Here is a 250,079-nt window from a genome sequence, read left to right on the forward strand (position 1 = left end):
GCAGGTATACGGTACAGTATACCCACTAAGAAAGCTCCAGGATTTCCATATACCCACTTAAAAATGCCCAATGACACGCAACAACATACTTTCCATTATATTTTTTGTCATTGTCATCTGCAGTGTGTCCTATATGTTGATTATGTAGTGGCGGCCCACTATGGCAACATTTCTGCCACCACGGTAGGGCTGTCCTCGACTAAAGAAATTCTTAGTCGACTAACACTTATATGATTTTGTCGATTAATCGATTAGTTGATGTAATCGACAGAGCTGTGCTCTTTGAGAGGTGGTTAAGACTAGAAAAGCACAATATAAATGTAGTTAACCATCTGTAAAACTGAGTTTCTCCACAATTAATCCTGCAAAAGCGCCACTTTAAATCTTGTGCTTACCAGAAATGTGCTCATGAGTTTCTTGGAAATGAGTAATTAAGCATGAATAAGCATAAAAAATGACTCATCAACTAAAGAAATCTTAGTCGACTAAGACCAAAACGACCGATTAGTCGACTAATCGACTAAGAGGTGGCAGCCCTACACCACGGTATCAGAAATAGGGCTGTACAAAAAATGTAGTCGCAGTTGCCTTTTAAATTATCCTGCCGACATAATGCACATAATGTTGGCTGGCGCTCACATTGCAATTTAAGAACAAGTAGAACTATTCAGAGGTTATTGGGCCGTCCATCGGGTTGTTGTTCTGACAGACCTGCCCCCACTGCTAAAAAAAAATCCTACCGTAAATTGGTGCATTAAAGCGTATCCAAATGCAACAAAAATGAAGTTGCTGACATGTCTGTCTGTCTGTCTGTGTGTGTGTGTGTGTGTGTGTGTGTGTTTCTGTCTGTCTATGTGTGTGTGTGTGTGTGTGTGTGTGTGTCTGTGTGTGTGTGTGTGTGTGTGTGTGTGTGTGTGTGTGTGTGTGTGTGTGTGTGTGTGTGTGTGTGTTGATATGCCCCCCCCTCCCAAAGGCAGATTCCGTCCCATATACTGTATATAGGCCTATATATATATATATATATATATATATATATATAGTAGGCTACAGTATACCCACTACAATACATTAGACTACACCACTGATGTTTTACATTATATGTCAACAGTATAATAGTCTTTTCAGTCGGAAAGTAACCGAGACCTACACCGACCTGTCTGGCTCCACTTGTCCTCCTCGGACCTCAGCTTGTCCAGCTGTCCCCGTTGACGGTCTATCTGCTCCCGGTACCGGGCCACGGTCTCCCCGAACAGCCCCAGGATGTCGTCCACCGCCGCCGTCAGCCGCTCGTTAACGAACATCCGTAGGGTCTCCATCTCTGCCAGCGGGCTGCTGCGGGGGTCCACGCCGCCGAACCCCTCCACTGCTCCGGGGAGGAACATCTGCAGCTCCGCGGACATGTTCGCTGGACTTTCTGCCTCTGCCTCTCTCTCTCTCTCTCTCTCTCTCTCTCTCTCTCGGTAAGGAAATGAGGCGTTTTATCCTCCACAACCCACACAAAAACGTCCGGTTAATATCGGTAAACGTGATATAGACTGACACATAGACGTTGCAACGGTCAAAACACCGAAACTGAACCGTTTAAATGCTCCTAAATTAACGTTTTTGTGTGAGCAACGGACTGACTATTGAGTCAGAAGAAAAGTAAACAATCCGCTCAGGTCAGGCGGGAAAAGACATCGTACAGAAACAATGTCTGGTCATCATTGGTTCCGGGAAAACAGAATTCATTATATAAAAAAATGATACTCATATATTTTACTTTATGTAAAAACATACTTCTCACAAAAAAAAGAAAATAAAGTGTTAAAAATACAAAATTGCATTTAAACTTACTCAAGTTGTTTTGGTGATTGGGAAGGTATTTATATATATATATATATATATATATATATATATATATATATATATATATATATATATATTTTATTGGAATAAAGGTTTAAGTGTGTGTGGTTCTGAAACAGAGATACAGGCATAAATCAGTAAAATGTAGACTCTATGTAAATGTCAAATAGTTATTACATGCCTCGCAGGTATATAATAAAACAAACACAATTAAGAGGTTAAATTATAGGGTAACACTTTACAATAAGGTACACAAAAAAATAGGTAGTTACTGGTTTTCAGAAGGGTAACGAATGATTATTCGTTACCCTTCTGAAAACCAGTAACTACCTATTTTTTTGTGTACCTTATTGTAAAGTGTTACCAATTATAGTTTTGTTATATATGACATAAATGCAGTGTTATAATAAATGCTTATTACTAAGCAAATACAAAACTTAGAAATGCAGTGATACTACACTATATCCCTGTTCAAAGATTGATTTGCTGCACATTAACTGCAACAATACACAACATGCTAAATTCAGCTGAACATATAATAATTATGAGCTGCAGAATTCCTCCTTAACATAAACAACGTTACACATTGTGCAAGAACAACATACAATATTTTTAAATTGAGACACGTAAGGCTTGCAAAGCAACACCTCCGTTAATATACAGCGTTCTGAACAATTAAACACACGGCGAGACTCCGCCATTATACAATAACGAGCAGCAATGTGCCACGACATTATTGCAGTGCAATAAACACAGTGTAACATTGTTATTAGTGCTGTCAGTTAAACGCGTTATTAACGGCGTTAACGCAAACCCATTTTAACGGCGTCAATTAAAATTAAAAAAGGCCTTAAGACATTTCTTTTTAGCAAAGCTTTTGGTCCCCTTTACAATTTTAGAATTTTTTTCTTTTTTGTTTCTTTTCTTTGTTGTATTTTAAACTGCTTATTTTTTGTGTTTCTAACCTGTAGCACTTTGAGATCTTTGATGAAAAGTGCATTATAAATTAAATGTATTATTATTATTATTATTATTATTATTATTAATTCTTTTATCGCGAGATTAACGTTCGTTTTGGCCTAGCAAAGTGTGTAGTTTTTTCACATGCTGTTGCAACAACTAGTAACGTTAGAAAACCTACAACACCACACTGGATCTAGCTAAACCGGAAACAAAATAACAGGCACGCCACACACACCTGTTTGGGCATGCGAGCCGGCCAGAGTTGGGATGCCCGCCGGTCAAACTGTGCAGCCTCTGCTCAACCCTTACAGCGGGCCGCAGCAGCCTCTTATTTCAATACAAACACAGGCTAATCAGAAAGCACTAACGGTCACAACCATGTATAGGATTATCAGAAATATAGGGGATCAGTGAGCGGCCGCTCCCCAAATGGCATAGCCCTGGTCGGCCTATGACGTAAAGCCATCGATCACCTCTTTTTTTTCTTTGTCACGTTTGGAAGTCTATGTTAACAGACAGTGTGTGAGTCTGATGATGGAAAGCCCAAAAAGAGAAGGGAAAGGTGGTGCTGAGACGGTCAGACTCAAAAGGAAAAAAAGGGATCGCATTGCTGTGCTGTGTTGTTCATTCATTCACCATCCGAACATTCATTAACAAACAAAAAAATAATGGGACAAAAAGAAATCAAGGGACATTTAGAATAGATAAAAATGTGCGGTTAATTGCGAGTTAACTATGACATTAATGCGATTAATCGCGATTAAATATTTTAATCGTTTGACAAAAGTGTTGGGAGTAACGCGTTACAAAAGTAACGCAATTACAGTAATGTATTCCTTTTTGCTGTAACGCAGTAATATAACGCATTACTAATTAAATTTCGGTAATATTATACTCGTTACAATCTCAGTAACGCGAGTTACAACGCATTTTAACGCAACATTTAGTGGTGCTTTGTTTTTTTTAAGAATTCACATTTCTTCACAGGAGAACAAAAGCCGTATTATTTTCCTGTCGCTGTATTCGATGGTTGAGATGACTGCAGAGACAGATACATTTGCGAGATGGACATTATTTTCAGGAGTTATTACGCTGCGTTGAAGTGAGCTGTCCTGTTTCTGTTCCTGTGGTCAGAGCCAGAACCAGAGACGGTACGGACAACATCTGGGTCCCAACCATAGACTGTTAATAATAATATTATTGCTAATAAGTAATAATAATAAGTCTTTGGTCCCAACAGGTGACGGTACGTCAGCAGCTGACAGATATAAACATGTCGGGAATTAATGTTGAGGCTTGCTACACGTAAATATCGTTGCATTTTATCAGCCGTGGAGAGTAACTCTGCCTGTAGTGGAATGGCTTCGAATGACGACCAAAAACGCTTGTCTTTTACTGTGACCATTTACTGCTTAATACGTTGCAGTTTTACACACAAGAAAGTGAACAACTTGAGCCTCATCTCAGTAAGCTAGCAAGAGTAGGCTACACAACAGACAACTTCCGTGTAGCCTACTTCAAAATAAAAGCACTTCCTGTGACGGTTCGCAGTAAAACTAAATTTCTGTTAAATAAGGTTGTGTAGGCTACCTTTTCACAAATCAGCTGTAAATCAAGTACTGTAAATAATGTAAATAGTAAACTAAACAACATGAATTTCCTATTGAAGTGCTATAAACAAACATTTTACAACAATGCCGCACTTTTAATTGAGTATTTTCATTTTCTCCTACTTCCCTATTATACGTTTTACTTATCTATTTTTTATAGCTTTAGTTACTTTGCATATTTATATTAATTATACAAAATATGAATAATCTATGATGTATTAAAGTGGATAAAGACGAGACTTTATTGATCCGGTGGTGAAATTCACAAGCTAGCTGCCAAATCAAACTTCCCGTTATTTTGGTGAAAGTAACTCAAAAGTAATGCAAAAGTAGTGTAACGCATTACAATTCAGAGACAGTAATATTGTAATATAACTAATTACTCTCAAATGACAGTAACTAGTAATCTATAATGTATTACATTTTGGAAGTAACTTGCCCAACACTGTTTGACAGCACTAATTATTTTGAGGTAAAACGAACAACAAACATCAGTATTACTTACTGGTAGTTGCACGCACACAAATCTAGGAACTAAGAAATAAGTACAGTAACACTATCTTGTATTATACATATATAAACTGTGCAGTCTTTCAACGCCAGCACTCTCTTCCAAACTTTCCTGAAACTGAAACCTTACCCCAATTTCCACCGGCTGCGTAACGTCGGCGGAGTCATGAACGGCTGCGTTCCGACTGCGTCCCAGCAGATACGCAGAGTTTCTATTTTTGGACACCGGAGAGCTCCGCAGCAATTCAGCACAATTCAAATAGTGTGGGGATCATGTTTCCCTGCACTACACCTTGAAAACACAGCTCAGAGTAGTTCCCCCTCTACTCCTCTGGATGGAAACTAACTGGTGTTGGTTTTGTTGTTCTATTCTACGTGAATTTGCGAGATCTCGTGGGTCCTCGTGACTACAGCTGTCAGTCATGGCCGCAACCGTGCCGCAACAAAATCCGGACCTGGTGGGTACTGACGGACGGTGGAGCATGGAGCCGGTCGGCAGACGTTCTGCATTCAGTGGAAATCCGGAGTTAAGATGTCTTCTTCAGCGAGCAGCACAGTTAAAATGATTAACTGTTTCTCAAGCAGCCAGTTTTACCTGCCTGAAGAGGTCGTCCTTCATCACACAAAATTAGGCCTACAAAAAGTCTCATTTATTATTTATTTTTATTTGAAAAAAATATAAAAAAAAAACTGAATAAGCAAATCCTTCAAAGTCAACCACAATCCTAAACACATCAGGCAAAATATCTGCATCCAATCAAGTCAATCAACATCTTCTTAAAAGCGAAATTTCGTGGATTTCTGTGACTTGTTCCACAACAACAAGAGTAGAGTAGGAAAAGAGCGAGTCAATAAGTGTATAAAGTAACATGAAGTAACATAGCTACAGTACAAGGAGTAAAAATGTTAAGTAAAAGTAAAGTGAGATTAGGTTTCTTACAAAAAACATTCAAATGTTTATTTATATATATTTTTTGACATGAAGGGAATTGTGTATTTCATTCACTATATAGTCCACTATAAAATACCCACAATGCACTGCTATTTGAGTGTACATACGATGTAGCCTACATTTTACTCCCGTATCCCACAATGCAACGCGTTCGTGTTTTCCCAAAGGAGAAGAAGAAGCAGTAATCACAGCGAAAACTGAAAAGTTAAAAATGGAGCGGACTTTCGTTTCTAAACAGTGGAAATGCAACATATATATGGTGGCCGAGACAGTTCAACACAAACACTATATATATATATATATATATATATATATTTGTTTCAGTTTGTTTACATGATGCTGGGTGCACCCGCCTCCTTCACACAAATAAATGACGCATCTACTGACGCAAGTCTCGCAACAATGTGTTTTCAGTGAGTGTCTGAAATCTGATTTGGACTTTCAGTTTACTATTTAATAAACACTATGTAAGTGTGCAAGTGTGGTTACACTTTTCAAAACTCCACCGCCTGCTGCAATAAAATATAATGACGAGCCGAAAAGCTGTTAACGTTACACTTCCTCTGAGACAGACAGGCACAACAGTGTTCTCTATGCCCTGGAGACAGACTGACAGGCTGGAGGTTGTAGGGCAAGGCATCTTTATTTCTATAGCACATTTCAGCAACAAGACAATTCAACAAGCTGTACATCAAACATTAAAGAGCAATTAAAAACTTTCATGAAAGAAATACAGGCTAAAATAAAAAAAAAAGATACAAATACAATAGTTAGGTTAAGGTTACAGTACAGCGTTGAAAAAATAATAATGATGTGGGGATGGGTTTGGGAGGGGAGATGGAGGTAGGGCGGGGGTTTTTATTTTGTGTGGAGTGTAAAATTTTCTGAGGAAAAACTTCTAACTAACTGATTACAGATGTTATAATCAACTACATAAACCAAGGTAAAGGCAACCTGCTAATCCATGTTTTTATTAGCTTTTATTATAATAATCCTGTAGGACTACAGAGTAAGTACACATGACTTCTAACCAGATTGTGCTCTATGAAGGGCAGAGGAACAATATCTCTGTAATCAGGTTATTTAGCAACACAGAATAAACAGCTGAGCAAATGTTAAAGAATTGGTCTGATTTGACAAAGCTGATCCCAACACTACACACCTCTCTGTCATCAAAGAGTTCAGATCAGATCTTTTTCTCACAGATCCAGTTCTTATTATTCTCAGAATATCTTTGTGTCCATTTTCCTTGTTGATCGCAGCATGTTGCAGCGTTCAAGTAATAGTCAGGAGTCAGTCCTGCTGCCCAGAACCTGTCAGACAAATGAAATGTTCTTTTATCAAACAGCTGAAACTCCTGATTGTTGTTCATTTGAAATAAACTGTTTAATTTCACTTTTAATATTTATATTTTCTGTGAATAATCAAATTATTTCAATAACTTGTTTAAGATTAATCTTTGTAAAGTGATGTACACTCTCTTTTTCTCTCTCTCTCTCTGTCTCTTTGTCTCTGTGTCTCTCTCTCTGTCTATGCCTCTTTCTCTCTCTCTCTATCTGTCTGTCTCTCTTTTTCTCTCTCTCTCTGTATATGTCTCTCTCTCTCTCTCTCTCTCTCTCTCTCTCTGTCTCTCTCTCTGTCTCTGTGTCTCTCTCTCTGTATATGTCTCTCTCTCTCTCTCTCTCTCTCTGTCTCTCTCTCTCTCTCTCTCTCTCTCTCTCTGTGTCTCTCTCTCTGTCTATGTCTCTCTCTCTCTCTCTCTCTCTCTCTCTGTCTCTGTCTCTCTGTATGTCTATGTCTCTCTGTCTCTCTCTCTCTGTCTCTCTCTCTCTCTCCCTCTCTCTGAGTCGGAGCTGAGTGTGTGAGTGTGTGTGAGTGAGCTGCAGTGTTTGTAGTTTTTCTTACTTTTCTTTTTGTTGTTTTTGATAATTTCATTTAGTTTTGGTTAGTTTAATGGTATAGGTCACTTTATATTTAATTTATAGTACTTTTTGGTGGTTAGTTTGGTTTATTTGGGTGGTTTTGTCTCCTGCCGGCGTCTCGCCGGTCGGCGTGTGCAGCCGCCATGGTGAATGGAGAGGGGTTCTCCACGCTCACCAGGAAACATGGCATTAAGATCTGTCCTAGTTTCCCGTGTAGCGTGGAGGACATTAGTTTAGCTGTGGGGGAAAAGGTCGGGCACGGTAGTATTATGTCGGCCGCTCGGATGAACGGCGCCGTGGTCATCTTCCTGGACCGAGAGGACAAGGTGAACCAAGTCATCGAGGCAGGCATCACCGTGAGAGAAATGTTTGTTCAGGTGCTACCACTGACACAACCGGCCACCAAGGTAGTCCTGTCAAACGTCCCACCGTTCATCTCTGATGGCTTCCTCAGCAGAGAGTTGTCCAGACACGGGAAGATAGTCTCCCCCGTTAAAAAGATCCTGTCTGGATGTAAATCTCCGTTGCTGAAGCACGTCGTGTCTCACCGCAGACAGCTATATATGATACTGAACCATCGGAACGAGGAGTTAAACCTCCGTTTCCATGTTAAAGTAGATGATTATGAATACGTGATTTTTGCAACGTCATCAGAGATGAATGTTTCGGTTGTGGAGAGGTGGGACACACGGTGAGGGCCTGCCCGAGACGAGGTGATCCGAATCCTCCCGGTCCGGGAGCCCCCGCTCCCCCGGGGGAACCGGGTGAGCCGGGGCCGGCGGCCGCGTCCGAGCGGCCGATGACCACTCCGCGCGCTGCACAGCGGCGTGATGATGCCGTGCCCGACCAGACACACGGGGTGAGTAATGTAAATACACTGGGTGTTTGTGTGAATGAAGTGGGAGGGGAGGGTGAGGGAAGTGTGTGTGAGGCAGTGAAAAGTGGTGTGGGTGAAGAAATGGAAAAAGAAAAAAAATTGGGTGAGGATGTGTGTAGGGAGCAGACAGGTGAGATGGAGGAATCAGCTGAGGCTGAGCTACCTGTCCCTGCAGTCGCAGCAGCTGACGCAGAGAGGAGGGAGGAGGTTGTTTTGGATGAAAATGACAAAGTTCTAAATTTGTCTGCAAGGAAAAGGAAAAAAAAAGAGGACCTCAGGAATAGGGGCTCTCAGGCCAAAAAAATGGCAGTGAGAGAGGAGGAAGAAGGGGAGGTGGAGGAGGGAGAGGTGGAGGAGGGAGAGGTGGAGGAGTTAGATATTGAGGAAGATGAGGAAGAAGAGGACTGTACTGCACTCAGTCAGCCTCTGACTGACTCCCAGGTCTCTGTGGGGTCAGTACAAGGAGAACTGTACCAGGTACAACAAATAAGACAGTTCCTCCAGAAAACTAAAAATAGTAAAAACATAAACCTTGAAGACTATTTTGAGAGCAAAAGTGTTTTACTGATCTCAATACGATCTCAGATGAATCTGAGAGGTGAGGGAGGCTTCACTCTACCGGAGTTTTTCCGTTTAAAGAAACTGGTTCTGAGGATCAAACTAGAGCTTTTAAATGATGGAGAAAGTGAGAGAATGTAAGACCGTCCGTTTGTTGTTGGTCTTAATTTTTGTGTCGTTTTTTTGTGTGTCTTTCCTCACATCTGAAATGATGAATAATTTTAAAATCTCCACTCTTAATATAAATGGTGGCAGAGATGTGAAGAAGAGGGCTTGCCTTTTTGAGTTTTTAAAACTTAAAGGAGTTGATATTGCAATGTTGCAAGAAACGCACAGTGAGACTTTAAATGAGACCGACTGGAGGAGGGAATGGGATGGGGAGGTGGTTTTAAGTCATCTTAGCAGCATCAGCGGAGGAGTGGCAGTCCTATTTGCAAGAAACTTTCTACCAAAGTCTCATACTGTAGACGAAAGAATAAAGGGCCGACTCTTAGTAGTCAGAGCCCAGTATGAAGTTTTTAATCTGGTTTTTATAAATGTATACGCTCCAAACTCAGGACCTGATAGAGTTCTTTTTTTAGATGAGCTCAGTACGGTTTTAAGTGAGTGTGAACCAGAGGAGTTTTTATTTTTGGGAGGGGATTTTAACTGTACACATGATGATGATTTGGATCGGAATCATAACGAACCACATGCTGCTTCTAAAAGAGCCATGCAGCGGCTGATGGAGACACATAGTCTCTCAGATGTATGGAGAGACCGCCATGCACAGCAGAGACAGTACACATGGGTCCACAGCAGAGACAACCGGTTAACTATGGCTAGGCTAGACAGGTTTTATTGTTTTAAGCACCATTTTAATGTTTTTAAAGGGTGTACTATATTGCCTGTCGGTTTTTCTGATCATTCATGTGTGTATTGTGATGTTTACATCGCCAATATAAAACCCAGATCTGCGTATTGGCATTTTAACACGGCTTTGCTTTTAGATGCACATTTTAGGGATGTTTTTATTTTTTTTTGGAAAGTTTTTAGAGACAGAAGGAGAGATTTTAGTTCACTGAGGCAGTGGTGGGACATTGGTAAGGTTGAAATCAGGCAGCTTTGTCAGCAGTACACTCTCAATGTTTCTCGAGACATTGCCAAGTCTATGAACGATCTGGAGATAACTATAGTGGACCTGCAGAGTTCTGCAGACTCCACAGGAAATCGAGGCTGTTTTGAAGACCTCAAGTCTAAAAAAGCCGTCTTGGCAGACCTGCTGGGCATGAGAGCACAGGGGGCATTGATCCGGTCCCGTTTTCAGACTGCTGTTTTAATGGACTCTCCAACTAAGTTCTTTTTTAGTTTGGAGAAGAAGAATGGGCAGAGCAGGATGATTCATGCTCTGAGATCAGCAGGAGGACAGCTTTTAACGACAGCTTCCCAGATCCGAGAGAGAGCCGTGGACTTCTACTCTGATCTCTACAGCACAGAGTACACAGAGGACAACGAGTCTTTCACCAGGTTCTGCAGAGACCTGCCCACGGTTTCTGGGGACGACAATGAGGAGCTAGAGGGGCCCCTGACGGAGGAAGAGGTTTTTAGAGCTCTACAAGGCATGCAGGGGGGAAAGGCCCCTGGGATTGATGGTCTCCCTCCAGAGTTTTACAAAACTTTCTGGGACATAATGAAAACAGACATTTTAGATGTTTTTATGGAAAGTTTTGATGGCTGCTCGTTACCGCAGAGTTGCAGAAGGGCAGTGCTGACTCTCCTCCCTAAAAAAGGGGACTTGCAGGACATTAAGAACTGGAGGCCAGTCTCTCTGCTGTGTGCAGATTACAAGATGCTGTCCAAAGTCCTGGCATCCAGGCTGAAGCTGGTGTTGGACCGGGTCATCCACAAGGCCCAAACCTACTGTGTGCCCGGCAGGTCTATTATTGACAATGTGTCGTTGATTCGGGATATTTTGGCAGTCTCTGGTTCATTGGGTGTAGACACTGGTCTGGTTTCTTTGGACCAGGAAAAGGCGTTTGACCGGGTTGAGCACCGTTACCTGTGGAAAGTTCTGGAGAGGTTCGGCCTCAGCCCTGGTTTCATCGCCAAGATAAAGGTAATGTATGAGAACATTGAGAGTGTGCTGAAGATTAATGGTGGGTTGTGTAAACCCTTCACAGTAACCAGGGGGATAAGACAAGGCTGCTCGATGTCAGGGATGTTATACGCCTTATCCATTGAACCCATGCTGCATAATGTCCGCTCTGGCATCAATGGCCTGTTTTTACCTGGTTTTAATACACATTTTACTGTATCGGCCTACGCAGACGACATCATAGTTTTTATTAAAAACCAACAAGATGTAGATTGTTTAGGAAGCATTGTTCAGACTTTTAAGGAAATTTCTGCTGCCAAAGTCAACTGGGCCAAAAGTGAGGCCCTGGCAGTGGGGAGCTGGGCTGGAGGCCTCCCTCAGCTTCCTGGTGGGTTGACCTGGAAGAGGGGGGGTTTAAAGTACCTGGGGGTTTATCTGGGGGACCAGAGATCCACGGATAGGAACTGGGAAGGAGTGATTGAGAAGGTGGAGGGGAAGTTGGGAAAATGGAGGTGGTTGCTTCCCCATATGTCCTACAGAGGCAGGGTGCTCATCATTAACAACTTGGTAGCATCCAGCCTCTGGCACAAGTTAAAATGTATGGAGCCCCCTGCTGGTCTGTTAAAAACCATACAGTCGATTATTTTAAAGTTTTTTTGGGACATGATGCACTGGGTTCCCAAATGTGTTTTATATCTGCCAAAAGAGGAGGGGGGGCAGGGTTTGGTGGACTTGGAGAGCCGGACTGATGCTTTTAGATTACAGTTTATACAGAGGTTTTTATATGGAACTGATGATGTCGTCTGGAGGCCAGTAGCCAGCACCATTTTAAGGGGGGTTGCAGGTCTGGGTCTTGATGCTTCTTTGTTTTTAGTGGACTGTGGTTTTATTTCTTTGTGTGACTTGCCTCCTTTTTACCAAGGACTTTTTAAAGCATGGACACGTTTTAAATGGACCAGACTAGAACCTGCAGTATCTCTGTTCTGGCTCCTGGAGGAGCCTCTGGTGTGGGGGGCCCGGCTGGATCTCAAGGATGGCAGCAGACCTGGACTCACGGAGAGGCTGATGAGGGCTGGAGTGACTACGTTGAAGGGGATCGTGGAGGCTGCAGGTCCTGGCTTCCTGAACACCGAGGCAGTGGCCTCTCTGCTGGGTCTGAGGTCGGCTCGCCACACCAGAACTATTCTGAACGAGTGGATTAACAGACTGGACAAAGGAGAGACAGAGATGCTGCGGGACTATTTTAATGGGACAGAAATGCCCGTTTCTGGAGACCCTTTTCCAGACATTGGTTTTTTAATTAACAACACTGACTCACTAGCACATCATACGCCACGTGTGGCTGATTTCCATATGCAGACTGGGAAAGGTCTGTATAGGAACTGTGTTCTGGCCACCCACAACAAGAAGCTGAGTGTGAGGAAGGACATGGTGTGGAAGGACAGACTGTTGAAAGACAGGAAACCAGTGTGGAGAGTCTTGTACAAGCCTCCCCTAAACAAGAGGTCAGGAGACCTGCAGTGGAGGATCCTCCACGGGGCTCTGGCTGTGAATGTGTTTCTGTCTAAGATTAATCCCACCGTGTCCTCCACGTGTCCATTCTGTCTCCACCCTGAGACCATTAGTCACTGCTATCTGGACTGTTACAGGCTGAAACCTCTTTTTAACATTTTAAAAACTGTGTTTTTAGATTGTGGAGAGGTTTTTAGTGAGACTGCTTTTATTTTTGGTGCTGGCTACAGAAAGAAAAATGCAAATAAGTGGAAAATGTTGAATTTTATTGTGGGTCAGGCAAAAATGTCAATTTATAAAAGTAGGAAAAACCAGATTAAAAGTGTGAGTGGACTAGAGCTGACGAAGCTGTATGTGTCTCTGGTGAAGGCCAGAGTGAGAGTGGACTTCAGGTTCCTCTCTCTGATGAAGGACATGCAGCAGTTTTTAGACCAGTGGTGTTTCTCCACGGCTCTGTGCTCTGTGAAGGACGAGGAGCTCATCTTTCATTCTGTGTTTTTATGAGATTGTTATTTTTAAATGTGGTTTTATTTATTTTTTTGTGCATTTAAAAACAAGTATGATGTTCTGGTAGAAAAGAAAACGTTTTTCTGAAAATAAAGGTTTTGTAAAAATCAAAAAATCTCTCCCTCTCTCTCTCTGTCTCTCTCTCTCTCTCTCTCTCTCTCTGTCTCTCTCTCTCTCTCTTTCTCTCTCTCTCTCTCTGTCTCTCTCTCTCTCTCTCTCTCTCTCTCCCTCCCTCTCTCTCTCTCTCTCTCTCTCTCTCTCTCTCTCTGTCTCTGTCTCTGTCTCTCTCTCTCTGTCTCTCTCTGTCTCTCTCTCTCTCTGTCTCCCTCTCCCTCTCTCTCTCTCTCTCTGAGTGATGTGTGAGTGTGAGTGCTGAGTGAGTCTACGGAGCGTGTGAGTTTCTATCTTTGTTTTTCTGTGTATTTGGGGTTGTGTATGTGTTTATTTTGTTGTGTAGTTGTTAGTTATTAGTTGGTGGAGGGTTTTGTTCAGATAGTTTGGTTGTCAGCCGGGCATTATGCCCGTGTTTGGCGGCCATGCGGTGCTGGAGAAGCTGACACGCCGACATGCGGTGAGGATTTCCCCTCATGTGGGCTGTTCAGTGGAGGAGGCCAGCTATGCTGTCGGGGAGGTTGTGGGCTTTGACAGTGTGAAGTCTGCCTCACGTATGAACAAGGCAGTGGTGATTTTCCTGGATGATGTGGCGAAGGTTGAGACTGTGGTGGAGAAAGGAATTGTAATCCGGGATACTTTCACCCCGGTTCTCCCGCTGGTGAGCCCAGCTAAAAGAATAGTGATTTCAAACGCACCTCCGTTCATTAAAAATGAGGATTTGGCCAAAGAGCTGTCCCGGTACGGCCAGCTGATGTCTCCCATTAAAATGGTTCTGCTCGGATGTAAATCACCGAAGCTCAAACACGTAGTGTGTCACAGGAGACAAGCCTTCATGATTTTAAAAGACAACGCGGCTGATTTAAATTTAACGTTCAGTTTTAAAGTTGAAGGATTCAGTTATGTTGTTTTTGTGACTTCTGATACTATGAAGTGTTTTGGATGCGGGGAGGAGGGTCATTTGGTCCGTTCCTGTCCGCGCCGGCTGGCCCCCGAGCCTGCGGGGCCGCACGGAGACTCCGGGGGGCTCAGAGCCTCCGGGGGGCTCAGACTCAGATGTTGCGCCACCTGTGGCTGACTCAGACTCGGCAGGTGCGCAACAGTGTGCAGAAACTGCACAGGTAACAGAGAAAGACACGCAGGAAAAGGAGGAAAATATTGTACAACATGAGTGTAGAAATAACACTGTTAATGAAGGAAACACCCAGTCTAATGAGAAAGCAGAAAATAACAAACAGACAGGGAAAGAGAAAGCCAGTGCTAAAGGAAAAAGCTGCAGTCAGAATGTTATTAATGTGGCTGATGATGCTCTGGCTGAAAATCTGTCTGAAGAGATGGATGTAACTATAAGATCCAGTAAAAGAAAAAGCAGTTCTAACAAAGAGCAGAATGATGCTAAAGCTAAAAAGCTGCTGGAGGATCTGTGTGATGATGATGATGATGAGGAGGAGGAGGATTGTGAGTGGACAGCATCTCAGGCTGAGAAATTAACTCTTTATCCTCTGGAAAAAATCAAGAAGTTCCTGCAGGACACTAAAGGGATCAGGGCAGTTAAGACGGAGCAGTTCTTCCCTGATCTGAGAGGGTTGATCAGGTCTGTGGCCTGGCTGAGGAAAGAGACAGAAGGGTTCACTATCCAAGAGGTTTACCGCCTCAACAAACTGGTGACTAAAGCCAGAGCTCAACTCATTGAAGATGATGACTAGTTTTAATATGTTTCTCCACATACATGCTGTGTGTGTTTTTGTTTTTGCTCTTTTCTTTTTAATGGCGGATTTAAACATTGGATCCTTAAACATTAATGGAGCAAGAAGTGATGTTAAAAGAGCTTCTCTTTTTAAACTGATGGAGTTAAAACATCTAGATGTTATTTTTGTGCAGGAGACTCACAGTGATGTGGAGAATGAGAGTGAGTGGAGGAAGCAGTGGCCTGGGGGGGTTATTCTCAGCCATAAGGCCTCCAACAGTGGGGGGGTCGGGGTGCTCTTCTCTAAGGGCTTTCGTCCCTGCTCCTTTAGTGTGGAGGACATCATGTGTGGCCACATTATAAAAATTAAGGTTCAGTATGAAAATGTAAAACTTATTTTTATAAATGTGTATGCTCCAGTTTTGGCCATTGAACGAATGACATTTTTAAACCTTTTGTGTGATGTCATTCAGGATTGTACTGATGATTTTAGTTTTTGGGAGGTGACTTTAACTGCACAGAGAATCCCTCTTTAGACCGTAATCACCTGGAGCCTCATCCTGCTTCCTCGGCCAGACTCAGGCGTCTGATGGAGAGCTGTGAGCTGGAGGATGTGTGGAGAGGTTTCCACATGAACGCCAGGCAGTACACCTGGAGTCATACCAGAGATAACATGTTGTCTCTAGCCAGGCTGGACCACTTCTATTGTTTTAAACACCATTTTGGTATTTTTAAACAGTGTGGAATAACTCCTGTTGGTTTTACGGACCATTGTCTTGTCCAGTGTTCTGTCTATATTCACAATGTAAAATTGCACAGCGCTTATTGGCACTTTAATACTGGACTTTTAAATGATAACTCTTTTAAAGAGGCGTTTGAGTGTGTGTGGGGTATACACCAGAGCCTAAAGTCCAGTTTTCCATCACTGCAGCAGTGGTGGGATATTGGAAAGGTTCAGGTGAAACTTTTTTGTCAGCAATATACTCGCAATGTCACCAAGCACATTACCAGGTCTCTTCAAGACCTAGAGATTGAAGTAGTGGAATTACAGGATGTGGTGGATTCCACAGGAAATCAAGGGCATGTTGAAGCTCTTAAAGTCAAAAAGGCTGCTTTAGCCAACCTGTTGGGCATCACAGCACAGGGGGCTCTGGTCCGCTGCCGTTTCATGAACGCTTCCCAGATGGATGCCCCCTCGCAGTTTTTCTTTGGTCTGGAGCGAAAGAATGGGCAAAGAAAGATCATCCATTCCCTACGCTCTGCAGGTGGAGGTACGATCACGGGAACCCCTGAGATCAGGAGATATGCCACCTCGTTCTATAAAGACCTGTTCAGAGAGGAGTATGTGGAAGACGTTGAGTCAGCTGCTTCTTTCTATGATGGCCTTCCTCAGGTGGGTGCTGCCAACAACACGGTGCTGGAAGATCCACTGTCCCTGAATGAACTGTATGTTGCTCTGATGAGTCTGGGGAACGGTAAGGCACCGGGCATCGACGGGCTGCCTGTAGATTTTTACAAGACCTTCTGGCCCGTGATTGGAGAAGATCTGCTTGAGGTGTTCCAGGACAGCTTGAGCAGAGGACGTCTGCCGCTGAGCTGCAGAAGGGCGGTCATCACCCTGCTCCCGAAGAAAGGAGATTTACAGGAAATAAAGAACTGGAGACCTGTTTCTCTGCTGTGTGGGGACTACAAGATCCCGTCCAAAGCTCTCGCTTCTCGGCTTCGGGAGGTGATGAGTGAATTGGTTCATGTTGACCAGACCTACTGTGTGCCCGGCAGGTTAATCAGTGATAATATCACTCTAGTTCGGCATGTTTTGGACGTCTCTAGCTCACTGGGTATGGATACTGGTCTTATTTCCATAGACCAGGAAAAGGCTTTTGACCGGGTTGAACATCAGTATTTGTGGCAGACGCTCAATGCTTTTGGTTTCAGCCCAGGTTTCATAGCTCAGATTCAGGTCCTGTACCGAGACATTGCGAGTATATTGAAGGTTAATGGTGGTTTGGCTGCACCTTTTAATGAGCAGAGAGGGGTACGGCAGGGGTGCTCTCTGTCAGGGATGCTTTATTCCCTCGCTATTGAGCCTATGCTCCATAAACTCAGGAATGATCTTTTAGGTGTGTATTTTCCTGGGTGTACTTCAGCTGTTAAACTTTCAGCTTATGCTGACGATGTCGTGGTTGTTTTAAACAAGCAAACAGATATCGACGCTTTGGTAGAGAATGTGTTTTTAATCACATCTCTTCTGCTAAAGTTAACTGGGCTAAGAGTGAAGCTGTGGTGGTGGGAGATCAGCTACAGAGCACTCTATCTCTCCCAGGAGGACTCACCTGGAAGAAAGGAGGGGTGAAGTTTTTGGGAGTGTTTCTGGGTGAGGAGTGTGTGATACAAAAAAACTGGGATAATGCTCTGGAAAAAATAGAAGGCCGATTAAAGAAATGGAAGTGGCTCTTACCGAGCATGTCCTACAGAGGGAGGACTCTTGTTATTAACAATCTGCTGTCTTCTTCTCTGTGGCATAAACTGTCTTGTGTGGACCCTCCTTCTAATTTCCTTGCTAAGATTCAAGTTGTTTTAGTTAATTTTTTTTGGGATAAGCTGCACTGGATTCCCCAGTCTGTTCTGTTCCTTCCAAAGGAAGAAGGAGGACAAGGACTTGTTCATTTGGCCAGCAGGGGCGCTGCTTTCCGGCTGCAGTTCCTCCAGAGACTGCTCTATGGCCCTAAGGACCTGGTCTGGAGACCTCTGGCCCACTGGGTGCTGAACAGTTTTAAGGGTTTTGGATTGTCGGATTCTTTGTTCCTGATGGATGTAAGGAAGCTGAGTGTCCAGACTTTGCCTCCTTTCTATCGAGGCGTGTTCACCGTGTGGAAGCTGTTGGTTAAGGAGAGACGGCTGCAAGGTGACTCCTTACACTGGCTGCTGCAGGAACCGGTGGTGTACGGGGAACGGTTGGATTACCCCTGCTGGGCTGGTTCAGCCATCACGGACGCGTTCTGCAGAGCACGGGTGCTCACGCTGGGGACGGTGGTGGACATCACAGGACCAAAACTAGACAATGCTGCTGCTTTGGCAGCTGTTCTGGGGGTGAGATCAGTCAGGATCATCACCAAACTGTTGGACCACTGGAAGAACAAACTGTCTGGACATGAATCCATCATGTTGGAGGAATATACTGGTGGTCTGACCACATCTCAGCCTGATGATTCCTTCCCTGTTTTATGTGTCCGTCCATGTCTGGATCACTATGTTGGACGTTTTTTAGATGTACAGCACTGCACTTTAGAAATGAAAGAGGCGAAAGGGAAGGGTTTTTATAAAATGATGGTGCTGTGTTTAAACAAGAGTAAGCTCCATGAACGGGTGGACACACCGTGGCGAGAACATCTGGGTTTGGCGGCTGATGTCCAACCTGCGTGGAGGAGCTTATACAAACCACCATTGACTAAAAGAGTAGCTGACCTCCAGTGGAGAGTATTACACGGGATAGTGGCAGTCAACGCCTTTCTGTCTGTCATTAGTCCTGGGGTTAGTAACAAATGTCCTTATTGTGATGAGACAGAAACTGTGTTTCATTGTTATTGTGAGTGTGTGTGTCTGCCTCCGTTGTTCTTGTTGTTGGAGAAAATGTTCAGTAAGGTAGGGGAGGTCTTCTCCAAACAAATGTTCATCCTTGGTTTCAGGTATAGTAAAATTGCAAAATATAAATGTCAGTTGTTAAATTTCATCCTGGGCCAATCGAAGATGGCCGTGTATGTGAGCAGGAAGAGGAAGGTGGATGACTCTGTGGATATTGATGTAACTCTACTGTTCACTCGGATGGTGAAAGCCAGAATCAAGATTGATTTTAATTATTATAGAGAAATGAAGGATGTGGATCAGTTCAGTGTGATCTGGGCCCATGGTGATGTGTTGTGCTCTGTTTTCGGCAGTAGCAGGACCATTTATCCGCCCCCGTGGCTGATGATAGTGGGGGTGGTGTCGGCGGCAGAGGAGGAGACTCAGGAGGAGAGAGGGAGAGATGAGTTAGTGAGGGTCCTGCGGTAAGCACAACTCCCCTTAAAACCCTTTTGGCCCTTTGAGCCAAACACTGAGTGCTGGACAAAACACTACAACAACAAAAGACGTAGGCATGCTTTACTGTATGATTGCATTAGTAGCCTATATAAACGTTGCACATCATGCAAACTTTCTTAACAAGAATTGTAGCTTTTCTATCTGCTTAGGCAGACAAAAACTCATGATAGACCTCTTCAAATTAAAGCACAGGACCTCTTGAAATGATTTTATATATATATATATATATATATATATAGAGAGAGAGAGAGAGAGAGAGCTTGTTGTATACCGTTTTATTAATTTATTAATCATGTTAAATGTTTTATTATTGTATATATTGGTGGCACATTTATAGTGTATATTTATTTTAAGTTCTGATAACCTATACTGTCATATTTTGTGCAGAATTGTGTTCATTGTGGAGATTCTTCACCTTAAAAAGTGTGTTTTCTGTTGTAATTGCAATAGTTAAATAACTGGATTATCTTAAGTGTGTTTTTCAAATGTTCTAATGAAGGATTTGTGCAATTGAGAAATTTAATTTTCTCTTTCACTTATGTTGTTTGGGGGGGGGCGCTCGAAGGGGGTCTCGCCCTGGGTGTAATTCAGTGTAGAACCGCCACTGGTACTTAGTGTCTTAATTAATCATAGTGTGTTTTTGGCATAGCATGCAATAAACCAATCAGAGTGTCATCTCCCATTCCTTTTAAAAGCCAAGTGTGTTTGTACCTTGGTGCATTACTATTATGATGGAGGATTTGTAACGTAATAGTTTTTTAAATATTTGCCACAGTGTGTCTAGTCTATATCCTTGACTTTCCACTTCCGGGATTGCTCCGTCCCCGCCGGAAAATCTGCCGGATTTCACTCATTTTGGCCGGATATCCGTTGCATTGGGCGTCCTTTGTGTTGGCATTTTAAACTCCGGTGGATTTGTGAGGACTATGGTTAACTGCTCCTCAGATCTCTGCAGGGTAAATCCAGACAGCTAGCTAGACTATCTGTCCAATCTGAGTTTTCTGTTGCACGACTAAAACTACTTTTAAACATACACGTTCCACCAAAACAAGTTCCTTCGGAGCCTATATTGCAGCAGCACCGCGGCTTTTCTCCGGTGCTTAGCACCGCCCAAGACGATTGTGATTAGTTTAAAGAAATGCCAATAAAGTAGAGCACGTTTTGCTCCCATCCCCGAATGCTATGTGGACAAGCCAGACTCTCCTCCAGCGCATTTGGAGGAGGGTCTGGCAAAGCGAGACTATTGTGTGTGTAACAAGCATAGTGTACGTGCACTGTTCACGAGCCATAGTAGCATTTTACTAGCCTCACAAGCCAGACCCACATCAAGATGTTGGGTCTGGGAACTCACCATTTTCAGGGCTCAATCCGAGGGGCGGGATAAACGGTTGTCTTTCAAATTCCCTCTGCACGCAATAGGATAGTGCTGCAACCAGGCAGAGCAACGAAGAAGGTAGCAGAGCTAGTTGATAGATTAAAGTTTTGCTGTATCTGGTCGGCAAAACTCCGAACACATCTTCCTTTTTTAAGAATGATTTCAGTGCCATTCTTTGTTCTTTTCTCAAAGAAAAGCTTAACTCCAAGTCTTCCAGAAGACCGCTGTTCCAAGCAGCAGCAGCCATAAGCCCGCCCACCGACTCTATACACGATGTGATTGGCCTGACTAGAGTTTGGTTTTTCCAGCTCGCAAGCTAATGGAGAGTGCCTAGACCCCCCTGGCTGCAAATTAAATTTGCTGCCGCTAGGGCACGTCTAGATTTGTAGGCTAGCATTTTACTAATGCTCTGTTAAAATAACAATGAAATGCTGCGTTATTGACTTTACACCAGGTTTGTGTTGGGCAATGGTGCGATCACTTTCCGCTGCAAAAGATAGCAATACGCCAAGAATGCATCTTAACACACCTTCCTGTAAGACCAGCACGCCCATGGGCGCACAGATGGGCGCAGGTGCATTTGCTATTTAGACAATGTGGGCGCTGGACGGTAAAACTGACAACTGCGTCGATCTTAAACTCTCTCTCTCTCTCTCTCTCTCTCTCTCTCTCTCTCTCTCTCAGGGGACACCAAACAACTCAGCATATTTCAATGTCAAATATTATTTTAGTGACAAACAGTGACCATGATGGAATTGGGATGGAAACAAAAAACCTTTAAACTGTCTCACGTTTCTGTCAGTGGTGATCCATCCACCCATTCCCATTCCCATTTCCATCCTCCTTGTGTCGAATCATACCGTAGACCAATCCAGGACTCTCCATCCTTACTCAGCTCAGTAAGAAACTTGTAGTAGTTGACAAGAGACAACAATCATTTCTTTGTTCACATTTCAGCATTTCTGTTTTAGTAAAGTCATCTTGTGACTTCATCAGCCACATCAAGCACAAGATGGATCCCTCGGTACACCACACACTGAGGACTGGACCCAACAGCATGACAGTAAACACACATTAGTAATGGAGGAAAGTGAAGAAAGACATTTATACTCAGCAGAGAAGCTCTCTGCAGAGATTTCATGAGGAACTGCATGTTTACTTACTTACATACTTGACAGTTAACATTTCAGTTAATCCGAATGCATTTTAAAAAGGAAAATAAACACTTCAAGGGCATTTTCCAAAGATTTCAACTTGACATTATGTATATCTAAATAATTCCATTGAATGTGTTTTTCTCTAAAAACAAAAAAACACACTCACCTGTTCTTCTTTGTTGTTTATGACGACCAGATCTGCTCCTCTCTGCTGACAGTCAGCTCTGCTTCCAGACCAAGTGTTGTTCTCTTTAGATTTCAAGTAACAACTGCGTCCAAATCTCGTCCATCCATCAGTTGGATCAAACAGTTATAATCAACGGTAACTACACAATCAAGGTCTGTGATGTAAATGTGTATAATACAGGAGTTTACTCGTTTTAAACTTTTCTCACCTTCAGTTCTGTTCTTCAGCTGCTTTACTTCATCCTGTAACTGACTGTTGTTGTTGCTCAGTTGGTCGTATCTGGTCTGCAGCAAAGTGACTGAAATGAATATGAAACCCATAAGTTTAAAAAAAGACCAACAACACCAAATCATTCTGCTTCAAACTAAAGACAAATATTTGGGACATAAAAACACACGTCTTTGTTGTGTGCAAAAATGAGCCAACGCTTGCATGAGTTCTCATAAGTCTGACTTTCCCAAATTCAATGCGTCTTTAGTACAATTGTCTCTCTTCATGTTTCCACTGACAGTGTTTCCTTGCTGAGTGGTGGTAGAAAGGAAACATCCTGGTAGTCAAGTGTTGTGATGATGAAGTTTCAGCTGAATGTTAACAAAGAATTAAGACTGGTTTTTGCCCCCGTATTTCTTACAGTGGAATCGTATTAGAAAGGGATCGCTTAACAGGTGATATGGACAGTAGAAGTAATTATAGCAAATAATAACTATTTCAGCATATACATGGCATGTCAGTTAAAACCTGAACCTTTCCTTTAGATCCTGAAGCTGATTTAAGTACACCATGGTGTATTGGTTCAGTATTTGTAGCTCAGTAGTTGTGAAGTGTATTTTATCTTACAGTATACGGATAAGAGGATGATTCCAGTCATCATCAGAAAGCAGAGCACTGCCAGACAGAGTGCTGCAGCCCTGAAAGTCTTCCTTTGGACAGCTGGAGGATGTCTCTCAGTGTCTGGTCCTAAAGTGGCAAAGCACACAGAGAGCACGGTTCATTACAGGGAAACAACATGAGTCTTTGTTATCAAAGTTCCTATTATGTCCATGTAAGAATAACATTTTACTCAGCAGCTTCATTGCTTTGATCTGTGGTTGGATGTGTCAGACCCTTCAGGTTTACTTTAGTTGAGAACGCAATCCGACCCAAATGCAGGACGTAAACCACAATCAGAGCATTTACTAGCCTGCAGCTTCAACCTTACACACAAATTTATAGATGTATCTATGATTTAAGAGATGATAACTTTCAGATCCATTATTTGTTCTGAGCACACATCGCTGGTTGTCTGTTTGACATCATCAGTCTGTGTGACATCATTAACACTGAAGCAAAGCCAGGAAACCCAAGACGTTATAAATGTGGTGTTGCTCCATTATCTCTGAGACCAGAAGTGTCGGCAGGTTTCACTCAGATATTCTGTCCAATAACAAGCGACCATTTCCACCATGTGACATTTGTTAACAGTGTTTGGTGCCTTTGACAAAGTGCAGTGTGAATGCAAACCGAATCAAATAAAAAATGCAACAATGCTGCAACATCACCTCTGAATCTGGTGTCTGTCCAGTCTGGTCTGAAGTATAGGTGTGAAAGTGCCCTTAAAGAAAATATTAAACCTCTTAGGTAAACCAATTATTACACTAAAGTAAAACAAATATAAACTCATCTGAAATGTTGAGTTGTAATGGGCCACTGAATTGCAGAACTGACGCAATAAAAAAGCTGCCTTATAGTGACTTTCCTCTTCCTCTCTTTAGTCGCTCTCTCTCTCTCTCTCTCTCTCTCTCTCTCTGTCTATTTCGTCTCTTTCTCTCTTTATTTGGCTTTACATTGTTAATGATATTCAACAGACTTCGTCATGCTGTATTTCCGTCCTTCCTGTCATGTGGTTTCATGTCTTTACCGGAGTTGATGCTTCCTCAGATCTCAGCAATGACACTTGTCAGTTAAATGTTACCATAACCGAACACATTGGGCATCATTTCTTAATAAAAGACGCATCCCAACACTTGAAAATTAGTCTTCTAACCAGAGAGCTCTGATACTCTTAGCAGAACATAATACAACTAACTACAGGAAAGCTGCAAAACACAAGGTTTCCATACTGTACATGTACATCTATAGAGACAAACATAGATGGAGGCAGTTTCCTTGGGATTTGACAGCTGAGAGTAACAAACTAAACTGAGCGCAAACGTAGAGTTTACACATCAGTCCAACATGACTTGAAGGTCAGCCACATTCAAACAGATCAGCATGAGTATTTATGATATTGATTTGTCATAATGTGTCACTTACCTCCTCCGTGTGACTGATTATCAATGTGATCTCTGATAGCGTCTGTGACCTCGTATATTACCACCTCCCTTTCCTCCCTCTCTTCTTTGTCTTCCTGCACATTTCTGTTGTATCTCACCTTTCTTGACATATCTTGATTGGCATAAATATCTTCGGACATCTTGAGAAACCGTATCTGCTCTTAACTTCACTTACTGCTTACCGCGCTGTGTAGATCTGTCACTCTGCTACTGTAAAACTTTGGTAGATATACATTCAGTAATGTGACATCCTCTAATGATGCTGCTGCTGCCAGTGTTTCTTGAAAAGTAAAGAACATTAAGGAAGTGACAGCACATACCACACACACACACACACACACACACACACACACACACACACACACACACACACTCATTACTTATTAAATTGATATAATTGAATAAAAACATAGTAACTCCAGTCCGGTGGTTTTCTTAACGAGGATACTGCATTGTCCAATCTTTGGATTTATTTTCTGAAACCATTTATAAACTATAAATGCATTTGTTTAAAACTGAAAAATGTATAAATAGCATTCCTTCACAGCTTAGTTAAACGCTTTCACACCCCACAGCCAGCCATACACAGCAGTTCAAAACAGGAAATGCTGCTTTCACAGTTATTTCTGTTGCCTAAATTAAAACTGTGATGACGTTACAATGACATTTTATGAACTAAAATGGATATCCTGCTTTGGAACAAGTTATTGACCATCAGTCTGTCAATCCATGATTCAAAAATAACAGACTTCCGCTACTGTTTGGCCCAATACCTAAAAAGTATTGCTAAGCCTCTGTCCTGACTGACAGGTCGTAAAGCATCTCCTGCTTTATCGTCTGTTTTAAAATAAATGGGACCATGATTTACTAAATGAACATCATGCTGTATTAAATAACACTTGAAACTAGCGACATGTTTACTGAGGTAATAAATCAAGTGAGAAGTAGACTTCTGTAGACTTCTATAGAAACAGACTTCTTTCTGGAGCCAGTGGAGTCTCCCCTGCTGGAAATGACAGAGAATGCAGCTTTAAGGAGCTTCAGCATTGGCTTCACTTTTCAGACCTGGAAGTTGTATGTTTGAATGTGTCTTCTTATATTATGGAACACTTTGGCCTTGTTGAACCTTTACATTTTTCATTTTAGAGTAACACAGTACAGTTCATTGTCTAATATGAACTGTACTAACAACAACAAAAAAAAACATAAAAAAACACATGGAGTAGAGGACTAAAGAGAGAACTCTGTCTCTGTCTCTCTCTCTCTCTCTCTCTCTCTGTCTATCGGTGCTATTTTAACGATCTAAGCGCACGTCGTGAAGCGCCTGGCGCAGGTGCATTTAGGGCGTGTACAAATCCAATTTTGCTAGTTTAACGGTGGAAAAAAAGGGTCCGGGCACATGGTTCAAAAGGGTTGTACTTAGTGTCTTCATTAATCAAAGGTGTGTTTTGTACGGTGGCCGACAGGGGCAAACGCCCTGCTACTTAAGAAAACACATACAAATAGACAAAACACAAGCAAATTAAGAAAACAACTTCATTAATTTGAAAACACATGTCAGCATTCACAAACACATGTCAGCGCAAACGCGCTGCAAATACATAAAACACAACCAAATACAAACGGCACAACCAAATACACACAACACAACCAAATACACACAACACAACCAAATACACACGGCTCAACCAAAGACACACAACACAACCAAATACACACAACACAACCAAATACACACGGCACAACCAAATACACACAACACAACCAAATACACACGGCACAACCAAATACACACAACACAACCAAATACACACGGCACAACCAAATACACACGGCACAACAACAGACACACAACACAACCAAATACACACAACACAACCAAATACACACGGCACAACCAAATACACACAACACAACCAAATACACACAACACAACCAAAGACACACAACACAACCAAATACACACAACACAACCAAAGACACACAACACAACCAAATACACACAACACAACCAAATACACACAACACAACCAAAGACACACAACACAACCAAATACACACGGCACAACCAAATACACACGGCACAACCAAATACACACGGCACAACCAAATACACACAACACAACCAAATACACACAACACAACCAAATACACACAACACAACCAAATACAAACGGCACAACCAAATACACACAACACAACCAAATACACACAACACAACCAAATACACACGGCTCAACCAAAGACACACAACACAACCAAATACACACAACACAACCAAATACACACGGCACAACCAAATACACACAACACAACCAAATACACACGGCACAACCAAATACACACAACACAACCAAATACACACGGCACAACCAAATACACACGGCACAACAACAGACACACAACACAACCAAATACACACAACACAACCAAATACACACGGCACAACCAAATACACACAACACAACCAAATACACACAACACAACCAAAGACACACAACACAACCAAATACACACAACACAACCAAAGACACACAACACAACCAAATACACACAACACAACCAAATACACACAACACAACCAAAGACACACAACACAACCAAATACACACGGCACAACCAAATACACACGGCACAACCAAATACACACACACCAAATACACACACACCAAATACACACAACACAACCAAATACACACGGCACAACCAAATACACACAACACAACCAAATACACACAACACAACCAAATACACACAACACAACCAAATACACACAACACAACCAAATACACACAACACAACCAAATACACACAACACAACCAAATACACACGGCACAACCAAATACACACAACACAACCAAATACACACGGCACAACCAAATACACACAACACAACCAAATACACACGGCACAACCAAATACACACGGCACAACAACAGACACACAACACAACCAAATACACACAACACAACCAAATACACACGGCACAACCAAATACACACAACACAACCAAATACACACAACACAACCAAAGACACACAACACAACCAAATACACACAACACAACCAAAGACACACAACACAACCAAATACACACAACACAACCAAATACACACAACACAACCAAAGACACACAACACAACCAAATACACACGGCACAACCAAATACACACGGCACAACCAAATACACACGGCACAACCAAATACACACAACACAACCAAATACACACAACACAACCAAATACACACAACACAACCAAATACACACAACACAACCAAATACACACAACACAACCAAATACACACAACACAACCAAATACACACAACACAACCAAATACACACGGCACAACCAAATACACACGGCACAACAACAGACACACAACACAACCAAATACACACAACACAACCAAATACACACGGCACAACCAAATACACACAACACAACCAAAGACACACAACACAACCAAATACACACAACACAACCAAATACACACGGCACAACCAAATACACACGGCACAACCAAATACACACAACACAACCAAATACACACGGCACAACCAAATACAACACAACCAAATACACACGGCACAACCAAATACACACAACACAACCAAATACACACGGCACAACCAAATACACACAACACAACCAAATACACACGGCACAACCAAATACACACAACACAACCAAATACAAACGGCACAACCAAATACACACAACACAACCAAATACACACGGCACAACCAAATACACACGGCACAACAACAGACACACAACACAACCAAATACACACAACACAACCAAATACACACAACACAACCAAAGACACACAACACAACCAAATACACACAACACAACCAAAGACACACAACACAACCAAAAACACACGGGACAACCAAATACACACAACACAACCAAATACACACAACACAACCAAATACACACGGCACAACCAAATACACACAACACAACCAAATACACACAACACAACCAAATACACACAACACAACCAAAGACACACAACACAACCAAATACATACGGCACAACCAAATACACACAACACAACCAATTTTTCAGCAGATGTCTTAGTTACAACACGATGGAGTTAGCAAAGCAGTTTTGTGTTTATATGTGCGGGCAGGATTTATTCAGTTTGATAAATCCCACGGTCTCTACAAAGCTATAGCTCGAATTGGCTGGCTGACTAAACAGGGAGGGACTAGAAATCTTGTCTGTGTTTTTTTGTATTTCAAGAGCAAATTTCTCCACAATATGAATACAGATTGATCACTTATTTTGTTGGTAACTGTTGTTGTATAATCACAATATTACACTTGAGGAGGCCTACACTTCAGTGATGCGCCTTTCGGACCTCGAAATTAAACCCTCTCATGTAATATGGCTTAAACAAACATCAACGTTAAATGCTGATGCAGTTTTAAATGTTTTATTACCACGAGTTTACAGACACGTCTCTGCTGAGTGAGTATCCCCTGTGACCTGAGCCAAGACATACCCACCAAAATGAGAGAAAACATATCTCAAACATAGACTTAATATTTACAATGATCTCAAAGCAGTTGCACACCATTTCACCATTTTCACCGTTCTGAGATTGAACGTGTCACGTCTCTCTCTCTCTCTCTCTCTCTCTCTCTCTCTCTCTCTCTCTCTCTCTTTCTCCGTGGGGTGGCAAATCAAGCTGTTCCACTTAGCGCTCCATCTAGAGGCCTGGAGAACTTCCGTTGTGTAATCTGGATGTAGCGTTTTTTTTTTTGTTGCATTTGTTTTCGGGGATATCTGCTTTTCTTTTTGCATCGCTTCTTTTTTGGGGGTTTGTGTGCTTTTCTTTTTGCATTGTTTCTATATTTGCAGCGTGTTTGCTGAACGCTGTGCATGTGTTGTCAAATTAATGAAGTTGTTTTCTTAATTTGCTTGTGTTTTGTCTATTTGCATGTGTTTTCTTAAATTGCAGGGCGTTTGCCCCTGTCGGCCACCGTAGTTTTGGGTGTTACATGCAATAAACCAATCAGAGATCATCTCCCATTCCCTTCAAAAGCCAGGTGCGTTTGTACCTTGGCACATTGCTATTATGATGGAGGATTTGCACCGTGATATTTTTGTTTTTAATCTTTTGCATGTGTGTGTGCTGCTCTCCCTGTGTGTGTAGTCTATATCCTTGACATTCCACTTCCCGGGATTTCTCCGTTGCTGCTGTAAAATCCTCCGGATTTCACTCATTTAGGCCAGATATCCGTTGCCTTGTGCTTCCTTTGAGTTGGCGTTCTAACATCCTGTGGATTTCTGTGGACTATGGTTACCTGTTCCTCAGATCTCTGCAGGGTAAATCCAGACAGCTAACTAGACTATCTGTCCAATCTGAGTTTTCTGTTGCACAACTAAAACTACTTTTGAACGTACACATCTTCCACCAAAACATGTTCCTTCCGAGCCTATTTTGCAGCAGCACGGTGGCTTTTCTCCAGCTCTTGGCACCGCCAAAGACGATTGTGATTGGTTTAAAGAAATGCCAATAAACCAGAGCACGTTTTGCTCCCATCCACGAAAGCTATGTGGACTAGCCAGACTCTCCTCCAGTGCACATTGGAGGAGGGTCTGGCAAAAGCAAGACTACTGTGAGTGTAACAAGCATAGTGTGCGTGTGCTATTCACGAGCCTAGGCACATTTTAATAATGTGCTGTTAAAATAACAATGAAATGCTGCGTTATTGACTTTAGACCAGGTTTGTGTTGGTCAATGGCACGATCACTTTCCGCTGCCACAAGATAGCAATACGCCAAGAATGCACCTTAACACACCTCCCTGTAAGACCAGCACGCCCAGAATGCACCTGAACACATCTCCCTGTAAGACCAGCACGCCCAGAATGCACCTGAACACATCTCCCTGTAAGACCCACACAGATGAGGCGCAGGTGCATTTGCTATTTAAACGACGTGGGCACTGGACGGTAAAATTGACAACTGCGTCGATCTTAAACTGTCTCTCTCTCTCTCTCTCTCTCTCTCTCTCTCTCTCTCTCTCCAGGGAACCCAACCATCTCAACGCATCTTTCAATATAAAACATGCTCATTTTAGTGACAAACAGTGACTTTGATGAAATTGTGATGGAAACAAAAAATCTTTAAAATGTCTCACGTTTCTGTCAGCGGTGATTTGTCCACCCATTCCCATTTCCATCCTCCTTGTTTCCCTACATACCGTAGACCAATCCAGGACTCTCCATCCTTATTCAGCTCAGTGACAAACTTCTAGAAGTTGATGAGAGACAACAATCATTTCTCTGTTCACTGTTCAGCATTTATGTTGTAGTAAAGTCATCTTGTGACTTCATCAGCCACAACAAACACAAAAGGGATCCCTCGGTACACCACACACTGAGGACTGGACCCAACAGCATGACAGTAAACACATATTTGTAATGGAGATTTCATTTCTTCAGAATACATTTTAAAAAACAAAATTAAACATTTCAAGGGCATTTTCCAAAGATTTCAAATTCACATTATGTATATTTAAATATTTCCATTAAATTTATTTTTCTCTAGAATCACTCACTCAGAAACAAACACACCCACCTGTTCTTCTTTGTTGTTTATGATGACCAGATCTGCTCCTCTCTGCTGACAGTCAGCTCTTCTTCCAGACCAAGTCTTCTTCTCTTTAGATTTAAAGTAACAACTGCATCCAAATCTCGTCCATCCATCACAACAGCACTTCTCTTAATGTCAAACAAGTTAAAAAGACAGATTTCATATCATTCAGTGTCAAAGTGATAAGACTTGGAGTTTTAACTATTTAGTTTCTTTCCTCTGTTACGTTTCCCTTCCAGGATGGTTATTCTGTAAACAATTTGAATATCAACTCAGGTTTTATATCTCATTTGTAAGTGACCGTCTCTAACAAAAATATTCACATCATCAGCGAAACAGTTCAACAGCATGAAACAGTTATAATCAACGGTAACTACACAATCAAGGTCTATGATGTAAATGTGTATATTACAGGAGTTTACTGGTTTTAAACTTTTTTCACCTTCAGTTCTGTTCTTCAGCTGCTTTACTTCATCCTGTAACTGACTGTAGTTGTTGCTCAGTTGGTCGTATCTGGTCTGCAGCAAAATTACTGAAATATAAGATAAGGTGAGCCTTAATTGAAAAAAATAATTAAAAAAATAATGTAAAATAAGAATTTGAAACTATGAAATAGCAAATCGACTAAATAAATATCCAGTGAAAACCACAACAAAATAAGAAACAGACCAACAACACCAAATCATTCTGCTTTAAACTAAGACAGAATTAAGTTATATATCCTGTGCATAATGAAACATTACTCATTATTTCAAACTGGAATGTTGAGATGTTGTAAATAGTAAATAGAGGATTATTGAATTCTTAACTGAAGCATCAAGTGTGAACGAGAACCACAACCTCTGCTTTAGCGCCTGTCTCTTTAAGACCCCTCCTGTAAAAGCCCAGTCTGCTCTGATTGGCTTATTTAAAAAATATGCCGCAGCTATGCAAAAGGTAGTTGTTAAGCCGTGGGCGGAGATACCCAGACAGGGGAAGTATATTCTAATGAGCCTGACTGTGACAGAGGAAGGGAAGTTTAATGTGAATAGCTTGTTGAATCACATGTTTTCCTAATCTAGGCAGATGTCAAAAAACTGACTGAGTTGTCTTATCTCACAGTTCGTTGGTTGGTAGGCACTCCAAATACCCAAATGTATATAAGAAATGGAAAAGTATGTTTTTATGATATGTCTCTTTTAAGATATGACAGTTTGTGTTAAAACAAAATACTCACAGCGAATGAAGAGTCCAGCCAATATCAGAAGATAAAACCCTCCCAGAGTCACTGCAGTAGATTGGAAACACCTTCTGTTGTTGGCTGCAGGATTGCGTCGTCCTACAGAGACAAAAACATCTAGAACATGTTTTATTATGTTTGAGGTTTGAACAATAAGAATAATGGCTCACGAGGCATCAGATTACAGCACCAAGACACCTGATAATGACCCAGAGGTAATGGTGACTAATGGTGGATTGATTGATTAATTGAGAAATATTATAAAGCCACATATAAACTGTCATGAACTTCCCCTTTTACAACAATCATCATTTCAGACTTACTGGCTCTTTGTGGCCCGAGATCAGCGTGATGCTCTTCATCCTCTAAGATCACCACCTGACGCTCCTCTTCCTCTCCGCTGTTCTCTTGGACATTTCTGTTATATCTCACATTCAGGCTCAAACGTGGAGCAGCGACAGTATCTGCAGACATCTTGACAAACTGAAAAACTGAACTGAACGTATTATCCGTCTTTGAGATGGTCACTCCTTTAACACAGGAAGTGGTTGCAGCACAAACCACTAAGACTGATGCACATCCTAATACATTTGTTACTTTTAGACGAAAAGTCCTACTTAACATAAAATATGACTCAAATTGCAGCATTCAGTCGTTTGGGAATTGGAATTATGAAACCCTTCAGATAAACTTTATAAAAGTATCTTAAAGTAAAGTAAAGCTGTTTCTTCTTGACTGTAAAATTGAGGTAAGTAAACATATCTGTTTATAGCTGTATTCACACATCTCTGACACAGGAACTGTTGTTGGACCGGACACTTATTTTTGTTCTGCCTGTTAGAGGAAGTGAAGTTTAGTTGTGAATATTAATGTTTGAGTGAAACAAACAAAACACGTGATACACCATCTTCTTTACTGACACACAACCAGGGTCTGTGATAATTACCTGAAGTTCAGCTGGATGGAATAAAGAATAAGCTCTGCTACATGCACAGCTAGTAACACACAGAGAGCAGATCATAGATCAGATCAGAGTAGAGGAGCACAGAAAAAAGATGAAGAGATGAGTGACCAATGTTGCAAGTCTTCCATGTGTAATAGTTTATGCATATGTGTGTGTTAATGGCTAGTTAGCTGAAGTGTTGTTGTTGCAACTGAACCTAAAATTATTTCTCTTGTGGCTCATTTTGTCAGTTACAGCTTCAGGTGCATTACCACCACTACTGGAGGAGTACTGACTCTGGATTGCATGTAGCTCTTGAAAACTGACTGACTGCAATCAGACTAGTGACGTGGCTAACAGAGACTCATATACAGTATGTGTCAAGGTGTTTACAAAAGTGTTGCATCTGGATTTAATCCAGATATAAGACACATGAAATGACAAGTGCAAATGAGACCTTGGTTAAGATTTGGGAAATATTATTATCACAGAAAAGCCTAGGACCAACTACCTAGGACCAATTGAGGTAAAATCAATCTGTGCCAAATTTCAACCTGATATTGTGTACCTAAGCGTGATCTTCTTAGTCCTCTCTGCATGTTTGACAGAGAGCGCGAGGCTCAACTCCGACGCGAACACATGGAGCTGCAGTAAAGACGGAGCAAAATATGTCGCCTCTGCAGCTTGTTCAAGTCGCAGTGAGTCACGGAAATGCCGATGACGCGGTCGCAAGTGTGGTTACACTTTTAAAAACTCCACACAGACAACGCTCACTGCAATATAATATAATGACGAGCCGTTATAGTAACAAGAGTTATCTCAGAACACTTTACAGATGGAGTAGGTCTAGACCACACTCTATAATATACAAAGACCCAACAAGTTCTCCTCCAAGAGCAAGCATTTGGTACAACAGTGTTGAGGAAAAACTCCCTTTTAGGTAGAAACCTCAGACAGACCCAGGCTCGTTGTGGGCAGCATCTTTAGCTACTGGTTCGGACACAGAGATACTGATACAGATGTACAGATATAGAGAAATATGATTCATAATTACAGCAGTTGCAATGATGAACAGTGGCAGTTAAAGTAACAATAAAGATAGTGGAGCTATGACTAGAAATAACAGTTGTAGCAGTTCAGGGCATAGCTGGGCATAGCGGTGCGTTGCAGGTCATAGTAGGGCGTAGTAGGGTATAGCAGTGTGTTGCTGGGCATAGTACAGAGTAGTAGGGCATAGTGGGACGTTGTGGGTGTAGTAGGGCACAGCAGGGCGTCGAGCAGGACCATGGCGGCAGCTGCAACTGTGATTTAGGTGCCATCCCAATCCAAGTAAAAGTGCGAGACCACAAAACCTAAGGACTCCGGGAAATAAGCTCCCCAGAGATAAGTTAGTGACAAGCATTTTTGGGACATGAATGCACACAGATGGAATGAGAAAGAAGATCAGTGTTTCAAAGGAAGTCCCCCAGCAATCTAGACCTATAGCAGCATAACTAAGAGCTGGTCCAAAGTAAACCTGAGCCAGCCCTACAAGGGTAGGTAGATGAATCAGACGACTATAAAGAGAAGCAGTGAAGAGGAGGGGTGCCCTGTCTGCAGCTTTACAAACTCCCCTGCCGGACTAGGCGATTGCTGCGACTCCTCACTCCTTAACTATAAGCTTTATCAAAGAGGAGAGTTTTAAGTTTACTCTTAGATGTGGAGACAGTGTCTGCCTCCTGAACCCGGACTGCGAGCTGGTTCCACAGGAGAGGAGCCTGATAGCTTAAAGGGGTGCTATGCAGTTTTGGCAATTTCTTCGCTGTTTACTCGCTTTTTGCTCACAGGTTTCTCTATAGAACTCCCCCTACAGCTTTGAAATAGATATTTGGCAACACTGTGTAAAAACTCGCTCAGTCAGTCTGCCGTTTCCTCTTTCTCTGTTCCTCCGACAATGCTAGCCTAGCTTTCTGCTAGGAAAGCATTCTTTCTTCTTTTTTGCCGGCTCAGCCTTGACGATAGTGTGAAAAACTCCATTGCTACTAGCCGGTTCCTGGATGGGGGCGTGTATGTGTACAGTGCCTAAAGCAATTACTTACGTCGCCAGACCTGGTATCACGCGATACTTCCTTGCCGGCCAAAAGTTGCAAGGGTGGTTTCTCCCCTCACAGGCGCTAGGGGGAAGCGAGACCACCACCATTCAACCCAAAAAAAGTCATATAACCATTCCAATGACTCCGAAGGTGTTCAGTTAAGGTAAGCTAAAAAAATGCATAGTTCCCCTTTAAGGCTCTACTTTTAGAGATCATAGTGAGGTTAATGTTACACTCCCTCTTAGACAGGTGGGCAAAACAGCTTTCTCTATGCCCTGGAGACAGACTGACAGGCTGGAGGTTGTAGGGCAAGGCAACTTTATTTCTATAGCACATTTTAGCAACCAGACAATTCAAAGCACTTTACATAAAACATTAAAGAGCAATTTAAAACTTTCATGAAAGAGATAGAAAATAAAAACAGGCTAAAATCAGATTTTTTTATTCACCAAGGCCTGCAATGAATTTGCCATCATCTTCACAGATAAAATTCAGAAAATTAGACAAACTAGTGCCTCCATATCAGGCACAGGGCCTATGTTACCACAGTGTCCAGGAAAAACAGGTCCCAATATGACACAATTTCATAAGATTAGCCACAACAACCTGGAAGACATTCTGAAACAACTAAAAACCTCCTCCTGTTGTCTTGATGTTCTACCAACAGACATTTTCAAAGGTGTTTTGAGTTGTTTGGCTTCAGATGTTCTACAGATTGTAAATGCGTCCCACAGGCCCTAAAACCTGCAGTCATCAAGCCACTCTTAAAAAAGAACAATCTAGACACATCACTAATGAGCAACTATAGGCCGATATCAAACCTTCCATTTTTAAGTAAAATCATTGAAAAAGCGTTTTTTCAACAACTCACCTATTTCTTGTCAGTAAACAACAGTTTTGATGCCTTCCAGTCTGGTTTTCGACCACACCACAGCACTGAGACAGCTCTTGTTAAAGTCTTTAATGACATCCACTTAAACACAGATAGTGGCAAAACCTCAGTCTTGGTGTTGCTTGATCTCAGTTCTGCATTCGACACGGTTGACCATAACATATTACTAGAACATTTGAAAACCTGGGTTGGCCTTTCTGGCTCAATTCTTAACTGATTTGAATCCTACCTAAAGAATAGAGATTACTTTGTGTCTATAGGCAACTATGTATCTGAGCATACAAACATGACGTGTGGTGTTCCCCAAGGCTCAGTTCTGGGACCTCTTCTGTTCAACATCTACATGCTTCCACTGGCTCAGATTATGGTAAACAATAAAATAAGTCACCATAGCTATGCCAACGATACACAACTTTATATAACTTTAACACCAGGAGACTATAGCCCAATACCGAAAACTAACTAGGTGCATTGAACAAATCAACAACTGGATGTGCCAAAATTTACTTAAATTAAATGAAGGAAAAACTGAGGTGTTAGTTTTTGGAGCAAAGGACGAACGATTAAAGGTCAGCGCTCAGCTTCATGCGGCAATGTTGAAAACAACAGACAAAGCCAAAAATCTAGGTGTAGTCATGGACCCAGACCTGAATTTCAACAGCCACATTAAGACAATAACAACATCAGCCTATTACCATTTTAAACATATCTCAAGGGTTAAAGGACTTATGTCGCAGCAGGACTTGGAAAAACTTGTCCATGCTTTTATCTTTAGTAGACTTGACTATCGTAACGTTGTCTTTACAGGTCTCCCTAAAAAATCAATTAGACAGCTGCAGCTGATTCAGAATGCTGCTGCCCGAGTTTTAACTAAGACCAAGAAAGTGGATCACATAACTCCAGTTCTGAAGTCTTTACACTGGCTTCCTGTGCCTCAAAGAATTGATTTTAAAATACTTCTGCAGGTTTATAAATCCCTAATGGCTTAGGGCCAAAATACATTTCTGGTCTGCTACTACAGTATGAACCACCCAGACCTCTCAGGCCATCTGGGACAGGTCTGCTTGTTGTCCCCGGAGTCAGAACTAAACAGGGGGAAGCAGCGTTCAGTTTTTATGCTCCATATATTTGGAGAAAACTTCCAGAAAGCTGCAGGTCAGCCGCGACTCTCACTTCTTTTAAATTAAGGCTGAAGACCTTTCTTTTTGATGTTGCCTATTCTTAATTTTTATATTGAACTGTTAATTCTATTCTTGTATTTTATCTTGTATTATATTTGTTTTCGTCAATATTTTTATTTATTTTTTTAATTTCCTATTTTGCTCTTTGCTTTTTAATGTTTAATGTTTTAGGTAAAGCACCTTGAGTTGCCCTGTGCTGAAATGTGCTATATAAATAAAGTTGCCTTGCCTTGAAATAGAAGAAGATACAAATACAAGAATACAAGTTACAGTGCAGTATAAGATGTAAATAATAATTTGATTAAAAAGGTTGTAGGGACGGGTTTGGGAGGGGAGATGGTGGGGTTTTATTTTGTGTGGAGTGTAAAATGTTCTATATAAAATGGATGTCTAGTTACAAGACATGAACTCTGGTCAAGAGATATAACATGAACCTTAATGCATGTTTAACTCTCCTGGGGAAGCTTCTCTCTGGCAGCTGGAAATCAGCAGCTGACTGCAGGTTTATCAAAGGAAACACAGGAACAACTTGTCTTTGTCTTTAGATTTAAAGTAACAACTGCGTCCAGATCTCGTCCATCCATCAGGACAGCACTTCTCTTAATGTCAAACAACTTTTAAAGACAGATTTCACATCATTCAGTGTCAAATTGATAAGACTTGGAGTTTTAACTATTTAGTTAAATATCTTTCTTTCCTTGTTTCAGGATGTTTACTCTGTAAATAATTTGAATTTCAACTCAGGTTTTATATCTCATTTGTAAGTGACCGTCTCTATCAGAAATATTTACATCATCAGTGAAACAGTTCAACAGCATGAAACAGTTATAATCAACGGTAACTACACAATCAAGGTCTATGATGTAAATGTGTATAATACAGGAGTTTACTGGTTTTAAACTTTTCTCACCTTCGCATCTGTTATTCAGCTGCTTTCCTTCTCCTGTAACTGACTGTTGTTGTTGCTCAGTTGGTCGTATCTGGTCTGCAGCAAAGTGACTGAAATATAACATAAGGTGAGCCTTTATTGAGGACAGAAATAACAACAGTGACATAAAGAAAGGTAAAAAATAATGTAAATTAAGAATTTGAAACTATGAAAGGGAAAATCGACTAAATAAATATCTGGTGAAAACCACAACAAAATAAGAAACAGACCAACAACACCAAATCATTCTGCTTTAAACTAAAGACAGAATTAAGTTATATAACCAATAGGGATGAGCGAGTACAGCATTATCTGTATCTGTATCTGTATCTGTTAACCATATGAATTATCTGTATCTGTATCTGTACTCGGACTGGGCGGGGCCTAACCCGGAAGTGGGCGGGATTTAACCCGGACGTGGGTCGGGTTGTCTTGAAATGGGTGGGGCTTTAACCGGTATGTTATTTTAAGCATGCAATTGATATGGGTTGATCAGAAATTGTTATATTTATTGCTGATTAGAAAACTATTTACATGACAGCATCAGCATTGAGCTTCAGATCAATGGTTTTGATCACGATAACAAACAAACTATATACAGAACAAGTTTTGCAACAATGAATACAACACATGCGGTTGCAATTATGAAGTAAAATGTAATGAACAAGAGTTTTCATACTCAACATAACTTTCTTTTTTTAACTTTTAATTTTTTTATGATCAGTGTGATTTTTTTTTTTTTTTTTTTTGTTCTTTTTTATTTTTTTTATTTCCACACCAGGTATGTGTGTGTGTGTGTGAGTGTGAGTGTGTGTGAGTGAGTAAGAGAGAGACAGAGAGAGAGAGAGAGAGAGAGAGAAAGAGAGAGAGGGGGCGGAGGGGACTGTGTTCTACGGATCAAATAGTCCGACGCTGTTAAGAGCCAGCTGACGGTTTAAAAAAGAAAAAAAATCTCTGACAGACAGAGACGCAACGCGAGTCGCATTCTACCAAGCACCACGTCTGAACAAACCCCATGTTTACCAGAACTATAAATAAAAATATAAAAAATAAGTAAGTACTACAAACCGAAGTAAAAAACAAACCTGAAGCTGAAGAAACCCTCAACGTTAACAGAAAAGATCCGTGAACCTGAGTGACTGAGGGAGAGACAGAGAGAGAGAGAGAGTTGTTCTGTGTGAGTGAGCAGAGCAGGGACACAGCAACACAATACATCTGTATGTGTGTAGGGGAGGGGCGCTGTGACGACTAGCCTATCACAGAACGCAGACACAGTCAACTACCCAATGAGGATTTCTATTCAATCCGAGCACAGATATTGACTCGTATTACTCGTATAATACTCGTACTCGGCAAAAGTGCTTTATCCGTACCGGATACTCGTTTCAGCCGAGTATCCGGCTCAACGCTAATAACCAATGCATAATGAAATATCACCCATTATTTCAAACTGGAATGTAGTTATTTGGTGCGTCTGTCCTTTATCTTGCCGTATATGTTGAGGTGTTGTAAATAGTAAATAGAGGATCACTGACCTCTTAACTGAAGCATGAAGTGTGAACAAGAACCACAACCTCTGCTTTAGCGCCTGTCTCTTTAAGATCCCTCCTGTAAAAGCCCAGTCTGCTCTGATTGGCTTATTTAAAAAATATGCCACAGCTATGCAAAAGGTAGTTGTTAAGCCGTGGGCGGAGATACTCAGACAGGGGAAGTATATTCTAATGAGCCTGACTGTGACTGAGGAAGGGAAGTCAAATGTGAATAGCTTGTTGAATCGCATGTTTCCTCATCTAGACAGCCCATAAAAAACTGACTGAGTTGTCTTATTTCACAGTTGGTGGGTTAGTAGGCACTCCAGATACCCAAATGTATATAAGAACAGGAAAAGTATGTTTTTATGACATGTCCCCTTTAAGATATGACAGTTTGTATTAAAACAAAGTACTCACAGCGAATGAAGAGTCCAGCCAATATCAGAAGATAAAACCCTCCCAGAGTCACTGCAGTAGCTCTGAAACACCTTCTGTTGTTGGCTGCAGGGTTGTTTTGAGTGTGTGGTCCTACAGAGACAAAATACATCCAGAACATGTTTTATTATGTTTGAAGTTTGAACAATAAGAATGACTCACGAGGCATCAGATTACAGCACCAAGACACCTGATAATGACCCAGAGGTAATGGTGACTAATGGTGGATTGATTGATTAATTGTGAAATATTATAAAGCCACATATAAACTGTCATGAACTTCCCCTTTTACAACAATCATCATTTCAGACTTACTGGCTCTTTGTGGCCCGAGATCAGCGTGATGCTCTTCATCCTCTAAGATCTCCACCTGACTCTCCTCTTCCTCTCTGCTGTTCTCTTGGACGTTTCTTTCATATCTCACATTCAGGCTCAAACGTGGAGCAGCGACAGTATCTGCAGACATCTTGACAAACTAAAAACTGAACTGAACGTATTCTCTGTGTCACTGTCTGTCTTTAAGTTGGTCACTCCTTTAACACAGGAAGTGGCTGCAGCACAAGCCACTAATACAGATGCACATCGTAATACATTTGTTACTGTTAGACAAAAAGTCCCACTTAACTTAAAATATGACTCACATTGCAACATTCAGTCGTTTGGGAATTTGAATTATCAAACCCTTCAGATGAACTTTATAAAAGTATCTTAAAGTAAAGTGAAGCTGTTTCTTCCTGATTGTAAAATTGAGGAAATAAACATATGTAAATAGCTGCATTCACACCTCTCTGACACAGGAACTGTTGTTGGACCGGACACTTATTTTTGTTCTGTCTGTTAGAGGAAGTGAAGTAGGTGTGAAGTTGAATGTTTGAGTGAAACAAACAAAACACGTGATAGACCATCTTCTTTACTGACACACAACCAGGGTCTGTGATAATTACCTGAAGTTCAGCTGGATGGAATAAAGAATAAGCTCTGCTACATGCACAGCTAGTAACACACAGAGAGCAGATCATAGATGCATAACAGAGTAGAGGAGCACAGAAAAAAGATGAAGAGATGAGTGACCAATGATGCAAGTCTTCCATGTGTAATAGTTTACGCATGTGTGTGTTAATGACTAGTTAGCTGATGTGTTGTTGTAAATGATCCTAAAATTATTTCTCTTGTGGCTCTTTTTGTCAGTTACAGCTTCAGGTGCATTACCACCACCATCTGGACTGGAGTAGTACTGACTCTGATTAGCATGTAGCTCTGGAAAACTGACTGACCGCAATCAGATTAGTGACGTGGCTAACAGAGACTCATATACAGTATGTGGCGAGGTGTTTACAAAAGTATTTCATCTGGATTTAATCCAGATATAAGACACTTGAAATGAGGAGTGTAAATGAGATCTTGGTTAAGATTTGGAGAAATATTCTTATCACGGTAAAGCCAACATTATCTGTGGGTTTAGGGTAGGGTTGGGTACTGAACTCAGTATTTTGTAAGGTACCAACCAGAATAGGCCGGTACTACCTAGGACCAATTCAGGTATAATCAATCATTGCCAAATTTCAACCTGAAATTGCGTACTGAAGTGTGATCTTCTTAGTCCTCTCTACATGTTTTACAGAGAGCGTGAGGCTCAGTTCTGACACAAACACAGAGAGCTGCAGTAAACACGGATCAAAATATGTCGCCTCTGCAGCTTGTTGAAGTTGCAGTGAGTCACGTAAATGCAGATGACGCGGTCTCAAGTGTGGTTACATTTTTTAAGACTTCACAAAGACAACACTTGCTGCAATATAATGAGCCGTTATAGTAACAAGAGTTATCTCAGGACAATTTACAGATGGAGTAGGTCTAGACCACACTCTATAATATACAAAGACCCAACAAGTTCTCTTCCAAGAGCAAGCATTTGGTACAACAGTGGCGCGGAAAAACTTCCTTTTAGGCAGAAACCTCAGACAGACCCAGGCTCGTTGTGGGCAGCATCTTTAGCTGCTGGTTTGGACACAGAGACACTGATACAGAAATACAGATATAGAGAAATATGATTCATAATTACAGCAGTTGCAATGATGAACAGTGGCAGTTATAAGTATAATTATATATAGTAACAATAGAGATAGTGGAGCTATGACTAGAAATAACAGTTGTAGCAGTTCAGGGCGTAGCGGTGCGTTGCAGGGCATAGGGCATATCAGGGCATATTGGGTCGTAGCTGGGTGTTGTGGGCATAGTAGGGCACAGCAGGGCGTTGAGCAGAACCACGGTGGCAGCTGATTTAGGTACCACCACAATCCAAGTAAAACTGCGAGGCCAGAAAACATAAGGATTCCGGGAAATAAGCTCCCCGCAGATAAGTTAGTGACAAGCATTTCTGGGACATGAATGCACGCAGATGGAAAGAGAAAAAAGATCAGTGTGTCAAAGGAAGTCCCCCAGCAATCTAGACCTATAGCAGCATAACTAAGAGCTGGTCCAAAGTAAACCTGAGCCAGCCCTACAAGGGTAGGTAGATGAATCAGACGACTATGAAGAGAAGCAGTGAAGAGGAGGCTATACACCCTCCCCCACCAGACTAGGTGAACGCTGCCACTCCTCACTCCTTAACTATAAGCTTCATCAAAGAGGAGAGTTTTAAGTTTACTCTGAAATGTGGAGACGGTGTCTGCCTCCTGAACCCAGACTGGGAGCTGGTTCCACAGGAGAGGAGCCTGATAGCTAAAGGCTCTGGCTCCCATTCTACTTTTAGAGGCCATAAATCGGTAATGTTACACTCCTTCTTAGACAGACAGGCACAACAGCGTTCTCTATGCCCTGGTGACAGACTGACAGGCTGGAGGGTTTATGACAAGGCAACTTTATTTCTATAGCACATTTCAGCCCACAAGACAATTTAAAACGCTTTACATAAAACATTAAAGAGCAATTAAAAACTTTCATGAAAGAGATAGAAAATAAAAACAGGCAAAATAGAATAACATACCAATACAAGAATACAAAAGTTACAGTGCAGTATAAGATGTAAATAATAATTTGATTAAATAGGTTGTAGGGACGGGTTTGGGAGGGGAGAGGGAGGGGTTTATTTAGTGTGGAGTGTAAAATGTTCTAAGTAAAAAGGATAAATAGGTTTGGAATTATTTTACTACTGAAATAATTTTTTTGTTATTACAAAGGCGAAGTACAGAAAAAAGGAACCTTTAACCCAGACACTGAATTTCAGGTACCATTTAAAATGTGAACGGTAGCCAGCCCTAGTTACAGGACATGACCTCTGGTCAAGAGATATAACATGAACCTTAATGCATGTTTAACTCTCCTGGGGAAGATTCTCTCTGGCAGCTGGAAATCAGCAGCTGACTGCTGGTTTATCAAAGGAAACACAGGAACAACTTCTAACTAACTGATTACAAATGTTATAAACAACTATAAGTAAACCAAAGTAAAGGCAACATGCTAATCCATATTTTTATTTGCTTTCATTTAGGGCTGTCAGCATTAACGCGTTAATCGTGATGTGATTAAGGGTCGAGCATAATGCGTTAATTTTTTTTAATCGTATTAATCGCATGCCGTCATTTATTAATTTATTTTCCCTTCACTCGGCTTTGCGTTGTGCCTAACAGGCTACTATTTTGCCGTACTTCCTCGTAACACATCCTGCTGCTGCAGGAATAGCAACGCGGATTTCGGTGCCTCATTCTGGTGCCACTGCTATGCCTGCACTTCTCTCTGATGCTCTGAAACAGACGTTACAGGCAACAGAAACATCGCTGCACGTGACGCTTGTTAACACTATACTCGACAGCAGCTAACGTTAGCCTACCGCTAGCTGGTAGCTGGATTAAACACGGTTACAATGCTGACAGCTAACGCTAAACGGTGTAAAGTGTGACTGTATTTCACTGTAGAGGATTCAACACCAGGATGTAGCAGTCTGCAGCTGCCGTTGTCGGAAAAACACAGACGGTGCGTTCAATGAAACTGGTAATTTACAGCCTCGTGGTGCATTCAAAGTTGTTGTTAAATGCCGTTTTCCCATCTGGTTTTTGTCATTCAACAGCTATTTACTAGTGAAATAAGTTATTGTTATAGTGATTACATTATTATTAAACATTTAATTTTGACGATATGGCCTTAGCAATAAACAAGCCATTCTTTAATGTTGCCAACTGTTTCTTAAAAAGTATCAGTTCAGGCACCGTTAAGACACCGGTACCATTTTAAAAGTACTGCTCTAGAATCAGAATCAGAATCAGAAATACTTTAATAATCCCAGGGGGAAATTATTTTTGTTATAGCACCGGTATCCAAACCAAACAATACCCAACCCTAATATTGACTCTAGATTCAAATGTGTGTAAATGTAAACAAATACAAATCTTAAAATCAAGTTCATAAAGTCACTTTTCTTTGCATTCATTTGATTCCCAATCAAGATACACTGGTAAGAATTGCTTTCCATTATTAATATGTACTTAAAAACAGTTCTGAAATGCAAAATAATAGAATTTTAATAATGTGATAAAACATGCGATTAATTGCGATTAACTATAGAAATTCAACAATTAATCGCGATTAAGAAAATGGAATCGTTTGACAGCCCTACTTTCATTATAATAATCCTGTAGGACTACAGAGTAAGTAAAATTGACTTCTAACCAGATTGTGTACTATGAAGGGCAGAGGAACAATATGTAATCCAGGTTATTTAGCAACACAGAATAAACAGCTGAGCAAATCTTAAAGAATTGGTCTGATTTAACAAAGCTGATCCCAACACTACACACCTCTCTGTCATCAAAGAGTTCAGATCATCTTTTTCTCACAGATCCCGTTCTTCGTTTCATTGTTTCTACTTTGTGTCCATTTTCCTTGTTGATCGCAGCATTTTGCAGCAGACCAGTAACCGCCATTAGAGCGAGGCAGTCCTGATGCCCAGAATCTGTCAGACAAATACAATTCTGTTCTTTTATCAAACAGCTGAAACTCCTGATTGTTATTAATTTGAAGTAAACTGTTGAAATTCACTTTAAATATTTATATTATCTGTTGTTTAATGTCATTATTTTAATAACTCATTTAAAATTCAGTTTTGTAAATCAATGTAATCTGTAACTGCTAATAAAATAATGAAATTCAGTGCTCCCAAATATCTGTTTTCAGTCATTTAAGGGTTACTACTACTAATATTAGTGATACTACTACTAATACTACCTAATCCATGGGACTGATGCTCATACTTAGCTTTGTTCTCATGTTTTCTTAAATATCTACTATGCAGCATTTCCCTAAAAACTATTTATAGACTAGTACAAAAGTAATCCCTCTCAATCATCACTTATGGTCCACTCAGGCTAGGTCTCTCTCTCTCTCTCTCTCTCTCTCTCTCTCTCTCTCTGGAAACCTACCAACTCAGCATATTTCAATGTAAAACAATTATTTTAGTGACAAACAGTGACCATGATGGAATTGTGATGAAAACAAAAACAACTTTAAAATGTCTCACGTTTCTGTCAGCGGTGATCCGTCCACCCATTTCCATTTCCATTCTCCTTGTCTCACTATATTCTGTAGACCAATCCAGGACTCTCCACCCTTACTCAGCTCAGAGACAAACTTCTAGTAGTTGACAAGAGACAACAATCATTTCTCTGTTCACAGTTCAGCATTTCTGTTGTAGTAAAGTCATCTTGTGACTTCATCAGCCACAACAAACACAAGAGGGATCCCTCGGTACACCACACACTGAGGACTGGACCCAACAGCATGACAGTAAACACACATTAGTAATGGAGGAAAGTGAAGAAAGACATTTATAATCAGCAGAGAAACAGAGAACACATGAGGAAGTGCACATTTTGTACTCATAAGACAAATAACATTTAATTTCATCAGAATGCATTTTAAAAAGGAAATTTCAACAACAACAACAACATTTCAAGGGCATTTTCCAAAGATTTCAAATTGACATTATGTATATTTACATATTTTCATTAAATTTCTTTCTCTCTAAAATCACTCACTCAAAAACAAACACACTTACCTGTTCCTCTGCATTGTTTATGACGACCAGATCTGCTCCTCTCTGCTGACAGTCAGCTCTGCTTCCCTTCCAAGTCTTCTCCTCTTTAGATTTAAAGTAACAACAGCGTCCAAATCTCGTCCATCCATCAGAACAGCACTTCTCTTAATGTCAAACAACAACAACGTTCAAAGAAATATTTTACATCATTCATGGGTCAAAATGATAAGACTTGGAGTTTTAACTATTTAGTTAAAGAACTTTCCTTTCTCTGTTACGTTTCACTTTCAGGATGTTTACTATCTTAATCATTTGAATTTTCACTCAGGTTTTATATCTCATTTGTAAGTGACCGTCTCTTATAGAAATATTCACATCATCAGTGAAACAGTTCAACAGCATGAAACAGTTATAATCAACGGTAACTACATAATCAAGATCTATGATGTAAATGTGTATAATACAGGACTTTACTGGTTTTAAACTTTACTTCGTCCTGTAACTGACTGTGATTTACACTCAGTGTTTCGTAACTGCTCTGTAACTGGCTGTAGTTGACGGAGATGTCTTGAGATGAACAGCAATAGATACAAGGAAGACATCATAAGATTATTCATGCTTAATATGTAGTGTGAAGTTGGATCCTCTGTGTTATGGTTATTTGAAAGACTTTCTTACCTTTCAGTTGTTCGTATCTGGTCTGCAGCAAAGTGACTGAAAGATGAATATGAAACGCAGAACAAAGTTAAAAAAAGACCAATAACACCAAATCATTCTGCTTCAAATTAAAGAAAAATATTTGGGACATAAAACGACAGTCATTTTTGTGTGCAGAAATGAGCCAAAGCTTGCATGAGGTCTCACTAGTCTGACTTTCCCAAACTCAATATGTCTTTAATACAATTGTCTCTCTTCATGTTTCCACTGACAGTGTTTCCTTGCTGAGTGGTGGTAGAAAGGAAACATCCTGGTAGTCAAGTGTTGGTCTTTGCCCCCCTATTTCTTACATTGGAATTATGCTAGGAAAGGATCGCTTAACAGGTGATATGGACAGTAGGAATAATTACAGCAACTAATAACTATTTCAGCATTTATATGGCATGTCAGTAAAAACCCGAACCTTTCCTTTAGAGCCTGAAGCTGATTTAAGTACACCATGGTGTATTGGTTCAGTATTTGTGGCTCAGTAGTTTTGAAGTGTATTTTATCTTACAGTGTACGGATAAGTGGATGATTGCAGTCATCATCAGAAAGCAGAGCACTGCCAGACAGAGTGCTGCAGCCCTGAAAGTCTTCCTTTGGACGGCTGGAGGATGTCTCTCAGTGTCTGGTCCTAAAGTGGCAAAGCACACAGAGAGCACGGTTCATTACAGGGAAACATTTATAAAAGTAATTGTTTGCACATCCCACCTTCTGGCAGGTGCAGGACAAATGAAAAGTACTTAAAGTGAAAAATGTAATGTCCGCGACACTGCTTTAAACTCCCATATTTAATATAAATGCATCTCGTTTCGACCCTACAGGCAAATGGTGAACATATTTGATGAAGGGATATATGTAGGCCTTACATTCAGCTGATCTACCATGTTGCTTCAATTAGTCTGATTAGGTCTGAAAGGCCCAAAAGCCCCACTCATGACTCAATTGAGAGAACATTTTCATACAGGGTTTTAACAAACCTATACATCTCAAAAAGGCCCTTTTTAAAATGCAACATATCCAAAAAAGTACATGATATTACTATGCACAAAAACGGAAAAAAAAGAAAAAACATTCAGTGGAAGAAACAGTTCCATATATATAATGCTACCCCAAACAATTAAAGAACATCACCCCACACATTCATGAAATCTCCTGCAATATAGTACTTACAGAAACAAACTATTTTTTACAAAACTTTTTTATAAGAATGGTTTTATATCAAATTCATCATTAAGACCATGGGGAGACATTGTATTTAAATAATGAATCCAAAAGGTTTCCCGTTGGAGGAGCCTTTAATATTGGTCTCCCCCTCTAGGTGGTTTGTTGACCCGCTCCACCCCAATGTATCTGAGGGCACTGACATTATGCCCGGCTAGTTTAAAATGGGCCGCTACAGGGCTGCGCTCATCCCCTGTTCTAATGGTGCTTCTGTGTTCACTAATTATGGTCCGTATCGCTCTCCCTGTTTTACCCACATATGCTAAACCACATGGGCAGTGAATTAGATAAATAACATATGTGGTGCTACATGTAATGGCACCGTGAATGGATGTTGTCTTGCCAGTGTGTGAATGATTAAAGCTTTTGCATTTATGCGTGTACAAGCACTGGGCGCAACTACCACATTTATAGTTACCATCTGGCATACTAAGAAAAAACATTGTGGGTTGTGGGACATATATCATTTTTAACTAAGCGATCTCTTAAGTTAGGGTCACGCTTAAAAACAAGCTTAGGTTTTTTGGGAAAAAAGTTTAGGGTCTGAATCAATAATGTGCCAATATTTGTAGACAGATTCTGACACAAGTGGGGAATATTTTATGCAGCATAAAGGGGACTTATTTGGATCTTTAGGGCGCTTTTTTGATCGAAGACACTCCTCTTTTGTTGTCTGATCAAAAACGTTTTTTGGCCGAATCAACCCAGTCTTGTTTATAGCCTCTATTGAGAAATCTTTTTGTCAAGTCTACAGCCTGTGTTGAGTAAGATGTATTGTTGCTGCATATTCTACGAACACGGTGAAACTAACTGATTGGAAGACTTTTGACCAAAGGCCTGGGATGAAATCTATCCCCATGTAATATAGTATTGCGATCCGTCGGCTTGCAAAACAAATCAGTTTTTATGGTCGTCATTACAGGTAAACAACATGAGTCTTTGTTATCAAAGTTTCTATTATGTCCCTGTAATAATAACCTTTTACTCAGCAGATTCATTGCTTTGATCTGTGGTTGGTAACCTTTTACTCAGACCCTTCAGGTTCATTTCTGGTGAGAACGTGGTCCAACCCAAATACAGGAAGTAAACCACAAACAGAGCATTTACTAGCCTACAGCTTCAACCTTGCACACAATTTATAGACGTATATATGATTTAAGGGATGATAACTTTTCAGATCTGGAAGTGGTTAACATTATTATGTCTATGAAATCCTCAAAGGCCAAAGATGCGTATGGCCTTGACACACATTTTTAAAAAATACACAAAGACGTGCTGGTATGCCCGATAACACATCTGATAAATCTATCAATTAAAATGGCACTTGTTCCATCAGGATGGAAGGTGGCTATAGTCTCACCAATTTTTAAATCAGGAGACAAAACAAACATTTGAAATTATCGCCCCATCAGCATCCTCCCTGCATCCCATGCAATTTGGGTTTCACCAGTACCACTCTACAGAGACGGCAAATTGTGTCTTCATAGAGACAGTGAAATCCTTGCTTGATAAAACCACCTGTGTTGGTGCAGTCTTTTTGGATTTAAAGAAGGCGTTCGATACAGTAGATCATCGAGCCCTTCTGTCTAAACTGACTCACTTCAACTTTGCGGAGAATGCGCTAGTTTGGTTTCAATCTTACTTGTCCAACAGAAGACAATCTGTGAGTGTTGGTGGCACTAAGTCGTCTTACCTTGAATGTTCAGCAGGGGTCCCACAAGGCTCTATTTTGGGACCAGTACTGTTCTCTGTATATATAAATGATTTGCCAAGCATTTGTCAAAAAGTTCATTTTCAAATGTAGACTGATGATGCGGTTATTTTTCCACCTGCTAAAAGCACACAGGAAGCATCATCCATCCTTACATTAGCACTGGAGAATATACAGCATTGGCTGTTTAAATCCTGCCTATTATTGAACAAAAAGAAAACTGTTGCTATGATTTTCACAAAAAAAACCATAAAACTGGAGCGGTCCAATGTGTTCCTGGGGGCATGGAACTTGACATTGTAGAGGAGTTCAAGTACCTCAGCGTCACACTGGACCCAACACTTTCATTTAAAAAACACATCAAACTTACAGCGAACAGAATCAAATTTAATTTACAAAACTTTAAACAAATCAGACCATCAATGACAATTACTTCTGCTAAAATGTTTCTACATTCAATGATATTCTCACATATAGATTACTGCATTACAACCTGGTCACTCACTGGAAATACAATTTTAAAACCCATAGAAATGTTATTCAAAAAATCTATGAAAATACTAGATCAAAAACCTCTGTCATTCCATCAGTGTAATATTTTGGGAAAATACAATATGCTCAATTTCGAAAATTTTGTCCATTTTAAAAATAGTTGTTTAATTTATGAAGTTTTTCATGGACTTGCCCCACCTTCACTTTCTACATACATTAAACCAAGGTCTGACAGAGGTTATGGTACAAGAGCTTCATTTCGAGGAGATATAGAGATCACGCATAGAAAAACTACCTTTGGACAAACTGTTCTGTCTATCAGAGGAGGTCATTTTTGGAACAGCATCCCAACAAACATTAGAAAATGTCCAACTTACTGCACATTTAAAAAGCACCTTAAACAACTTCTTAAAAGTTCCTAGTTATGTCATCATTTTGACTAATTTTATTGATGTAATGTAACTTGTCTGAATGTTTGCTAATTTGTTTCTTGTTTGATATTGTATATTGTTATATTCTTTTGTGTTGCATTATCTTGTATGTTGTTGTTTTCCTGCCTCGGGACTACAGGTGAATAGCATTTATGCTATAACCTGGCTCATTTACAGTCTGTACAGAAATGTTAGATTGTTCATTAATGTGCACTGTCCCGGATAAATAAATAAAAAAAAAAAAAAAAAAAAAGATCCATAAGCTGTTCTGAACCCACATCGCTGGTCGTCTGTGTGACATCATCATTCTGAGTGTCATCATCAGTCTGTGTGACATCATCAACACGGAAGCAAAACCAGGAAACCCAAGACGTTATAAATGTGGTGTTGCTCCATTATTTCTGAGACCAGAAGTGTCGGCAGGTTTCACTCAGGTATTCTGTCCAATAACAAGCGACCATTTCCACCATGTGACGTTTGTTAACAGTGTTTGGTGCCTTTGACAAAGTGCAGTGTGAATGCAAACCCAACCAAATAAATAAATGCAACAATGCTGCAACGTCAGCCCCGAATCTGGTGTCTGTTGAGTCTGGTGAAGTATAGGTGTGAAAGTGCCCTTAAAGAAAATATTAAACCTCTTAGGTAAACCAATTATTACACTAAAGTAAAACAAATATAAACTCATCTGAAATGTTGAGTTGTAATGGGCCATTGAATTGCAGAACTGACGCAATAAAAAAGCTGCCTTATAGTGACTTTCCTCTCTCTCTCTTTAGTCGCTCTCTCTCTTTATTTGGTCCTACATTACTAATGATATTCAACAGACTTCGTCATGCTGTATTTCCGTCCTTCCTGTCATGTGGTTTCATGTCTTTACCAGACTTGATGCTTCCTCAGATCTCAGCAATGACACTTGTCAGTTAAATGTTACCATAACCAAACACATTGGACATCACTTCTTAATAAAAAAACACATCGCAAAACTTGAAAATTAGTCTTCTAACCAGAGAGCTGTGATACTTTTAGCAGAACATAATAAACTAACTACAGGAAAGAGCTGCAAAACACAAGGTTTCCATACTGTACATGTACATCTATAGAGACAAACATAGATGGGCCGCAGTTTCCTTGGGATTTGACAGCTGAGAGTGTCAAACTAGACTGAGAGTAAATGTAGAGTTTACACATCAGTCCAACATGACTTGTCAGGTCAGCCACATTCAACAGATCAGCATGAGTTTATTTATGATATTGATTTGTCATAATGTGTCACTTACCTCCTCCATGTGACTGATTATCAATGTATATTACCACCTCCCTTTCTTCTTTGTCTTCCTGCACATTTCTGTTGTATCTCACCTTCTTTAATTTATCTGCATTGGCATAAATATCTTTGGACATCTTGAGAAACCGTAGCTGCTCTTAACTTCACTTACTGCTTACCGCGCTGTGTAGATCTGTCACTACGCTGCTGTAAAACTTTGGTAGATATACATTCAGTGATGTGACATCCTCTACTGATGCTGCTGCTGCCAGTGTTTCTTGGAAAGTAAAGAAAATTAAGGAAGTGACAGCACATACCACACACACACACACACACACACACACACACACACACACACACACACACACACACACACACATTACTCATTCATTTGATATATTTGAATAAAAACATAGTAACTCCAGTAAGGTGGTTTTCTTGACTTCAGCCAGGACAATGCATTGTCCAATCTTTGGATTTAGTTCATGAAACCATTTACAAAATATAAATGCATTTGTGCAAAACTAAAAAAATATAGCTATAAATAGCATTTATTCATAGCTTGGTCAAACGCTTTCACACCCCACACAGCAATTCAACAGTTTGGCCAAAAGAGGAAATGCTGCTTTCACAGTTCTTTCCATTGCCTAAACTAAAACATTGACATTTTATGAACTAAAATGTAAATCCTGCTTTGGACCAAGTTATTGGCCATCAGTCTATCAATCCATGATTAAAAAATAACAGACTTCCACTAATGTAGGGCCCAATCCCTAAAAACTATTGCTAAGCCTCTGTCCTGGCTTACAGGTCGTAAAGCATCTCCTGCTTTATCGTCTGTTTTAAAATAAATGGGATCATGATTTACTAAATGAACATCATGCTGTATTAACTAACACTTGAAACTAGTGATTGAGAACATGAAGTCATTATGAAAATGTTTACTGAGGTAATAAATCAAGTGAGAAGTAGGCTCATTTTCTCATAGACTTCTACAGAAACAAACTTCTTTCTGAACTTCTTTCCCCCTGCTGGAAATTACAGAGAATGCAGCTTTAAGGAGCTTCAGCATTGGCTTCACTTTTCAGACCCGGAAGTTGCCGCTTGATCCGTATGTATGTATGTTTCTTCTTATATTATGGAACACTTTGGCCTTGTTGTACTTTTACATTTTTCATTTTAGAGTAACACAGTACAGTTCATTGTCTAACATTTGCCTTTATTATAGTTTTTTAAGGGAGGGCAACAAGAAATATTGGATAAGAGAATAATAATAATATAATAACTAGAAAATTCCGCAAGAAATTGTCTCATTTAAGATATGATATCTGTTATATCTCAAATTCAGGCTTAAATATGGCGCAGCGACAGTATCTGCAGACATTTTGACGAACTGAAAAACAGAACTGAACGTATTCTCCGTCTCACTGTCTGTCTTTGAGTTGGTCACTCCTTTAACACAGGAAGTGGCTGCAGCACAAACCACCAAGACAGATGCACATCCTAATACACTTGTTACTGTTAGACAAAAAGTCCCACTTAACTTAAAATATGACTCAAAATGAAGCATTCAGTCGTTTGGGAATTGGAATTATGAAACCCTTCAGATAAACTTTATAAAAGTATCTTAAAGTAAAGCTGTTTCTTCCTGACTGTAAAATTGAGGAAATAAACATATGTGTGCAAAGCTCCATTCACACCTCTCTGACACAGGAACTGTTGTTGGACCGGACACTTATTTTAGAGGAAGTGAAGTTTAGGTGTGAATTTTAATGTTTGAGTGAAACAAACAAAACACATGATAGACCATCTTCTTTACTGACACACAACCAGGGTCTGTGATAATTACCTGAAGTTCAGCTGGATGGAATAAAGAATAAGCTCTGCTACATGCACAGCTAGTAACACACAGAGAGCAGATCATAGATGTATAACAGAGTAGAGGAGCACAGAAAAAAGATGGAGAGATGAGTGACCAATGTTGCAAGTCTTCCATGTGTAATAGTTTATGCATGTGTGTGTTAATGGCTAGTTAGCTGAAGTGTTGTTGTTGCAACTGAACCTAAAATTATTTCTCTTGGAGGTGTTTACAAAAGTATTTCATCTGGATTTAATCCAGATATAAGACACTTGAAATGACGAGTGTAAATGAGACCTTGGTTAAGATTTGGGAAATATTCTTATCACAGAAAAGCCAACGTTATCTGTGGGTTTAGGGTAGGGGTGGGTACCGAACTCGGTACTTTATAAGGTACCAACCGGAGTAGGCTGGTACTACCTAGGACCAATTCAGGTCAAATCAATCTGTGCCAATACCAAGTCTTCTCCTCTTTAGATTAAATGTAACAACTGCACGGCGTGAAGCCCTGTCTGTTTCACTGATCCAGGAGGACGCCTGCACAGGGTCTGAGTTTTTCACAGGGCTGGGTACTGAATTCGTTGACTAATCGATTAACCATTGTCTTGTCCTCGGGTCAATTATGACCCATTTACAAAAAAGTTCTTTATCAGAACTATGACAAAAGGACGTTGAAAAAAGTGACAAATGTTGGAAAAAGCTACAAAAATGCAGGAAAAAAATTGACTGACGCTGAAAAAGTGAAAGGTGACAAAAACTTGTTAAAGAAAAGTGAGAAAAAACAATTGTTAAAAATTTGACAAAAACATAATAAAAAAAACCGCCAAAACAGTGACCAAAAAATTGGAAAGAATGTGACAAAATTTTTTAATAAAATCGACTAAAATGTTGTGAAAAGTGTAGAAAAAGAACAACAAAATGTTGAAATTTCGAACCAGAAAACACAAATTTGGCGACGGGAAGACAACACAAGGGTTAATCATAGCAGCTCTACTTTAACTTTTTTAAGTAAGTATGTAAGGAGGGAAGAAAAGAAGAAATGAAGGACGTATAGGGAAAGAGTTTTGAAGGTAAGGAGAGAAGAATAGAAAGAAGACGTAAGAAAGAAAGTATGTAAAGGAGGTAGGGAAGGAAAGAAAGGGAGTGAAGGAAAGAGGGAAAGGAAAGAGGATTCAGTTTACTGTCACAGAGGAGAGAAACTAGAAAATATTCACATTTAACAAGCTGACATCAGAGAATTTTTTTTTGTTTTTAATTCAAAAACAAACAAATGAATCGATTATTTTAATAGTTGACACCTTATCCGTTAATCTTTGCAGCTCTGCTTTTAACTTTTTAAGTAAGTATGTAAGGAGGGAAGGAAATGAGGGAAATTAGTTTTGAAGTTAAGGATGAAATAGGAAGAATGAAAAAAGGGAAAGAAGGAAAGAAGATGTAAGAAAGAAAGTATGTAAAGGAGGTAAGGATTAGGGGGTGCAAGATATATCGACTCAATATCGTTATCACAATATATCGAAAGTGTCGCAAGAAGTATGCAATATTTAGTTTATTTTGTGGAGCGCTGCGTCCCGTCCGTTGGCTGTGTGGCTTAGTTGTGTTTGATTTAGAGCTTGAAACGCTATAATGATCATCATTTCATTGGCCAGTTACCATGCCAACTGCACGTTAGTGCACGTCAGTGCACGGGGCCACTACGTGACAAACCCTATGGAGCGTACCACGTGTGTGCATATTTCGACAGAGTGACAGTGTAAGTGAAGAACTAGATAGAAACAACAAAACGGAACGAATCAGAAAAGAGAAAGAAAAGTTGTGTCCTGTTCTCTTTATTTATTTTATACTGTCCAACCAGTAAAACATGTCCTGTTCTGTAGACATGGTCCTTATTTATTTATTCATGTTGGACCAGTCCAATATGAGTGATCCAACATGTGTGTTTGTGTGTGTGTGTGTCCAAAATGACTGTCAGTTGAAATACACCTTGTGTTGTAAGAAAACTTGTTTAATTTGTTATGAATCTATTTTGATGCGTTTTCCCGTAACTTTTGTAATTTTACATATGTTTAAAAATATCAAAATTAATATCGATATTGGAATATTCATAATCGATATCGCAGTATCACATTTAGTCAATATCGTGCAACCCTGGTAAGGATGGAAAGAAAAGGGAGAGAAGGAAGGAAGGAAGAATGAAAGGAAAGGAAAGAGGATTCAGTTTACTGAAACTGAAAAGTTTAACACGCTGCAATCAAAGAAGTTGTACTTATTTTTCATAAAAAAAGACTCAAACCAATTAACAAAATAGTTGGCGACTAGAGTTAGTTAGTTTGATTTTATTTCTGTGTCATAACAAACACTTGGCCCATCCTATATGTATATCATAGTGGGGGGGGGGGGGGTCTGGGTGTCCTCCCCCAGGGAAGTTTTGAGCATCAACGACTTCATTTCCTGCATTCTGATTTCACTTTTATTTTGTGTTTACCTAACAGCAGCAGTTGTTGCTGCCTCTCTCACCAGATTCGTCACACAATCACAAACATATTACTGGCGATTTTGAAATCTCTTCCCAGATCTACTGCGGCGAATATGATGGTATAAGTGAGCAGCCACATACAAAAAAGAAATTTAAGAAAATATAATGATTGCAAGATTGTGTCGAGGTGGTTTCGATCTCACAAGGGCAAAAACATATAACCACCTGTTAACAGCAGCTCTACGCAGTGAGCTACAAAGATCATGGATCTTCTGCTTTCCAGTCATGTATTAATCAACTACGTCAACACCCAGGTAACATATTGTCTTGAGTTGATCTGAAACAACTGGTTACCTGGGTTTAGTTTGGAAAATACCCAAACATATTTATCACGTTTCTTTCCTCGCGGCTTCGGCTATATTGACCACTGTAGCCTATATTACAGCCCCCTACGACACTACACAAGCCTATGGTTAAAATTTTTTTATTAAATAGTGACGATCTAACTCAGATAAAACTGTAAACATACAGTACGAGCCGAGCGAGCCACTGAGCCAGGAAAGTGGTAATATTCTACCCACAAGTTCCGAAGGCATGGACGTAATGATCTACAGAAAAACTTTATTTTGTGTAGGCCTATATTGAACAGTAAAACATACCTCTGTGTTTGCAAAATGTTCTAGCAATACAGTGTTGTGTGTCTATCAAATGATTCTATCCAAAGCGATGTTCTAATCATAGACTGTTAATATTTACAGTCTATGGTTCTAATCAAACTCCAACACAGAATATAACGTCATTTAAATGATTTAAGGAGCATTGAGCTCAGGCGATATGTTTCTCTCTGGGTTCAATAAGTATGCCCCTCGTGGACACAATAAAACACTGCCTAAGCCCAGGGTATCAAGTTGTTTTAGCTTTTCATGTGGCTCAGTGTTAGCTTGTCCGAGTTATATCGTCACTGTTTAAAAGTATTTATAGTCATATGTGTAATGTTGTAGGGGCTGTAATGTAGTGGTAATAAAGCCGTAGCCGCGAGAAAAGAATTATGATTAATACGATTGTGTATTTTCTAAGAGTAACGGTTTTCTACAGCCTATGGGAGTAACCATTTGTTTCAGGTAATACCAAAACAAACTGTTACCTGGATGCTGACGTAGTTAAGTAATGCCTACTGGCAACTAAAGTCAACACAGTTCATATTCATTCATATTCGCAGCAATATATATGAGCTGCGACCTGAAAATCGCCAGTAATGGTGTTTGTGATTGTGGGACGAATCTGGCGATAGAGGCAGAAACAACTGCTGCTGTTAGGTCAACACATTATACAGAAACCAGTTAGTGTGGAAACCAGTAGGGACATAACACCGGTACCAGGCCACGGTTTCCCCAAACAGCCCAAGGATGTCGTCCACTGCCGCCGTCAGCCGCTCGTTAACAAACATTCGCAGGGTCTCCATCTCTGCCAGCAGGCTGCTGCGGGGGTCAAAAAGTGTATTTTTATTTTATTTTTATTTTTTTTTTTAAACATAAAAACAACTGAATCAGCAAATCCCTCAAAGCCAACCACAATCCTAAACACATCAGGCAAAACATCTGCAGCCAGATGTGGCCGCCTCCAAGTCAATCAACATCCTCTTAAAAGTGAAGTTTCATGGATTTCTGTGACTTGTTCCAGGTAGAGGGAGCAACAAACTTAAACGCCTTCTTCCTCCGTTCAGTTCATCAACAAAATCAGAATGTTTTATTGATCCCTTCAGGGAAATTGTTCAGTTGCAGTTGCTCACAGTCAGATTCAAGGTAAAAAAATAAATAAGAGAAAGAGTAAGAAAAGAGCGAGTATGTCACCACCCGATGTGAGTCGAGTGCAGATGTGAGTTGCTCAGATTTAAACGGTTTACGGCATAACGCCAAGGGATCAGGATCCAGCAAACGTTTTAGCTATTTATGATTGTTTGATTGCAAACGTTAGCTCAAAACGCCATTAAAGTGACAGCCTTTGTTGTGTTTTATTGCTAACTTGTAGCTTTAGTCGCTAAGTGACGCATGCGCAACTCACATCTGCACTCGACACACATCGGGTAGTGACAGAGTCAATGTGTATAAAGTAACAAAGTAACATAGCTACAGTGCAAGGAGTAAAAATGTTAAGTAAAAGTAAAGTGAGATTAGGTTTTTTTACAAAAAGCATACACTCGTTTATTTATATATTTTTTTGACATGAAGGGAATTGTGTAATTTCATTCACTACATAGTCCACTATAAACTTTCAACAATGCACTGCTAATGTGAGTGTACATATGATGTAGCGTACATTTTACTCCCGTATACCCACAATGCAAAGCGTCCGTGATTTCCCGAAGGAGAAGAAGAAGCAGAAATCACAGCGAAAACTAAGAAGGAAAAATGGAGCGGACTTTCATTTCCAAAACATTGGAAATTTAACACATATACGGTGGCCGAGACGGTTCAACACAAACACTATATATATGTACAACCTTTTACTATCCTCCTGGGTTCTTGGTTTGTTTCAGGGACGTATTAGAAGTATTTTCGTCTTGGTTTGTTTACATGATGCTGGGCACGCTCGCCTCCGTCACACAAACAAATGACGCATCTACTGATGCAAGTCACGCAACAATGTGTTTTCAGTGAGTGTCTGAAATCTGATTTGGACTTTCAGTTCACTATTTAATAAACACTATGTAAGTGTGCAAGTGTGGTTACACTTTTCAAAACTCCACAACAACGCCCGCTGCAACATAATATAATGACGAGCCGAAAAGCAGCCATTTAGCACGGTTAATGTTACATTTCCTCTGAGACAGACAGGCACAACAGTGTTCTCTATGCCCTGGAGACAGACTGACAGGCTGGAGGTTGTACGGCAAGGCAACTTCATTTTTATAGCACATTTCAGCAACAAGGCAATTCAAAACGCTTTACATCAAACATTAAAGAGCAATTAAAAACTTTCATGAAAGGAAAACAGGCTAAAATAAAAAAGATACAAATGCAATAGTTAGGTTAAGGTTACAGTGCAGCGTTAAAAAAATAATAATGATTTAATTGGTTGTGGGGACAGGTTTGGAAGGGGAGATGGACGTAGGGCGGGGTTGAATTGTTCTAAGGAAAAACTTCTAACTGATTACAAATGTTATAATCAGCTATAAGTAAACCAACTAATCCATGTTTTTATTAGATTCTATTATAATAATCCTGTAGGACTACAGAGTAAGTACACATGACTTCTAACCAGATTGTGCACTATGAAGGGCAGAGGAACAATATCTCTGTAATCCAGGTTATTCAGCAACACAGAATAAACAGCTGAGCAAATGTTAAAGAATTAGTCTGATTTGACAAAGCGGATCCCAACACTACACGCTCATCTGTCATCAAAGAGTTCAGAGAATCTTTTTCTCACAGATCCAGTTCTTATTTTTATTATAATATGTAGTTTGTGTCCATTTTCCTTGTTGATCGCAGCATGCAGCATAGTAACCGTCATAGGTAGGCAGTCCTGATGCCCAGAACCTGTCAGACAAATAAAATGTCGTCCTTTTATCAAACAGCTGAAACTCCTGATTGTGATTAATTCGAAGTAAACAGTTGCAATTCACTTTAAATATTTATATTATATGTAATTATTATCATTATTTTAATAACTTGTTTAAGTTTCAGTTTTGTATATCAATGTAATCTGTAACAGCTAATTAAAGAATGAAACCTTGTTCAGCGCCCCGTCTCTCCAGCTTGTTCTTAATACATACTTAATACTACTAATACTACTACTAATACTAGCTAGTCCATGGGACTGATGCTCATATTTAGCTTTGTTCTCATGTCTTCACAAAGGTCTACTATGCAGCATTTCAACAAATATTTAAAATAATAACAAATATTTATTCAATATATATAGAATAGTACAAAAGTAATCACTCTCAATCATCAGCAACCCTTATGACCCACTAGAAGTGTGTGTTTCAATGTAAAAAATTCTTCTTTAAGTGACAAACAGTGACCATAATGAAAAAATGTCTCACGTTTTTGTCAGCGGTGATCCGTCCACCAATTTCCATTTGTATCCTCCTTGTGTCCATATATTCCATAGACCAATCCAGGATTCTCCATGCTTACTCAGCGCAGAGACAAACTTCTAGTAGTTGACGAGAGACAACAATCATTTCTCTGTTCACAGTTCAGCATTTCTGTTGTAGTAAAGTCATCTTCTGACTTCATCAGCCACAACAAACACAAGAGGGATCCCTCAGTACACCACACACTGAGGACTGGACCCAACAGCATGACAGTAAACACACATGAGTAACAGAGGAAAGTGAAGAAAAACATTTATAATCAGCACAGAAACAGAGAACGCATGAAGAATTGCACGTTTTGTACTCATAAGACAATTAACATTTCATTTCATCAGAATCCATTTTAAAAAGGAAAATAACCATTTCAAGGGCATTTTACAAAGCTTTCAAATTGACATTATGTATATATAAATATTTCTATTAAATGTGTTTTTATCTAAAATCACTGACTCAGAAACAAACACACTCACCTGTTTCTCTTCGTTGTTTATGACGACCAGATCTGCTCCACTCTTCTTACAGTCAGCTCTGCCTCTCTCCCAAGTCTTCTTCTCTTTAGATTTAAAGTAACAACTGCATCCAAATCTCGTCCATCCATCAGGACAGCTTATATCTTAATGTCAAACAAGTTACAAAGACAGATTTCACATCATTCAGTGTCAAGTGATAAGAGTTTTCATTATTTAGTTAAAGATCTTTCTTTCCTCTGTTACGTTTCCCTTTCAGGATATTTCCTCTGTAAATAATTAGATTTTTCACTCAGGTTTCATATCTCATTTGTAAGTGACCGTCTCTTACAGAAATATTCACAACATCAGCTAAACAGTTCAACAGCATGAAACAGTTATAGTCAACGGTAACTACACAATCAATGTCTATGATGTAAATGTGTATAATACAGGAGTTTATTCGTTTTAAACTTTTCTTACCTTCAGTTCTGTCCTTCAGCTGCTTTACTTCATCCTGTAACTTACTGTGATTTACACTCAGTGTTTCGTAGCTGCTCTGTAACTGACTGTTGTTGTTACTCAGTTGGTCGTATCTAGTCTGCAGGACCTTGTATCTGGGCTGTAACTGACTGTAGTTGACGGAGATGTCTTGAGATAAAAAGGAATAGATACAAGTAAGACATCATGAGATTATTTATGCTTAACATGCAGTGTGAAGTTGGATACTGTGTATATTGGTGATTTGAAACCTTTATTACCTGAAACTTTCACTTGGAGCTGACTGTTGTTGTTGCTCAGTTGGTCGTATCTGGTCTGCAGCAAAGTGACTGAAATATGAATATGAAACCCTTAACAAAGTTTAAAAAAGACCAACAACACCAAATCATTCTGCTTCAAACTAAAGACAAATATTTGGGACATAAAACCACAGTCTTTGTTGTGTGCAAAAATGAGCCAAGGCTTGTATGACGTCTCATTATTCTGACTTTCCCAAACTCAATATGTCTTTAGTACAATTGTCTCTCTTCATGTTTCCACTGACAGTGTTTCCTTGCTGAGTGGTGGTAGAAAGGAAACATCCTGGTAGTCAAGTGTTGGTTTTTGCCGCCCTATTTCTTACATTGGAATCATGTTAGGAAGGGATCGCTTAACAGGTGATATGGACAGTAGGAATAGTTACAGCGACTAATAACTATTTCAGCATATATATATATATATATATATATATATATATATATATATATATATATATATATATATATATATATATATATATATTCATATATATGGCTTGTCAATAAACCCTGAACCTTTTCTTTAGAGCCTGAAGCTGATTCAACTACACCATGGTGTATTGGTTCAGTATTTGTGGTTCAGTAGTTTTGAAGTGTATTTTATCTTACAGTATACGGATAAGAGGATGATTCCAGTCATCATCAGAAAGCAGAGCACTGCCAGACAGAGTGCTGCAGCCCTGAAAGTCTTCCTTTGGACAGCTGGAGGATGTCTCTCAGTGTCTGGTCCTAAAGTGGCAAAACACATAGAGAGCAAGATTCATTACAGGGAAACAACATGAGTCTTTGTTATCAAAGTTCCTATTATGTCCCCGTAAGACTAACCTTTTACTCAGACCCTTCAGGTTCATTTCCATTGAGAACGTGATTCGACGCAAATACAGGAAGTAAACCACAAACAGAGCATTTACTAGCCTGCACCTTCAATCTTGAACACAATTTATAGACTTATATATGATTTAAGGGATAACTTTCAGATCCATAAGCTGTTTAGAGCACACATCACTGGTCGTCTGTGTGACTTCATCAGTCTGTGTGACATCATCAATCTGTGTGACATCATCAACACTGAAGCAAAACCAGGTAACCCAAGACATTATAAATGTGGTGTTGCTCCATTATTTCTGAGACCAGAAGTGTCGGCAGGTTTCACTCAGATATTCTGTCCAATAACAAGCGACCATTTCCACCATGTGACGTTTGTTAACAGTGTTTGGTGCCTTTGACAAAGTGCAGTGTGAACACAAACCCAAACAAATAAAAAATTGCAACAATGCTGCAACGTCACCCCCGAATCTGGTGTCTGTTGAGTCTGGTTAACTATAGGTGTGAAAGCGCCCTTAAAGAAAATATTAAACCTCTTAGGTAAACAGATTATTACACTAAAGTAAAACAAATATAAACTCATCTGAAATGTTGAGTTGTAATGGGCAGAACTGACGCAATAAAAAAAGCTGCCTTATAGTGACTTTCCTCTCTCTCTCTCTCTCTCTCTCTCTCTCTCTCTCTCTCTCTCTCTCTCTCTCTCTCTCTCTCTCTCTCTCTCTCTCTCTCTCTCTCTCTCTCTCTCTCTCTCTCTCTCTCTCTCTCTCTCTTTATTCGGCTCTACATTGCTAATGATATTCAACTGACATTGTCACACTGTACTTCCCTCCTTCCTGTCATGTGGTTTCATGTCTTTATCGGAGTTGATGCTTCCTCAGATCTCAGCAATGACACTTACCAGTTAAATTTTACCATAACCAAACACATTGGGCATCATTTCTTAATAAAATACGCATCTCAACACTAGAAAATGAGTCTTCTAACCAGAGAGCTCTAATATTTTTAGCAGAACATAATAAAACTAACTATAGAAAAGAGCTGCAAAACACAAGGTTTTCATACTGTACATGTACATCTATAGAGACAAACATAGATCGAGGCAGTTTCCTTGGGATTTGACAGCTGAGAGTCACAAACTAAACTGAGCGCAAACGTAGAGTTTACACATCAGTCCAACATGAGTTGAAGGTCAGCCACATTCAACAGATCAGCATGAGTATTCATGATACTGATTTGTCATAATTTCACACTTACCTCCTCCATGTGACTGATAATCAATGTGATCATCTCTGATAGCGTCTGTGCTCTCGTATATTTCCACCTCCCTTTCCTCCCACTCTCCTTTGTCTTCCTGCACAGTTCTCTTGTATCTCACCTTCTTTGACATATCTGGTTTGGCATAAATATCTTCGGACATCTTGAGAAACTGTAGCTGCACTTAACTTCACTTACTGCTTACCGCGCTGTGTAGATCTGTCACTATGCTGCTGTAAAACTTCAGTAGATATGCATTCAGTAATATTACATATACTCTACTGATGCTGCTGCTGCAAGTGTTTCGTGGTTAAAAGTAAAGAACATTAAGGAAGTAACAGCACATAACAGCACCCCACCCACCACACACACACACACACACACACACAACCGTATAACTTATTAAATTGATATATTTGAATAAAAACATAACTCCAGCCCGGTGGTTTTTTTAACTTCAGCGAGGACACTGCATTGTCCAACCTTTGGATTTATTTTATGAAGCCATTTATAAACTATAAATGCATTTGTGTAAAACTGAAAAATGTATAAATAGCTTAGTTAAATGCTTTCACATCCCACACACAGCCACACACAGCAGTTTGGCCAAAAGAGGAAATGCTGCTTTCACAGTTCTTGCCTAGTTGTCAGTTGCCTAAACTAAAACTTTGTAATGTTTAATGAAGTTACAATGAAATAAAATGAACTAAAATTGATATACTGCTTTGGAACAAGTTATTAGACCATCAGTCTTTCAATCCATGATTCAAAAATAACAGACTTCCAGTACTGTGGGGCCCAATCCCTATAAAATTATTGCAAAGCCTCTGTCCTGACTGATAGGTCCTAAAGCATCCCCTGCTTTATCGTCTATTTTAAATTAAATGAAACCATAAATTACTAAATGAACATCATGCTGTATTAAATAACACTTGAAACTAGTGATTGAGACCATGAACTCATTATGAAAATGTTTACTGAGGTAATAAATCAAGTGAGAAGTAGGCTCATTTTCTCATAGACTTCTATAGAAACAGATTTCTTTTTGGAGCCAGTGGAGCCCCTTCCCCTGCTGGAAATAGCTGACAGAGAATGCAGCTTTAAGGAGCTTCAGCATTGGCTTCACTTTTCAGACACGGAAGTTGGTCCGTATGTATGTATGTTTCTTTTTATATTATGGAACACTTTGGCCTTGTTGTACTTTTACATGTTTTCATTATAGAGTAACACAGTACAGTTCATTGTCTAATATTTGCATTTACAATAGTTTTTAGTTTTTTAAGGGCGGGCAACAATAGATATGTTATGGTTTGGACATTTCTGTTGCCTGGTTTTGTTGTCTGTATTTTTATTTCTGTATGTTCCCTGTGTTTGTATATTTATTCTGTATATTTCTGTCTAGTTATCTCCTTGTTTATTGTGTTTACCCTGTCTTGACTGTGTTCTGTGTATTGTGTATTTTTTGGTTAAGTCTGGTGTTCTCTGTTGTGTTGTGTCAAGTTTCTGTGTTTAGTTGATTTCATGTTTTCTGTCGGTTGTTCCTGTTTCCTGTTTTATTTTGATAGACTGTTTTCTGTCTTGTCATGTCTAATTTTACTTTCTGTTTCCCGCCTTTGTTGATTGTCCTGCCCCGCCCTGAGTTGTTTCACCTGTTGAATCACCTGTCCCTCATTTATTCATTACCTCATATATTTAACCTCTGTGTTCCCTTTGCCTCTTGTTGGACTGTTTTGCTTTCGTTTGGGTCCGTGTCCTGTCAGTAGTGTTTTTGTATTACCTCAGTTTGTTGGAGGCTGGTGCCTTTGTTATGTATTCCTGTGTTATTTTGTAAGTTTTTCATTGTGTGTTTTTTTCCCCGTGTTTTCCCAGTCTTTGTACTGCCGCTTTTTGTTAAATTAAATCCTCGAGCTCAAGACTTCTGCCTGCCTGTGTGCTTCTCTGCGTGCTTCTCTGCGTTTGGGTCCTATTATTCCCTGCCTCATAACAATATATTGGATAAGAGAAGAATAATAATATAACTTTGTATTAAAACAAAATACTCACTGCGAATGAAGAGCCCAGCCAATATCAGAAGATAAAACCCTCCCAGAGTCACTGCAGTAATGTTGAAAAACCTGTTGTTGGCTGCAGGGTTGTTTTGTATAAACATAATTCAAATTCATTATTCATTGAATAATGACTCACAAGGCATCAGATTACAGCACCAAGACACCTGATAATGACCCAGAGTTAATGGTGACCAATGGTGGATTGATTGATTAATTGTGAATTATTATAAAGTATCTAATTGTTAAAAAGCCACACGTAAACTGACATGAACTTCCCTTTTACAACAATCATCATTTCAGACTTACTGGCTCTTTGTGGCCCGTGATCAGCGTATTACTCTTCATCCTCCACCTGACTCTCCTCTTCCTCTCTGCTGTTCTCTTGGACGTTTCTGTTATATCTCACATTCAGGCTCAAACGTGGCGCAGCGACAGTATCTGCAGACATCTTGACAAACTGAAAACTGAACTGAACGTATTCTCTGTCTCACTGTCTGTCTTTAAGTTGGTCACTCCTTTAACACAGGAAGTGGCTGCAGCACAAACCAATAAGACAGATGCACATCCTTATACATTTGTTACTGTTAGACAAAAAGTCTCACTAACTTAAAATATGACTCAAATTGCGGCATTCAGTCGTACGGGAATTGGAATTATGAAACCCTTTAGATAAACTTTATAAAAGTATCTTAAAGTAAAGTAAAGCTGTTTCTTCCGGACAGTAAAATTGAGGAAATAAACATATCTGTAAATAGCTGCATTTACACCTCTCTGACACAGGAACTGTTGTTGGACTGGACACTTATTTTTGTTCTGTTTCTTAGAGGAAGTGAATTTTATTGTATGAGTAAAACAAACAAAGCACATGATAGACCATCTTCTTTACTGACACACAACCAGGGTCTGTGATAATTACCTGAAGGTCAGCTGGATGGAATAAAGAATAAGCTCTGCTACATGCACAGCTAGTAACACACAGAGAGCAGATCATAGATGCAAAACAGAGTAGAGGAGCACAGACATGAAGAGATGTTGCAGGTCTATGTATAATAATTTGTGCATATGTGTGTGTTAATGGCTAGTTAGCTGAAGTGTTGTTGTTGTAACTAAACCTAAAATGTTTTCTCTTGTGGCTCTTTTTGTCAGTTACAGCTTGTAACAGGTGCATTACCACCACCATCTGGACTGGAGTAGTACTGACTCTGATTAGCATGTAGCTCTGGAAAACTGACTGACTGCAATCAGATTAGTGACGTGGCTAACAGAGACTCATATACAGTATGTGGCAAGGTGTTTACAAATGTGTTGCATGTGGATTTAATCCAGATATAAGACACTTGAAATGACGAGTGTAAATGAGACCTTGGTTAAGATTTGGGAAATATACTTATCACAGAAACGCCAACGTTATCTGTGGGTTTAGGGTAGGGGTGGGTACTGAACTCCAACCGGAGTAGGCCGGTACTAACTAGGACCAATTCAGGTAAAATCAATCTGTGCCAATACCAAGTCTTCTCCTCTTTAGATTTAATGTAACAACTGCGCAGCGTGAAGCCCAGGCCGCAGACGCTACAGCGGAATGCCGTGTCCCGATGAACACGCAGGTGGAGCTTCAGGCTCTCTGGCTGCTCCAGGCGCATCCCGCACAGGCCGCATTCTCTTGGGTGCGCCGAAGCGTGCGTGGTCAGGTGACTGATCCTCTTGAAGGACTCGCCGCAAACTTTGCAGCTAAATGCTGGCAGAGCCTGGCGCGTGCGGCGGATTGGCGGAGCTCGGCGCCTTCCCGCCCGGAGATGAACTTTGTCGCCTTCTTCCGTCTCCTCCGGTCTCCAACGTCCCGCCGCCTCTCCCCAGTCTCCGCTGTCTTCCTTGTTAGATGACTCGGCGACGACTTTTCTCTCCTTCAGTTCTGTCCTTCAGCTGCTTTACTTCATCCTGTAACTGACTGTGATTTACACTCAGTGTTTCATAACTGGTAGTTGACTGAGATGTCTCGAGATAAACAGCAATAGATACAAGTAAGAAAATATGCAATTATTTATGCTTAATATGCAGTGTGAAGTTGGATCCTTTCACCTGGAGCTGAGTGCTGTTGTTGCTCAGTTGGTCGTATCTGGTCCGCAACAAAGTGACTGAAATATGAATATGAAACCCGTGACAAAGTTTAAAAAAAGACCAACAACACCAAATCATTCTGGTTCAAACTAAAGACAAATATTTGGGACATAAAACCACAGTCTTTGTTGTGTGCAAAAATGAGCCAAAGCTTGCATGACGTCTCATTATTCTGACTTTCCCAAACTCAATATGTCTTTAGTACAATTGTCTCTCTTCATGTTTCCACTGACAGTGTTTCCTTGCTGAGTGGTGGTAGAAAGGAAACATCCTGGTAGTCAAGTGGGTTTTTGCCACCGTATTTCTTACATTGGAATCATGTTAGAAAGGGATCGCTTAACAGGTGATATGGACAGTAGGAATGAATACAGTGACTAATATCTATTTCAGCATATATATGGCATGTCAGTAAAAACCTGAACCTTTCCTTTAGATCCTGAAGCTGATTTAAGTACACCATGGTGTATTGGTTCAGTATTTGTAGCTCAGTAGTTGTGAAGTGTATTTTATCTTACAGTATACGGATAAGAGGATGTTTCCAGTCATCATCAGAAAGCAGAGCACTGCCAGACAGAGTGCTGCAGCCCTGAAAGTCTTCCTTTGGACGGCTGGAGGATGTCTCTCAGTGTCTGGTCCTTAAGTGGCAAAGCACACAGAGAGCACGGTTCATTACAGGGAAACAACATGAGTCTTTGTTATCAAAGTTCCAATTATATCCCTGTAAGAATAACCTTTTACTCAGCAGCTTCATTGCTGTGATCTGTGGTTGGGTGTGTCAGACCCTTCAGGTTCACTTCAGGTGAGAACGCCATCTGACCCAAATACAGGAAGTAAACTACAAACAGAACATTTACTAGCCTGCAGCTTCAACCTTGCACACAAATGTAAAGACTTATCTATGATTTAAGGGATGATAACTTTCAGATCCATAATATGTTCTGAGCACACATCGATGGTCGTCTGTGTGACATCATCAGTCTGTGTGACATCAACAACACTGAAGCAAAACCAGAAACCCAAGACGTTATAAATGTGGTGTTGCTCCGTTGTGTAAAAGTGTAGTGAAACAAACAAAACACATGATAGACCATCTTCTTTACTGACACACAACCAGGGTCTGTGATAATTACCTGAAGTTCAGCTGGATGGAATAAAGAATAAGCTCTGCTACATGCACAGCTAGTAACACACAGAGAGCAGATCATAGATGCAAAACAGAGTAGAGGAGCACAGAAAAAAGATGAAGAGATGAGTGATCAATGATGCAAGTCTTCCATGTATAATAGTTTATGCATGTGTGTGTTAATGGCTAGTTAGCTGAAGTGTTGTTGTTGTAAATGAACCTAAAATTATTTCTCTTGTGGATCTTTTTGTCAGTTACAGCTTCAGGTGCATTACCACCACCATCTGGACTGGAGTAGTACTGATTCTCATTAGCATGTAGCTCTGCAAAACTGACTGACTCAGATTAGTGATGTGGCTAACAGAGACTCACTTACAGTATGTGGCAAGATGTTTACAAAAGTGTTGCATCTGGATTTAATCCAGATATAAGACACATAAAATGACGAGTGTAAATGAGACCTTGGTTAAGATTTTGGAAATATTCTTATCACAGAAAAGCCTAGGACCAACTACCTAGGACCAATTGAGGTAAAATCAATCTGTGCCAAATTTCAACCTGATAGTGTACCTAAGCATGATCTTCTTAGTCCTCTCTACATGTTTAACAGAGAGCGCGAGGCTCAACTCTGACTCAAACACACAGAGCTGCAGTAAAGACGGAGCAAAATATGTCGCCTCTGCAGCTTGTTCAAGTCGCAGTGAGTCACGGAAATGCTGATGACGTGGTCGCAAGTGTGGTTACACTTTTAAAAACTCCACACAGACAACGGTACAGTAACAAGAGTTATCTCAGAACACTTTACAGATGGAGTAGGTCTAGACCACACTCTATAATATACATATACCCAACAAGTTCTCCTCCAAGAGCAAGCATTTGGTACAACAGTGGCGCGGAAAAACTTCCTTTTAGGCAGAAACCTCAGACAGACCCAGGCTCGTTGTGGGCAGCATCTTTATCTGCCGGTTTGGATGCAGAGATACTGTTACAGATATACAGATATAGAGAAATATGATTCATAATTACAGCAGTTGCAATGATGAACAGTGGCAGTTAAAGTAACAATAAAGATAGTGGAGCTATGACTAGAAATAACAGTTGTAGCAGTTCAGGGCGTAGCTGGGTGTAGCTGGGCGTAGCGGTGCATTGCAGGTCATAGTAGGGCATAGCAGGGCGTAGCAGTGCGTTGCAGGGCATAGTAGGGCGTAGTAGGGTATAGCAGTGCGTTGCAGGGCATAGTAGGGAGTAGTAGGGCATACTGGGACGTTGTGGGCGTAGTAGGGCACAGCAGGGCATCGAGCAGGACCATGGCGGCAGCTGCAACCATGATTTAGGTGCCATCCCAATCCAAGTAAAACTGCGAGGCCAGAAAACATAAGGACTCCGGGAAATAAAAAGTTAGTGACAAGCATTTTTGGGACATGAATGCACGCAGATGGAATGAGAAAGAAGATCAGTGTGTCAAAGGAAGTCCCCCAGCAATCTAGACCTATAGCAGCATAACTACGAGCTGGTCCAAAGTAAACCTAAGCCAGCCCTACAAGGGTAGGTAGATGAATCAGACGACTATGAAGAGAGGCAGTGAAGAGGAGGGGTGCCGTGTCTGAAGATATACACCCTCCCCCACCGGACTAGGCGAATGCTGCGACTCCTCACTCCCTAACTGTAAGCTTTATCAAAGAGGAGAGTTTTAAGTTTACTCTGAAATGTGGAGACGGTGTCTGCCTCCTGAACCCAGACTGGGAGCTGGTTCCACAGGAGAGGAGCCTGATAGCTAAAGGCTCTGGCTCCCATTCTACTTTAGAGACCATAGTGTGGTTAACGTTACACTCCCTCTTAGACAGGCGGGCACAACAGCTTTCTCTATGCCCTGGAGACAGACTGACAGGCTGGAGGTTGTAGGGCAAGGCATCTTTATTTCTATAGCACATTTCAGCAGCAAGACAATTCAAACATTTTACATCAAACATTAAAGAGCAATTAAAAACTTTCATGAAAGACATAGAAAATAAAAACAGGCTAAAATAGAATAAGAAACAAATACAAGAATACAAGTTACAGTGCAGTATAAGATGTAAATAATAATTTGATTAAAAAGGTTGAAGGGACAGGTTTGGGAGGGGAGAGGGAGGGGTTTTATTTTGTGTGGAGTGTAAAAGGATAAATAGGTTTGGAATTATTTTACAACTGAAATTATTTTTTGTTATTACAAAGGTGAAGTACAGGAAAAAGTAACCTTTGCCCCAGACACTGAATTTCAGGTACCATTTAAAATGTGAACGGTAGCCAGCCCTAGTTACAGGACATGACCTCTGGTCAAGAGATATAACATGAACCTTAATGCATGTTTAACTCTCCTGGGGAAGCTTCTCTCTGGCAGCTGGAAATCAGCAGCTGACTGCAGGTTTATCAAAGGAAACACAGGAACAACGTCTAACTAACTGATTACAAATGTAGTAATCAACTATAAGTAAACCAAAGTAAAGGTAGTAAAGGTTTTTTTTTAGCTTGTATTATAATAATCCTGTAGGACTACAGAGTAAGTCCACATGACTTCTAACCAGATTGTGCTCTATGAAGGGCAGAGGAACAATATCTCTGTAATCCAGGTTATTTAGCAACACAGAATAAACAGCTGAGCAAATGTTAAAGAATTGGTCTGATTTGACAAAGCTGATCCCAACACTACACACCTCTCTGTCATCAAAGAGTTCAGATCATCTTTTTCTCACAGATCCAGTTCTTACTTTCATCATATCTACTTTGTGTCCATTTTCCTTGGTGATCGCAGCATGTTGCAGCAGACCAGTAACCGTCATTAGAGCGAGTCAGTCCTGCTGCCCAGAACCTGTCAGACAAATAAAATGTTGTTCTTTTATCAAACAGCTGAAACTCCTGATTGTTATTAATTTGAAATAAACTGTTAAATTTCACTTTGAATATTTATATTATCAGTAAATGATCAAATGATTTCAATAACTCATTTAAGATTCAGATGTGTAAATCGATGTAATCTGTAACAGCTGTTAATGAAAGAATGAAACCTTGTTCAGTGCCCCAATATCTCTCTGTCTCTCAAATTCAAATTCAAAGAGGCTTTATTAGCATGACCATATTGACACACAATATTTCTAAAGCACATAAACAGGGAAACATTTAACACATTTACATACAGTTGTACAGTAGGATGCAGAGAAAGCATTAGGTTAACATCCGTGTAGAAGCAACAATCATGTCATCAAAATGTAACGATAAGAACAAAATTGATGGATATCAGCAACAACATAAAAACAAGAATATTACAGTTGTGTGTGTGTGTGTGTGTGTGTGTGTGTGTGTGTGTGTGTGTGTGTGTGTGTGTGTCACTCACTGTTCCTCAAAGTGTGGCAGGTAAAGACATATTCTGCTGCTAGACTGCAGCTCTCTGAGTGTTCTCCCAGCAGGATTGTTATTTTATTTATGTTGGTTATTTGGTCAAATGTAGGGTTTTTCTGTTTGAATTTGGAGAAATATTTAGTTTGGACTGGCTGCAGTTCTGTGCATTTTGTCAGGAAGTGCAGCTCTGTCTTGACTTTGTCTCTCTTGCACAGCTGGCAGAAGCGCTCCTCTTTGGGTAGCCATTGTTGTTTGTAGCGGCCTGTCTCGATGGCCAGGTTGTGCTCACTGAGTCTGTACTTGGTCAATGTAGTTCTTAGTTTGATATCAGTAACTGTGGTCAGGTAGTCTGCCACACTGTACTCTCTCTTTAGGGACAGATAGCACTGCATTTTGCCTTGTGCTTTTGTTTGCGTGTTCCAATAACTAACTCTAATTGGTTTGTTCCCAGACTGGTCCTGAGGCAGAACCGGGTCAGGAAGTGAACTGAGTGGGACTAGCTGAGTGAGTGGACTCTTCTCTTTGCTCAGCTCTTGGTATTGCAGGGCTTTCTGCTGATAGGCGCGGAGGTCACTGTTTTTTTAGATGTAGCCAATATTTTATTGCACGTTTTTGAATTTTTATGCATAATGGGAATTGGCCTAATTCAGCTCTGCAGACGTTGTTGGTGGTTTTTCTGTGTACCTGTAAGATGCTTTTACAGAACTCTAGATGCAGGATTTCAACTGGGTTTTTGTCCAAATAGGCTGAATTCTGGTAGGAAATAGGACCCCACACTTCACTACAATAGAGGAGGATTGGTTCTATTACAGATTTGAATAATTTGAGCCAGATTCTAACTGGGATTGTAATGTAGATTTTACTTTTTATTGTGTAGAATTCCCTGCGTGCCTTCTCTCTCAGCTCCATTATCGCTGGGTTAAAACTTCCAGTGGAGCTTATTTTCAGTCCTAAATAATTGTAATCTGTACAGGTGTCTAATTTATGTGTTCCTAATGTGAAGCTGTATGCGTTTCGTTGAGATCTGGATCTTTTTTGAAAAGTCATTATCTTTGTCTTTTGAGTGTTTACTGCCAGGGCCCAGGTCTGACAGTACTGCTCCAGCAGGTCCAGGTTCTGCTGTAAGCCCTGTTCTGTAGGGCACAATAGAACCAGGTCGTCTGCATAGAGCAGGAACTTGATCTCAGAGTCATGTAGAGTGAGACCAGGTGCTGCTGATTTCTCTAGGTGATGGCCAGCTGGTTAATATAGATGTTGAACAGAGAGGGACTCAAACAGCAGCCCTGTCTCACTCCACTCTTCTGAGAGAAGAATGTTGTTCTAAGAATATGTTCTTCATATGTTTTACCCCCTACACCAGATTCAGTAACTTTGTAGAATAGACCATTGTGCCAAATAGAGTCAAATGCCTGTTTGAAATCTATGAAACATGCAAAGATTTTGTTTTGGTGAACATGTTTGTCTATCAGGGTGTGTAGGGTGTAAATATGATCTGAAATGCGGTGTTTTGGTACAAATCGAATTAGATTTTTACTCAAGACATTGTGTTTGGTAAGGAAGTTTAAGAGTCTGGAGTTGATAATGCTACAAAGGAGCTTCCCCAGATTACTGTTCACACAGATGCCTCGTTAATTATTTCAGTCAAATGTATCTCCAGATGTGTATATTTGTGTGATGAGACCATGATTCCAGATGTCCGGGAAGTAACCTACACCATCAATTGGAATTGTGGGATTGTGTATTTCAGCATATCGTTCATGATGCCATTGAGCCCACAGTTTTTTGGGGTTTTAGTGCACAGAGTTTGTCTCTTAGTTCCTGTTCATTAATGGGGGAGTCGAGCGGATTCTGCTTGTCTTTTACAGCCGATTCTAGTTCATTCAGTGTGGTTATTATTTAGTTTTGATTTGGGTCTGGGTTCCTTGGTAGCAGCTCATAGACCATAGGCCAACCCATATGTCTCCATTCTGTATCGTCCATTCTACAGGTTTTGATTTTTTAAGATTTTTCCATTTTTCCAGAATTGATTTGTGTTTATGGACTCCTCAATTTATGTCAGTTGTTTTTGTGTGTTGTGCTTTTTTGATTCTGAGTGTACATTTGTAGTGTTTAAGTGTGGCACAGTAAAGAAAGCGTAAGTCTACATTTCCTGGATCTCTGTGTTTTTGGTTAGATAATTGCCTAACATTTTGTCTAATTTCTTTACATTCTTTGTCAAACCAATTATCATCTTTGGGATTCTTAGGTTTATTTTTGGATAGTTTCAATTGTGATTTTTTTTGCAGTTTGCATGATAATGTGATTGACATATCTTACTGCATTATTTATGCCTTCTTGATTGGGTACATACTGTATGTGGTGTCCAGAAAGGTATCTAGTAGTGTTTGAATTTCGGTGGGCTGATTGCTTTCTGGAACTCTTCTGTGCTGTTTTCGCCCATCTGTATGATTTCCTGATATTAAACAGCTTACTGGGCTGTGGGGGTGTGGTGTTGTTTGTCACTGACCTTCTGAGAAACAGTAATTTGGCTGTGGTCAGACAGAGGGGTCAATGGTTTAACTGTGAATGCACTGAGAGAGAAAGGGTCTATATCTGTTACCATGTAATCAACCGTGCTGTTGTCAAGAGGTGAGAAGAACGTATTTCTACCTAAAGAGTCTCCTCGTAACCTACCGTTGACGATGTACAGACCCAGGCTTTGACAGAGCTGCAGTAACTCTCTGCAGTTCTTATTGATCTGGATGTCAGAGTTGGAACGAGGAAGGTCAGTTCTGTTTTGTGGAAAATTTTGTCCAAATATATGAATGTTACCTAGCTCTGTGTTGTAGTCAGGGAGAGAGCCAACACGTGCGTTCAAGTCCCCACAGATAAGCACACTTCCCTGGGCCTTGAAGCTGCAGATCTGCTCATGGAGAAGGGGGAAAATATCTTCATCATAGTACGGGGAGTCACTAGGGGGAATGTATGCAGCACACAGGACTATGTCTGTTGGAGGGTTTGTGATGTTTTATTTTAAGCCAAATGTGTGAGCGTTTATATTTTATATGGGTGATGTACTTTGATATTTCTTCTTTGTACCAGATAATAATCCCTCTATTTGAACTAGATAATAGTCTCTCTCTCTCTCTCAGGTCTGTCTCTCTCTGTCTCTCTCTATTTCTCTATCTCTCTCTCTCTCTCTCCCTCTCTCTCTCTCTCTCTCTCTCTCTCTCTCTCTCTCTGAGCGGATGCATGAGTGTGAGTGCTAAGTGAGTCTAAGGAGCGTGTGAGTTTGTAACTTTGTTTTTCTGTTTATGTGGGGTTTTGTATGTGTTTATTTTGTTGTGTAGTTGTTAGTTATTAGTTGGTGGTGGGTTTTGTTCGGGTAGTTTGGTTGTCAGCCGGGCATCATGCCCGACATGCAGTGAGGATTTCCCAGCATGTCGGCTGCTCAGTGGAGGAGGCCAGCTATGCTGTCGGTGAGGTTGTCAAAAAAAGGAGATCTGCAGGATTTAAAAAACTGGAGACCTGTTTATCTGCTGTGTGGGGACTATAAGATCCTGTCCAAAGCTCTCGCTTCTCGGGTTCAGGAGGTAATGGGTAAAGTGGTTCATGTCGACCAGACGTACTGTGTGCCCGGCATGTTAATGAGTGATAGTATAACTCTAGTTCGGCATGTTTTGGACGTCTCTAGCTCAGTGGGTATGGATACTGGCCTTATTTCCATAGACCAGGAAAAGGCTTTTGTGGCAAACGCTCAATGCTTTTGGCTTCAGCCCAGGTTTCATAGCTCAGATTCAGGTACTGTACCGTCACATTGCGAGCATATTAAAGGTTAATGGTGGTTTGGCTGCACCTTTTAATGTGCAGAGAGGGGTACGGCAGTGATGCTCTCTGTCGGGGATACTTTATTCCCTCGCTATTGATCACTAATTTCACAAAGGAACTTTTAGGTGTGTGTGTTTCCTGGTTGTGCTTCAGCAGTTAAAATATTAGCTTATGCAGACGAGGTCATGATTGTGAATGAGCACGCAAACAGATATCGACACTTTGGTAGAGAATATAAGTATCTTTAATTATATTTCTTCTGCTAAAGTTAACTGGGCTAAAAGTGAAGCTGTGATGGTGGGAGATAAGTTGGAGAACACTCTATCTCTCCCAGGAGGGCTAACCTGGAAGAAAGGAGGGGTAAAGTATTTGGGTGTGTTTTTGGGTGAGGAGTGTGTGATGCAAAAAAACTGGGATAACGCTCTGAAAAAAAAAATAGAAGGCTGTTTAAAAAAAATGGAAGTGGCTCTTACCGAGCACATCCTATAGAGGGAGTACGCTTGTCATTAACAATCTGCTGTCCTCTTCTCTGTGGCATAAACTTGTCTTGTGTGGATCCCCCTTCTAATTTAATTTCAAAGATTCAATCTGTTTTAGTACATTTTTTTTGTGATAAGCTGCATTGGATTCCCCAGTCTGTTCTGTTTCTTCCCAAGGAAGGTGGAGGACAAGGACTTGTTCATTTGGCCAGCAGGGGCGCTGCTTTCCGCCTGCAGTTCATCCAGAGACTGCTGTTTGGCCCTAAAGACTTGGTCTGGAGACCTCTGGCCCATTGAGTGCTGAAAAACTTTAAGGGTTTTGGATTACAAGATTCTCTGTTCCTGATGGATGTAAGGAAGCTGAGTTTCCAGGCTTTGCCTCCTTTCTATCGTGGCGTGTTTACAGTGTGGAAGCTGTTGATCAAGGAGAGACGGGTGCAGGGTGACTCCTTACACTGGCTGCTACAGGAACCGTTGGGTGTATGGAGAACGGTTGGATTACCCCTGCTGGGCAGGTTCAGCAATCTCGGACGTGTTCTGCAGAGCACAGGTGCTCACGCTGGGGAATGTGGTGAATATCGCAGGACAAAAACTAAACAATGCTGCTGCTTTGGCAGCTGTTCTGGGTGTGAGATCAGTTAGAATCATGTCTGGACATAAATCCATAATGTTGGAGGAATATAATGTTGGTCTGATTACACCTCAATCTGACGATTCCTTCCCTGGTTTATGTGTACGCCCCAGTCTTGATAACTATGTTGGTTGTTTTTTGGATGTAAAGCACTGCACTTTAGACATGAAAGAGGCAAAAAGGAATGCCTTTTATAAAATGATGGTACTGTGTTTAAATAAGTGTAAACTTCATGAACGGGTTCACACAGTGGCGAGGTCATCTGGGTTTGGCGGTTAATGTCCAACCTGCGTGGAGGAGTTTATACAAACCACCATTAACTAAAAGAGTAGCTGACCTCCAGTGGAGAGTGTTACACGGGATAGTGGCAGTCAAGACGTCATTAGTCCTGGTGTTAGCAATAAATGTCCTTATTGTGATGAAAAAGAAACTGTGCTTCATTGTTATTGTGAGTGTGTGCGCCTGCCGCCGTTGTTCTTGTTGCTGGAGAAACTATTTAGTAAGGTAGGGGAGGTTTTCTCTGAACAAATGTTCGTCCTTGGGTTCAGGTACAGTACTACAGTGCTAAACATAAATGTCAGCTGTTAAACTTCATCTTGAGCCAATCAAAGATTGCTGTGTATGTGAGCAGGAAGAGGAAGGTGGGTGACTCTGTTGATATTAATGTGAATCTACTGTTTACTCGGATGGTGAAAGCCAGAATCAGGATTAACTTTAATTATTATAAAGAGATGAAGGATGTGGATCTGGGCCCATGGTGATGTGTTGTGCTCTGTTGAAGGAGACCAACTCATCTTTTCTCAGGAGTTGATGTCATGTATTTAAGTGTATATGTATGTACATATTTATTGGCCTGTTGAAAAGAGATTATTTTTAGCCACAATAACAGGGTGTAGAATAATATTAAGACAGTGGAAATCAACTAGCCCATGCTGTTTTAGGAATGGATTGAGTTGATGAAAAGATGGCTACTTTTGAACGGATTACTTAAAGAGTCAAGGGTAGGGAAGATATTTTCATTTGATATTTCATTGGTTATATCAAGGCATGTTTATTGTTTAATTTTTTTGTCACATTTTGTTTTTGTTGTTTGATTATTTTATTTTTATTGGTTTGTATTGTTTGTTTTGTGTTGTCTACAGATGTGTCTCATTTTGATTTTGTAATCAATGGCTGACAGATGCAGCCTGAGCTAATATGGCCAAAATACTTATGTCATATGTTGGGGGAAAAAAAAAAAAGAAAAAAAAAGAAAAGATATAATTTTGTAAATAATGAGATGGAACATTGATAGAATAAAGTTCCTTTAAAAATCTAAATCTCTCTCTCTGTATCTCTCTGTCTCTCTATGTCTCTATCTATATGTCTCTCTCTCTCTCTCTGTCTATGGGCACTATTTCAACAATCTAAGCGCACGCCTTGAAGTGTCTGGCACCTGTGTGTTTAGGGCGTTTACAAATCAAATTTGTTTTAGGCGCAGTTCACTAATGCGCTGTTAAAATAACAATGACATGCTGCGTTATTGACTTTAGACCAGGTTTTTGTTGGTCAATGGCGCAATCACTTTCCGCTGCCTTAAGATAGCAATACGCCCAGAATGCACCTGAACACATTTATTTGTAATCTCCTGCATGTGTGTGTGCTGCTGCGCGTCCCTGTGTGTGTAACAAGCATAGTGTGCGCACGCTATGCATAAGCTTAGGCACATTTTACTAATTTGCTGTTAAAATAACAATGAAATGCTACGCTATTGACTTTAGGCACCTGAACACACTTCCCTGTAAGACCAGCACGCCCATGGGCGCACAGATGGGCGCAAGTGCATTTGCTATTTAAACGACGTGGGCGCTAGACGGGAAACTGCAACTGCGTCTCTCTCTCTCTCTCTCTCTCTCTCTCTCTCTCTCTCTCTCTCTCTCTCTCTCTCTCTCTCTTTCTCTCTCTCTCTCTCTCTCTACGGCAAAACCAACCAACTCAGCATCTTTCAATGTAAAACATTCTTATTTTAGTGACAAACAGTGACCATGATGGAATTGTGATGGAAACAAAAAATATTTAAAATGTCTCACGTTTCTGTCAGCGGTGATCCGTCCACCCATTTCCATTTCGATTCTCCTTGTCTCCACATACTCAGTAGACCAATCCAGTACTCTCCATCCTTACTCAGCTTAGTGACAATCTTCTAGTAGTTGACGAGAGACAAAAATCATTTCTCTGTTCACATTTCAGAATTTCTGTCGTAGTAAAGTCATCTTCACTGTGACTTCAGCCACAACAAACACAAGAGGGATCCCTCGGTCCACCACACACTGAGGACTGGACCCAACAGCATGACAGTAAACACACATTAGTAATGGAGGAAAGTGAAGAAAGACATTTATAATCAGCAGAGAAACAAAGAATGCATGAGGAACTGCACATTTTGTACTCATAAGACAATTCTAGGAATGCATTTTAAAAAGGAAAATCAACGTTTCAAGGTCATTTTACACAGATTTAAAATTGACATTATGTATATTTAAATATTTCCATTAAATTAATTGTTCTCTAAAATCACTGACCATAGTAACAAACACACTCACCTTTTTCTCTTCATTGTTTATAATGACCAGATCTGCTCCTCTCTGATGACAGTCAGCTCTGCTTCCAGACCAATTCTTCTCCTCTTTAGATTTAAAGTAACAGCTGCATCCAAATCTCGTCCATCCATCAGCACAGCTTTTATCTTAATGTCAAACAAGTTTTAAAGACAGATTTCACATCATTCAGTGTCAAAGTGATAAGACTTGGAGTTTTAACTATTTAGTTAAAGATCTTTCTTGACTCTGTTACATTTCCCTATCAGGAGGTTTAACTACACAATCAAGGTCTATGATGTAAATGTGTATAATACAGGAGTTTACTGGTGTTAAACTTTTCTCACCTTCAGTTCTGTCCTTCAGCTGCTTTACTTCATCCTGTAACTGACTATGATTTACACTCAGTGTTTCGTAACTGCTCTGTAACTGGTTGTTGTTGTTGCTCAGTTGGTCGCATCTGGTCTGCAGGATCTCGTATCTGGTCTGTAACTGGCTGTAGTTGACAGAGATGTCTTGAGAGAAACAGCAATAGATGCAAGTAAGACACTATGAGATTATGTATGCTTAATATGCAGTGTGAAGTTGGATCCTGTGTGTTATGGTGATTTGAAATCTTTCTTACCTGAAACTTTCATATGGAGCTGGCTGTTGTTGTTGCTCAGTTGGTCGTATCTGGTCTGCAGCATCTCATATCTGGTCTGCAGCATAGGGACTGAAATATGAATATGAAACCCATAAAAAAGTTTTAAAAAAAAACAGTTTTAAAGACAGTTTTCACATCATTCAGTGTCAAACTGATAAGACTTGGAGTTTTAACTATTTAGTTAAAGATCTTTCTTGCCTCTGTTACATTTCCCTTTCAGGATGTTTACTCTGTAAATAATTAGAATTTTCACTAAGGTTTTATATCTCATTTGTAAATGACCATCTTTAACAGAAATATTCACATCATCGGCGAAACAGTTCAACAGCATGAAACAGTTATAATCAACGGCAACAACACAATCAAGGTCTATGATGTAAATGTGTATAATACAGGAACCTGTGTGTTATGGTGATTTGAAACCTTTCTTACCTGAAACTTTCATATGGAGCTGGCTGTTGTTGTTGCTCAGTTGGTTGTATCTGGTCTGCAGCAAATTGACTGACATATGAATATGAAACCCATAACATAGTTTAAAAAAAGACCAACAACACCAAATCATTCTGCTTCAAACTAAAGACAAATATTTGGGACATAAATGTTGTCCAAAAGTGAGCCAAAGCTTTTATGAGGTCTCATTAGTAGGACTTTCCCAGTGTTGCTGATTGGCGGTATAAAGGAAACATCCTGGTAGTCAAGTGTTGTGTTGATAAAGTTTCAGCTAAATGTTAACACAGAATGAAGACTGGTTTTTGCCCTTCTTTTTCTTACATTGTAATCGTGTTAGGAAGGGATCACTTAACAGGTGATATGGACAGAAGGAATAATTACAGCAACTAATAACTATTTCAGCATATGGCATCTCAGTAAAAACTTGAACCTTTCCTTTAGAGCCTGGTGTATCGGTTCAGTACTTGTGGCTCATTTGTTGTGAAGTGTATTTTATCTTACAGTATACGGATAAGATGATGATTCCAGTCATCATCAGAAAGCAGAGCACTGCCAGACAGAGTGCTGCAGCCCTGAAAGTCTTCCTTTGGACAGCTGGAGGATGTCTCTCAGTGTCTGGTCCTAAAGTGGCAAAGCACACAGAGAGCACGGTTCATTACATGGAAACAACATGAGTCTTTGTTATCAAAGTTCCTATTATGTCCATGTAAGAATAACATTTTACTCAGCAGCTTCATTGCTTTGATCTGTGGTTGGATGTGTCAGACCCTTCAGGTTCACTTTAGTTGAGAACGCAATCCGACCCAAATGCAGGACGTAAACCACAATCAGAGCATTTACTAGCCTGCAGCTTCAACCTTACACACAAATTTATAGATGTATCTATGATTTAAGAGATGATAACTTTCAGATCCATAATTTGTTCTGAGCACACATCGCTGGTCGTCTGTTTGACATCATCAGTCTGTGTGACATCATCAGTCTGTGTGACATCATTAACACGGAAGCAAGCTCCATTATCTCTGAGACCAGAAGTGTCGGCAGGTTTCACTCAGATATTCTGTCCAATAACAAGCGACCATTTCCACCATGTGACATTTGTTAACAGTGTTTGGTGCCTTTGACAAAGTGCAGTGTGAATGCAAACCGAATCAAATAAAAAATGCAACAATGCTGCAACGTCACCCCCGAATCTGGTGTCTGTTGAGTCTGGTGAAGTATAGGTGTGAAAGTGCCCTTAAAGAAAATATTAAACCTCTTAGGTAAACCAATTATTACACTAAAGTAAAACAAATATAAACTCATCTGAAATGTTGAGTTGTAATGGGCCATTGAATTGCAGAACTGACGCAATAAAAAAGCTGCCTTATAGTGACTTTCCTCTCTCTCTCTCTCTCTCTGTCTATTTCGTCTCTTTCTCTCTTTATTTGGCTTTACATTGTTAATGATATTCAACAGACTTCGTCATGCTGTATTTCCGTCCTTCCTGTCATGTGGTTTCATGTCTTTACCAGAGTTGATGCTTCCTCAGATCTCAGCAATGACACTTGTCAGTTAAATGTTACCATAACCAAACACATTGGGCATCATTTCTTAATAAAAGACGCATCCCAACACTTGAAAATTAGTCTTCTAACCAGAGACCTCTGATACTCTTAGCAGAACATAATACAACTAACTACAGGAAAGCTGCAAAACACAAGGTTTCCATACTGTACATGTACATCTATAGAGACAAAGATAGATGGGCCGCAGTTTCCTTGGGATTTGACAGCCGAGAGTGACAAACTAAACTGAGAGCAAACGTAGAGTTTACACATCAGTCCAACATGACTTGAAGGTCAGCCACATTCAAACAGATCAGCATGAGTATTTATGATATTGATTTGTCATAATGTGTCACTTACCTCCTCCATGTGACTGATTATCAGTGTGATCTCTGATAGCGTCTGTGATCTCGTATATTACCACCTCCCTTGCCTCCCTCTCTTCTTTGTCTTCCTGCACATTTCTGTTGTATCTCACCTTTCTTGACATATCTTGATTGGCATAAATATGTTCGGACATCTTGAGAAACCGTATCTGCTCTTAACTTCACTTACTGCTTACCGCGCTGTGTAGATTTGTCACTACGCTGCTGTAAAGCTTTGGTAGATATACATTCAATAATGTAACATCCTCTACTGATGCTGCTGCCACCAGTGTTTCTTGAAAAGTAAAGAACATTAAGGAAGTGAGAGCACATACCACCCACACACACACACACACACACACACACACCTTCATTACTTATTAAATTGATATAATTGAATAAAAACATAGTAACTCCAGTCCGGTGGTTTTCTTAACGAGGATACTGCATTGTCCAATCTTTGGATTTATTTTCTGAAACCATTTATAAACTATAAATGCATTTGTTTAAAACTGAAAAATGTATAAATAGCATTCCTTCACAGCTTAGTTAAACGCTTTCACACCGCACACAGCAGTTCAAAACAGGAAATGCTGCTTTCACAGTTATTTCTGTTGCCTAAATTAAAACTGTGATGACGTTACAATGACATTTTATGAACTAAAATGGATATCCTGCTTTGGAACAAGTTATTGACCATCAGTCTGTCAATCCATAATTCAAAAATAACAGACTTCCACTGCTGTTTGGCCCAATACCTAAAAACTATTGCTAAGCCTCTGTCCTGACTGACAGGTCCTAAAGCATCTCCTGCTTTATCGTCTGTTTTAAAATAAATGGGATCATGATTTACTAAATGAACATCATGCTGTATTAAATAACACTTGAAACTAGCGACATGTTTACTGAGGTAATAAATCAAGTGAGAAGTAGACTTCTGTAGACTTCTATAGAAACAGACTTCTTTCTGGAGCCAGTGGAGTCGCCCCCTGCTGGAAATTACAGAGAATGCAGCTTTAAGGAGCTTCAGCATTGGCTTCACTTTTCAGACCCGGAAGTTGTATGTTTGAATGTGTCTTCTTATATTATGGAACACTTTGGCCTTGTTGAACCTTTACATTTTTCCTATTATGTCCCTGTAAGAATAACATTTTACTCAGCAGCTTCATTGCTTAGATCTGTGGTTGGGTGTGTCAGACCCTTCAGGTTCACTACAGGTCAGAATGCAATCTGCCCAAATACAGGAAGTAAACTACAAACAGAACATTTACTAGCCTGCAGCATCAACCTTGCACACAAATGTATAGACTTATCTATGATTTAAGGGATAACTTTCAGATCCATGGTCGTCTGTGTGACATCATCAATCTGTGTGACATCATCAAAAAGGAAGCAAAACCAGGAAACCCAAGACGTTATAAATGTGGTGTTGCTCCATTATCTCTGAGACCAGAAGTGTCGGCAGGTTTCACTCAGATATTCTGTTCAATAAACAAGCGACCATTTCCACCATGTGACATTTGTTAACAGTGTTTGGTGCCTTTGACAAAGTGCAGTGTGAACACAAACCCAACCAAATAAAAAATGCAACAATGCTGCAACGTTACCCCCGAGTCTGGTGTCTGTCGAGTCTGGTGAACTATAGGTGTGAAAGCGTCCTTAATCAAAATATTAAACCTCTTAGGTAAACCAATTATTACACTAAAGTAAAACAAATATAAACTCATCTGAAATGTTGAGTTGTAATGGGTCATTGAATTGCAAAACTGACGCAATAAAAAAGCTGCCTTATAGTGACTTTTCTCTCTCTCTCTCTCATTCTCTCTCTCTTTTAGGTCTCTATCTCTCTCTCTTTTTCTGGCTCTACATTACTAATGATATTCAACAGACTTCGTCACGCTGTACTTCCCTCCTTCCTGTCATATGGTTTCATGTCTTTACCGGAGTCGATGCTTCCTCAGATCTCAGAAATGACACTTGTCAGTTAAATGTTACCATAACCAAACACATCGGGCATTATTTCTTAATAATAAATGAGTCTTCTAACCAGAGAGCTCTGATACATTTAGCAGAACATAATGAAACTAACTACAAGAAAGAGCTGCAAAACACAAGGTTTCCATACTGTACATGTACATCTATAGAGACAAACATAGATGGAGGCAGTTTCCTTGGGATTTGACAGCTGAGAGTAACAAACTGAACTGAGAGCAAACGTAGAGTTTACACATCAGTCCAACATGACTTTAAGGTACAACCACATTCAAACAGATCAACATGGGTATTTATGATATTGATTTGTCATCATTTCTCACTTACCTCCTCCATGTGACTGATTATCAATGTGATCATCTCTGATAGCGTTGGTGCTCTTGTATATTTCCACCTCCCTTTCCTCCCGCTTTTTGTCTTCCTGAACATTTCTGTTGTATCTCACCTTCTTTGACATATCTGGTTTGGCATAAATATCTTAAGACATCTTGAGAAACTATAGCTGCATTTAACTTCCCTTACTGCTTACCACACTGTGTAGATCTGTCACTATGCTGCTGTAAAACATTGGTAGATTTACATTCAGTAATGTAACATGTACTGTACTGATGCTGCTGCTGCCAGTGTTTCTATAAAGTAAAGAACATTAAGGAAGTAACAGCACATACCACCCACCCACCCACCCACCCACCTACACACACACACACACACACACACACACACACACACACACACACACACACACACACACACACACACACACCCACACACACACACACACACCAGACACACACACACGCACGCACGCACACACACACACACACACACACACACACACACAACCTTATTACTCATTGTTTTGATATATTTGAATAAAAACGTAGTAACTCCAGTCAAGTGGTTTTCTTAACTTCAGAGATGACACTGCATTGTCCAATCTTTGGATTTATTTTATGAAACCATTTATAAACTACAAATGCATTTGTTTAAAACTGAAAAATGTATAAATAGCATTCATTCACAGCTTAGTTAAACGCTTTCACACCCCACACAGCAGTTTGTTTGGCCAAAACAGGAAATGCTGCTTACACAGTTCTTTCTGTTGCCTAAACTAAGTAAGGGATAATCACCTCAAGGCAGGGCAATAAACAGTTTGATATGTCCGGCTTCGTCTCGGGCGGTAAGCCGTCCACAAGCCGGGCATATCAAACTGTTTATTGCCCTGCCTTGAGGTGATTATCCCGTTTATTCTACTTCTTGCTTGCCAACATAATAAAACAATTCAAATACTTAAATAATTATGCTTTTTCTTATTCGTATTGCATGCTTATTAAATGTATACTCTGTTTGAGTTCATCTCTCTCAAAAAGTAGTCCCCTTTAGAACTACGGTGAATAACGTTAGCTCAGCTGTAGCTAATTAGTTTCTATAGCAACCACACAAGGCTGCATCTGATCACTAGCTAGTTTAACGTAGTTGCTACATTATATCAAGTCAGCTTTAATTGCGATCGATCAAACAAGCATTCCTTATTCCAAATAATTTTTATTTGCAGTAAATGTATAACAAAATTATTGCGATTCAGGCAATTCATTTATGTGTATTAAACTGGACATTCCCATTGATGGTACAATGAGACATAGAGAAGGGCATAGGGAAATTCATGGCAGAGAAAGATGAATTGGACGAGGTAGGCTGAGAGGATTGCGCAGCTTGGGGGGAAGAGACCATGCTTGCTGCAGAGGCCTGCTGGGGTGCGGACAACACCCGACTCCAAACTTTTTTGTCCGTGTTGGATGGCGCCCAGTAGCTTTTGAGGCTGGATTCACACCTGCAAAAAAATAAAATAAAAAATGTATATTTGCAGTATGCTTCAGGTAGGCTTCAGGTTTTTATTACCACAATGAATGTATAACCTAGGCTTAGGCTTACCTGTGTCCCGTAACAGACATGATTTGTCTGGACTCCAGCCCGGCCTCAGACTACGGCGGACAGCCGTGCTTCTAAGACTGTGGTTGGTTTATCTGGTGGTCAGACCAGCTGCTTTGGACAATCGTGGAAGCATGTCCCCCAGGTAGTTCTTCCCCATCGGCTGTGTGGAGTACCAGAAATGTGGTTGAGGGTCCTTCAGTGGATGGAGATAGAAGGCGGTGACACCCGGCGGACGTCTGGCGAGATATTTTTTGAAGCTCATGACTGGACATCTGGGGTTCCCTGGCTCCGCATACATTGTGCCTTGGAGGTTTTCCTTGTTTGGATCATTTGGATGTTTGTGGTTCTTCGTCTCCGGATTGAACGACAAACTAACGTATTCAACCCCGGTGTCATCCACTTTTATGGCGAATGAGGATGCAGTCAGCTCAGTGCCCTCCCTGCCTTGCCTCGCCAAGCAAAGCTGGATGTCAAACCAAACTTTGGAGACTAGACCTAACGGGGTGTCCGGGGAGAGAGCTGTGGATTCACGCAGCAATTTCAGGTCTGCTTCGGTGACGTGGGGATGGTGTTTCGCCTTGTCTTGGTCATTCTTTCGATGGGTTTTCATTATGGATTTGAACACCCTGTTGCTGGTGGTAAACTCACTGTCCGCATATAAATTGAACCTTGAGAAATGACAGTTCAGTGAGGATCTGATGCCGGTCATCGTTGCCACACTGTATGGCTTGCCTACTGTGCTTTGAACTGTAGCATAAAAACGTCTTAACAAATCGTTTAGTTCTTCGGCGCTGCAGGTGTCCGGGTCAGTTGTCACTGTCAGGCTATCCTTCTGGTGGCGCTTCCACTCGGTGAAAACCTTGATAGCAAAGGCAGTTGCCCTTTTTTGTGTTTGATTCAAGGGCCCCGTCTTAGTCAAAGTCAAAGTGAACAGCTGATCACATTGTGAATTGAAACACAAATATATCCCCTGCATTTTATATATGCATTTATTGAGAAACAGCTGATTGAAGTTATGCAAATAGATCAATCACAGCTGATTCCCTTCTAGGAAACACACTCAGGTGTTGAGGTTCTTTCGATCGCATGATCATATGGTAGTACAGTAAAAGAGGACCTATTTGAACAATATACTAGTACCAGTACCAGGACAATTCTGTCTCTGTCTCCTTTTTTTCATAAACCGTATATTCTATAAAGCTACTCTGAGATGGGTCATTCATTTTTTGTATTGAATTTCTGCAGCAAAAGAAACAAAACGGTAGCCGGGTTGGATCAGTGGGTAGAGCAGGCGCACATATACTTGGAGGTTTATGCCTTGACGCAGAGGTCCAGGGTTCGAATCCGACCTGTGACGATTGTCTATTGTATAAGGGCAGACCTGACACATAAAATAATGCAGTTTCTGTAATTCCATGGGATGTTAGTGTTTTGTATGACATTGTGCTATGATTGACTAAATGTTCCTGTTGGGAGAGAACATGTGTTAGTGTTTCGGAAGAATTATTTGATTTTGAGACATGTTTGCATTGTTTTGGTAAACACAGTGTATTGTGTTAGTGAATTATTGTATTTTGAAAATCAGTGTTGGAGTTTAGTTTACAATGTGTGATTTTGAGCATGAAAGTAACTGTTTTGCCAATTGTGTGTTGTAGGTGTGTTGGTGCGTTAAGAGTTTAGGAAAGTTGTTAAAAGTATTGAAAAAATTGTCATAGCAATCGTGAAAAACTGTATTAGACCATCAGTCTGTTAATCCATGATCAAAAATAACAGACTTCCACTACTGTTGGGGCCAAAACTTAAAGATGATTGCTAAGCCTCTGTCTTGACTGACAGGTCTTAAAGCATCCCCTGCTTTATTGTCTATTTTAAAATAAATGGTCCCATATAACATCATGTTGTATTAAATAACACTTCAATCTAGTGATGGAGACCATGAACTCATTATGAAAATGTTTACTGAGGTAATAAATCAAGTGAGAAGTAGGCTCATTTTCTCATAGACTTCTATAGAAACAGACTTCTTTCTGGAGCCAGTGGAGTCTCCCCCTGCTGGAAGGAGAGGAGCTTCAGCATTGGCCTCACTTTTCAGACCCGGAAGTTGCCGCTTGGTCCGTATGTATGTATGTTTCTTCTAATTAAGTACTCAAAGGCACTTTACAAGGAAAAGACAGAAATAATATAATAATACAATAACAAGATCAGAATAACAACAATAACAACTAGAGATAAATATTACAAACCCCAATTCCAATGAAGTTGGGACGTTGAGTATAACAAATGAAAACAGAACACAATGATTTGCAAATCATTTCCAACCTATATTCAATTGAATACACTATGAAGACAAGATATTTAATGATCAAAATGATAAATTGAATGCCTGCACCACGTTCCAAAAAAATTGGGACGGGGCAGGTTTAGCAATGTGTTGCATCACCTTTGCATTTTAACAACATTTAATAAGTGTTTGGGAACTGAGGACACTAATTGTTGAAGTTTTGAGGATGGAATTCTTTTCCATTCTTGATTGATGTACGACTTCAATTGCTCAACAATCCCGGGTCTCCGTTGTAGTATTTTGTGCTTCATAAAGCGCCACACATTTTCAATGGGAGACAGGTTTAAACTGCAGGCAGGCCAGTCTAGTACCTGTACTCTTTTACTACGAAGCCACGCTGTTGTAACACGTGCAGAATGTGGCTTAGCATTGTCTTCCTGAAATAAGCAGGGACATCCCTGAAAAAGATGTTGCTTGGATGGCAGCATATGTTGCTCCAAAACCTGTATGTTCCATTCAGCATTAATGGTGCCTTCACAGATGTGCAAGTTACCCATGCCATGGGCAATAACACACCCCCATACCATCACAGATGCTGGCTTTTGAATGTTGCACTGATAACAATGTGGATTGTCCTTTTCCTCTTTGGACCGGAGGACATAAGGTCCATGATTTCCACAAACAATTTCCCAACCTGGGGTCCAGGGACCCCTAAGGGGGGCGGCAAAGATCATGAAAAATGAAAATGTACAGCGTGACCAAACACAACAATTTCAGTCTTATTATCATTGAGACAGAGAAAATTCTGATCCAACCAAATTTTAATATCACTCAAGCAGTTCAACAAAGGCTGGACAGTGTCCTTGTCATTGTTTTTTACAGGCAAATAGATTTGTACATCGTCTGCAAAACAGTGGAAAGAAATGTTATGTTTTTTTAAAATGGACCCTAAGGGCAGCATGTACAGAGAAAAGAGCATGGGTCCCAAAATGGAACCTTGGGGGACCCCACAAGAAAGAGGGGCAGCCGATGAAGAGCAATTTCCAAGGTGGACAGAAAAACTCCTATCTGCCAAGTAAGATTCAAACCATTTTAGGGCTATGCCCGTAATGCCAACACTTTGTTTGAGTCGGGATAAGAGGATAGAGTGGTTGACAGTGTCAAAGGCAGCAGTCAAATCTAAGAGCACTAAAACAGCGGAGTTTCCTGAGTCAACCGCTAAGAGAAGGTCGTTATAGACTCTTAGAAGGGCAGTTTCAGTACTGTGGCGGGGCTTAAAACCAGACTGGAACTTTTCATAAATACTAAAATCCTCTAAAAATGATTGTAGTAGATTTTAGATAGGAAGGGAAGTTTAGAAATAGGTCTAAAATTAGACAAAACTGAAGGATCCATATTTTTCTTTTTTAAAAGTGGTTGCACGACAGCATTTTTTAAAAGCAGCTGGAACACACCCTGAGCTGAGAGATGTGTTAACCAAGGATAAAATACTGGACCCAACAGTGTTAAAGACATCTTTGAGTAAGCGGGCAGGGATACTATCCAGCAGGCAGTTTGCAGGACGAAGCTGCTTAACTACGTCCGAGAGAACGTGTAATGTAACTGGCTCAAACTGCTGGAAGACAGCTGGGCATAAAGAAGGAACAGAGGGGTCACTGGTAAAAGCAGGGGATAAAAAGCTCAGGCCAACAATTTTATCTATGAAGTGTTTCAGGAAGTTTTCACACAACAATGTGGATGGCACAGCACAGTCAGTTTCACAAGGGTTAACAAGAGAGTTGAACACTTTAAAGAGAACCTGAGGCCTCTGGTTGTTATTAGCAACCAGGTGAGATAAAAAATGAGTTTTAGCAGATTTAACTGCTCCCTGGTATTTATGTAAGGTGTCCTTTAAAGTGTGAAACGACACTTGAAGTTTGTCCTTCTTCCACTTTCTCTCAGCAGTTCTGCAGGTACGTCTGAGAGAGCGGGTATAGTCATTTAGCCAAGGTTCTGTAAACGCTTTAGTGCGTTTCTCCCGCCGTGGAGCAACAGAGTCGAGTATCTTAGTACGTAAGTAAGTAGTAAGTAGAGTCAAAAAGGTTGGTGAGTTCCTCCACATTAAGATTACAATCTTCAATACTGTACAGCACTGAGTCTTTAAAGGCAGCAGAAAACTGCGAGGCAGTTAGAGGATTAATTGCACACACACTGCGTGCGGGAGCAACAGTTGAAGTGTCCGAGCAGGGGACAACTATAGTAAATACAACGGGCAGATGATCCGACATGCAAGTGTCACATATTTCATCAATGGCAACATCTAAGCCATATGACAGTATGAGATCCAAAGTATGTCCTTTTTCGTGTCGGGCCAGAGACAGACTGCGTAAGATTAAAAGAGTCAATAAGATTAAGAAAATCCTTAGACATAGGTCTGGATTCGCAGCACACATGTATATTAAAATCACCAACGATTAAAAAGCGATCATATTTTAACGCAATCCCAGCCACAAAGTCAGCAAAGTCCTGAATAAAATCCTTGTTAAACTTTGGAGGTCGATACACCACCGCACATAATACAATCACTGGAAGATTTGCCTCAAACAGCTGCAGCTCAAAGCTAGAGCAGCTGTCAAACGGAATCTCCCGACACTGAAAGGCACACTTAAACACAGCGGCTAGTCCTCCACCTCTACCTTTGGTCCGAGGGGAACTGAGGAAGCCACATCGAGGAGGAAGAAGTTCAGAGAAAGGCGTGAGCTCGCCATCATGAAGCCAGGTTTCTGTTAAGATCTGGTTTGAGGTTGAAGTAAAAAAAAAAAATATGTGCACGTTAAACAAATTATTATAATACACTACAATATATAATTTATACAAAAGTCTGTATAAAAACTATATATTTTTGTTCTCTCTTAAAATTGTAGGCAGGCTACTTAGTAGGCCAAACCTCCGGGACCTTTAACCTGGGACCCTTACTGTCATCAGGTCAGCTGCTAGCTGCTATCATTCTCATTTTTCCTGCCACCACGGCATCACTATTTTATGAATGAAACATGGCGGAGAAACGTGAAAGTGCTGATAACCCCTCTGTATCAAAAAAGAAAGTAAGGCTCTGTCTCGAATCAACTCCAGTTTCGGGGGGGCGGGGCTCAGCTTTTCTTAGACATGAGTAGGGGGGGCGCCAAGGAAAAAAGGTCAGGAACCACTGCTTTACATAATGGCTTTTTGACATTACTGTAGATGATGAAATCCCTAAATTCCTTACAATTTTATGTTGAGAAACATTTTTCTTAAACTGTTGGCCTATGTGCTCACGGAGTTTTTCAATAAGTAGTGAACCTTGCCCTATCCTTGTTTGTGAAAGACTGAGCCTTTTGAGGATGCTCCTTTTAGATCCAATCATGACACCTGTTTCTAAGTATCATGTTCACCTGTGGAATGTTCCAAACAGGGTTTTGTTTTTAGCATTCCTCAGCTTTCCCAGTCTTATGTTGCCCCTGTCCCAGCTTTTTAGGAATGTGTTGCAGGCATCAAATTCAAAATGAGGAAATATTTGCAAAGAAATTAAGTTTATCAGTTTGAAAATTAAATATCTTGTCTTTGTAGTATATTCAATTGAATATAGGTTGAAAAGGAATTGCAAATCATTGTATTCTGTTTTTTTTTAAATAAATCTTACTCAACGTCCCAACTTCATTGGAATTGGGGTTATTATTTTAGTAATTTTGTGTTTTGGCTAACAAATGGAGCTCAGCGAAAGTTCTGGCAGGAAGACGTCTAAACTTAATCACATTTCTCTCTCTTCTAAAACTGAACAGCTGTTAGAGGCGCTCACTTTTATCTAACCAATCAGAAGAGGCCTTGAATTTCTCAAGCCAATCACAGCACAACACCCCTGTTTTAAACCTGTTTCTCTCTCTGCTGCTCAGTTGTCATTTCAGGCTAAGAACACAACCCTCCTCCTCCCCTTGCTCCTCCAGTCTTCATCCTGCACGGCTCCTGGTTCCTCCTCCGACCAGACTGCGTCAGCTCCTTGGTTCGATATTTGGGTTCTTCACACCGCCATCAGTGTCTAGACTCCATCAGGGGATCAGCTTCTGGCCTTCTAAACCCTAATTATATATCATTTAATAATGATGGAGTCTAATCTCCAAAGACTGTACATGTCATATCATGCATTCGTACAATGAATCTTTGCATATCTGCAACGAAGTCTCTCCTGATTGTAACGTATTTAATGATTGTAACCAAATGTGTGGAGTATGTAAATCAGTTACATTTAAAATATTTCCTTTTCTCATCTCTTTATTTGTCCTTTTAGTTCTTCAGCAGAAACAGAATGTAAATATTTCCAGAGTTTGAAATGTAGATCACTCATTTTATTTCTCTCTACGCTGATGATATCATGCTTTTTATTTCAGATTTAGAAAATATGTTTTAGATATTTGTAGTTGTATCAAAATATTCATCTATTGGTTGCAGCAGAGAAGGCTACTTGCTCTCCTGATCGTCCTCAGATTGGTTGATATTTGTCTTACTCTAAACATTTCACCTCCCTCTATGACCTCAGTAACCGTGACAGACAGGCATCACTACTGAACCATGACAACAGATGGGTTTCGGTACTAAAGATAAAAAGTTAAAACTGGCTCTCTTTTAGTTCAGTACACATCTACAAGCAACATTAATTTCTCTTTCAGTAAAATGAATTAAATTAATGAAAAACTATCATGCATCGAGCCGAATGTAAATAATTATCATAAACTTAATTTTATTGAAGATTATGATAAATAAAAAAATAATTTGCTCAAATGTGTCCCACAGTGATGCTCTTTGTGTGATAGTAAATTAGTTGGAGTGCACAAAATATTCTACACAGAAGTTTGTCCATCAAACTAAAACCAAATCCACATTAAAATGCTCCCTGACACATTAATCAATAATCTGATAAAGTGAATGATGCATAGAGCAACGGCATCCTCAGAGTAAGTCCCTGTTGGAGTCAGTCTGAGCATTTCCATAGAGAGCCACTTTGCATCAGCAGCACCATGCTCCAGTGCTCTGGGAGAGTTTATAGTCCTGAGAGTTGAACACTGGATGACTGACAGCTGTCCTTCATGACAACAGAAGCCCCAGAAATCCTCCTCATCAAAAACATGACTCTGATCTCCGTCCTCATCTGGACTCTCCTCTGCTGCTGCTTCACAGGTAAAGTCCAGAGAATCAAACTCCTCTCCTCTATCAACATCCGTCCCTCTGAAATGAAGCCGACTAAACCGTGATACTGCTTTATGTTTTTGTCTCTGTATCCTCAGAGTCCAGAGGTCAGGTCACAGTGACTCAGCCTGGAGCAGTGAGCTCTGCTCGGGGAGCCTCCGTCTCCATCAGCTGTAGGACCAGTCAAGATATTTTTGTAGGGAATGAGGATTGGAACAGAGGGAAAAAGTATTTGCACTGGTACCAACAGAGAGATGGAGAAGCTCCTAAACTGCTTATTTACTTGGTTAATGGACGAGCATCAGGGATTTCACATCGTTTTTCAGGCAGTGGATCAAACTCTGACTTCACTCTGACCATCAGTGGAGTTGAGGCTGGAGATGCAGCAGTTTATTACTGTCAGAGTTATCATTGGATAGACAATCAGAATGTGATCACACAGTGAAAAAGCGTCGTACAAAAACCTCCCTCAGTCAGACTGAACGGAAACTGAACTGACTGCTGCAGCTGGAAGCTACTGCAGAGACTGATACAGTTCACTGAAGACACACACACACACACACACACACACACACACACACACACAAAGCTTTCATTGTGTCTCTAGCAGATTTCCCTCTAAAGTTCAAACAGTCCACCTCAACAACCTGAAAGTTTCCTCAAATGAAGAGAACAGTTCCAGTGAAGAAGCCCAATCAGAACATTCAAATCACAACAACAGCAGAGTCAGCTCCACTGATGTACAGACACTAACCAAATTCACCGTATATATAAAATCAACATCCACACATCACATTGAAATATCTCAGGACACTGGAGCTAAATATCTGCAATGCAACAAATTTTCTGTTTGCAGAAACACTGATGCTGTCATCAACATAATGTAGATGAAACAATTCATACAGAACACGTCACTAAACAAACTGTCCATTCATACTTATACTTACTTACATATTTCTACGCCCATTAATCTCCAAGCTGGATTTGTCTCAATAACCCTTCTGCATCTTTTTCATGTTTTCAGGTTCATCAGGACAAATCATCCTGACTCAGTCTCCTGGATCTCAGTCTGTTGTTCCAGGACAGACTGTCTCCATCAGATGTAAAACCAGTTCAGGTGTTAGCTACCTCCACTGGTACCTTCAGAAATCTGGAGACGCTCCTAAACTCCTGATTTATTCAGCTATAACAGTTCAGTCTAGAGTTTCAGATCATTTTACTGGAAGTGGTTCTGGGACTGACTTCACTCTGACCATCAGAGGAGTCGAGGCTAAAGATTCAGGAGTTTACTACTGTCAGCAGGGTTACACACAAATCACACAGTGATACGTCGTACAAAAACCTCCCTCAGCTGGAGAGGAACTGATCTGACTCAACAGAAGTTTGACTAAACTAAAATACATTTAATGAACATTTTAACACTAAATATACTTTATATAACTGGAAGTTATACTGTAAAGTATTTAAATAAAACAGGGTTTGAAACATTCTTTTCAAACATGAATTCAAGACAATTCAAACATGCTCATTGTTGAAATAAATTACAAAATATGATTTATTTCGTGTTGTAAAATTAGTTATTTAGTTAGTTAGTTAGTTACTATGACATATTTTAGTCATTTGTAGTTATTTTCTTATGTCGTCTCTTTACTTGTAATGTAAATATTTCCAGAGATTGAACTGCAGTTCACACTCATTTTATTTCTCTCCATGCTGATGATGTCGTGCTTTTAATTTCAGATTTAGAAAATATTCATCAGACTTCTTTTTTAAATAATAATGAATGTTCTTTAGAGACACTTAAAGCAAATAACATATTACAGTCCTTATTAAAAACACACTTCAGTCATGAGAGATGATTGGATGATTTCTCATTGAAATGTTCTGACCATGAGTTTTGTTCCAAAGGTTTATTATTACAGACATTGTTTTATATAATCCTATACTGTCTTTCCACAGTCACCATGGAGAAAATAAACATATTTGTTGGATCAGTTTGTCTTCAGGATTTCTCAAAGTCAGTGACACCATTAAGACAAGACACTTTGATAATAATAAACATGGAAAAAACTGATTTGATGAAAACATGTTTATTATCTAGAAACACTGAAATAATACTGAAACACTGCAACAAGCTGGCAAATAGCGCTGTCGATACAAATCAAAGACACATAGTTGCAGCAGTGATGAATTACTCAAGTACAAAAAATTAGACTGACAATTGTTGGAAAATGTGACCAAAACTTCGGAAAAACTGACAAAAAAGTCAGAAGAAGTGAAAAACTGTCAAACAAGCAACATGGTAAATATGTCTACTGAAACATGTCATATAAAAGCCAGAGCTAGTTGCAGAGAGCAGAGTGAGAGCAGTGTCAGAGTAAAACCAGTAGCAGAGTCCCTGCCAGTGAGTCAGCTCAGGACTGGGAACACTGGTCTCTCCTCAGTGTCTCTGAGAGTGGAGTCTGGGAGCCCTGGGTGGCCTCACAGGTCACAGAGCCCACCTTCCTCCACTGGTCTGCAGGGAGCCTCAGGGTGCTGCTCCAGCTGTAGTGGCCGTCCTTGTCCAGGACCCCGGGGCTCCTGCTCTCCTCCCAGTTGCTGCAGCTGCTGCTGCCGTCTACCTTCCAGGCCAGACTCCAGTCTGAGGGGAAGCCCTTGTTGGCCAGGCACATAAGCGTGGCCTTCCCCTGCTCCAGCTCTTCACTGGAGGGGGGCAGCACCGTCAGGGTGGGACGCACATCATCTATAGTGGCAGAGGTGGAAAGAGTTAAAAAATATTTTACATAAGAAAAAACACCTCAATAATGCCAAAAACATGACAAAAATATACCAAACGTCAAGGAAAGCAACATTCACATCGAAAAAGCATCAAAAACATTAGAAAGGGCACTAACAATGTTAAAAAAAAATGTGTCAATTTTCTAGAAAGGCAACAAAAATTCTATAAAAATTACAAAAATATTGAAAACGGGCAAAACCCTGCACAAAAAGTAAAAACAGCAACACAAACTGCTGTAATGTTCAGGGTGGGACGCACATCACCTAGGAAACACCAATCAGCTTGGAGCAGTATTTCTCAAATCGGGTTAGGGGTACTAGGGGTACTACAGGGGGTACATGATATTTAATTTTAAATGTCAAATCATCAGTCATGCATTATTGCTAAAAATTATTATACTATGAATGATGAATGAAATTAGTGATGGATTCTAAACATTTAAAAAATAGCAGTTATAAGGTTATTGTTTAGTAAATCCAACACTGCCGTTTTCTACCAAAAAGGCTTTGCGCTGGTCAGTGGGTACTTGGCTGAAAAGATATTTCAAAGAGGGTTCATTACTGAAACCAGTTAGAGAACCACTGGCTTAGAGGACAGGGAGCACACAGCTGTCAATCAAACACCAGCAACTCAGACACCTTCACTGTGTGAGAGTGGGTTATCTTTCCTTTAAGGAGTTTCTGTCAGATGGTTTTTCTGCTCCACCAGTCACTCACTCACACATTGTCTCACTTCCCTTTAAGAAACCTCTCATGCATATCAGCACAGAAAGAGTCCTCATATGACCTGAAATACATCAAACTGCACTGGACATAAAGAGAGAGATTTTAAATTTCAAAATACCAGAGAAAATCTTTTTCTTTTAACAATTTGAAGAAAACAATACAATACAGTTTGAATACATATTCCGTCATCTATGATTTTGTTCAAGGTTGAGGTACATTTATACAAAAATGTTTACTGTCTGAACTCTCAGAAAGACAAAAGTTAATCAGATCCACTTTTAAAGGACATTATCAGCTAAAAACAACAACTGACGACCATATTTAAAATGTTCATACGACAGATTTAAAAGCCTCAGAAAACTGTCAAAGTTATTTCAAACTGAGGTAAGAAGACAATCAGAGAAATGATGAGATCAGAGATTTCAGCTTCATTCTAACTGTTTTAAACAATTTAGTTTTAAACAGTTTAACATTAAGAAATAAAGGCTACATTTAAAACATTTTGAAGTACGGTAAGAGAAGTTCAGTAAAGCTTTTTTGAGTTCAATTTCAAGATTAAAGAGGAGAAATGAAGAATCAAACTGAGTCTATGAAGTGATTTATATCAGTCCAATGGGAGTTTAAATCTACTGCTAATGTTCAGACACTGAAATCCAACCTTTAGCTGATGATACAATATTCAATATTTGAGCAGAAACTTAGATCCAACATCCAGTCTGGTTCCTCCACCAAAAGTCCACCACAGTGATACAAACTGACTGAGTCGTCGTACAAAAACCTCTCACTGTAGAGAGACACGGCTCTCTGACTTTGTCTGACTAAACCTAAACTACAAGTCCTCAAGTTTCTGTCGTCTAAAATCTGATTACAAGATTTCTCCTGCCAATCAAACACTTACAATATTTTGATTCGTCATTTAAATTTCAAATAAAAAATTGTATTTTGATTGTTGGTAGAACAATGTTAAAAAATCATGAATAATGATGTAAAATCAGATATTTCAGCTTTCAGAGAGTTAGATGTCTGCAGAAGAGAAACACATTGCTCATGAATTAATAAAATATATATAAAAATTATGAACTTACTTCCAACATCCAGTCTGGTTCCTCCACCAAACGTGTACCACAGTGATACAAACTGATTGAGCCGTCGTACAAAAACCTCTCACTGTAGAGAGACACGGCTCTCTGACTTTGAACACAACAAACTCAACAAACACACTTCCTGTTGTTATAAGAATTTACTATTTCACTATATATCTATTAAGCACTGCCACAATTGTGAAGAAATATTCACATATTTACAGATTTATTATTAAATTCTTCTGAAAGTGAAATTGATACCTCCAACAATAAATGAAAAGAGACAGTAGTTCGTTTAAGAAATGTCTCCACAGTGATGGAGTCAAATCCACATTAAAATGCTTCCTGACACATTCTGAATCAATCCTCTGATAAAGTGATTGATCCGTAGAGAAACAGCATCCTCAGAGTAATCCAAGTCCCTGTTGGAGTCAGTCTGAGCATTTCCATAGAGAGCCACTTTGCATCAGCAGCACCATGCTCCAGTGCTCTGGGAGAGTTTATAGTCCTGAGAGTTGAACACTGGATGACTGACAGCTGTCCTTCATGACAACAGAAGCCCCAGAAATCCTCCTCATCAAAAACATGACTCTGATCTCCGTCCTCATCTGGACTCTCCTCTGCTGCTGCTTCACAGGTAAAGTCCAGAGAATCAAACTCCTCTCCTCTATCAACATCCGTCCCTCTGAAATGAAGCCGACTAAACCGTGATGCTGCTTTATGTTTTTGTCTCTGTATCCTCAGAGTCCAGAGGTCAGGTCACAGTGACTCAGCCTGGAGCAGTGAGCTCTGCTCGGGGAGCCTCCGTCTCCATCAGCTGTAGGCTCAGTCAAGATGTTTTTGTACCGACCAGTTCGGATTGGGGTTCAAATATTGGGAAAAAACTTTTGTACTGGTACCAACAGAGAGATGGAGAAGCTCCTAAACTGCTCATTTACTGGGGTAATGGACGAGCATCAGGGATTCCAGATCGTTTTTCAGGCAGTGGATCAAACTCTGACTTCACTCTGACCATCAGTGGAGTTGAGGCTGAAGATGCAGCAGTTTATTACTGTCAGAGTCTTCACTCCATCAACAGTCAGCATGTGTTCACACAGTGAAAAAGCGTCGTACAAAAACCTCCCTCAGTCAGACCAAACAGAAACTGAACTGACTGCTGCAGCTGGAAGCTACTGCAGAGACTGATACAGTTCACTGAAGACACACACACACACACACACACACACACACACACACACACACAGCTTTCATTGTGTCTCTACCAGATTTCCTCCAAAAGTTCAAATGGTAAACCTCAACAACCTATTTTGTACAAAATATTTTCCATAAGCTAAATATTTGTGGTTATAATCTGACAGCATGAGCTGAAGTAACAAACAAACAACCATTAAAATTCACCTAAAGTAACCTGAATGAAATATAAAGATCCTGTCCTTTCTCCTTAACAAGCACAGATGTTCTTTTAGGAAAGTTCAAACAGTCCAACTCAACAGTGAAAGAAGAAAGATCAAAGGCCTCTTCTCAGAAAAAGTTAAAAAGCCTTCACTTAGATGGAAATTATTGAAATTGTTTGTACATGAAAACCGAGCTGGGTATTAACCCACACGTAGCGGCACAAACAGCCTTCTTCAGGGTCTAGTCCTCAGCACACAGTTTATCCTTTAGTAGACACCAGATAACTACAGACACAGCAGAGTCAGCTCCACTAATTCACTGTATATATAACATCAACGTCCACACATCACATTGATATATCTCAGGACACTGAATCTCCATATCTGCAATATTACCAATGTTTTCTATGATAGAGGTGAGCTAGGCCAAGTCTTGTTAGATTAATTTCATTAATTTGGCCCAAACTCTCCAGGTCCCATTCTCCTCGTACAGTGTCGTCCAAAAACCTCCCTCAGCTGGAGAGGAACTGATCTGACTCAACAGCTGCACTGACACTAAAACAACAGAAGATTGACTAAACTAAAATATATCATGATGATTAATGATTAAAGTGCTGTGTAAACACTTGTTACACTTGTTAGTGTGAATACTGTATTTGTCATTTTGTATAACATTTACATGCTGTTAGATATTGTAAATGTTTTTTTTAAATTGAAATGAAACTTAAAATCTTACATTTTCATCTTAAATATACATTTTGTTTGATGGGCCTCAAAATAGTGTATCTACTGTACACCTCGCTATTTTATATTGAGCATTGGCATCAAGAAAAAGGCCTCTGCTCACTGATTTAAAGCTCTTAAACATTCGGCCCGTTGGAGAACTGCACCTCGCCTGTAAAGTAGACGAGAGCAGGCGGCAGCAGCCGGGAGAGGTCACAAAAATCTGCTGTCAAGTCGGACAGTTTACAGCCGTTTCTAGCAGCCTTCAGGCTGAACAGGAAGTCACATAAACACTCACATCCTGTTAGGTCTGATTCTGATTTAATAAAATGTTATCAGACCCAAATATCAGCTTGTACACAGTCTCCAGTTGTTGTTTTAATGACAGAGTAACGCTCTACATGCGATCTGTTGCTGATTTTAATTAACAACACACTGTAGATGATGTGTGATCTGAACAGATTTAGTCTCTCTGACTTCTAAACATAACTATCAGCCACACAACAGGTGTTCTTTACACAATAAGCCTTTAAATCAGACAAATAGCAGTTAAAATCCCTCCAATTCAAAATCAATAAAAAGTTTATATAAAACGTCATCATGTTGAGTCGATTCTGAACCAATCAGCTGTTAGATCAGCTGAGAGGCCGGCGTTTCCCAGCATGCCCTGGGTCCGCCTGGGTCTTGCTGTCGGTAAAAAGTAACTGCACTGCCTTGATCTCGTGAGGTTATTGTTGCCCATGTGTGCATGACATCAGAGCAAGTCGGGATCAAGTCGGACACAAATCTAACTGCCATGCATTGGGCGGCGATCGCTGGTGATCGATTCTGCGCAGACCTGGCTCATCTCGAACGAGCCTAGTGTTACGTTCCAGGCAGAGTAGAAAACTGCCTGTCGTCATGTGTTTTACCTTCGTTTTTTTCTTTCTCTTTCCCACTCTGTTTTCTCTCCAGGTGAGAACGCTGATTACTTTCCACCTGTGCAGCAGGTAAAGCAGGATTGGTTCCCTCAGGCTCAGCCAATCAGCAATCAAGGCAGTCAATAAAAGGAGCACACCTGAGAAGAGTTTAGTCTCTCTGAGCTCTGATCTCTTTGGTGGTTGAGCTGTGGTAGTTTTTTTTATATGAACACCAACTGATTGTAAAACAGGTTTAATGGTCAGTGTATGTTAAAAGTAAATAAATAAATAAATAAATAAATAATACTTTAATTTTCACTTCTACGACTCTGTCACTCATTTTCAATTGTCTTGTATTGTCCCCGGTACCATCGAAGGGGACGTAACAAACATGTTTGAGTACAGCTATGATGTTTGGACATTATGTCATCATGTCGTCCTGATATAAACACCACCTGATTCAAAACGGGTGTGAGTCCCAAGACAAGCTCCACTATCAATTACATCAGCATGTTGACATCAAATTATTTACAATATACAACATAGAAATCTGAGGTATCAGCTTCATGTCAGTTAATGAGGATTCAACCCAATACGTCAACACAGAGAACCAACATAATGTGAAAACAGCTGGTAGAGTTAATTTATTTCTTGAATCAAGTAGACTCTTTGTAAGTGATCAGTGGCAGCAGTGAGGAGGAAACAGCGTGACATGTTGAGGACAGCTACAGTTCACTGACTCTGTGTGTCTGCATATGTGTCCTGCCTCTCTGCTCCCAGCCGTTAAGAGGCCAGTGTTGATCAGTGGCTGTCCAGGCCTTTCAGAGACACTGACACGCCGGCAGCACAATGATGATGTCACTGACTCTACTGCTGACCACCCTGGGGCTCCTTGTTCAGGGTGAGACTCTCTTCTGAAAACTTTGCTTCAGGATGTAACCAGGTTCACCTCAATGATGTTCTGCTATGATGGAGGAACACTGGAACAAGCAGCATTTACCTTCTTCATCTATTCTCCATGTTAAAGAAATGTCACTCTTCTGTTTGGATGTTGATCATCTTTCTCTAAGCTGGATTTGTCTCAATAACCCTTCTGCATCTTTTTCATGTTTTCAGGTTCATCAGGACGAATCATCCTGACAGTCTCCTGGATCTCAGTCTGTTGTTCCAGGACAGACTGTCTCCATCAGATGTAAAACCAGTTCAACTGTTTACAACCATCTCCACTGGCACCTTCAGAAATCTGGAGAATCTCCTAAACTCCTGATTTATTCAGCTACAACCCGTCAGTCTAGAGTTTCAGATCATTTTACTGGAAGTGGTTCTGGGACTGACTTCACTCTGACCATCAGAGGAGTCGAGCCTGAAGATTCAGGAGTTTACTACTGTCGGCAGGCTCAAAGCTACCCACTCACACAGTGATACAACGTCGTACAAAAACCTCCCTCAGCTGGAGAGGAACTGATCTGACTCAACAGCTGCACTGAAACTAAAACAACAGAAGCTTGACTAAACTAAAATATATTTCATAATAATTGACTTTAAGCATTTTAACACTAAATATACTTTATCTAACTAGAAGTTATACTGTAAAGTATTTAAATAAAACAGGGTTTGAAACATTCTGCTGCACATAAAAGCTGACCTCTGTTGAAATATGATTTCCATTCTTTGATAAATTTAATCCACAAAGTATAGCGCATGAATACTAAAACTGTAATTATTTATTTATTTTATATCTGATCACTTTTCATTGAAACTCAAACATACTCATTGTTGAAATGAATTACTAAATGTGATTTATTTCATGTTGTATAATTAGTAATCATGTTTATAACATATTTTAGTCATGTGTAGTTATTTTCTTTTGTCTTCTCTTTACTTGTAATGTAAATATTTCCAGAGATTGAACTGCAGATCACACTCACTTTATTTCTCTCCATGCTGATGATGTTGTGCTTTTAATCTCAGATTTAGAAAATATTTATCAGACTTTTTGTAGTTTCTTAAAATAATAATGAATGTTCTTTAAAGACACATAAAGCAAATAACATATTACAGTCCTTACTATTAACACACTTCAGTAATAAGAGATGATTGGATGATTTATCATTGAAATGTTCCGACAATAAGGTCATTATTATAGACATTGTTTTATATAATCCTATACTGTCTTTCTACAGTCACCATGGAGACATTAAAAGATGTTTGTTGGATCAGTTTGTCTTCAGGATTTCATAAAGTCAGTGACACTATTAAGAAAAGATGTAATAAGACACTTTGACAATAATAAACATAGAAACTTAATTTGATGAATATGTCTTTATTATCTGGAAACACTGAAATAATATTGAAACATTACAACAAGCTGGTAAATATGTCTGTTGAAACAGGTGAAATAAAAGCCAGAGCTAGTTGCAGAGAGCAGAGTGAGAGCAGTGTCAGAGTAAAACCAGTAGCAGAGTCCCTGCCAGTGAGTCAGCTCAGGACTGGGAACACTGGTCTCTCCTCAGTGTCTCTGAGAGTGGAGTCTGGGAGCCCTGGGTGGCCTCACAGGTCACAGAGCCCACCTTCCTCCACTGGTCTGCAGGGAGCCTCAGGGTGCTGCTCCAGCTGTAGTGGCCGTCCTTCTCCAGCACCCCGGGGCTCCTGCTCTCCTCCCAGCTGCTGCTGCTGCTGCTGCTGCTGCTGCCGTCCACCTTCCAGGCCAGACTCCAGTCTGAGGGGAAGCCCTTGTTGGCCAGGCACATGAGCGTGGCCTTCCCCTGGTCCAGCTCTTCACTGGAGGGGGGCAGCACCGTCAGGGTGGGACGCACATCACCTACTGCAGAGAGAGAGAGAGAGAGAGAGAGAGAGATACAAAGACAAAATGAACTTTTTCCTCTTGGTTGGAAGCATTTCCTTATTACACCATACTTTTTACATTATTCTATATAATTTATATTTTGGTCCCTAAGAATCTTATCAGTCTTTTTAAATTCATTATTATTATTCATTTCTGTATGTTAGGTTCTGTCGGTCGTTTCAGGTTGGATGAAACTGGTTTTAAACGTTTCACTTCCCTCTCTGAGCTCAGTAACCATGGCAACAGACAGGCATCACTGCTGAACCATGACAACAGACGGGTTTCAGAACTAAAGATAAAGTTTCTTTCTTTAGTTGAATTAATAAATATCAGTGATCAAGTGTAACATGGAATGAATTCCAGCACCAGTGTGAGACTTTAAGTTGATCTTCACATTTTTTATCTCAACCCAAAACTCATAAGAAACGATGATGTTTGTTCATCTCTTTTACGCCCAGCATCACTACTGAGCCGGGACAACACACACACTTCACTATTCACAGACTGTTTAAATGCTGAAAATGATTTTATTAAAGTCAAACTAGTTGTTCTCCTAATACAACATGTAGTTAACCTGACAGCTGTGGTATTATATTTATTGGTTATAACGTGAGGTGACATGACATTAAGTTCATCAGTATGAGTGGAAGATTGAGTAAAAGTCTTACAATGTTTCCAGATAAAACTCACTGAAGAGACGTTTGGTAGTAATAGGTTTCTTCAGCTGAAATTTCATAACTATTAAATTTAGGACAATTAAGATTTTCTCTCTGTCATAGTGTTCAAACAGAACTTTGTCACAGAATTAGACATTTTTTGTCAAAATTATTTTCAATAAAGATTTGTCCTATTTAAAAACAGAATGAGTTATAAGAATGAACAAACTGTCAAAATGAAGATTTTAAAGGTATCAAGTGAGTTTCTTCATCAGACAGAATTGTATCTGTATCACAGTAAAGTAATGGTCGCTGCAATAATATTAAATTTCAACTATCAGCACAAGTCTTAAAGTAAAGCTTGTTTTCATTAAATTAAAAATTAAAACAATTTAAAATATGAGTTTGTTTAGAAGTTAAATGTACTTACAGTTAACATCCAGTCTGGTTCCTCCACCAAAAGTCCACCACAGTGATACAAACTGATTGAGCCGTCGTACAAAAACCTCTCACTGTAGAGAGACACGGCTCTCTGACTTTGAACACAACAAACTCAACAAACACACTTCCTGTTTTTATAAGAATTAACTATTTCACATTATATGTATCAAACACTTTCACAATTGTTCAGAATTAATCACATTTTTATAGATTTATTGTTAAATTCATCTGAAAGTAAAATTGATCCCTCCAACAATAAATGAAACGAGACAGAAAAAGTTTTAGAAAGTAATATATCCACAATTAGAGTCAAATCCACATTAAAATGCTTCCTGACACATTCTGAATCAATCCTCTGATAAAGTGATTGATCCGTAGAGAAACAGCATCCTCAGAGTAATCCAAGTCCCTGTTGGAGTCAGTCTGAGCATTTCCATAGAGAGCCACTTTGCATCAGCAGCACCATGCTCCAGTGCTCTGGGAGAGTTTATAGTCCTGAGAGTTGAACACTGGATGACTGACAGCTGTCCTTCATGACAACAGAAGCCCCAGAAATCCTCCTCATCAAAAACATGACTCTGATCTCCGTCCTCATCTGGACTCTCCTCTGCTTCACTCAGGGTGAGGAAAATCATTTTTCTGTCATGTGGAAATCATTTGGGGTGTAGCTGAGTTCCCCCTCACCATCTCATGTCCAGTGTTTCTTCTCTCTCCTCAGGGTCTGTTGGACAAAATGTTGTCTTGACTCAGCCAGCAGCCAAATCAGTGCAGCTGGGTCAAACTGTTTCTGTTGACTGTAAGGCCAATCCAACAGTTACTCAATACTCTGGTTCACAGTACTACCTGGCCTGGTACCATCAGAAAACTGGAGAAGCTCCTAAACTTCTGATCAGAAGAACATCAGAAAGAGTTTCTACAATCTCCAGATACAGTGGAAGTGGAGCAGGGAACGGAGTTGACTTCACTCTGACCATCAGTGGAGTTGATGCTGCAGATGCAGGAGTTTATTACTGTCAGAGTCATCATTATATCAACAGTCAGGATGTGTTCACACAGTGATACAACGTCGTACAAAAACCTCCCTCAGCTGGAGAGGAACTGATCTGACTCAACAGCTGCACTGGAACTAAAACAACAGAAGCTTTACTAACTAACTAAAATATATTTAATAATAATTGCCTTTGAACAGTTTAACACTAAATATACTTATACTTATATATAACTAGAAGTTATAATTTAAACTCTTTCATTAAAACAGGGTTTGAAACATTCTTCTGCACATCAAAGCTGACCTCTGTTGAAGTATGATTTCAATTCTTTGATAAGTTTAATCCACAGAGTATGATAACACATGAACACTAAGGGCCCTATTTTGCACCCGATACACAGCGGACCTTTCCCTCCAAAGACTCACGTCAGTAAATTAGGGAAATGAAGTTGCTCTCCCGGGGTTGGTTCAGCAAAAAGAGGAGGCATGTTCAGGCGCAAATGTTCCCTGGTGCTATTTTGCTGTTTCAGAAAATAGTTCCACCACAGACCAGGAAAAACCTAGTGTAAAGTCAGTGGCGCATTATTCAGATGATATTTTAATTGTGTGGTACACAAGGGTTATGTACTTCCGTTTACTTTGTTGAGAATTGCTACACAATTGCTACACAATTACAACACAAGAGTTATGGGCGCATGCTTGGCCATAATGTAGCGTGTGTACAACGTGCATACACTTTGCTTCTCTCATCTCACGGACCCAGCAGTTCCCATTTTTGCAAACCATACATAATTACAAGGAAAAACATTACTGAAAATGCACTTCAGGTGTTTGGATAGGTCAGCAGGCACTTTACAGTACAGTCCTCAAAAAGTCACAGCATTTTATGTGGTTTGTTGTGTTTTACACAACATTTCCATGAATCATGGATGAGTTGATGACATGAATGAGAAAATATTAGAGGACTTAAGGAGACGTGATGTTGAACTGCATGTGCCGATGCCACTTAACCCAAATGCCCCAGCAGCAGCACGGGAGAGGAGAGCTTATCTGACACAAGAGCTGCATTGTCTATAGTGAGGTAAGCAAAGTAACCTCGGTCTGTTAGACTATTGCAAAAATATCACCATGCATTCATAACCTCGTGATTCAGTGAAAGTGAGCCCAAAACATCGGAAAGTATGTCGTTGTGACATTTCTTTATTTACATTTAGTCAAAAAGAAAAATCAATAGGAAACTGTAACTGAACAACAAAATACAAATGGAAAATGAAAAGTTGAAAAGATTTAAACAGAAGAACTAATTCTTTGTCCCTCCTCTGATAGGCATGCAACATGCGCCACGGCGGGATTGGACACTTGAGGGTCCGGGAGTGGCAATGTGCTCCTGGTGGAGCGAGTGGACGGAGATTCATTTATTTATTTTTTTATTCGGGACAGTGCACATTAATGAACAATCTAACATTTCTGTAAAGACTGTAAATGAGCCAGGTTATAGCATAAATGCTAATTTTAATAATATAAAATAATAAAATTAGTCAAAATGATGACATAACTGGGAAGTGGGGGGAGGAGGAAGAGACAAAACAGGAGGAGGATTGGTTACAGCAGGAGGAGGAAGGGGCACAACAGGAGCAGGTGGTGCGTTTGGAGGCCCACGCTCCATGGCTGCAGCAATCCTCTCCAGACTTGAGGAGATACGCCCGAGAGGCCGCAGCAACATCGCCACCCGGTGAAGACGGGCATTTTGCAGCTTTGCCGCATCCCGGACAGCTCCCGCTGCAGCCCTGACGAGAACGTCGGTCTCCTCGGCTGTGAACCTCTCCTGGGGTGCGCCTGGCAAATCCACGATTATAATAGCAATCAGCCATGGAACAGGCACGCCTGCTTTTAAAGGGAATGTTTCACTGTTGAAATAAATTACAAAATTCATGTTGAAAAATTACTATTCATGTCTATTAAACATTTTAGTCATTTTTTGTGTTTTGTATTCCGGCGAACAAATATATTTTATGATTGAAACCTAAAATGATTTATGGAGTGTGTAAATCAGTAACATTTTCATTATTTCCTTTAGTCTTCTCTTTATTTTTCTTTGTGGCTCATAAGCACAAACGAAAATGCACAAAATGTAAATATTTCCAGAGTTTAAACTGCAGATCATACTCATTTCATTTCTCTCTATGCTGATGATACCATGCTTTTTGTTTCAGATTTAGAAAATATGTTTTAGATTTTTGTAGTTTTATTAAAATATTCATATGTTGCTTGCAGCAGAGGAGGCTACTTGCTCTTCTGATCGTCCTCAGATTGGTTGATATTTGTCTTACTCTGAACATTTCACCCCCCTCTCTGACTTCAGTAACCGTGACAACAGACAGGCATCACTGCTGAACCATGACAACAGACGGGTTTCAGTACTAAAGATAAAACGTTAAAACTGGCTCTCTTTTAGTTCAGTACACATCTACAAGCAACATTCATTTCTCTCAGTAAAAATAATTAAATTAATGAAAAACTATAATGCATCGAGCCAAATGTAAATAATTATCATAAACTAATTTTTATTGAAGATCATGATGAATAAAAAAATTATTTGTTCAAATGTATACCACAGTGATGTTTGTGTGGAAGTGAAGTAGTTGGAGTGCACAAAAAATTCTAGACGTAAGTTTGTCCATCAAACTCAAACCAAATCCACATTAAAATGCTTCCTGACACATTCTGAATCAATCCTCTGATAAAGTGATTGATCCGTAGAGAAACAGCATCCTCAGAGTAATCCAAGTCCCTGTTGGAGTCAGTCTGAGCATTTCCATAGAGAGCCACTTTGCATCAGCAGCACCATGCTCCAGTGCTCTGGGAGAGTTTATAGTCCTGAGAGTTGAACACTGGATGACTGACAGCTGTCCTTCATGACAACAGAAGCCCCAGAAATCCTCCTCATCAAAAACATGACTCTGATCTCCGTCCTCATCTGGACTCTCCTCTGCTGCTGCTTCACAGGTAAAGTCCAGAGAATCAAACTCCTCTCCTCTATCAACATCCATCCCTCTGAAATGAAGCCGACTAAACCGTGATGCTGCTTTATGTTTTTGTCTCTGTATCCTCAGAGTCCAGAGGTCAGGTCACAGTGACTCAGCCTGGAGCAGTGAGCTCTGCTCGGGAGCCTCCGTCTCCATCAGCTGTAGGGTCAGTCAAGATGTTTATGTCCCGACCCATTCAAGTTGGGGTTCAAATATTGGAAAACAAGTTTTGCACTGGTACCAACAGAGAGATGGAGAAGCTCCTAAACCACTCATTTACTTTGCTAATGAACGAGCATCAGGAATTCCAGGTCGTTTTTCAGGCAGTGGATCAAAGAAAGATTTCACTCTGACCATCAGTGGAGTTGAGGCTGAAGATGCAGCAGTTTATTACTGTAAGAGTTTACACTGGATCAACAGTCAGTGGTTGTTCACACAGTGAAAAAGCGTCGTACAAAAACCTCCCTCATCAGACTGAACAGAAACTGAAACTGACTGCTGCAGCTGGAAGCTACTGCAGAGACTGATACAGTTCACTGAAGACACAGACACACACACACACACACACACACACACACACACACACACACACACACACACACACTTACTTTATAGGGTTCATCATGTCTCTACCAGATTTCCTTCTAAAGTTCAAACAGTCCACCTCAACAACCTGAAAGTTTTCCTCAAATGAAGAGAACAGTTCCAGTGAAGAAAGCCCAATCAGAACATTCAAATCATAACAACAGCAGAGTCAGCTCCACTGATGTACAGACACTAACCAAATTCACCGTATATAACATCAACATCCACATCACATTGAAATATCTCAGGACACTGAAGCTCCACATCTGCAAAACAACAAATGTTTTCTGTAGCAGAAACACTGACACTGTCATAAACATAATGTAATCTGGGACCAATTCATACAGAACATGTCACTAAACAAACTGTCCTTTCATACTTGACTTATACACCCATCAAAAGAGTTGTCTCTATATAGAACGATAGTCTTTTGGACATAAAAAGTGTTTTTGATTTAAACAAGAAACAAGTTTGAGGCCTTTATTCATTGGTTGACTTTCATTAACAAGACCCTTCTGGTCAGATCACCACCTTACTGATGTCACCTGCTGCAGCCAAAGTCCATCACATATAATACCTGGTCCTCACTTCATATTCAATGAAGCATTCACTAATCCAACTCTGCCTCTGGTCTCGTATCTTTTAAATCTGCTGCCTCTCACCACTGGAATACTCTGCATAAGATTCTTAAACTGGACAAACTCATTTCCATTTCATCTTTTAAAACCACCATCTCATCCATGTTTATCGACATATACAGTTGCTTTTCCACATCATAATTTCCAAGCTAAACATTTGTAAGGTTTCTCCTTTTCTTATTCACCCATGTACCTGTGCACTTCTCTCGCTTCACATGTTGACTGCTGTCTATGTTGTATTTTAAATTATATTGTATATCAATCAAACTGTATGTCTAATATATTTTACTCCCTAGACCTCCTTCTCTTCCCCTGAGTGGCTTTCTGAGGCCACCATTGTAAATAAGAACCTGTTCTTAATGACTTGCCGGTAAAAAATAAGTTTAAATAAAAATGTTCCTCTGAGATTTGTCTTCATTACAGTAAAAGTCTATGTAGTTTGATATACTGCATTTACTGTATATTTTTAATTGGATTTATAACAATCATGCCTGATTTTACTGCCACAAAGACAGATTAAGTGTGTCTGTGTGACCAAAATGGCTCAAAGATTTTTCAGAAGTATACAAGTCCCACTCTAATGTTGTGCTTGTTCTTCCCTCTAAATTGTAGCCTCAGAGGAGAAGAGTGATCGGATTAAATGCATAACTTTTATTTAATAACTTAAAACAGCCAAGATGGAAAGTCTAAAGTATTGAAAGATAGTAGAAAGGCATGCAAGTAAAATGTTTGAATTAACAGAAAGCAAATGATTAATGATTAAAGTGCTGTGTAAACACTTGTTATTTTGAATACTGTATTTTTTATATTGTAAAACCTTTAAATGCTGTTAGATATTGTAAATATGTTGTTTTTAAATTGAAACAAAACTTAAAGTCTTACATCACAAAATGTAGAATTTGTTTGATTGGGCCACAAAATAGTGTATCAACTGTACACCTCACTATTTTATTTTGAGCATTGACAGCCAGCCAAAGTAGGATTGGTCCCTTTAGGCTCGTCCAGTCAGCAATCAAGGCAGTCAATAGCACACCTGAGATGAGTTTAGTCTCTCTGATCTCTTTGCTGGTTGAGCTGTGGTAGTTTTTTGTTAAAACTTTAAACTTGTATGTAGTTGGAGGTTGAGGACTTTAGGTTAGTTGGGGTACCCTGTACATTTTACACCCGGCTTTAACTGTGTATAGATACACCAGGTTTAGTGGTCGGTGTATGTTAAAAATAAATACTTTAATTATCACTTCTACAACTCTGTCACTCATTTTCAATTGTCTTCTGTTGTCCCCGGTACCATCGAAGGGGACGTAACAAACATGTTTGAGTACAGCTATGATGTTTGGACATTATGTCATCATGTCGTCCTGATATAAACACCACCTGATTCAAAACGGGTGTGAGTCCCAAGACAAGCTCCACTATCAATTACATCAGCATGTTGACATCAATTTATTTACAATATACAACATAGAAATCTGAGGTATCAGCTTCATGTCAGCTAATGAGGATGCAACCCAATACGTCAACACAGAGAACCAACATAATGTGAAAACAGCTGATAGAGTTAATTTATTTCTTGATGCAAGTAGACTCTTTGTAAGTGATCAGTGGCAGCAGTGAGGAGGAAACAGCGTGACATGTTGAGGACAGCTACAGTTCACTGACTCTGTGTGTTTGCATATGTGTCCTGCCTCTCTGCTCCCAGCCGTTAAGAGGCCAGTGTTGATCAGTGGCTGTCCAGGCCTTTCAGAGACACTGGCACGCAGGCAGCACAATGATGATGTCACTGACTCTACTGCTGGCCACCCTGGGGCTCCTTGTTCAGGGTGAGACTCTCTTCTGAAAACTTTGTTTCAGGATGTAACCAGGTTCACCAGAATGATGTTCTGCTATGATGGAGAAACACTGGAACAAGCAGCATTTACCTTCTTCATCTATTCTCCATGTTAAAGAAATGTCACTCTTCTGTTTGGATGTTGATCATCTTTCTCTAAGCTGGATTTGTCTCAATAACCCTTCTGCATCTTTTTCATGTTTTCAGGTTCATCAGGACAAACCATCCTGACTCAGTCTCCTGGATCTCAGTCTGTTGTTCCAGGACAGACTGTCTCCATCAGATGTAAAACCAGTACAGGTGTTAGTTACTACCTCCACTGGTATCTTCAGAAATCTGGAGAAGCTCCTAAACTCCTGATTTATGAGGCTACAACCCGTCAGTCTGGAGTTTCAGATCGTTTTACTGGAAGTGGTTCTGGGACTGACTTCACTCTGACCATCAGAGGAGTCGAGGCTGAAGATTCAGGAGTTTACTACTGTCAGCAGGGTGACAGCTTCCCGTTCACACAGTGATACAACGTCGTACAAAAACCTCCCTCAGCTGGAGAGGAACTGATCTGACTCAACAGCTGCACTGAAACTAAAACATCTGAAGCTTGACTAAACTAACAATTGACTAAACATTTTAACACTAAATATACTTTATCTAACTAGAAGTTATACTATAAAGTATTTAAATACAAGGTTTGAAACATTCTGCTGCACATCAAAGCTGACCTCTGTTGAAGTTTGATTTTAATTCTTTGATAAGTTTAATCAACAGAGTATGATAACACATGAACACTAAAACTGTTATTATGATTCATATATTTTATATCGTATTACTTTTTATATGAACTCAAATATACTCATTGTTGAAATAAATTACAAAATGTGATTTATTTCATGTTGTATAATAAGTAATCATGTCTATAACATATTTAGTCATTTGTAGTTATTTTCTTTTGTCTTCTCTTTACTTGTAATGTAAATATTTCCAGAGATAGAACTGCAGATCACACTCACTTCATTTCTCTCCATGCTGATGATGTTGTGCTTTTTATTTCAGATTTAGAAAATATTTATCAGACTTTTTGTAGTTTGTTTAAATAATAATGAATTTTCTTTAAAGATACTTAAAGCAAATAACATATTACAGTACTTACTATTAACACACTTCAGTAATAAGACATGATTGGATGATTTATCATTGATATGTTCTGACCATGAATTCTGTTCCAAAGGTTTATTATTATAGACATTGTTTAATCCTATACTGGCTTTCTACAGTCACCATGGAGAAAAACACGTTTGTTGGATCAGTTTGTCTTCAGGATTTCATAAAGTCAGTGACACCATTAAGAAAAGATGTAATGAGACACTTTGATAATAATAAACATGGAAACAACTGATATGATGAATACGTCTTTATTATCTGGAAACACTGAAATAATATTGAAACATTACAACAAGCTGGTAAATATGTCTGTTGAAACAGGTGAAATAAAAGCCAGAGCTAGTTGCAGAGAGCAGAGTGAGAGCAGTGTCAGAGTAAAACCAGTAGCAGAGTCCCTGCCAGTGAGTCAGCTCAGGACTGGGAACACTGGTCTCTCCTCAGTGTCTCTGAGAGTGGAGTCTGGGAGCCCTGGGTGGCCTCACAGGTCACAGAGCCCACCTTCCCCCACTGGTCTGCAGGGAGCCTCAGGGTGCTGCTCCAGCTGTAGTGGCCGTCCTTCTCCAGCACCCCGGGGCTCCTGCTCTCCTCCCAGCTGCTGCTGCTGCTGCTGCCGTCCACCTTCCAGGCCAGACTCCAGTCTGAGGGGAAGCCCTTGTTGGCCAGGCACATGAGCGTGGCCTTCCCCTGCTCCAGCTCTTCACTGGAGGGGGGCAGCACCGTCAGGGTGGGGCGCAAATCACCTAAAGGAGTAGAGGTGGAAAAAGTTCATTAATATTTTACATAAGAAAAAAACATCTCAAACGTCAAAATAAGTGACAAAAACATCAAAAAGGCCCCAAACGTTAAGGAAAGCAAAATACACATCAAAAGAGCATCACAAACATTGCAAAGGGCACTAAAAATGTAAAAAAAAATTGTCTTTAAAAAAAAGTTAGAGAACCACTGGCTTAGAGGACAGGGAGCACACAGCTGTCAATCAAACACCAGCAACTCAGACACCTTCACTGTGTGAGAGTGGGTTATCTTTCCTTTAAGGAGTTTCTGTCAGATGGTTTTTCTGCTCCACCAGTCACTCACTCACACATTGTCTCACTTCCCTTTAAGAAACCTCTCATGCATATCAGCACAGAAACAGTCCTCATATGACCTGAAATACATCAAACTGCACTGGACATAAAGAGAGAGATTTTAAATTTCAAAATACCAGAGAAAATCTTATTGTTTTATACTATTTCAAGAAAACAATACAGTTTGAATACATATTCCGTCATCTATGACTTTGTTCAAGGTTGAGGTACATTTATACAAAAATGTTTACTGTCTGAACTCTCAGAAAGGCTAAAGTTAATCAGATCCACTTTTAAAGGACATTATCAGCTAAAAATAACTGACGACCATATTTAAAAAAGATTTTAAAGCCTCAGAAAACTGTCAAAGTTATTTCAAACTGAGGTAAAAAGACAATCAGAAAAATGATGAGATCAGAGATTTCAGCTTCATTCTCACTGTTTTAAACAATTTAGTTTTAAACAGTTTAAAATTAAGAAATAAAAGCTACATTTACAACATTTTGAAGTACGGAATGGCAACAGCAGTTCATTAAAGCTTTTTTGAGTTCAATTTCAAGATTAAAGAGGAGAAATGAAGAATCAAACAGAGTCTATAAAGTGATTTATATCAGTCCATTGGGAGTTTAAATCTACTGCTAATGTTCAGACACTGAAATCCAACCTTTAGCTGATGATACAATATTCAATATTTGAGCAGAAACTTACTTCCAACATCCAGTCTGGTTCCTCCACCAAAAGTCCACCACAGTGATACAAACTGACTGAGTCGTCGTACAAAAACCTCTCACTGTAGAGAGACACGGCTCTCTGACTTTGTCTGACTAAACCTAAACTACAAGTCCTCAAGTTTCTGTCGTCTAAAATCTGATTACAAGATTTCTCCTGCCAATCAAACACTTACAATGTTTTTATTCATCATTTAAATTTCAAATAAAAAAACTGTATTTTGATTGTTGGTAGAACAATGTTAAAAAATCATAAAAATGATGTAAAATCAGATATTTCAGCTTTTAGAGAGTTAGATGTCTGCAGAAGAGAAAAAGTTGCTCATGAATTAATAAAATACATCAAAAATTGAACTTACTTCCAACATCCATTATATCTGACAACATAATCTGACAACATAACGACCACACTGAAAGTTAAGTATTGACATTCTGTTGAAAATATCACAGATTCATGCCCCCCAGGTATTGATCCTAATGGCACTTTACAAGTGAATGAATCTGAAAATGTTTTCTGCAGGGTAAAATGTAGTACTAGTACTATTCCAGTTATAATCAACAATAGACCATACAAAGTGTTGAATCCCCTAAGTAATAAGGAGTTGACTGCAAACATAGTCAATTTAGCATCCAGTTCACGTCAGCCACAGGTAACCAAAAAAGGGGCAATACTTAACAACCTAATTGGAATTACAACTACCACTGCAATGATAGAACAGGATAGGAAAATTAGATGCGGTCTACTAAATATCAGATCTCTGTCTTCTAAAGCAATACTAGTAAACGAATTGATATCCGATAATCAAATTGATCTATTCTGTCTAACTGAAACCTGGCTGGGCCATGAAGATTATGTCAGTCTAAATGAAGCCACTCCTCCCACTCATATTAATACTCAAATTCCTAGAGGCTCAGGCCGAGGAGGGGGAGTTGCAGCCATATTTGACTCTAACCTGTTAATTAATCCTAAACCTAAACTAAATTATAACTCTTTTGAAAATCTCGTTCTTAACCTTCAGCATCCAACATGGAAAACAGTACAGCCTATTATATTTGTTGTTGTCTACCGAGCACCAGGTCCATATTGTGAATTTTTATCGGAATTCTCAGAGTTTTTATCATGTGTAGTCCTAAAATCAGACAAAGTACTTATTGTAGGTGATTTTAATATCCATGTGGACGTTGACAGCAATAGCCTTAGTACTGCTTTCAACTCACTACTAGATTCAATTGGTTTCAGTCAGAGTGTGCACGAGGCCACGCACTGTTTTAACCACACCCTCGACCTTGTGCTGGCATATGGCATCAAAATTGAAGACGTAATAGTATTCCCGCAAAATCCTTTATTATCAGACCACTTCTTAATAACTTTCGAATTCTTACTACCCGATTATACGAAATTAGATAAAAGCTTCTACGCTAGAAGCCTATCTGACAGTGCTATAGCTAAATTTAAGGAAGATATTCCAACAGCACTAAACTCATTAACGTGCCGTAATATAACAGAGGATCTTTATGTAAACTTTAGTCCCTCTCAAATTGATCATTTCGTAGACGATGCTACGGCCTGCCTACGGACGACTTTAGACTCTGTTGCTCCCCTTAAAAAGAAGACGATGAAGCAAAGGAAACTAGCACCTTGGTATAACTCCCAAACTCGTAAATTAAAGCAAATCTCGCGCAAACTTGAAAGTAAATGGCGTTCCACCAAACTGGAAGAATCTCGTTTAGACTGGCAAGACAGTCTGAAAACCTATAGGAAGACCCTAAGAAAGGCCAGATCAGACTACTATTCATCACTAATAGAAGAAAATAAGAACAACCCAAGGTTTCTTTTCAGCACTGTAGCCAGGCTGACAGATAGCCACAGCTCTACTGAGCCATCTATTCCTATAGCTCTGAGTAGTGATGACTTCATGAGTTTCTTTAACGATAAAATTATAACAATTAGAGATACTATTCATCACCTCTTTCCCCCAACCTCTAATGGGTCACCTTTAACTGACAGACTGCTAGAAAGAACGACTAGACCTGACATATACTTAGATTGCTTTTATCCTATAAACCCTCAACAATTAATGCTAAAGGTCTCTTCAGCTAAGCCATCTACCTGTCTCTTGGACCCCATCCCAACGAAGCTACTTAAAGAAGCGTTACCCGTGGTTAACACTTCATTGCTAGATATGATAAATATGTCTTTATTGACAGGTTATGTACCGCAGTCATTTAAAGTAGCTGTGATAAAACCTCTACTGAAAAAACCCACCCTCGATCCTGAGGTCTTAGCCAACTATAGACCTATATCTAACCTTCCCTTTCTCTCCAAGATCCTTGAGAAAGTAGTCGCTAACCAGTTATGTGATTTTCTACATAGCAATAGCTTATTTGAGGACTTTCAGTCAGGATTTAGAAAGCATCATAGCACAGAGACGGCACTGGTGAAAATCACTAACGATCTTCTAACTGCATCAGACAAAGGACTTGTCTCCGTACTTGTCTTATTAGATCTTAGTGCTGCATTCGATACTATTGACCATACCATCCTCTTACAGAGATTGGAACATTTAGTTGGCATTAAAGGAATCGCACTAAACTGGTTTAAGTCCTACTTCTCTGATCGATCGCAATTTGTTAATGTTAACAATAAACCCTCCAATTACGCTAAAATTAACCATGGCGTTCCTCAAGGCTCAGTGCTTGGACCAATTCTATTCTCCTTATATATGCTTCCTCTAGGCAATATTATTAGGAAACACTCAATTAACTTTCACTGTTATGCGGATGACACCCAATTATATCTGTCAATCAAGCCAGACGAAACCAGCCAGCTAGCTAAACTTCAAGCTTGCATTAAAGATATAAAATCATGGATGGCCTACAATTTCCTGATGTTAAACTCAAACAAAACCGAAGTTATTGTCCTGGGCTCCAAACCCCTACGAACCTCATTAGCCGAAGATATAATTACTCTGGATGGCATTGCCCTGGCCTCAAGTACTACTGTCAGAAATCTAGGAGTTATTTTTGATCAGGATCTATCCTTTAACGCCCATCTAAAACACACCTCTAGAACAGCCTTTTTTCACCTTCGTAACATTGCTAAAATTAGGAACATCCTGTCTCAAAACGATGCAGAAAAACTAGTCCATGCATTCGTTACTTCCAGGCTGGACTACTGTAATTCCTTATTATCAGGATGCTCAAATAAGTCCGTTAGGACTCTCCAGCTGATCCAGAATGCTGCAGCCCGTGTTCTGACAAGAACTAAGAAAAGAGATCATATTTCTCCTGTATTAGCTTCTCTCCATTGGCTTCCTGTAAAATCCAGGATTGAATTTAAAATCCTTCTTCTGACCTATAAAGCTCTAAATGGTCAAGCACCTTCATATCTTGAGGACCTCTTAGTACCTTATTGTCCCACTAGAGCACTACGCTCCCAGAATGCAGAGTTACTTGTGGTTCCTAGAGTCTCTAAAAGTAGAATGGGAGGCAGAGCCTTCAGCTATCAGGCTCCTCTCCTGTGGAACCAGCTCCCAATCTGGGTTCGGGGGGCAGACACCGTCGCTACATTTAAGACTAAACTGAAAACTCTCCTCTTTGATAAAGCTTATAGTTAGGGAGTGAGGAGTTGCAGTGAACGCCTAGACCGGCGGGGCAGGGTGTATAGCTGCAGACACAGCACCCCTGCTTTTCTCTGCTTCTCTTTACAGTCATCTGATTTACCTATCGTATAATCAATAATATAGTGCCTCTCCTAGTTATGCTGTTATAATTCTAGACTGCCGAGGAAGTTCCTTCTTATGACACGCTCTTTTCTTTTGTTTCCTTTTATGCACATCATGTCTCAGAAGTGCTTGTTACTCACCTAGCTCTGGGGAGTTTACTCCCCGGAGTCCTTATGTTTCTTCTTCGCCCAGAACATCTCCTCGGATTAGGGCGACACCAAGACCTGGGTCTTGGGTGCAGCTGTGGCTATGGACCTGCTACACCTTGCTACGCTCTGCGATTCCCTGCAATGCCCGACTACGTCCTGCTGCGTCCACCGCGTCCACCCATGCTCTGCTGTGCCACGCTACATCCTGTACCGTCATAACCCCAACCGTCAGACACCGCCCACCAAGAGTCTGGGTCTGCCGAGGTTTCTTCCTAAAAGGGAGTTTTTCCTCGCCACTGTCGCAATAGCCACTGCTAATGCTTGCTCTTGGGGGAACTATTGGAATTGTTGGGGCTTTATAGAGTGTGGTCTAGACCTACTCTATCTGTAAAGTGTCTCGAGATAACTCTTGTTATGATTTGATACTATAAATAAAATTGAATTGAATTGAAATTGAATCAAGTCTGGTTCCTCCACCAAACGTGTACCACAGTGATACAAACTGATTGAGCCGTCGTACAAAAACCTCTCACTGTAGAGAGACACGGCTCTCTGACTTTGAACACAACAAACTCTACAAACACACTTCCTGTTTTTATAAGAATTAACTATTTCACATTAGATGTATCAAACACTTTCACAATTGTTCAGAATTAATCACATTTTTATAGATTTATTGTTAAATTCATCTGAAAGTAAAATTGATCCCTACAACAATAAATGAAACCAGACAGAAAAAGTTTTAGAAAGTAATATATCCACAATTAGAGTCAAATCCACATTAAAATGCTTCCTGACACATTCTGAATCAATCCTCTGATAAAGTGATTGATCCGTAGAGAAACAGCATCCTCAGAGTAATCCAAGTCCCTGTTGGAGTCAGTCTGAGCATTTCCATAGAGAGCCACTTTGCATCAGCAGCACCATGCTCCAGTGCTCTGGGAGAGTTTATAGTCCTGAGAGTTGAACACTGGATGACTGACAGCTGTCCTTCATGACAACAGAAGCCCCAGAAATCCTCCTCATCAAAAACATGACTCTGATCTCCGTCCTCATCTGGACTCTCCTCTGCTGCTGCTTCACAGGTAAAGTCCAGAGAATCAAACTCCTCTCCTCTATCAACATCCGTCCCTCTGAAATGAAGCCGACTAAACCGTGATGCTGCTTTATGTTTTTGTCTCTGTATCCTCAGAGTCCAGAGGTCAGGTCACAGTGACTCAGCCTGGAGCAGTGAGCTCTGCTCGGGGAGCCTCTGTCTCCATCAGCTGTAATGTTAATCCTGCTGTGCATTATGATGGTTCTGACTACATACTATCCTGGTACCAACAGAAAGAAAGAGAAGCTCCAAAACTCCTCATTTACTGGGTAAATCGTAGAGCATCAGGGATTACAAATCGTTTTACAGGCAGTGGATCAAAGAAAGACTTCACTCTGACCATCAGTGGAGTTGAGGCTGAAGATGCAGCAGTTTATTACTGTCAGAGTCTTCATAGTGGGAATGTGTTCACACAGTGAAAAAGCTTCGTACAAAAACCTCCCTCAGTCAGACTGAACAGAAACTGAACTGACTGCTGCAGCTGGAAGCTACTGCAGAGACTGATACAGTTCACTGAAGACACACGCACACACACACACACACACACACACACACACACACACACAGACACAGACACAGACACAGACACACAGACACAGACACAGACACACACACACACACACACACACACACACACACACACACACACACAGCTTTCATTGTATCTCTACCATATTCCTCCAAAAGTTCAAATGGTAAACCTCAACAACCTATTTTGTACAAAATATTTTCCATAAGCTAAATATTTGTGGTTATAATCTGACAGCATGAGCTGAAGTAACAAACAAACAACCATTAAAATTCCCCTAAAGTAACCTGAATGAAATATAAAGATCCTGCCCTTTGTCATTAACAAGCACAGATTTCTTTTAGGAAAGTTCAAACAGTGAAAGAAGAAAGATCAAAGGCCTCTTCTCAGAAAACGTTAAAAAGCCTTTATTTAGATGGCAATTATAGAATTTGATAGTACATTAAAACCGAGCTGGGTATTAACCCACACGTAGCGGAACAAACAGCCTTCTTCAGGATCTAGTCCTCAGCACACAGTTTATCCTTTAGTAGACACCAGATAACTACAGACACAGCAGAGTCAGCTCCGCTGATGTACAGACACAATCCATATTCACTGTATATATAACATAAATGTCCACACATCATATTGATATATCTCAGGACACTGAATCTCCATATCTGCAATGCAACCAATGTTTTCTATGATAAAGATGAGCTGCACTGAAACTAAAACAACAGAAGATTGACTAAACTAAAATATATCATGATGATTAATGATTAAAGTGCTGTGTAAACACTTGTTACACTTGTTAGTGTGAATACTGTATTTGTCATATTGTATAACATTTACATGCTGTTAGATATTGTAAATATGTTTTTTTTTAATTGAAATAAAATTTAAAATCTTACATTTTCATGTTAAAATATACATTTTGTTTGATGGGCCTCAAAATAGAGTATCTACTGTACACCTCGCTATTTTATGTTGAGCATTGGCATCAAGAAAAAGGCCTCTGCTCACTGATTTAAAGCTCTTAAACATTCGGCCCGTTGGAGAACTGCCCCTCGCCTGTAAAGTAGACGAGAGCAGGCGGCAGCAGCCGGGAGAGGTCACAAAAATTCAATTCAATTCAATTTTATTTATAGTATCAAATCATAACAAGAGTTATCTCGAGACACTTTACAGATAGAGTAGGTCTAGACAACACTCTATAAAGCCCCAACAATTCCAATAGTTCCCCCAAGAGCAAGCATTAGCAGTGGCTATTGCGACAGTGGCTTTTAGGAAGAAACCTCGGCAGACCCAGACTCTTGGTGGGCGGTGTCTGACGGTTGGGGTTATGACGGTACAGGATGTAGCGTGGCACAGCAGAGCATGGGTGGACGCGGTGGACGCAGCAGGACGTAGCCGGGCATTGCAGGGAATCGCAGAGCGTAGCAAGGTGTAGCAGGTCCATAGCCACAGCTGCACCCAAGACCCAGGTCTTGGTGTCACCCTAATCCGAGGCGATGTTCTGGGCGAAGAAGAAACATAAGGACTCCGGGGAGTAAACTCCCCAGAGCTAGGTGAGTAACAAGCACTTCTGAGACAGGATGTACATAAAAGGAAACAAAAGAAAAGAGCGTTTTATAAAAATCTGCTGTCAAGTCGGACAGTTTACAGTCGTTTCTAGCAGCCTTCAGGCTGAACAGGAAGTCACATAAACACTCACATCCTGTTAGGTCCGATTCTGATTTAATAAAATGTTATCAGACCCAAATATCAGCTTGTACACAGTCTCCAGTTGTTTTTATGACAGAGTAACGCTCTACATGTAATCTGTTGCTGATTTTAATTAACAACACACTGTAGATGATGTGTAATCTGAACAGATTTAGTCTCTCCGACTTCTAAACGTAATTCAAAATCAATAAAAAGTTTATATAAAACGTCATCATGTTGAGTCGATTCTGAACCAATCAGCTGTTAGATCAGCTGAGAGGCCGGCGTTTCCCAGCATGCCCTGGGTCCGCCTGGGTCTTGCAGTCGGTGAAAAGCAACTGCGCTGTCTTGATCTCGTGAGGTTACCGTTGCCCACGTGTGCATGACGTCAGAGTCGGGATCAAGTCGGAGCCTAGTGTTACGTTCCAGGCAGAGTAGAAAACTGCCAGTCGTCATGTGTTTTCCCTTCTGTTTTTTCTTTCTCTTCCCCACTCTGTTTTCTCTCCAGGTGAGAACGCTGATTACTTTCCACCTGTGCAGCAGGTAAAGCAGGATTGGTTCCCTCAGGCTCAGCCAATCAGCAATCAAGGCAGTCAATAAAAGGAGCACACCTGAGAAGAGTTTAGTCTCTCTGAGCTCTGCTCTCTTTGGTGGTTGACCTGTGGTAGTTTTTTTTATATAAACACCAACTGATTGTAAAGCAGGTTTGATGGTCAGTGTATGTTAAAAGTAAATAAATAAATAAATAATACTTTAATTTTCACTTCTACGACTCTGTCACTCATTGTCAATTGTCTTGTATTGTCCCCAGTACCATCGAAGGGGACGTAACAAACATGTTTGAGTACAGCTATGATGTTTAGACATTATGTCATCATGTCGTCGGGTGTGAGCCCCAAGACAAGCTCCACTATCAATTACATCACCATGTTGACATCAAATTATTTACAATATACAACATAGAAATCTGAGGTATCAGCTTCATGTCAGTTAATGAGGATTCAACCCAATACGTCAACACAGAGAACCAACATAACATGAAATCAGCTGGTAGAGTTAATTTATTTCTTGAATCAAGTAGACTCTTTGTAAGTGATCAGTGGCAGCAGTGAGGAGGAAACAGCGTGACATGTTGAGGACAGCTACAGTTCACTGACTCTGTGTGTTTGCATATGTGTCCTGCCTCTCTGCTCCCAGCCGTTAAGAGGCCAGTGTTGATCAGTGGCTGTCCAGGCCTTTCAGAGACACTGGCACGCAGGCAGCACAATGATGATGTCACTGACTCTACTGCTGACCACCCTGGGGCTCCTTGTTCAGGGTGAGACTCTCTTCTGAAAACTTTGCTTCAGGATGCAACCAGGTTCACCAGAATGATGTTCTGCTATGATGGAGAAACACTGGAACAAGCAGCATTTACCTTCTTCATCTATTCTCCATGTTAAAGAAATGTCACTCTTCTGTTTGGATGTTGATCATCTTTCTCTAAGCTGGATTTGTCTCAATAACCCTTCTGCATCTTTTTCATGTTTTCAGGTTCATCAGGACAAACCATCCTGACTCAGTCTCCTGGATCTCAGTCTGTTGTTCCAGGACAGACTGTCTCCATCAGATGTAAAACCAGTACAGGTGTTCATACTAGCTACCTCCACTGGTACCTTCAGAAATCTGGAGAAGCTCCTAAACTCCTGATTTATGCAGCTACAACCCGTCAGTCTGGAGTTTCAGATCGTTTTACTGGAAGTGGTTCTGGGACTGACTTCACTCTGACCATCAGAGGAGTCGAGGCTGAAGATTCAGGAGTTTACTACTGTCAGCAGGGTGACAGCTTCCCGTTCACACAGTGATACAACGTCGTACAAAAACCTCCCTCAGCTGGAGAGGAACTGATCTGACTCAACAGCTGCACTGAAACTAAAACAACAGAAGCTTGACTAAACTAACAATTGACTTTAAACATTGTAACACTAAATATACTTTATCTAACTAGAAGTTATATTGTAAAGTATTTAAATACAAGGTTTGAAACATTCTGCTGCACATCAAAGCTGACCTCTGTTGAAGTATGATTTACATGCTTTGATAAATTTAATCCACAGAGTATGATAACACATGAACACTAAAACTGTAATTATGATTCATGAATTTTATATCTTATTACTTTTTATATGAACTCAAACATGCTCATTGTTGAAATAAATTACAACATTTGATTTATTTCATGTTGTATAATAAGTAATCATGTCTATAACATATTTTAGTCATGTGTAGTTATTTTCTTTTGTCTTCTCTTTACTTGTAATGTAAATATTTCCAGAGATTGAACTGCAGATCACACTCACTTTATTTCTCTCCATGCTGATGATGTTGTGCTTTTTATTTCAGATTTAGAAAATATTTATCAGACTTTTTGTAGTTTGTTTAAATAATAATGAATTTTCTTTAAAGATACTTAAAGCAAATAACATATTACAGTACTTACTATTAACACACTTCAGTAATAAGACATGATTGGATGATTTATCATTGAAATGTTACGACCATGAGTTTATTACAGACATTGTTTTATATAATCCTATACTGTCTTTCTACAGTCACCATGGAGACATTAAAACATGTTTGTTGCATCAGTTTGTCTTCAGGATTTCATAAAGTCAGTGACACCATTAAGAAAAGATGTAATAAGACACTTTGATAATAATAAACATAGAAACTTAATTTGATGAATACGTCTTTATTATCTGGAAACACCGAAATAATATTGAAACATTACAACAAGCTGGTAAATATGTCTGTTGAAACAGGTGAAATAAAAGCCAGAGCTAGTTGCAGAGAGCAGAGTGAGAGCAGTGTCAGAGTAAAACCAGTAGCAGAGTCCCTGCCAGTGAGTCAGCTCAGGACTGGGAACACTGGTCTCTCCTCAGTGTCTCTGAGAGTGGAGTCTGGGAGCCCTGGGTGGCCTCACAGGTCACAGAGCCCACCTTCCTCCACTGGTCTGCAGGGAGCCTCAGGGTGCTGCTCCAGCTGTAGTGGCCGTCCTTCTGCAGCACCCCGGGGCTCCTGCTCTCCTCCCAGCTGCTGCTGCTGCTGCTGCTGCCGTCCACCTTCCAGGCCAGACTCCAGTCTGAGGGGAAGCCCTTGTTGGCCAGGCACATGAGCGTGGCCTTCCCCTGGTCCAGCTCTTCACTGGAGGGGGGCAGCACCGTCAGGGTGGGACGCACATCACCCACTGCAGAGAGAGAGAGAGAGAGAGAGAGAGAGAGAGAGAGAGAGAGAGAGCGAGAGATCAATATGAAAAAAATGTCATACAAAGAAAAAATGAACTCCTTCCTGTTGGTTTAGTTTAGTTTAGTTTAGATTAGTGTATTTCCATCACATAGATACACAACATCACATACGTAACATAAATAGTTAAAAAGGGTCACCCTATATTATCATCTTAACTCGTTCATACTCAAAACTGACCAAAGAGTTGTAGTTTGAAGCATTTCCTTATTACACCATACTTTTTACATGATTCTATGTAATTTATTTTTTGGTCCCTAAGAATCTTATCAGTCTTATTAAATTAATTATTATTATTCATTTCTGTATGTTAGGTTCTGTCGGTCGTTTCAGGTTGGATGAAACTGGTTTTAAACGTTTCACTTCCCTCTCTGAGCTCAGTAACCATGGCAACAGACAGGCATCACTGCTGAACCATGACAACAGACGGGTTTCAGAACTAAAGATAAAGTTTCTTTCTTTAGTTGAATTAATAAATATCAGTGATCAAGTGTAACATGGAATGAATTCCAGCACCAGTGTGAGACTTTAAGTTGATCTTCACATTTTTTATCTCAACCCAAAACTCATAAGATACGATGATGTTTGTTCATCTCTTTTACGCCCAGCATCACTACTGAGCCGGGACAACACACACACTTCACTATTCACAGACTGTTTAAATGCTGAAAATGATTTTATTAAAGTCAAACTAGTTGTTCTCCTAATACAACATGTAGTTAACCTGACAGCTGTGGTATTATGATATTTATTGGTTATAACGTGAGGTGACATGACATTAAGTTCATCAGTATGAGTGGAAGATTGAGTAAAAGTCTTCCAATGTTTCCAGATAAAACTCACTGAAGAGACGTTTGGTAGTAATAGGTTTCTTCAGCTGAAATTTCATAACTATTAAATTTAGGACAATTAAGATTTTCTCTCTGCCATAGTGTTCAAACAGAACTTTATCACAGAATTAGACATTTTTTGTCAAAATTATTTTCAACAAAGATTTGTACTATTTAAAAACAGAATGAGTTATAAGAATGAACAAACTGTCAAAATGAAGATTTTAAAGGTATCAAGTGAGTTTCTTCATCAGACAGAATTGTATCTGTATCACAGTAAAGTAATGGTCGCTGCAATAATATTAAATTTCAACTATCAGCACAAGTCTTAAAGTAAAGCTTGTTTTCATTAAATTAAAAATTAAAACAATTTAAAATATGACTTTGTTTAGAAGTTAAATGTACTTACAGTTAACATCCAGTCTGGTTCCTCCACCAAAAGTCCTCCACAGTGATACAAACTGATTGAGCCGTCGTACAAAAACCTCTCACTGTAGAGAGACACGGCTCTCTGACTTTGAACACAACAAACTCAACAAACACACTTCCTGTTTTTATAAGAATTAACTATTTCACATTATATGTATCAAACACTTTCACAATTGTTCAGAATTAATCACATTTTTATAGATTTATTGTTAAATTCATCTGAAAGTAAAATTGATCCCTCCAACAATAAATGAAACGAGACAGAAAAAGTTTTAGAAAGTAATATATCCACAATTAGAGTCAAATCCACATTAAAATGCTTCCTGACACATTCTGAATCAATCCTCTGATAAAGTGATTGATCCGTAGAGAAACAGCATCCTCAGAGTAATCCAAGTCCCTGTTGGAGTCAGTCTGAGCATTTCCATAGAGAGCCACTTTGCATCAGCAGCACCATGCTCCAGTGCTCTGGGAGAGTTTATAGTCCTGAGAGTTGAACACTGGATGACTGACAGCTGTCCTTCATGACAACAGAAGCCCCAGAAATCCTCCTCATCAAAAACATGACTCTGATCTCCGTCCTCATCTGGACTCTCCTCTGCTTCACTCAGGGTGAGGAAAATCATTTTTCTGTCATGTGGAAATCATTTGGGGTGTAGCTGAGTTCCCCCTCACCATCTCATGTCCAGTGTTTCTTCTCTCTCCTCAGGGTCTGTTGGACAAAATGTTGTCTTGACTCAGCCAGCAGCCAAATCAGTGCAGCTGGGTCAAACTGTTTCTGTTGACTGTAAGGCCAATCCAACAGTTACTCAATACTCTGGTTCACAGTACCTCCTGGCCTGGTACCATCAGAAAACTGGAGAAGCTCCTAAACTTCTGATCAAACGGACATCAGAAAGAGTTTCTACAATCTCTAGGTACAGTGGAAGTGGAGCAGGGAACGGAGTTGACTTCACTCTGACCATCAGTGGATTTGATGCTGCAGATGCAGGAGTTTATTACTGTCAGAGTCATCATGCTATCAACAGTCAGGCTGTGTTCACACAGTGATACAAAGTCGTACAAAAACCTCCCTCAGCTGGAGAGGAACTGATCTGACTCAACAGCTGCACTGAAACTAAAACAACAGAAGCTTTACTAAACTAAAATATATTTAATAATAATTGCCTTTGAACAGTTTATCACTAAATATACGTATACTTATATATAACTAGAAGTTATAATTTAAACTCTTTCATTAAAACAGGGTTTGAAACATTCTTCTGCACATCAAAGCTGACCTCTGTTGAAGTATGATTTACATTCTTTGATAAGTTTAATCCACAGAGTATGATAACACATGAACACTAAGGGCCCTATCTTGCACCCAGCGCAATTGACTTTGTACACCGTACGTGTATCATCCCTATTTTGCACCCGACACACAGCGGACCTTTCCCTCCACAGACTCACGTCAGTAAATTAGGGAAATGAAGTTGCGCTCCCGGGGTTGGTTCAGTAAAAAGAGGAGGCATGTTCAGGCGCAAACGTTCCCTTGTGCTATTTTGCAGTTTCAGAAAACAGTTCCGCCACAGACCAGGAAAAACCTAGTGTAAAGTCAGTGGCGCATTATTCAGATGTTATTTTAATTGTGTGGTACACAAGGGTTATGTACTTCCGTTTACTTTGTTGAGAATTGCTACACAATTACAACACAAGGGTTATGGGCGCATGCTTGGCCATAATGTAGCGTGTGTACAACGTGCATACACTTTGCTTCTCTCATCTCACGGACCCAGCAGTTCCCATTTTTGCAAACCATACATAATTACAAGGAAAAACATTACTGAAAATGCGCTTCAGGTGTTTGGATAGGTCAGCAGGCACTTTACAGTACAGTCCTCAAAAAGTCACAGCATTTTTTGTGGCTTGTAGTGTTTTACACAACATTTCCATGAATCATGGATGTGTTGATAACATAAATGAGGAAACATTAGAGGACTTAAGGAGACGTGATGTTGAACTGCATGTGCCGATGCCACTTAACCCAAATGCCCCAGCAGCAGCACAGGAGAGGAGAGCTTATCTGACACAAGAGCTGCATTGTCCATAGTGAGGTAAACAAAGTAACCTCGGTCTGTTAGACTATTGCAAAAATATCACCATGCATTCATAACCTCGTGATTCAGTGAAAGTGAGCCCAAAACATCGGAAAGTATGTCTTTGTGACATTTCTTTATTCACATTTAGTCAAAATGAAAAATCAATAGCAAACTGTAACTGAACAAAAAAATACAAACGGAAAATGAAAAGTTGAAAAGATTTAAACAGAAGAACTAATTCTTTGTCCCTCCTCTGATAGGCATGCAACGTGCGCCACGGCGGGATTGGACACTTGAGGGTCCGGGAGTGGCAATGTGCTCCTGGTGGAGCGAGTGGACGGAGATGAAGCGAGGGGAGGAGGAAGGGGCACAACAGGAGGAGGATTGGTTACAACAGGAGGAGGATTGGTTACAGCAGGAGGAGGAAGGGGCACAACAGGAGGAGGATTGGTTACAACAGGAGGAGGAAGGGGCACAACAGGAGGAGGATTGGTTACAACAGGAGGAGGAAGGGACACAACAGGAGGAGGATTGGTTACAACAGGAGGAGGAAGGGGCACAGCAGGAGCAGGTGGTGCGTTTGGAGGCCCACGCTCCATGGCTGCAGCAATCCTCTCCAGACTTGAGGAGATACGCCCGAGAGGCCGCAGCAAAATCGCCACCCGGTGAAAACGGGCATTTTCAGCTTTGCTGCATCCCGGACAGCTCCCGCTCCAGCCCTGACGAGAACGTCGGTCTCCTCGGCTGTGAACCTCTCCAGGGGTGCGCCTGGAAAATCCACGATTATAATAGCAATCAGCCATGGAACAGGCACGCCTGCTTTTAAAGGGAATGTTTCACTGTTGAAATAAATTACAAAATTCATGTTGAAAAATACTATTCATGTCTATTACATATTTTAGTCATTTTGTGTGTTTTGTATTCTGGCGAACAAAGTGTGTAAATCAGTAACATTTTCATTATTTCCTTTTGTCTTCTCTTTATTTTTCTTTGTGGCTCATAAGCACAAACAGAATGTAAATATTTCCAGAGTTTAAACTGCAGATCATACTCATTTCATTTCTCTCTACGCTGATGATACCATGCTTTTTATTTCAGATTTAGAAAGTATGTTTTAAATTTTTGTAGTTTTATTAAAATATTCATGTGTTGGTTGCAACAGAGAAGGCTACTTACTCTTCTGATCGTCCTCAGATTGGTTGATATTTGTCCTATTCTAAACATTTCACCTCCCTCTCTGACCTCAGTAACCGTGACAACAGACAGGCATCACTGCTGAACCATGACAACAGACGGGTTTCAGTACTAAAGATAAAACGTTAAAACTGGCTCTCTTTTAGTTCAGTACACATCTACAAGCAACATTCATTTCTCTTTCAGTAAAAATATTTAAATTAATGAAAAACTATAATGCATTGAGCCAAATGTAAATAACTATCATAAACTAATTTTTATTGAAGATTATGATGAATAAAAAAATAATTTGTTCAAATGTATACCACAGGGATGTTTGTGGAAGTGAAATAGTTGAAGTGCACAAAATATTCTGGACAGAAGTTTGTCTATCAAAAAACTTTAAACTTTAAACCAAATCCACATTAAAATGCTTCCTGACACATTCTGAATCAATCCTCTGATAAAGTGATTGATCCGTAGAGAAACAGCATCCTCAGAGTAATCCAAGTCCCTGTTGGAGTCAGTCTGAGCATTTCCATAGAGAGCCACTTTGCATCAGCAGCACCATGCTCCAGTGCTCTGGGAGAGTTTATAGTCCTGAGAGTTGAACACTGGATGACTGACAGCTGTCCTTCATGACAACAGAAGCCCCAGAAATCCTCCTCATCAAAAACATGACTCTGATCTCCGTCCTCATCTGGACTCTCCTCTGCTGCTGCTTCACAGGTAAAGTCCAGAGAATCAAACTCCTCTCCTCTATCAACATCCGTCCCTCTGAAATGAAGCCGACTAAACCGTGATGCTGCTTTATGTTTTTGTCTCTGTATCCTCAGAGTCCAGAGGTCAGGTCACAGTGACTCAGCCTGGAGCAGTGAGCTCTGCTCGGGGAGCCTCCATCTCCATCAACTGTAGGACCAGTCAAGATGTTATCGTAGGGACTACGGATGGGGACAGAGGGAAAAAGTATTTGCACTGGTACCAACAGAAAGATGGAGAAGCTCCTAAACTGCTCATTAAATTTGTTAATGAGCGAGCATCAGGGATTTCAGGTCATTTTTCAGGCAGTGGATCAAACTCTGACTTCACTCTGACCATCAGTGGAGTTGAGGCTGAAGATTCAGCAGTTTATTACTGTCAGTGTCATCATTGGATCAACAGTCAGCTTGTGTTCACACAGTGAAAAAGTGTCGTACAAAAACCTCCCTCAGTCAGACTGAACAGAAAATGAACTGACTGCTGCAGCTGGAAGCTACTGCAGAGACTGATACAGTTCACTGAAGACACACACACACACACACACACACACACACACACATTTCCTCCAAAAGTTCAAACAGTCCACCTCAACAACCTGAAAGTTTCCTCAAATGAAGAGAACAGTTCCAGTGAAGAAGCCCAATCAGAACATTCAAATCACAACAACAGCAGAGTCAGCTCCACTGATGTACAGACACTAACCAAATTCACTGTCTAGGAAACATCAATGTAATTAAATCACATTGAAATATCTCAGGACACTGAAGCTCCATATCTACAATGCAACAAATGTTTTCTGTGGCAGAAACACTGACACTGTCATAAACATAATGTAATCTGGGACACAATTCATACAGTTCATGTCGCTGAACAAACTGTCCATTCATAATTCATACTTAAACGCCCATCATAAGAGTTGTCTCTTTGTAGAGACATAATATTTAGAAAATAGTAGACTGTACACCTCACTATTTTATCTTGACCATTGGCATCAAGAAAAAGGCCTCTGTTCACTGATTTAAAGCTCGTAAACATTGTTACGTTCCAGACAGAGTAGAAAACTGCCTGTCATCATGTGTTTTCTCTTTATGTTTTTTTTTTCTCTTCCCCACTCTTTTTTCTCTCCAGGTGAGAACGCTGATTGCTTTCCACCTGTGCAGCAGGTAAAGCAGGATTGGTTCCCTCAGGCTGGACCAATCAGCATTTGAGGAAGTCACTAAAAGTAGCACACCTGAGAAGAGTTGAGTCTCTCTGATCTCCAAGGGCGGACTGGCCATCTGGCATACCGGGCACTTTCCCGGTGGGCCGCCATGCTTTTTGGGCCGACTGCCGACACTTTCTTTTTTTGTCCGGCCCATGAACTGGCCCATATGAGTGGTAGGCCAAGATCGGCGGCCCATTGTTTTTTCAATTGACACTGGGCTGGCCCAGAACACTTTAGTCAAATATATCACATAGGTTAGGTTTTTATTTTCTGACAGACGCAGCCCATGAAACACGTAGCTCAGCGGCCCATTGGTTGTTTTATTAACTGACACTGGACTGGCCCAATCATATCTTTAAACAGCACCCTCTGGGATTTCTGCTGCATGCAGTTTCAGTGTGCATCTGCCAGGCTAGAATAGTGATAGAGATCATGGAGAAGAAACACAAAGGAGGTGTAGACAAGCTGCGTGAGAAAAAGAAACAGGCCCTTCAGGCAGACGCTGCCAAATGGGTCAAATTGACAGACATGTTTTGGGCAGTAGCAGGACCTTCATCAGCTCCCGTGGCTGATGATAGTGATGGTGGTGTCAGCGACAGTGGCATGCACAGTGAGGAGGAGACTCAGGAGGAGAGGGACAGAGATGAGGGAGTGAGGGGAGAACCTGCAGTAAGCACAACTCCCCTTAAAACACTTTGCCCCTTGATAAAACTGAGCCAAAAACAAGTGGTGGACAAACTGTTGATGATAACACTACAACCGCTGATGGGAGTAACGCGTCACAAAAGTAACGCAATTACAGTAGGCTAATGTATTCCTTTTGGCTGTAACGCAGTAATATAATGCATTACTAATAAAATGTTATATTATACCCGTTACAATCAGAGTTTTTTACGCTGTGTTGAAGCGAGGTGTCTCTTCACTGTTCCCGTGGTCAGAACCAGAACCAGAACCAGAGACGGTAGGCTAGGGACATCCGTGTCCTGTCAGTGCTGACAGCAATGTGACCGAGCAACTGACAGATAACATGTCGGGAATTAATGTTTAGTCTACACGTAATATCATTACATTTTATCAACGGTGGAAAGTAAATATACCGTAGGATACTTCATTTCAATTGTAAGGTACTTTTAATTGAGTATTTTAATTTTTTCTACGTATTAGGCTAGGCCTACTTCTACTCCACCACAATTCAGAGTCAAATAGGCTATTGTACGATTTACTTAACTATTTATTTTATAGCTTTACTTTGCAGATTCAGATTAATAATACAAAATAATATGAATAAATTCTGATGTATATAGTGGATAAAGATGAGACTTTGTTGATCCTGTGGTGAAAATCCCAAGCTACCTGTCAAGTCATAGCCTACTTCTGCTTTTATTTCGGTGAAAGTAACTCAAAAGTAGCCAAAGTAGTGTAAAGCATTACAATTCAGAGACAGTCATATTGTAATATGACTAATTACTCTCAAATGACAGTAACTAGTAAACAATAATGTATTACATTTTGGAAGTAACTTGCCCAACACTGATGAGGAGTATACTGTTTTATTGTATTAATAAATGACATTTTTTTTTGAAGTATTTAATGTGTCAACTCTCACTGACTCTTGCTTACTCATTACAAGGCGTTAGTAGTTTTAAGGAGCAGGAGTTGGTATAATATTCAGGGGAGGGCAAGGACGGGTGGTATTTGTGATCTTACGTGGTGGGCCGGTCTGGGCCGATTTTTGGTCCCGGTCCATCCCTGCTGATCTCTGCTCTCTTTGCTGGTTGAGCTGTGGCTGTTTTTTGTTCAAACTTTAAAACTCTAAACTTGTATGCAGTTGGAGGTTGAGGACCTCAGGTTTAGTGGTTGGTGTATGTTAAAAATAAACACTTTAATAATCACTTCTACAATAACTGTGACTCATTTTCAAATGTCGTGTATTGTCCCTGGTAACAACAAAGGGGATGTAACAAACATGTTTGAGTACAGCTATGATGTTTGGACATTATGTCATCATGTCGTCCTGATATAAACACCACCTGATTCAAAACGGGTGTGAGTCCCAAGACAAGCTCCACTATCAATTACATCAGCATGTTGACATCAAATTATTTACAATATACAACATAGAAATCTGAGGTATCAGCTTCATGTCAGTTAATGTGGATTCAACCCAATACGTCAACACAGAGAACCAACATAATGTGAAAACAGCTGATAGAGTTAATTTATTTCTTGATTCCAGTAGACTCTTTGTAAGTGATCAGTGGCAGCAGTGAGGAGGAAACAGCGTGACATGTTGAGGACAGCTACAGTTCACTGACTCTGTGTGTTTGCATATGTGTCCTGCCTCTCTGCTCCCAGCCGTTAAGAGACCAGTGTTGATCAGTGGCTGTCCAGGCCTTTCAGAGACACTGGCACGCAGGCAGCACAATGATGATGTCACTGACTCTACTGCTGACCACCCTGGGGCTCCTTGTTCAGGGTGAGACTCTTCTGAAATCTTTGCTTCAGGATGCAACCAGGTTCACCTCAATGATGTTCGGCTATGATGGAGAAACACTGGAACAAGCAGCATTTACCTTCTTCATCTATTCTCCATGTTAAAGAAATGTCACTCTTCTGTTTGGATGTTGATCATCTTTCTCTAAGCTGGATTTGTCTCAATAACCCTTCTGCATCTTTTTCATGTTTTCAGGTTCATCAGGACAAATCATCCTGACTCAGTCTCCTGGATCTCAGTCTGTTGTTCCAGGACAGACTGTCTCCATCAGATGTAAAACCAGTACAAGTATTAGTACTAGCAGATTCCACTGGTACCTTCAGAAATCTGGAGAATCTACTAAACTTCTGATTTATTCAGCTACAACCCGTCAGTCTGGAGTTTCAGATCGTTTTACTGGAAGTGGTTCTGGGACTGACTTCACTCTGACCATCAGAGGAGTCGAGGCTGAAGATTCAGGAGTTTACTACTGTCAGCAGGGTTACGACACACCATTCACACAGTGATACAACGTCGTACAAAAACCTCCCTCAGCTGGAGAGGAACTGATCTGACTCAACAGCTGCACTGAAACTAAAACAACAGAAGCTTGACTAAACTAAAATATATTTAATAATAATTGACTTTAAACATTGTAACACTAAATATATTTTATATAACTACAAGTTATACTGTAAAGTATTTAAATTAAAAAGGGTTTGAAACATTCTGCTGCACATCAAAGCTGACCTCTGTTGAAATATGATTTCAATTTGTTAATGAGTTTAATCAACAGAGTATGATACATGAACACTAAAACTGCTTATATTATTTTTTTATTTTATATGTTACTACTTTTCGTTGAAACTCAAACATACTCATTGTTGAAATGAATTGCAAAATGTGTTTTATTTCATGTTGTAAAATTACTAACCATGTCTGACATATTTTAGTAAGTTGTAGTTATTTTCTTTTGTCTTCTCTTTACTTGTAATGTAAATATTTCCAGAGATTGAACTGCAGATCACACTCATTTTATTTCTCTCCATGCTGATGATGTCGTGCTTTTTATTTCAGATTTAGAAAATATTTATCAGACTTTTTGTAGTTTGTTTAAATAATAATGAATGTTCTTTAAAGACACTTAAAGATAATAACATATTACAGTCCTTACTATAAACACACTTCAGTCATGAGAGATAATTGGATGATTTATCATTGAAATGTTCTGACCATGAGTTTATTACAGACATTGTTTTATATAATCCTATACTGTCTTTCTACAGTCACCATGGAGACATTAAAAGATGTTTGTTTGATCAGTTTGTCTTCAGGATTTCATAAAGTCAGTGACACCTTTAAGAAAAGATGTAATGAGACACCTGGATAATAATAAACATGAAAACAAGTGATTTAATGAATACGTCTTTATTATCTGGAAACACTGAAATAATATTGAAACATTACAACAAGCTGGTAAATATGTCTGTTGAAACAGGTGAAAAAAAAGCCAGAGCTAGTTGCAGAGAGCAGAATGAGAGCAGTGTCAGAGTAAAACCAGTAGCAGAGTCCCTGCCAGTGAGTCAGCTCAGGACTGGGAACACTGATCTCTCCTCAGTGTCTCTGAGAGCGGAGTCTGGGAGCCCTGGGTGGCCTCACAGGTCACAGAGCCCACCTTCCTCCACTGGTCTGCAGGGAGCCTCAGGGTGCTGCTCCAGCTGTAGTGGCCGTCCTTCTCCAGCACCCCGGGGCTCCTGCTCTCCTCCCAGCTGCTGCTGCTGCTGCTGCTGCTGCCGTCCACCTTCCAGGCCAGACTCCAGTCTGAGGGGAAGCCCTTGTTGGCCAGGCACATGAGCGTGGCCTTCCCCTGCTGCAGCTCTTCACTGGAGGGGGGCAGCACCGTCAGGGTGGGGCGCACATCACCTATAGGAAGGGGTGGAAAGAGTTCAAAAATATTTTACATAAGAAAAAAACATCTCAAAAGTCAAAATAAGTGACAAAAACATCAAAAAGGCCCCAAATGTCAAGGAAAGCAAAATACACATCAAAAGAGCATCACAAACATTGCAAAGGGCAGTACAAATGTCAAAAGTGTTTTTAAGAAAAAAAAAAAAACCCTGCCCAAAAAGTTAAAAAAACTACAAAAACTGCTGTAATGTTCAGGGTGGGACGCACATCACCTAGGAAACACCAATCAGCTTGGAGCAGTATTTCTCAAATCAGGTTAGGGGTACTAGGGGTACTACAGAGGGTACAAGAATGTTAAATCAAAAAGCATCAGTCATGCGTAATTCCTAAATATTATTATACTGTGAATGATGAATGAAGTTACTGATGGATTTAAAAAACAAAATAGAATTTAAGTGTTTTTCATTAAATTCAACACTGATGGTGCAGCGTTGTACTAACTCTTTATTTAGCTGTTTTTTCTACCAAAAAGGCTTTACGCTGGTCAGTGGGTACTTGGCTGAAAAGAGATTTTTCTAAAAAGTTAGAGAACCACTGGCTTAGAGGACAGGGAGCACACAGCTGTCAATCAAACACCAGCAACTCAGACACCTTCACTGTGTGAGAGTGGGTTATCTTTCCTTTAAGGAGTTTCTGTCAGATGGTTTTTCTGCTCCACCAGTCACTCACTCACACATTGTCTCACTTCCCTTTAAGAAACCTCTCATGCATATCAGCACAGAAAGAGTCCTCATATGACCTGAAATACATCAAACTGCACTGGACATAAAGAGAGAGATTTTAAATTTCAAAATACCAGAGAAAATCTTATTGTTTTATACTATTTCAAGAAAACAATACAGTTTTAATACATATTCCGTCATCTATGATTTTGTTCAAGGTTGAGGTACATTTATACAAAAATGTTTACTGTCTGAACTCTCAGAAAGACAAACGTTAATCAGATCCACTTTTAAAGGACATTATCAGCTAAAAATAACAACTGACGACCATATTTAAAATGTTCATACGACAGATTTAAAAGCCTCAGAAAACTGTCAAAGTTATTTCAAACTGAGGTAAGAAGACAATCAGAGAAATGATGAGATCAGAGATTTCAGCTTCATTCTCACTGTTTTAAACAAATTAGTTTTAAACCGTTTAAAATTAAGAAATAAAGGCTACATTTAAAACATTTTGAAGTACGGTAAGAGAAGTTCAGTAAAGCTTTTTTGAGTTCAATTTCAAGATTAAAGAGGAGAAATGAAGAATCAAACTGAGTCTATAAAGTGATTTATATCAGTCCAATGGGAGTTTAAATCTACTGCAAATGTTCAGACACTGAAATCCAACCTTTAGCTGATGATACGATATTCAATATTTGAGCAGAAACTTACTTCCAACATCCAGTCTGGTTCCTCCACCAAAAGTCCACCACAGTGATACAAACTGACTGAGTCGTCGTACAAAAACCTCTCACTGTAGAGAGACACGGCTCTCTGACTTTGTCTGACTAAACCTAAACTACAAGTCCTCAAGTTTCTGTCGTCTAAAATCTGATTACAAGATTTCTCCTGCCAATCAAACACTTACAATGTTTTTAAAAACTGTATTTCGATTATTGGTAGAACAATGTTGAAAACTCATGAATAATGACGTAAAATCAGATATTTCAGCTTTTAGAGAGTTACATGTCTGAAGAAGACAAAAACATTGCTCATGCATTAATAAAATACATCAAAAATTGAACTTACATCCAAACTCCAGTCTGGTTCCTCCACCAAAAGTCCACCACAGTGATACAAACTGATTGAGCCGTCGTACAAAAACCTCTCACTGTAGAGAGACACGGCTCTCTGACTTTGAACACAACAAACTCAACAAACACACTTCCTGTTGTTATAAGAATTAACTATTTCACTGTATATGTATTAAGCACTACAACAATTGTAAAGAATTAGTCACATATTTACAGATTTATTGTTAAATTTCTCTGAAAGTGAAATTGATCCCTCCAACAATAAATGAAACGAGAGAGAGAAGTTTTTATAAGAAATGTCTCCACGGTGATGGAGTCAAATCCACATTAAAATGCTTCCTGACACATTCTGAATCAATCCTCAGATAAAGTGATTGATCCGTAGAGAAACAGCATCCTCAGAGTAATCCAAGTCCCTGTTGGAGTCAGTCTGAGCATTTCCATAGAGAGCCACTTTGCATCAGCAGCACCATGCTCCAGTGCTCTGGGAGAGTTTATAGTCCTGAGAGTTGAACACTGGATGACTGACAGCTGTCCTTCATGACAACAGAAGCCCCAGAAATCCTCCTCATCAAAAACATGACTCTGATCTCCGTCCTCATCTGGACTCTCCTCTGCTGCTGCTTCACAGGTAAAGTCCAGAGAATCAAACTCCTCTCCTCTATCAACATCCGTCCCTCTGAAATGAAGCCGACTAAACCGTGATGCTGCTTTATGTTTTTGTCTCTGTATCCTCAGAGTCCAGAGGTCAGGTCACAGTGACTCAGCCTGGAGCAGTGAGCTCTGCTCGGGGAGCCTCCGTCTCCATCAGCTGTAGGCTCAGTCAAAATGTTTTTGTTCCGACCCATTCAAGTTGGGGTTCAAATATTGGAAAAAAACTTTTGTACTGGTACCAACAGAGAGATGGAGAAGCTCCTAAACTGCTCATTTACTGGGGTAATGGACGAGCATCAGGGATTCCAGATCGTTTTTCAGGCAGTGGATCAAACTCTGACTTCACTCTGACCATCAGTGGAGTTGAGGCTGAAGATGCAGCAGTTTATTACTGTCAGAGTCTTCACTCCATCAACAGTCAGGATGTGTTCACACAGTGAAAAAGCGTCGTACAAAAACCTCCCTCAGTCAGACTGAACAGAAACTGAACTGACTGCTGCAGCTGGAAGCTACTGCAGAGACTGATACAGTTCACTGAAGACACACACACACACACACACACACACACACACACACACACACACACACACACACTCATAGTGTTCATCAGATTTTAGATTTCCTTCTAAAGTTCAAACAGTCCACTTCAACAACCTGAAAGTTTCCTCAAATGAAGAGAACAGTTCCAGTGAAGAAGCCCAATCAGAACATTCAAATCACAACAACAGCAGAGTCAGCTCCACTGATGTACAGACACTAACCAAATTCACCGTATTCACCTTATTCTTCGTTCTATTTCCCATGATTCATATCGGGTTCAACTGACTAAATGCTTTTCTACTTTGAAGTGTTTGTTTACATACGCTAGCACTAGTGTAAAGGCTATGGTGATAGTTTTTAAAGTTATTAAAGTAGTAGATAATTGTTCGGTCAGGATGGGATGTAGTCGGTGGCTACACACCGCCGATGACATCTCAAAAGATTGTGAAGACGACCGTATCAGAGTGCCACATCCCTCAAAATTGACAGGTTGGGTGGATGACATGAAGCTATGGCCAGGAGTTAGCCATATTGAAATCATTAATTATTATTTCTTTTCGGAGGGTGTAGATCATGAGGAGATGCGCAATTACAAAAGCACAGAGGCCTTCAATTACTTCTATGGTAATAAAGTCGGCCGCATTTTCTTACTGAAGCACGGAGACTATGTATTTTTGAAAGCAGAGGCAGACAGGAGTCAAAGTGCTAACCAGCCTAAGCTTATTGATGGGTTATGCTGCAGCAGTCGGGGGTGATAGAGACTGTCGGATGTTCATGTATTGCTGGATTAGGGAGATCGTGCAGTCATGCAGCAGATACCCTTTGGAAGGTATGATGAAAAGTGTTTTCCTTTTGTTTTTATCTGTGATTTAATAAAAATAACGTGATCAGCTCACTTCTGATAAATGTTTTTTCAATTTATTTTAGCGATGTGGGGATGACAAAATCTGAAACATGTGGCAAATGGATATAGATCAGACTCTGGTAACGTATTAGGTGAATGTGCTCATTACAGGTTGAGAATGCAGTTACTACTGGGAAAACAGTGCTTGCATGTACAGATGAGCAGCGCAGGTGGAATCCATGGACAGTCAGGGACCTTGAGCCAAAACGACTGAGGGACATAAACTTCAGCCACCAGAGGGCAGGGGATGAATTTAGCATTAGGTTGTCAGGTGCTCAGCCACTACCAAACACCCCACAATATATGTCACATGCAGAATGTATAAACAATGTAGACAAAGACCCAACAAAGCCACCTTTCTTGTTAACCAAACAGTCTATTGGGCAAGTGTTACAGTGTAAAACCAGTAGTGCAACCCTGTAGCCTTGCAAATACTGCAGTAGATGCAAGATTTTTAAGATCCCATCAAACCCATGCCAGTTCTGATCTCACATGTGAGACATGTAAATGTTTCTATGAGTTGTATGTTTAAGTGAGCAGTGCACAGGCTTCTACTTTAGAATCTGACAAGGGAACAGAGTTCTTCAGATTTGTGGCACAATGCAGAAAATTGAGAATAACTGCAAGTTCAGCTAAAAAGGTTCCTTCTAGAGCATCCACCAATCCTGATAAGTTCATGGCAGAGCACCTCTACCCCTCCTTTCGTGGCAACTATGCCACAAATTATGGTAAGGAGAATGAGGTGGTTGCTGGTAATGCACTTTGAGAGCAAGGCATGAGTATTACACATAGGGGCATCGTGGTTAGTGTCACAGAGCCATGGTTGCCAGCCAGCCCAGGTGGGGTAGTTGACTCATCTGTCCTACTAGAAATAAAATGTCCCGTCCCAAGTAAACTACATTCTACCCTCTTGGATCAACTCTGACCATAACTGAGGTGATATCAAGCTAGTAGATGGAGTACCACAACTTCAGAAAACAGGTAGCCGAGGATATTACATGCAGGTACAATTAGGAATGTTTTGTGCCGGTCTGAAGATGGCCAAATTGTTTTTCTGGATGTCATGTTCACTGTACCATTTGATGAGCTATGTTCTGGAGAGGGTAGGACATCTGAAGAGATTTTATTTCTCAACAATGTTGTGCCAGCTTGTGGATGAAGTTGTTGGTCGGCAACTGAAACTGCAGAACAGATACATGAGCATAGTGAATTCATAGAAAATATCCCTCAGAAACATTTTATTCAAATCACAAAACAACTGTACATTTAAAAATGCTGAGCATAAGTACTGTTGTACATAAGTGAATATTTACAAATACAGAATGTTGTTCATGTAAAATTAAAATCTATTGTACACAAAGAATAACAACAAATGCCATACAAATAGTAAATATAAACAGTAAAAAATTACAAAAGGCAGCGAGTGTCAATATGAAATATACAGGAGCAATTTATGTAGATATGTAAAGTGTGTGTGTGTGTGTGTGTGTGTGTGTGTGTGTGTGTGTGTGCACAGATGCAACTACAATATCAGAACATCACCGTTGTCACTCATCACTCACGAATGAGATCACCCCTTAAGTTGGCGAGGGATCTTCCCACTGGTTGGAAACAGTGCTGTGTGTAATGGTTGTGGTTCTCAGGTATGCTCTCATCCTCCTGGTATGTCACTTCTGCTGTTGCTGTAAAAACAGAGGATATAGGCTACATGTTAAACTCTACAAATTCTGTATGTTTTCTCACACTGACAACATTACGGTAAAAGCTTATGATAAATGGTGATGGAAGCTCTTCCTCGCTCAGGCTAATAACTACCTGACCCACATAATGATAGCAGCTAGCTCTACAATAGCCCTCAATGGAGTTCATAGCATTAAACCTACAGTAACATTCAGTGGACAAAGGCATAAACCATTAGTGGCCATATTTTTAACACATTTACTCTATCCAGCGACATAATGGTCAAATTGTTCATAAAAATGTAGGTTAGACTGCCGACAGATAACACGAATATTTTTGTAGCAGGCGGGTGGAGCTCGTAACTAGGTTAGCTGTGAAGTGGTGCTATCCGACACAAACAATTGTACGTCTCTTCTTCATCACTGGTCTGTCATGTCCAAGGTATAATTCCGGGTTGGGATGGTCATCCGTGTGGCGTTGCTGCAGCCAAAATCCGTCACATACAATACCTGGTCCTCACTTCATATTCAATGAAGCATTCACAAATCCAACTCTGCCTCTGGTCTCGCATCTTTTCAATCTGCTGCCGGTCGTGATTGGAATGCTCTATAAAAGATTCTTAAACTGGACAAACTCATTTCCATTTTGTCTTTCAAAACCACCATCTCATCCTTGTTCACAGTTGTATGCAGTTGCTTTTCTGTCAGTTGCTGGTTAGTGGCCGGTGTATGTTAAAAATAAACCCTTTAATTTTCACTTCATTTTCAATTGTTGTGTTTTGTCCCCGGTACCGTCCAAGGGGATGTAACAAACATGTTTGAGTACAGCTATGATGTTTGGACATTATGTCATCATGTCGTCCTGATATAAACACCACCTGATTCAAAACGGGTGTGAGTCCAAAGACAAGCTCCACTATCAATTACATCAGCATGTTGACATCAAATTATTTACAATATACAACATAGAAATCTGAGGTATCAGCTTCATGTCAGTTAATGTGGATTCAACCCAATACGTCAACACAGAGAACCAACATAACATGAAAACAGCTGATAGAGTTAATTTATTTCTTGATTCCAGTAGACTCTTTGTAAGTGATCAGTGGCAGCAGTGAGGAGGAAACAGCGTGACATGTTGAGGACAGCTACAGTTCACTGACTCTGTGTGTTTGCATATGTGTCCTGCCTCTCTGCTCCCAGCCGTTAAGAGGCCAGTGTTGATCAGTGGCTGTCCAGGCCTTTCAGAGACACTGGCACGCAGGCAGCACAATGATGATGTCACTGACTCTACTGCTGGCCACCCTGGGGCTCCTTGTTCAGGGTGAGACTCTCTTCTGAAAACTTTGCTTCAGGATGCAACCAGGTTCACCTCAATGATGTTCTGCTATGATGGAGAAACACTGGAACAAGCAGCATTTACCTTCTTCATCTATTCTCCATGTTAAAGAAATGTCACTCTTCTGTTTGGATGTTGATCATCTTTCTCTAAGCTGGATTTGTCTCAATAACCCTTCTGCATCTTTTTCATGTTTTCAGGTTCATCAGGACAAATCATCCTGACTCAGTCTCCTGGATCTCAGTCTGTTGTTCCAGGACAGACTGTCTCCATCAGATGTAAAACCAGTTCATATGTTGGTGGCAACCTCCACTGGTACCTTCAGAAATCTGGAGAAGCTCCTAAACTCCTGATTTATTCAGCTACAACCCGTCAGTCTGGAGTTTCAGATCGTTTTACTGGAAGTGGTTCTGGGACTGACTTCACTCTGACCATCAGAGGAGTCGAGGCTGAAGATTCAGGAGTTTACTACTGTCAGCAGGGTTACGACACACCATTCACACAGTGATACAACGTCGTACAAAAACCTCCCTCAGCTGGAGAGGAACTGATCTGACTCAACAGCTGCACTGAAACTAAAACAACAGGAGCTTGACTAAACTAAAATATATTTAATAATAATTGACTTTAAACATTTTAACACTAAATATACTTCATCTAACTAGAAGTTAGACTAAATTATTTCATTAAAACAGGGTTTGAAACATTCTGCTGCACATCAAAGCTGACCTCTGTTGAAATATGATTTCCATTCTTTGATAAGTTTAATCCACAGAGTATGATAACACATGAACACTAAAACTGTAAATATTATTCATTTCTTTTATATCGTACTACTTTTCATAGCAACTCAAACATACTCATTGTTGAAATAAATTACAAAATGTGATTTATTTTGTTATAAAATTAGTAATCATGTCTGACATATTTTAGTCATGTGTAGTTATTTTCTTTTGTCTTCTCTTTACTTGTAATGTAAATATTTCCAGAGATTGAACTGCAGATCACACTCATTTTATTTCTCTCTATGCTGATGATGTCGTGCTTTCAATTTCAGATTTAGAAAATATTTATCAGACTTTTTGTAGTTTGTTTAAATAATAATGAATGTTCTTTAGAGACACTTTAAGCTAATAACATATTACAGTCCTTACTATTAACAGACTTCAGTCATGAGAGATGATTGGATGATTTATCATTGAAATGTTCCGACCATGAGATTTGTTCCAAAAGTTTATCATTATAGACATTGTTTTATATAATCCTATACTGTCTTTCTACAGTCACCATGGAGACATTAAAAGATGTTTGTTGGATCAGTTTGTCTTCAGGATTTCATAAAGTCAGTGACACCATTAAGAAAAGATGTAATAAGACACTTTGATAATAATAAACATAGAAACTTAATTTGATGAATACGTCTTTATTATCTGGAAACACTGAAATAATATTGAAACATTACAACAAGCTGGTAAATATGTCTGTTGAAACAGGTGAAATAAAAGCCAGAGCTAGTTGCAGAGAGCAGAGTGAGAGCAGTGTCAGAGTAAAACCAGTAGCAGAGTCCCTGCCAGTGAGTCAGCTCAGGACTGGGAACACTGGTCTCTCCTCAGTGTCTCTGAGAGTGGAGTCTGGGAGCCCTGGGTGGCCTCACAGGTCACAGAGCCCACCTTCCTCCACTGGTCTGCAGGGAGCCTCAGGGTGCTGCTCCAGCTGTAGTGGCCGTCCTTCTCCAGCACCCCGGGGCTCCTGCTCTCCTCCCAGCTGCTGCTGCTGCTGCCGTCCACCTTCCAGGCCAGACTCCAGTCTGAGGGGAAGCCCTTGTTGGCCAGGCACATGAGCGTGGCCTTCCCCTGCTCCAGCTCTTCACTGGAGGGGGGCAGCACCGTCAGGGTGGGGCGCACATCACCCACTGCAGAGAGAGAGAGAGATACAAAGACAAAATTAACTTCTTCCTCTTGGTTGGAAGCATTTCCTTATTACACCATACTTTTTACATTATTCTATATAATTTATATTTTGGTCCCTAAGAATCTTATCAGTCTTATTAAATTCATTATTATTATTCATTTCTGTATGTCAGGTTCTGTCGGTCGTTTCAGGTTGGATGAAACTGGTTTTAAACGTTTCACTTCCCTCTCTGAGCTCAGTAACCATGGCAACAGACAGGCATCACTGCTGAACCATGACAACAGACGGGTTTCAGAACTAAAGATAAAGTTTCTTTCTTTAGTTGAATTAATAAATATCAGTGATCAAGTGTAACATGGAATGAATTCCAGCACCAGTGTGAGACTTTAAGTTGATCTTCACATTTTTTATCTCAACCCAAAACTCATAAGATACGATGATGTTTGTTCATCTCTTTTACGCCCAGCATCACTACTGAGCCGGGACAACACACACACTTCACTATTCACAGACTGTTTAAATGCTGAAAATGATTTTATTAAAGTCAAACTAGTTGTTCTCCTAATACAACATGTAGTTAACCTGACAGCTGTGGTATTATGATATTTATTGGTTATAACGTGAGGTGACATGACATTAAGTTCATCAGTATGAGTGGAAGATTGAGTAAAAGTCTTACAATGTTTCCAGATAAAACTCACTGAAGAGACGTTTGGTAGTAATAGGTTTCTTCAGCTGAAATTTCATAACTATTAAATTTAGGACAATTAAGATTTTCTCTCTGCCATAGTGTTCAAACAGAACTTTGTCACAGAATTTGACATTTTTTGTCAAAATTATTTTCAATAAGGAGTTATACTATTTAAAAACAGAATGAGTTATAAGAATGAACAAACTGTCAAAATGAAGATTTTAAAGGTATCAAGTGAGTTTCTTCATCAGACAGAATTGTATCTGTATCACAGTAAAGTAATGGTCGCTGCAATAATATTAAATTTCAACTATCAGCACAAGTCTTAAAGTAAAGCTTGTTTTCATTAAATTAAACATTAAAACAATTTAAAATGAGTTTGTTTAGAAGTTAAATGTACTTACAGTTAACATCCAGTCTGGTTCCTCCACCAAACGTTAACCACAGTGATACAAACTGATTGAGCCGTCGTACAAAAACCTCTCACTGTAGAGAGACACGGCTCTCTGACTTTGAACACAACAAACTCAACAAACACACTTCCTGTTTTTATAAGAATTAACTATTTCACATTATATGTATCAAACACGTTCACAATTGTTCAGAATGAATCACATTTTTATAGATTTATTGTTAAATTCGTCTGAAAGTAAAATTGATCCCTCCAACAATAAATGAAACCAGACAGAACAAGTTTTAGAAAGTAATATATCCACAATTAGAGTCAAATCCACATTAAAATGCTTCCTGACACATTCTGAATCAATCCTCTGATAAAGTGATTGATCCGTAGAGAAACAGCATCCTCAGAGTAATCCAAGTCCCTGTTGGAGTCAGTCTGAGCATTTCCATAGAGAGCCACTTTGCATCAGCAGCACCATGCTCCAGTGCTCTGGGAGAGTTTATAGTCCTGAGAGTTGAACACTGGATGACTGACAGCTGTCCTTCATGACAACAGAAGCCCCAGAAATCCTCCTCATCAAAAACATGACTCTGATCTCCGTCCTCATCTGGACTCTCCTCTGCTGCTGCTTCACAGGTAAAGTCCAGAGAATCAAACTCCTCTCCTCTATCAACATCCGTCCCTCTGAAATGAAGCCGACTAAACCGTGATGCTGCTTTATGTTTTTGTCTCTGTATCCTCAGAGTCCAGAGGTCAGGTCACAGTGACTCAGCCTGGAGCAGTGAGCTCTGCTCGGGGAGCCTCCGTCTCCATCAGCTGTAGGACCAGTCAAGATGTTTTTGTAACGGATTCAAGATGGGGTTCGAACAGTGGGAAACACCTTTTGAGCTGGTACCAACAGAGAGATGGAGAAGCTCCTAAACTGCTCATTAAATTTGTTAAAGAGCGAGCATCAGGGATTCCAGGTCGTTTTTCAGGGAGTGGATCAAACTCTGACTTCACTCTGACCATCAGTGGAGTTGAGGCTGAAGATGCAGCAGTTTATTACTGTCAGAGTTATCATTGGATCAACAGTCAGAATGTGTTCACACAGTGAAAAAGTGTCGTACAAAAACCTCCCTCAGTCAGACTGAACAGAAACTGAACTGACTGCTGCAGCTGGAAGCTACTGCAGAGACTGATACAGTTCACTGAAGACACGAAGACACACACACACACACACACACACACACACACACACACACACACACACACTCATAGTGTTCATCAGATTTTAGATTTCCTTCTAAAGTTCAAACAGTCCACCTCAACAACCTGAAAGTTTCCTCAAATGAAGAGAACAGTTCCAGTGAAGAAGCCCAATCAGAACATTCAAATCACAACAACAGCAGAGTCAGCTCCACTGATGTACAGACACTAACCAAATTCACCGTATATATAACATCAACATCCACACATCACATTGAAATATCTCAGGACACTGAAGCTCCAAATCTGCAAAACAACAAATATTTTCTGTGGCAGAAACACTGACGCTGTCATAAACATAATGTATTCTGGGACACAATTCATACAGAACATGTCACTAAACTGTCTGTTTAAATTCATACTTAACACTAGAACTGCCTTGACGGTCATTTTGACCGTTTTGGATTTTATAAGTGCAATAACTTTGCTGAATAACAAAATTCAATCCTGCTGGTACCTGACTTTTCCTAAAAGTGTCTGTATTTTCATTTAAAATGTTTTTAAAATAAATTACACTAAAGGCAAAGAAAATATGATCAATTTAACCTATTTTGGCCATACACGGTCATATTGACCGCAAGGGTTTTCGCGGTTATCTTTATGTAATTTTTCGCGCGGTTGAAGATGCATCTTGGTTGCTTAGTAACTATCATTGTCTCTGTTAGAGAAACGTCACTAGCATCACCTAGCCTATTTGTATTTACCGGAAGCCTATTTGAGATTACAGTAGCCTACACTGCTTTTTATAGCCTATTTAGAAACAAGTTTGTAGTAAAAATGTCCAGAATGAATGACCAAATGAAGAGGAATATGACTGTTGAAATGGCCTTGGAGATGCTTCAGAACATGGGAAGTGATGATTCTGGAGATTGTAAGACTTAGGATTCGGTTAAGCTTGATGGTCCCTTTGACGGCGTTGAGCTGGTCACGGCTGACGTTCCCGGTGAGCCGGTCACGGCTGACGTTCCCGGTGAGCGGGTCACGGCTGACGTTCCCGGTGAGCGGGTCACTGCTGACGTTCCCGGTGAGCGGGTCACGGCTGACGTTCCCGGTGAGTTCTGCTGCATAGCTATTCTGGTCATATTTGCAATTGTAGGCTATTATTATTATTATTATTATTAGACTATTAGTTATTGTTGTTTTTGGCCTTCCCGAACCAGTAGGCCTACCCCTCGAGCCAACTGAATACAGCCCGCCTGAGTCATTACGGCCGGAGGCGGCTGTGGAAATGGGGAAGGATGGGACGTCGTGGACGGTGCTTCAGCTGACTGAACGTACAGGAAGAAAGCAGAGCCAGAACGTCCTGACGGAAGCTGCTGGCCCCACAGCGCTCGCAAAGCGCAACATTGAAGATGCGCTCACGGCCTTTGTGTGTCTCTTCGATAATGGCATGCTGAAGCACATCAGGGACTGCACTGTGGCTGAGGCCCATCGGCACCATGGTGACCGCTCCTGGGACCTGACAGTGGCTGAACTAAAAGCATTTATAGCCCTGCTCTATGTCCGCGGGGCACAGGGTGCAAAACACATCGATGTGGACAGTCTGTGGTCAGAAAAATGGGGCTTGCCCTTTTTCACAGAAAAATAGCCAAAAACAGATTTCGAGAGATCATGAAATTCCTGCAGTTCGATTATCTGCAGGATGCCGTGGTGTCGGCAACCTGGAAGAAGTTTGTGCAGAACAGCATAGCTTGTTACAAGCCTGGTGCCAACATTACAATTGATGAGCAGCTGTTCCCCACCAAGGCCCGGTGCAATTTTATTCAGTACATGGGGAACAAGCCTTATAAATTCGGCATCAAATTTTGGCTGGCTGCGGATGTGCAGTCCAAATATATGCTGAATGGGGCTCCGTATCTGGGTAAAGAGGAGACGCAAAGGTCAGCTTGTGGGAGAGAGTGTGGTGCTGAAACTGGCGGAGCCATTTCTGGGGAAGGGAAGAAACATTACGACTGATAATTTCTTCACCTCCCTAAAGCTAGCCACTGCCTTACAGGCCAAAAAGACCAGCCTGGTTGGCACCCTGGGCAAAGCCAAACAGCCAAAAGAGCAGGCAGAGCTGTTCAGCACAAAGGTGCTGAAGTGTGCTAATGCGACACTGACCATTTACCAGGGAAAGCCGGGAAAAAATGTGTGCATTCTGAGTTCAGTGCACACAAGTGTGGGGATAACAGATGGGCCGAAGGCAAAACCTGAGTCTGTGACTTATTATAATAATAAAGCTTTATTGCAGACACAGGTCCATATAACACATTATACAGTATACATAGAATAAAAAGGAGATTAACCTAGAAGTGTATCTATAGCAGCTTTTCAGAGGGCTGACTAGAGCTTCAATTATGTGGTTCTCTGACTTGTCCAAGCGACACATAAAACTAAACATCAGTTGTCTTAAGAGTGCCTCACACGTTGGCACTCTAGTGGACACAAACAAATGACTGGCACTCTGCCACCTAGGAACACGGAGCATCAGTCTCATTGCATCATTGTATGCTACCTTGAGCCTCTGCATACTCTTTTTCTTATAGAACACAATTGAGCAGTATATAACGGTGTGATGTAGGTTCTAAACAGAGAGCACTTCACAGAGTCAGAGCACATAGAGAACCTCCTTATAAGCATGTTAGCTTGAGAGTACATTTGACAGGTCTTTATCATCCGTCCAGTCATCAGATATGACATGTCCTAAATATTTAATTTCCTCACACACAGCAAGAGGACTATCTGACAAATAAAAAGTCGGAGAAGTTGATTTCCTGTCCTCGTCACTTCTAACTATCATTATGTGACTTTTCATAGCATTATACTTTATGTCATAATCAAGGCCATACTGAGAGCACACCTTCAGCATCTGCTGCAGCCCAGCACTATATGGACAGAGCAGGACCAGGTCGTCTGCCTACATAAGATGATTAACAATAGTGTTGCCCACAAGACAGCCAGTTTTAACCTATTTAGCTGATTTGATAATTCATCCATATAAACATTAAATAAAAGAGGAGACAAAATCCCTCCTTGCCACACTCCGTTACTAACACAGAATGGAGCAGATACAACATTGTCCCATTCAACCTGAAACGTTTGGTGAGCATACCAAAACTCTAAAATTCTCACTAAAAATTTAGGGACACCTCTATCTAACAATTTTACAAACAATCGTTCATGATTAATTCTATCAAATGCCTTTGACGCATCAATAGAGCATAGGAAAACAGATGAATTTAGGCTTGTGTACCTGAACACAATCTCTTTAAGACCATAGATACACAGGTCAGTTCCATGTTTTCTTTTGAACCCAAACTGATTGACAGTAGTATAACAACACCAAATCCAGCGTAGATGTGTTGGATCAGATGGCGAAGGCGTACTCTGTGAAAGGCGGTACACGAAGATGGCCAGTGGCTGTATTTTATAACATCCTCGACCTGGCTGGAATAAACGCACATGTCCTATACAAGGAGTGCACCAGCAGCAATATTGCAAGAAGGAAGTTTTTGCTGCAGTTGGCAGAGGAGCTGAGAGCCGAGTTTATGGAGGGGAAAAGGGCAGCAGCGCACGGTCCCGGTCAGCAGCGACAGCTACCACCGCAACAGGCACAAAAACGCAGGCAGTGCCAGGTGAGGAGGAGCTGCAATCAGAACAAGACAAAAGACACCTGCAGCACATGCCGCAAATGTGGCAATTGTGTCAAAAGAAGAGATGTCACATGTGTTGACTGCGTTTAAAAAACCAAATGTAGGCCTACACATGTATTTGTAATTAATTGTTTCATGGTTCGTTGGCTTTTTTTTTGTTATCAGCTCGGTTCCAGCTTTTTTGATTAGCCTATTTTCTGTGTCATTTGTGGTAGAAATGTGTTTAGAAAATATAATCTTAATGTATAAAAAATGTAAATGTATAGTGCACCAGCAGTAAAATTGCCCGGAGGAAGTTCATGCTGAACTGAGAGCGGAATTTAAGGAGGAAAAAAGGGCAGCGGCACACGATCCGAGCAGCGCTGCGCACCACAGCTGACACCAAAACGGAGGCAGTGCCAGGTTATTTGCTTGTTATGAGTTATGTTGAAAGAATTTCCATGCCATATTTTTTTGGATATGAATGTAGCCTATGAAATAATTATGGTTTACTATGCCATGATATGAAGTATTGAAAGACGTATTCCGGGCAGCAGCGTACCAGATGGTGATGGAGGATGTGAGGATGGACTCAATGATGGCTGTGTAGAAGTGCACCATCATTGTCTTTGGCAATTTTAATTTTCACTTCTACAATGACTCATTTTCAACTGTCTTGTATTGTCCCCTGTACCATGGAAGGGGATATAACAAACATGTTTGAGTACAGCTATGATGTCTGGACATTATGTCATCATGTCGTCCTGATATAAACACCACCTGATTCAAAACGGGTGTGAGTCCCAAGACAAGCTCCACTATAAATTGAGCGTCAACGTCAGTTCTGGCAGGCCAGGTAGTCAAGACGCTGCTAACCGCTATTGGTCAACAACGCAGTCTCATCAGCTGATCTGCATCAGCTAAGTTGCAGCAGCTGATCTGCATTAGTGCATCAGCTGGTCACTCCCCTCGCTGCTAAATGGCTACGCTCAACAGGGCGCGCTACTTAAGCTGATTCAGTTAGCTCCTTCTGCTTGCTGCCTTAGCTGCTCCTAAATGCTGCTACTTTAGCTTCTTCCTACTGTTGCTTTAGTTTGCTCCAAATGCTTGCTGCTCGCTTTTTGCTACCCACATCCTCCCCTGCTCCACCTTGTCATTATTGCTGCTCTGTTCATATGGGGGAATAGTTTAGCTCTCCCAGTATTAAACTGTGTGAGCGTCCCCTAATGCTGCTGCTGTCCCCTGACTCTCTGCTTTTTCATGGTGCTCATGAAAGGTCAGGGGACTCCTCTGAACAGAGCCATATCGCCAATTTAATTCATAATTTATTCAATAAATTCTTAAAGCTTTCATTGTCTGTGTTGTTATGGACGTGACAGAAATTACATCAGCATACTGACATCAAATTATTTACAATATACAACATAGAAATCTGAGGTATCAGCTTCATGTCAGTTAATGAGGATCCAACCCAATACGTCAACACAGAGAACCAACATAATGTGAAAACAGCTGGTAGAGTTAATTTATTTCTTGATTCCAGTAGAGTCTTTGTAAGTGATCAGTGGCAGCAGTGAGGAGGAAACAGCGTGACATGTTGAGGACAGCTACAGTTCACTGACTCTGTGTGTTTGCATATGTGTCCTGCCTCTCTGCTCCCAGCCGTTAAGAGGCCAGTGTTGATCAGTGGCTGTCCAGGCCTTTCAGAGACACTGGCACGCAGGCAGCACAATGATGATGTCACTGACTCTACTGCTGGCCACCCTGGGGCTCCTTGTTCAGGGTGAGACTCTCTTCTGAAAACTTTGCTTCAGGATGTAACCAGGTTCACCTCAATGATGTTCTGCTATGATGGAGAAACACTGGAACAAGCAGCATTTACCTTCTTCATCTATTCTCCATGTTAAAGAAATGTCACTCTTCTGTTTGGATGTTGATCATTTTTCTCTAAGCTGGATTTGTCTCAATAACCCTTCTGCATCTTTTTCATGTTTTCAGGTTCATCAGGACAAATCATCCTGACTCAGTCTCCTGGATCTCAGTCTGTTGTTCCAGGACAGACTGTCTCCATCAGATGTAAAACCAGTTCATATGTTGGTAGCTACCTCCACTGGTACCTTCAGAAATCTGGAGAAGCTCCTAAACTCCTGATTTATTCAGCTACAACCCGTCAGTCTGGAGTTTCAGATCGTTTTACTGGAAGTGGTTCTGGGACTGACTTCACTCTGACCATCAGAGGAGTCGAGGCTGAAGATTCAGGAGTTTACTACTGTCAGCAGGGTCAAAGCTACCCACTCACACAGTGATACAACGTCGTACAAAAACCTCCCTCAGCTGGAGAGGAACTGATCTGACTCAACAGCTGCACTGAAACTAAAACAACAGAAGCTTGACTAAACTAAAATATATTTAATAATAATTGACTTTAAACATTGTAACACTAAATATACTTTATCTAACTAGAAGTTATACTGTAAAGTATTTAAATACAAGGTTTGAAACATTCTGCTGCACATCAAAGCTGACCTCTGTTGAAGTATGATTTACATTCTTTCATAAATTTAATCCACAGAGTATGATAACACATGAACACTAAAACTACATATTATTCATTTATTTTATATCTTATCACTTTTCATTGAAACTCAAACATACTCATTGTTGAAATAAATTACAAAATGTGATTTATCTCATGTTGTATAAGTAATCATGTCTATAACATATTTTAGTCATGTGTAGTTATTTTCTTTTGTCTTCTCTTTACTTGTAATGTAAATATTTCCAGAGATTGAACTGCAGATCACACTCACTTTATTTCTCTCCATGCTGATGTTGTGCTTTTAATTTCAGATTTAGAAAATATTTATCAGACTTTTTGTAGTTTCTTAAAATAATAATGAATGTTCTTTAAAGACACATAAAGCAAATAACATATTACAGTCCTTACTATTAACACACTTCAGTAATAAGAGATGGTTGGATGATTTATCATTGAAATGTTCCGACAATAAGGTCATTATTATAGACATTGTTTTATATAATCCTATACTGTCTTTCTACAGTCACCATGGAGACATTAAAACATGTTTGTTGGATCAGTTTGTCTTCAGGATTTCATAAAGTCAGTGACACTATTAAGAAAAGATGTAATAAGACACTTTGATAATAATAAACATAGAAACTTAATTTGATGAATACGTCTTTATTATCTGGAAACACTGAAATAATATTGAAACATTACAACAAGCTGGTAAATATGTCTGTTGAAACAGGTGAAATAAAAGCCAGAGCTAGTTGCAGAGAGCAGAGTGAGAGCAGTGTCAGAGTAAAACCAGTAGCAGAGTCCCTGCCAGTGAGTCAGCTCAGGACTGGGAACACTGGTCTCTCCTCAGTGTCTCTGAGAGTGGAGTCTGGGAGCCCTGGGTGGCCTCACAGGTCACAGAGTCCACCTTCCTCCACTGGTCTGCAGGGAGCCTCAGGGTGCTGCTCCAGCTGTAGTGGCCGTCCTTCTGCAGCACCCCGGGGCTCCTGCTCTCCTCCCAGCTGCTGCTGCTGCTGCTGCTGCTGCTGCCGTCCACCTTCCAGGCCAGACTCCAGTCTGAGGGGAAGCCCTTGTTGGCCAGGCACATGAGCGTGGCCTTCCCCTGCTCCAGCTCTTCACTGGAGGGGGGCAGCACCGTCAGGGTGGGACGCACATCACCCACTGCAGAGAGAGAGAGAGAGAGAGAGAGAGAGAGATCAATATGAAAATAATTTCATACAAAGACAAAATTACCTCCTTCCTGTTGGTTGGATTAGTTTAGTTTAGATTAGTTTATTTCCATCACATAGATACACAACATCACATATGTAACATAAATAGTTAAAAAGGGTCACCCTATATTATCATCTTAACTCGTTCATACTCAAAACTGTCCAAAGAGTTGTAGTTTGAAGCATTTCCTTATTACACCATACTTTTTACATTATTCTATTAATTTATATTTTGGTCCCTAAGAATCTTATCAGTCTTATTAAATTCATTATTATTATTCATTTCTGTATGTTAGGTTCTGTCGGTCGTTTCAGGTTGGATGAAACTGGTTTTAAACGTTTCACTTCCCTCTCTGAGCTCAGTAACCATGGCAACAGACAGGCATCACTGCTGAACCATGACAACAGACGGGTTTCAGAACTAAAGATAAAGTTTCTTTCTTTAGTTGAATTAATAAATATCAGTGATCAAGTGTAACATGGAATGAATTCCAGCACCAGTGTGAGACTTTAAGTTGATCTTCACATTTTTTATCTCAACCCAAAACTCATAAGAAACGATGATGTTTGTTCATCTCTTTTACGCCCAGCATCACTACTGAGCCGGGACAACACACACACTTCACTATTCACAGACTGTTTAAATGCTGAAAATGATTTTATTAAAGTCAAACTAGTTGTTCTCCTAATACAACATGTAGTTAACCTGACAGCTGTGGTATTATGATATTTATTGGTTATAACGTGAGGTGACATGACATTAAGTTCATCAGTATGAGTGGAAGATTGAGTAAAAGTCTTACAATGTTTCCAGATAAAACTCACTGAAGAGACGTTTGGTAGTAATAGGTTTCTTCAGCTGAAATTTCATAACTATTAAATTTAGGACAATTAAGATTTTCTCTCTGTCATAGTGTTCAAACAGAACTTTGTCACAGAATTAGACATTTTTTGTCAAAATTATTTTCAACAAAGATTTGTCCTATTTAAAAACAGAATGAGTTATAAGAATGAACAAACTGTCAAAATGAAGATTTTAAAGGTATCAAGTGAGTTTCTTCATCAGACAGAATTGTATCTGTATCACAGTAAAGTAATGGTCGCTGCAATAATATTAAATTTCAACTATCAGCACAAGTCTTAAAGTAAAGCTTGTTTTCATTAAATTAAAAATTAAAACAATTTAAAATATGACTTTGTTTAGAAGTTAAATGTACTTACAGTTAACATCCAGTCTGGTTCCTCCACCAAACGTTAACCACAGTGATACAAACTGATTGAGCCGTCGTACAAAAACCTCTCACTGTAGAGAGACACGGCTCTCTGACTTTGAACACAACAAACTCAACAAACACACTTCCTGTTTTTATAAGAATTAACTATTTCACATTATATGTATCAAACACTTTCACAATTGTTCAGAATTAATCACATTTTTATAGATTTATTGTTAAATTCATCTGAAAGTAAAATTGATCCCTCCAACAATAAATGAAACGAGACAGAAAAAGTTTTAGAAAGTAATATATCCACAATTAGAGTCAAATCCACATTAAAATGCTTCCTGACACATTCTGAATCAATCCTCTGATAAAGTGATTGATCCGTAGAGAACAGCATCCTCAGAGTAATCCAAGTCCCTGTTGGAGTCAGTCTGAGCATTTCCATAGAGAGCCACTTTGCATCAGCAGCACCATGCTCCAGTGCTCTGGGAGAGTTTATAGTCCTGAGAGTTGAACACTGGATGACTGACAGCTGTCCTTCATGACAACAGAAGCCCCAGAAATCCTCCTCATCAAAAACATGACTCTGATCTCCGTCCTCATCTGGACTCTCCTCTGCTTCACTCAGGGTGAGGAAAATCATTTTTCTGTCATGTGGAAATCATTTGGGGTGTAGCTGAGTTCCCCCTCACCATCTCATGTCCAGTGTTTCTTCTCTCTCCTCAGGGTCTGTTGGACAAAATGTTGTCTTGACTCAGCCAGCAGCCAAATCAGTGCAGCTGGGTCAAACTGTTTCTGTTGACTGTAAGGCCAATCCAACAGTTACTCAATACTCTGGTTCACAGTACCTCCTGGCCTGGTACCATCAGAAAACTGGAGAAGCTCCTAAACTTCTGATCAAACTGACATCAGAAAGAGTTTCTACAATCTCCAGATACAGTGGAAGTGGAGCAGGGAACGGAGTTGACTTCACTCTGACCATCAGTGGAGTTGAGGCTGCAGATGCAGGAGTTTATTACTGTCAGAGTTATCATTATATCAACAGTCAGGATGTGTTCACACAGTGATACAACGTCGTACAAAAACCTCCCTCAGCTGGAGAGGAACTGATCTGACTCAACAGCTGCACTGAAACTAAAACAACAGAAGCTTTACTAAACTAAAACATATCTAATAATAACTGACTTTGACTCTGAACTATTTAACACTAAATATACTTTATCGAACTAAAAGTTATAATTTAAACCCTTTCATTAAAACAGGGTTTGAAACATCAAAGCTGACCTCTGTTGAAGTATGATTTCCATTCTTTGATAAGTTTAATCCACAGAGTATGATAACACATGAACACTTAAACTGTAATTATTTATTTATTTCAAATCTGACCACTTTTAATAGAAACTCAAACATACTCATTGTTAAGATGAATTACAAACACGTACTGTATCTTCAGCCTGGTGTCCTTTCTCCTTAACAAGCAGCGATGTCCTTTTTAGGAAAGTTCAAACAGTCCAACTCAACAGTGAAAGAAGAAAGATCCAAGGCCTCTTCTTAGAAAACATTGAAAAGACTTAATTTAGATGGCGATTTCATATTTTAATTGTTAGTACATTAAAACCGAGCTGGGTAGTAAACCACACGTAGCGGCACAAACAGCCTTCTTCAGGGTCTAGTCCTCAGCATACAGTTTATCCTTTAGTAGACACCAGATAATTACAGACACAGCAGAGTCATATATATATATATATATATTCAATGAAGCATTCGCAAATCCAACTCTGCCTCTGGTCTCTCATCTTTTCAATCTGCTGCCCCTCACCACTGGAATGCTCTGCAAAAGATTCTTAAACTGGACAAACTCATTTCTATTTCATATTTTAAAAAACGCCACCTCATCCATGTTCACCGACATATGCAGTTGCTTTTCCACATCATAATTTCCCAGCTAAAGATGTGTATGGTTTCTCTCTTTCTAATTCACCCATCTAACTGTGCACTTCTCTTGTTTCACGTGTTGACTGCTGTCTGTGTTGATTTTTTAAATGTATTTCATGTAAATTAAAACTGTATGTCTAATGTATATTATTCCCTAGCCCTCCTTCCCTTCCCCTGAGTGGCTTTGTCACTTGTCCTGCTGCAATTGTAAATAACAACTGTTCTTAATGACTTGCCTGTAAAAACAAAGGTGAAATAAAATGATGTTCCTCTGAGATGTGATCTCATTACAGTAACACTATGTGTAGTTTATATAATGCATATACTTTATATGTTCATGAGATTTAAAATATTCAGAGCTTATTTTACTTCCACAATGACTTTAATTAAATAATTAAGTATGTGTCTTAAATGTGCAGATTCATGGTTTAAGAATTCCGCAGAGGTACATAAGTCCCACTCCAGAGTCAGTGCTTGTTATTCCCTCTAAATTATAACAACTGCTTGAAAAGTTGTTCCTGCATTTATATTGTATTAGAGCTCAAATGATTCCTCAGAGGAGGAACAGTGATCGGGTTAAATGCATAACTTTTATTTAATAACTTAAAACAGCTATAATGGAAAGTCAAAATTATTAAAAGGTAAAGGAAAGGCATGTAAGTAAAATGTTTGAAATAACAGAAAGCAAATGATTAATGATTAACGTGCTGTGTAAAGACTCTTTAGTTTGACTCTGTTTTCTCTCCAGGTGAGAACGCTGATTACTTTCCACCTGTGTAGCAGGTAAAGCAGGATTGGTTCCCTCAGGCTCAGCCAATCAGCAATCAAGACAGTCAATAAAAGGAGCACACCTGAGAAGAGTTTAGTCTCTCTGATCTCTGCTCACTTTGCTGGTTGAGCTGTGGCTGTTTTCTGATATGAACACCACCTGATTCAAAACGGTTGTAGTGGCGCATTCATGCCAACAGAGACCCCCCCCCCCCCAGTGATTACATTGTTATTCCGACTGCCAGCGTTCACATGGTCGGGAAGCATGTTCTTCTTCTTCTGTTATATTGGCGTTTAGCATAACAACTTGTTGCATGACTGTCACCAACTGTTGACTGTAGTCTAGAGCATCAGGTGGTGAAAACATGGAGGCCACAATAACAAAAGAGTTGCTGCTGTTTTCTTATACGAGCATACAAACAGCACATGGAAAGGTGTTTGTGTTATCTGCAGGACAACCAACGGGAAAGGACACAGATAAGCTGTTGTTTTTTTCATACATATAGGCCTATTTAAAATGTTTTTCTGATGTCTATGAACGCAAGGAAAGCCCCAACACAAGCTCCACTATCAATTACATCAGCATGTTGACATCAATTTATTTACAATATACAACATAGAAATCTGAGGTATCAGCTTCATGTCAGTTAATGAGGATTCAACCCAATACGTCAACACAGAGAACCAACATAACGTGAAAACAGCTGGTAGAGTTAATTTATTTCTTGATTCCAGTAGACTCTTTGTAAGTGATCAGTGGCAGCAGTGAGGAGGAAACAGCGTGACATGTTGAGGACAGCTACAGTTCACTGACTCTGTGTGTTTGCATATGTGTCCTGCCTCTCTGCTCCCAGCCGTTAAGAGGCCACTGTTGATCAGTGGCTGTCCAGGCCTTTCAGAGACACTGGCACGCAGGCAGCACAATGATGATGTCACTGACTCTACTGCTGACCACCCTGGGGCTCCTTGTTCAGGGTGAGACTCTCTTCTGAAAACTTTGCTTCAGGATGTAACCAGGTTCACCTCAATGATGTTCTGCTATGATGGAGAAACACTGGAACAAGCAGCATTTACCTTCTTCATCTATTCTCCATGTTAAAGAAATGTCACTCTTCTGTTTGGATGTTGATCATCTTTCTCTAAGCTGGATTTGTCTCAATAACCCTCCTACATCTTTTTCATGTTTTCAGGTTCATCAGGACAAATCATCCTGACTCAGTCTCCTGGATCTCAGTCTGTTGTTCCAGGACAGACTGTCTCCATCAGATGTAAAACCAGTTCAGATGTTAGTACCTACCTCAGCTGGTATCTTCAGAAATCTGGAGAAGCTCCTAAACTCCTGATTTATTCAGCTACAACCCGTCAGTCTGGAGTTTCAGATCGTTTTACTGGAAGTGGTTCTGGGACTGACTTCACTCTGACCATCAGAGGAGTCGAGGCTGAAGATTCAGGAGTTTACTACTGTCAGCAGGGTTACAGCTTCCCGTTCACACAGTGATACAACGTCGTACAAAAACCTCCCTCAGCTGGAGAGGAACTGATCTGACTCAACAGCTGCACTGAAACTAAAACAACAGAAGCTTGACTAAACTAAAATATATTTAATAATAATTGACTTTAAGCATTTTAACACTAAATATACTTTATCTAACTAGAAGTTATACTGTAAAGTATTTAAATAAAACAGGGTTTGAAACATTTTGCTGCACATCAAAGCTGACCTCTGTTGAAATATGATTTCAATTCTTTGATAAGTTTAATCCACAAAGTATAGCGCATGAATACTAAAACTGTAATTATTTATATATTTTATAACTTAATACTTTTCATTGAAACTCAAACATACTCATTGTTGAAATAAATTACGAAATGTGATTTATTTTGTTATAAAATTAGTAATCATGTCTGACATATTTTAGTCATGTGTAGTTATTTTCTTTTGTCTTCTCTTTACTTGTAATGTAAATATTTCCAGAGATTGAACTGCAGATCACACTCATTTTATTTCTCTCCATGCTGATGATCGTGCTTTTAATTTCAGATTTAGAAAATATTTATCAGACTTTTTGTAGTTTGTTTAAATAATAATGAATGTTCTTTAGAGACACTTAACGCTAAGCTACATTTTACAGTCCTTACTATTAACAGACTTCAGTCATGAGAGATGATTGGATGATTTATCATTGAAATGTTCTGACCATGAGTTTTGTTCCAAAGGTTTATCATTATAGACATTGTTTTATATAATCCTATACTGTCTTTCTACAGTCACCATGGAGACATTAAAACATGTTTGTTGGATCAGTTTGTCTTCAGGATTTCATAAAGTCAGTGACACCATTAAGAACAGATGTAATAAGACACTTTGATAATAATAAACATAGAAACTTAATTTGATGAATACGTCTTTATTATCTGGAAACACTGAAATAATATTGAAACATTACAACAAGCTGGTAAATATGTCTGTTGAAACAGGTGAAATAAAAGCCAGAGCTAGTTGCAGAGAGCAGAGTGAGAGCAGTGTCAGAGTAAAACCAGTAGCAGAGTCCCTGCCAGTGAGTCAGCTCAGGACTGGGAACACTGGTCTCTCCTCAGTGTCTCTGAGAGTGGAGTCTGGGAGCCCTGGGTGGCCTCACAGGTCACAGAGCCCACCTTCCTCCACTGGTCTGCAGGGAGCCTCAGGGTGCTGCTCCAGCTGTAGTGGCCGTCCTTCTGCAGCACCCCGGGGCTCCTGCTCTCCTCCCAGCTGCTGCTGCTGCTGCTGCCGTCCACCTTCCAGGCCAGACTCCAGTCTGAGGGGAAGCCCTTGTTGGCCAGGCACATGAGCGTGGCCTTCCCCTGCTGCAGCTCTTCTTTGGAGGGGGGCAGCACTGTCAGGGTGGGACGCACATCACCTATAGGAGCAGAGGTGGAAATTGTTAAAATTATATATAAATAAAATAAAATATATAAATATTTTACATAAGTAAGAACACCTGAAATGTCAAAATAAGCGACAAGAACATTGAAGAAATGCCAAAAATATGACAAAAATGTCACAAACGTAAAGGAAAGCAACATACACAAACATTGCAAAAAGCAGCAAAAATATCAACAATGTGTCAAACATCCAGAAAGGCAACAAAATTCTATAAAATTGACAAAAACATTGAAAAAAGCAGTAAATGCTAGGAAATACTAAGAAAACGGGCAACAACCCCTAGAAAAAGTAAAAAAAGCATCAAAAACTGCTGTAATGTTCAGGGAGGGACGCACATCACCTAGGAAACACCAATCAGCTTGGAGCAGTATTTCTCTAATCAGGTTAGGGGTACTAGGGGTACTACAGAGGGTACTTGATTTTTATTTTTAAATGTTAAAGTATCAGTCATGCATAATTGCTAAAAAAAAATGTTATACTATGAATGATGAATGAAATTAGTGATGGATTCTAAACATTTAAAAATAGCATTTAAGTGTTTTTCATTTACAAGGTTATTGTTTAGTAAATCCAACACTGATGGTGCAGCGTTGTACTAACTCTTTATATAGCATTTTTTTCTACCAAAAGGCTTTACGCTGGTCAGTGGGTACTTGGCTGAAAAGAGATTTCAAAGAGGGTTCATTACTGAAACCAGTTAGAGAACCACTGGCTTAGAGGACAGGGAGCACACAGCTGTCAATCAAACACCAGCAACTCAGACACCTTCACTGTGTGAGAGTGGGTTATCTTTCCTTTAAGGAGTTTCTGTCAGATGGTTTTTCTGCTCCACCAGTCACTCACTCACACATTGTCTCACTTCCCTTTAAGAAACCTCTCATGCATATCAGCACAGAAAGAGTCCTCATATGACCTGAAATACATCAAACTGCACTGGACATAAAGAGAGAGATTTTAAATTGCAAAATACCAGAGAAAATCTTTTTCTTTTAACTTTTTGAAGAAAACAATACAATATAGTTTGAAAACATATTCCATCATCTATGATTTTGTCGAGCTACATTTATACAAAAATGTTTACTATCTGAACTCTCAGAAAGGCAAAAGTTAATCAGATCCACTTTTAAAGGACATTATCAGCTAAAAACAACAAATGACGACCATATTTAAAATGTTCATACGACAGATTTAAAAGCCTCAGAAAACTGTCAAAGTTATTTCAAACTGAGGTAAGAAGACAATCAGAGAAATGATGAGATCAGAGATTTCAGCTTCATTCTAACTGTTTTAAACAATTTAGTTTTAAACAGTTTAAAATTAAGAAATAAAAGCTACATTTAAAACATTTTGAAGTACGGTAAGAGAAGTTCAGGAAAACTTTTTTGAGTTCAATTTCAAGATTAAAGAGGAGAAAAGAAGAATCAAACTGAGTCTATAAAGTGATTTATATCAGTCCAATGGGAGTTTAAATCTACTGCAAATGTTCAGACACTGAAATCCAACCTTTAGCTGATGATACAATATTCAATATTTGAGCAGAAACTTACTTCCAACATCCAGTCTGGTTCCTCCACCAAAAGTCCACCACAGTGATACAAACTGACTGAGTCGTCGTACAAAAACCTCTCACTGTAGAGAGACACGGCTCTCTGACTTTGTCTGACTAAACCTAAACTACAAGTCCTCAAGTTTCTGTCGTCTAAAATCTGATTACAAGATTTCTCCTGCCAATCAAACACTTACAATGTTTTTAAAAACTGTATTTCAATTGTTGGTAGGACAATGTTGAAAACTCATGAAAAATGACGTAAAATCAGATATTTCAGCTTTTAGAGAGTTACATGTCTGAAGAAGACAAAAACGTTGCTCATGAATTAATTAATAAAAAACATCAAAAATTGAACTTACTTCCAACATCCAGTCTGGTTCCTCCACCAAACGTGTACCACAGTGATACAAACTGATTGAGCCGTCGTACAAAAACCTCTCACTGTAGAGAGACACGGCTCTCTGACTTTGAACACAACAAACTCAACAAACACACTTCCTGTTGTTATAAGAATTTACTATTTCACTGTATATGTATTAAGCACTGCCACAATTGTAAAGAATTAGTCACATATTTACAGATTTATTGTTAAATTTGTCTGAAAGTGAAATTGATCCCTCCAACAATAAATGAAACGAGACAGAGAAGTTCTTATAAGAAATGTCTCCACAGTGATGGAGTCAAATCCACATTAAAATGCTTCCTGACACATTCTGAATCAATCCTCTGATAAAGTGATTGATCCGTAGAGAAACAGCATCCTCAGAGTAATCCAAGTCCCTGTTGGAGTCAGTCTGAGCATTTCCATAGAGAGCCACTTTGCATCAGCAGCACCATGCTCCAGTGCTCTGGGAGAGTTTATAGTCCTGAGAGTTGAACACTGGATGACTGACAGCTGTCCTTCATGACAACAGAAGCCCCAGAAATCCTCCTCATCAAAAACATGACTCTGATCTCCGTCCTCATCTGGACTCTCCTCTGCTGCTGCTTCACAGGTAAAGTCCAGAGAATCAAACTCCTCTCCTCTATCAACATCCGTCCCTCTGAAATGAAGCCGACTAAACCGTGATGCTGCTTTATGTTTTTGTCTCTGTATCCTCAGAGTCCAGAGGTCAGGTCACAGTGACTCAGCCTGGAGCAGTGAGCTCTGCTCGGGGAGCCTCCATCTCCATCAGCTGTAGGGTCAGTCAAGATGTTTTTGTAGGAACTTGGACAAACACAGGGAAACATTATTTGCACTGGTACCAACAGAGAGATGGAGAAGCTACTAAACCACTCATTAAATTTGTTAATGAACGAGCATCAGGGATTCCAGGTCGTTTTTCAGGCAGTGGATCAGGGACTGACTTCACTCTGACCATCAGTGGAGTTGAGGCTGAAGATGCAGCAGTTTATTACTGTCAGAGTCATCATTGGATCAACAGTAAGCCTGTGTTTACACAGTGAAAAAGCGTCGTACAAAAACCTCCCTCAGTCAGACTGAACAGAAACTGAACTGACTGCTGCAGCTGGAAGCTACTGCAGAGACTGATACAGTTCACTGAAGACACACACACACACACACACACACACACTTTGTAGAGTTTGCTATTAATGAACTAATAATTAATTAATTCAAAAAGAAGCCCAATCAGAACATTCAAATCACAACAACAGCAGAGTCAGCTCCACTGATGTACAGACACTAACCAAATTCACTGTATAGGAAACATCAATGTTAATACATCACACTGAAATATCTCAGGATACTAAAGTTCCAAATTTGCAATGTAACAAATGTTTTCTGTGGCAGAAACAGTGACGCCATCATAAACATAATGTATTCTGGGACACAATAGTACATGTGTCTGAACAAACATGTGTCCTTTAAAACTTGATACTTAATACGCCCATCACAAGAGTTGTCTGAGATAGTTTTTTGGAATAAATGACATTGTTTTGATTTAAATAAGTAACAAGTTTGAGGCCTTTATTCATTGGTTGACTTTCATTAACAAGACCCTTCTGGTCAGATCACCACCTTACTGATGTCACCTGCTGCAGCCAAAGTCCATCACATATAATACCTGGTCCTCACTTCATATTCAATGAAGCATTCACTAATCCAACTCTGCCTCTGGTCTCTCATCTTTTCAATCTGCTGCCTCTCACCACTGGAATGCTCTGCATAAGATTCTTAAACTGGACAAACTCATTTCCATTTCATCTTTTAAAACCACCATCTCATCCTTGTTCATCGACATATACAGTTGCTTTTCCACATCATAATTTCCAAGCTAAACATTTGTAAGGTTTCTCCTTTTCTTAGTCACCCATGTACCTGTACACTTCTCTCATTTCATGTGTTGACTGCTGTCTGTTGTATTTTATGTCATTAAAACTGTATGTCTAATATATTTTACTCCCTAGCCCTCCTTCTCTTCCCCTGAGTGGCTTTCTGAGGCCTCCATTGTAAATAAGAACCTGTTCTTAATGACTTGCCGGTAAAAAATTAAGTTTAAATAAAAATGTTGTCTTCATTATAGTAAAAGTCTATATAGTTTAATATACTGCATTTACTGTATATTTTTAATGGGATTTATAACAATCATGCCTGATTTTACTGCCACAAAGACAGATTAAGTGTGTCTGTGTGACCAAAATGGCTCAAAGATTCTGCAGAGGTATACAAGTCCCACTCTAATGTTGTGCTTGTTATTCCCTCTAAATTGTAGCCTCAGAGGAGAAGAGTGATCGGATTAAATGCATAACTTTTATTTAATAACTTAAAACAGCCAAGATGGAAAGTCTAAAGTATTGAAAGATAGTAGAAAGGCATGCAAGTAAAATGTTTGAATTAACGGAAAGCAAATGATTAATGATTAAAGTGCTGTGTAAACACTTGTTATTTTGAATACTGTATTTTTTATATTGTAAAACCTTTAAATGCTGTTAGATATTGTAAATATGTTGTTTTTAAATTGAAACAAAACTTAAAGTCTTACATCACAAAATGTAGAATTTGTTTGATTGGGCCACAAAATAGTGTATCAACTGTACACCTCACTATTTTATTTTGAGCATTGACAGCCAGCCAAAGCAGGATTGGTCCCTTTAGGCTCGTCCAATCAGCAATCAAGGCAGTCAATAAAAGGAGCACACCTGAGATGAGTTTAGTCTCTCTGATCTCTTTGCTGGTTGAGCTGTGGCAGTTTTTTGTTAACACTTTAAACTTGTATGTAGTTCGAGGTTGAGGACTTTAGGTTAGTTGGGGTACCCTGTACATTTTACACCCGGCTTTAACTGTGTATAGATACACCAGATTTAGTGGTCGGTGTATGTTAAAAATAAATACTTTAATTTTCACTTCTACAACTCTGTCACTCATTTTCAATTGTCTTCTGTTGTCCCCGGTACCATCGAAGGGGACGTAACAAACATGTGTGAGTACAGCTATGATGTTTGGACATTATGTCATCATGTCGTCCTGATATAAACACCACCTGATTCAAAACGGGTGTGAGTCCCAAGACAAGCTCCACTATCAATTACATCAGCATGTTGACATCAATTTATTTACAATATACAACATAGAAATCTGAGGTATCAGCTTCATGTCAGCTAATGAGGATGCAACCCAATACGTCAACACAGAGAACCAACATAATGTGAAAACAGCTGATAGAGTTAATTTATTTCTTGATGTAAGTAGAGTCTTTGTAAGTGATCAGTGGCAGCAGTGAGGAGGAAACAGCGTGACATGTTGAGGACAGCTACAGTTCACTGACTCTGTGTGTTTGCATATGTGTCCTGCCTCTCTGCTCCCAGCCGTTAAGAGGCCAGTGTTGATCAGTGGCTGTCCAGGCCTTTCAGAGACACTGGCACGCAGGCAGCACAATGATGATGTCACTGACTCTACTGCTGACCACCCTGGGGCTCCTTGTTCAGGGTGAGACTCTCTTCTGAAAACTTTGCTTCAGGATGTAACCAGGTTCACCAGAATGATGTTCTGCTATGATGGAGAAACACTGGAACAAGCAGCATTTACCTTCTTCATCTATTCTCCATGTTAAAGAAATGTCACTCTTCTGTTTGGATGTTGATCATCTTTCTCTAAGCTGGATTTGTCTCAATAACCCTTCTGCATCTTTTTCATGTTTTCAGGTTCATCAGGACAAATCATCCTGACTCAGTCTCCTGGATCTCAGTCTGTTGTTCCAGGACAGACTGTCTCTATCAGATGTAAAACCAGTACAACTGTTTATAGCAATCTCCACTGGTACCATCAGAAATCTGGAGAAGCTCCTAAACTCCTGATTTATTCAGCTACAACCCGTCAGTCTGGAGTTTCAGATCGTTTTACTGGAAGTGGTTCTGGGACTGACTTCACTCTGACCATCAGAGGAGTCGAGGCTGAAGATTCAGGAGTTTACTACTGTCAGCAGGGTTACAGCTTCCCGTTCACACAGTGATACAACGTCGTACAAAAACCTCCCTCAGCTGGAGAGGAACTGATCTGACTCAACAGCTGCACTGAAACTAAAACAACAGAAGCTTGACTAAACTAAAATATATTTAATAATAATTGACTTTAAACATTTTAACACTAAATATACTTTATCTAACTAGAAGTTATACTGTAAAGTATTTAAATAAAACAGTTTGAAACATTCTGCTGCACATCAAAACTGACCTCTGTTGAAGTATGATTTCAATTTAATGAGTTTAATCCACAGAGTATGATAACACATGAACACTAAAACTGTATGTATTATTTATTTGTTTATTTATATATTATATCTTACTACTTTTCATAGAAACTCAAACATACTCATTGTTGAAATAAACTACCAAATGTGATTTATTTCATGTTGTAAAATTAGTAATCATGTCTATAACATATTAGTCATGTGTAGTTATTTTCTTTTGTCTTCTATTTACTTGTAATGTAAATATTTCCAGAGATTGAACTGCAGATCACACTCATTTTATTTCTCTCCATGCTGATGTCATGCTTTTAATTTCAGATTTAGAAAGTATTGATAAGACTTTTTGTAGTTTGTTTAAATAATAATGAATGTTCTTTAGAGACACTTAAAGCAAATGACATACTACAGTCCTTACTATAAACACACTTCAGTAATAAGAGATGATTGGATGATTTCTCATTGAAATGTTCCGACCATGAGTTTTGTTCCAAAGGTTTATTATTATAGACATTGTTTTATATAATCCTATACTGTCTTTCTACAGTCACCATGGAGACATTAAAACATGTTTGTTGGATCAGTTTGTCTTCAGGATTTCATAAAGTCAGTGACACCATTAAGAAAAATATGTAATAAGACACTTTGATAATAATAAACATGGAAACTATTTAATTTGATGAATATGTCTTTATTATCTGGAAACATTGAAATAATATTGAAACATTACAACAAGCTGGTAAATATGTCTGTTGAAACAGCAGAAATAAAAGCCAGAGCTAGTTGCAGACACAACAACTGACTCAACAGCTGCACTGAAACTAAAACAACAGAAGCTTGACTAAACTAAAATATATGTAATAATAATTGCCTTTGAACAGTTTATCACTAAATATACTGATACTTATATCTAACTAGAAGTTATAATTTAAACTCTTTCATTAAAACAGGGTCTTTTCCCTCCACAGACTCACGTCAGTAAATTAGGGAATGAAGTTGCGCTCCCGGGGTTGGTTCAGCAAAAAGAGGAGGCATGTTCAGGCGCAAACGTTCCCTGGTGCTATTTTGCAGTTTCAGAAAACAGTTCCGCCACAGACCAGGAAAAACCTAGTGTGAAGTCAGTGGCACATTATTCAGATGATATTTTAATTGTGTGGTACACAAGGGTTATGTACTTCCTAGGGGTGTGCATTGGCACTGCCCTCACAATTCGATTCGATTACGATTCACCAGGTAACGATTCGATTCAATTCGATTCTACGATGCATTGCGATGCATCAAAATTCTACTGCACACAACAAGGCAAATTTTTCATCAGTCTTGATGTAATACAAGCAGTCAGATATTGAACAACAGATTTTATTGGCTGCTATGTGTGTATTATCACTCTCCTGTATCTTTGACATGAATGTCATTAAATAAAATAAAATTGAATGGTACAGGGTATTGGATATGGCATTTTCAAACCTGAAAAAGAAAACATAAATCACTGCTTTCAGTGCTTTGAATGAGAAATGTTTCTCTTCTCTCTGCTTTAGAACCATTTGAAATTATATAGAGCAATAACAGCCAACTTTTTTTCCAGCAGTGACTGCAGCACATGTGATACAATCTGCCAATCCTCGCTAATATAATGTGCCGTTATGGTTACATAGGACTCTGTTGCGACTGAAGTCCAGGCGTCACTTGTAATGGCTACACGACTGTCTTTACACATTGATTCCATTACCTTTGCTTTGGTTTCTTTGTACAATGCGGGAAGCGTAGAATCAGTGAAGGTAGCTCTTCTCGGTAGCTTATACCGGGACTCAATTGTTTTAAGCATGTGGCGAAACCCCGCATTTTCTACCACAGAATGGGGATCCTATTCCTATCCCTAATAGGTCCTTCGCTATGAAACATGCCACCGATCGTCCTCTTTTCGATCCTCTTTGCTCTCTCGGAGTTGTGTGGCAACGTTGACACTAGCGACACGTCAATTCTTGGCTGGGATGTGTCGACTTTTTGTGTTGTTGTTGTTGAAGCCAACTCAGGATGCCAACGGTCAACATGGTTCGTGAAGTTAGTTGTATTGCCAACCTGCTTGATTTTAGTGTGGCAGGTTTTACACACCGCGTAAGTCTTGTCTAGTTTCCCATTAACTTCGTAGAATCCGAAATGTGCCCAGATGTCCGCTTTTCAAGCTTTGGGTGTGTTTTTAATTACCCGTCTATCGCGGTCATCTCCCTCAGCCATCTTGATTGTTGTTGTTATGCCCTCGGAAGTAATTGAAACTTCACAACTTTATTGTCCACTCAAGGCCAGAAAATTAACAGTGACATAATCGATTATGGCACTTTGCCGCATCGATGCTGAATCGTGCATGCCCCGCATGGCGATGCATTGCCGAATCGATTATTGTTGACACCACTAGTACTTCCGTTTACTTTGTTGAGAATTGCTCTCTAAACCCTGTCTCTTGTAAAGTAAGTAAGTACAGTTTATTCCTAGAGCACATTTAAACACAGTTTAAGCTGACCAAAATGCTGTACAAACAAGCACTAAAGTGCTGTATTAACTCTTGTGTTGTCCTTCGGGTCACCGGGACCCGAAGGACAACACAAGGGTTATGGGCGCATGCTTGGCCATAATGTAGCGGGTGTACAACGCGCATACACTTTGCTTCTCTCATCTCACGGACCCAGCAGTTCCCATTTTTGCAAACCATACATAATTACAAAGGAAGACATTACTGAAAATGTGCTTCAGGTGTTTGGATAGGTCAGCAGGCACTTTACAGTACAGTCCTCAAAAAGTCACAGCATTTTTTGTGGCTTGTTGTGTTTTACACAACATTTCCATGAATCATGGATGTGTTGATGACATAAATGAGGAAATATTAGAGGACTTAAGGAGACGTGATGTTGAACTGCATGTGCCGATGCCACTTAACCCAAATGCCCCAGCAGCAGCACAGGAGAGGAGAGCTTATCTGACACAAGAGCTGCATTGTCCATAGTGAGGTAAGCAAAGTAACCTCGGTCTGTTAGACTATTGCAAAAATATCACCATGCATTCATAACCTCGTGATTCAGTGAAAGTGAGCCCAAAACATCGGAAAGTATGTCTTTGTGACATTTCTTTATTTACATTTAGTCAAAAAGAAAAATCAATAGCAAACTGTAACTGAACAACAAAATACAAACGAAAAATGAAAAGTTGAAAAGATTTAAACAGAAGAACTAATTCTTTGTCCCTCCTCTGATAGGCATGCAACGTGTGCCACGGCGGGATTGGACACTTGAGGGTCCGGGAGTGGCAATGTGCTCCTGGTGGAGCGAGTGGACGGAGATGAAGTGGGGGGAGGAGGAAGGTGCACAACAGGAGGAGGATTGGTTACAACAGGAGGAGGAAGGGACACAACAGGAGGAGGACTGGTTACAACAGGAGGAGGAAGGGACACAACAGGAGGAGGATTGGTTACAACAGGAGCAGGTGGTGCGTTTGGAGGCCCACGCTCCATGGCTGCAGCAATCCTCTCCAGACTTGAGGAGATACACCCAAGAGGCCGCAGCAACATCGCCACCCGGTGAAGACGGGCATTTTGCAGCTTTGCCGCATCCCGGACAGCTCCCGCTCCAGCCCTGACGAAAACGTCGGTCTCCTCGGCTGTGAACCTCTCCAGGGGTGCGCCTGGAAAATCCACGATTAGAATAGCAATCAGCCATGGAACAGGCACGCCTGCTTTTAAAGGGAATGTTTCACTGTTGAAATAAATTACAAAATTCATGTTGAAAAATTACTATTCATGTCTATTAAACATTTTAGTCATTTTTTGTGTTTTGTATTCCGGCGAACAAATATATTTTATGATTGAAACCTAAAATGATTTATGGAGTGTGTAAATCAGTAACATTTTCATTATTTCCTTTTGTCTTCTCTTTATTTTTCTTTGTGGATCATAAGCACAAACAAAAATGCATAAAAAATGTAAATATTTCCAGAGTTTAAACTGCAGATCATACTCATTTCATTTCTCTCTACGCTGATGATACCATGCTTTTTATTTCAGATTTAGAAAATATGTTTTAGATTTTTGTAGTTTTATTAAAATATTCATGTGTTGCTTGCAGCAGAGGAGGCTACTTGCTCTCCTGATCGTCCTCAGATTGGTTGATATTTGTCTTATTCTAAACATTTCACCTCCCTCTCTGACCTCAGCAACCGTGACAACAGACAGGCATCACTGCTGAACCATGACAACAGATGGGTTTCAGTACTAAAGATAAAAAGTTAAAACTGGCTCTTTTAGTTCAGTACACATCTACAAGCAACATTCATTTCTCTTTCAGTAAAAATAATTAAATTAATGAAAAACTATAATGCATCGAGCCAATTGTAAATAATTATCATAAACTATTTTTTTATTGAAGATTATGATGAATAAAAAAAGGATTTGTTCAAATGTATACCACAGGGATGTTGTTTGTGTGGAAGTGAAATAGTTGGAGTGCACAAAAAATTCTGGACAGAAGTTTGTCCATCAAACTAAACCAAATCCACATTAAAATGCTTCCTGACACATTCTGAATCAATCCTCTGATAAAGTGATTGATCCGTAGAGAAACAGCATCCTCAGAGTAATCCAAGTCCCTGTTGGAGTCAGTCTGAGCATTTCCATAGAGAGCCACTTTGCATCAGCAGCACCATGCTCCAGTGCTCTGGGAGAGTTTATAGTCCTGAGAGTTGAACACTGGATGACTGACAGCTGTCCTTCATGACAACAGAAGCCCCAGAAATCCTCCTCATCAAAAACATGACTCTGATCTCCGTCCTCATCTGGACTCTCCTCTGCTGCTGCTTCACAGGTAAAGTCCAGAGAATCAAACTCCTCTCCTCTATCAACATCCGTCCCTCTGAAATGAAGCCGACTAAACCGTGATGCTGCTTTATGTTTTTGTCTCTGTATCCTCAGAGTCCAGAGGTCAGGTCACAGTGACTCAGCCTGGAGCAGTGAGCTCTGCTCGGGGAGCCTCCGTCTCCATCAGCTGTAGGCTCAGCCCAAAAGTTTATGTAGCGCCATCTTATTGGGGTTCGAACAGTGGGAAAAACGTTTTGCACTGGTACCAACAGAGAGATGGAGAATCTCTTAAACCTCTCATTTACTTTGCTAATGAACGAGCATCAGGAATTTCAGGTCGTTTTTCAGGCAGTGGATCAAACTCTGACTTCACTCTGACCATCAGTGGAGTTGAGGCTGAAGATGCAGCAGTTTATTACTGTCAGAGTTATCATTGGATCAACAGTCAGAGTGTGTTCACACAGTGAAAAAGCGTCGTACAAAAACCTCTCTCAGTCAGACTGAACAGAAACTGAACTGACTGCTGCAGCTGGAAGCTACTGCAGAGACTGATACAGTTCACTGAAGACACACACACACACACACACACACACCCTAAAGTAACCTGAATGAAATATAAAGATCCTGCCCTTTCTCCTTAACAAGCACAGATTTCCTTTTAGGAAACTTCAAACAGTCCAACTGAACAGTGAAAGAAGAAAGATCGAAGGCCTCTTCTCAGAAAAAGTAAAGAATCCTTCATTCAGATGGCAATTATAAAAATTGTTAGTACATTAAAACCGAGCTGGGTATTAACCCAAACGTAGCGGCACAAACAGCCTTCTTCAGGGTCTAGTCCTCAGCACACAGTTTATCCTTTAGTAGACACCAGATAACTACAGACACAGCAGAGTCAGCTCCACTGATTCACTGTATATATATAACATCAACGTCCACACATCACGTTGATATATCTCAGGACACTGAAGCTCCATATCTGCAATGCAACCACTGTTTTCTGTGTCATAAACATAATGTATTCTGGGACACAATTCATATAGTACATGTCACTGAAAAAAACTCCATTCATACTTCATACTTACATGAGTTGTCTCTCTATAGAGCAGAGGTGATTTCTTTAAGACTGCAAGGGAAGCTCAGCTTCCCCTAAAATGTCAAAACATGAATGGTCAAATATGCACTATTGTATTAACATTTTATTGACTAAAAATGCGTTAGAACACATTCATCTCGAAGACGAGTTGGTTCAGAATCAGCTACATATAGCAGGGCGACTGACTCGATTTCCTTCTCATACATTCCTGTAGCATCACAGTGCGTTCCCTGTTGAAGCCTGGCGTCCCTTGACTTCAATGGGGCTGCTGAACAGTTTTTTACAGTGCTTCGAATATAGACGTTCATTGGATAAATGCTGTGAATATGTCCCACCCAGGGACGCTCAGCATCTCTGGGGGTGAATGGAGGAGGGGGCTGGCCTGGACTCCGGACTTCTGCGTGATGATTGGAGGGTCTGTTGAAAGACTCCATTTCCTTTTGATTGACAGCGATTTTGTACAACAACCTTTTATTTTGGTATTTGCTGGCGAAATTGCTAGCTAATTTTCATCATACATTTCATACAATGATACACCAAATTCCTTGTTGTCCTAGGTTCCTTGTTTAACCTAATTTCCACATTTCCTCCTTCGAGTTTGATATCGATTTGTTAGATCGTTTGTTCATTCATTCATTCATTCATACAGTAGGCTAGGCTAGTGTTGTAGTGGTGAACTAGCCAGCTAGCAAACTGCACACGATGGCAGACAATGCTAATATTGTCGACCTGATTTTGGCAAAGTCTTTAGAAAGTCTTTCTTACGAGGAGAAACTTAGAACTAAACACACATGGCAGATCAATATCTAAGATTGATTTAGTGCAAAAGATAGATAGATTTAAACAAGTAACAAGTTTGAGGCCTTGATTCATTGGTTCATTTTTACATCCAAGACCCTTCTGGTCAGATCACCACCTTACTGATGTCACCTGCTGCAGCCAAAGTCCATCATTTCCAATACCCGGTCCTCACTTCATATTCAATGAAACGTTCGCAAATCCAACTCTGCCTCTGGTCTCTAGGTGAGAACGCTGATTGCTTCCCACCTGTGCAGCCGGTAAAGCAGGATTGGTTCCCTCAGGCTGGTCCAATCAGCAATCAAGGCAGTGAATAAAAGGAGCACACCTGAGAAGAGTTAAGTCTCTTTGATCTCTGCTCACTTTGCTGGTTGAGCTGTGGCTGGATTTTGTTCAAACTTTGAAACTGTAAACATGTATGTTGTTGGAGGTTGAGGAAGTTAGGTTAGTAAATGTACAGGATACCTACCCTGTACATTTTACATGCAGGTTTAACTGTGTATAGATACTAGAGGTGTTGAAATTAATCAAATAATCGATGCATCGAATCGTGGACGATGCTGCATCGATAATCGATAATCGGCCGGGCCATAATGGATTATTTCTGTTTACAATTTAATGTAGACCTAACAACATTTCTGTTTACATATTCTGGTATGTTTTGTACATTCAGGAAGTGCCATGTGCTCAGTGCTGTAGTTTTATGTATCCAATGTATTTTAGTATTAGAGCACTGCAGAATGTTTTGTTTTTTAAGCTTGAAAAGCTATGAATTAAATATCCTACATGGCCCAGTTTTTCAAAAAGTAATCCAGTGGGATTTCGGATCACGGATTTGATCAAATCATGGAAATGGGTTTTTCAAAAGCAAAAGAGGGATTCTGAACTAAGATCAGATCATGTAATCCGACCTTACATTTGATCTGGATCAAACCTGCCCTTTGGGTTTTGAACTCCGTTAGGGATCTATTTGATCCAAAAAAAACAGGATTATCCTCATCGCATCAGAAGGGTGGATTCAGTTGTGGTTTTTCGAACCAAATAAAATCAGTTTTTTTTACTGATGATATATAAATTTCTTCATTTTTGAAGCATATATGAAGCATGTCACATCTAATGAGATATGGTAAAAAAAAAAAAAATCTCAAAGCTATCAGCTGTCAAATAAATGTCACTGTTGCTCACAGCTCTATAATTCCACAGTACATTAATGGCAGTGACAATAACAAATATACTCAGTCATTCAGTAGCCTAGTTAAAAGTAATTTCTCACAATTGCATCTCTAATTGCATGTCCAGTGTGTCCTTCATTAGGTAAGAACATTGGCAGCTGTTCTGGTTCTACATAAGGCTCAGGTCCATCAAAATTGTCATCAAGAGGGACATGACGCCTGGTTGCGATGTTATGCAAAATACAGGCAAGGATTATGTTGCATGCCACCTTGGGTTGTACTCGCAAGTAGTTATGACACGCAAACGGAAAACCAAAAGAGCAGAAGTACAAGTACAAATTGAACTGGTTAAAGAACAAATCTTGCTTACCCAACTGCAGCAAAAAGAAGTGCAGATGGAAATACATCTCCTAAAGGCAGAGGTGGAAAGAGCTGGTATCTGTCCTGTGAATGATTTTTGACTATAGGATAATGACGTTATAACAAAATAAGGAATGTAAAATGTTTCTGTTTATTACAGTGTATCTGTTTCTTAAAATTAAAACAAACAATGGCTATTTGTGGCCACCGGTATTTTGCCTACCTGTTGTTCTTTGCTAAGCCAGTAGGCTACACTGTTGGTTCCATTAAAGGCTCTGGTAAACAGGATTTGGTAACCCTGAAATTTGGTATTTGGATCACAGTGATCCAATCCAATGTTCCTTTAAAAAACTGGCATAAAAGTAAGATGGATCAGGTGATCCTGGATAGCAAAACATGGGATTTCCAAATCTGGATCAATTTGATCCAGAATATATATTTTGAAAAACTGGACCCTGGATCTCAGTCTGTTGTTCCAGGACAGACTGTCTCCATCAAATGTAAAACCAATTCATATGTTGGTAGCTACCTCCACTGGTACCTTCAGAAATCTGGAGAAGCTCCTAAACTCCTGATTTATTCAGCTACAACCCGTCAGTCTGGAGTTTCAGATCGTTTTACTGGAAGTGGTTCTGGGACTGACTTCACTCTGACCATCAGAGGAGTCGAGGCTGAAGGTTCAGGAGTTTACTACTGTCAGCAGGGTTACAGACCGTTCACACAGTGATACAACGTCGTACAAAAACCTCCCTCAGCTGGAGAGGAACTGATCTGACTCAACAGCTGCACTGGAACTAAAACAACAGAAGCTTTACTAAACTAAAATATATTTAATAATAATTGCCTTTGAACAGTTTAACACTAAATATACTTATACTTATATATAACTAGAAGTTATAATTTAAACTCTTTCATTAAAACAGGGTTTGAAACATTCTTCTGCACATCAAAGCTGACCTCTGTTGAAGTATGATTTCAATTCTTTGATAAGTTTAATCCACAGAGTATGATAACACATGAACACTAAGGGCCCTATCTTGCACCCAGCGCAATTGACTTTGTACACCGTACGTGTATCATCCCTATTTTGCACCCGACACACAGCGGACCTTTCCCTCCACAGACTCACGTCAGTAAATTAGGGAAATGAAGTTGCGCTCCCGGGGTTGGTTCAGTAAAAAGAGGAGGCATGTTCAGGCGCAAACGTTCCCTTGTGCTATTTTGCAGTTTCAGAAAACAGTTCCGCCACAGACCAGGAAAAACCTAGTGTAAAGTCAGTGGCGCATTATTCAGATGCTATTTTAATTGTGTGGTACACAAGGGTTATGTACTTCCGTTTACTTTGTTGAGAATTGCTACACAATTACAACACAAGGGTTATGGGCGCATGCTTGGCCATAATGTAGCGGGTGTACAACGTGCATACACTTTGCTTCTCTCATCTCACGGACCCAGCAGTTCCCATTTTTGCAAACCATACATAATTACAAGGAAAAACATTACTGAAAATGCGCTTCAGGTGTTTGGATAGGTCAGCAGGCACTTTACAGTACAGTCCTCAAAAAGTCACAGCATTTTTTGTGGCTTGTAGTGTTTTACACAACATTTCCATGAATCGTGGATGAGTTGATGACATAAATGAGGAAACATTAGAGGACTTAAGGAGACGTGATGTTGAACTGCATGTGCCGATGCCACTTAACCCAAATTCCCCAGCAGCAGCACAGGAGAGGAGAGCTTATCTGACACAAGAGCTGCATTGTCCATAGTGAGGTAAACAAAGTAACCTCGGTCTGTTAGACTATTGCAAAAATATCACCATGCATTCATAACCTCGTGATTCAGTGAAAGTGAGCCCAAAACATCGGAAAGTATGTCTTTGTGACATTTCTTTATTCATATTTAGTCAAAATGAAAAATCAATAGCAAACTGTAACTGAACAAAAAAATACAAACGGAAAATGAAAAGTTGAAAAGATTTAAACAGAAGAACTAATTCTTTGTCCCTCCTCTGATAGGCATGCAACGTGCGCCACGGCGGGATTGGACACTTGAGGGTCCGGGAGTGGCAATGTGCTCCTGGTGGAGTGAGTGGACGGAGATGAAGCGAGGGGAGGAGGAAGGTGCACAACAGGAGGAGGATTGGTTACAGCAGGAGGAGGAAGGGGCACAACAGGAGGAGGACTGGTTACAGCAGGAGGAGGAAGGGGCACAACAGGAGGAGGATTGGTTACAACAGGAGGAGGAAGGGGCACAACAGGAGGAGGATCGGTTACAACAGGAGGAGGAAGGGACACAACAGGAGGAGGATCGGTTACAACAGGAGGAGGAAGGGGCACAACAGGAGGAGGACTGGTTACAACAGGAGCAGGTGGTGCGTTTGGAGGCCCACGCTCCATGGCTGCAGCAATCCTCTCCAGACTTGAGGAGATACACCCGAGAGGCCGCAGCAACATCGCCACCCGGTGAAGACGGGCATTTTGCAGCTTTGCCGCATCCCGGACAGCTCCCGCTGCAGCCCTGACGAGAACGTCGGTCTCCACGGCTGTGAACCTCTCCAGGGGTGCGCCTGGAAAATCCACGATTATAATAGCAATCAGCCATGGAACAGGCACGCCTGCTTTTAAAGGGAATGTTTCACTGTTGAAATAAATTACAAAATTCATGTTGAAAAATTACTAATCATGTCTATTACATAATTTAGTCATTTTGTGTGTTTTGTATTCCAGCGAACAAATTTATTTTATGATTGAAACCTAAAATGATTTATGGAGTGTGTAAATCAGTAACATTTTCATTATTTCCTTTTGTCTTCTCTTTATTTTTCTTTGTGGCTCATAAGCACAAACAGAATGTAAATATTTCCAGAGTTTAAACTGCAGATCATACTCATTTCATTTCTCTCTACGCTGATGATACCATGCTTTTTATTTCAGATTTAGAAAATATGTTTTAAATTTTTGTAGTTTTATTAAAATATTCATGTGTTGGTTGCAGCAGAGAAGGCTACTTACTCTTCTGATCGTCCTCAGATTGGTTGATATTTGTCTTATTCTAAACATTTCACCTCCCTCTCTGACCTCAGTAACCGTGACAACAGACAGGCATCACTGCTGAACCATGACAACAGATGGGTTTCAGTACTAAAGATAAAACGTTAAAACTGGCTCTCTTTTAGTTCAGTACACATCTACAAGCAACATTAATTTCTCTTTCAGTAAAAATAATTAAATTAATGAAAAACTATAATGCATCTAGCCAATTGTAAATAATTATCAAACTATTTTTTATTGAAGATTATAATGAATAAAAAAAGGATTTGTTCAAATGTATACCACACAGATGTTGTTTGTGTGGAAGTGAAATAGTTGGAGTGCACAAAAAATTCTGGACAGAAGTTTGTCCATCAAACTCAAACCAAATCCACATTAAAATGCTTCCTGACACATTCTGAATCAATCCTCTGATAAAGTGATTGATCCGTAGAGAAACAGCATCCTCAGAGTAATCCAAGTCCCTGTTGGAGTCTGAGCATTTCCATAGAGAGCCACTTTGCATCAGCAGCACCATGCTCCAGTGCTCTGGGAGAGTTTATAGTCCTGAGAGTTGAACACTGGATGACTGACAGCTGTCCTTCATGACAACAGAAGCCCCAGAAATCCTCCTCATCAAAAACATGACTCTGATCTCCGTCCTCATCTGGACTGTCCTCTGCTGCTGCTTCACAGGTAAAGTCCAGAGAATCAAACTCCTCTCCTCTATCAACATCCGTCCCTCTGAAATGAAGCCGACTAAACCGTGATGCTGCTTTATGTTTTTGTCTCTGTATCCTCAGAGTCCAGAGGTCAGGTCACAGTGACTCAGCCTGGAGCAGTGAGCTCTGCTCGGGGAGCCTCCGTCTCCATCAGCTGTAGGGTCAGCCCAAAAGTTACTGTTGGGTCATCAAGTGGAAAAGATCTTTTGTACTGGTATCAACAGAGAGATGGGGATACTCCTAAACTACTAATTACCAGAGCTGATGAACGAGCATCAGGGATTCCAGATCGTTTTTCAGGCAGTGGATCAGGGACTGACTTCACTCTGACCATCAGTGGAGTTGAGGCTGAAGATGCAGCAGTTTATTACTGTCAGAGTCGTCATTATATCAACAGTCAGCGTGTGTTAACACAGTGAAAAAGCGTCGTACAAAAACCTCCTGCAGCTGGAAGCTACTGCAGAGACTGATACAGTTCACTGAAGACACACACACACACACACACACACTTTATAGTGTTCCTCATGTCTCTACCAGATTTCCTTCTAAAGATCAAACAGTCCACCTCAACAACCTGAAAGTTTCCTCAAATGAAGAGAACAGTTCCAATTATACTCGTAGAGGACATGTACACAGAGGAAAGCCTTAATACTATCATTAGTGTAGCATGGAGACTGTACCATTGTCCTTCTTTTCAGTGTTTCTCTTGATTAAATGAAAAAGCTGACTAAATTGACAAGCCACAAAAATACCTTAAAACATAATGACTTATTTTGAAAATGTGTCCCCATATAAAATAAATACAATGCTTTTGTACACTCTTCACCTCAAATGAAGAGAACAGTTCCAGTGAAGAAGCCCAATCAGAACATTCAAATCACAACAACAGCAGAGTCAGCTCCACTGATGTACAGACACTAACCAAATTCACCGTATATATAACATCAACATCCACACATCACATTGAAATATCTCAGGACACTGAAGCTCCATATCTTTAAAACAACAAATGTTTTCTGCGGCAGAAACACTGACACTGTCATAAACATAATGTAATCTGGGACACAATTCATACAAAACATGTCACTAAACACTGCATGAAAAGTGGGATTTTCCTCAGTAAGCGGCACTTTAGATTGTTGTGGAACTTCAGGTTTACGACTGTACACGGCAATTTACAAGCATCACCGAAAACTGCCGTGAATTGTCGGAAATTGACGTGGGCCTTGCTTGGCAGTTGTCCCCCCATGCCCCCCCCCCCCCCTCCCTCTAATTCTAGAGGAGGCTTTAACATGTAAATGAAAATGATGTGAGCTATACAAATGCAAATCAGGGTAGCAGCAGGGGGAGTTTTAACCCCAGGTGACATTTTTCTAAAAGGTATTAACTTCATTTTAAGAAAATCTCTTAAAATAGATCAGGCTTCGTATTGAGAATGAGGAGAAGTCGTCACGGCACAGCGCCCCGCCCCCAGAGATCCCCCTTCCGCCATTTTGAACTGCTCATGTTCATTGTTTGTGTTGGTTGCAGAGGTCTTCGTTGCATTTCTGTTTTTCACTATTCTAGATTCTAGATAATTCACTATTTTAGAATGCCTGGAACACACTGCTGTGTAAAAAACTGCTTCAGTTCCACACACGATTTTCGTGGAAAGCGTAGGAACCAGGTGTTACAGTTTTTTCGTATCCCTACATGGAAAAAGCACGAAGGAGAGCATATGTCCGATGTGATAATGAGACATCGGAGAAGAAAGGACATTAATTTCGACCGCATCTCCCAGGCGTTGAGATTGTGTTTTCTGCATTTTCATTCGGGTAAGTTCTCTTAAAATCTCTTTAAATATGTTTGTGTTGTCGGCTCTTAAAGCCACGAAGTGCACCTAACGTTGTTGCCTAGCCTGCTAGCTAACTACATCGTAGCAGGCGCTACGAACCGCAGCAAGGGTAAGATTTAGAGAATATGCTTTCATTGACTGAATTTCATTCATTCTGCTGTATAAGGACATAGGTACGTCAATAGATACCGATCTTAACCGTACATTTTTTTACAGACTAACCTCGCCTCGCAATGAGGCCGTGACCTGTATTTGCTCGGGTGCTTGTCTACAAGTCCAAATTTACATGACGCTGATAATGACGCCATTTTTTAGGTGCATTCATAGATGTGTTGTGTCCGTAAGCAGTGCATCGCGCAGTACTGATTGTCTTTATTGATTGATTGATTTTACAGCTGCTGGAAGCAAGACAGAGTGTGCTGGCTGCGGGTGAGGTGGACATTTGGAAGTGCGCCACCATAGACCTGATGATCCGAAATACAGGGCAACGCACCACAGACGTCTGCAAAATGGACTGAATTCAGACCGAATGCCGCCAGTTACCTACAGCTCCGAGGCGGCCGCGGCAGGCAGACAGTCTATCTTTGAATAAACAGCACGTTCCTGGCAAATAATTTTCCTTAGGATAACAATGACATGAATATACAACATAGCATATATGAAATATATATATATATATATATACATATATAATTTTATTATTATTATAATAATAATGGCCCAGGGTGACCAATAGCCTAACCCATGACAGACCTAACAACCAATCAGGAATGACTTTTCTTGTTTAAAAGTAGTGGTTTCATCCAATACTGAGTGAGGAAATACAAGCCAGGACAGACATTCTCTGGCCAGGTGCGGTGTCGCTGCTATTCATATACTAATTAGAGCCTTTCGCTCCTCCGCGGGAGCTCTCCACATACGTCATGGTTCGTTTCCGACAATATGTGGCACAGACGAACGCGATGTTCACAGGCTGTAAATTGTCGATAACTGCCAAAAATTAGGGGGATTTCCGGGCGTTTACATGCAGAGAAACAAACTGTCCTTTCATACTTGATACTTATACACCCATTAAAAAAGTTGTCTCTATATAGAATGATAGTCTTTTGAACAAAAGAAAGTGTTTTGATTTAAACAACTAAGAAGTTTGAGGCCTTTATTCATTTGTTCACTTTCATTAACAAGACCCTTCTGGTCAGATCACCACCTTACTGATGTCACCTGCTGCAGCCAAAGTCCATCACATCTAATACCTGGTCCTCACTTCATATTCAATGAAGCATTCACTAATCTAACTCTGCCTCTGGTCTCGTATCTTTTAAATCTGCTGCCTCTCACCACTGGAATGCTCTGCAAAAGATTCTTAAACTGGACAAACTCATTTCTATTTCATCTTTTAAAACCACCATCTCATCCTTGTTCACCGGCAAATGCAGTTGCTTTTCTATCAGTTGCTGTTTAGTGGCCGGTGTATGTTAAAAATAAACACTTTTTTATATTTTCACTTCTACAACGACTCTCACTCATTTTCAACTGTCTTGTATTGTCCCCAGTACCATGGAAGAGGATGTAACAAACATGTGTGAGTACAGCTATGATGTTTGGACATTATGTCATCATGTCGTCCTGATATAAACACCACCTGATTCAAAACGGGTGTGAATCCCAAGACAAGCTCCACTATCAATTACATCAGCATATTACTTACAATATACAACATAGAAATCTGAGGTATCAGCTTCATGTCAGTTAATGCGGGTGAAACCCAATACATCAACACCAAGAACCAACATAACGTGAAAACAGCTGATAGAGTTAATTTATTTCTTGATTCCAGTAGAGTCTTTGTAAGTGATCAGTGGCAGCAGTGAGGAGGAAACAGCGTGACATGTTGAGGACAGCTACAGTTCACTGACTCTGTGTGTTTGCATATGTGTCCTGCCTCTCTGCTCCCAGCCGTTAAGAGGCCAGTGTTGATCAGTGGCTGTCCAGGCCTTTCAGAGACACTGGCACGCAGGCAGCACAATGATGATGTCACTGACTCTACTGCTGGCCACCCTGGGGCTCCTTGTTCAGGGTGAGACTCTCTTCTGAAAACTTTGCTTCAGGATGTATCCAGGTTCACCACAATGATGTTCTGCTATGATGGAGAAACACTGGAACAAGCAGCATTTACCTTCTTCATCTATTCTCCATGTTAAAGAAATGTCACTCTTCTGTTTGGATGTTGATCATCTTTCTCTAAGCTGGATTTGTCTCAATAACACTTCTGCATCTTTTTCATGTTTTCAGGTTCATCAGGACAAATCATCCTGACTCAGTCTCCTGGATCTCAGTCTGTTGTTCCAGGACAGACTGTCTCCATCAGATGTAAAACCAGTTCAACTGTTTATAGCAATCTCCACTGGCACCTTCAGAAATCTGGAGAATCTCCTAAACTCCTGATTTATTCAGCTACAACCCGTCAGTCTGGAGTTTCAGATCGTTTTACTGGAAGTGGTTCTGGGACTGACTTCACTCTGACCATCAGAGGAGTCGAGGCTGAAGATTCAGGAGTTTACTACTGTCGGCAGGCTCAAAGCTACCCACTCACACAGTGATACAACGTCGTACAAAAACCTCCCTCAGCTGGAGAGGAACTGATCTGACTCAACAGCTGCACTGAAACTAAAACAACAGAAGCTTGACTAAACTAAAATATATTTAATAATAATTGACTTTAAGCATTTTAACACTAAATATACTTTATATAACTAGAAGTTAGACTGTAAAGTATTTAAATAAAACAGGGTTTGAAACAATCAGCTGCACATCAAAGCTGACCTCTGTTGAAATATGATTTACATTCTTTGATAAGTTTAATCCACAAAGTATAGCACATGAATACTAAAACTGTAATTATTTATTTATTTTATATCTTATCACTTTTCATTGAAACTCAAACATACTCATTGTTGAAATAAATTACGAAATGTGATTTATTTTGTTATAAAATTAGTAAGCATGTCTATAACATATTTTAGTCATTTGTTGTTATTTTCTTTTGTCTCCTCTTTAATTGTAATGTAAATATTTCCAGAGATTGAACTGCAGATCACACTCATTTTATTTCTCTCTATGCTGATGATGTCGTGCTTTTAATTTCAGATTTAGAAAATATTTATCAGACTTTTTGTAGTTTGTTTAAATAATAATGAATGTTCTTTAGAGACACTTAAAGCTAATAACATATTACAGTCCTTACTATAAACACACTTCAGTCATGAGAGATGATTGGATGATTTATCATTGAAATGTTCTGACCATGAGTTTTGTTCCAAAGGTTTATCATTATAGACATTGTTTTATATAATCCTATACTGTCTTTCTACAGTCACCATGGAGACATTAAAAGATGTTTGTTGGATCAGTTTGTCTTCAGGATTTCATAAAGTCAGTGACACCATTAAGAAAAGATGTAATAAGACACTTTGATAATAATGAACATGAAAACAAGTGATTTTATGAATATGTCTTTATTATCTGGAAACACTGAAATAATATTGAAACATTGCAACAAGCTGGTAAATATGTCTGTTGAAACAGGTGAAATAAAAGCCAGAGCTAGTTGCAGAGAGCAGAGTGAGAGCAGTGTCAGAGTAAAACCAGTAGCAGAGTCCCTGCCAGTGAGTCAGCTCAGGACTGGGAACACTGGTCTCTCCTCAGTGTCTCTGAGAGTGGAGTCTGGGAGCCCTGGGTGGCCTCACAGGTCACAGAGCCCACCTTCCCCCACTGGTCTGCAGGGAGCCTCAGGGTGCTGCTCCAGCTGTAGTGGCCGTCCTTCTGCAGCACCCCGGGGCTCCTGCTCTCCTCCCAGCTGCTGCTGCTGCTGCTGCCGTCCACCTTCCAGGCCAGACTCCAGTCTGAGGGGAAGCCCTTGTTGGCCAGGCACATGAGCGTGGCCTTCCCCTGGTCCAGCTCTTCTCTGGAGGGGGGCAGCACCGTCAGGGTGGGGCGCACATCACCCACTGCAGAGAGAGAGAGAGAGAGAGAGAGAGAGAGAGAGAGAGAGAGAGAGAGAGATCGATCAATATGAAAATAAATTTCATACAAAGATAAAATTACCTCCTTCCTGTTGGCTGGTTTAGTTTAGTTTAGATTAGTTTATTTCCATCACATAGATACACAACATCACATATGTAACATAAATAGTTAAAAAGGGTCACCCTATATTATCATCTTAACTCGTTCATACTCAAAACTGACCAAAGAGTTGTAGTTTGAAGCATTTCCTTATTACACCATACTTTTTACATTATTCTATATAATTTATATTTTGGTCCCTAAGAATCTTATCAGTCTTATTAAATTCATTATTATTATTCATTTCTGTATGTCAGGTTCTGTCGGTCGTTTCAGGTTGGATGAAACTGGTTTTAAACGTTTCACTTCCCTCTCTGAGCTCAGTAACCATGGCAACAGACAGGCATCACTGCTGAACCATGACAACAGACGGGTTTCAGAACTAAAGATAAAGTTTCTTTCTTTAGTTGAATTAATAAATATCAGTGATCAAGTGTAACATGGAATGAATTCCAGCACCAGTGTGAGACTTTAAGTTGATCTTCACATTTTTTATCTCAACCCAAAACTCATAAGATACGATGATGTTTGTTCATCTCTTTTACGCCCAGCATCACTACTGAGCCGGGACAACACACACACTTCACTATTCACAGACTGTTTAAATGCTGAAAATGATTTTATTAAAGTCAAACTAGTTGTTCTCCTAATACAACATGTAGTTAACCTGACAGCTGTGGTATTATGATATTTATTGGTTATAACGTGAGGTGACATGACATTAAGTTCATCAGTATGAGTGGAAGATTGAGTAAAAGTCTTCCAATGTTTCCAGATAAAACTCACTGAAGAGACGTTTGGTAGTAATAGGTTTCTTCAGCTGAAATTTCATAACTATTAAATTTAGGACAATTAAGATTTTCTCTCTGCCATAGTGTTCAAACAGAACTTTATCACAGAATTAGACATTTTTTGTCAAAATTATTTTCAATAAAGATTTGTACTATTTAAAAACAGAATGAGTTATAAGAATGAACAAACTGTCAAAATGAAGATTTTAAAGGTATCAAGTGAGTTTCTTCATCAGACAGAATTGTATCTGTATCACAGTAAAGTAATGGTCGCTGCAATAATATTAAATTTCAACTATCAGCACAAGTCTTAAAGTAAAGCTTGTTTTCATTAAATTAAAAATTAAAACAATTTAAAATATGACTTTGTTTAGAAGTTAAATGTACTTACAGTTAACATCCAGTCTGGTTCCTCCACCAAACGTGTACCACAGTGATACAAACTGATTGAGCCGTCGTACAAAAACCTCTCACTGTAGAGAGACACGGCTCTCTGACTTTGAACACAACAAACTCAACAAACACACTTCCTGTTTTTATAAGAATTAACTATTTCACATTATATGTATCAAACACTTTCACAATTGTTCAGAATTAATCACATATTTATAGATTTATTGTTAAATTTGTCTGAAAGTAAAATTGATCCCTCCAACAATAAATGAAACCAGACAGAAAACGTTTTAAAAAGTAATATATCCACAATTAGAGTCAAATCCACATTAAAATGCTTCCTGACACATTCTGAATCAATCCTCTGATAAAGTGATTGATCCGTAGAGAAACAGCATCCTCAGAGTAATCCAAGTCCCTGTTGGAGTCAGTCTGAGCATTTCCATAGAGAGCCACTTTGCATCAGCAGCACCATGCTCCAGTGCTCTGGGAGAGTTTATAGTCCTGAGAGTTGAACACTGGATGACTGACAGCTGTCCTTCATGACAACAGAAGCCCCAGAAATCCTCCTCATCAAAAACATGACTCTGATCTCCGTCCTCATCTGGACTCTCCTCTGCTGCTGCTTCACAGGTAAAGTCCAGAGAATCAAACTCCTCTCCTCTATCAACATCCGTCCCTCTGAAATGAAGCCGACTAAACCGTGATGCTGCTTTATGTTTTTGTCTCTGTATCCTCAGAGTCCAGAGGTCAGGTCACAGTGACTCAGCCTGGAGCAGTGAGCTCTGCTCGGGGAGCCTCCGTCTCCATCAGCTGTAATGTTAATCCTGCTGTGCATTATGATGGTTCTGACTACATATTAGCCTGGTACCAACAGAAAGAAAGAGAAGCTCCAAAACTCCTCATTTACTGGGTAAATCGTAGAGAATCAGGGATTCCAGATCGTTTTTCAGGCAGTGGATCAAACTCTGACTTCACTCTGACCATCAGTGGAGTTGAGGCTGAAGATGCAGCAGTTTATTACTGTCAGAGTTATCATGAAATCAACATTCAGAATGTGTTCACACAGTGAAAAAGCGTCGTACAAAAACCTCCCTCAGTCAGACTGAACAGAAACTGAACTGACTGCTGCAGCTGGAAGCTACTGCAGAGACTGATACAGTTCACTGAAGACACACACACACACACACACACACACAGCTTTCATTGTGTCTCTACCAGATTTCCTCCAAAAGTTCAATGGTTAAACCTCAACAACCTATTTTGTACAAAATATTTTCCACAAGCTAAATATTTGTGGTCATAGTCTGACAGCATGAGCTGAAGTAACAAACAAACAACCATTAAAATTCCCCTAAAGTAACCTGAATGAAATATAAAGATCCTGCCCTTTCTCCTTAACAAGCACAGATTTCTTTTTAGGAAAGTTCAAACAGTCCAACTCAACAGTGAAAGAAGAAAGATCAAAGGCCTCTTCTTAGAAAAGTTAAAAAGCCTTCACTTAGATGGAAATTATTGAAATTGTTAGTACATTAAAACCGAGCTGGGTATTAACCCACACGTAGCGGAACAAACAGCCTTCTTCAGGGTCTAGTCCTCCAAGGCAGTTTGTGTAATTGTCACGTTATTTTTAATCTATTGTTACGAGTTCACGGGCACGTTTTTCTTGTTTTTTTACGTGGTAGCAGCACAACAATCTGAAGTAATGTATTTCAATGGGAGCGGGGATCGCGTCCAGTGTGTGGCGCTTTGTTTCCCGGGGATCGCATCCCGCGTGTGGCGTTTTGTCCCTCGTGTGGCGTTTTGTCCCTCGTGTGGCGTTTTCTTTCCCGTAGGGTTTTTCCTAAACCCATCCCGTTATTGTGGCGCGTCCCCCGTCCCCCGCGGCCGTGTCCCGCCGTGTGAGGCGCCCTTTCACCGTAGGGTTTCTCCTAAACCCAACCTCCACCATCCCGTTATTGTGGCGCATCCCCAGCGGGCCGCCTCGCAGCCGCCTCGCAACATATGGAGCGTCATTTTCGGCCGTCTCCCGGCCATCTCCTGGAAACCTTTCCCCGAAAAAAATAACATGACACGTAAAAAACGAGAAAAACGTGCCCGTGAACATGTATCAATAGATTAAAAATAACGTGACATTTACACGAACTGCCGTGAGGGGTTGCAGTCCTCAGCACACAGTTTCCCCTTTAGTAGACAGCAGATAATTACAGACACAGCAGAGTCAGCTCCACTGATGTACAGACACAATCCATATTCACTGTATATATAACATCAACGTTCACACATCACATTGACATATCTCAGGACACTGAATCTCCATATCTGCAATATTACCAATGTTTTCTGTGTCATAAACATAATGTATTCTGGGACACAATTCATACAGTACATGTCACTGAAAAAAATATTTATGAGAGTTGTCTCTCTATAGAGAGATAGTGTTTTGATTCAAACAACTAATACGTTTGAGGCCTTTATTCATTGGTTGACTTTCATTAACAAGACCCTTCTGGTCAGATCACCACCTTACTGATGTCACCTGCTGCAGCCAAAGTCCATCACATACAATACCTGGTCCTCACTCTCCTCTGCCTTTTTGCGTCGTACAAAAGCGCCGTAGAAAAACCTCCCTCAGCCTGAGAGGATCTGATCTGACTCAACAGCTGCACTGGAACAATCAAAGCTTGACTAAACTAAAATATATCTAATAATAATTGACTTTGAACATTTTAACACCAAACATACTTTATCTAACTAGAAGTTAGACTTTAAATTCTTTAATTAAAACAGGGTTTGAAACATTCTGCTGCACATTTAAAGCTCACCTCTGTTGAAGTATGATTTCAGTTCTTTGGTATCAGCCAGAGTCTCTTCACCGACTCCAACTGGTGCAGAATGCTGCAGCACAGCAAGTCTGCAGGCACTAAGAAATGCGAACACATTACTCCCGTATTAGCCAACCTACATTGGCTGCCCGTCATGTTCCATATTGATTTTAAAATTTTAATTATCACTTTTAAAGTATTGAATGGCCTTGCTCGTAAATACATTGAGGACTTATTGACCCCCCCCCTATGTGCCTGGGCGCCAGTGCCGATCCTGACCTCCCTGGGGCCCTAAGCAAAATTCTGCTAAGGGGCCCTCTACCTGACCCGTGATGCTGTGAGCGATGTAAACCATTTGCCATTGCCACACAGTCACACCTGACACTTCAGTGCTCCCAATCCAATCCTCCCTCCTTTTAACAAAACAGTCAAAGAATAAGTACAACAATATAGAACAGAATGAGGTTCAGACAAACAATATTTATTGAATAGAGTATTTTCTATAATATTAAGATAAAAAGTGAATATTATTAAATAAGTGAATATTAACATAAACATAAATAAGAAAATAATAAATTATAACCCTGAACTTTGGCTTTTGGGATTAACTTTGGTTCTCTCTACAGCCTGGGCATTTTTGGCATCAGTATAGGCAATATGGGTTATTATTTACTGAGGGATGTGCATCCATATTGACCAGTATGTCCAGCTAATCAACATTTTAAATTCAATATAGCCTATAAATCAATGTCAAATTGTCAATACATTGCTTTCCATCTTACATAATTAGTGCAGTTGTTTAGAGTTTTTAACTACACATTGTCTGAGACTAGATACTCAGTGTCTTAAAAGTATGTATAATGTGTACTTTGATGAGGAGTGCCATCATTCACGCCCATATATTGTAGCCTACAGTCTGTCTGGTCTTCACATATATTTCTGCTTGAAAAATGCGCGTTTCATTTTGTGCATGCGCCTAACGCATGATAACACACCCGACGCGGTTATCATTTCCGAGCTGCAGTAAACAAACACCGTTGCACTTTGTCGTTTATCAAACGTAATAAATAATTGTATTTTACTCTCACTTTTGTCAGGCACAAAAAAAACACAGCCCTGGAAGTGACTGGCATTAGCAGCTAGACACAGACCAAGAGATGCACTGCCTGCCTGCCCAGCTAGGTTAGCAAGACTGAAAAAAACACAATGGAAATGCACATAAACATAACTTTACTTTGCTGACATCAATTGCTATGACACGAGGGGGAGGCGGGGCCTCGGGTCATATGCGGGGCCCTACGCAGCTTGCGTAGTGAGCATATAGGGCGGGTCGGCTCTGCTGGGCGCTCCCTTAGATCAGTGGATGCAGCTCATTCGGTTATTCCAAGATCCAGGCTTGTGACCAAAGGCGACCGGTCCTTTGCTGTTAGAACCCCAAGACTCTAGAACACTGTCTACTGAAATTAGACACGCCACATCATTAGTATCTTTTAAATAGCTTCTTAAAACTTACTGTTGTTGTCTCTCTATTTGTCTGTTTCTTCAGCAGAAACAGAATGTAAATATTTCCAGAATTTGAACTGCATATCATACTCATTTTATTTCTCTCTACGCTGATAATATTGTGCTTTTAATTTCAGATTCAGAAAATGTTTTAGAATTTTTAAGTTTGATTTTTAAAAATAATGAATTTTCTTTAGATACACATTAAGCAAATACACTATTACAGTCCTTACTGGTAATACACTTTAGTAATAAGAGATGATTGGATGATTTATCATTGAAATGTTCCAACCATGAGTTTATTATACAGACATTTTTATATAATCCTAATCTGTCTTTCTACAGTCACCATGGAGAAATTAAAACATATTCATTGGATCAGTTTGTCCTGATGATTTCATAAAGTAACTGACACCATTATGAAAAGATGTAATAAGACACTTTGATAATAATAAACATAGAAACTTAATTTGATGAATACGTCTTTATTATCTGGAAACACCGAAATAATATTGAAACATTACAACAAGCTGGTAAATATGTCTGTTGAAACAGGTGAAATAAAAGCCAGAGCTAGTTGCAGAGAGCAGAGTGAGAGCAGTGTCAGAGTAAAACCAGTAGCAGAGTCCCTGCCAGTGAGTCAGCTCAGGACTGGGAACACTGGTCTCTCCTCAGTGTCTCTGAGAGCGGAGTCTGGGAGCCCTGGGTGGCCTCACAGGTCACAGAGCCCACCTTCCTCCACTGGTCTGCAGGGAGCCTCAGGGTGCTGCTCCAGCTGTAGTGGCCGTCCTTCTGCAGCACCCCGGGGCTCCTGCTCTCCTCCCAGCTGCTGCTGCTGCTGCTGCCGTCCACCTTCCAGGCCAGACTCCAGTCTGAGGGGAAGCCCTTGTTGGCCAGGCACATGAGCGTGGCCTTCCCCTGCTGCAGCTCTTCACTGGAGGGGGGCAGCACCGTCAGGGTGGGGCGCACATCACCCACTGCAGAGAGAGAGAGAGAGAGAGAGAGAGAGAGAGAGAGAGAGAGAGAGAGAGAGCCATATGAACAAAAAGTCATACAAAGAGAAAATTAACTTCTTCCTGTTAGTTTAGTTTAGTTTAGATTAGTGTATTTCCATCACATAGATACACAACATCACATACGTAACATAAATAGTTAAAAAGGGTCACCCTATATTATCATCTTAACTCGTTCATACTCAAAACTGACCAAAGAGTTGTAGTTTGAAGCATTTCCTTATTACACCATACTTTTTACATTATTCTATTAATTTATATTTTGGTCCCTAAGAATCTTATCAGTCTTATTAAATTCATTATTATTATTATTCATTTCTGTATGTTAGGTTCTGTCGGTCGTTTCAGGTTGGATGAAACTGGTTTTAAACGTTTCACTTCCCTCTCGGAGCTCAGTAACCATGGCAACAGACAGGCATCACTGCTGAACCATGACAACAGACGGGTTTCAGAACTAAAGATAAAGTTTCTTTCTTTAGTTGAATTAATAAATATCAGTGATCAAGTGTAACATGGAATGAATTCCAGCACCAGTGTGAGACTTTAAGTTGATCTTCACATTTTTTATCTCAACCCAAAACTCATAAGATACGATGATGTTTGTTCATCTCTTTTACGCCCAGCATCACTACTGAGCCGGGACAACACACACACTTCACTATTCACAGACTGTTTAAATGCTGAAAATGATTTTATTAAAGTCAAACTAGTTGTTCTCCTAATACAACATGTAGTTAACCTGACAGCTGTGGTATTATGATATTTATTGGTTATAACGTGAGGTGACATGACATTAAGTTCATCAGTATGAGTGGAAGATTGAGTAAAAGTCTTACAATGTTTCCAGATAAAACTCACTGAAGAGACGTTTGGTAGTAATAGGTTTCTTCAGCTGAAATTTCATAACTATTAAATTTAGGACAATTAAGATTTTCTCTCTGCCATAGTATTCAAACAGAACTTTATCACAGAATTAGACATTTTTTGTCAATTATTTTCAATAAAGATTTGCACTATTTAAAAACAGAATGAGTTATAAGAATGAACAAACTGTCAAAATGAAGATTTTAAAGGTATCAAGTGAGTTTCTTCATCAGACAGAATTGTATCTGTATCACAGTAAAGTAATGGTCGCTGCAATAATATTAAATTTAAACTATCAGCACAAGTCTTAAAGTAAAGGTTGTTTTCATTAAATTAAAAATTAAAACAATTTAAAATATGAGTTTGTTTAGAAGTTAAATGTACTTACAGTTAACATCCAGTCTGGTTCCTCCACCAAACGTTAACCACAGTGATACAAACTGATTGAGCCGTCGTACAAAAACCTCTCACTGTAGAGAGACACGGCTCTCTGACTTTGAACACAACAGACTCAACAAACACACTTCCTGTTTTTATAAGAATTAACTATTTCACATTATATGTATCAAACACTTTCACAATTGTTCAGAATTAATCACATTTTTATAGATTTATTGTTAAATTTGTCTGAAAGTAAAATTGATCCCTCCAACAATAAATGAAACCAGACAGAAAAAGTTTTAGAAAGTAATATATCCACAATTAGAGTCAAATCCACATTAAAATGCTCCCTGACACATTCTGAATCAATCCTCTGATAAAGTGATTGATCCGTAGAGAAACAGCATCCTCAGAGTAATCCAAGTCCCTGTTGGAGTCAGTCTGAGCATTTCCATAGAGAGCCACTTTGCATCAGCAGCACCATGCTCCAGTGCTCTGGGAGAGTTTATAGTCCTGAGAGTTGAACACTGGATGACTGACAGCTGTCCTTCATGACAACAGAAGCCCCAGAAATCCTCCTCATCAAAAACATGACTCTGATCTCCGTCCTCATCTGGACTCTCCTCTGCTGCTGCTTCACAGGTAAAGTCCAGAGAATCAAACTCCTCTCCTCTATCAACATCCGTCCCTCTGAAATGAAGCCGACTAAACCGTGATGCTGCTTTATGTTTTTGTCTCTGTATCCTCAGAGTCCAGAGGTCAGGTCACAGTGACTCAGCCTGGAGCAGTGAGCTCTGCTCGGGGAGCCTCCGTCTCCATCAGCTGTAGGACCAGTCAAGATGTTTTTGTAACGGATTCAAGATGGGGTTCGAACAGTGGGAAACACCTTTTGAGCTGGTACCAACAGAGAGATGGAGAAGCTCCTAAACTGCTCATTTACTTTGTTAATGAGCGAGCATCAGGGATTTCAGGTCGTTTTTCAGGCAGTGGATCAAACTCTGACTTCACTCTGACCATCAGTGGAGTTGAGGCTGAAGATGCAGCAGTTTATTACTGTCAGAGTCTTCATTATATCAACAGTCAGTGGTTGTTCACACAGTGAAAAAGCGTCGTACAAAAACCTCCCTCAGTCAGATTTCCCCTTTTTTTTCGTTTCTCTTTCCTCCGAAAAGAAACTGAACTGACTGCTGCAAAGATGCAGCAGTTTATTACTGTCAGAGTTTACACTGGTTCAACAGTAAGTGGCTGTTCACACAGTGAAAAAGCGTCGTACAAAAACCTCCCTCAGTCAGACTGAACAGAAACTGAACTGACTGCTGCAGCTGGAAGCTACTGCAGAGACTGATACAGTTCACTGAAGACACACACACACACACACACACAAACACACACACACACACACACACTCACACTTTATAGTGTTAATCATGTCTCTAGCAGACCTCCTCCTAAAGTTCAAACAGTCCACCTCAACAACCTGAAAGTTTCCTCAAATGAAGAGAACAGTTCCAGTGAAGAAGCCCAATCAGAACATTCAAATCACAACAACAGCAGAGTCAGCTCCACTGATGTACAGACACTAACCAAATTCACCGTATATATAACATCAACATCCACACATCACATTGAAATATCTCAGGACACTGAAGCTCCATATCTACAATGCAACAAATGTTTTCTGTGGCAGAAACACTGACGCTGTCATAAACATAATGTATTCTGGGACACAATTCATACAGAACATGTCACTAAACAAACTGTCCTTTCATACTTGATACTTATACAGCCATCAAAAGAGTTGTCTCTATATAGAACGATAGTCTTTTGGACAAAAAAAGTGTTTTTGATTTAAACAAGTAACAAGTTTGAGACCTTTATTCATTGGTTGACTTTCATTAACAAGACCCTTCTGGTCAGATCACCGCCTTACTGATGTCACCTGCTGCAGCCAAAGTCCATCACATACAATACCTGGTCCTCACTTCATATTCAATGAAATATTCACTAATCCATCTCTGCCTCTAGTTTCGCATCTTTTCAATCTCCCGTCACACACAACTGGAATTCTTTGCAATAGATTCTTATGCTGGGAAAACTCATTTCCATTTCATCTTTTAAAACCACCATCTCATCCATGTTTATCGACATATACAGTTGCTTTTCCACATCATAATTTCCCAGCTAATCATTTGTATGGTTTCTCCTTTTCTTATTCACCCATGTACCTGTGCACTTCTCTCTTTATACGTGTTGACTGCTGTCTGTATTGTATTTTAAATTTTATTTTATGTCATTTAAAACTGTATGTCTAATATATTTTATTTCGTCGCCCTCCTTCCCTTCCACGAATTTGGCTTTTGACTTTTTTCAGGCCGCCATTGTAAATAACCTGTTCTTAAAGAGTTGCCTGTAAAACTAAAGGCAAAGTAAAAAGGATGTTCCTCTGAGATTTTATTTCTTTACAATAAAAGTGTGTAGTTTATATAATGCATATACTGTGTATTTTTAAAGGGATTTACAGCTGACTGCCACAATGACGATATGAATATGTGACTGTGTGTCAATAATATGCAGGAGACTCAAAGATTCTGCAGAGGTATACAAGTCCCTCTCTAATATTTTGTGCTTGTTATTTCCTCTAAATTATAACAGCTGCTTGAAAAGTTGTTGGTGCATTTATCTTGTTTTAGATCTCAAATGATTCCTCAGGAGGAACAGTGATCGGGTTAAATGCATAACTTTTATTTAATAACTTAAAACAGCCAGAGTGAAAAGTCTAAAATATTAAAAGTTAAAGGAAAGGCATGTAAGTCAAATGTTTGAATTAACAGAAAGCAAAAGATTAATGATTAAAGTGCTGTGTAAACACTTGTTACACTTGTTAGTGTGGATGCTGTATTGTTGATATTGTAAAATCTTTGTGCTGTAAGATATTGTAAATATGTTTTTTTTAAATTGAAATGAAACATAAAGTCTTACATTTTCAGTTTAAAATATATCATTAATGATGGGCCACAAAATAGTAATATATCTACTGTACACCTCACTATTTCATCTTGAGCATTGGCATCAAGAAAAAGGCCTCTGCTCACTGATTTAAAGCTGTTAAACATTGTTACGTTCCAGACAGAGTAGAAAACTGCCTGTCGTCATGTGTTTTCCCTTCTGTTTTTTCTTTCTCTTCCCCACTCTGTTTTCTCTCCAGGTGAGAACGCTGATTACTTTCCACCTGTGCAGCAGGTAAAGCAGGATTGGTTCCCTTAGGCTGGACCAATCAGAATTTGAGGAAGTCACTAAAAGTAGCACACCTGAGAAGAGTTGAGTCTCTCTGATCTCCAAGGGCGGACTGGCCATCTGGCATACCGGGCACTTTCCCGGTGGGCCGCCATGCTTTTTGGGCCGACTGCCGACACTTTCTTTTTTTGTCCGGCCCATGAACTGGCCCATATAAGTGGTAGGCTTAGATCGGCGGCGCGTTGTTTTTTCAATTGACACTGGGCTGGCCCAGAACACTTTAGTCAAAATATATCACATAGGTTAGGTTTTTATTTTCTGACAGATGCGGCCCATGAAACACGTAGCTCAGCGGCCCATTGGTTGTTTTATTAACTGACACTGGACTGGCCCAATCATATCTTTAAACAGCACCCTCTGGGATTTCTGCTGCATGCAGTTTCAGTGTGCATCTGCCAGGCTAGAATAGTGATAGAGATCATGGAGAAGAAACGCAAAGGAGGTGTAGACAAGCTGCGTGAGAAAAACAAACAGGCCCTTCAGGCAGACGCTGCCAAATGGGTCAAATTGACAGACATGTTTTGGGCAGTAGCAGGACCTTCATCAGCTCCCGTGGCTGATGATAGTGATGGTGGTGTCGGCGACAGTGGCATGCACAGTGAGGAGGAGACTCAGGAGGAGAGGGACAGAGATGAGGGAGTGAGGGGAGAACCTGCAATAAGCACAACTCCCCTTAAAACACTTTGCCCCTTGATAAAACTGAGCCAAAAACAAGTGGTGGACAAACTGTTGATGACAACACTACAACCGCTGATGGGAGTAACGCGTTACAAAAGTAACGCAATTACAGTAGGCTAATGTATTCCTTTTTGCTGTAACGCAGTAATATAATGCATTACTAATAACATGTTGGTAATATACCTGTTACAATCTCAGTAATGCGAGTTAGAACTAAGTTTTTACATTCTGGACATTATTTTCTGGAGTTTTTTACACTGCGTTGAAGCGAGGTGTCTCTTCACTGTTCCCGTGGTCAGAACCAGAACCAGAGACGGTAGGCTAGGGACATCCGTGTCCTTTCAGTGCTGACAGCAATGTGACTGAGCAACTGACAGATAACATGTCGGGAATTAATGTTTAGTCTACACGTAATATTACATTTTATCAACGGTGGAAAGTAAATATACCGTAGGCTACTTCATTTCAATTGTAAGGTACTTTTAATTGAGTATTTTAATTTTCTTCTACTTATTAGGCTAGGCCTACTTCTACTCCACCACAATTCAGAGTCAAATAGGCTATTGTACGATTTACTTAACTATTTATTTTATAGCTTTACTTTGCAGATTCAGATTAATAATACAAAATAATATGAATAAATTATGATTTATATAGTGGATAAAGATGAGACTTTGTTGATCCCGTGGTGAAAATCCCAAGCTACCTGTCAAGTCATAGCCTACTTCTGCTTTTATTTCGGTGAAAGTAACTCAAAAGTAGCCAAAGTAGTGTAAAGCATTACAATTCAGAGACAGTCATATTGTAATATGACTAATTACTCTCAAATGACAGTAACTAGTAATCAATAATGTATTACATTTTGGAAGTAACTTGCCCAACACTGATGAGGAGTATACCGTTTTATTGTATTAATAAATGGCATTTTTTTGAAGTATTTAATGTGTCAACTCTCACTGTCTCTTGCTTACTCATTACAAGGCGTTAGTAGTTTTAAGGATCAGGAGTTGGTATAATATTCAGGGGAGGGCAAGGACGGGTGGTATTTGTGATCTTACGTGGTGGGCCGGTCTGGGCCGATTTTTGGTCCCGGTCCATCCCTGCTGATCTCTTCTCTTTTTGCTGGTTGAGCTGTGGCTGTTTTTTGTTCAAACTTTAAAACTCTAAACTTGTATGCAGTTGGAGGTTGAGGACCTCAGGTTTAGTGGTTGGTGTATGTTAAAAATAAACACTTTAATAAATACTTCTACAATAACTGTGACTCATTTTCAATTGTCGTGTATTGTCCCTGGTAACAACAAAGGGGAAGTAACAAACATGTTTGAGTACAGCTATGATGTTTGGACATTATGTCATCATGTCGTCCTGATATCAACACCACCTGATTCAAAACGGGTGTGAGTCCCAAGACAAGCTCCACTATCAATTACATCAGCATGTTGACATCAAATTATTTACAATATACAACATAGAAATCTGAGGTATCAGCTTCATGTCAGTTAATGAGGATCCAACCCAATACGTCAACACGGAGAACCAACATAATGTGAAATCAGCTGATAGAGTTAATTTATTTCTTGAATCAAGTAGAGTCTTTGTAAGTGATCAGTGGCAGCAGTGAGGAGGAAACAGCGTGACATGTTGAGGACAGCTACAGTTCACTGACTCTGTGTGTTTGCATATGTGTCCTGCCTCTCTGCTCCCAGCCGTTAAGAGGCCAGTGTTGATCAGTGGCTGTCCAGGCCTTTCAGAGACACTGGCACGCAGGCAGCACAATGATGATGTCACTGACTCTACTGCTGACCACCCTGGGGCTCCTTGTTCAGGGTGAGACTCTCTTCTGAAAACTTTGCTTCAGGATGTAACCAGGTTCACCTCAATGATGTTCTGCTATGATGGAGAAACACTGGAACAAGCAGCATTTACCTTCTTCATCTATTCTCCATGTTAAAGAAATGTCACTCTTCTGTTTGGATGTTGATCATCTTTCTCTAAGCTGGATTTGTCTCAATAACCCTTCTGCATCTTTTTCATGTTTTCAGGTTCATCAGGACAAATCATCCTGACTCAGTCTCCTGGATCTCAGTCTGTTGTTCCACGACAGACTGTCTCTATCAGATGTAAAACCAGTACAGATGTTAGTATCTATCTCAGCTGGTACCTTCAGAAATCTGGAGAAGCTCCTAAACTCCTGATTTATGAGGCTACAACCCGTCAGTCTGGAGTTTCAGATCGTTTTACTGGAAGTGGTTCTGGGACTGACTTCACTCTGACCATCAGAGGAGTCGAGGCTGAAGATTCAGGAGTTTACTACTGTCAGCAGGGTTACACACCAATCACACAGTGATACAACGTCGTACAAAAATCTGACTCAACAGCTGCACTGAAACTGAAACAACAGGAGCTTGACTAAACTAACAATTGACTTTAAACATTGTAACACTAAATATACTTTATCTAACTAGAAGTTATACTGTAAAGTATTTAAATACAAGGGTTGAAACATTCTGCTGCACATCAAAGCTGACCTCTGAAGTATGATTTACATTCTTTCATAAGTTTAATCCACAGAGTATGATAACACATGAACACTAAAACTACATATTATTCATTTATTTTATATCTTATCACTTTTCATTGAAACTCAAACATACTCATTGTTGAAATAAATTACAAAATGTGATTTATTTCATGTTGTAAAATTAGTAATCATGTTTATAACATATTTTAGTCATTTGTAGTTATTTTCTTTTGTCTTCTCTTTACTTGTAATGTAAATATTTCCAAAGATTGAACTGCAGATCACACTCATTTTATTTCTCTCCATGCTGATGATGTTGTGCTTTTAATTTCAGATTTAGAAAATATTTATAAGACTTTTTGTAGTTTCTTAAAATAATAATGAATGTTCTTTAAAGACACGTAAAGCAAATAACATATTACAGTCCTTACTATAAACACACTTCAGTAATAAGAGATGATTGGATGATTTATCATTGAAATGTTCCGACAATGAGGTCATTATTATAGACATTGTTTTATATAATCCTATACTGTCTTTCTACAGTCACCATGGAGACATTAAAACATGTTTGTTGGATCAGTTTGTCTTCAGGATTTCATAAAGTCAGTGACACCATTAAGAAAAGATGTAATAAGACACTGTGATAATAATAAACATGGAAACTTAATTTGATGAATACGTCTTTATTATGTAGAAACACTGAAATAATATTGAAACATTACAACAAGCTGGTAAATATGTCTGTTGAAACAGGTGAAATAAAAGCCAGAGCTAGTTGCAGAGAGCAGAGTGAGAGCAGTGTCAGAGTAAAACCAGTAGCAGAGTCCCTGCCAGTGAGTCAGCTCAGGACTGGGAACACTGGTCTCTCCTCAGTGTCTCTGAGAGTGGAGTCTGGGAGCCCTGGGTGGCCTCACAGGTCACAGAGCCCACCTTCCTCCACTGGTCTGCAGGGAGCCTCAGGGTGCTGCTCCAGCTGTAGTGGCCGTCCTTCTCCAGCACCCCGGGGCTCCTGCTCTCCTCCCAGCTGCTGCTGCTGCTGCTGCTGCTGCTGCTGCCGTCCACCTTCCAGGCCAGACTCCATTCTGAGGGGAAGCCCTTGTTGGCCAGGCACATGAGCGTGGCCTTCCCCTGCTCCAGCTCTTCACTGGAGGGGGGCAGCACCGTCAGGGTGGGGCGCACATCACCTATAGGAGCAGAGGTGGAAAGAGTTCAAAAATATTTTACATAAGAAAAAAACATCTCAAACGTCAAAATAAGTGACAAGAACATTGAAAAGGCATGACAAAAAGGCCCCAAACGTCAAGGAAAGCAAAATACTCATCAAAAGAGCATCAGAAACAATGCAAAGGGCACTAAAAATGTAAATAGTGTGTCAATTGTCCAGAAAGGCAAAATAAAATTGAAAAAAAGCAGTAAATTCATTATTTTTTTAACAAGCAAAACCCTGCCCAAAAAGTTAAAAAAGCTACAAAAACTGCTGTAATGTTCAGGGTGGGACACACATCACCTAGGAAACACCAATCAGCTTGGAGCAGTATTTCTCAAATCAGGTTAGGGGTACTAGGGGTACTACAGGGTGTACAAGAATGTTATAGATGTAAAAATATTAGAAAATTACAAAACTGCAGTGCAAAATACAAGAACACACATGAATGATAAAAAACTATTTACATAGTGTACCACAGATGCAAATTAGCTGTAGAGCTAACTCCGGTACAGGGTACAGTGTCACACAAAGTTCTTTTTTGAAATTAGAAATTGTTCAGGGTGTGCCATGTGTTGTAATAGTCCCTGGTTATTGTAAAACACAGCCACACATCACAGGAGGAGCATTTCACTGTGGTCCTCTGGTGGCAGTGGACACACCTCCTCCGACCTACGGTGCCATCCTGTGTAAAATGTACAGGTTTGTGTAAGGCACCTGGGGGAGCAGGAGGGGGTGGCTGTGGAGGGGCTGTGGTGGTAGACCCAACCGCTTTCAGCTCCATCACCAGGGTCTCGCGAAATGCCTTGTGCGACATCGCCATCTCCTTGTAAAGGATGAAGGCGTTGACGATGGCGATGTCGATGAAGTGGAACAGGAAAGACCGGTACCACTTCTTGGTCTTGTGCAGTATGGTGTAGTAGCCAATCAGGGCATCAGACAGGTCCACACCACCCATGTTCCTGAGTAGAGAAACAAATATAGGAAAAGGAACATAGCCATTATATTACACTGATATTGATGCATTGACATGATATCAAAATTCAATTCAAAGAGTTGAAATTATGAAAACACTGTACATACCTGTTGTAATCCTTGATGGCTGGTGGGATGGAGACATCCTGTACAGACCACTGCCCATCTGCCCCCTTGATCTTTCTCTGGACTGTATCCTCTCCATGTGCTGCATGGATTGTGGAACACATCAGCACATCCCTGGTGTCCCTCCACTGAACAAACACCACGGGCCCCTCACGGATCCAGCGAATGGTGCCCCGGGGAGCCTGCCTCTCAAGCCCGCCTGGCCTGTCCTTGGGGAACCCAATACGCTGTTGGCGAATGGTACCGCAGGCCCAGATCTTCTTTGCCAGCAGGTCGCGAAAGAGATCTGGGCTTGTGTAAAAGTTATCCACAAATAACCTGTACCCGGTACCAAGCACCTGTGTATTCACAAGCTGCATTACGGAGTCATAACTGAGCCCCTTGACAATTTGTGATCCTTTGCCTTTGTACACGAAGAAGTCCCAGGTGTAACCATTGGTGGAATCCGCCAGCACAAACAGCTTATAACCCCACTTCACAGGCTTATCCTTCATGTACTGGCGGAGTCCGCTGCGGGCTTTGGATGCGACCATCCTCTCATCAATGGAAACACACTGGCGGGGGTGGTAATTCGCCATGCACACCTGCCTAACCTCATGGCTCATGGCAGCGTCGTCGGCAGGGTCACTGAGGTGGATGGTGCGCGAGATGGCTTTGAACCTGCGCCCTGACATCACACTCGGTGGAAAAGAAAAGGCGTATAACTCAGATCTTCTCCAATAGTCAGTGATGTTCGGTGTCTCGATTAGTCCCATGTAGATAATCATCGCCAAGTATGACATCATGTCTGGCATGGTGATCCTCTGAAAGGTGTCTGAGTGTTCAGTTTCTCCAAACTTGTTGGAATTGTTCACAATGACTTGTAGTATATGATTGGTCATGAACAAACTAAATAACTGTAGAACTGTGTATTGTAAACCACCCACGATCTGGCTACCAGGTGTGCGTGCTGGGCGGAAGGATGGCTGTTCAGGAGTGATGTCCTCCACATCAGTGCCTTGCCATGCACCTTCAGGTCCAGAACTCTGCTCTGGAGTGCTTCTTCCTCCTGCTCTCCCTCTGGCTCTTCCTCTGGCTCTTCCTCTGGCTCTCCCCCTCCCATGTCTTGCAGGCTGTGTGGAGGTAGAGGGTTGGGGTTCCAGCTCCTCCTCCTCCTTCTCCTCCTCCTCAACAGTCCTTGGGGTCCTCCTGGGCCACTTTGCCTTTGGCTGCCAATCTGAGTCAGATGACTCTGGCTCTCTGAAACACAGACATGCAATGATTAGCTTATCTCACACCTTATACACACACAATAACACCCCCCCCAGAATAAACCCACTGCAATTACAGGCAAGTATTCCCTTCCCCACCAGAATGAGCCCACTACATAGCCTTTGTTATTTATAACACACCTCCCCCCTACACAGCATCCTTCCCAAACTGCAAAGTTTCTGTATTGACCACAGTCAGAGAAAACTCAAAATGCAATTTATTCAATCACATCTACAATTTTCCCCTACACAAACACACACAATAACATCTCAAATAACGTCTGTAATAAATACTTTATGATAAAATAATCAATACGTAATATATGTACTCACAGTTCAAGATCAGGATCCCATCCATCGAGAAAAGCCTCCTCAGCTTCAGAGTCCACAGAGACTTCGCTTTCAGAAGAGGACGCAATATCTGCATTTGGTCTTTCGACCAATATGGCAGCTGCCTCCTCTGCTGTAAACCACTTCTTTCCCCCGAACATGTTTATAAAACTTTAGCAAAAGTTTGTAAAAGTTATCAAAAAAACTCACCAAAGTCACTCTCTGTAATAATGCGTGCGTAACCCAACTCGAAAAATGGTTTGTGCGAGGGCGCACGTATTGCGCACAGGCTATAAAGGTTTTACGCACGGCTATACCAGGGCACACCCTAACCTGATGGCACATTATCATATATCGTTGGAATCATCTCCTTATTCGCTAAAAAGGTAGGAGGGTCCCGGACCATGAAATTGCTACTGGCAGGAACAACTGTCGATCAAAAGGAGGGTGGTCCAAATTGAAAGCAGAGACATCATTGGCTTCTTAGCTGTCTATCTCTGCCCTCTGTACCTATTGGCTCATGAGAGAGCTTGTTTGATTCGTCAGACTTTACACAACAAACGTGACACCCAAAGCGTAGCGTTAGAAGTCTCACGTGAGAAGTGAGAGTCGAAAAAATGTCCGGAAGTGAACTATTGTTTACCGTTTTTATGTCGTAATTCGGTCAGAAACGTCAAGATTGTGAGGCGAACAGCTCGTTTTGGATATAATGGCTTGGATATTCCATTTCCTTGGACTCTTGGGGATTTATGAAAACAATTTGTTTTGGACAATTTCACCGAAGTGGTTAAAGGGAAGAATGTGAAGGCTGTCCTTTTCAGTGAACTAACAACTAGATTACAGTTTTATGACTGCTATAAATCATCTTATGTTTTGTGTGTGGGCTTAATGGAATCCTGAGAGTTTAAGCTTTCAATCGATGTGCTGCATGACCGTATATTTTGAAGATTTAATGCTTCAAAGCTACAATGAAGTTTATGCAGCGTCACTTTCGAGCGGAACTGTACCGTACACGGTACGGTGACCCTTAAGAACTGGACAAACTCATTTCCATTTCATCTTTTAAAACCACCATCTCATCCTTGTTCACCGACATATACAGTTGCTTTTCCACATCATAATTTCCCAGCCATGTACCTGTGCGCTCCTCGTTTCACATGTTGATTGCTGTCTGTGTTGCATTTTTAATTGTATTTTATGTCATTTTAAACTGTATGAATGTCTAATGTATTTCATTCCCTAGCCCTCCTTCCCTTCCCCTGAGTGGCTTTGTGACTTGTCAGGTCCCCATTGTAAATTAGAACCTGTTCTTAAAGACAGAAAGAGAAAAAATGAAGGTGAAATAAAAATGTTGATGTTGATGATTTGAGATGTTGATCTCAAAACATTAACACTGTATTGGGTTTTATATAATGCATTTAATCTATATTTTAAATGGGATTTAACATATTTACAACCTGATTTCATTGCCACAACTTAAAGTCTAACATTTTCATCTTAAAATCTATCATTTCTTTGATGGGCCACAAAATAGTGTATCTATTGTACACCTCACTATTTTATCTTGAGCATTAGCATCATGAAAAAGGCCTCTGCTCACTGATTTAAAGCTCTTAAACATTGTTACGTTCCAGACAGAGTAGAAAACTGCCTGTCATCATGTGTTTTTCCTTTGGTTTTTTCTTTCTCTTCCCCACTCTGTTTTCTCTCCAGGTGAGAAAGCTGATTACTTTCCACCTGTGCAGCCGGTAAAGCAGGATTGGTTCCCTCAGGCTCAGCCAATCAGCAATCAAGGAAGTCAATGAAAGGAGCACACCTGAGAAGAGTTTAATCTCTCTGTTCTCTGCCCTTTGTCGTTTGAGCTGTGGCAGTTTTTTGTTAAAACTTTAAACTTGTATGTAGTTGGAGGTTGAGGACTTTAGGTTAGTTGGGGTACCCTGTACATTTTACACGCAGCTTTAACTGTGTATAGATACACCAGGTTTAGTGGTCGGTGTATGTTAAAAAAAAATACTTTAATTATCACTTCTTCAACTCTGTCACTCATTTTCAATTGTCGTGTCCGGTTCCCGGTACCATCGAAGGGGACGTAACAAACATGTTTGAGTACAGCTATGATGTTTGGACATTCTGTCATCATGTCGTCCTGATATAAACATCACCTGATTCAAAACGGGTGTGAGTCCCAAGACAAGGGGCGTTTCTCAATCTTTGTTTCTCTATTGACATGTGTTGTTGCGTCCCTGTGAAACGTCATCTCCTGTTGCCAAAGTACTGTCCCAATACACAAGTTCGCATTTCACCAAAAACAGTTAAGATTCCCAGAAATGTTCTTGACATGCCCATTTTACCGAGGATGCATTGGTTGGTAACTTGTGTGAACTTGGCAGCACCCATATCCCAACATTCATTTCGGCGTTCAACGAGGGTCGGGTTTTTCGATACATAGACAGACCAAAACAATTTTCACCATCTTATTTATCACTAAATTCACTTCTGAGAAGGTTTTAGGCGAGAAATGAACTGTTTAGATTTCAAATATAGGCAGTCTTGCGCAAATCGTTGCCGAATTGACAATTTGCTTCAAAGTTTTCGGAGTTGAGAAGCTTCATAAAGTGACGTGACAGCCAGCTTGCGCCTGCCGGGGCTGTTACCTCATCGCTCGGACAGGCACGCTCGGAGACCCCGCTGTAAGCTGGAGGTCTCTCAGTAAATAAAAGGATTTTATTTTGCCGTTGACGGATCGTTTGTGTAAATATCACAGCACATGTCCATCATAAGATTAACGGGAACCTGTGGTTAACTGCCTTTTCGGAGTTAAACTCCACACACAAACACACACACACAAAAACACACACACACACACACACACACAAACACACTCGTCCACAGCTCAGCAGGCAGAGGCGGGGGAGAGAGAGATACCCGTTTCTCTTCAGGAGACTTGTTTAAATTATGACAGGCTATATACATTAGATGTAGTATTTAGTTCATACTTTTTTTGGCGTATTTGTTTTCTGATTTATTAGAAGTTGAGTTTCAGTCTGTATGATAAATGAACAGTTGTACATAAAGTGGTAACATGCTATGACATGTTATGTAGACTAAAGGGGAGACACCAACCTTTATGATTTGAATTGCTGATTTCCATCTGTTGTCCATGGGCGTATACAGTGCACTACAATAATATAGAAATGATAATTCCACATAACACTAATAGGGACACCTAGGACACGCCAGTGCATAGGCCTACTTCTTTTTTTAATTTAAACTGACTTAAACTAATACACTAATAATAGTAGGCATCATGTTCCACTCTTTTGAATAAGTAAGGGGTGTGTAAAAATTAAATTTAAACCTTAAGTTTTATTTTTCAATATTGTTCCAATAGTTATAACATTGTGAGGTTTTCTTGTCCGGAGGTTGTTTAAATACAAAGTGGTTATATTGTTGTGGTTTTTATTTCTAGCTGTTATTTTGGAGCCCTGCAGGTAGCCTCTGTACTGGGGGTGCTGCGCAAAACCAGCAAGAACGCATCGTCTCTGTGGGTGTGAACATGCGAGTTCAGTCTTCCAAGAACAACCAGCAAGAACGTTCTCCCTAAGAACACAAGTCAGATGTGAGACAGAGCAGGGTGACAGCGGGTTAATACAGTGATACAACGTCGTACAAAAACCTCCCTCAGCTGGAGAGGAACTGATCTGACTCAACAGCTGCACTGAAACTAAAACAACAGAAGCTTGACTAAACTAAAATATATTTAATAATAATTGACTTTAAACATTGTAACACTAAATATACTTTATCTAACTAGAAGTTAGACTAAATTATTTCATTAAAACATTCTGCTGCACATCAAAGCTGACCTCTGTTGAAGTATGATTTCCATTCTTTGATAAATATAATCCACAGAGTATGATAACACATGAACACTAAAACTGTAAATATTATTCATTTCTTTTATATCTTAATACTTTTCATAGCAACTCAAACATACTCATTGCTGAAATAAATTACAAAATGTGATTTATTTCATGTTGTAAAATTACTAACCATGTCTATAACATATTTTAGTCATTTGTAGTTATTTTCTTTTGTCTTCTCTTTACTTGTAATGTAAATATTTCCAGAGATTGAACTGCAGATCACACTCATTTTATTTCTCTCCATGCTGATGATGTTGTGCTTTTTATTTCAGATTTACAAAATATTTATAAGACTTTTTGTAGTTTGTTTTAATAATAATGAATGTTCTTTAGAGACACATAAAGCAAATGACATCTTACAGTACTTACTATTAACACACCTCAGAAATAAGAGATGATTGGATGATTTATCATTGAAATGTTCTGACCATGAGTTTTGTTCCAAAGGTTTATCATTATAGACATTATTTTATATAATCCTATACTGTCTTTCTACAGTCACCATGGAGAAAATAAACATGTTTGTTGGATCAGTTTGTCTTCAGGATTTCATAAAGTCAGTGACACCATTAAGAAAAGATGTAATAAGACACTTTGATAATAATAAACATAGAAACTTAATTTGATGAATACGTCTTTATTATGTGGAAACACTGAAATAATATTGAAACATTACAACAAGCTGGTAAATATGTCTGTTGAAACAGGTGAAATAAAAGCCAGAGCTAGTTGCAGAGAGCAGAGTGAGAGCAGTGTCAGAGTAAAACCAGTAGCAGAGTCCCTGCCAGTGAGTCAGCTCAGGACTGGGAACACTGGTCTCTCCTCAGTGTCTCTGAGAGTGGAGTCTGGGAGCCCTGGGTGGCCTCACAGGTCACAGAGCCCACCTTCCTCCACTGGTCTGCAGGGAGCCTCAGGGTGCTGCTCCAGCTGTAGTGGCCGTCCTTCTCCAGCACCCCGGGGCTCCTGCTCTCCTCCCAGCTGCTGCTGATGCTGCTGCTGCTGCCGTCCACCTTCCAGGCCAGACTCCAGTCTGAGGGGAAGCCCTTGTTGGCCAGGCACATGAGCGTGGCCTTCCCCTGGTCCAGCTCTTCACTGGAGGGGGGCAGCACTGTCAGGGTGGGGCGCACATCACCCACTGCAGAGAGAGAGAGAGAGAGAGAGAGAGAGAGAGACTTCAAATTTCATACAAAGAGAAAATTACCTCCTTCCTGTTGGTTGGATTAGTTTAGTTTAGATTAGTGTATTTCCATCACATAGATACACAACATCACATACGTAACATAAATAGTTAAAAAGGGTCACCCTATATTATCATCTTAACTCGTTCATACTCAAAACTGACCAAAGAGTTGTAGTTTGAAGCATTTCCTTATTACACCATACTTTTTACATTATTCTATATAATTTATATTTTGGTCCCTAAGAATCTTATCAGTCTTATTAAATTCATTATTATTATTCATTTCTGTATGTTAGGTTCTGTCGGTCGTTTCAGGTTGGATGAAACTGGTTTTAAACGTTTCACTTCCCTCACGGAGCTCAGTAACCATGGCAACAGGCAGGCATCACTGCTGAACCATGACAACAGACGGGTTTCAGAACTAAAGATAAAGTTTCTTTCTTTAGTTGAATTAATAAATATCAGTGATCAAGTGTAACATGGAATGAATTCCAGCACCAGTGTGAGACTTTAAGTTGATCTTCACATTTTTTATCTCAACCCAAAACTCATAAGATACGATGATGTTTGTTCATCTCTTTTACGCCCAGCATCACTACTGAGCCGGGACAACACACACACTTCACTATTCACAGACTGTTTAAATGCTGAAAATGATTTTAGTAAAGTCAAACTAGTTGTTCTCCTAATACAACATGTAGTTAACCTGACAGCTGTGGTATTATGATATTTATTGGTTATAACGTGAGGTGACATGACATTAAGTTCATCAGTATGAGTGGAAGATTGAGTAAAAGTCTTACAATGTTTCCAGATAAAACTCACTGAAGAGACGTTTGGTAGTAATAGGTTTCTTCAGCTGAAATTTCATAACTATTAAATTTAGGACAATTAAGATTTTCTCTCTGCCATAGTGTTCAAACAGAACTTTATCACAGAATTAGACATTTTTTGTCAATTATTTTCAATAAAGATTTGCACTATTTAAAAACAGAATGAGTTATAAGAATGAACAAACTGTCAAAATGAAGATTTTAAAGGTATCAAGTGAGTTTCTTCATCAGACAGAATTGTATCTGTATCACAGTAAAGTAATGGTCGCTGCAATAATATTAAATTTCAACTATCAGCACAAGTCTTAAAGTAAAGCTTGTTTTCATTAAATTAAAAATTAAAACAATTTAAAATATGAGTTTGTTTAGAAGTTAAATGTACTTACAGTTAACATCCAGTCTGGTTCCTCCACCAAACGTTAACCACAGTGATACAAACTGATTGAGCCGTCGTACAAAAACCTCTCACTGTAGAGAGACACGGCTCTCTGACTTTGAACACAACAAACTCAACAAACACACTTCCTTTTGTTATAAGAATTAACTATTTCACATTATATGTATCAAACACTTTCACAATTGTTCAGAATTAATCACATTTTTATAGATTTATTGTTAAATTCATCTGAAAGTAAAATTGATCCCTCCAACAATAAATGAAACGAGACAGAAAAAGTTTTAGAAAGTAATATATCCACAATTAGAGTCAAATCCACATTAAAATGCTTCCTGACACATTCTGAATCAATCCTCTGATAAAGTGATTGATCCGTAGAGAAACAGCATCCTCAGAGTAATCCAAGTCCCTGTTGGAGTCAGTCTGAGCATTTCCATAGAGAGCCACTTTGCATCAGCAGCACCATGCTCCAGTGCTCTGGGAGAGTTTATAGTCCTGAGAGTTGAACACTGGATGACTGACAGCTGTCCTTCATGACAACAGAAGCCCCAGAAATCCTCCTCATCAAAAACATGACTCTGATCTCCGTCCTCATCTGGACTCTCCTCTGCTTCACTCAGGGTGAGGAAAATCATTTTTCTGTCATGTGGAAATCATTTGGGGTGTAGCTGAGTTCCCCCTCACCATCTCATGTCCAGTGTTTCTTCTCTCTCCTCAGGGTCTGTTGGACAAAATGTTGTCTTGACTCAGCCAGCAGCCAAATCAGTGCAGCTGGGTCAAACTGTTTCTGTTGACTGTAAGGCCAATCCAACAGTTACTCAATACTCTGGTTCACAGTACTACCTGGCCTGGTACCATCAGAAAACTGGAGAAGCTCCTAAACTTCTGATCAGAAGAACATCAGAAAGAGTTTCTACAATCTCCAGATACAGTGGAAGTGGAGCAGGGAACGGAGTTGACTTCACTCTGACCATCAGTGGAGTTGATGCTGCAGATGCAGGAGTTTATTACTGTCAGAGTCATCATTATATCAACAGTCAGAATGTGTTAACACAGTGATACAACGTCGTACACAAACCTCCCTCAGCTGGAGAGGAACTGATCTGACTCAACAGCTGCACTGAAACTAAAACAACAGAAGCTTTACTAAACTAAAATATATTTAATAATAATTGCCTTTGAACAGTTTAACACTAAATATACTTATACTTATATATAACTAGAAGTTATAATTTAAACTCTTTCATTAAAACAGGGTTTGAAACATTCTTCTGCACATCAAAGCTGACCTCTGTTGAAGTATGATTTACATTCTTTGATAAGTTTAATCCACAGAGTATGATAACACATGAACACTAAGGGCCCTATCTTGCACCCAGCGCAATTGACTTTGTACACCGTACGTGTATCATCCCTATTTTGCACCCCACACACAGCGGACCTTTCCCTCCACAGACTCACGTCAGTAAATTAGGGAAATGAAGTTGCGCTCCCGGGGTTGGTTCAGTAAAAAGAGGAGGCATGTTCAGGCGCAAACGTTCCCTTGTGCTATTTTGCAGTTTCAGAAAACAGTTCCGCCACAGACCAGGAAAAACCTAGTGTAAAGTCAGTGGCGCATTATTCAGATGTTATTTTAATTGTGTGGTACACAAGGGTTATGTACTTCCGTTTACTTTGTTGAGAATTGCTACACAATTACAACACAAGGGTTATGGGCGCATGCTTGGCCATAATGTAGCGTGTGTACAACGTGCATACACTTTGCTTCTCTCATCTCACGGACCCAGCAGTTCCCATTTTTGCAAACCATACATAATTACAAGGAAAAACATTACTGAAAATGCGCTTCAGGTGTTTGGATAGGTCAGCAGGCACTTTACAGTACAGTCCTCAAAAAGTCACAGCATTTTTTGTGGCTTGTAGTGTTTTACACAACATTTCCATGAATCATGGATGAGTTGATGACATAAATGAGGAAACATTAGAGGACTTAAGGAGACGTGATGTTGAACTGCATGTGCCGATGCCACTTAACCCAAATGCCCCAGCAGCAGCACAGGAGAGGAGAGCTTATCTGACACAAGAGCTGCATTGTCCATAGTGAGGTAAACAAAGTAACCTCGGTCTGTTAGACTATTGCAAAAATATCACCATGCATTCATAACCTCGTGATTCAGTGAAAGTGAGCCCAAAACATCGGAAAGTATGTCTTTGTGACATTTCTTTATTCACATTTAGTCAAAATGAAAAATCAATAGCAAACTGTAACTGAACAAAAAAATACAAACGGAAAATGAAAAGTTGAAAAGATTTAAACAGAAGAACTAATTCTTTGTCCCTCCTCTGATAGGCATGCAACGTGCGCCACGGCGGGATTGGACACTTGAGGGTCCGGGAGTGGCAATGTGCTCCTGGTGGAGCGAGTGGACGGAGATGAAGCGAGGGGAGGAGGAAGGGGCACAACAGGAGGAGGATTGGTTACAACAGGAGGAGGATTGGTTACAGCAGGAGGAGGAAGGGGCACAACAGGAGGAGGATTGGTTACAACAGGAGGAGGAAGGGGCACAACAGGAGGAGGATTGGTTACAACAGGAGGAGGATTGGTTACAACAGGAGGAGGAAGGGGCACAGCAGGAGCAGGTGGTGCGTTTGGAGGCCCACGCTCCATGGCTGCAGCAATCCTCTCCAGACTTGAGGAGATACGCCCGAGAGGCCGCAGCAAAATCGCCACCCGGTGAAGACGGGCATTTTCAGCTTTGCTGCATCCCGGACAGCTCCCGCTCCAGCCCTGACGAGAACGTCGGTCTCCTCGGCTGTGAACCTCTCCTGGGGTGCGCCTGGAAAATCCACGATTATAATAGCAATCAGCCATGGAACAGGCACGCCTGCTTTTAAAGGGAATGTTTCACTGTTGAAATAAATTACAAAATTCATGTTGAAAAATACTATTCATGTCTATTACATATTTTAGTCATTTTGTGTGTTTTGTATTCTGGCGAACAAAGTGTGTAAATCAGTAACATTTTCATTATTTCCTTTTGTCTTCTCTTTATTTTTCTTTGTGGCTCATAAGCACAAAAAGAATGTAAATATTTCCAGAGTTTAAACTGCAGATCATACTCATTTCATTTCTCTCTACGCTGATGATACCATGCTTTTTATTTCAGATTTAGAAAGTATGTTTTAAATTTTTGTAGTTTTATTAAAATATTCATGTGTTGGTTGCAACAGAGAAGGCTACTTACTCTCCTGATCGTCCTCAGATTGGTTGATATTTGTCCTATTCTAAACATTTCACCTCCCTCTCTGACCTCAGTAACCGTGACAACAGACAGGCATCACTGCTGAACCATGACAACAGACGGGTTTCAGTACTAAAGATAAAACGTTAAAACTGGCTCTCTTTTAGTTCAGTACACATCTACAAGCAACATTCATTTCTCTTTCAGTAAAAATATTTAAATTAATGAAAAACTATAATGCATTGAGCCAAATGTAAATAATTATCATAAACTAATTTTTATTGAAGATTATGATGAATAAAAAAATAATTTGTTCAAATGTATACCACAGGGATGTTGTTTGTGGAAGTGAAATAGTTGAAGTGCACAAAATATTCTGGACAGAAGTTTGTCTATCAAAAAACTTTAAACTTTAAACCAAATCCACATTAAAATGCTTCCTGACACATTCTGAATCAATCCTCTGATAAAGTGATTGATCCGTAGAGAAACAGCATCCTCAGAGTAATCCAAGTCCCTGTTGGAGTCAGTCTGAGCATTTCCATAGAGAGCCACTTTGCATCAGCAGCACCATGCTCCAGTGCTCTGGGAGAGTTTATAGTCCTGAGAGTTGAACACTGGATGACTGACAGCTGTCCTTCATGACAACAGAAGCCCCAGAAATCCTCCTCATCAAAAACATGACTCTGATCTCCGTCCTCATCTGGACTCTCCTCTGCTGCTGCTTCACAGGTAAAGTCCAGAGAATCAAACTCCTCTCCTCTATCAACATCCGTCCCTCTGAAATGAAGCCGACTAAACCGTGATGCTGCTTTATGTTTTTGTCTCTGTATCCTCAGAGTCCAGAGGTCAGGTCACAGTGACTCAGCCTGGAGCAGTGAGCTCTGCTCGGGAAGCCTCCGTCTCCATCAGCTGTAGGACCAGTCAAGATGTTATCGTAGGGACTACGGATGGGGACAGAGGGAAAAAGTATTTGCACTGGTACCAACAGAGAGGGAGAAGTTCCTAAACTGCTCATTTACTGGGTTAATGAGCGAGCATCAGGATTTCAGGTCGTTTTTCAGGCAGTGGATCAAACTCTGACTTCACTCTGACCATCAGTGGAGTTGAGGCTGAAGATGCAGCAGTTTATTACTGTCTGTCATCATTATCAACAGTAAGCCTGTGTTCACACAGTGAAAAGTGTCGTACAAAAACCCCCTCAGTCAGACTGAACAGAAACTGAACTGACTGCTGCAGCTGGAAGCTACTGCAGAGACTGATACAGTTCACTGAACACACACACACACACACACACACACACACACACACACACACACACACACACAGCTTTCATTGTGTGTCTACCCTGTGGCGGCTGGTGAAAAATATCGCAGGTGGGGTTGTTTGTGTGGGGGTCTGGGGGTCCTCTCCCAGAAAATGTTACATTTCGTAGATGTGATTTCCTGCATTCTGGTGCATTTTAGGGTGACCAGCTGGAGATCCCAAATCATTCACAATGATCAATTCGTGCGTGGGTAAATTTCAATGTTTCACACGTATCAGCTCATATATGTTATTCGCTACTTTATGTAGGCCAATAAATTAAAAACAAGACATTGTGAGCGGTTGATGCAGAGGAGCGCTGCTCAGATTTAAAACAGCCACATAGGTGACGCACAGGTAGTTAGGCCTACACTAACACTAGGCTACACGGACACTGTTTTCTGGGGAACTGTCATTTAATGATCATAAATGTAGCCTTCATCAGAGAAAGTGAGGACAAAAAATGGGCGTGATGAAAGGCATGTGTGGCGCGTGAGATTGGTCAATTGCGTCCCCCTAAATATATGATGGCGACGCCCATGTCCCTTGCCATTACCAATAGAAGAACTCAAACCAGTCAATACCAATGGTCTAAAAAGACAATATTAATTTAACTGCCATATAGAAATCAACAGTTTCATAGTTAATGATAATGAAAAAGTTGCATGTTTATTATGCTCCGTGTCCAGATAGAAAGTGCAAACGCATAACGATAGATTATAATAGGGAATACAATCTAGTTCTTTAATCAATCCCCAGCTGTAGACTACATATCTTTAAAGTTCACTGTAGACACATTGACAAATGGATAATGGATAACAGTCTGTGTTGATACTAGAGAAAGAGAGAGAGAGAGAGAAGGCTCTCAAAGAGAGGGTGGGACAACATTCTTGAAGTGAACACCAAGTATGAGAAGAAAGATGATTTTAACATTTTAACTAGTATGAAACACAGTAATCCAGCTCAGAACTTAGAAACAACAACAAAAGCAAACATACAGTTACATACAGTCGATCTTGTGCCATAGTGTTCCTAAGGAAAGTTTTTATCCTCTTTAAAGTAGGGATGCACCTCTCTGATTCTGCTGTTGTCATTGGTGTGGTGATGAGGATCTTGAGAAGACTTACAGTTTCGGTGAATGTGTCTCGAAGGTTATTTTCCATTACAACCTGAAAGAGAGCCAGTGCACCACTGCAACCCTTGAAGTCCTCATTGTAGATCAGGGACAGTTCTGTTTTAAGTCTGGCTTTGTCCAACATGGGATAGGCATCCACTGTGGTTCCTAGTGCTGAATCTGGGAACTTTCTGCTGCCTGGTGGGAACAAGTCTCCTTGCAACAGAGTGGCACTGATGAGATGCTTGGTGAAAGAAAACCTCTCCTTGGCATGGCTCATAATGGTATCACATACCTATGAAATGATACATAATTGTAGAAAAGTAAACACAGAAAACATCAAGTTTTCATATTTCTCAGTTCAACAGTACAATAAAATCAGTATATTCATAGCAGTTACAGTTTTGTTATGAGCAAGTAAGTTTTATTAATTATAATTATAATACACACACTAGCTGTCACTCTTAGTCTCTCTCTCACTCACACACACACACACACACACACACACACACACACACACACACACACACTCTCCATCTCATTTCAATAAGCTTTATTGGCTGTCTCTGTCACTCTCACTCATTCACTCACTAACTCACACATACACACCATATACACAATTGTTAAAAGCATAAATGTGAAAAAAAATCATATAATTTCTGCATTCTCCAGTAGATACATATGTCTAATAATCACAATTCAGAATACAAAAATGTGCAAACAAACACAAAAACATATAGGCTAATAGAATACAGAAATAGAATTTCTGTTACTGCTTACCTCTATTGCCAGATGCTGTTGCGTTTCTTCTCCCATTGCCCTCCGTTTCTTCGGGCTGGTTCCTGTACAGGTCCCCTATACTCCTCATCCTCAACTAGAGAAGGAACAGAGTCCCTGATCCAAAACAAGTTTCACAAGTCACTGTCCACCCTGAAATTACTGTATCAGAAACCAACTTGCTGGAGATATAAAATACATGTAATAACTGTATTAAAAGATGTGCTATTGTTGTGTTGGGCCTAGTCAAAGTTATCTAGATTCATCACAAATACATTAACTAGTCTAACATTTTGGCGAAATTGTGGTATTTATGATTCTATTGTGCTCAGCCATGTGGATTTATGTTTTTATTGTTCAGGCTATATAAGAATGTTTTCAGCCAATATGCAAAATCATAGCCCACCTGGAGCCCAGGGAAGACAGCCTATTGGCTACTACACCAACATGATAAACTGAACCACGTTGAACGTGAAAGTGAATGCAAATATCATTCTGGAGAGTTCTAAACATATTCTAAAGTAAAACCATTATTAGCATGTATTTAACAGATTATTTTTTTTAAAAAGAGGTAATACAATAAAATAATAAAAAAAAATAAACAGGCAGGCAGGTCGGCAGGCAGGTCGGCGCCCCAGGCCCCTCTATGGGCGAGCCGCCGCTGTCTCTATCAGATTTCCTCCTAAAGTTCAAACGGTCCACCTCAACAACCTGAAAGTTTCCTCAAATGAAGAGAACAGTTCAATAAATCAATCAATAAAAAGTTTTAAAAAATGTCATCATGTTGAGTCGATTCTGAACCGATCAGCTGTTAGATCAGCTGAGAGGCAGGTGTTTCCCAGCATGCCCTGGGTCCACCTGGGTCTTGCAGTCGGTGAAAAGTAACTGCGCTGCCTGCGTCTCAAACCTGCGGCCGCCTTGATCTCGTGAGGTCATCGTTGCCCACGTGTGCATGACGTCAGAGCAAGTCGGGATCAAGTCGGACACAAATCTAACCGGCATGAATTGAGCGGCGATCGCCGGTGATCGATTCTGCGCAGACCTGGCTCATCTCGAACGAGCCTAATGACACGCCGGCAAAAACCTCCCTCAGCTGGAGAGGAACTGATCTGACTCATCAGCTGCACTTGAACTAAAACAATAAAAGCTTGACTAAACTAAAATATATTTAATAATAATTGACTTTAAACATTGTAACACTGAATATACTTTATCTAACTAGAAGTTATACTGTAAAGTATTTAAATAAAACAGGGTTTGAAACATTCTGCTGCACATCAAAGCTGACCTCTGTTGAAGTATGATTTACATTCTTTCATAAGTTAAATCCACAGAGTATAAAACATGAACACTAAAACTGTATTCATGATTTATTTATTTTATATTTTATCACTTTTCATAGAAACTCAAACATACTCATTGCTGAAATAAATTACAAAATGTGATTTATTTCATGTTGTAAAATTAGTAATCATGTCTATAACATATTTTAGTCATTTGTAGTTATTTTCTTTTGTCTTCTCTTTACTTGTAATGTAAATATTTCCAGAGATTGAACTGCAGATCACACTCATTTTATTTCTCTCCATGCTGATGATGTTGTGCTTTTTATTTCAGATTTAGAAAATATTTATCAGACTTTTTGTAGTTTGTTTAAATAATAATGAATGCTCTTTAGAGACACTTAAAGATAATAACATATTACAGTCCTTACTATAAACACACTTCAGTCATGAGAGATGATTGGATGATTTCTCATTGAAATGTTCTGACCATGAGTTTTGTTCCAAAGGTTTATCATTATAGACATTGTTTTATATAATCCTATACTGTCTTTCTACAGTCACCATGGAGACATTAAAACATGTTTGTTGGATCAGTTTGTCTTCAGGATTTTCTAAAGTTACTGACACCATTAATAAAAGATGTAATAAGACACTTTGATAATAATAAACATGAAAACAAGTGATTTAATGAATACGTCTTTATTATCTGGAAACACTGAAATAATACTGAAACACTGCAACAAGCTGGCAAATAGCGCTGTCAATACAAATCAAATCAAAGACAGAGATAGTTACAGCAGTGATGAATTACTCAAATACAAATAAATGAGACTGACAATTGAAAATATGACCAAAAAGTTAGGAAAAACTGACAAAACAGTCAGAAGAAGTGACAAAAATGTCAAACAAGCTGGTAAATATCGCTACTGAAACATGTCAAATAAAAGCCAGAGCTAGTTGCAGAGAGCAGAGTGAGAGCAGTGTCAGAGTAAAACCAGTAGCAGAGTCCCTGCCAGTGAGTCAGCTCAGGACTGGGAACACTGGTCTCTCCTCAGTGTCTCTGAGAGTGGAGTCTGGGAGCCCTGGGTGGCCTCACAGGTCACAGAGCCCACCTTCCTCCACTGGTCTGCAGGGAGCCTCAGGGTGCTGCTCCAGCTGTAGTGGCCGTCCTTCTCCAGCACCCCGGGGCTCCTGCTCTCCTCCCAGCTGCTGCTGCTGCTGCTGCTGCTGCAGTCCACCTTCCAGGCCAGACTCCAGTCTGAGGGGAAGCCCTTGTTGGCCAGGCACATGAGCGTGGCCTTCCCCTGCTCCAGCTCTTCTCTGGAGGGGGGCAGCACCGTCAGGGTGGGGCGCACATCACCTATAGGAGTAGAGGTGGAAAAAGGTCAATAATATTTTACATAAGAAAAAAACATCTCAAACGTCAAAATAAGTGACAAAAACATCAAAAAGGCCCCAAACGTCAAGGAAAGCAAAATACAATCACAAACAATGCAAGGGGCACTAAAAATGTCAGAAATTTGTCAATTGTCCAGAAAGGCAAAACAAAATTGAAAAAAAGAGGTAAATTCATTTTTTTTTTTAAACAAGCAAAACCCTGCCCAAAAAGTTAAAAAAGCAACAAAAACTGGTGTAATGTTCAGGGTGGGACACACATCACCTAGGAAACACCAATCAGCTTGGAGCAGTATTTCTCTAATCAGGTTAGGGGTACTAGGGGTACTACAGGGTGTACAAGAATGTTAAATCAAAAAGCATCAGTCATGCGTAATTCCTGAAAATGATTATACTGTGAATGATGAATGAAGTTACTGATGGATTTAAAAAACAAAAAAATAGAATTTAAGTGTTTTTCATTAAATCCAACACTGATGGTGCAGCGTTGTACTAACTCTTTATATAGCAGTTTTTCTACCAAAAAGGCTATGCGCTGGTCAGTGGGTACTTGGCTGAAAAGAGATTTCAAAGAGGGTTCATTACTGAAACCAGTTAGAGAACCACTGGCTTAGAGGACAGGGAGCACACAGCTGTCAATCAAACACCAGCAACTCAGACACCTTCACTGTGTGAGAGTGGGTTATCTTTCCTTTAAGGAGTTTCTGTCAGATGGTTTTTCTGCTCCACCAGTCACTCACTCACACATTGTCTCACTTCCCTTTAAGAAACCTCTCATGCATATCAGCACAGAAAGAGTCCTCATATGACCTGAAATACATCAAACTGCACTGGACATAAAGAGAGAGATTTTAAATTTCAAAATACCAGAGAAAATCTTATTGTTTTATACTATTTCAAGAAAACAATACAGTTTTCCGTCATCTATGACTTTGTTCAAGGTTGAGGTACATTTATACAAAAATGTTTACTGTCTGAACTCTCAGAAAGGCTAAAGTTAATCAGATCCACTTTTAAAGGACATTATCAGCTAAAGACAACAACTGACGACCATATTTAAAATGATCATACGACAGATTTAAAAGCCTCAGAAAACTGTCAAAGTTATTTCAAACTGAGGTAAGAAGACAATCAGAGAAATGATGAGATCAGAGATTTCAGCTTCATTCTCACTGTTTTAAACAATCTAGTTTTAAACAGTTTAAAATTAAGAAATAAAAGCTACATTTAAAACATTTTGAAGTACGGTAAGAGAAGTTCAGTAAAGCTTTTTTGAGTTCATTTTCAAGATTAGAGAGGAGAAATGAAGAATCAAACTGAGTCTATAAAGTGATTTATATCAGTCCAATGGGAGTTTAAATCTACTGCAAATGTTCAGACACTGAAATCCAACCTTTAGCTGATGATACAATATTCAATATTTGAGCAGAAACTTACTTCCAACATCCAGTCTGGTTCCTCCACCAAAAGTCCACCACAGTGATACAAACTGACTGAGTCGTCGTACAAAAACCTCTCACTGTAGAGAGACACGGCTCTCTGACTTTGTCTGACTAAACCTAAACTACAAGTCCTCAAGTTTCTGTCGTCTAAAATCTGATTACAAGATTTCTCCTGCCAATCAAACAATTACAATGTTTTGATTCGTCATTTAAATTTCAAATAAAAAACTGTATTTTGATTGTTGGTAGAACAATGTTGAAAAATCGTAAAAAAATTATGTAAAAGCAGATATTTCAGCTTTTCGAGAGTTAGATGTCTGCAGAAGAGAAAAACATTGCTCATGAATTAATAAAATACATCAAAAATTGAACTTACTTCCAACATCCAGTCTGGTTCCTCCACCAAACGTGTACCACAGTGATACAAACTGATTGAGCCGTCGTACAAAAACCTCTCACTGTAGAGAGACACGGCTCTCTGACTTTGAACACAACAAACTCAACAAACACACTTCCTGTTGTTATAAGAATTTACTATTTCACTGTATATGTATTAAGCACTGCCACAATTGTAAAGAATTAGTCACATATTTACAGATTTATTGTTAAATTTGTCTGAAAGTGAAATTGATCCCTCCAACAATAAATGAAACGAGACAGAGAAGTTCTTATAAGAAATGTCTCCACAGTGATGGAGGCAAATCCACATTAAAATGCTTCCTGACACATTCTGAATCAATCCTCTGATAAAGTGATTGATCCGTAGAGAAACAGCATCCTCAGAGTAATCCAAGTCCCTGTTGGAGTCAGTCTGAGCATTTCCATAGAGAGCCACTTTGCATCAGCAGCACCATGCTCCAGTGCTCTGGGAGAGTTTATAGTCCTGAGAGTTGAACACTGGATGACTGACAGCTGTCCTTCATGACAACAGAAGCCCCAGAAATCCTCCTCATCAAAAACATGACTCTGATCTCCGTCCTCATCTGGACTCTCCTCTGCTGCTGCTTCACAGGTAAAGTCCAGAGAATCAAACTCCTCTCCTCTATCAACATCCGTCCCTCTGAAATGAAGCCGACTAAACCGTGATGCTGCTTTATGTTTTTGTCTCTGTATCCTCAGAGTCCAGAGGTCAGGTCACAGTGACTCAGCCTGGAGCAGTGAGCTCTGCTCGGGGAGCCTCCGTCTCCATCAGCTGTAGGCTCAGTCAAAATGTTTATGTAGCGCCTTCAAATTGGGGTTCGAACAGTGGGAAAAACGTTTTGTACTGGTACCAACAGAGAGATGGAGAAGCTCCTAAACTGCTCATTAAATTTGTTAATGAGCGAGCATCAGGGATTTCAGGTCGTTTTTCAGGCAGTGGATCAAACTCTGACTTCACTCTGACCATCAGTGGAGTTGAGGCTGAAGATGCAGCAGTTTATTACTGTCAGAGTTATCATTGGATCAACAGTCAGAATGTGTTCACACAGTGAAAAAGCGTCGTACAAAAACCTCCCTCAGTCAGACTGAACAGAAACTGAACTGACTGCTGCAGCTGGAAGCTACTGCAGAGACTGATACAGTTCACTGAAGACACACACACACACACACACACACACACACACACACACACACACACACACACATACACACACACAGCTTTCATCATGTCTCTACCAGATTTCCTCCTAAAGTTCAAACAGTCCACCTCAACAACCTGAACGTTTCCTCAAATGAAGAGAACAGTTCCAGTGAAGAAGCCCAATCAGAACATTCAAATCACAACAACAGCAGAGTCAGCTCCACTGATGTACAGACACTAACCAAATTCCCTCTATAGGAAACATATTTTCCACACACCACATTAAATATGTCCAGACACTGATACAGCATATCTGCAATGCAAAAAAAAAATTTCAGTGGCTGAAACACTCACACTGTCATGAACATAATTCTGGGACACAATTATTACAGTACATGTCACTAAACAAACTATCCCGTTCAAACTTCATACTTATAAGAGTTGTCTCTATATAGAGAGATTGTCCACGCAAGGACCATTATTTCGGATGACGTAAGAGCAACTTTGGTGGACCATGTCATAAATCATGGCCTGACTGTGAGGGAAGCTGGGCAGAGTCCATCCTAATCTAAGCCTTTTCACAGTTTCATCCATAATTTTTAATCCATAATAAGGACATTCCGACTGGAAAACCGGTATGTCTTCAACTCTCTACTCTACTCAGACTGTATCTAGAGTATTTACAGTACTGTACCATATCACGTTACTGTATCACATGTATTGTATTCCAGGGTGGCTAATGCTCCTTTTCCAACAAAAGTGGTAGTTTTGTGAAACATACCGTGATAACGTGTTGAGATGTTTCAGTACTGTGTATGGTAAATACAGTAAACTTCAGTATACACAGTACTGTAAAAAAGAAGCAAACGAGAACAATTTGTGGTTGCATTTTTCTACAGAATGGCTAGAAGACCTACTGGGGGTGGACGCCAACGCCTGTTCACCCAACAGCAGGAACTTGCCATAGTGAGCCTAGTCAGAGCAAACAATGCAATCCGTCTCCACCAGCTACAGCAACAAATACTTGCAGATAGGCAAGTATTCAACAACATAAATCGAGTAAGCATTACAACTATCAGACGCATCTTGGTAAGGCAAGGCAAGACAAGGCAGCTTTATTTGTATAGCACATTTCAGCAACAGGGCAATTCAAAGTGCTTTACATAAAACATTAAAGAGCAGTTAGAAAAACGATTTAAAAAAACAAAGCAAATTAAAACATCAAAGTGCAGGTTGTGTCAAGTGCAAATGATTAAAAAAAATAGAAAAAAAACATTTCTCCGACCACAGGTCCTTTTGGCTCCAGTTAGTTGGTTTTTTCTATCCCATTACAAGATTGCAGTAGTTCTACTTGAGAGATGGTGCTCTCTGGAAATGATGATGGAGATGCGCAAAGATGACGACTTCGATGATTTCAGAGTATATGCAGCTTTATTCAATATTGAACAAATTCTCATGAGGGAGAACACAAGGTACATGCAGCATGGCACAGACCAAGTACTCTCTTCGACTCTTTCTCAACCCGACCGTCTTATAGATCTTGAAAACCTTTACATCTGGAAACTCTTACATGATCTCATCATAACAACTGTGTTATTCTCATATTCTACAAAACACAACTTTCATGTAGGCCTCACCAAAGGTCATAGGTTAACTGTGCCTAAACTTGTTATTCAGCTATAGAATGACAGAAAACATAACACATCTTGACAGCTGTTCAATCAGGGCCTCTTTAGTCTGTTATTCTCCTATACCAACATCTGGATCGGATCCAGCGTCTCACGCATAAGACTGCATAACATCATTCTGAACTTTTACCTAGAACCTTTCAATAACACATTACAATATATGAAATATGAAAATACATTAAAGTTTATGCAGACGTGGATTATACCACCTATCACTACTTTTTTGGTAAAGCACAACATGACCATGAAGCAATTGTACAGGGTCCCATTTGAGAGGAACAGTGTCAGGGTCAAAGAACTTCGACATGAATATGTACAGGTAAGTGTTTCAGTCCTTTACATTTACAATAAAGAATGGGTGCAGTCCAGTAACAGATGAATATGTACCACTGGATTAGTACCACATAGATACATTCAGAAAGCTACACAGGTACCTGTGTGCTGGGGTGGGTCGGTTCTGTATGTGTAGTAGTGTAGGTGTGTGCTTTGAGTAAAGCCATCCACAATATGTATTTTTTGTTGGACATGGATGGAGCTGCCCAGCCGCATGAATGTATTTACATTGACGAGTCTGGATTCAACCTTAGCAAAAACAGACGACGGGGACGTAATATAATTGGCCAAAGGGCAATTGTGCACGTCCCGGGGCAGCGCGGGGGAAATATCACATTGTGTGCTGCCATAAGTCTTCGAGGGCTACTGCACCATCATGCCAAACTGGGTCCCTATAATGCGCAACACATAATCACATTTCTAGATGCACTTCATGATGCAGTTATACAGGATGGACCAGAGCAGCCCAGGTTTGTTGTTGTCTGGGATAATGTTAGTTTCCATTGGGCTGCTCTGGTCCAGAACTGGTTCACCAACCATGATCAATTTGAAGTTGTGTACTTGCCCCCTTACTCGCCATTTCTAAATCCTATAGAGGAATTTTTTTCCGCTTGGAGATGGCGCGTATATGACCGCCAACCACATGCCCGTATGCCTCTTAAGTAAGACATTGAGGTGAGACAACAGGAATCCAGGGATGGATTCGGCACACAAGGGGATATTTTCCCCGATGCTTAGCGAGAGAAGACATTGCTTGTGATGTTGATGAGATCCTGTGGCCAGAACCCAACAGACGGCAGGATCCATAAGCCCACTTGCGCACAATTGTGTTTTGTGTTTACAGTAGTGTATTGTTTGTTTTATTTTTGATTTTACTGAATTTACTGTACTGTAAAATATACTACTGTAATGTAATGATTTTGAATTCAGTATTTCATTTTTTGGTTGTTGTGAAAACATGCCCTCTGTGGAACTGAATAAAAATATTGAAAACAAAAGACTGCAGTTTTTTATATAAAGTAGACTAGTGTGTTGCTGCTGATCTGAAAGTGTATTCATATGATGCAAGTGGGTATCATTTTGTCATCAGAGTGACATTTGACCTCCTTTGACAAAGGATCGTTAGGTTTTGATAGCAGAGTTTCCCAGTGTTGTGTCTTATTTGCTTGTGTGTAGAGTTTTGACACAATGAGCCAAGTTTTGCAAAATGTGTTCAAGCAACGGGCAAAAACTGTAACAAGACCCTTCTGGTCAGATCACCACCTTACTTATGTCACCTGCTGCAGCCAAAGTCCATCACATAAAATACCAGGTCCTCACTTCATATTCAATTATTGATAATTTTCAATTCGGGGCTGGGAGTTTAGGAGCTGGACAGCCCTGGGGACAAAGGTCACCTCCCTCCTCTGGGTTGTAATTCTCTCTAAATTGTAACAACTGCTTGAAAAGTTGTTTGTGCATTTATCTTGTATTGGATCTTGAATGAAGTCTCAGAGGAGGTGTTAAATGCATACATTTTATTTAATAACTTGAAACGTGAAAGAAAAGTCTTAAGTATTAAAAATTAAAGAAAAGACATGTCAGTAAAATGTTTGAAATAACTCCCTGTTGGAGTCAGTCTGAGCATTTCCATAGAGAGCCACTTTGCATCAGCAGCACCATGCTCCAGTGCTCTGGGAGAGTTTATAGTCCTGAGAGTTGAACACTGGATGACTGACAGCTGTCCTTCATGACAACAGAAGCCCCAGAAATCCTCCTCATCAAAAACATGACTCTGATCTCCGTCCTCATCTGGACTCTCCTCTGCTGCTGCTTCACAGGTAAAGTCCAGAGAATCAAACTCCTCTCCTCTATCAACATCCGTCCCTCTGAAATGAAGCCGACTAAATCGTGATGCTGCTTTATGTTTTTGTCTCTGTATCCTCAGAGTCCAGAGGTCAGGTCACAGTGACTCAGCCTGGAGCAGTGAGCTCTGCTCGGGGAGCCTCCGTCTCCATCAGCTGTAGGACCAGTGAAGATGTTGCCGTAGCGACCGGTTCAAGTTGGGGTTCGAATATCGGAAAACAACTTTTGTACTGGTACCAACAGAGAGATGGAGAAGCTCCTAAACTGCTCATTAAATTTGTTAATGAGCGAGCATCAGGGATTTCAGGTCGTTTTTCAGGCAGTGGAACAAACTCTGACTTCACTCTGACCATCAGTGGAGTTGAGGCTGAAGATGCAGCAGTTTATTACTGTCAGAGTATTCATTGGATCAACAGTCAGAATGTGTTCACACAGTGAAAAAGCGTTGTACAAAAACCTCCCTCAGTCAGACTGAACAGAAACTGAACTGACTGCTGCAGCTGGAAGCTACTGCAGAGACTGATACAGTTCACTGAAGACACACACACACACACACACACACACACACACACACACACGCACACAGTTTCCCTCCTAACAGTCCACCAACCTGAAAGTTTTTGTGGTTTTTTTAACCCCCCTATTTAGCATTTAGAAGCAGTAATAAAACAATTAGATTTAAGGACAATCTAGAGTCTATTTATATACTGTGTGTCTGTGTGTATATATATATATATATATATATATATATATATATATATTGCTGCAGGAATAGCAACGCGGATTTCGGTGCCTCATTCTGGTGCCACTGATATGCCTGCACTTCTCTCTGATGCTCTGAAACAGACGTTACAGGAAACAGAAACATCGCTGCACGTGACGCTAGTTAACACTATACTCAACAGCAGTTAACGTTAGCATATATATATATATATATATATATATATATATATATACACAGTATATATGCCACTCCGTTATTATAAGCCCAAATATGAATATCTTGTGATAGTTTTAAGCAATTTCAAATTCCTAGCCTTCTTGCATTTTGTGTACTATTTATTAATACTGCTTATGAAACGTTTATCCTCATAATTAATATTAAATATATTAGACATTGATTTCTATAATACATGTTCTTTTTGCTGAACATAACATAATTCATATAGCCTATATATTTATATTATTTTTCATATAGTTATTGCCTCATTTCAGGATGCATATCATAGGCATAGTTATTTATTTTATTCCAGGGGTTATAAAAATAAATAATCAATAAATAAATGATTATCACAATCACAATAAATGATTATACTATACTATACTATACTATAAAATTGTATTTTATACTAGCTGGGGAAATCATATGTGGTGTGCCCCATGGCTCAATTTTAGGCCCCTTCTTTATCTTCTGTTTTATTTAAAACTGCTTTATGCTACAACTTGAGAGACATACAATCTTAACAGCTCAACTAAACCTTTGGCTTTTTGTATTAATATACTGCCCTCTAGTGTTAGATATCAGCAACTACAGTGTGAGTTTCCTTGGTCTTCACAGAAGGAAAGAAGACAGCTTAATCTGAATTACTTTAAAATATCAGAGCACTTGTGTTATTTTGTGTATATAAGGTTTGTTGAGAAACTACCACCGGTAACATAAATCTATTAAATATTTTATAACAGAGGAGTTAAATATGTCAGACCTGAACTACATGATCAAACGAAATGATGCATGTGAAAAATAGATTTTGTGAGTTATTGGTCAAATAAGTCTCGAACAGGAGGTGAGACCTGGAGGTCAAAGGCTGGCGTAAAGTAAGTAGGTTTTAGAAAAGAAGACACCAGTTAGTCCAGTGATTCTCAAGCTTTTTTCAATATTATTCCCCCTTTGAACAGTTTTTTTAAGTCATGTACCCCCTAACCTAATTTTTGGTAGAGAAAAAAGTCTGTATAAAGAGGAACAATACAGCGATGTCAGCGATAGATTTACTAAACAACAGCCTTGTACCTGAAAAACATTCAAATGCTGATGGAAAAAGGAGACAAAAACTTGGAAAAGGATGGTAGAAAGAAGGAAGGAAGGCAAGAATAGGTCGAAAATAGTAATAAAAACTTCGAAAAAAAAACAGTAGAAAGAAGGAAGGCAACACTAGGGCGACAAAAGTGACAACAAATTCAAATAAGCGACAAACTTTGAAAAAAGTGACAAAAACTTTGAAAAAAGCAGAACAAAAAATGTGAAAAAAAGAGACAAAAACTTTGAAGAAAAAAAGACAGTGGAAAAAAGTAAGGAACAAAGGCAAAAATAGGTCAAAACAAACGACAAAACCTTCAAAAAAAGGTGACAAACTTCAAAAACAGCAACAAACTTGGTTTAGATGTTATGTATTGTGCCAAGCACACATGAGACAATATGTGCTACCAAAGACCAACAGGCCATCTAATGGCGTTTACCTTTATAGAGTATTGGTGGAATTAGTTTTTAACTGTCATGATTCTACACACTCCGACCATGATCATGTGTTCCCTATGAGTTCCGCTCCTTCAGTCCCATCGTTCGTCAGATACAACCGGAGGGAAGCACCAGAACCCGTATGTATTCTTCATGGACCCACAGTGTCCAGATAAACCTGGGTTAGGGTTAGTTGAGTTGAGTGAGAGAGTGACAGTGATTATCTTCAGAGTGAGTAGTGACTCTCGAGTCATAGTAAGAGAAACAAAGTGTCTCCCCTGTTCTTTCTGACCACGGTGAGAAATCTGTGGCAGGAAAAGTTAACCCTCTCCTTGATTTCATGTTTATGGAGAAGGAGAACCAGGAAATGAGTCGGGGGAAATTGATTAGATTAGATTAAACTTTATTGTCATTGTGCAAAAAAAGCAGAAAAGGGCAATGCGATATACAATAGACAGGTGGGGCATAGACAGGACAAGACATATAGTGAAATGCAACGCAATCCAACCAAGCCATGGCCGAGTGACATGTAGTTAAATTTGTTTTGAGAGGTGGACGCCAGGCTTACGGTCCGGCGTAGGATCGGTGTCTCCACGTCCCTATGTACGTAGCCACGGCGTCGATGTAACACAGAAGCATAAATCGGCCTTAAGCACAGATAAATATGACTGTACAAAGCTTACAGCGAGGCTATTCAACTACACTGATCTGGGGGACACATTTTCAGAAAGCTAATAACTTCACTGAGTGAAGGTTTCGATGATGTCATTCAGGTGCATATTAAGTAGCCACGTGGATTTACCGTTCCAGCAGGGAGGGGCTGGTTTGTCTCCGGCAGCAGCTAAATTTACAATAATTTGTCCAAATTTCAAGATTCGTAGCAAACCCGTAGACATTAACAGTTAGGCTACAAACTACAAAACAACTTTGGTTTTAGCTTGCTTGTAGAAATATTTGCAGAGTAACCTGCTGTTGTGTAAAACAGCGCCGTGGAAGAGAGCAGCAGACTTTAATGTTACCTTGTGTCGGGTTCGTTCCGTGGAATGGATGAGTAGACTGGATGTTTTCTACTGAGATGCAGTAGCGTTGACGCCATGCTATTGTGGTAAGCTAGTTGCATTTTACAATAGACACTGTACAGAGTTTTCAGGGTTTTTGCCGCTTAAAAGTAAGTATTAGTATTAGGGCTGTCAGCATTAACGCGTTAATCGCGATGCGATTAAGGGTCGAGCAGGGCTGGACTGGGACAAAAAATTGGCCCTGGCATTTTTGGCCCAGGCGGCCCACACCCCCCATGATTGGTCAGACACATTCCCTGCAGACAGTTAAAATATGCGTGCATTCTATGATATGAGTTGCCTAGGGTTCTGTGTTCAAGTGATCGTTTTGGATCCTTCAAGAGGGGTCTCAAGACTTATCTGTTGATCTTACACTTAAATAATTAATTAATACTTAGAGTTATGATTTGTATATTTATGGTATTTTTATTATTGATATTTGATATTGTATTGCCATTATTGTTATTATTACTATGTTGCTTAATATTGGCTTAGCAACTTTAAAAACTGTTTACTGTTAATTTTAACTATTGTAAGATTCATATTTTGTCGCTTTGGACAAAAGTGCCTGCTGAATACAATAATCATAACCATAACCCTTCCCAAAAGCTACAATAAAGGTGGGAGTAGTATATGCCCTGGAAAAGAACACCAATACAAGAGAAGCTAATTAAGCAATTCAAGGAACATTGATGCTTGTATCAACACTGATTTTATAGATCACACATACTTTTCAGCTAGCCAACAGGCCAACCGCTAGCATTTTCAATGTAAGCTTAAGCAGTTAGGTTACCTGACAGCCACTAACTTTAATGTTACAGCCAAACTGCTTGTTGTCGTTATGACATGTGGCGCACATAACGTGTGCGCACGCGGGCACGGACACACACACACACACAGCCACACACAGCCTCCCTCCCTTCCTGAGAGTCCCTGTTAATGTGCCTACTCCTTACCACGTTGTCAACTACTCTCTCTTCCATCTTTTCCTCACTCGCTTCCATGGCCCTGTCATGGTCACTCTCCTCCTCCTCGGCTTCTTCCCTGTCATGATGTTGTTTCTGCTTCTCTGTATAGCCAGCCACCTCTCCTCCTTCCTCTACTTCAGGTAATGCTGATGTTGAAGCAGCTATTACACCTCCCTTGCGCTTTGGTGGTAGTTCGTCCATTTTAATGTGGATGCTAAACTTCCAGCATAACTATTGCAGCTCGTGTCTCAGGGCCGGGAGACGTGGCCCTAGTGGGATTCGTAAATTTGCTGCCCGGAGTGGGGAAGGGGGTTCCTGGATTTGATTGGGTCAGGCCAGTGCCAATAAAAAAAATTAACCAATGGGCCGCTAGGAGTTCTTTATGGGCCGGCGCGGCACAAAAAAAAAGAAAAAGGCCTATTTATAGCGGCGATTCGGCCCAAAAGTGCGTCGGCCCACCGGGAAAATGCCCGGTATGCCAGATGGCCAGTCCAGCCCTGGGGTCGAGCATAATGCATTAATTTTTTTTAATCGTATTAATCGCATGCCGCCATTTATTAATTTATTTTCACTTCACTCGGCTTTACGTCGTGCCTAACAGGCTACTATTTTGCCGTACTTCCTCGTAACACATCCTGCTGCTGCAGGAATAGCAACGCGGATTTTGGTGCCTCATTCTGGTGCCACTGCTATGCCTGCACTTCTCTCTGATGCTCTGAAACAGACGTTACAGGCAACAGAAACATCGCTGCACGTGACGCTAGTTAACACTATACTCGACAGCAGTTAACGTTAGCCTACCGCTAGCTGGTAGCTGGATTAAACACGGTTACAATGCTGATAGCTAACGCTAAACGGTGTAAAGTGTGACTGTATTTCACTGTGGAGGATTCACCACCGGGATGTAACAATCTGCAGCTGCCGTTGTCGGAAAAACACAGACGGTGCGTTCAATGAAACTGGTAATTTACAGCCTCATGGTGCATTCAAAGTTGTTGTTAAATGCCCTGTTCCCATCTGGTGGTTGTTTTTGTCATTCAACAGCTATTTACTAGTGAAATAAGTTATTGTTATAGTGATTACATTATTATTAAACATTTCATTTTGACGATATGGCCTTAGCAATAAACAAGCCGTTCTTTAATGTTGCCAACTGTTTAGTACCCTTCTTTTTTTTAACTTTCTTAAAAGGTATCAGTTTATGCACCGTTAAGGCACCGGTACCGTTTTAAAAGTACCGTTTCAGCACCGGTATCCAAACCAAACAATACCCAACTGTTGCGGTTTTGGTCATTTTTGTTACCTGTTTGTTCATTTCTGTTGCCTGTATTATTTATTTCTGTATGTTTCTTGTTGTATATTTTATTCTGTATATTTCTGCCCCTGTTTTGTATATGTTCTCTGGTTTTGTATATTCCTGTTATTTCTGTTCCTTATTCCCCTGTTCATTGTGTTTCTGTTTATTCCGTTTTAGCTGTGTGTTCTTGTTTGTATTGTGCATTCCTGTTCTGTTTCCTGTTTTATTTTGACAGTCTGTGTTCTATCTTGTCTTGTCTAGTTTTGCTTTCCATGTTTCCCGCCTTGTCTGATTGTCCTGCCCCGCCCTGATGTGTTTCACCTGCTGTATCACCTGTCCCTCATTTGTTCATTACCTCATATATTTAACCTCTGTGTCCCCCTCTGTCTGCATGAGTTTGTGTTCCTCGTTCTTCTAGTTTGTATTTTGTCAGTTTGTTTCAGCCTTGTGCTTTTTTTGGTATTTTTTCCCTCCGTGTTTTTCTGTATTTTTCCAGTCCTTGTACTGCCGCTTTTTGTTAATTAAATCCTCAAGCTCAAAACTTCTGCCTGCCTGTGTGCTTTCTCTGTGTTTGGGTCCTATTATTCCCTGCCTTACGACACCCAACCATAATATTGACTCTAGATTCAAATGTGTGACTAGATTAAATATATAATAAACAAATACAAATCTTAAAATCAAGTTCATAAAGTCACTTATTTGCATTCATTTGATTCCCAATCAAGATACACTGGTAATAATTGCTTTCCATTGTTAATATGTACTTAAAAACAGTTCTGAAATGCAAAATAATAGAATTTTAATCATGTGATAAAACATGCGATTAATCGCGATTAACTATAGAAATTCAATGATTAATCACGATTAAGAAAATGTAATCGTTTGACAGCCCTAATTAGTATATATTAGTATTATCTCCCTATTTTCGCTCTCTTCCTTAATTTGTAAGCCACGCCATCTTGTGTCCAAAGAAGTCTCAATCCGTTGTGCGCTAATAGGTACGTTAGTTACATTGCTTAGGCGAAAGCTTTGATGCAACGAATTTTGCATCGTGGATTTTTAGTAATGTAATTATTTGAGTTACTCAAGGAATCGTTTCAGGCCTAGTCAATAATGTGTCTGCTTCATGCTGTTTCCTGCAGACATCCAGCAGGTGTCGGTGGGTAAAGATTCAGATTCAGTTCCCCCTGAGCAGCAGGAGAGGGGCTCCAGTCTGGACCAGGAGGACACAAAGCCCCCCCACACATTAAAGAGGAACAGGAGCAACTGTGGAGCAGTCAGGAGGGAGAGCAGCTTCAAGGGCTGGAGGAGACTGATATCAAGTTCCTGTTCACTTCTGTCCCTGTGAAGTGTGAAGAAGATGATGGAGAGGAGGCTCGGTCCTCACAGCTTCATCAAAGACAAACTGAATACATGGAAACAGAAGCTGATGGAGAGGACTGTGGAGGAGCAGAACCAGGCAGGAACTCACATCCACATTCAGAACCAGATACTGAGGTAGAGACAGGACTCTTCTGATCCTGAGACTGATGGCAGTGCTGATTGGAAGGAGAGCAGCAAACCTCAGTCAGGTTTAAACTCTCCGAAAAATGATGAAGTTCCTGTCAGGGATTCCAGATGTAGGTCTGGTGAGAAAACATTTAGCTGCTCTGAGTGTGGGAAAAGATTTGGCCGCAAGTACCATCTGACGAGACACATGAGAACTCACACAGGAGAAAAACTGTTCAGCTGCTCAGAGTGTGATAGAAGATTTTTCCGTAAGGAACATCTGAAGTCACACATGATGACTCATACAGGAGAAACTCCTTTCAGTTGCGTGGTTTGTGGCAAAAGATTTGGCCAGAATGCAACTTTAAAGTTACACTTTAATAATCACACAGGAGAGAAACCTTTCAGCTGCTCAGAGTGTGATAGAAGATTTTTCCGTAAGGCACATCTGAAGTCACACATGACGACTCACACAGAAGAGCGACCTTTCAGCTGCTCAGTCTGTAAGAAATCCTTTAAACAGAGTGGAGATTTAAATAGACACATGAACTCACACAGGAGAGAAACTGTTCAGATGCTCAGTTTGTGAAAAATAAATTTTGCTTAAGGATCTGGAGTCACACATGACTCATACAGGAGAAACTCCTTTCAGGTGCTCAGTCTGTGGCAAACGATTCTGCCTGAATGCGACTTTAAAGTTACTCACACAGGAGAGAAACCTTTCAGCCAGCAGTTTATGGAAAAAGATGTGGCCGCAAAAAACATCTGAAGATACACGAGGATTCACACAGAGTAAAAAAAAAAGTTCAGTTTGTGGTCAAATATTCCCTTGCAAGAACCACTAACCGCCATTTTCCACCAGGTATGTCTGTGCTTCATCTGAGTGTCTTGCTGCCTGACTTGCAGATTATATTGACTTTACAGAACAATCCTGTGTTTATTGAGCTAGTATCTACCTTCCATTCCAAGCACTCCTGTAGTTAAACTCCATGCCTTCTCTTTTCTGGCATTGTCTTTTTAAAAAAGATATGTGATGTCTTATGTTTTTCCATCTCCAAGATGAATCTCTCCTTGTCTGTGGTGTTGTAAAGGAGGCTGGATGCTCTCGCTGTTCCACTTTTAGGGCTGGGTACCGAATGTAATGCTCTTTAGGCAGCGACCAAATTGCCTCGTCATTCGATACTAAATTTCAATCTCATCAGTGTCAGTGAGCCAATAAGTAATTAGTAGTGTAAAATAGTTAAATACTGGGTGGTGATGGCGCAGTGGATATGACACATGCCTTTGGTGTGGGAGACCCAGGTTCAATTCCCACTGCGATACATCAACCAATGTGTCCCTGAGCAAGACACTTAACCCCTAGTTGCTCCAGAGGAGTGTGACCTCTGACATATATAGCAATTGTAAGTCGCTTTGGATAAAAGCGTCAGCTAAAATGACATGTAATGTAATGACATGTAATGTAACTAGCACGCAGCATGCTTCTACCAAGATCAGATAATGTCTGTGATTGGCTGTCTAACGTTCCACGTCGTAGAGACGCGCAGTAAAAAACTCTACGTTACACAGAGACGGCTCGCGTAGTAGGAGCTGGAAAATAAATACAAAGATTTGTGCCGTAATGTGTAATGTTGTCATTTCTTTCATCTTTTAGGAACCGGTATCAAAGTCAGGGTATTGGTACCGGTATCGACATTTTTTGAACGATACCCAGCTCTAGTTGTTTATTAGGTGGGTAAAGATTCTTTTAGTTTGTCACATGACGTAAGTGTTTTCAACTGCTGTTTCATCATCTGTTTTTGATCCTGCTGCCTGCATTATAATAACAACTTTAAGCAGAGAGTAAGGAGATGTTGCGTTGTATTTTTCTATTGGCTAATATGTAAAGTGTCCTGCTGATATTATTAATTAACTCTGTGTAGTTGGCTCAGATTAAACTTAAAAAGGAAGGAAGGAAACTTGTGTATTTGTTATGAGAGATTGTGGTTTTCTTTTTCTTTCCTCTTTTGTTTGGAAGTAAATATATTAATCCATTCGAGCATTGACATTTTGTTTATTTACCTCGTGTGTTTATCTGCTGATGAAGTTCATGTTTAGACAGATTGGTCTTATGTTATCTGATAATGTACTTAAAGGAGCCATTCATATAATAGTTCTTATTTTATTAAAGAAAATATATATATATATTGGCAATAAATCTTATACCGTTGCCTGTTACCGTAGGTACGTGGAGACACGAACCTACACCGGAGCCGTAAGTAGATTTTACGCAGAAGTATAAATCAAGCTTGAAACACAGCCCTTACCCGTCCTTCACACAGTTGCTAGTAGCCAAGGAGGACATGGAGGATTAAAAAAACATGATGGACTCTTGGACAGAAGAGGTAATTATCTTCACTCAAGTTTCTGCGCGCGAAAGTCGCCGGAAGACACAATCTTCTGAACATAGTCATACTGAGAAACACAGAGAGGGTTGTGTGGAGCTGATAGTCTTAAAGGGACATTTCACCGCTGGAAAGATGAATATGTATTTAAATTCGGTCATTTATGTAGTAGAAATGTGAAATCAGAAAATACTGTCATAGGTATGGAGCAGATAGAGAGCCGTTTTGATGGTGTCTCATGTTATATTGCTCCATGTATGTCTATTAAACTTTAGCTAAACTTTAAAAAAACAATCGTAAATCCAATCGTAATCGCAATGTCTGGCAGCACAATCGCGATTAAATTTTTTCCTTTAATCGTTCAGCCCTATACTACACTATCAATTATGATTCATAATTAAATTAATAACTATAACCAATGTTACCAGATCACCAGTGTTTCCCATACATAGGTTTTACTTGGGCGCACCGCGGTGTTTGTAGCGCAAGTAAGTTACTGAATGCCCTTCTGCATTTGGCCTGTCTTACTCCCCTGACGTGGTCACTCACTACAATGGGCATTTTTTAGATTTTAGATTTTATTTTAGGTAAATATACACTGGAATATTTCCATAAGGGCCTTTTACATATTGACAAACGTTGATAATAACATGTATATGTCTGTTTTTGGTGAAAATAAGTGATTTATTTCAAGATACCATATTCGCCCCATAGGGTTACACTGTAGAGTCATCTGACGATGGTATCCAATATGGTGCCCAAGATTTGAGTTGGCCAAACTCTCTCTAATATACGGCTCTACGTCCTCCAGCCTCCCCCCCTCGTGAAGTCGTGCTCTACGTGCATGACATCGTCAACGCTTAACTTCAGGCTCAGAGGCTATCGTTAGTATAATGGTGGTGGTCTTGCCGTGGGATTGACTGGAATAACAAACCCTACACTGTGGCCACACCGCTGTGAAACCTCCCTGAACGTCATTTATCAGTTTGGTTGTTACCCCTGTCCGCGGCAGTCTCCTCCACTCCATATCTTTATAATGGAGTTAACCGGAGCTAACCGCTAACGGAGCTAATCGTTGCTAACTTAGCCTTCAGTTCCCGTTACCTGTGCCCGAATCCATCAACTGTATTCATGGACTTGAGCCCGAATAAAACCCCAGATTTTATTAAGTTGGCTGTACAAGTTTTAAACTAACGTTACAACTCAGAGTTGTTTGAATGAGATGGGTCTTAATGAGTGCAACAAGGACATGTAGCTATAGTAGCCTACAAAACGGTGTGTTTACGATCCCCAAAACATGGATTAAAACACTTTAAAAATGAACAATAATCTAACAAAAAAATTTTTTATTTAACTTTAGATAGCCTTAGTTTTATATGATGTAACAGGAATTAGGAGGAGACAGTGTTGAGATTTTTAATAACATGTAACTTTCTGTATGGATCATAGTATTAAGGTTAAGTTACATAGAATAGCTTATTTGCGCTCTAGGTAATCAGGCATTTTATCTGCTGAACCGTAACATTTGACAAACCAGATTTAATTGACAAAGCACATCATGGCTACACTTATCTAGATCATCTTTTAGTCTGATATGTTTAATATGTAACCTAAATAGTTATTTTGAAAGTATCTTAACGTTATGTAGCCTAGTCATTGTTTTCAATAAATAGTTCATAAACCGCTTGACTAGTTTTTACTGAACCCAGCAATCACACGACGCGTAGGAAACGGTGTGTGTGTGTGTGTGTGTGTACAGATAGCGACAAGCTGTTAAAACTGTTTAAAACAAGGTGGCCGAATCAAAGATGACGGTTCTTGTTTCAAGGCCACATGGGTTGGACGGAGGACATTTGGAGGGAAACTTATGTCCGAGTCAAATTAAAGGGTGTCCGGCAGGAGGTTTGCTCACTATTAACTTGTGTATGTCTGGACGTTTAAAGTCAATCTGTGGGGAGGTTAGTTGCATGCAAGACTGTGTGCTTGTGTGAGGCCTAAACTAACACCAACTTAACAGTCAGACTGATCTCATGAAGTGGCGTATGTATGACACACCAATTGTAATGCCGTTATTGGCGTGTTATGAAGACGCAAACCCTAAACCCAACCCAGTTCTTCTTTTCCTAAACCCAACCGTTTTTTCTTTTCCCCCGCATGTGACATTAAAACCAACCATAGCCTCGCGATAACACGTAGCCTCGCGATAACACGCCATGTGGCTTTAGAAAGGGGAATGTATGTTTACGCTGTGATACAGCAGACTGCCGTGCGCTGTATACAGCGTAGATATACATGCGGATAGCTCAAAATGTGTACAGATAACACGCCACTTGGCTTTAGGAAAGTGGCATGTTTGTTTACGCGAAGTCATGACGCCACGTTGTAACAGTGGGGCTACTTAATTACTTGACTAACAAACATTACAACAGTATAGGTCTGGATGACATTAAATCAAATCAATACATGTACATTAACAGAAGTTATACAGTTGAGATTAGTGTTAAAACTTTTCAGCAGATTGGTTCGCATAAGGGATCGTTTCTCACGGCATCATGTGCTCACAATACCACTGCATCACTGCTACTTGGGCGGAGTGATTAGCGGACTCTATTACTCCAACACTGAGCGAACTAGGGGTGGGCGATATGGACAAAAAATATTATCAATATTTTTGGCGATTTTGACGATAACGATAATTAGACGATATCCTTTAAAAATGTGTTTTTAAAAGTCTGAGTTACTTAATCACTGATGACAACAATGGGCACCATGTTGAATGAAAACAGTTCTTATTTATTTTCTTTAAAATCTAAGTATTCAAGTAAAAACAATTGAAAGACATACAAAATACTAATTGAACTAGTGTAAACTGTGCAGCATGCAAGCAAGATGAAATCATAATAATAAAGGGCTCTGTTCTGTAACATATTGCACACAACCATGTCCTTACTGGAAGCAGTCCTGGAGCTGGGAGAGGGCAGTATCAGGTCAGGTTTTGATAGTCCTACTTGGCTGTATAGTCCTTCTGACCGGGATGTATGCTGGGATCAGGAGTAGTTGGATGTGATCTGACTGGCCCAGGTGAGGGAGAGGCGCAGTTCTGTATGCTTTCTTGAGGTTAGAGTATACATGGTCTAGTGTGTTCTTCCCTCTAGTAGCACAACCTACATACTGGAAAAACCTGGTGAGTATACACTTTAAGGACGCCTTGTTAAAGTCCCCTGCTACAATACGTATCCCCTCCGGGTGATCACACTGCAGTTTGTTGAGTATGGTTAGCAGGTGAGCCAAACTTGTGCTAACGTTAGCATCGGGGGCTATGTAGACGGCAGTAACAGTCACTACAGTGTGCTCTCTTGGTAAAGAAAATGGTCTGCATGTTACCGACAGGCCTTCCAGGTCAGGTGAGCAGTGCTGGGCAACGATCCTGCTGTTGGTACTCCATTCATTATGCACAAAAATGCACAGTCCTCTTCCTCTGGTCTTGCCGGAGTTCTTGTCTCGATCCTGCCGGTAGCTAGCTCGGCCTGCTAGCTGCACAGCGGCGTCCGGGATGAGGGGGTTCAGCCAGGTTTCGGTGATAATCATCACGCAGCAGTTCCGTGTGTAGTTGTTCGTTGCTATGCTGAGTTCCAGCTCACCCATTTTGTGTGCGATGGATCTGGCTTTTGGGAGAAGGAGGCTTGGCATTGCAGGTCTACGTGGTAGTTTCCTTAGCCGGGCTAGCAGGCCCGACCGGCATCCTCACTTCTGCTTTCTCTCCTGTCGCCGCCTTCGTCGCCTGCCGCCGCCTGCCGCCGCCTGCCGCCGCCGACAACAATCCACGGAGCCCCCCGGTCTGGCTATGTCCACCGGGATGTTATGAGCCACCTTGAAGGCTCTCATAAGAGCGGTGTTGTATCATAGTCCTATATTGATTAGTTCAGTGTGGCTGTACTTGTTAGTACGACTTCGACATGGGAACGTTACGAAAAACACAAACAAAAACCATAAATATACACCGACAGGAGAGCTAGGAGCCGCCGCACAATCGCACGCCGCCATCTTTGTCGCCCCTTCTACCACTCTACACATTAGTGATTGTCTAGAGTTTTAATTCATGTTTTGAAGTGTTTTTTTCAAAGTAATTTAAATACTCAATGTCAATTTGCACATTGGTAACACAACAATCACGATATTATCGTAGTCAGTATATATCGCCCACCCCTACTACTCAGGGTTTTCCATGGACGTGGAGTCTCCAGTCTCGTCCTCAGTATCTGGTTGTTTAAGTCCATCTGGATCTGAGTTCCTGGCTGGTTCTGGTCCTCCACAGTCCTCTCCTTCAGCTGCAGGGGTTTCCTCTGTGTGGATTCTCATGTGACGAATTAGGGCTTCCCTGTACGAGAATCCTCTAGCGCACTCTGAGCAGCTGTAAGGTTTCTCTCCTGTGTGAATTCTCATGTGCTTGCGTAAATATCTTTTATTTGAATAAAACTTTTCACAGACTGAACATCTGAAATGTTTTTCTCCTGTATGACTCCGCATGTGTTCCGTCAGATTTGACTTCTTCATGAATCTTTTATCACAAAGTGAACAATGGTACGGCTTCTCTCCCGTGTGGGTTCTCATGTGTGTCGTCAGACTTCCATTCTGTGTAAAACATTTCTTACAGATTGAACAACTAAAAGGTTTTTCTCCTGTATGAGTCCTCATGTGATTCTTCAAATTTGACATGAAGAAAAATCCTTTACCGCAGTCTGAGCAGCTGAAAGGGGGATCTTCTGTGTGGATCCTCATGTGTCTCTCTAAAAGTCCACTCCATGCAAAACATTTCTTACAGACTGAGCACCTGAATGGTGTTTCTGCTGCATGTGTTATCGTGTGTTTCTTTAGAGTTGACCTGCTTATGAATCCTTTATCACAAAGTGAACAATTGTACGGTTTTTCTCCTGTGTGGATTCTCATGTGTGTCTTCAAACTGTCCCTCCGTGTAAAACATTTCTTACAGACTGAGCAACTGAATGTTTTTTCTCCTGTGTGGATTCTCATGTGTGCATGTAAACCTCCACTCTGTTTAAAAGAACTCTTACAGACTGAACAACTGAATGGTTTCTCTCCTGTGTGGATTCTAATGTGATCCTCCAGATGTCTCTTTTTCCTAAATCTTTTCCCACACTCATAGCAGCTAAATATTTTCTTAGCAGCACTGCATCTGGAATCGCTGACAGCAACTTCCCCGTTTTGCAGAGGGCTTAAACCTGGCTGATGGTCCTTGGTCTCGTCCCAATCTCTACTCTTATCAGCCTCATGTTCAGAGTGCAAAGCCTGGTCATGAGCAGCCGGTTGTAAAAGAGTTTCTGGATGTGAGTTCCTGTCAGAAGCTGATGGAGAGGACTGTGGAAGAGCAGAATAAGTTTTCATGTGTTCAGTTTGTCTTTGATGAAGCTGTGAGGACTGAGCCTCCTCTCCATCGTCTTCTTCACTCTTCACAGGGACAGAAGTGAACAGGAACTTGATATCAGCCTCCTCCAGCCCTTGAAGCTGCTCTCCCTCCTGACTGCTCCACAGTTCCTCCTGTTCCTCTTTAATGTTTGGGGGGGGCTTTGTGTCCTCCTGGTCCACACTGGAGCTCCACTCCTGCTGCCCAGGGGGAACCTCTTCTTTAACCACCAACACCTGCTGGACGTCTCCAGGAAGCACTGAAACACAGATTAAGGAAAACTGACTTCATGCTGTCTAGGTATGCAATGCTAAGTTTCTACTAACAGCTGAAATAATGGCAGAGCAGAGCGATTCAATTAATTCCCTCCGCTGACGGTGGCTAAAATGCCCCGATGTCGAGAGGGCAAACTCGTGAACGTGCCTTCAATATATTCTCTTGTGTATACACAGGTGCTAGATTTAAAATTGTGTGCGAATTAAAAGATTGTGATTTTCTATAGCCTACTTTATGATACGTCTCTGTATGACTCTGTAGCAACAGCTAGCTTGGCAGAGGGTTGCCCAGACAGTTGGTATTCCTGGTGAGTTTTTATATTTGTTTCAGTAGTAGCATTGTAGTAACGTTAGCATTGTAGCTATGACAACAGCTGGTTGCTAGCGTTACATAACGTTATTTGAACTAAACTAAACTTTTAAGCAGTGTGTGACTGGAGTAGAAAACTTACCAAATAGTAACTGACGGAAAGGTATCAACGACAACAACTAATTGTTTGCAAAATGTGTAGACAATCTGCATTAGGGCTGGAACTATATACTTTTGCCCCGATTGAATTCTTTCACTATACATGGGCGCCAATTTAATTTGTGTTGCGATTTTCATTCATTGCGATTCTATATCGCAAGTATTAGGACTGCACGATATGAGAAAAAAATATGCCATATGCAATAACGTTGTTGAATATCACGATAACGATATTACTTGCGAGATATAAACAGATATTGAAGTGTACTCAGTTCTGACTTTCTGTTGCTTTTAGTATTCTAAAATACAACAAATTACTTGTTGAATTTTAACATCACAATTTAACATTCTTTTATTGAACAAATTGAAGATTGAATTGAACATAAAGGCTCTACTTATAAAAAGAATGAGTTACATTTTAATTAGCAGTTTTTTTTAACTTTTCTTTCAACTAACAAAAAATCTCGTAGTGTCTATCGCGATATGTTGCAGCCTTTTGCGATATGTATGCTGCGCTAGTTGATATTGCGATAAAAAAAACGTTATGTTGTGCAGCCCTAATACGTATCGCGATTCGATATTATTAAGTGTTTCGATTTTCTTTTCGGGCTAACAAAAACAAAAGTTTAATATCACACTTCTAGAGACAATATATGACGAGACATTTTTAAAATGTAATTGTTTTCTGAGAAGAATGCACATCACATGTCAGTCAGTCAATGCGACATTTATTTCATTTGTAAAGAAGAACAATGTGCATTTTTTTTGCTTTTGGTCTGTTTTGCTGGAAACATATGATGTAGTTGCCGTCGGATGTACCATATAAACAAATTATTTAGGTGAATAGTTGGTTAAAGCACCCATATTATGCTCATTTTCAGGTTCATAATTGTATTTTAAGGTTGTACCAGAATAGGTTTACATGGTTTAATTTTCAAAAAACACCATATTTTTGTTGTACTGCACCGCTCTCTCTCACTGCTGCAGCTCCTCTTTTCACCTGGTCTCTGTTTTAGCTACAGAGTGAGACCTCTTTTCTTCTTCTTCTTCTGTACTATCTTTGATTGCACTTGCACATGCCCAGTAGCTCAGCTGTAGATCATGTCAGCTAGCTAGCTCCATAGACAGTAAAAGAAAGGCTGTTTCTACAACTTTGGTCAGTTACAAGGCAGGATTAGCTGGGAGACTTCTAAATGAGGGCGCACATGGAAGTAGTTCTTTTGTAGATTATGGTGAACTTGTGTGTGTTGTAGCAGTGCTTTGCTATTGAGAACGAGGTAGCATTCTAGCGTTAGCATTAGCGTTAGCATGCTAACGCTACGAGCTAATGGTTGCGGTTAGCCTGCTCATTTCAGCTTGTGACGTCACAAGCCGTGCAGATGTTGAACAGCTCACCCAGAGACTGAAGGCAGGACACATTCAGAAACTGTATCTCACTCTAAACACCATGGATGGATTTTTTTCAAAGTTTGCATGTGTGTGGAAGCACCAGAGACACAACATAACACCCCAAATCCCAGAAAAAGTGTTTTTTTCATAATATGGGCACTTTAAGTCAACAAACGTATCGCAGTGGAGGCGTTGTGTGCTTTGGTACGAAAAGGGTAGTTTGCTAATTGGAACGATACAGAGAAGCGTCACAGCATTGATTGGATTTCCAAAAGAAGACTAAGTGGATAAAATGTATTCATGGCACTATAACTAGGGATGGGCATGATTAATCGACGATCGATAATTGATCATTAAGAATTTTGTCGATCATGTTAATTTGTTATTGATTAAACCAGGGGTCACCAACACGGTGCCCGCGGGCACCAGGTGGCCCCCAAGGACCACATGAGTAGCCCTCAGGCCTGTTCTAAAAATGAAAATTGAATATTGATATTATCCGTTTCCCACCTTGTTAAGTCATTGTTGATAATTATTGTGAGAAATCATTAACGTGATCAGTGTCTTCACATAGTTGACTATCATTAATCATTAATAATCATATATAACTAAAGGCAAACTGAGCAAATTTGTTATTTCAGAAGAGTGTATCAAACTGGTAGCCCTTCGTATGGCTCAGTACCCATGAAGTAGCTCTTAGTTTCAAAAAGGTTGGTGATCCCTGGATTAAACTAATGCAGGTTGCATTGTGTAGTGTGAGTCTTGAAGCAATGAAATTAATTTCACTGTGTGGCAGCAATTAAACATTTTATCACCCGGGGGCAATATTTGAAGCCATACCCAGTTACCTGCGAGTTTCCGTTTTGATTTCAATGCTGGACCCTCGTCACAATGCGAAACTGGTTGAACTTGGAGAGGCAGTGGAGACCGGTAGGGCGGCTATCGGACAGGCTGGGGGAGACGAGGCTGCGTTGTCTGACACGGACGAGGGGAACGCAAACACTGGAGTCGCGGCCTCCCAGTCCTCTGCTATGGCACAACTCCTTGGGGAGCACTATACCACTCAATGCGAGACTGGCATCGAAGCAGAACTTCAGAACTTTCTGAGGGAGACTCCCCCACCCCTGGATTGCACCCCTACAGACTGGTGGAAAGTGAACGGAATAAGGTTGGCCAAGTAAGCGCTGGTACCTGTGCATCCCGGCAACGTTAGTCCCCTCAGAGCGGGTGTTTTTGGCGGCTGGACTGACGGTCACCAGGTTGCGGTCGCGTCTGACCCCAGATCATGTCAACATGCTTATCTTTCTCAACAAAAATCAGTAGACTGGTGCAGAAGTTGTATGTGAGTTACTAGTTATTTTTTATGAGGCTTTGTTAAGTAGCCTAATTAATTGTTAGGTAGGCTAATCTCTCTCACCCTCTTTCTCTACGCCGTGCCTTGGATAGTTTTGAGTTACATCTTGACAAAACCTGTCAGATCTAAGTATTGTTATGTTTTTGGTTAAGTTATTGTTTAACATGATTCCTTTTTTTTTTAATTATTTATTATTTTGGAACAAATTAGGGTCTCTGTTTAAGAACGCCGGCTCGCAGCTGCAGGTTCCGCTGCTTAAAGTTTAGCCTAACCGAACATCCAGTTTAACTGCCACAAGTTGTTCTTCTTGTAAGAAAGATCTCATCGAGGAAACCACGCTGTATTTTTGTATTTGCATTGCATTTTTAATTTATAAAAAGTTTATTTTAATATAAAAATATTAATGATTAATCGATAGTCGATCGTTAATTCTCCCGACGATCGACTAAGAAAATTTAATTGAATGCCCATCCCTAACTATAACGGATAATTATAACCCAAAATTTGTTGGGCTTTTCAGCATTTTAACGAAGAGAGCTTTGTGGATTGGGCACAGATCAAGAATCAGATCAAGTTTGTTACTGAAAGACGGGTCAGTTCCCACTTTGTTTGGCCAACCTGGAGCTTCCTCCAGATCACAACCTGTAAGTATGACTGATTTGTTGTGTATTTGTTATGTTTAAAGCGTAAACAACATAGCTACTGTAACGTTACTGGCGAGTGTTAGTGGTTGTGACTAAGCTGCTGTGATTCAGTGCTCATCTTTAATGTCAGGCCTTGGATAAGATGCTAACATTAGCTTGTGCTTTTGTGGTCACACTGGGTTACTTACAACTCACTTCTGTTTGGGGATAGTCAAGCTTTAAGTTTGGGGATGTAAACAGAAGGTATATTGTTGCAATGGAGTCAGTGAGTAAGCTGTAGGCTACCAACCTGAGCCCCTGATTTTTCAGCCTTTATTTGTTTACATTTAGTCAAACTGTCTATTATAAGTCTGCCGAATTAGCTGTTAGCAGCTCCTGTTTGTAGTGTACCCATGGATGGGAAGTAGAGGTGTTAATATGCGTGATATTAAAACGTGATATTTCTGGTAAAGGTGGAAGGTTGTCTGGTGATATCAGAACACAAGTGCAGATCAGCAGCCAGCACGACGGAGACTGACTTTGAACTCAAAAATAGCATCAAAGATCCCCCCCCCCGGCCCCTTCTCCAAAGTTGACTGAGTTAACTTTTGCAGAACGGTATCGGAGATGCAGTTGGAACAACGTTGGAACGAAGCTACCTATTAAAATCCGACGTTAGAGCGTACCGCCGCTCTCTCTCCGGTCTTATAAGGGTCATAAATCAATACTAGAGTAGCTGCTTTCTTGTTTACTGTTGCAACTTATCTTTAAAGCAGAGAAGGAAGGAAAAAGCATCTGTCTCCACAAAATCATTTGAGTGTTTGATTGTTATTTATTTAACACACACTGAAGATTTCATTTATATATTCATTAATATAACCTAAACCCATAAATATGTATACGTAGATGCCGCATTGACCGCTGCGGTTCATTGAAGCAATACTTTTTCGCCATTTTTGGACGGAAATGCTGCGCTTCCTAATGCATGTGTGTCTATTGAGGCCGGAAGTTAAAATCAGCATTTCTCGCTGAATTTTCCAAACGATTTTCAAGCGGTTTGCTTTTTCGCAAATGCCAGACGTGTATTTATGATACAGGATACTTGGTTAAATAAAAAATGTGGGTTTTCAAACCAATATTCATTATCTTGTGTAGATAGTTGCAGTATAAAGCCGCTTCGATAACACACACGGCAAACATAATTTTTAGCATCTCACTAATATATTAACAATTAATTACTTAAAAAGGGTCCAATATGTAATATATTTACTGTAATAAATCCAAAAATGACCCCAATGCCTCATCAGATATTAAGGAAACATGATAAGTTGAAATACTATATTGTCTGACAACAATGCTAATGCCAGTATTTCTCCTTTTGAAATCTCCGTTCCGTGACGTAATGTCTGTTTGTGTTTTGGCCTGTGTGTAGTTAACAACTGCCCAGTTTGACAGCCAGGACGGGTTGCCAGATATACCTGTAAACATGTAAACCCAGCGCGCTACAGCTGTAACGTTAGCACAGCCATGAAAGCAGCAAACAAACGAATGGGGAGATAGACTACTACAAACCCTGGCGTAAATATTGGAGATGTATTTGAAAGATGGAGCCCAAAAGGACGCAGAGTTGGCTAATTTCCTCCTGAACAGGTAAGCTAAGCATTAGCTTCAGGCTAATTTATCACGGCTAAAAGTAGGGCTGCACAATTAATCGAATTTTAATCACGATCACGATTTTGGCTTCCCACGATCCAATTCATGCGATCGAGCGATATTTAAAATGCTTCATTCCGTTGGTAGAACGCTCTGTATCAAAGTATGTAAATTGGGAAGAGAGGACCGTGAGTTTGCGGTGTGTTTAGCGATTGTTGCTGTAATTCTAAAGCCAATAAAGTGTGTTCAGTCGGGTGGCGAGGACGGCAAGGTAGCTAACGTTAGTGGTATTTTTAGCGGTTCTCGGCGTAAATCTAAGTCGAGGAAGTGTGTCTGTTCGTCGGGTGGAGAGGACGGCGAGGTTGTGGTGTTTTTAGCGATTCCTACTGTAATTCTAAAACGAAAAAGTATGTCTGTCAGTTAAGTACAGAGCTCCGCGTGAGCACGGCCTTCTATGACTGTCAATACAGCCGCGTTAACGTTAGCTACTCCGCTGTGCTGTGAAGTAATGTCTGGCTATGTGAGACAAGCGTCTAGCAACATTGTTGTTGATGCTGCGGTCTCGGCTTGGCAACCTCCGTGAACTTCGGTTAAGTATCAGGACAGTCACTTAACTTTATGTTGGCTTAAAAGAAGAATTGTTACCTCTTGTGATATTACATTCAACATGGTCGTGACAGTAAAATATTGTAAAACACCTTTTTGATCTGTGAAATGTTATTTCATGTTGCGTAGTTTCTCGAAAGAAGCCCACGGTTTCTATCTACACAAGTTAAGGTATTTCAGTATGAAAACCCTCTTTTTTGATTTAATCAAGTATCCTGTATCATAAATACATCACATACATACAATACATACATCCGGCATTTGTAGCAAAGCAAAGAGCTTGAAAATCGGTTGGAAATTCAGAGCGAAATTATGATTTTAACTGTGCATAAACCAACTGCCTGATAGACAAACGTACAATAGAAGGAGCAACATGTCTGTCCCAAAATGGCGGCCGCTTCGACGTATCGCTCAAACCACTAAAGAAATCAAATGTTCAATCAATGTTGTTTTATCTTGAAATGATGTAGTAAACACTGCGTCTCTGCTCTGTTAAAAACAAGACTGAAGACGTTACACAAAGTTCAGTAATGATGGTCATAGCAAAAAGGTTATAATAATAAGAGGCCCATACAACATCTGCGCCCAGTCGCCGAGCAGAGTCGCCGCCATTTTGGACTGAACTGAAGTGTTTATATTAATGACGGAGATACGTAAAATATGTTATTCCTACTCACGAGAAGGGATTAATCACCTTAAAACTGCAAGAAAACAACAACAACCATGGCAGTCATTTAATCTAAACGCCTTCTCTTGCCTTTTTCCCTGTTTGTTGTCATAATAGTGATAGGTAGGCTTAACGAAAAGCTGATATTGAAACTATAGACAGAACTTGTCAAAATGGCTAACGTTAGGCAACATTACTAACATGCTAGCTAACGCTACACTTTTTCTATATAAACTAGGATTTAGCATAGACCTCTATTACAGTAAAAGCCGCGCTGGTGTCTGAATGCCTCGAAGAGACCCTTTCAAGACAAATTATTTTCAGATTATTAGCCTATTCATTTCAAAATACACCTGTCAAATTATGCTCAAGTTGCAGTTGTAGTAACATTAGTATCTGGGGAGATAAGGCTATCATCTTAATATCATATCTCATATTTAGGAGATACAGAGGAGATATGATTCAGGTGTATAAGCTTGTACAGGGAATATATGATGTAACAGTTGAGCCTATCTTTCAGTTTTGGAGCAATAGGTATGAGACATGAGGGAATTCTTTAAAACTTTAGCCTAGAAAACGCCTGTCTGAAAAGAGAAAGAATTTTTTTACACTCTGTGCAGTAAACTCATGGAACAAGCTTCCAGAAGAAGTTGTGCGTTCCCCTTAAATTAATTCTTTTAAGAATAGGTTGGATATATTTTGCCTTGTCAAATGGTGTAATGTCTAATTATAAAGCTTGTCAGTAATTTATGTAATTTATTTATGAATTGTTAGAAAATTTAATTCATGAAATGA

General features: G+C 40.1%; 6 protein-coding genes, 1 long non-coding RNA gene and 30 gene segments (V, D, J or C); 21 read left to right on the forward strand and 16 right to left on the reverse strand.

The window, feature by feature from the left end:
• The window catches only part of LOC116062344 (zinc finger and SCAN domain-containing protein 2-like), a 4,992-nt gene extending 3,298 nt beyond the window's left edge, over positions 1-1,694 (reverse strand). Inside the window, exons 1-2 of the mRNA XM_031317005.2 lie at positions 1,455-1,694; positions 1,154-1,422 (exon numbers count right to left, since the gene is read on the reverse strand). Coding sequence (XP_031172865.2) covers positions 1,154-1,400 — 247 coding nt within the window. The 5' untranslated portion in view covers positions 1,401-1,422; positions 1,455-1,694. The remainder of the gene's footprint in view (positions 1-1,153; positions 1,423-1,454) is intronic.
• Positions 1-32,119, reverse strand: part of LOC118492948 (CD209 antigen-like protein A) — a 219,043-nt gene extending 186,924 nt beyond the window's left edge. Inside the window, exon 1 of the mRNA XM_035993214.1 lies at positions 32,079-32,119. The gene's annotated coding sequence lies outside the window, so the exon portion shown is untranslated. The remainder of the gene's footprint in view (positions 1-32,078) is intronic.
• LOC116062340 (C-type lectin domain family 4 member E-like) lies at positions 6,847-63,940 on the reverse strand. 3 transcript variants are annotated; one of them, XM_035993207.1, is made up of 8 exons: positions 63,666-63,940; positions 62,196-62,315; positions 61,551-61,619; positions 61,273-61,440; positions 31,305-31,394; positions 30,848-30,990; positions 30,408-30,520; positions 6,847-7,196 (listed from the first exon to the last, which is right to left on the reverse strand). In XM_035993207.1, exons 1-8 carry the CDS (start codon positions 63,826-63,828, stop codon positions 7,070-7,072), a joined length of 993 nt encoding a protein of 330 aa, XP_035849100.1. In that variant the 5' UTR covers positions 63,829-63,940; the 3' UTR covers positions 6,847-7,069. The 3 variants fall into 3 exon arrangements, with proteins under 3 accessions (XP_035849100.1, XP_035849101.1, XP_031172861.1); XM_035993208.1 differs by lacking the exons at positions 30,408-30,520; positions 30,848-30,990; positions 31,305-31,394 and adding exons at positions 45,574-45,686; positions 60,814-60,956; XM_031317001.2 differs by lacking the exons at positions 6,847-7,196; positions 30,408-30,520; positions 30,848-30,990; positions 31,305-31,394 and adding exons at positions 59,432-59,780; positions 60,290-60,402; positions 60,814-60,956.
• A 7,030-nt stretch (positions 63,941-70,970) lies between these two features.
• Positions 70,971-82,982, reverse strand: LOC118493443 (CD209 antigen-like protein E). Its single transcript, XM_035993213.1, has 7 exons — positions 82,823-82,982; positions 81,417-81,536; positions 80,913-80,966; positions 80,167-80,202; positions 79,826-79,968; positions 79,313-79,425; positions 70,971-71,799 (listed from the first exon to the last, which is right to left on the reverse strand). Exons 1-7 carry the CDS (start codon positions 82,980-82,982, stop codon positions 71,664-71,666), a joined length of 762 nt encoding a protein of 253 aa, XP_035849106.1. The 3' UTR covers positions 70,971-71,663.
• A 13,320-nt stretch (positions 82,983-96,302) lies between these two features.
• Positions 96,303-99,168, reverse strand: LOC116062333. The segment is given in 4 exon segments: positions 96,303-96,482; positions 96,536-96,971; positions 98,818-98,893; positions 99,157-99,168. Coding segments are annotated over 3 exon segments (417 nt in total).
• Positions 99,169-99,398: 230 nt separating this feature from the next.
• On the forward strand, positions 99,399-99,921 carry LOC118493418. The segment is given in 2 exon segments: positions 99,399-99,451; positions 99,559-99,921. Coding segments are annotated over 2 exon segments (408 nt in total).
• Positions 99,922-104,133: 4,212 nt separating this feature from the next.
• Positions 104,134-105,982, reverse strand: LOC116062332. The segment is given in 2 exon segments: positions 104,134-104,651; positions 105,758-105,982. Coding segments are annotated over 2 exon segments (351 nt in total).
• A 347-nt stretch (positions 105,983-106,329) lies between these two features.
• Positions 106,330-106,923, forward strand: LOC116064141. The segment is given in 2 exon segments: positions 106,330-106,393; positions 106,491-106,923. Coding segments are annotated over 2 exon segments (390 nt in total).
• A 5,556-nt stretch (positions 106,924-112,479) lies between these two features.
• LOC116064150 lies at positions 112,480-113,440 on the forward strand. The segment is given in 2 exon segments: positions 112,480-112,829; positions 113,045-113,440. Coding segments are annotated over 2 exon segments (360 nt in total).
• Positions 113,441-114,232: 792 nt separating this feature from the next.
• Positions 114,233-127,511, reverse strand: LOC116064154. The segment is given in 3 exon segments: positions 114,233-114,735; positions 126,199-126,201; positions 127,497-127,511. A coding segment is annotated over 1 exon segment (258 nt).
• Positions 124,071-124,933, forward strand: LOC116064144. The segment is given in 2 exon segments: positions 124,071-124,293; positions 124,509-124,933. Coding segments are annotated over 2 exon segments (363 nt in total).
• Positions 127,512-128,064: 553 nt separating the features above from the next.
• LOC116064140 lies at positions 128,065-128,683 on the forward strand. The segment is given in 2 exon segments: positions 128,065-128,128; positions 128,226-128,683. Coding segments are annotated over 2 exon segments (390 nt in total).
• A 2,730-nt stretch (positions 128,684-131,413) lies between these two features.
• Positions 131,414-131,957, forward strand: LOC116064137. The segment is given in 2 exon segments: positions 131,414-131,499; positions 131,607-131,957. Coding segments are annotated over 2 exon segments (399 nt in total).
• Positions 131,958-135,090: 3,133 nt separating this feature from the next.
• On the forward strand, positions 135,091-135,846 carry LOC116064143. The segment is given in 2 exon segments: positions 135,091-135,209; positions 135,423-135,846. Coding segments are annotated over 2 exon segments (363 nt in total).
• An 8,033-nt stretch (positions 135,847-143,879) lies between these two features.
• On the forward strand, positions 143,880-144,616 carry LOC116064147. The segment is given in 2 exon segments: positions 143,880-144,013; positions 144,229-144,616. Coding segments are annotated over 2 exon segments (360 nt in total).
• Positions 144,617-145,431: 815 nt separating this feature from the next.
• Positions 145,432-164,063, reverse strand: LOC116064152. The segment is given in 3 exon segments: positions 145,432-145,940; positions 148,375-148,378; positions 164,049-164,063. A coding segment is annotated over 1 exon segment (255 nt).
• On the forward strand, positions 147,586-148,134 carry LOC118493419. The segment is given in 2 exon segments: positions 147,586-147,669; positions 147,777-148,134. Coding segments are annotated over 2 exon segments (405 nt in total).
• LOC116064146 lies at positions 153,545-154,314 on the forward strand. The segment is given in 2 exon segments: positions 153,545-153,678; positions 153,894-154,314. Coding segments are annotated over 2 exon segments (360 nt in total).
• On the reverse strand, positions 155,078-164,926 carry LOC116064130. The segment is given in 2 exon segments: positions 155,078-155,598; positions 164,406-164,926. Coding segments are annotated over 2 exon segments (342 nt in total).
• On the forward strand, positions 157,437-158,047 carry LOC116064139. The segment is given in 2 exon segments: positions 157,437-157,500; positions 157,598-158,047. Coding segments are annotated over 2 exon segments (390 nt in total).
• On the forward strand, positions 160,431-161,185 carry LOC116064149. The segment is given in 2 exon segments: positions 160,431-160,549; positions 160,765-161,185. Coding segments are annotated over 2 exon segments (360 nt in total).
• Positions 164,927-167,825: 2,899 nt separating the features above from the next.
• LOC116064148 lies at positions 167,826-168,610 on the forward strand. The segment is given in 2 exon segments: positions 167,826-167,974; positions 168,190-168,610. Coding segments are annotated over 2 exon segments (360 nt in total).
• A 12,060-nt stretch (positions 168,611-180,670) lies between these two features.
• Positions 180,671-183,146, forward strand: LOC118493421. The segment is given in 3 exon segments: positions 180,671-180,722; positions 180,830-181,154; positions 183,017-183,146. Coding segments are annotated over 3 exon segments (405 nt in total).
• Positions 183,147-184,511: 1,365 nt separating this feature from the next.
• Positions 184,512-185,295, forward strand: LOC116064145. The segment is given in 2 exon segments: positions 184,512-184,659; positions 184,875-185,295. Coding segments are annotated over 2 exon segments (360 nt in total).
• Positions 185,296-186,078: 783 nt separating this feature from the next.
• Positions 186,079-188,398, reverse strand: LOC116064155. The segment is given in 2 exon segments: positions 186,079-186,589; positions 187,887-188,398. A coding segment is annotated over 1 exon segment (258 nt).
• A 70-nt stretch (positions 188,399-188,468) lies between these two features.
• On the forward strand, positions 188,469-188,992 carry LOC118493422. The segment is given in 2 exon segments: positions 188,469-188,521; positions 188,629-188,992. Coding segments are annotated over 2 exon segments (384 nt in total).
• Positions 188,993-192,762: 3,770 nt separating this feature from the next.
• LOC116064132 lies at positions 192,763-194,604 on the reverse strand. The segment is given in 2 exon segments: positions 192,763-193,193; positions 194,482-194,604. A coding segment is annotated over 1 exon segment (258 nt).
• Positions 194,605-195,032: 428 nt separating this feature from the next.
• On the forward strand, positions 195,033-195,587 carry LOC118493420. The segment is given in 2 exon segments: positions 195,033-195,116; positions 195,224-195,587. Coding segments are annotated over 2 exon segments (405 nt in total).
• A 3,991-nt stretch (positions 195,588-199,578) lies between these two features.
• LOC116062330 lies at positions 199,579-200,805 on the forward strand. The segment is given in 3 exon segments: positions 199,579-199,645; positions 200,153-200,273; positions 200,489-200,805. Coding segments are annotated over 2 exon segments (357 nt in total).
• Positions 200,806-201,714: 909 nt separating this feature from the next.
• LOC116062337 lies at positions 201,715-211,215 on the reverse strand. The segment is given in 3 exon segments: positions 201,715-202,154; positions 209,914-209,916; positions 211,181-211,215. A coding segment is annotated over 1 exon segment (270 nt).
• On the reverse strand, positions 202,722-205,016 carry LOC118493493 (piggyBac transposable element-derived protein 4-like). The gene is made up of 3 exons (XM_035993451.1): positions 204,859-205,016; positions 203,258-204,514; positions 202,722-203,136 (listed from the first exon to the last, which is right to left on the reverse strand). Exons 1-3 carry the CDS (start codon positions 205,014-205,016, stop codon positions 202,722-202,724), a joined length of 1,830 nt encoding a protein of 609 aa, XP_035849344.1.
• Positions 209,480-222,333, reverse strand: LOC116064133. The segment is given in 2 exon segments: positions 209,480-209,913; positions 222,129-222,333. A coding segment is annotated over 1 exon segment (264 nt).
• LOC116064142 lies at positions 211,749-212,265 on the forward strand. The segment is given in 2 exon segments: positions 211,749-211,812; positions 211,910-212,265. Coding segments are annotated over 2 exon segments (390 nt in total).
• On the forward strand, positions 215,094-215,396 carry LOC118493423. Its single transcript, XR_004895374.1, has 2 exons — positions 215,094-215,165; positions 215,273-215,396. It is a non-coding gene; the product is annotated as an uncharacterized LOC118493423 (long non-coding RNA).
• Positions 219,603-221,936, reverse strand: LOC116064153 (the record flags this gene model as incomplete). The annotated part of the segment is given in 3 exon segments: positions 219,603-220,275; positions 221,748-221,803; positions 221,842-221,936. Coding segments are annotated over 3 exon segments (486 nt in total), but the record flags the coding sequence as incomplete, so codon positions are not given.
• A 339-nt stretch (positions 222,334-222,672) lies between the features above and the next one.
• On the forward strand, positions 222,673-230,710 carry LOC116064136. The segment is given in 3 exon segments: positions 222,673-222,764; positions 222,872-223,216; positions 230,664-230,710. Coding segments are annotated over 3 exon segments (459 nt in total).
• A 10,043-nt stretch (positions 230,711-240,753) lies between these two features.
• On the reverse strand, positions 240,754-242,254 carry LOC116064160 (zinc finger protein 501-like). Its single transcript, XM_031319205.2, has one exon. The coding sequence runs from the start codon at positions 242,227-242,229 to the stop codon at positions 241,036-241,038; it is 1,194 nt and encodes a 397-aa protein (XP_031175065.1). The 5' UTR covers positions 242,230-242,254; the 3' UTR covers positions 240,754-241,035.
• Positions 242,255-250,079: the final 7,825 nt, after the last annotated feature.

The sequence above is a fragment of the Sander lucioperca genome, chromosome 16 (assembly GCF_008315115.2).
Source record: "Sander lucioperca isolate FBNREF2018 chromosome 16, SLUC_FBN_1.2, whole genome shotgun sequence".
In the NCBI taxonomy this organism is placed as follows: Eukaryota; Metazoa; Chordata; class Actinopteri; order Perciformes; family Percidae; genus Sander; species Sander lucioperca.

What these genes read in the sequence shown, in the direction of transcription:
- LOC116064160 (XM_031319205.2), bottom strand. Translation starts at nt 242,229, where the DNA reads ATGAAAACTTATTCTGCTCTTCCACAGTCCTCTCCATCAGCTTCTGAC.
- LOC118493493 (XM_035993451.1), bottom strand. Translation starts at nt 205,016, where the DNA reads ATGTTCGGGGGAAAGAAGTGGTTTACAGCAGAGGAGGCAGCTGCCATA. An exon ending in TGGGATCCTGATCTTGAACT is followed by an intron (nt 204,515 to 204,858) that starts GTGAGTACATAT and finishes TCTGTGTTTCAG; the next exon opens with AGAGCCAGAGTCATCTGACT. An exon ending in GCCATCAAGGATTACAACAG is followed by an intron (nt 203,137 to 203,257) that starts GTATGTACAGTG and finishes TTCTCTACTCAG; the next exon opens with GAACATGGGTGGTGTGGACC.
- LOC118493443 (XM_035993213.1), bottom strand. Translation starts at nt 82,982, where the DNA reads ATGTCCGAACATATTTATGCCAATCAAGATATGTCAAGAAAGGTGAGA. An exon ending in CAACAACAACAGCCAGCTCC is followed by an intron (nt 80,203 to 80,912) that starts ATATGAAAGTTT and finishes ATAGTCAGTTAC; the next exon opens with AGGATGAAGTAAAGCAGCTG. An exon ending in GCTGAAGGACAGAACTGAAG is followed by an intron (nt 79,969 to 80,166) that starts GTGAGAAAAGTT and finishes TTTGACATTAAG; the next exon opens with ATAAAAGCTGTGCTGATGGA.
- LOC116062340 (XM_035993207.1), bottom strand. Translation starts at nt 63,828, where the DNA reads ATGTCCGAAGATATTTATGCCAAACCAGATATGTCAAAGAAGGTGAGA. An exon ending in GCTGAAGGACAGAACTGAAG is followed by an intron (nt 31,395 to 61,272) that starts GTAAGAAAAGTT and finishes CTTATATTTCAG; the next exon opens with TAATTTTGCTGCAGACCAGA. An exon ending in TAAACAACAAAGAAGAACAG is followed by an intron (nt 30,521 to 30,847) that starts GTGGGTGTGTTT and finishes ATCAACTTCTAG; the next exon opens with AAGTTTGTCACTGAGCTGAA.